The 288358-nt window shown below is 45.3% G+C and overlaps 1 protein-coding gene across 1 annotated transcript; it reads right to left on the bottom strand.

The window, feature by feature from the left end:
* Nucleotides 1-64308: 64308 nt before the first annotated feature.
* Nucleotides 64309-274144, bottom strand: GFRA1 (GDNF family receptor alpha 1). Its single transcript, XM_080823034.1, has 9 exons — nucleotides 273768-274144; nucleotides 272649-272942; nucleotides 271308-271391; nucleotides 124791-125127; nucleotides 98424-98533; nucleotides 95588-95722; nucleotides 91682-91863; nucleotides 67570-67623; nucleotides 64309-66424 (listed from the first exon to the last, which is right to left on the bottom strand). The coding sequence occupies exons 1-9, from the start codon at nucleotides 273805-273807 to the stop codon at nucleotides 66269-66271; spliced, it is 1392 nt and encodes a 463-aa protein (XP_080679160.1). The 5' UTR covers nucleotides 273808-274144; the 3' UTR covers nucleotides 64309-66268.
* Between the last annotated feature and the right edge of the window lie 14214 nt (nucleotides 274145-288358).

Raw genomic sequence — 288358 nt, 5'->3', positions numbered from 1 at the left:
TAATGTTGCAGAGTACCTAAGTGGAAAAGAAGACCCTAACATTTTTGAAATCTTATTCGGTTGAAGCTGAGAAGCAATGGGGAACACCCAACCTGCCTTTTCAAAACCCAAGCTGATTATCTGGAAAGAAGTGATGATGTCAAAATTCCTTTGGGGTAAATGATTTCTTTGCTTTGGGAAAAACACCCAACTGAAGCCTTTAATTATAGAAATGTAAAGACAAGAACCTCTTCTGAAATAGAGACATTTGAGATTCAAGCCAGAGCTGTAAGAAATTCCAAACCGCAGAGGGAGTGGGGAGGGGAGTTAGCTGGGTTTGGGGGACATAAGCAAAGACGCTTCTGATCGAATTGTGTCTCCCAAAAAGAATATGCGGGATTCATAAGCTACAGCAATTCAGAACTGACCTAATTTGGAGATAGAAGGTAACGAAGTTAAGACAAGGTTATTAGGGTGAGCCCTCCTCCAGTACAACTGGTGTCCTTATAATAACGGGAAATATGGATATAGAGACAGACATGCACACAAGGACAAGGCTGTGTGAAGATTATTATGTCACCAAAAGTCAAGGAACTACCAGAAGCTAGGAGGGAAGCCTGGAGCAGGTCCTCCTCTAGAGCCTTTTGAGGAAACATGGCCCTGTGACACCTTGACCTGAGACTTCAGCCTCAGAAATGAGAGAATAAATTTATGCTTGGTTTGTGGTTCTTACTGCCGTGGCCACAGGACACTAATATAGTAGACTAGGGCTGCTTTCAGGGAACATGATGGAAGTGTCATGGTATCTGTGCACCTAATCCTCTACCCCCCCAACCCCCACCGCCCACCCCCAGTAGCCGTTGAGCCCCTGTGGCTAAAAACACAGAGAGGGGCAGGCCTGGGGCAGACTTCTCACTAACTGAGCACAGGGCTCCCACTTCAGGGCCCAGTTCCGTCACAGACTGGGATTCTACGCGAAGCTGTTTGGAAAAGGAATTCTGACATTATACAGAATTCTTGCAGTAGACCATAGGAAAATTTTGAGCTTCAGGGTGGCCCAACAAACGATGTAATTAAAACTGGGAATTAATTTTACCTATTTTCCTTTTACTCTTCGTAAGTTGCTGCTGGAAAATTTCGAAGGACATACGCGGCTTGCGCTCGCGGCTCTCAGCGTAATTCGGTCGAATATCCCTGCTTCAGGGTCATAATCACAGGTGCTGTTACTTTCATTTTACAGGTGAGGACAGTCAGGCTCCAAGAGGTTAATAAATGACTCAAGGTCATGTAGACAGTAATTGAAGGAGCTGGGATTTGACCCCAGGTCTCTCTGGCTCTAAACACTATACACGTGACTATTTCCTTTTGCTGGAGTCCAGATTTATGGCTCATTGAGTGTATTTTGATTCTCACAAGAGATTAAGCCCACCCCTGGGCTAACGGAGGAGGGGGTGTTTGAGTGTTTCACACAGCAGCATGGCGTATCCCAAGAGTCCTCCTTCCTTGGACCCACTGAGGCTGGGACCCCTTGCTTTTCAGGTTCAACCCTGGAGTCCCGCCTCGGAGCTTCCCCACAGTCCTGCCCGCCTCAGGAATGGCAGGCTTGTCCAGTGTCTTCTTCTAGAAGCAGAGGGAATTTTGCTCCTGATACATTCTTAGAAGTAACGGCAGAGGTCCGAGCGACAACCGTCCGGTGCAGAGCAAATGACCACGGCCAGGGACACACTCAGATTTGCGAATTCTGTCAAGACCTTCCAACCTGTCACTTGGATCAGTCTTTAATAAAAGGCTTTTCCCTCTTCCTGATGGCTAGAAGAGCGGTATTACAGGTCAGGGGGTTGGGGTCTGACTGGAAATTAGCAGTTTACCTCGGGAGGCTGGGCACGGGGAGGGGAGCGGGAACCCCAGTACCACTTGCAATTCATGAGCGTTTTCTAGACATGTTTTCGAGAGCACCTCCATTTCAAGAAAAGGCAAGAACAAAGCAGCCTTTGAAGACGGAGCTTTTATTGCTCGTCTCAGAAAAATACCCAAACGCAGTGGGGTTGTACAAGTGTCACAAAAGAAATTAGGTTTCTCGCTTTCCCTGCAAGAACAAATGTTTATAAGTGTGTCATTTACTAGGTCTCATGGTAAGGAACATAAATAAACGATTTTGCTTTGTTTTCCACCCAGGGCAAAAATGAGTGACAACTGTGAGCATGTGTGTTTTGGGGGTTGGTGCCTGGGGGCTGGAAGTAGCTTGTAGGAAAAGATGAGAAAAAAAGAAGAAGAAGAAAAAGAAAAAGGAAAAAAAAAAAGGCCTCACTTTCCCTTTGTCTGCCTGGCTAAAAACCCAATTAAAACTTTCCTGCCCGTTTGTGGGGCCACTGACGACAAGTTCCATGTCACTGGACTTTGGCTGCTGTCCTGCTCCCAGAAAAACAATGTGAGATTTCCGAACTGGCCTCGGTGTTAATCAGGGCCACGCGGGATGGAGCTGTACAGATTGCTAGGGGCTCTGATCCAGTATGTTCATTCATTTATCTTGCTTTTCCCCGACATGTTTGCTGTCAGCTGCACAGCTAAATACTGAGGCATTCGGAGGTGGTTAACTTCTGCTGAAGCCGAGAAAATAGCTTTCGGAGCCCCTTATCACCAAATCAATCTATCCGGTAAACCCCTGAAACTAAAATAATATGTTTTCGAAAATTCTCTTCTGGTGTTCGTCGGCCCCGAGAAGTTATTTTTTTCAATTTAGTTTAATTTCTCTCTCTCTCTCTCTCTCTCTTTTTTTATTTTTGCAAATTGAGTTTTTATTTCCCCTGTTCATTATTCAAAACTCCTTTGGAGGCAAAGTTCAGAAGAGCTTTCTGTGGGTTTTTCTGGGTTTTTTAACCCAACGCTGCCCTGTCCCTGACTCACCTCTGATCTTGTATGCTGAGAGGGAAACAGCTAAGCCCGATGTGCGTTAGCCCAGTGTACAGGGAGCTGCCTCTGTAGGGGGCTTTGGGTTAACTCGCTGACCCCAGGGGCCTGTCACCTGAGCAGGCTGTGCCCTTGAGTTCCCAGGGGAAGGGTGGCAGCGGTGACAACGAAGTCAGATCTTCAGATGCTCGCCTGGCTTGGACTGGGAGCTAGGACAGTGTAGGGGGCTGGGAGAGATGCCATGGCCCAAGTCAGTGCTGTCCAGTTGAAAAGTAATGTAAACCACACAGGAAATTGCACTTGAGCCTTGAATGACGCAGGAGTCAGGGGCACTGACCCGCCCCCCCCACAGTTGAAAATTTATGTATAATTTTTCACTCCCCCAAACTTAACTGCTAATAGCCCACTACTGCTTGGGCAACCTTACTGAAAACATAAACTGTTGATGAACACATATTTTGTATGTTTTATGTATTTTTATACTGTATTTTTACAGTCAAGAAAGCCAGAGGGAAGAAAAAGTTGTTAAGAAATCCTAAGAAAGAGAAAATACCTGGACAGTACCAGACGGAGGAGATTCAAACCAGGTTGTCCACAGATCAACCATATAAAAATTTTAGTAGCTACATGAGAAAAAGTGAAAAAGAAATAGGTGAAATTACGTTTAATAATATATCTTATTTGGCTCAAGATACTTAAAATGTTATTTGAACATGGAATAAATATGAAAAAATTACTAAAGAGCCACTTTATGGTCTTTTTTTTTAGGACGAAGGCTATACTATCCTATGTATTCGATGCCGACAGCACGTGTCACATTTCAAGGGTTCAACAGCCCCATATCTCTCTCTGGTGGCTCCCATGTGGGACGACACGGGTCTAAGTTGGCAGACTTCACCCTCTCAGTATCTACTGGCTGTTTGGGAAGAGCCACGTGATGGTTGAAGGAGGACTGTGCCAAGTCCACCTGGGAGGTAGACACTGTGTCCCTGGACAGAATTACTATGAAGAAATTAATAGGGCACTGGTGTCTGGGGACTAGAATTGCCAGGAAAGGTTCCAGGAGGCAGCAGGACACAGCAAGTGTTATGCACATGTCACCAAGCACAGAGGAACCTTAAACTGGTTGGGGAGCACTGGCATCTCCAGAGATAGAGAAACTGAGGCAGGACACTCCCCTTCTCTCCCCATACCTCTTCCTTAAGTCATCTTCTCAGCAGACCAGGGATGGTGGTCAGAGGACAGCCTATCCATTTAGGGTGATGCAGAGGGCCTGGTCCGTACAGCAGCAGCCCTCGGAGATGCTGCCCTCGGGCTGCACAGCGCAGCAGGCCACATAGGGCTCTCCATGCCAGTCATCCTGACTTTGTCACTTAGCAGCTGCTGGCTTTGGGCAAAGGGTTGAGACTCTGAGTGAGTGTGCCTCATCTGGGAGACAAAAACAGCAGGAGCCCCCACCTCACGGGGCAGTTGACAAGATTAAGTGGTGTCCCTGGCACACGCCTGGCAGGAGCCCTAGGGCTTCTGAGTCGTGTGAAAATGTAAAAAGGGTCTGCGTGGGTTTCTGTCACAGGCAGCACCAGCAGGTACGATGTGAGTGTGGTCGCAGGTCAGGATTCTCAAGACCTAAACGAAGTTGAGAAGGAACAGGAGGTTACAGGTAGCTCGGTCGCTTTCTGTTAGTTGTTTGCATGGAAAGTTCCAGCTGGCACATTCGGCCGAGGCGTGGCATTCCTCCTTTGGGCCTCACGCGTTTTCTGCCCGTACCACGTTTCTGATCACTGCAGTTCAGATCACGCGGTCTCTTTGTCACGCTGTCCTCTTCAAAAATCGATAGCCAAGCTGGAGGAAATGAATTTCCTTTGTGGGGGGAAGGCGACAGGCGTGTTGGGGTTAATCATTATGATATAACCAGCATACAGGTGTGTTTATGTGTGTGTGCGTGTGACTGTGTGTGCGTGTGTGTGTGTATGTTCCTCAAACAGGAACCTACCCCAGGGGTCATATTTTTCACAGTACTTACATTTCGTCTGTGTTTCTTTGAATGGATTTTCCATTCAGCTGTGTGGCCTATAATGGCATTGCAGCTTGACCCGGCCTCGGTGTCTCCGTCTGCAACAGCCTGTGGGCGAGAGGAAGGTTGGGAAGATCTCCCCTCTGCCTGAATGCTCCTTTCCATAGCTTGGTGCCTACTCCCAGGACTGTAGCCCCATGTCCACGAGGCAGGCTTGGAGAAACCCTTCAAAGCCAGAGCCCACATCCACAGGGACGGAGGACATGGAGGCCCTTACCGTTCCAACACCAAATCCCCATAATCTTCATTGTCTCCACCATTTATTAAGCGTTTACTCTGTGCCAAACAGCCATGTGCATTTTCTCTAATCTCCCTAATAGTTGTACAGGGTGGGGATAGTTGTACCCTTTTCCTCCATCTCTGGCTGTGAGAATGACCCGTCAGCCCCCAGGACTGCTTGCTTCTAAGCCTGGGAGTACACTTATCTGCAAAGAAATAAGCTTTGTTAAGACCCAGTTCTGTAGGGGAATTGACTGCTTTTATGCTTTTATCTGATCCGGGCACTATAACTTTGACTGCAAAGTCAGGCAGGGACTGCTCAGTTCACATTCTTATCTCTAACAGCATGTCGAAATGTTCTTTCACTGGGGACGCTGTACAGACAGCCAACAAATTAGTTGGGAACAAGTAAAAGCATAGTGTGGAGGAAATACTCTACACTACCATAGTCAGTCAGGGTATTTACGACAACTGCTGATCTCAATGTGTCTCCTCCTCCTGCTCCTTGTCCTTGTGATTAGTAAGTAGAAGTAGTGCTTACCTTCGTGGGAACAGTAGTGGTAGTAATACTCCCTGAGCTTCTGGTTAATTTCGAGTTCTTTTCACTAAAGAACTAGCAACTTTTTAACAGAAATGGTTACAAAGAGAAAAGATGTCACGATGGCTTGCCAAGACACCATCCCCATTCTCAGACCCAGTGTATGCCACTCTGTCCTCACATTCTCCCACCTGGCACGCAGAGTTTACCTCATTGTCCTAAGATCTTTCAGCCTCTGTTTTGGGACTTGCTCAAATTTAAGCACAGACTTCACCAGTTCCATTGCACAAAGACAGTGTTTTCCTCCAAAACGTCTGCATGTCTCATTACCTCAGGCATGGCTCCTCCCTCTCCAGGCTTGATGCACAAATTTACCCTGGGGCGGGTTTGTAGATTTTTATATCCTGCCCAATGCCATGATTGGTGGAGCATATGGAGCAACTTTAAGGGTTTAAGCTGAAAAGGAAATTTCTCGTTGGACAAAAACACGAAGACCATGAGTGGCACGATTCCACATTTTTCCTCCTCAGTATCGAAGCCCAGGGAAGCCTTCCCCTTCTCCTCTTAACACTTCACGCTCGTTCACACATCCCAGTGGCCAGTGTGAGTGGAGGAGCAAGGACCCGGGCTCCTGTGGCCACCTGTTTGCTCTGCAGCTGTTCTGAACCATGCTCTGATCATAGATGAGACAAGGAAAGAGCTGGAGCAGGAGGAAAGGGAATGGTACAAAGGGCTCTTGACCAAAAGCTCGCAACCAAGAGAAATAAATCTGGAGGAACGCAGAAGACACCATTTCTGCAAGAGCAGGCTTTTCCTGAGCAGCAGAGTAAGCAACCAGGTGACATTTTCTAAAACCTGAGCAAGGGGGAAAGCACTGTTGACCGGAGAGTAAAATACAGGGGGGCACGGGGTAAGGAGTGCACCTGGAGTACAGGGTAGGCTTGATACATAGAGGGGAGTGAGAAGGGCACTCAGAGGAAAGGGATAAGCAGATAATGGAAATCTTGAGTGATAAGACCCACTTGAAAGAGACCATCAGCCTGGCTAGAAAAAGGACTTCACGCTGGGGACAAGTAATAGAAATGGAAAGAAATGTCAGTGCCCAGCAAATTGTAGGACTGTGCTGTCCACTGTGGTAGTCAGTAGGCAGATGTGGCTATTTACATTTAAGTCCACATTAAATTAAGTCCATTAAAATGTTAGTTCTTTGCTTGTCCTAGTCACGTTGCTAATGCTCAAGAGTCACATATGTCTAGTGGCTGCTGTACTGGACAGTAATGTTATAGGACAACTCCATCATCGTAGAAAGTTCTAACGGACATCCCACGATGTTGAGCCCAACTTCTTATGGACATTTTCATGAGGGCAGTAGGGAACCATTTATGGTTCTTAAGCAGGTTACATGAGGGTGAAATAGCTTAATTTTTAATTTTTAATTTTTAAAAATAAATGTGTGTTCATTTAACACAATCCCTATCAAAATCCCATCCATTTTTTTTTTCAAAGAAATGGAACAAATAATCCTAAAATTTATATGGAACCAGAAAAGACCTCAAATAGCCAAAGGAATATTGAAAAAGAAAGCCAAAGTTGGTGGCATCACAATTCCGGACTTCAAGCTCTATTACAAAGCTGTCATCATCAAGACAGTATGGTACTGGCACAAAAATAGACACATAGATCAATGGAACAGAATAGAAAGCCCAGAAATAGACCCTCAACTCTATGGTCAACTAATCTTCGACAAAGCAGGAAAGAAAGTCCAATGGAAAAAAGACAGCCTCTTCAACAAATAGTGCTGGGAAAATTGGACAGCCACATGCAGAAAAATGAAATTGGACTATCTCCTTATGCCACACATGAAAATAGACTCAAAATGGATGAAGGACCTCAATGTGAGAACGGAATCCATCAAAATCCTTGAGGAGAACACAGGCAGCAACCTCTTTGACCTCAGCCATAGCAACTTCTTCCTAGGAACATCTCAAAGGCAAGGGAAGCAAGGGCAAAAATGAACTATTGGGACTTCATCAAGATCAAAAGCTTTTGCACAGCAAAGGAAACAGTTAACAAAACCAAAAGACAACTGACAGAATGGGAGAAGATATTTGCAAACGACATATCAGATAAAGGACTAGTATCCAAAATCTATAAAGAGCTTAGCAAACTCAACACCCAAAGAACAAATAATCCAATCCAGAAATGGGCAGAGGACATGAACAGACATTTCTGCAAAGAAGACATCCAGATGGCCAACAGACACATGAAAAAATGCTCCACATCACTCGGCATCAGGGAAATACAAATCAAAACCACAATGGGATACCACCTCACACCAGTCAGAATGGCTAAAATTAACAAGTCAGGAAATGACAGATGCTGGCGAGGATGCAGAGAGAGGGGAACCCTCCTACACTGTTGGTGGGAATGCAAGCTGGTGCAACCACTCTGGAAAACAGCATGGGGTTCCTCAAAAAGTTGAAAATAGAGCTACCCTATGACCCAGCAATTACACTACTGGGTATTTACCCTAAAGATACAAATGTAGTGATCCGAAGGGGAACGTGCACCCAAATGTTTATAGCAGCAATGTCCACAATACCCAAACTATGGAAAGAACCTAGATGTCCATCAACAGATGAATGGATAAAGAAGATGTGGTATATATATACAATAGAATACTATGCAGCCATCAAAAGAAATGAAATCTTGCCATTTGTGACGACGTGGATGGAACTAGAGGGTATTATGCTTAGCGAAATAAGTCAATCGGAGAAAGACAACTATCATATGATCTCCCTGATATGAGAAAGTGGAGATGCAATGTGGAGGGTTTGAGGGGGTAGGAAAAGAATAAATGAAACAAGATGAGATCAGGAGGGAGACAAACCGTGAGAACTCTTAATCTCACAAAACAAACTGAGGGTTGCTGGGGGTTGGGGTGTGGGGAGAGGGTGGTGGGGTTATGGACATTGGGGAGGGTATGTGCTATGGTGAGTGCTGTGAAGTGTGTAAACCTGGAGATTCACAGACCTGTACCCCTGGGGCTAAAAATACATTATACGTTTATAAAAAAATAAAAAAAAATTATTAAAAAAATAAATAAAATAAATGTGTGTTGAAGATGTTATTTAACTCATTAATTAATGAGGGGACCGGTAAGATATTAAAAGCAGTTCAGTAATTAAAATTTTTTTAATTGACATGAAATTCACATCACATAAAATTAACCATTTTAAAGTGAGCACCTTAATTTTTAGTTGTGGTTGATAAGGAGTTTTTCAAAAACATGAACCCTATGGCCATGAGCAGGATGGACTGGGGGGGCAAGAGAGGGGAGAAAGGGAGGCCAGTTGGAGGTCTGGGCAGGGCACTTAGGTCTGAGCAGCTGAGGCTGGTTGCTGGAAAGCAGGAGGGGGCCAAGGCGGCGAAGAAAACCGGCAACTTTTGAACGCAGAGCGGGTCAGACTTTTGTACGCAGAGCAGGTCAGACTCACTGACTGGAGAGCGGAGTTGAGTGGCAACTGACAGTCAAAAATTCCTGCAAAGAGGAGAGGTTACTGGTTTGGAGGAGCTGATAAATTCAGACACGTCCTTACTCTGAATTGCTGAGGAGCCCTGCAAGCAAGGAGTGGCTTCGCAGAGCACTGGCGGTAGAGTCCAAGAGAGCACCACGCGGTGCGGGATGGAATGGGTTGCCTGGTAAAGGTGTGCGCATGCGTTGACTCAAATCGGGGCAAGGCGGGCACATCCTGAGCGTTGAGGAACATGCTCAGTGGGGATGTTCTGCCGAGCAAAGAGGGCGGAGAAATAGGATGCGGGAGAGAAGGGCTTGGTTCATTCAGCGACTATTTATTGAGTGCCTGCTGTATGCAAAGCATCACGATGGTGCTGAAGATACACGCAGTGATGACAATACCCAAAACCCAAACAGCTCCCGACTCATGGTGCACACAGTCCAGTGAGGCTAAAAGACAGAATTTCAGAAACAGGGAGAGGTGGTCATTTCTGAATGTAGCCAAGAAGTCAGTGAGGAAAAGAAGGCCTGAGTAAAGCCTTCGGGTCTGGTGAGAAGGCAGCGGTGGCCGGGGCCTTGGAGAGACAGCGGACTGGGGAACGGGAGGGCAGAAGCCAGACTGCGCAAGACTGAGAAGCGACTGGCAGGCGGGGAAACGGCCCCAGCGGCCATCACCACCGTCTCGGTAGGTGTATCCGTAAGAGGAAGAAGCGAAAAGCTTCTCTGGAGAAGGCAGCAGATGTGAGCAGAAGCTGCGGAGGGTGGGGAGCGGGTCAGTACGCTTAGCAGGGCACCCGGGAGGAGGCTCGAGCAGAGCACACGGGGGAAAGCTACTAGAGGGAGGAGCTAGGTGTGGGGGTGGGGTTCCCAGGAACCGGGAAAGGATGAAATCGAGTGCGCAAGTGAGGATTTTTTGTTTAAATAACTTTTTTGAAACAAACTAACAAAACAAAACCTGTGAATGATCATGGTAAAAATTCCGAGAATGAAAAGGTGTTTCTTCCCCCCTTGCCAGGGGTAACTGGTGGTGCCGGTTCCTTATGTAGTCTTCTAGATTGCAGAATTGCATATGCAACCATGCGTGTGTTCCGTGTGCATCTGTAACCCAACCCCCTTTTTTATTTGTACGGTTGAGAGCACACACTGTTTTCGTATTGTTGCGGGTTTTTTTTTTTTTCCATTTTACAAATAAGGTTTGGGGATCATTTTCTATCAATACACAGAAAGCCATCTAATTATTTTTAATGGCTGCATTTTCTTTAATGCGCTGTAATTTTTTACCGACCCCAAATTCACAGGCGCTTACGTTATTTCAGGTCCTTTGTTATTACACACAGCGTTGCAGAGAATATCTTACACTAGTATTTTTTTTTCCCTTTCTTGTGATAAAATATTTATTACGTAAGATTGACCATTTTAACCATTTTTAAGTGTGCAGTTCAGGGGCAGTAAGCACATCCACATGTTCGTGCAAACATCATCACCAGCCATTTCCAGAGTTTTTTCATCTTGCAAAACTGAACCTCTGTACCCATTAAACATTTCCCATTCCCCACTCCAGCGCTCCCCTCCTCCTACCCTCTGCCATTCTACTTTCTGTCTCTATGAATTTAACTACTTTAGGTACCTCATATAATTGGAATCACATGGTATTTGTCTGGTTTATTTCACTTAACATAATGTCGTCAAGGCTCATTCATGTTGTACTAGAGGTCTCAGTTTCCTTCCTTTTTAAGGCTCAATAATATTTCATTGTATGTTTTTAGCATATTTTATTTATTCATTCATCCATCAATGAACACTTGTGTTGTTTCTACCTCTTGGCTATTGTGAATATTGCTACTGGGAACATGGCTGTACAAACATCTGTCTGAGCGCCTTTTTTCCATTCTTTTGGGGAATATCTAGAAGTGAAGTTACTAGATCACTCAGTAATTCCATGTTTAGACCTTTGAGGAATTGTCTTGTTATTTTCCACAGTGACTGTGTTATTTTATCTTTGCACCAGCCATGCACAAGGGTTCCAGTTTCTCTATATCCTCATCAACACTTACTGTTTTCTGCTTTATGTTTTATTTTTGTTTGTTTGTTTTTTTAATTATAGCCATCCTAATGGAAGTGAAATGGTACCTTATTGTTTTGATTTGCATTCCCTAATGATTCGTCATGTGGAGCATCTTTACATGTGCTAATTAGCCATCTGTATAACTTCTTTGGATAAGTATCTATTCGAGGCCTTTGCCCATTTTTAAATTCAGTTGTTTGTATACTAATATTTTTATACATATTTCTAAAGTAAACTTCTAGCTGTAGAATTGCCAGGTTAAAGACTGGGTGCATTTGAATTTTTATACATACTGCCAATTTATCCTTACAAGAGGCAGTAAGGATTGCTTGTGGTGGTGTAATGTGTGCATTTTGAAAATTTTGTGAGTAGACTCATACAGCCTGTAATCTTGACTTTTTGTCTTCTTTTGATCAGCATAATTATTTTGAGACTCATCTGTGTTTTTGTGTATATCAGTAGTTTATTCCTTCTTATTAATGGTAGTATTCTATTGGATGTATGGATATACCCCAGTTGGATGGACATTTCATTTATTTCTAGTTTTTGGTTATTACAAATGAAGCTTCTATAAACATTAATTTATAGGTCTTTATGGAAGCACATGTTTCCATTTCTCTTGGGTAAGTACCTAGGAATGAAATAATGACTGGTTATAGGGTATCTATATTCTTAAATTTTAAAGACTGTCAAACTATTCTCCAAAGTGGTTGTGCCATTTTACATCCCCAAGAACAGCAGGAGAGTTCTGGTTGCTTCCCGTCATGGGCAATAGTTGCTTTGGTCAGTCTTTGTAATTTTAATCATTACTATCCTTACTAGTTGGTCTATTTTGGTATACACAAATGTGGTTTTAATTTGTATTTCCCTAATGACTAATGATGTTGAACATCTTTCTGGGAGCTTACTTGCCATATGTCTATATTCTCTGATGAAATAGCTTGTTTTCATTATTACAGTTAAGTTGTAAGTGTTCTTTATATAATCTATTCACAAGTCCTTTCTAGAATATATGTTTTACATATATTTTCTCCCATATGGTGGCTTCCATTATGGATTTCATAATATTGTCTTGTAAAGGCACTTCAGATTGATGGATCTCAATTTGTTGATTTTGGGTTTTTGTTTTTTTTTTTTTGTATTTGTGCTTCTTCTGTCCTATTTAAGAAATCTTTGCAAAATCCAAGATAGCTTAGATTTTTTTCCCCTATTTTTTTTCTAATTAAAGTTTATAGTTTTAACATTTTCCTTTAGGTCTATGATCCATTTTAAATAAATTTTGGGGTATGGTATGAGATAAGGGTTAAGGTCCTTTCTTTTTTCTAGTTAGATTTTCTTCTTTAGCTTTATTGAGTTATTTATTTATTAGCTATCCAGTTCATCTAGCACCATTTGTTTAAAAGATCATGCCTTCTGTATCACCTTGAGAACTTTGTCAGAGTCACAAAGATATAAGTAAATCTATTTATGGACTCTTCTATTACATTGACCTATATGTCTATTTTGCACCAATACCATATGCTGTGATCACTGAAGCCTTGTAATAAGTTTTTTTTTCTTTAAAAAAAAATTATTTTTTCAGTGTTCCAAGATTCATTGTTTATGCACTACACCCAGTGCTCCAAGCAATATGTGCCCTCCATAATACCCACCACCAGGCTCACTTAACTCCCTGCTCCCCTCCCCTCCAAAATCCTCAGTTTGTTTCTCAGAGTCCACAGTCTCTCATGGTTCGTCTTCTCCTCCGATTTCCCCAAATTCACTTTTCCTTGCCTTCTGCTAATATCCTCCATGTTATTCCTTATGCTCCACAAGTAAGTGAAACCATATGACAGTTGACTGTCTCTGCTTGACTTATTTCACTCAGCATAATCTCCTCCAGTCCCATCCATGTTGATACAAAAGTTGCATATTCATCCTTTCTGATGGAGGCATAATATTCCATTATACATATGGACCATATCTTCTTTATCTATTCATCTGTTGAAGGGCATCTTGGCTCTTTCCACAGTTCGGTAACTGGCCATTGCTGCTATGAACATTGGGGTACATATGGCCCTTCTTTTCACTACATCTGTATCTTTGGGGTAAATACCCGGTAGTGCAATTGCTGGGTCATAGGGTAGCTCTATTTTTAATTTCTTAAGGAAGCTCCACACTATTTTCCAAAGTGGCTGCACCAACTTGCATTCCCACCAACAGTGTAAGAGGGTTCCCATTTCTCCACATTCTCTCCAACACTTGTTTCTTGTCTTGTTAATTCTGGCCATTCTGAATGGTGTAAGGTGGTATGTCAATGTCTGTGTTTTTGTTTTTTTTTAAGATTTTATTTATTTATTTGACAGACAGAGATCACAAGTAGGCAGAGAGGCAGGCAGAGAGAGAGGAGGAAGCAGGCTCTCCATGGAGCAATCCCAGGACTCAATGTGCGGCTCAATCCCAGGACCCTGGGATCATGACCTGAGCCGAAGGCAGAGGCTTTAACCCACTGAGCCACCCAGGCACTGCCTCAAGGTGGTTTTGATTTGAATCTCCGTGATGGCAAATGATGATGAACATTTTTTCATGTGTCTGTTAGCCATTTGTGTGTCTTCTTTGAAGAAGTGTCTGTTCATGTCTTCTGCCCATTTTTTGACATGATTATGTTTTCTTTTCTTTTTTTTTTTTTTTTGCATTATTTTTTCTTTTTCATTTTTTAAAATTTCTTTTCAGTGTAACAGAACTCATTATTTATGCACCACACCATGTGTGCTCCATGGAATAGGTGCCCTCCATAATACCCACCACCAGGCTCACCCAACCTCCCACCCCCCCCCCCTTCAAAACCCTCAGTTAGTTTCTCAGAGTCCACACTCTCTCATGGTTCATCTCCCCCTCCAATTTCCCTCAACTCCCTTCTCCTCTCCATCTCCCCATGTCCTCCATGTTATTTCTTATGCTCCACAAATAAGTGAAACCATATGATAATTGACTCTCTCTGCTTGACTTATTTCACTCAGCATAATCTCTTCCAGTCCTGTCCATGTTGATATAAAAGTTGGGTATTCGTCCTTTCTGATGGAGGCATAACACTCCATAGTGTATATGGATCACATCTTCCTGATCCATTCATCCATTGAAGGGCATCTGGCTTCTTTCCACAGTTTGGTGACCATGGCCATTGCTGCTATGAACATTGGGGTACAGATGGCCCTTCTTTTCACTACATCTGTATCTTTGGGGTAAATACCCAGTAGTGCAATTGCAGGGTCATAGGGAAGCTCTATTTTTAATTTCTTGAGGAATCTCCACACTGTTCTCCAAACTGGCTGCACCAACTTGCATTTCCACCAACAGTGTAATAGGGTTCCCCTTTCTCCACATCCTCTCCAACACACGTTGTTTCCTGTCTTGCTAATTTTGGCCATTCTAACTGGTGTAAGGTGGTATCTCAATGTGGTTTTGATTTGAATCTCTCTGATGGCTAGTGATGATGAACATTTTTTCATGTGTCTGATAGCCATTTGTATGTCTTCATTGGAGAAGTGTCTGTTCATGTCTTCTGCCCATTTTTTGACATGATTATCTGTTTTGTGTGTGTTGAGTTTGAGAAGATTTTTATAGATCCTGGATATCAGCCTTTTGTCTGTATTGTCATTTGCAAATATCTTCTCCCATTCCGTGGGTTGCCTCTTTGTTTTGTTGACTGTTTCCTTTGCTGTGCAGAAGGTTTTGATCTTGATGAAGTCCCAAAAGTTCATTTTCGCTTTTGTTTCCTTTGCCTTTGGAGACATATCTTGAAAGAAGTTGCTGTGGATGATATCAAAAAGGTTACTACCTATGTTCTCCTCTATGATTCTGATGGATTCCTGTCTCATGTTGAGGTCTTTTATCCATTTCAAGTTTATCTTTGTGTACAGTGTAAGAGAATGGTTGAGTTTCATTCTTCTACATATAGCTGTCCAATTTTCCCAGCACCATTTATTGAAGAGACTGTCTTTTTTCCACTGTATATTTTTTCCTGCTTTGTCGATGGTTATTTGACCATAGAGTTAAGGGTCCATATCCGGGCTCTCTACTCTGTTCCACTGGTCTACATGTCTGTTTTTGTGCCAGTACCATGCTGTCTTGGTGATCACAGCTTTGTAGTAAAGCTTGAAATCAGGCAACGTGATGCCGCCAGTTTTGTTTTTCTTTTTCAACATTTCCTTAGCAATTCGGGGTCTCTTCTGATTCCATACAAATTTTAGGATTATTTGCTCCAGCTTTTTGAAAAATACCGGTGGAATTTTGATCAGAATGGCATTAAAACTATTGATTGCTCTAGGCAGTATAGACATTTTAACAATGTTTATTCTTCCAATCCAAGAGCATGGAAGCGTCTTCCATCTTTTGGTGTCTTCTTCAATTTCAAAAATCAGTTTATATGAGTCTTCCAGTGTTGTTCTTCTTATTCAAATTTGTTTTGGCTTTTCTAGGTATTTTGCTTTTCCATATAAATTTTAGAATCAGCTTGCCAATTTTGGTCAAAAAAAAAAAAAAGGATGCTGAGATTTTGATTAGGATTACATTAAACCTATAGATCAATTTGAGGAGAATCGACAAGTTGCCTTTCCAAGCTCATTTCCTCAACTCAAAAAGGAAAAAAACAGTTTTGAAACTAGAAATTGTGAGATGAAGAGCTAACTTGGCTTCTCATTTTCGTTTTTGAAAGATGTTTTTGCTGGCTATAGAATTCTAGGTTGAAAGCCTCACTCTCCAACCCTCCAGGCACCCAGGACTTGGATGATGTCAATCCACTATTTTTGGCTTGCATTACCTTTGACAAACAATTCAAATTGAATTATTGACAAACAAATTGCTGACAAACAAAAGAAATTGAAAAAAACAATTTCCTGTCATCCTTATCTATATTACTCTCTACATAATATTTTTTTTCTTTTCTTGGGACATATTTTAAGCAACCTGATGTGTGTGTGTGTGTGTGTACATATATAAAATATTTATATTTCTTATGCTCAAGGTTCCATGACTTCTTGGATCTGTGGATTTATAGTTTTCATCAAATTTGGAAAAGAAATTGGCTATATTTTTCAAATATTTTATCTGCTACCTCCTACTTACCCAGACCACTTGATGTTGTCCCACAGATCATTGTTTTCTCTTTTGCTTTTAGTCTTTTCTCTCTCTGTGTGCTTCATTTTGAGTATTTTCTATTACTCTGTCTTCAAGTTTGCAATCTTTTCTTTGTCTTGTCTCACCTGCTGTTAGTACCATCCAATGTATTTTCTATCTCATTGTATTTTCCATCTTACAAGCATGAGTCTTTTTTTCCCATATATACCATGTCTCTTCTTGTTATGGGATATAGTTATAACTGGTTTAATATCCTTGCCTACTAATTCTATCATCTACATCATTCCTAAGTTTGTTTCTATTACTGATTTTTCTCTTCTTTATGACTTGGTCCTTCCTGGCTTTTCACCTGGTAATTTTTGACTAGATGCCAGATATTGTGAATTATATATTTGGTGCTGGATATTTTGTCTCCTTCCACAGCATCCTAGCCTTCACCTTGTATGACACACTTCATGGTTACAGCTGCTTGTTTGATGTCCATGGATATTTCTGCTGCTATGCCGGGGGCTCCCAGGGAGCATCAACACGCATGTCATATTCCTGTTGATACTCCAGCAACCAGCTGAATGCCTCCTGTGTTGCAGGTACTCAGCAGGTTTGCCAATGGACAAATGCATGAATCAATCAATAAGTGGATGTAAAGAACAACACTCAGATGCCCTTGTGTTTCAGTTATCCACTATTATGTAACAAATTACTCCAAAACTTTGCAGCTTAAAACAATAACTATTTATATCTCACAGTTCTGGGGGTTGAGTGGCTTCAACCTGGAAGTTTTTTGCTGGCCTCACTTGGGTCTCTCAGGTAGTGATAGCAAAATGGGACTGGATTTGTCTGAAAACTGACTGAAATGCTGGGAGGGTTGGGCATCTCTCCCTCTCTGTGTAGTCTCTGAGTCTCTTTCTAGTCGGTCTCTCTCTGTGTCCTCTCCAGCAGCATAGCCTTAGCCTCCCCACAAACACACATTCCAGGAGAAAATACTATGAGTCTGCCAGTCCTCTTAAAGGCTAGGTTCAGAAATGGCCCAGTGTCCCCACATTGAGCTCTGCACTCAATGTGGAGTCTGCTTGGTATTCTTTCTCTCTCCCTCTGTCCCTCCCTGTGCTGTGAACTCTCTCTCTCTCTGTCTAAATAATAAATAAATAAATAAATAAATAAATAAAAAACAATAAATGACCCAGCATCACTTCCATCACTTACTGATTAAGTAGAGGACCGGCCTTCATTCAGGATAGAGGAACTGAATTTTACCTTTCAGTGCAGTACCTTAAATGCACTTCCTCTATGAAGAGGTTCTGATATCTACAGTTCTTTTTCTCCAAAGGACTTATCTGATTTAGATTCAGGTACATCTCCAGTGGGAAGGCCAGGAGGGGCTCTGGTGTTAGGTCTGTCTCCTCAGGGACCCTTACCTGTTGGAGGAATATCCTCAGCAGTAGCTTCTGACCTAGACTCAGGGTTCCAGGTCAACATACCAAACTAGATAACTGATGTTATCTAGTAACCTAAGTGGAATGCAGGTTTACTACAAACCCTGGACCATGATCAGCTTTCATTCCATCACTCATTGTAGTTGTTGTTATTTTTATGCCAACATTTTTGGAACTCCTACTATTTGAATGTCTTTCTTTCTTCTTTGACCTTATATTTGACTTGTGAACTTGCCTTAAATCTGGAATATTTATTTATTTATTTATTGCCATAAATGTCCTTCTTTTTCTTGACTAGTGTTTGCTTCTTAAATTTAGTGTGATTTTTATAGTTTATCAGCAATTATTTTTTTAAAGTGGTAAATTTAGGTATTCTAGGAGTAGAAGGGCTTTGGGAAAAGTCCTTCCTTAACTCTTAGCCAAATCTTAATTCAGAAAAAAATAAAACCCCAGTGAAAACCTCAGTAGGTTTTCCTCTAACGCTATAATCACCAGAGTGCAGGGATAAAAGCCACGAAGCTCTGTTTTCCTAGCACCTCCTACCACAGGCATTTAAGGACTTGAGTCATGCTTGTCAGAGCTGATGTTAAACAGAGGCTTGACAACCTCCAGGAGTTTTGATTCTTTGGTTTCATTTCCTAATTGGCTGCCCCTGAAAATCGCAGTCCCCTCAGCCCCAGATGTTATGATGATCCTGACCCACTGCCTTTCTCTCTGGGGTCACCAGAAGTTCAACAGAACTGAGCAGAAAAATCACACATTTCCAAGTTTTAGATTCCACAGCAGACATTCTTATGAAGAGCTGGACTTCTCAAGTTGTGTTTGTCTACCTGGAGCTTCTGACTCCGTGCGCCAGCAATGGAAATGCATGTTTGTTTTCCATTAGAAGGGGGGAGGAAGCTGCCCACTCACATGCACAGATTTATACACCATCAGTCAAGCCCTTTTCCCTGGAGATTATCTGATGAATAAATTAGCTTTCTATAAATATATGTTGCAAGCACTCTTATACCATGCAAAGCCATTATTATAATTCATCAAAGCAAGTATATAAATGGGGCGCTATATCAAAGAGGGAAAAATTAGGACATAAGGATTCACCCGTATGTCTGGGCAGATCCTTGCCTTCAATTTGGCACCCACAGTATTTGAACCTTTCCAGTGTCCTTGGAGACATAGCAGCCCCATACCTGGCCACCTTCCCACTTTCTTGACCTTTTCGCTTGAGATAGAACACATTGCATATGATGTCTGATCTTTTCTGCTAGATAATGCTTTGGGCTATTTTTTAAACAAAGCACTTAAGCTGATAAGAGTCATATTTTTCCCATCTGTATTTCCAACATATTGCCAGAGGTTCTGAGCAATAGATATGTTTTTGAGTAAATAGAATACTAAATCAAGGCAATGGATCATAAGTTTAAGGCAACGAGGCTCTCTCGTCACCATCCAATAAAAAAGGTCACTAGACAGTGAGAAAGAAATGGAATGGTGAGAGATGGAAAGTTTTAATAATGCAGTCATCAGAAAGATCAGTCGAGCTTTTCTTCCTCTTCCTGGACCTAAGAAGATAAAGTCCTCCTCAGAGCACAGGAAACATGACTGTTTCCATCCCAAATGGCATGTGGTTCTGGGGGATCGATCACAGCAGTCCCTGCTCTTATCTCCTGAAAATTCATCACACTTGTCTCTCCTGGGTTTGGGGCTTGAGTCATTGCCCTGAGGAGGTTCAGGGAGGCACTCAGTTATTGGCCTTTTGTGCACTTAAAAAAAAAAAAAAGAAAGAAAGGAAAAAAGAAAAGAAAAAAGAAAGAAAAGAAGAGAAAGAAAGAAAGTAAAAAGAGAGAGAGAAGCTGCTAAATCTTTTCCCGGGCAGGCCAAGCCTTCGGTCAGCTGCGAAATCCTTACTTCTAGGTGACCTTTTGCCAATGGATAAGGCAGAAGCAGGACAGAGTGCAAAGGGGCGCCCACACCTTTGGTGGCCGCTTCGGTGAAAAGGGGTGTACAGGAGGCAGGAAAACCTTCTCACCTCTCTCCCGTCCAAGCCCACGTTGAAGGGTGGTGTGTGCATTTAGACTTACAGGAAGGGCAGCAGGGGCGACTGGTTGTTAGAGCGTGTACAGAGAAAGCGGAAAGCTAGTGTTCTGGACTTGGCCTTTGTCTCTCTCTGGTGCCATTGTCGCCCCACCTCACAAGCCTGAGATTTTGAACTTGGCCTTGTTTCCTCAGAACAATTGACAAAAGGAGGGTGATTTAAAAAAAAAAATTAATAAATTCAGCAACAGTGCCAAGTGATGTTGATCGTGAATTACCTCTTGCAGCACAGATGCTGCTGTAAGAGAGTTCTGTTGATCAAATAAACATACTCCTCTTTCCGCTAATAGTTCCGAGCTCTATGGTGGCTCCACGCCTCGTGTTGTTTATGCAGTCAGTTCCAGAAGCAATAGGCCGTAATACAGTATCTTGGGAAGTTATCTTCTGTCTTCGGTTTAACTGGCATCTGTGACTCTGCTAAATTTTTTCAAACTTTTTTTTTTTTTTTCTGTCTCTCCTACTGCTTCTAAGCTTTATGTGATGTTTTATTTAATATGGCATGCAAGATATTGGTCTTCTGTCCAAATTGCAATTTCACATCAAAACGGATTCTCCTGACAGTTAGATGTGGATGGTCCATTTCTGAAGTTTACATGCTGCCCTGGATCTTGAGGGAAAAATGAACAGCTCACCTACTTTGAGACTTTGTCCACAATAAAAAAAGACACACACCCCCCCCAACTAATGTGATGTAATTTACTAGTCTTCTTCAAGTGCTTTGGTGCAATAAGGGATCGTGTTAAGATACTGCAGACATTTCCCAAGAAACAGGCCCATCAGCACTTTAAATTTATATTGGCATGCGTCCCTAACATTAGTAAGAACCTGAGGGTGACTGAGGCAATTACCTGTGAATTTCTGAGTTCCTCTTTCACTAGATCTGGGTGCTTCCCAGCCTCCCATGTCTTTGTGGAAAATGCAATCTGATCACAAGCTTTTACAAACCAGTCTGATTAACGACAGTTGGGCCAAAGTCACTCAAAGAAAAAATTCAAACTCATGTGCTGAATTTCTTTGTAGCTCTAACAGCCTAAACAATGGGTTCCGAAATGGTGGACTATGAAAAAGAAGATTACAATTTTTACAATATATTAATAATTGTTTTTAAGGTTGAAATGAACAGAAATGCCCTAATTCTTTACAGAACATAGGGTGGCACCCAACTTTCTTTAAAGTCTGACCCCAATTAGCCTTCCTGTTTTATCTCTCACAGCTTCCCTCTTCGTGCGTTAATTTATTCAGTCCATGCAGACTGTGTTCTCTGCGTATCCTCCACGTGCCAGGCACCGTGCTCTGTGCGGAATAAAACTCTCCCCTTCTCTCTACCTATCTGAATCCTGCCATCCGCCAAGGTCAGGGAACATTTCCACTTCTTTTCACACCTTCTCAAGATGCTCCTGGGCCACAGGGATCCCTCCTGACTCCTCTGCATTCCCTTTAAAGTTCATTTTGCACAGACTCTCTCTTGTCCCTCAAGCAATTCTTTCAGGGTTCTGTGTTCCGAGTTGCCAATGGGCTTATGACCTCCTTGAAGGCTAGGATTGCTTCTCTGCGTTTCTCCCCAGGCCCTGCAGCTCCCAGTAGGTGTTCAGCGTGCATGTGAGTGAGCAAGTGGTCATAGAATCCCCTCACCTTGCCTCCCCCGACCCCAGCATCCTTCTCTGATGTTCCTGTGAGCACACGGCTCCTCAGAAGCTCAGTACTCACTGTTCCAACTGTCTGGAATTTTTTGCTCTCGGTTATCTGCACGTCTAACTCCCTTCAGGTCCTTGCTCAGGATCACCTCATCAGGAAGGATTTCCCTGATTACTTTATGTGAAATAACACCACCCCCAACTTGGCCTCATTCTTCTCTGTCATTAACCGCTGGACATATTATTTGCTTATTGGTCTGTTACCTCTTGCTAGAGTATAAGCTCCTTGGCTTGGGGAAGTTTGCCTGCTTTGATCACTGCTGTATCTTGAGTGTCCAGATAAGTGTCTGGTTTCTGGGAGGTGCTCGGATATTTGCGGTATTCACAATAGGGAAACATTTTTTAGGGGCAGATCTGCCCTCAGGGTGGGTCCTTCCTACATGATTTGTGTAGCACCCATGACAGTTGTCAGTGACCACCTCCAGAGGCCAACTTTGGGTGGACTTGAACTAGTCAGGATTCATGACATGAGCTCTGGGGTCTGCTGCTCTGCCAGCGTCCCGGGCCTCATCTACCTGTGTGTCTCCTGGCAAGTTAACCTCCCTCACCCTCAATCTCTACCTGTGAAATGAAAATCTTTACCACTGTGAAGAAGAAATAAGAATATAGGAGACGTGCTAGCACAGTACTTGGCACCCAGGAAACGCTCAGCCAACGTAGGTTATTACTAAAGTGAATGGAATGGCTCACATTTCGTGTTCGCCACTGGAAAGGCAGTTTGACTTTGCAAATGTTCGTAGTTTAGGAATTTTTGAGAATGTGGATGTCAGCAGTTGTTACTGAACTGAACGGGAGTACGGCCTTCAAAGGCAGGTCTACAGGGTGGTAGTTGCCCAAAAAAGAAGCATCAGAGCCATGAACTTAGCCATGCCTTTCACTCAGGCCCATCCCTGTGAATGTGTCCCCAAATTCCAGGGTCCAGGTAAGGGCAGTATTTCTGGGTTTGCCATTGGTTGATGCTGGTCTGGCACACAGAGAATGGAAGAGAATGCCAATGTCAAAAGCCAGATAAATTTCCAGCTAATTTTGAGAGGAATTTTGGCGCATTCTCTCTTGATCTCTTTGAACTGCACAGTTTGACTTTATTTTTTGTGCCTTTCATGCTTTCATTTAAACCAAGAGAAGAACATATGAGCTTCTCATGCTTTGTTATGACAGCTTTCTGTCTTATTCCCATGGTAAGCATAACGATGTTTCCTGCCACGTCCCTTAACATGGTTTGCTGTAACCTGCAAACACACCCAGGGCCTTTGGTCTAGTAGCTTCTGCACGTGCAGGTCAGACACTTGGCATTAAGCAACACTGGAGCCAACATGGAACTCACTCAGGGCCTGGCTGCCCACCCATCTCAGGCAATGTGTGCCTCTCTCCACACAGTGCATACTTCTCTCATTACCTAAGTTTAGCATTTGATTAATTCTCATTAACTCTAAGAAGGGATTTGAGTTCTTTTTCTATCACCTATCATTAGGATGCCTAGAACTAATTTTCCTTCAGTGATCCTAAATATTCTTCAAGGACTAATTTGACCTTGAGAAGAAGAGTCATTTTTATAGGCAATTTGACAGTAGATTTGAAAAATCACCTCTGCGCATTCTAACAGGCACTGTCTTTGGGGAAAGCCAAGAAAAGCTGAGAAATGATGTGTAGGCTCTCTTCAATCATGTTTTCTCAAAAGGCATATCCGGTCTTGAAGTGATGGAGCCTGGGAGAGAAGATCAAGTTTAAACACACACACACACACACACACACACACACACACACAGAAAAAACAAAAGCAAAAAGACTAAAGGCATTTCGTGTCCCTGATCAAGTTGAGTCATAGTGGTCAGTCTTTTTTTCCTATCATGCTATTAACTGACATTACATTTCTTACCAGAAATTTAAATAAAAACAAAGAAAACAATTACCTATCATTGTCTGCAACCATCTCACTTTTTGACAGGACTTGCACTGCTTTCTTGAAAACGGCTCATAAGTTAGGGCTGCGGCCTTCAGGAGAGGGGAACAGGGAATTGGTTGGGGGGGCTCTGTCAGCAGCCTCCGTGTCCCTGGTTCAGGCTGACTGTACAGGGATCTCCTTGTTTCCACATTTCAGAGCCCCTGATGATGGAAGAGCATGGCATGATCAAAGGGTTTGAGGAATGTAACATTGGTAAGGGTTAAGATGGCAGGCTTTGTACTTGGGTTCCAATCCAGATCCCTCCATGTACAAGTGGCTAGTTCTCCACTGACTCAGTTTCTGCAACTTCACCAGGGAAATAACAATGCCTTCTCAGGAGGGAGGGACCCAGAATGAGGTCATTCATGTCAAGGACGTAAACCAGGGCCTGACCATCTATGGTGCAGACCTCACTGCTCTTGCACATCCTGGTGGTTATAAGACACAGAGTCTCTGGGTCTGGGAGAACAGGATTCCTGGAAGCAGGTCTTGGGGGACTTTGAAGGCATAAAATTTAAAGACTCACACATTGTTTTGCTTCTACTATTTTCATTTCTATGCCAAAACCAAAGTCTGGGTTGTGATTTTGAGAACTGAGTGTTGACAACCCTGGGAATGCGGTGTGGTGTTCTTTTAAGCCCACAGGAGACCATTGACATACCTGAATTCAATCTGAGTGTTGGACATATGCGGTCTAGACACCGTCGCCCATCCCAACCCTCTCCCCCAGGGAAGGAAGTCCTGGCTTCTGTCTTATCTCTCTGGGGAGGGACAAAGTTTCACAGCAATTTTTTCCCCCCAAACCTCAATCATATTCAAGCCACTCTCATGTCTCCTGCTGTGTCTCAGTAATACCCAGAAACTATCATTTACTTATTGTTAGCCTTCAAAATTCCCTAAATATATTGACTTTTGTAACTTTGCCTCTTTTTAAGCTGTCCTCTTCCGAAATCTCGTTTGCATGTGCTGACTGTGTTTTTAGTATAATACACAAGAAAGTGACTACGTAGCAATTAGATGAGAATGATACTCACATTTGTCTCGCCTAAAATGATCCTGTCTCGCCTTTGGATCATAAGTCACCCATAGGGACACTGCCCTGAGAGGCTGGTGGGAGAGCGAGTTTCTGAGAAAGGAATGGTCTATTTGAGACAGAACCATGACCAAAGCCCCCTGCAACACTGTGGCCCTGGGACCTTTGGTTTTGCTCGACTCAGAGGAGCCATTTTCTGTCAGTGAAAAGAGAGTATGTCTCAGACAGCTGTCACTGAACAATTAATCTTCAAAATGAGATCTCAGTCACCAAACATGTGTTCTTATGAGCAAGGCCTTATTCTCATCATCCAGAGTTGCTATTAGACACAAATAATATATACTTTTTCCATTCATAATTATCTCCTCTTAATGCAGTTTCCATGATTATGATGTATGCTATAACTGTTGATTCCTCACTGTTGGAATTGTTAACATATTGTGAAAATATGCACAAAATCATTCTTTCCAAGCTGACTTTTGCTGTTAAAATTAGAAAGACCAATATGAGTTTGAACAGCATGATAGGAAGAGTAGATGATCAATTCCTAAGCTTGGAAGTGCAATTGCCTCGCTAGAGCCAGGATTTCTTGCTTCCGCATCTTCTTGCTTCTTGTGCTTATTATAATAAAGACAATAAAGTAAAGTGAAAGGGGGTGGCGGCGGGGAGGGAATAATGGAATATTTTAGTATAGAACGATTTTGATTTAAATATTTTTCTATCTAACAGATAGACTTGGCTATTAGAAAACTTGACACAAATAAAATGCGTTTGGTTTTCCATGTCGAGGGCTTGAAGGGACTTTTTGTTTCTAATAGTTCTGGATTTGCTGCTCATCCAGAAGAGAGGGGAAAAAAAGTATTAAAAATTAAAAGGAAAAAATCCAGACAATATACATAGTTTTTAAAGCAATTGTCACTAAAATTAAGCACATATCTATTGAGCTGACAAAAACCAAACCCATTTGTTCAGATCTGAAACTTGGCAATGGTGTCTCCCAAGAGGTCAATGATTCCTTTGATTTTTAATAACAATTAGGATTTTTGTTTGAACAATCATAACTGGACAGAAAATGCTTTCTTGCTCTATTAGAAAAATAACCACTTTCTGTTCTTTCTCCCCTTGGAGAATTTCGATGGTTTCCTGCCCAGCATTGGTTTTCTTTCTGCCGCTGTTCCATGGGCATTTTGTTCCATGAAACCATTAGGGAAACAGGTCAGGCATTCATAGTTGCAGTTAAATGTTTCCAGCTCTTCAGTCAGGGAACATTTGGAACCCACAAGTCCCAGAACCGGGCTCCAAATGCCCCTCCACATCCCCACCTCCTCACCAAGACAATTCATGTTGTTTTTCTCTGACCCTAAGGAGACCTTCCCTGACTCTAGGTGACAACTTTCTTCCCATCGTCCCTGCAGGGGCTCCAGCTTTTGCAGGAGAGCACCTTCTCCTGGGAAGCCTGTGTTGGCAAACCCCCAAAAGTTGTATTGAAATGTCAACACTTTCCTTGTTTTGAATTGTAAGCAGAGATCGGCAGAGCTGTCTGTCCCTCCGGCCTCAAAGGGGTATTTTAAAACTTGAGTATTTTACTCATACCCAGCACTAATGAGAACTGGAGGATGATAGGAAGAGAGGAAGTTCCCATAAGCACATATTATAAAAAATTAATGTCATCCCAAAGCAGACCACCCAGACAGAAAACATGTCTCCTATACAAATGAGGGATGTGGGAAATACTTCTAATTAAAGTTTCAATCCTCCATCCAGATCGGTATTAAAGCATGGAGATTTTTCTTTTCTTGGATGTTTGGTTTCACTATGGATATTTTGCAAAGATAACACGAGGTTTTGCTTATCACTAGAATCTCCATTAATATTTATTTCTACTCTCTGGGTTCAAGGCCTGGAGCTCTGTAGGAAAAGGAAACTAATCCAAACCCCGCTACAACATTCTCCTTGGGTGACTTTTTAAAATTGTGCTTAAGAGTTTATTATTCAGATGTTTAAGGAAACATAGCTTCAAAGTTAGATAACCTGGTTATAGACCCATGCTTCTGTATTTCATGAGAAATCTCTGGAATTTAGGTCTTTACTGGAGTTATGGAGTAAGTGAAAGTCTGGAACATTCTTGAGAGAGCCCTAGTCAGGTTTCTTTCAAGTTTGATGCGTAGCTCACCTTTGCTGAAGTCTTGGTGGGGCATTGTTCAAAGTTGTGTATGTGGTTTTTACTTGACCATTCCAGTGGATTACTTGGATTTCAAATAGATAAGCTCAAAGATGTGGTTTTAGACACGCAGAACAAGAGAGCAGGAAGTCCATATGGCAGGGAATAAAGACACACACACTTCTGAACACTTAAAAGGCTGTCATCTGCTAAGCCTGCCTGTAATAGCCACTCTCCAAGATAATTGCCACCCATGTGTCCTTGATGAAAGTGCACTATGCTGCCCAGGAAATTGGCTTAAACTGCAACAAGAAAGATTTTGATTAGCTGAGGCAGAACTTCCTCCCTGAACAAGCCTAGATTCTGAAAGAGAGGAGCTGGGGGGAGCGCCCGAGATGGGCTTGAGTATCCTCAGCTCTCCATCCCTTCTCCTTCTCTTTGGCCCTTGAACTCTCCCTGAGATGTAGAGGAGGCAGGTTGTTACTGTCTTCCAACACAAGACATGTGGGAGCATGACTTTTAAGAAGCTTAGCTTTTTTCCTCTCTTCCCTTGTGTGCAACTGGGACAGATTCTGGTAAAATCAACCTACAAACGATGACTGAGCCCTGTTCCGTGTTGCTCTGGGGGCTGGGTGGCCGCCCTCGGCGGCGTATCATCTAGCCAAGGCGGCCAACCGGGGGGGCACCCAGCAACCTCACACCATAGGCAGAAGGGCAAGAAAGTGAGAGGGGGGTTGGGCAAGCAATGGGTACCATGCAGGAAAAGGCTTCACCTGCAGGGGAGGGCACCTTCGAAGACGGGTAGGCAGGGGACCGAGGGGAAGCTTAGGGCAGTGTGATGGTGGATGAACAGCCAGAGTCAAATTCATGAATTCCCAGTCCATGCCTGCAGGAGCGGAGCCTGGGAGCAGGAAAAGTCAAAGAGGGAAGCAGCCCATGCATGAGAGCTTACTCCATCCTGAGCGCGGTGGGGCATGCCACTGGCTTGCAGACTTATCGTGGCGGGGACTGCCGGGGAACCCAGTGATCTCTGTTCCATTCACAGGTAAAAGCTTTTGATTTTTAAGTGTTTTCTTGAATCTCTTAGAACAGTGTAGGTTAAGAACATCTTGTCACTGATGGGTTTACCACTTCTGTACACAATGAGTGTGCCATGAGCCCTATTCTAGGATGCCTTAAACACATGGGTGGACTGACCAAATGCTGGTGACTTTTGTCCATGCCTCAGAGTCCGTGTCTACAGGGTACTTCTGACCCTGTAGTACCTTCATCCTGGGAGCAGTGCCATCTGCTCCGGCAGCTCACAGGGGCCTCGGAGGGGCAGCTGGGGGCAGGAGGGAGCGGCTAGCACCTGTACTTGGGGGTCTGGAGCAGGCACCTCTTGTGAGCGACACAGCCTTCTCCCACTGAATGTTCCATGGTGCCTACCCCTGTCTTCCATGGGGCAGCCTTGGGGCCCACCCCTCCCTGGCCCCACCTCCTGTCAGAGCCACACATGCATGCCCAGGCAAGGAGTGAGGACGAGCAGGGGCAACCTCCCGCCAGCTAGGCATCAGGTTCCAGGGCCCCATACCCTCCTTGGTCGCTGTGTTCGGCCTGGGGGCCCTTTGGGCAGTCCTGGGAAATGCCCTTGAGCTGCTTAATTTGTGCTCCTGCTTCGGAGACCAGCATATTAGAAAGAATTATAAACACTGCTTTCTATGGATTCTGGGTTATTTTGTCTATTTGGGGTAATAACTCTCATTATGCTTTGTGGTCCTTTTTAATAAAAATGACATTCCCCTTATCTTTAAAGGTTGAAATCTCAGCCTAATGTATGACCCACACTATCCTTGGAGAGTTATAAAAATTAGATTATATAACCTCACATTTCCCACTAATGAACATGGTGATGCTTCGGTCCAATGAGAGGGAGACAAGAGATGGGGATTTATGTTTTAATAATCCTGCTTAGATTGGTGTGTGTGGCCATGGGCAGCAGGCCGCCGATGGGCGCAGCAGGCACTGCGGCTTTCCTGGCCAGCAGGGCAATATTTTTACGGCAGTAAATCTCTCTTGGGTGAGGGCTTCTTACACGGTACCGGCGGATGGTTGTAGCTCTGGCTCAGTGTGTGAAATAGCTCTGAAAATAAGACTCTTCCTATCGCCTAGGAGAAGGCTGCCTGACGCTGCTGTTCTTTGAGTCTCAATGTAGAGATGCTGTCCTGGGTACCAGTGTATCTTACACCTGGTGACGTGATGCTGGTTGGCATGTATGCCATTTTGTCACTTATTCCTCACAGCCTTCCTAGGAGGTGGGCACTGGGAGTGTCCTTGTTTTATACCATGACCTTCCTGTGGGCAGAAACCATGTTTTCATTTCAGGATCCCCACGTCCCGGGGCAGATATTAGTAGGTAACTAGTCAGTATTGCAGAATAAGAAATGAGGTAGTTAGTGTAATGTGTCAACTTGGCTAGGACATAGTCCTCAGATATTTGATCAAACATGATTCTAGAAATTTCTGTGTAGGTGTTTTTGGATGAGATTAACATTTATGTTGGTAGATGTTGAGTAAAGAAGATTATCCTCCATCATGTGGGTGGGCCTCATCTAATCTGTGGAAGGTCTTAACAGAAAAAGACCGGCTTTCGCTAAACAAACTGAATTCTGTCCGCCAACTGCCTTTGGGCTGGATCTGCAACTTTTCTTTAAAATAAATCTCTTTCTCTGTGTGTGTATCTATCTATCTTTCTATCATCTGTCTATCTATCCATCCATCCATCCAGATAGAGAGAGCTACCTAGGTATATTTGTGTCTCTATCTCTATTGTTCTCATTGAGTAGGTTTCTCTGAATAACCCTAACTAATCCAAGACCTAATATATTTTCAAATATGAGCCATATAAGAACACCTAAGGAGCTTAAAAAAATACTGATTCTCCAGGTACCATAACCAGTTATTCTGATTTTATTCATCAGGGTATAGGTAACAAACCAGTATTTTTTAAAAGCTCCCTAGGTAGCCATCAGGGAAATGTAAATAAAAACCGCAATGAGATAACTCACATCCAATAGGATGGTTATAATAAAAAATACAGATAATAATAAGTTTTGCCAAAGACGTAGAGAAATTAGAATCCTCAACTGTTGCTGGTGGGAATGTAAAAATATGCAGCCACCTTAGAAAACAGCCTGAAAGTTCCTAAAATGTTAAATGCAGAATTATCATATGACCTAGCAATTCTCGTCCTATGTATAAACTCAAGAAAGTAAGGAAGGAAGGGAGGGAGGGAAAACATATATTCACCTAAAAGCTTGTACATGAGTGTCCACAACAGCATTATACACAATCACCAAAAAATGAAGACAACACAAATGCCCATCAACTGCTAAACTGATCAATAAAAGGGGGTGTATCCATACAATGGACTATTATTTGGCAATAAAAAGGAATTAAGTTGATATATGCTACAACAGGAATGACCTCTGGAAACTTTATAAATGCAAGAAGGCAGACACAAAGAATTCAACTCAAATGAATCCTTTTATGTAACATGCCCAGATAAGGAAAATCTGTAGACCGAAAATAGAATCATGGTGGCCTAGGACTGAAGAGAGACTGGGGAGAGACTGGGGAGAGACTGCTAAGGGATATGGGGTTTCTTTTTGGAGTTATGAAAATGTTCTAAAATTAATTTTGGCAATGGTTATGCAATTCTGTGAATATACCCCAAACTACTGAATTGTACATTTAAAATGGATGACTTACATAGAATGTGAATTATATCTCAATAAAGCCATTTAAAAAAAAAAAAAGTTCCCCAGACAGTTCTTCTGCGGCCTAGATTTGAAAAGTACTTGCCCTAATGTGGTCCAGTCCATGGAGCGGCTGCACTGGGCTCCCCTGGAGCTCATTAGAAATGTAGACTCTCAGGCCCCACCCCAGACCCAGACCAGAATCTGCATTTTAATAAGAGCTCCAGGTGCTTCCTGGGTACGTTTGCGTTTGAGCAGCAGCTACTTCCCACACCTCTGGAGTCACCCATTGCCTCTGTCTGCTCCGAGAGCCTCATACTGACATTTCCTGGATGTTCTGGGAAGCTTCTCCAAGAGAAGAAGTCACTGGACCAGCATCCCCAGAGTGTAATTTGCTGGAAATGTCTATGTTGTATTTGGGCCATTTGCATTTAAAAGAAGTGATGACCCTTGTGTCAGTTTTCACATCTTGAGAGGATGAATAGTAAGGGGGCAGATGGGGGGGACCGAGAAGGCCCCCGGAGGGCTCCGCCTGCTCTCTGCCTCTGGAGTCTGGCATTAATGCTTGGATTTGGAGACGGCTCTTCCCTGGGGCTCTCTGAGGGTGAGGGGCACTGGTGCAGCAGCTGTTAAATCCTGCGTTCACCCAGGTGAGTCCTGCAGGAGCAGGAAACACATCTGATGCTCCAACCTGGCCCCGGAGCCCTGCCCTCAGCAGATGGCCCTTGACCATGACCGTGACCGTGACTGTTCCAGTGTTGAAAGTGACAGCTGCATTTACAGAGGATGAGTTTCCTCCGTGCCGGCCCGGTGTGGAGCCATCCCCTGACTTGTCCCACTGGCTCCTCACCTCAGCCCCAGGAGGTGGAGGGGGTGCCGCCTTCAGATCCACACGGCAGTGGAGCCACCTGCAAGCGGAGAAGTAACTTGTCCCATGTCATTCAGCTCATATCTGGTAGGGCCAGGATTCAAATCCCATCTGACTCCAGCAGATGGGTGGATATCAGACTAATTTGGTGGATTTGGATTTTTTGGTCTGGTGATGGGGGGTGGCGTGATGCTGGGTTGAAGCCCCATGGAGCTAGCTGTCCACGGGGCATTCCAGAGGGCTGGGAAGCTGGGACTCATTCCAGGGGAGGTTGGCCAACCCCACCCTCCTCACGCTGCTCCCCAGCAAACAGTTGCTGGAACAAGGAACCGGGTTGAGCTTTCCACCTGCTTCTCAGTACTATAGCTAGTCACTACCTCTTCCTGTCACTCCTGTCTGACCTGGCCTGCTGCCTGCCTTGGATCCTAAATATGTTGCCATTTCAGCACCATTCCAATTCTTTTTTGTAATCCTTTTTGTTGGAACACCGAGCCCCTGATCAGAGAGACCAGCAGCAACAGATGGCACATCGGAAGAGCACCTGCAAAGTGCAAGCCTCTTTCTTGATCCTCTGATTGTCAGTCGCTCTTTCCCATTCCAGTAATTGCAGGAAAAGTGCCCCCGAATGTGTGACGGTGGGTGTCTCTGGCTCTCTGCACCTCCACTTAGCAAAGACGTGCCGCAGGCCCTCTGCCCAGGGTTTTGATCTGACCTGAGTCTGCAGCCAGGGCGTTGAGTCTGAGCCAGCTGTACTAGCACATCTGGGAAGCCCGTCCACCTCCCATCTGGGCGTCCTGTCCATATCCGCCCCGGTTTCCAGCCCTAAGTACTCTGTTTCCCGAAAACTACTGACCGGCACAAGAGCTGGTTTGGTGCATCTTGGAGAGGCTCTCTCTGAAGTCCACCCAGTCAGAAGAAAAGTGGCCTCTAGACCCTGGGATTTTCCCTCTACCGCGCTGCCTTCCAAGTCCGCCGTGCGGGCGCCAGCAGGGCTCCGGTCCCCAGTCTCATCCATGGCCTCAGTCCATGCCTGTCCTGCTTGCCCTTGGCCCGGTCCCCACAGCCTGCCAGGTGGCTGCATTTACCCATCTCCCTACCTCGCGTCTCAGCAGCCGCATCAAATAGTTGGTGCTGCGTTAAAGATCACTCCACGCTTGGTGGCTGAAAACAACCACCATTTGTATGGGTCACAATTCGAGGGGTTGGCCATTTGGGCTGGTCTCACCTGGATGGTTCTTCTGGTCTTGGCTGGGCTCATACCTGCAGTGAGCTACCTGAAGCTTTGCAGTCTGGGATGGCCTCCGATGACACAAGCGGGCTCTGCTCACATGATGTCTCCTCTGCCCATGGCCCAGTTGAGCTCGTTCACACAGCTACGGCAGGGTTCAGAGAGAGCGTGGAAATTTCGAGGGCTCTTGCAACCTGGACTCAGAACCAGCTGCCCTGACGGGTCACTCCCACTGTGCCCTGTCAGGCCAAACATGTCCCAAGGCCAGTCCTGATTGAGGGGTGGAGAGCTAGATGGTGTTTCCCAGGCGTGCAGCTGCAAAGTCTTCTTTCAAAAGGAATACGTACAGGGAGGAGTGGAAAATTGGGGCCAGTTCTATAATCAACCTACCCCATCCAACCCATCCCTGTACTGGGCCTGTCCGTAGCCTTCAAAACTCAGAACTGATACAACTCTTAGGATCTCGGCCTCCCTATCAAAGACAGAATTTTACACTCACCCTCTGGCTCCGTCCACCTCAAGATGCCACTGACAATACCAGGGCTCCCTTGCTACACTCAGTCTGGCCCTCCTGGATGGATATGGCCCAGAGTAGAGCGGGGAAAAGCAGTGCACCCGAATGATATCAAATTAATATGCCAGTCTTGGAATATCTCTAAGTTTAGGGCAAAACAAATACAAAACACCCAGGGGACAGCAAACAAACAAACAAAAAAGCAAAGTAGAATAGTAAAATATCAGGGTGTCTGGATTGGGATGCTGTATTCACCACTGCTTGGCTGTGGACAAGCTACCTCAGCTCTCCATGTCTCCGTGTGGGGATAGGAATAGGTCTAGCTCCTGGGGTTGCTCTGAGGATTACGTGAGTTTGCATTGTAAATTGCTTAGGACAGTTCAGGGAACATGGCGCATGCGCAAGTGGGAGCAATGGTTAGGCACCAGGAGCGCAGTTGTTAGGGAAGGCGGTTAGGGAAGGCGGTTAAAAGGCGGCAGTTTCCCCAGAAATCCTCAGATGTAACTTGTAATTATGTCAACTGACCGTGGTGATGGATCCATCAATGAAGACACAAACCCGCCCAGCGGGAACTCCTCTCGAAGGAGGATCGGGGGCTTCCTGAAATGTACCCCGTGTGGCCAGTCCCTCTGCTCTATGCCGCAGGCTGGTGTGCTGAGATCAGGAGAAGGACACTCTGGGCTCTCCGGCTGGTCCTGTGCTGCTGGCCCATCCCTGTGAACTATGCTGTTCTACTCTGGCCCAGCAACCATCTCCCTCATGTGCCCCAGGTCACGCACAGAGGCTCTCAGGAGGAGGTTAAGCAGGGTCTTCCCTTAAGTCCTTGACTATGGTGTAGATTCTGAAGAGCAGGGATTGGAGGTTGAGACTTGATTAAGCTCACCACCCACTCTGCTCTGGCTGCACCGGCCATCCTTCTGTTTCTCAAGCACACCACGGCCAAGCTTTGGATCTGGGCACAAGTTATTCTGCTCTCCTGGAATGTTCTTCCTCCAGACCTTCTTTTCACTCTGGTCTCTGCTTAAATATCACCTCCTCAGGAAAGTCATACAAGCTAAATTATCTCCCTAATTTCTCTGTCACCACACCGTACTTTAAGATTTCACATAGTGCTTATCTCTGTCTTATTTCTCCCTCTCCTTCTCTCTTTTGCTTTTGTTTTATTCAGTTATTGGTTTGTGTTCCTTACCCATTCTGTCCCCCATTGGAACATTTGTTTCAAAATGTCAAAAACCTTGTCTTGTTCATCACTATTCCCAGTGCCTAAAACTTAATGGGCACACTAGATGCTCAATAGATATCTATTGAGTGGGTATATCTTTTGAGTGGGTAGATAAATAGTTGGATGGCTGAGTGGATGGACTGGTTGGTAGATGGATGGATGGATGGATGGATGGATGGATGGATAGGTGGATGGATGGTTGGATGGATGAATGGATAGGTGGATGGATGGTTGGATGGATGAATGGATAGGTGGATGGATGATTGGGTGATCCAGAATAATTTTAATAGGGCAGTGATTGGCTCTTGTTTTTGAAACCAAATACAGGATGAGGGGCTGAAGCTTTTCTTATTTGAAAGATCACTCTGATTGCAATGCTGTGATTGGTTTTGACCCCATATAGCATAGCTTGTCTCTAGGAATTTGTTTGGTTTCAAAGTTTCCATGGCCTATTCCATAAGAGTAATATATAATCTCCTTATTTCTAAAATGTGCAAAAAAACCATAACCATAGGTTCATTTGCTAGGTTTACTGTTGTCACCTTCCTGACTGGGTTTTCATTTTAATGGGAATGCACACAGACAGAAAATGACTTTTCTAGAGCTACCATCTAAATTCCTCCTGGACAACAGGGGGAGGGTGGGAGGTTCAGCCATTTTGTCTTGGAGTATCTGAAATGAAAGGGGGAGATAGATCATTCTATTACATAGGGCTTCCTATGAAAGACATTTCTTTAAAAGAAAAAAGCTATGAGTTTTGTTGTGGATATCTTTGGGTTCATTTTGCTTGGGGCCTATGAAAGAGATTTCTTTGGGCTATAGTAGATCATTTCTAGGGGACAGCTCTCCACATTACTGCTAACCAGCCTCCCCTTACTGTCTACCATCTTAGAATTTAAAGAATGGATTGGAAATGCTTGTTTTCCTCTCATTTTAATCATTGCTGAGCCAGAGCTTATCAGGAGTTTAAGAGTCAGAGAAAGAATCAACCAAGCACCATCACCCTTGATGGTTGCCCTGTTCCTGGTACAGAACCATCTAGGACTATCTCTGACATTTGACAGTTGCTTCGGTCATCACTTAGCAATGGCTGTGGATAACCTAAAACCAGTTCTCTCCGCCATGTTTCCCAGAAAAACTGCATCCCCTCCTTTTGCATCTGCTTTCACAAAGACTTCCCAGTAGCCCAGAAAACAAAAACAAGCAAACAAACAAAACACAGCAAGTGTGCCAGTTTCCGTGATAACAAGTGAAGTAAAAATCAGAAGTGGTTATCAGGATCTCATTAAAATGTAAAGCGTATCACATTTTTTTCATTGTCTCAAAGAACTTAGGTGAAATTATCCCCCATGGGAAGGCTGAATTTGGCAGTCATATCTGGTCATGGGAGAGCTTTCTGGGGCATAGTTAACTGCTGTGAACCCATTGCCAGAGTCGTACTGACCCAGATCCTGAATGATACCTGGGAGGCTTGTTCTTAGCTTTGGATACCAAAGTCCAATTATTCCTTTACAATTGGTGAGAGCCACGTCATAGGGCCTCCTGTGCAAATTGCTCAAAAATCTCAAGTTCTTGAATGCCCAGGTAAGATTTCTAGTTCCTATAGCTAGCTCAGCAAGATCTGCAGCCTCCAACTCGTTCTAACTAACCTTTACCAACCTCACAGCTATGGCCCACCTTACTGTTCCTCTCATTACTTCTTAATAGAAAGCAATTTTGGGGGGCACCTTGGGGGATCAGTGGGCTAAGTGTCTGCCTTCAGCTCAGGTCATGATCCCAGGTCCTGGGATTGAGCCCCCGCGTCAGGCTCTCTGCTCAGCTGGGAGTCTGCTTTTGTTCTTCTTTTACTTTTATTGTGAAATATTTTATACTTTCATGGGAGGATGTGAATATGTATATATAGTTTAAAGAATAATAATGAAAATTACCTGAGTACTACAGCCACCCAGGTTAGGAAACTTGCCTGTGCCTCGGTGTGTCTCTCCCTGTTTGCATCCCTCTTTCTTCACTTGTATCACCTGTGTTTATTTTGAACCTTGAGGTCAATGAAATCATTAGATATGATATGACATGACATGACATGACATGACATGACATATGATATGATATGATATGATATGATATGATATGATATAGATTATTCTGGGACTTACTTCATTCATTTAGAATGGATTGTGAGATTCATGCATTTAGTTGTAACTCTTCTATTGTCACACCTGTATACTCTTCTACTGTTTAAATACATTACAATTTACTTTTTCATTCCACTCTCAAAGGGCCTTTAGGCTGTTCCCAGCTTTTGTGACTTTGTTTTGCGAGAAGAAATAATGCCACTATGAATGTTTTTTTACATGTCTCTTGACAGACATGTACAAGGGTTTCTCTAAGAGAAGCACCTAGCTGGCTCAGTCAGTAGAACATGTGACTTGATCTTGGGGTCATGAGTTCAAGCCCCATGTTGGGTGTAGAGATTACTTTAAAACAACAACAGCAACAATCCTTTTTTTTTTTTTTTTTTAAAGAGTTTTCTTTAAGGGCAGCACTGTCCAATTGAAATATAAGATCACAAATGAAAGCCCCATATGTAATTTTTAAACTTTCTAGCAGCCATATTAAAAAAAAGCAAAAAGATGAAATTAATCTTAATAATTAACCCAATATATCCAAAATACTATCATTTTGATATGTAGCTAAATAAGAATTCCTAATGAGATATTTCACATTATTTTTCTCCCATAATTTGTCTTTGAAATCTGGTGAGTAGTAATTCATAATTACAGCACATCTCATTTCAGGCTAACCACTGTCATGGCTCAACTGTCTTATGAGTGGCTAGTGGCTCCTGGTTACTGATTTGAACAGCATTGCCTTAGGACATACACATTAAGTAAATCCAACTATTTCCTATCTACAGAAGATATATTTTAGATTCAAAGACATAAAAAGATTGAAAGTAAATGGAAAATAAATCTCGTGCAAATAACAATGACAACAGAGTTTGCATTGCTATATAATATCAGACAAAGGTGACTTTAAAACACACACACAAAAAAATGTTACTAGCAATAAAGAGGCACATTTAATAATATAGAAAAGTTACCCCAACAAAGATGATTGATTGATTTTATTAGACCATGCAAAAATATGTGTTGTCCAGATGGACTCTGTCCTTGGAAAGGCTTAGTATTGAAAAACTCACATATGTGGCTATCTGGTAGGTTGTAGTAGTATTTCCCCAGGGTTTAAATGTGAAGTTCCCCGATTACTAGGAAACTTAATCATCTTCTCATATGGTTATGGGCTACTGCTCTGGAAGTTTTTTTTTTTTTACCCCTATTTTTCTATTGGATTTCCCATCTTTTTATTTTCTATTTATAAAAATCCTTCTTATATTCTGTGTACTATTTCTTTTGACAGTTATATTTGATGCAAATATCTTCTATTTTGTGACTTTTTAAATTACTCTCCGAATGGGATCTTTTAGTACTTTTTTTTTTTTTTTAAGAGAGGGTGAGAGGAACTGGAAAGGGGCAGAGGAGGAGGGAGAGAGAGAGAATCTTAAGCAAACTGCTCTCTGAGTGAGGAGCCTGACTTGGGACTTGATCTCACAACCCTGAGATCATGACCTAAGCTGAAATCAAGAGTTGGACACTTAACTGACTAAGCCATCCAGGTGCCCCAAGGGATCTTTTAGTATTTTTTAAATTTAATTTTAATTGTAACAGTTTTCTGGAAATAGAACTCATATACAGTTCACCCACTTATAGTGTACAATTCAATGATTCTTAGCATATTGACAAAGCTGTACAAATACCACAATCACTTGTGAAACATTTGTATCATTGACAAAGTTGTACAAATACCACAATTGCTTGTGAAACATTTGTATCATCCCTAAAAGAAATACTATACCTATTGGTAATCATTTCCCATCTCCAGAGATAATTCTTAATTAACCTTATGGCATAAATCATCTGGAAATTGCTTATCAATCACTGGGTCTCAGAAAGGGCCCAGGATGACACAAAGTGATGAGAGATGATGTTGGTGAGGTCAGCAAAGGTCAGACTATGAAGAGGCTTGAATGACCTGAAAAGTCAGATTTTATTCTAGAAATATTGAGGAGCCCCTGAAATACTTTAAACAGAGAAATAATCTGTAATAGTTCATCAATTTTCACTCTAATTTTAGTTACTTTTTTCCTTCTGTTTGCTATAGGCTTATTTGGCTCTTCTTTATCCAGTACTTTAAGTAGAAGATTATTGGTTTGAGGTCTTTCCCCTTTTTAAAATATAAGCATTTATAGCTATAAAATGTCCTCTAAGCACTGCTTTAGCTGCATCCCATAGCTTTTGGTATGCTGTGTTTTTCATTTTCATTCATCTTCAAGTGTTCTCTAATTTTTCTTGTGATCTCTTCCCATTTAAACATGTTATGGAGAGAACATGCTTTGGATGATAACAGTTATTTGAAATTTTTGACCCTTATCTTACAGCTAATTGTAGCCATATACTTTGAATCATATACTTCAGTGTCCAAACAGGGACAATTTTCTTTGGGATAAATGCTAAACTGGAGAGATGTTCAGACGAGCAGTATCTACAGGTACTGTCCTAGAAACCAGAACGTATGTCACCCTATTAATGGCTGAGTATGTGATGACATTTTTAAATGTTTGCTGTGTATTTGGAAAGAATAAGTATTACACATTTGTCTGGCACAGTATTCTATAGATGGCCATTAGATCAGTCTTGTGGATCATCATCAAATATTTTTTATTCTTGCTGAATTTTTGCCTGTTTAATCTCTCAGTTGCTGAAAGATATGTCAAAATATTCCACATGGTTAGAAATAACTATTCTTGTAATTTGTCAATATTTATATCCCATTGGATACAGATGGAGTCTAGGATGCATACAAATTTAAAACCAGTATTACTCTTGTGTGTTTTGCTTTTATCATTGTGAAGATCTTAGTCTCAAGTATTGTTTTTGTCTCAAAATCTATTTTATTGGTTACTACTACAGCTGTATCAGATTTCTTCTAGTAGAAAGCTGGTTAGAATTTAACCCTTTAGGCACTATCGTCATCATCATCATCATCATATCATCATATCATCATCAACATCGTTTTGGACAATCAATGTTTCAATTTAAACCAATTCTTTCCATTATTCATCCTTTAATCTCAGACATGCCATGTGGAGCCCCTTTTGTTCTGCCTCAAGTATACCCTGCAGAATTTCCTTTACTGAGGGTCTAGATTAAGAAAATTCAATTTTTGTTCATCTGAAAGTGACTTTCCCTTGTTCTTGAAAGCTGTAGTCAATAAGTATAAAATTCTAGGTTGACAGTACTTTTTCTCTCAACACGTTAGAGATGGCCTATTACTGCCTTCTAGTTTCCATTTGTTGCTACTGAGAAATTAGCTATCAATTTTTTGAAGGTGGTTTGTCTCATTTCTGGCTTTTTTTTTTTTTAAGTAACTCTTTAATGTGCCATGGTATGAACGATTGCATTCCCTCAAAATTCATATATTGAAATCCCAGTGCCTGGTGTGAGGGTATTAGGAGGTGGGCTTTTGGGAGGTGCTTGGGCCATAAGATAGAACACTCATGAATGGGATTAGTACCATTATAAAAGAGGCCCCAGAGACCTTTCTTGCCCCTTTTGCCATGTGATGATACAAGGAATAATCTGCAACCTGGAAGAGAACACTTACCCAACCATGCTGGCACCCTGATCTCAGATTTCCAGCCTCCAGGACTGTGATAAATAAATTTCTGTTGTTATAAACCCCCCAGTTTGTGATATTTTGTTATAGCCAACCAAACAAATTAAGACAATAGAGAAAATGTCTAAGAATACAAAATGGTATAATGAACCCTCATGTAATCTGGCTTTTTAAATATTTACTCTTTCTCTTTAGCATATTAAAGTTTAATATCTGTGCATTTCTTTTTATGTACTCTTGGGGCGGATTCACTGGGATTGGTTTCTTTTACCTTTTCAGTTTTTACATTTGCCCCATTCCCTCTATATTCTAATTCTACAACTTCACGTTGACCCAGATTTCTCAAACTCAGTACTCTTGCCATGATTCTCCGTTGTGCAGGGCTGTCCAAAACCTTGCAGGATAGTCAGTAGCATTTCCTGGCCTCTATCTGTTAGATGACAAGAACACATATATCCTACCTTCTGCCAGTTGTGACATCAGAAAATGTCTCCAGACATTTGTTGCCCCTGGAGAGCAAAACTGCCCCTGGTTGAAACCTGCTGGTTTAAACATATATTGAACCTTTTTATCTATTGTCTCTGTTTCTTAATGTCTTGTTCACATATTCCAGATCTTTGTTATTTCTGGAATGTAATTTGAATAATTTCTTCACTACTTCTCTCTTCAGCTATATCTTCTTAGTCATTTTTACAGTTACTGTGTCTCTGCTTATATTCCAACTTATTTTTAATTTCTATAAACATAATAATTTTATGTTCTGTGTCTGATAATTTCAGTATCTGAAGTCATTGTTACTAATTTTTTGTCTTTGCCAATTCTTACTTTTGTTCCTTCATTTCCTTGTGTGCTCAGCAAATGAGTTGCTTGTTTTCCTCAGAAACTTCTTTGTGGGAATTCTTTATCTGTGGGATGAAAGTGAATGTCTCCAGGGAGGATTTCATTTAGCGTCTGCTAGATGCTTGGGATGGCTGCTATCTAGGACCACTTAAACTGTTGGTTTCAGGGTTTTCAGATCTAGGCCATAAGGATTCTGGCTGAAATCCTGAGTGAGGGCCAGCTTGTGAGCATAGATTCTCAAAGGTTTTTTCCTCTTCTCCTCTGTCCCAAGGTTCTAGAGAGGTAATATTTCCCATAATCCCATTGGTGGTAAGGAGGTAGTGGAGTTATTTTTAATTCACCTTTACATTTAAAGTTAACTCATGGGTTGTGGTTTTATTCATTAAGTTCTTCTAGTCAATGCCCTTCCTCCCAGGTGGACTCTGTACCTTGTCTATGGTGTCTGCAAAGCAGTGCAAATTTCAGCTCAATCTGCCTGGTTTTGCAAATGCCCCAGGGTGATAGCAATTTAGTTTGCTCCTTAACTTGTACGTATACACCCTTAGTTTTGTTTTTAACTTCATGCTTCTTTTCTTGCTAGCTCATCAATACACTTTAGAAGATATTCACAATTTTTTTTTGCCAGCATTTTAAATTATTTTCAGTAGGAAAATTGGTCAAGGTACCTGGTTTGTTATTTTGCTGGTAATAATTATTGAGTTAGCTTTTATCTTTCCCTAGTTACAGGATCAGTTAGTTTATTGTGCACGCCATTTAAAATCATACCTGTTCTACCCACCATACACAGCTAGCCTGAATTTTCTAGGTCAGTGTTTTACAGGAGTTGCAGATGGAGAAATAAACCAGGAGCACTATTAGATTGCTGTTTACAGACCTTTGCTTTGCCTTTGACTCTCTGGCTGGAACCAATTATAGAGCGACACGTGTGAACTTAATGTAGTTCCCAGTTATTGAGGCTTGCCCAGAACAGGGATACCACTGAGCAAATCACTGTCTCAGCACAAATGGTTACTGGGCTGATCAGTTAATAATTTCCAGCTTCAAGGAAACACTTTCTGGCATCCACATCTTTTCAGACTTGTTCCTCAGTGATTGGATGCCATTTTTGAATGAGCTCGAAGTGTGCCCATCTGCAGTGAAGAATAGAAAATGATGCCAGGGAGATTGTTTGTTCTTACAGTCTGGGAATGGTCATTAACAACAATAATAATGATCGTAATGAGCATGAGGACGATGACAGTGGTATTTACTCTGTGCCATTCACTGTGCCCAGGGCTTACCTAGAAGAACTAGAAGAACCAATCCAGATGATCTCATCTAGTCTCATGATCAACTCACCCTGCTGTTTAATTATTGCCAGAATCAAAATTGATTAGAACTCTTGTATAGCTAATAAACCACCTCAGCAGCTTCACCTTGTTTACTCATCTTGGCATGAATTCTGGTAACCAGCTCATATAGGCGGGGTCTTCAGCACTGCGTTCCACGGATCTTTCAATAGCACATTTTTATGGATGACGTAGGTGTTTGGTTTTCCTACAACAAAAATGTTCCAAGGTAAAATTATTACAGTAATGCCCTATGAGGTGAACCTTGGAGGCACCAATCCCTATACATCTGTACTAGAGGTTTCAAGATGTGCCCCATGGAAAATCTTTGCTCTGCCCAAGTACCACTTTGATCGCCTCGGAGTGGGGCTGGAGTGGCCTCCTCTTCTGTTTTCAGAACCTTGGTATCTGGCCCCTCTATTCTGTGCACCCATGATTTTCAAAACTTTTTGTGAAACCATCTCCAGCCAACCAAAATGTTTGTCAAGCACATTACAAATGACTTTTTTGTCCTCAAGGACTTGAGAGTAAGCTGTTGATATGATACCTCATCACCCCCAGCTATTTTTTTGGTGTATTTCCTGCACATTTTAACATTCTTCCACATGATTACATTGACACCGATTACAACCCAACCAGAAAACCAAGAAGTTAGCCTTGCTATATCACGACCATCTAATCCTCATACTTGATTCTAATTTCAAGAATTATCATCATCTTTCATAGCAAAAAGATACAGTTCAGGATCACATGTCCATTTTTGTTGTTCTATATTTTGGTGTCTTTTTCCTAGTCTTTCCTAAACTTTTATGACCATGACATTTTATAAAATTACAAGTCAGATATTTTATAGAAGATGTCTTAATTGGGTTTTGTCTGCTGTTTCCTCATGATTCAGAGGGTATGCATATTTCGCAGGAATGTCACCAAAGTGTCACGGGTTCTTCTATCCTGCCTCTCGGGTAGCACCCCAATTCGGACTCATCCCATTTCTGATGATGTTAACTTTAACTCTTAGATTAAGGAGGTATCTGTTAAGCTTCCCCACTGTAATGTTACTTTCTCGCCCATTTAAATGAATAAGTATGTTATGGGAGGTTCTTTGACACCAATTAAACACCCCACTCTTCATCAAACTTTCAATTCATTCTTTTAGCTCCATCAATATCGACCCATGGTTTCCTATTTTATTCCAATTTATGTATTTTGATATTCAAAGTTTCCCAGGTGTGACCAATACTTTTTCCTTCATTTGACATGTCTCCATCATTCTTTGAGTATTTCCTTGCTTTCTGACCTGAGGTAGTCCAGGCTTGTCCAAAGTCCTAGAGTCAGCTATTCATCTAAGGAACACTGCTTTCTTTTAGTGGAGAATGGTGTTTAAAACCAAGATCTGGCTAAGGTGTGTGTCCACTGCCATTGGGATGTCACTGTTCCCAGGCCTGCTGATGGACAGAACAGGGGATGATATTTATGCACAAATACACACCACTTGCCCCTATATTTATCTCAGTGTCTATATGTTGAGAACCGTGAGCTTACACAATACTTTCAACTCCAATTCAATACCACAAAGCTCATTCTAATTTTCTCCATTTCTTTATTTGTAATTCTAACACTAAGAAATGTGACTTGTGTTATCCTCTTTTTTTTTTAAGATTTTATTTATTTGAGAGAGAGAGAGAGAGCATGAGAGGAGAGAGGTCAGTGGGAGAAGCAGACTCCCCGCTGAGCAGGGAGCCCGAGCAAGTCCCACTTGAAGTATTTTCTAAATAAATAGAGGATTTTTCAAAATAAAGTTATTTTAACACCATGTTATATTAGAAAACCTAAAATATACTTGGAAATTAGCTCATAGAGTATTCTGTTCATTCTGAAACTTAAATCACTGCCTAGTAAAAATATAGATACTTCAAAAGGCACATTTGCTCTGAAATGTTACTGCCACATGTAAACTAGCCCACTGTAGCAGTAGTGTGCTAAATGGCACCCATTAATGTCTCATTATGTAGAAGCTTATTTTAGAAGAGCTTCTACTCTCTTTCAGAATCCATGGAAAGAACAGAGAAAACTTCATTTCCAGTACTAACCACTAAGTAAATTCGCCAAACTTAAGATAAGTGCTCATTATCAGTGTAATCAATTTTTTAAAGAAAGGAACTAATACTAAGAGACATCAAGTCTCTTACTGCTCTTGGTCCCAGGATCCAGGATCATGACCTAAGCCAAAGGCAGTCGCTCAACCAACTGAGCCACCCAGGTGCTCCATGACTTGTATTATCCTTAATACACCAATTACTTTGACCAGTAAACTATAGGTAAACCGTCCCCTGTCACTACCGCCCACTGCACCCCCAGCATGGGCTCCCTCTTTATTCTACCAATGCTTGCCGTGGGGCCTTGCCACATAAAAGTCCTCCAGTGGGGTTGTCCTACTTATCCTGCTTAGGTTCTGACCCTCAACACAGACTGATCTGTGTAGAAGACCTCCCCGTGGGCTCTGCTTCCCCATGTGAGGGGGTGTACAATCCCACCTCACCTATATTAGGGTTTTTCTGGTGCCTTCCTCACCTCTCTTGAACACTGGATCCCATGTTGGGCCACCTCTGCACATGACTTGGGTGCCAAAGCCTGTGCAGGGTGACCTTTCTTCTCCCTTGGATATCCAACACCAGGCGCAAAGACACACCCCAGCATGGGTGTCCTCCTTGCTGCTCTTGGTCTCTGGCATCACACCCATGTCCTGGGCCACTGTGGCTCACCCCTCAATGGTGTGGTCACCTACCTTGCTCAGTCCATCTACTATCTTTTACATTAAATTGTTGGGGAAGAGGAACAAGAATTTTAAAACTTTTATAGCCCCAGGTTCCTTTCTTCAAATGAAATTTATTTTTATTTACTTTTATTTTTTTTAAAGATTTTATTTATTTATTTGACAGACAGAAATCACAAGAAGGCAGAGAGGCAGGCAGAGAGAGAGGGGGAAGCAGGCTCCCTGCTGAGCAGAGAGCCCGATGCGGGGCTCGATCCCAGGATCCTGAGATCATGACCTGAGCCGAAGACAGAGGCTTAACCCACTGAGCCACCCAGGTGCCCCTCAAATGAAATTTTTATATGTTTATGAAATTATTTTAGTTTAAATGTACAACATCCTTTTTATAAAGCTAATACATGAAAACAATGAGATTATTAAAAAATTTTAAACTTTTTGAGATCACTTTAGATTTGCAAAAGAATCACAATGGTAGTATATAGACAAGTGTACCTATCACCCAGTCATTCCATTAACATCTTAAATAAATTAGATAAATTCTTCAAAACTATGAAATTAATATTCTCACCATACAATTAGTTAAACTGTAGACTTAAGTGTCTCCAAGTTTTCCATTAATGTTCTTTTTCTGCTCCACGAGCCAGAGGACCACATTGTAGTTGGTCATCTTATCTTCCCAGTCAGTGAGGCTGTTTTCAAGAATCCAAAACTGAAATTAGCAGTTCTGGGGGATAGTTGAAGACATATGGGGGAGAGTTGAAGGCAAACCTAATTTGTGTTCATATGGGTTTAAGAGTATCTCCAATCACGGATAAGTGGGTACAATTGGAAATATTTGTTTCTTCTATGGCTTACCTGGTCTTCTCAGGACACTTCAGTTAAACCAATATGGCAGAACTCATTGTTCAGACTCCGGAAGAACACATTAACTCAGCAGCACAACTCACCGATTCAGTAGTTTCCAAAATGTTAAAACTTGCTACACACCACATGTGTTTATAGGTGGTTTGGTTACATATTTATGATACTTAAAATACGTTAAGAGTAAAATGTAGAATAAACTTTTGCAGGACCCCAGAGGCAACCTTCAGGACCTTGGGGTCTGGCCACCATTGCTCGTGATACCCTAAAATTTGGATTAACTCAGATATTGGTGAGGAAAGGTCCTGGACTTAATTGCAAGTCCTCCTAGAATTGTATTTTCTCAACAGTGTGCTGGAGTGATGCCTTTGGGCTGTGTCTGTGTCTGTTGACAGTCATGACTGACTGATTACGGTGATGTTGATGAGGACATTGGCCCCTGTTGCATCACAGAGGGTCATCCGTATGAGGCACCTTGGAGCAAATGCTTTTGTAGGGTAGATTCAGGAATGGTGGTGCTCCTGTGTTTCTTTTGATCTCATGAGTGCTATCAGTCAGTGACATTGCCATTAGTCCTCCTTTCTTTACTGTTGTCTGCTTTAGGCCCCAGCTGAGAGAGTGACAAGGACTTGGGTGGCATGTGTGTTAATGTCTCCATGTTTGTTTCCTGTTCCCTCTTCTGTTCTCACAGACTTCAAGTTTTCATTTGACTAAATTGTATATAAGCTGCCAAGGTTCCTTGTAGAACCAAGCAAGCATGAAGTCAATAAATAAGGAAGGAAGGAAGATGGTAGATTGATAAGTAGGATAGAAAAGTGGCCCAAAGCGAATTCAGTAACTCCCACAGGCGTGTGCCAGGCTGGCGTGTCTATCTACCCAAGGGCCTTTCTTTCGAGAGTTGCTCATTGACTCATGTTGGTAACAACGCCTTACACTCCTACAGTGTCTTTATCATAGCTGGTAAGGTAATAGGTTAATATTTGTTTTTAAAATAGAGTTTGATGTTCTTTTCATTGTATGAACTAATGGTTCAACATTTTTATTAAAGGAGAGAGAAATTGCCCACAGTCCTGCCCTTCAAAAAAGAACCATTGTTGGTTAATGTTGTGCCGCTCTTGGAGACTTCTGGAGCTGATCAGCCCCACAGAGGCTACGCAACTCAGGGCCACAGAGTCTTGTTCTGGGAAAGTTGGATCTCCCTGGGCCTCCTGGTGCACCTGCGCTCCAAAGACTAAAGATTTTGATCTGCCTGGGATGTGTCCTGGAGGGGTACCAGGGCCTCTGCCTCCACTCAGCCCCTTTGCCTGCTGCTGCTTCCCCCATCCTTGCCCACTTCAGAGGTCTCCTGGTCAGGACACTGATTTCTGAAAAGGTGCTGCCCTTAGAAGCAGCACTCTGGTGACAGAGTAGGAGAGACTGGTTCCCGAAATCGCACTTGTGTCGGGATCCCAGCTCTGCCACTTGCTGTTTGTTTGATCACAGGATAACACGCCCTTTCTAGGCCATTCGGTAAAGTGAGGCTGGCTGCACCACCCTCTGATTTCACTCTTATTTAGAGCAAATGTCTTTAGAAGCACTTAGCTGTGTTCTTGGTGCACAGTTAGCGCCGAGCCAAAATGAGCTTTTCACTCTTGTTTTTACCATGTCAAGTGAAGCCAGGGGCCGGCCATTCTAGCAGAATCCACAGGGGGTGGACTCTTATCCCCTAGGGCCAAGGTATTCTGTGACCTCAGCAGGAGAGGGGTAACCATCACATCACTGCCCTACCCTGGAATCTAGGCAGTGGGTCATCTCGGCTCCCCTCTCTTGGCAACTACGTTTCCTTGGAGGTGTTTGCAGGTTACAGGCTCATTATTTTTGTTTCCATGTTGGCAGTGTTTGTCTGCAAGTCACTTCTCAGTTTTGCCTCCTGTGTGGGTAGAGATTGAAGAAAGCTTAATGAAATCCAGACCAGATGACACCTGTCTTGCCAAAATAAGGGAAGTGACCTTATTTGTAGAGAACACGGACACCAGTATTTACCAGCTGGGGTTTGAGCCTCACACTGTTCTTGGCAAAACCAGACAAGCTTTCAGATGAGCATCTGAGGGGCAGGGATCCCTGGCCCTGGCTGTGGGGTCTGAGACTCGGCAGGAAAGAACTCCCCAGAAATTTCTTGGGACTCACAGCGTCACAATGACATATGCAATGGTTAAGGGGAAAGAACCTTTTCCTGGGCAAGGGACCCAGGGTAATAAGGTATTTGGCAGTAATAGGAAATGCCGTGTTGCATTTTCTATCGGACGATGTGGCCCCTCCCCGGACGTTGGCTTTCTGGATACTCTCCGTCATTCTTGTGTTTAGACAGCCTGTCTGTCCTTGCAGGAGTGGTGACTCCGAGCGGGGCAGGCTTTGCGAAGTGCCTGAATGGTCCAGCTGTGTAGCAAATTAGCATAACTGGCAGGTCCCATCTGTCCAGTTTACACTGTGTAACTGATGCTGCCCTATCTTCTGTTGTTTAAATTCTTAAGATGGTTTGAGTCTTAACTGTGTCATCACGGTAGAGAGGAAAGCACGTGAGCCTTGGACTCTCCCTTCCCCCAAAACGCTCACTAAGGAATGAGATGCATGAAGAAGCCTCATCTGGAAAATGAGGGAGATGATCCTGCCTTCCTTGTGGGCCATCCTGAGCAGGAGGAACCTCAGGTGCTGGGCTAGTCTCTGGCATGTGGTGGGGGCCCCCACGAGGGTCGCTGAGATCCTCACGGAGGTGCTGGAACTCAGTGAGCCTTTTCTCTCAAGTGGGCGGGGCCGGGGCTGGAGACAAGTGTTCTCCATCCCCGGTGCTCAGGTCCTTCTCGGACACACTCAGGGGCTGGCTGGCTGCATTGCCTCTTAAAGGAGTCACCGGCCACTGTGTTTTTCCAGCATGGCTCTTTGGCAGCAGGTTAAACATCTGGTCCCGGTGCTGGAAGCTTCTCTGAGCATCCACTTCTACCCTCTGCCCCTTTGCTCGGTGCCCCCACGCCAGGGTCTTCAAACATGTTAACATGACAGCGTTCCCCAGGAGCCACTATATAAATGAGAACAGGGAATGTCGAGTGGGAGGATAACGGGACGAGGAGCCCTGCCTACCCCTTTACCTCAGCACTGACCCGGGGACTTACACCAAAATCTCCAGCGCTCCAGAGAGTGATCAAAGCCGCTGCTGTGGACACCTGGAACTCCCTTCCAGAGGGCTCTCCTGGCTTTGCCCTGGGTGCCCACCGAGTGCGGCTGTCAATGGAGCAATCTTCCTTAGCCTCTGGCTGTGTTCCTTACCAGTCACTGCCCGCTGCCTCCCTATGGAGCCCATGTCTCAGCTTGCCGTTGCTGGCCGTGAGACTGTGGGCAAGTGATTGTTCTCTGTGTCCCAGTTTCTGTATTGTTGGCTCACAACAGACTGGCCCCAACCACAGAGGGCAAGGACAGCCCCAGGAAGACACAGGCTACTCGAGATACCCCAGATGGGTTGGGCAGGTGGCACATATCTGGGCCTCACCCTGAGGCGCTGCAAGGCAAGGGTACCCCCACGCCTGTCTGCCAGACCTTAGAAGGTTACATAGAGGTTTTCACTGGGGTCAGACCATGTACCGTCCAGCTGGTCTCAACACTATATCACCGTGTACGGGCTGTCTCCTTGGGGCAGCTTCTGGGAATGAGGACGGCAGGTGGAATGCACATTCCGATGATAGGGGAGGGAGTACGACCCTCCACTTGCCGGGGCCCAGCTCATGGGTCAACCATCATGCCTTCTCCATGACTTGCCCCAACACACATCTGTAAAATGGGCTTGTGGTGAGGTCAAATCCCGTTGTGCACGTAAACTTTTCAGCTTGATGCTTGTGTTGCATTATAAATAAGTGTTTGGGGAATCTTAAATGGTGATATATTTGTTATTTATATACATACCATGCCTTTCTTTTTATTTTATTTTTTAATTATTATTATTATTTATTTGATAGAGAGAGAGAGAGCAAAAGTAGGCAGAGCAGCAGACAAAGGGAGAGGGAGAAGCAGGCTCTCCACTGAGCAGGGAGCCCAATGCTGGACTCAATCCCAGGCCCCTGGGATCATGACCTGAGCCAAAGGCAGCCGCTTAACTGACTGAGCCACCCAGGCACCTCTCCCATGCCTTTCTTGTTCAATTATAAACAATCTAGCAAATTTACAGTCTCCCGCTCAATATGGGGACCTGACACAGGAGTATTCGAATGCTCAGTAGGAATTTTGACTCCTGTATAGCTTTGAGGAATTGGGGTTTGGGACTTCTAGATCATTATTTCTCAACGTGTGGGCTGGACACCATTTCTCTCAGAATACTCCTGAATGTATGCAGATGCCTAGGCCCTATTTCAGACCTACCGAACCGACATCTCTGGGTGCAGGGCCCAGGAATCAGCATTTCAACATAATCGTCTATACATGCTCCGCAGAGGACCCCGGATGTGGATGCTAAATCCTTGCCTCTGGTTCTACCCTACGCTCACAGGACTTCTTCAGCCTTGAAACAGTAATCCTTCTGTTCCCTTTCTATCAGTGTCTCTGCATCTGTATTTAATTTTGAGAGCCTCCTCTACCCCGTGCTGTCATACAATCAGCCCCATGCCAGAAATATTGACTTCAAACCCTCCCCCCCAAAAAATTCTTGCAACGTTATTTGTCCTCTGGTTTCAGTCCAGATGTCATTTCGGGGACTTCAGGTCTTTTTAAGTGTCCAGGTCCCACTGGGTACCAGTTCACTGGTAACAACAAAGGCTCTGCATTTTTCATCCATTTATCTTCCTGGTGAAGACCTATTTTGGTTCCATGGAGGCAACTAATTAATTACTTAATGTTCTTTTGTATTTTTACCAACATTAGGCCAAATTTATGTCGTAGAACAAGCCATCCATACAGTATGTGTCATAATTACTGTTTTGCAATTTCACACCAGCAAAAATTTATTAAAACTTCACGACTCATTAATAGTAAGTGATCATAATCGCTTAATAGAAAAGGAAAGTGTGCTAATGATGGCAGCCTTGATTAACGTATTTGACCTTAAGTCATGAAGTCAAGTGAAATTAATATCACTGAATGTTGAACATAAGGTTTTTTACAGTGCACATCATTTCAATCATCATAAAAGGCAAATAAACTAGTTTTGAGTTTGACTCGATTTGAAAGCCTTTTAACGCTTCACAACGAATTAAGGGAATGTTAATGAACTCCTATACAATGACAATTAAGTGACAAAATGTGAGTAGATACAGAAATGGCTCTTTTCTATCAAGTGCTGGAGGAACGTTGTCCAACTGGCTGGTGAACGTGCAGACACTTTGCTGGGGTACAGCCTGTCCCCCAACAGTTTAGTATGTGCGAGGGCGAGACTCAGCCGTCCTCCGAAGATTTTACTCTTTCCTAACCAGACAAAGCAGTGGGGGGGTCTGTGAGGCATTATAACCCAGAAGGATTTTTTTTTAAGATTTTATTTACTTATTTGACAGACATAGATCACAAGTAGGCAGAGAGGCAGGCAGAGAGAGAGGGGGAAACAGAGAGCCTGATGCGGGGCTCGATCCCAGGACCCTGGGATCATGACCTGAGCTGAAGGCAGAGGCTTTAACCCACTGAGCCACCCAGGCGCCCCAACCCAGAAGGATTTTAATCCTATCTGTAAGGACTAGCGATCCCTTTGGACGCCACCAACTGTGCCCTGTGCCCCACGTGCAGATGGGACGTTCTCCTGGGAGGGACTGAGGTCTGTCCTGCCCCTCCCTGGGAAGTCTGCATTCTTCAGAGCCTAAGTGGAGGGGAGGAAAAAAAGGTTCATACTCTTCCATGGGGCAGGGATTATATTTCTTTGTTTCCCAGAGATTGCGTCCATCACATGGCAGGCCTCTGGGGAATTTGTGAAGGGGGGAGGGGCTGAGCCTGGGGGACACTCGGTTCACCCATTCTTTCAGAATGGGTCACAAGTTGTGCGTACTCAGATCCCTGCTACACGCCAGGTCTGGGGCCCGGCGTCCCATTCAGTTTCCATTGTCAGCGCTGCCGTCAGGGTTGACGGTCATTCTATTCACCGCAGCGGCTGTTGCCAACCAGGAAGCTGAGAGCAGCCAGTGAGCTGGGTTCTCTTCTTTACAGCTTTTGACACTTGGGGAAATGGAGGTTTGGAGAGGTCAAGAGATGTTGACCGCAGAGTTTCTACTCTTTGCCAACCAATGGGGGCATAAGGGGGAGTCTGTCTTCCTTTCTGGGGGGGCACATAAAGCCTTGGTAGGTGAGGAGGCTCATGCTCATAGAGTTAAGCAACAGAGCAAGGTCACAGAAGAGCAGAGGCGCCAGTGAGATGCGCTGGAGAGCTGCGGGACAGCCGGAGGATAAGAACCCGCTGTACGCTGGAGCGACGTGGAAAGGCTCGCCAGAGGGGAGCTGCGGGTGGGTGCACGGTGGCCGTGGGTGAGGAGGTCTGCTTGTTTGTGCAGGGACTAAGTCCGACAGAAATTTGGGAGGCAGTGTGCAGTCAGGGCCTGGTGGCAGTGACGTTCGGGAGAACGGTCTGGAGCGGGAGAGGCAGGTGATAGCCCGTGGGGGAAGGAGCAGGAACAGAAGGGAAGGGCAGGTGCAAGGGAAGGTAAAGCCCTACTGGCTTGTGGGATGCGGGCAAGGGAAGAGAGGGACGAGTCCCGTCAATGCTGGAGTTGAGGTTGGTGACGGGGCTTGCAGGGTCCCACCCACACTTAACGAGAGAGAGTTGGGTCTTTTCCACTCCACCCTCTTGGAACCTCTGCTCTCCCTTGTGGGTCCTCCTCTGCAAAGGGGCCCAGCCTGGGGGGTTCTGCTTGTTCACCTTTCGCTTCCAGGCACCGACAAACCCCACCAGTTCTGCCTCCCGACCCCTTCCATTCATCTCCCCACAGCATGAGCACCCAGAGCCTGCCCCACCCTCCCGAGCGTGGGCCACGTCCCAGCCCTAATTGTTCCCTCTACCTCTTGGCCGGCTACATGCTGGAGGGTGTCCACCAGCCTTCCGTGTCTGCAGGGTCCCTGCCACCTCGTCAGCCGCCCATTTCTCTCCCCAGGCCCTCCACGCTAGCCCACTGGACCGATTTTTCTTTCCGGGGCACCAGCACCTCCCTTCCCACCTCGGGCTTTCACACCGCTGTTGCCCCCTGGAGTGCTCTCCCCCCACTGCTGGTGCTTTCTTCAGGTTTAGGCTTTACATCTGAGGATGCCTCCTGGGAGATGCTTCCTCTGGTCTCCCAGATTAAAGCTGCTTCCTGGTTCCGTTCGTCCTGGCACCCCACTGATCCCACGGTAACAGCGCCTTATGGGTCTTTAGTCCTTTGCTATGGGCCCACACTGAAAGCCCCTCGCCGGAAGTGGCTCACAGCATCCCCAGAATCACCCGGGGAGGTCGGCTCCGTACCATCTTCACTTTACAGATGAGGAGACTGAGAGCACGTGTCACCGAGGACCGCACTTGTCACTGTCATATTTTATTTGTTTACCTTCACAAAGGCTCTCCGGTTACTGTGTAAGCTCAATGAGCCTTCCCGGGGCCGGGGACCTGTGTGCCACATACATGGGCAAAATCTGCCGTCAGAACTCATTAAAATGTCGCCAGCGACGATCGCCTGAGGAACAATTCTGTTTCACTGTCAGTAAATCCCAAATTAGGAAAAAAAAAAAAAATCCAGACACATACTTGAGTCCTTCACATTAAAAGAGGATTACCAACTTAAAACCTCAGGTTTCCTTAAAGATCTAATCCCTCTGTGGCTTTGAGAAAGGGGGGATTTGCAGGAAGCCTCTTCTGGAGGCGCGGGGTTGCGGGAGTGCCCTGAAGTTAGAGATGCGGACCCTCCGGTTGGGCTGCGGGGTTCAGATTCTGGCCCCCACCCTGATCTGTGGGGGCTTTGCCAAGTTACTTAGCTTCCGAGTTTCTCTTTCCTGATCCGCAAAATCAGGAGAGCGGAACCTGCCTCAGAGGCTGCGGCGAAGATTTGCAGGGATGCTCAGGGTTACGCCGAGGAATGAGGGGCCCAGGGGAAGCACAGATTCGCTACTGCAGACGAGAAAAGGCAAGAAGCAAGCAAGGACTAAATTAGAAATGGACTCGATGGTGTGGGCTGTGGGAAGATCTAGAGGCTCCAGGCGGCGCCTGGGTGAGCTGGGCTTTGCGGGCTCTGCGCAAGTGGGTTCCGTGAGTTGCACGGGTGGGGCTCTGTGCAGGGCAGGCAAGGCCAGCTCACCCGGCACCTAGAGGTCACCGGTCCACATGGGGGCAGTGCTGGCACCTCCCTCGTCGCCCCTGTCCCCTTACATTGGTTTGCTACCTGGATGCATGAACTCGTCCAGCGAGGAAGCCACCACCCCACTCCTGTGCTCCATTTGGTGGCCCACCGCGGCTGAGGCACATGGGCAAGGGGACAGCACGTAGCAAGGTCACTTGGCAGCCCAGTGCTGACAGTCTGAGGTTGGCTCGCCCCTAAACACAGAGGGGTTGACCAAAGAACTCTTAATACCCGTAGAAAAAAAATGCCTGGAAAAACTCCGTGGAATAGCAGAAGAGAGTTCACAGTTGTGCTCCGCAGAAGTGGACAGTCAATTAAAATAGTTTGCAATTCCTGGGTGAGCAGAAAAAGGCAGGAAGGAAGCCAAAGGAGAAAGTCCCATCACGGGGCCCGGGGGCTTAGGGGGTGCTGGAGGGAGGGCTGTAGAGGCTTCCCTGCCACTGACCGGATGAAAGCCTTTCCGGGTCTCATCCTTCTGCATCCACGAGATGGGGAAAATCAACTAGCGCCCACCCTCCAGGGGTGGAATTAAAGGAGGACATGTGTGAAGGTGCTCTGCGAACCAAGACAACTTCTAAGTTAAGGAGATGCTACCCGAGTACCCAACGGACCCTTCAGGGACAAAAACATCTTGGAAGAACAAAAACAAACAAGCATTGTATCCGAGTGTGGCTGCTTTCCTGTTCTGATGCTGGGTACTTGCGGACAACGGTGGTGCCAGGGATTCAAGGTCCACGGACCAAGAGGGGAAGCAGATGTGGACGAGAACCACGTCTGGTAGGAATGACCTTCTTATTGTCTGCTGTATATTTTCTTTTCCATTTGGGCACAATTTTCTGAAGCTGGAATGACATCCTTGCAAATGAAGGAACGGAGCCCACGTTCCATCCTAAGTAGATGCCCCAGTCCGAGGTAGGACTGTGACAACTGCTTTCGGGTGTTTGCTAGAAGCTCTGACACAAGGCCTGCCTCCACCATAGGCTCTCCTTCCCTGTCTCCATGTTTTCTAGGTGGGGGCAGAGTGGGAGGGGGCAAAACTTAGGGCAAGGCAGGTACTAGGGACTGAGTGATTTCACGGAGCCGGCCATCCTGCCAGGGAGATCTGGCTGCTCTCCTCCAGCACCGCCCCCGGGGGCCAGAGCGCCCACTGTCTGCTGTCATGAGTCCAAAGACAGCAGCAGCCCAGGGAGTGACGGCAGGGGATCTGATTAGGGTGAGTTGGCACCCCTGAAGTTGGAGCCGGACCAAGCACTTCCAAAGTTGTGCAAGAACAGGCCAGCTATGTTTTTCCGGGCACAGTCTGTGGGTAAATTAGATCTTTAAAACACTTAGGCAGGCTTTTGTCACTTGGTGTTAACTGCGTACCTTGCAACTACTTTAATTGGTTCCGTGTCTAGAATGAGGGACGGAAACGGAAGTGTGACTCTCAGGGGAGCAGTCCAGACACTCCGATGGCTTGTCATATTTCTTTTTTAATCTGCTGTTCTTTTCCTTAAGGTGAGGGAGGTAATCTAATTATCTTTTTGAAGACAAGCTCATGCCGCAATATGTCGGTTTGGGCTGCTCTTGTAACGTGGCCCCGAGGGTGGGTGGAGGGAAATGAAATGGGGATGTAGGGTGTACCTGTGAGTTTTCCTGCTCCAAAGCCGGGAGACATTGCCCCCACAAGGCATGAGGGAGCAAATAGTTTAAATGGGCAGTGGTGTGAGAAAACTGAATCCGAGTCCCACTCTACCTCCCTGGGCTGTGTGACTTTGCGCTAGTCACTTGCTGTCTCTGAGCCTCTGTCTCTTCAGTTGCAAAATTAGATTGATTCCATCTTGGAGTGGGCAGGAATGAGATCACATGCCCAGAGCCCACCCATCCTAGTGTTGGGGGAAGGGGTGCGTGGTGAGCGCTCAGCAACCAATGGCATTTATTATTGGGCCGTTATCATCATGAGCCTTCTGTGGCACTGTCCACAAACCAATCCTTGACAGCCTTGTCACCAAGAGAGCTGACCCAGCCTCCCTGTCCATGTAGAGCTAACTCCATGTGTCCATGTAGTCACTAACTCACCCTGTGTCACTGACCACAAAGTGAGGAATTATTAAAAACCCTCCGGGATACACTGCATGCACAGTGCCTGGAAGGTGCCTCTTTCCCAAATTGTAGCAATTCATCCTGAAAGAGGTTCTGTGGGGCAGACGCTCCCTGCCTCCTGGGCTGCCTGCAGCTTTGCTGGATGAAGGAGAAAATTCTGGTCCTGGGAGTGCTCTGAGCCAGGGGTGCACCTGCCTCTTTCCTCCAAAGAGCAAAGGCTGAACTTTGACTGGGTTCCAGCAGCTACAGAGTTCATCCTTCATCTTTTGTTTTTTTTTCTTTAAAAAACAACTGGTTAAAAAAACAAAACAAAACAAAACAAAACAAACTGGTACACAAACATGGCAAAAACTATATCTAGGTAGAATCTATCCATCCAGCTATCCATCACTTAACCATCCATCCACCATCCCCCCACCCATCCCCCCATCCATCCATCCATCCATCATCTATCCTTCCATCCATCCATCCACCCACCCATCCATCCATCCATCCATCATCTATCCTTCCATCCATCCATCCACCCATCCCTTTATTGTCTATCATTTACCTATTCTCTATCTACCATCTATCTATCTATTATCTCTCTATTTATCAACTATCTAATCTATGTTTCTACTATGGATACAAGTCAGACCATATGTTCCTTTGTTCTGTACTTTGCCTTTTCACTGAATAAACCACAGACCACTTCCAGTTTCAGTGGGTATATATCTACTTTTTACAAACGGTGGCACAACATTCCCTTGTCTAGAAACACCATGAGTTCTTTAACCAGCTGGCTACTGATGGGCATTCGGGTTGTGGCAAGGACTTCCCTATTACAAATTATCCTGCAGTGGCAATCCTTTTGCATAGACCTTGGCACATGGTGTAAGAAGGCAGCGTAAATTCTTTGCAGGGGAATTGTTGGCTCAAAGGGGATATGGATTTTAAATTATGATCACATTGTCAAATGGTTTTCGAAAAAAGATCATCCTTATTTATATACCCACCCAAGGTGTTCTCAGGCCAAATGCTCCCCTTATCTTTCAAACATGGTGAATTCTTGGCCTTGCAGCCTAGATGCGGGAATCTTCGTGAGGATCAAAGCAGGCGGTGCGGCCAGCGGCGTCCGTGTCTGTGACTTTTATGGATACCCTGCTCCTATCTCTCACATCGCTGTGTTTTTGTTTATGCTTTATTTATATCAGCCAACACAAGCAGCCTTGTATCTTGTTCCTGTCACAGTTTTTATTCACTTTCTTGGCATTTCTCTCAGGGTTTTATTAGTCATTTCTTGTTCCAGCTCCTAAAATTTCTATCACCTGCATCCTGGGGATCTGGTTGTATTGAGAAGGTGATTAGAATACTAACGGCCTGGGGAAGGAAGCCTGATGCCCCAGGGCACTGTTCTTTCCCCATTTCTGCTAGGATTCAGCCCCCAGGGGCCTGCCCCCCATGCGGACACGAGGGGCTTCATTTCCCAGGGAAGGAACGTGGGGCAGCCTGAGGAACCCAAAGCCAGGAGACATGTGGGAGTCTGGGGTTTTGTTACACTTCTAAAACACCAGGCCCAGACCCAAATGCTCACAAACTTTTTATCTGAATTACGGAGCCCAGCAGAAATCATTCTAAACTTGGTCATTGGAAGGTAGATCCAGGAGACAAGGGAGTAGGAAACCCCAGTTGAATGAAAAAAAAAAAAAAATCACAAAATTGTGTCCTACAGAGAACCGCCTGTGAAATGCAGGCTTCTGTCCTGTACTAAGCCAGGTCTTCTTGCTTTGCTGTGGACTGCCAAGTTGTAGACTAAAGCGAACAACGCTGGTGATGTTAATTACCGTTTTGTGCTCCAATATTTTGCCTTAAAACTCCTGGTAGTGATAAGGTGCCAGAGATTACAACCTCCCGGGTAGTCCTATTTTGAGCAATCAGGATCCTGATGCTAATGCCCGCGTATCAAACACAGCCTCATGCGGTGTAAAGTAACTTTTCCTTGCCAGGCACTGGGCTATAGCCTGGAAATTGGGAAAATGGCCTATTCTGTCTTTACTTTTTATCCAGATACTATTTGTAAGTTTACACAAATAATTCAACGTTTATGATAGTGTCTAAAGAATTCACTAGTCTTACCCCCTAATTACAGAATTGTATGTGGAAGACATGAAATAAATATCTGGTGTGGCCCTCCACAGACCCTGGTTCCTTTTTGCATGCATATGGGAGCTATTCAGTTGGGTTTAAACCAGTGGCTCTCACTCAGGGTGGTTTTGCTAGCCCCTCCCAGGGGGCTGACAGCATCTTGGGGGGTGGCTGCTACTGTCATCTAGTGGGACGGGGCCAGGGTTGTTAAACATCCCACAACGGACAGGACCAGACATCATCCCTTCCTACCTCCAAGACAAAGAATCATCTAGAAGTATCTAGAAGCATCAACCACATTTGGTCCTCCAGAATCTTATCTCCTCTGCTGTCAGAAAGCCCCCGTATCTTGATCCTGGGGATCTCCAAGCATTTGCAGACTTCAAGATCATTTTCCAATGAATTAAGGTAAAAGAAAAAGACACTACCATTGTAGTTTTGTTTTTTTTAAAAAGAAAACAATGTTTATTAGGGTATCCTGGGGTGGAGGATCCCTGAACAGATTACATACGTACATTCTGTAGTGCTCGAGCAATATGTTAACAGAAAATCCAAACGTCACAAAACCACTTCCAAAGTCCAAAGAGCAAAACTTGTACTTCTCTATGTAGGTGTTGTTCCATGGGTGTTGGTGGCAAAGGACGCTGCAGACAGCAGTGTGAGGAAGCCGTGTGGGGATGGCCCCGGAGAACGCACAGGTGCCGCAGGAAAGCAGAGACACACGGCGATGAGATACACGTGTTGTCTGGTACAAGTGGGAAACTCAGGAAACACACGATGGCACATGGAGACCAGGAGGGAAGTCACTCATGTGGATCCTCTCCTACCTGGAGGCTTCCGTGAAGCTCACTACAGCCCTGACCCCAGCTCTGACGAGGGTGGGTGTCTGACAGAAGTCTAAAACCATCCTAAAAACCAAAATCCTCATGGCTGGCTAACCTACATGAAACAGAAGGAACAGAAGCTGAGACATACCCTGTGGTTAGGAGTAAAAATGCAACACCATCTAAAAGAATAAACTTGAAAGCCCACACCCCGAATTTCACACAGCTTCTCCACGGGAGGCGGATTAAACAAGGGAAAATAATTTCAATATCTAAGGGATGGTGCACAGGAGAACAGAAAACCCTTTAAAGAAAACTCTGTGGTGAAAAGCATTCCCCCTCCTCCCTTGGGGGAGAAAGAGCGAGAAAAGAGAGATAATTAGAAGAAATATAAGGCCCTGGATTTCAGGCTTCTGAAACCATTTCTTCAACCCTCTGAGGACAATCAGCTATTTCTGACTCTAGAAAAGTCTCATTACGAGAAGACCGCAGCCACATAAGGCAGGGCCATCCGTGAGTGGGTTCTCCAGTTCCCATTCTCTCTCTTTCCCACGTTTCAGAAATGCTTTCGGCTAAAGCTAAAAAATAAAAAGGCAGTTTCCAGATCAAGCAAGCTCTGCATACCAGGAAGACAATGGCGGATCCGGCAGCCCTGCGGAAGTTGTGACACGAGAGAGGAAGGGAGCTTTTGTGATGGAGCCATAAGTGTCAGATGTCCTGCCGGGCCCCAGTGACAGGTGACAGACCTTTATCCACTGAAAAGAGCCTTGCGTTTCTTCTATCCACGGCATCGGCATCGCCTGGGTGTTCCAATTCTTTATCCTACTTTACTCTAGTCTTGTAATCTGGGTTATATTTGCTGCCACCAAGGGTCTTTGCGTACTTTCGAAGTTTTGCTATTTGAACGAACACTGCTCTACCTGCTTTCCTCGCCCTAGAGCAGCTCTGATGTCTCCTGTTCCCACCTGTACTGCCTGACAGTGCCTGACAGCTGGGCCAGTGCCACGGACATGGCCACCTGGCCATGCTCATGGCCCTCTGAGGCCTCCAAGGGTGACCCCACTTGGTTCCCCGTGGCAATCTGCCCCCCTTCTCCACTGTTTGAGAGTGGAGATTGCTTGAGCTGTGCCGGTTGCTTGCTACTTCTTAAGGGCCGAGTCTGGAAGGCGGCTTCTTGTACGACTTGCAACGAGAATTTAGATTCTCTGAAGGATGTTAAAGTGAAGGATTCTGCCATCCGGAAAAGATGGGTGATTCCACGGGCTGCTGTCAGACAGCCTTGTCCTCTCAAGTTACTCGTGGAGGAGTTTCGGTCTTGAAGGAGGGTTCACTGTACTAGAGCAGACGGCCCACAGACGCGCTGATCTGAAGACCACCTCTTTGCTTCTCAGGATGCTGGCACAGGACCGGGCTTGGTCCCGGCTTGGTGGAGCGGTCCGCCTTTCCAGCCAGCACCCTGCACTTGACGCAGATTGAAATATCAGCAGACTCGCGGGCTAATTTCCCATGAAATCAGTTCACCCCATGTGGGATCCTGTCCTTTCTGGGACTGGCTGGTCCTGCTCAGCTCATCCTAGGGACAAACGCTAATTTTTCATCTCTCAGCAGGAAACACGGTCAGCAGATTTAAAGCTGCTTTGATTCTAATACTGTGTTCGACACTTCCTTCCAGGTCAGCCTCAGTAGCCTTTGCTGTCATGTCCGAGCGCTCAGCGCTGGTGAGACAAGGCCGGCGGACCAGGTCTCGCTACCGTGGTACAGAATGAAGCCTTTCGATGCCCCCCAATTTCTCATTCACCCAATGTTGTTTAAGTACCTACTGTGAGGCATGCTTCCTCTCAGGGCAATCGGAGGGGGGGGGGGAGCTCTGGGAAGAGACGTTCAGATGGAAGAAGGGGCTGTTGGTCTCTGGCCAGAATCTTGGTATTCTTTATGAAACGGAAGTGGGGAATGGTAAGAAAACCCAGGCTGGGATGAAGAGAAGAAAATCCGAGAAAACCTTTTATTGACGCTGGTGCTCGGTTTGGCAGCTGCCCGGGAGCAAAAATAAACTCCTGATGGCAGGGAGACAAGACGCTGATAGTGGCACCTGCCAGGGGCAGACAGCCCAAGTCGCAGCTGCGCTGGTCGAATGAGCCTGGAGACCTCAGGGGGTGAGGACCTCAATGACTGGTAACGGGCTGCGGTTCTCTGCAGGCAGTTTATTGAAACGGGATTTGTGCGCCTCCCCACCCCTCTGGGCTGGATCTCAGAGCACTCAGAAGCCAGGTGATGCTTCCTGCTGAACCACCCCAGGCTGCCTCCAGGAGCGGGGAGGGAGGAGCATATCAGAGAGCCCTGGGAGCAACAAAGTGATGCCTGGTGAGGATGAGCAGACAAGACCATCCCACGGCTAAGGAGAGGAAGCTCAGAAGAGGGGAGGGCTTGGACGGAGGGGCTTCCTGCTTGGGGGATTAATATCACCCTCAGACTGCCTGACGCCTGAGAGAAGCATGGGGTTCAAAAAGCCAGGGTTCCGTGTACAGTGGGCATCCGGCAGAGGAAGAGTGAATCTGGGCAGGACTACATTTAGAATGATTCAGATGAAAAATCGACGGGGAGGGACCCTGTTAAACAGTTAAGTGATAAAGAACAGGAATGGGCACTGGGGCACCCGTAGTCGACGTGAAAGGGATCAGAGTCGGCCCATCATCTCAAGACAGCTCTCCTTGTGAAATGAAATGCCCCCCTCCCCAGACAGGCACGGCCCAGGATGGAGGCAGCGGCACAACCACAGATTGAAAGCCTCTGCCGGGAGAACGTGTTCTGATGTAGAGTCCTCAAGGAGAATTCTAGACAAGAGACTCAGAACAAATGGTCACCCGAGAAGAAGAGTTGGGTCAATCAGGACGTGGCAGATACGTGCACGAGATGCCTCTCTTAGGGATAAGAGGAAAACGTAGCTGCTAAGGGTTTCCGAATGAACCCTCAGTTGTTTTACAGTTTTAGAATTTCTAAAAGGAAATGTCTTCCCACGCCGTCCAGATATCAGCTCTGGCTTGCTTTCCACAAAGACACGGCTGTCTAATTCAAGGGACTCCGGCTATCCTTATGAGGACGAAGGTCCTATTTGGGTCGGAAAGGAACACCAGTGGACCGCACGACCCTTACACCCATGGCGCCTGGCCTCCTGCTGCGCCTGGATTTTGCTCTTCATCTCTCCCAACTTCCTGAGCTCAAGGCAGATGGGTCCTTCTGTCATCCCCGTTCCCAGGCCCTTGATAACTCACGCCCATCTGTTGCCATTGCTTTTTGGTCTTTCTCGAAAATGTTGGTCCCCCGTAGTCTCATTTGCTTAATCAAAGAACAGAAGCAAAAAAGATCACAGGGATATGAATCCAGGAGATCAAGAACAGCGTTGAAAGGGAAATAGAAAATGTGAGTTCATTTAAGCAGCCCTTTTCTGGTCTACAGTTTATTGACTCAAATAAGTCACGCATGTCGGACTGCGCGAATGAAAACTTACTTTCCAAACAATAGCTCCTCCAAGGCCACTATTTTGTAAATAGTAACAACAGAAAAACATTTTTGCTAGATTCTAAGAAAAGAATTTGCTAATTATACAAACTCCCACTGCTCTCACGTCTCTTTTCCCAATAAGCACTTAACACTGACTCAAAAATGCTTCCCCTTTCCTCCCTTCCCAGTTCAGCAGATGGAGTGTTTGGGAGTGTCAACTTTAGACGGAGTACAAAGGACAAGTGGGCAACAGGATGCCGTTGGAGAGGACCCATCCTCGGAGCGTATGGACGATACCAACAGTCTTCACAGAGACCAAATTCAAGGCCACAGCAGCTCTGGAGAAACCCTGTCCCATATTTGATTAACTCAAAGATTGCTTCCAAGACATTTTTTTACTATAAGATAAAAATCGTTAAATACTTTTTTTTGTTGATGAAAACCACACTCCTATTAGAGTCTGGATACAGTTCACTATACTTAATAAAAAATAATCTGTGTAATTCTTAACTCATACTCTAGGGGCTTGGAAAAAATCTGATATGGGAACATAAACATGGAAGGGGCATTCTGAATCCTGCTCTGTATTGTGCACTTCTTCCTTCATGTGCTCTCTTAAAAAGATATTCAAACAGATATTGGTTAAAGATACTCAACACCAACGTGGAATGAATGTGCTTCCAATCAGTTTGACAGTAGTGCCCTTTTTTTCCATTCTCTCAATAAGCAGCAGGGCATGGCTAGACTTGACCTTTGGTCAAGTCTTGACCGTGGTCTACATGGACCTAAGTTACTGTTTTTGTGTTGTCAAAATCAGCTACAATGAGATGCTTTCTGCAAGAGGCCCAAACCTCAGCAGATGGCCCTTGCATCTGGTGATACCCCAAATGCAGGGACCGAGGGACAGGAAGTAATGCTTTTTAATGTCAGTATTGCCGCACAAGGAAGTCAAAGATTTAAGTCCCTTGCCTGCTTTCGTCCCAAGGCAAGGAATGATGGTGTTTCGGGTCCACTGTGTTAAACTGGGAATCACACTGAATGGCAGAAACACCTGCTTGGCATGAATTTGTAAGAATTTCTCTCACGTGCTGTCATTGAACATCCTTTCCCCTGTTTATTTCATCAGCAATTTATTTTCAAATTTAGAATTTGGTAACTCTAATATGCGTCTATCTGAGAAGAAAAATGAGATCTTTGTTGGTGATTGATGAGGCTTTCCCAAATTTAATTTATGGGTTGCACATCCCCGTGTTCTTCACTGAAGGCTACCCTTGTTAGCTCTGATAACTCCTATTTCCTCTTCGGTCATCTGAAGCTAATTACAACTGCTGCTTACCGCAGAAGGAATCAATAGCTTTCTACAGTAGATCACATAGAATCAGACCCATATGCAATTAGTCTAGTGTAGATACACAGAGATACCTTAATTAAAACAAAATATGCTCTGTAAGAGATAGGCTTTCATAGAGGACCGGAATTCCAAATGTTCCAACACATTTAACATTGTTTATTCAAAGAAAGAGTCTTCATGAAGCCTTTCACTAATCAAATCTGTTTGATGAATTTTCCTTGGAAACATTTTGAACTGAAAAAACACGGAACTTTGTATTATACATTTATGTTTATTAACATTTGGATATAAATGTACTTCAAACACCAAGAGAGCTAAAAGACTATGCCTTTATCTTGGATTGAATAGATTTCCCACCCCAGTGATTTGATTAATTCTTACAAGGCAAACATCAGCGGGCAAAGGGGATCAGTATGAACTGTGCACCTTGGGTTCCTCCTCCAGCCCCTCTATGGATGTGGGGAGAAGTAATGCTCCCCAGCACTCCAGTCGGATGGATACTCCTCTTATCTACTCAGTGTTGGAGAAGCATGGCTCCTAGTGCTCGATCACTGTAGATTCTGAATGTCACCATCAACCAGACTTCAAAAGCGCACTTCAAGGTCTACTCGTTTAAGGATGGAGAATGATGGAAGGTGATGTGCGGTGAACAAGCCACACGCCTTGTTTCCAGAGTCCTGTTCTGGTCCGCGTATCTTCTGCCGGCCAACTCATCTCTACACACCTATTGCTGGTCTTCTTGATCCACAAGCCTTTCTTTCCACAGGGTCAGTCCCAGTCTGTCATGGAGGACGCATAACAAGACGCGAGTTGATTCCTGATGACCTTCGGACTAAATCCCTCTAAACAGTGGCTAGGTCATCACCACTGAGAGTACAACCCTTAGGAAAACAACTGCATACCCCGGCATGGATCAGCTTCAGAAGAGAGGGCGGCACGTTCCTGTCCCCCAGCCCAGTCAAACTGACCTGTGTCAAGGAACACGGAAGCCGAGGTCCTCCTGCATTGTGTCAACCGGCACGCATGCCGTCGGCCGCTGCAGAGCATTTACAAGGGGCCACCAGTTTCCTCACAGGTATGCAAGCTCGTGTTTCGAGAAATGACAAAAGACAACACTTGGCTGCACTGTTTCCTCCTGCCTGTCCACAGTTACATGATGCAGAGCTTTCTGCTAAAGCACGAGGCTCCTCAGGGTCTGCTTCTGAAAAGCTGTCTTCGTGAAGTTAATATTGGAGCTAACGCTATTTAGGAGAGGAAAACGAGCTCCATGTATTTTATATTAAATCATCAGTAAAAAAATGAAGACAATATCATTACTTTCAAAATATAGAAAGCCAATAGTTGAAATCATTTAGTAGTAAAGTTTTTTTCTACATATAACCTCATACATGTAAAGAGTATTAGAATGACATGTCAGCTATATTTGACTCTCGTTAGTGAAAGGGCTTCTCCCTCAGGTAAGGCTTAGGTCATTCAGTGATCAAGGTACTGAGAAGTTTCACTCACACGCGCCCCTCTATTCTGACTAGAAGACAGACACTACATCTGGATGAGACAGGTGTCTTTTGTTTGGTAGGAGAGCGTAGAACTCTTCACAGTACACAAACAGTGTGGAAAGTGCCAGTACATATAGAAAGGGGAACACTGGCGCAAGCTTGTTTGCACGAAGTCCATCAAGATCCTCTGGATGAGAATCTTTGCTTTGTGACAAAATAAGCTTGCACCCACCCGTGGTAGGCTAAAGTGATGTCATCAGAAACCAAAGCCATTATAGGAGATACGGAAGATTTTTTAGAAATACTAAGTCCTTCTCTTGCTAGGAAAGGCCAGAATTAAATTGTTAAAATCATCCCCATCATCATCATCACGTCAAACATGGGCCCAGTTGGTTTTATAGCCAAATTCACGCACTGCCCCTCGACAACACAGCAGGCCCCAAAGCCTTTTCAGTATGGAATGTAGCACTGTATTGGGTAGCCCACAGAAGCCCTAAGGATCACAAGAAGATTTCTTAAAAACCAAAACCAAAACCAAAACCAAAAAAAAAAAAAGAAGAAGAAGAAGAAACAAAAGAAAAAGTTCCAGTTGGATGAAACTGTTTTCTCAGTATCTCAACTGGGCTCCTAAAACTGGAATTTCAGATACACAAGAGGACAGGAAACAGATAGCTTGGTTTTTGTCTTTTTACATGTCCATATTGTTGTTTAAATGCAGCTACGATGTTTCTGCCAAAGATAAAGATAATAAGGTGGACAGGGTGGTGACCACCAAAACCAGCAGTGGGCTCAGACCGCAGCTTGGAGGAGCAGCCATTGATTTTGTGGTTATGTGGCTGGAAGGACCAGCGAGACCATTCTTTTCGTAATCACGCTGTAAGAGAGAATATTTTCATTGTCACCCATTGCATGTATTTCCCCTATCCCAGCATATTTTAGCCACACTCTTTCTCTCTCCCACCTCCAACTCCAGCTAGCTGTAGCACTCACCCAAGCTGACCTAAGATAAGACCATGGAGACTTCAATTCCCTGACTTGTAGTTTTACGGAAAAGAATCACGAATCTGGGTGAGAACTGGATATACAGACTTACAGAGTTTATGATAAACTGGCCAACGCTTGCTACTTGCTCCTCCACTATGAATTTTACTGAAATCCATTTGTGGGACAGCTTTGCGTCTTCCTTCACTCCTACCTTCTGGATCTGCCCGTAGCTAGGGGACATGGAATGCTTCTCCTGGTATTGACTGAGGAGGAAGCTCGCTGTCCCTCCCCATCCCGGAGGAAGGGCAGGAAAAATCATCTCAGAAAACCGGTCCAGGCAAGTGTCAGCTCACGTGGAGCTGGGCCACAAATCGCACTGAGATGGGCAGGGCCGTCTACAACTTTTCTCTCCATTTGCCCTTTCAACCCCAGATTTTCTAGATGAAGGCGCCTGCCCCGCACATCATTGGGACAGCCCACACCAGAACCTTGGCTTTCGGACTCCCAGTTGGCACAGCTGTCCTTCCCTAAGATGGATGCCTCCGTCCCCACCACAGCATCCACTCAGTCCCATAGCTGCATCCCACCACAATGACTGGCAGGTGACAGCATCATTCATCTCCTCTGTACAATGGGGAGAGGAATGTGGCCTGCCCTAGCTACCTCTGGGTTGCTGCAGAGGTCAAAGGAACTGTAGACAGAGGACCTCTGGTAAGCAGTGAGAGTTTCTGAGTGTCTTCTCTGTGAGGGCTGATTCTACAAGACTGTGGTCATATAGTCTCCGGCATTGGAACAATGGTATTTGTGCTGACTCCAGCTCTGGGATGAGGATCCTGGGTCTCACACGTAGTTGGAACTTTGTGCACTGGGATCCAAAGACCTCACTTGGCTCAAAGCGCAGAGGGACATGGAGGGTGCCTTAGATCTTTTTCCTAGACCTGAAACCTCATTGTCCTTGAACCTTTCCATCTTTACCACGGACTCAAAGTTCTATGTCTAGAAATGCAGGGAGACCCAGAGAGAAACATAACTTACATCAGAAAGACAGAGGTGTGTACTGCCCGACATATTGGATTTCAGCTTCTGGGCCTGGGAAAGACAAACACATACACACATAAAATCACTCACATTTAATATGGAATAATGGTTACCGATGATCCACTAATCAGTTGTCTAGGGCAGGGCCACTGATAGAAAAATGTGAGCCACAATTATGAGCCCATATATAATCTTACATTTTCTAGTAACCACATAAGAGATAAAGGTAAAGATAATTGTGATAACATATTTTATTTAACCCAATATATTATCTTTTCAACATGCAATCAATACAAAAAGTTATTAATGAGATATTTCACTTTTTTTCATATTGTCTTCAAAATCTGGTGTGTTTGACATTGCACATCTTATTTCAGACCTGCCCCATTTCAAAGGCTCAGTAGCTACCTGTGGCTGGTGGCTAGCAGGGGCAACACAAGACTAGGTTACTAAAAACAGTTTTGTTTTTGCTTTTGTGTTTTTAGAGAGGGGAGGGGAGGGGGTCGAGAGCACGGGCGAGGGACAGAGGCAGAGGGAGAAAGAGGATTTTAAGTGAGATCCACGCCCAGCCCAGAGCCCGACATGGCCCTCAATCTCATGACCTTGAAATCATGACCTGAGCCAAAATCAAGAGTCGGACGCTTAACTGATGGAGCCAACCAGGCACCCCAAGACAAAGCTTTGAAGTCATTCACATTCAGAACTCATTTATATCTATGAATGTTCATTCTGGGGATGTGCCTTTGAGGTAAAAATGTCACAATAAAAATCGGTGTTCGTTAGTCATATAGAGATAGGTCTTCCCGAAGCTCGCTTGTTTATTTGTTTTAGTTTTGCTTCAGTCAACAAGCACGGAGCTATTTTCCAGTGTTGGGCATCAGGTGTTCAGAGCCAAAGGATGTAGTCACTGGGCTCATGGGTCTGACCTCTAGCTGAGTAAACCACTCATGGCTTGAGAGTTTGGGCACAGGGCAGGGACTCTGACAGACGGATCCCCCTGGAGGAGCTGTGCAGGGTGTTACGGGGCTCGACCCAGTAATAATAAAATTGCTTCCAGGGCAGTGGCAGGTGGCTGAGCTGTGAATGCTGTGAGCTCCCCAACTCCTCACACTGGAACTAGTCTCCACTGAGCTTCTACCAGAGGACTGAGTTAAAGAAGAGTTTCCATCACTCAGACAATTACAGTAAGAGCTGCTGACCCAATATCGCCCTTTTGTTTTGTAAAGGAAAACAGAGTGCGGTGAAGTTAAGTGACTTCTCCAAGGTCACATAGCAATTTACTGGTAGAGTCAGGATATAGACCAGGTCTCTAAAACTCTTGAAAGGAAAATGTGCTCTTTCCTCCATTACAGTATTTCCCCCAAGCAATCTTGGCACCCTTGGTTCTTCATGCTCTACCTGCCCCCAAATCAACATGAAGACCCTCCCCCCCCCCCAATGGGCTCCTTCTCCCAAAACAGGAATCTGTTGGCACCAAAGACAGAGAGCTTATGTGCTAACAGGATGATGCTGGTCAAGCATCACACCTTAAGGAGTGTCTGGGCACCTGGCTCTGCGTGAAAGGCAGTGGGCAGGCTGCCAGTTGTAGGAAGACTTCTGGAAGTCTTTGGAGACACGCTAGGCTGCTGATGGCATGTTCACCCAAGGAGTAATTTATTGACCATAATGCTACTTGGGAGGCATCATAATCTTTACCTATATTTGCATATGCCAGCTGTGAATATGAAATAGAAACCTTTAAAAAGGCATTGAGAGTAAGACAATGTGAAGCATCCCCAGGCTGTTCAAAGGTCACAAAATGTTATGTGTAAGAGGATGAAAGGATGAATGGGAAGAGGAGTCTCTTCCCAAAAGCCTCCTTTTAATCTATAGTAATAGCAAATCTGGTCCCTTGCATTGTTACCTGCAGAGAATAATGTACAGAACTTTACATGTTTTATTTCTGTTCAAGATTGGAATTGTGCCCAGATACCAAAACGGCCTTAAAACATCCCATTCTCTTTTTCCTTTGCTAGGCCATAATCTACAAAAGACATAAACCCTTGCTGTGGGCCTTTGCATAACGAAGAAGCTCACTAAAATGTGCAGAGAAAGCAGCCTGACTTCTAGTCTGAGACACATTATGCCTTCAAGTTGTTTCTGTGCTTGTGATCACAGCTCAACTATGCCTCCGTGTTGTAAACCATAGGCCTCTGAGTTCTAAGGGTCGGGGAGGCCTCTTTCCTACTTTGTTCTGTATGATAGCACCGGTATGTAGGTTTTTACTCACTAAGTACACAATCCGAGGATACTCACCAGCTATACTCAGTCACTTCAGGAATGTGCTGAATACTTGTTCAATGCCCATCAATATTAAATGATTATAAATTATAAATCTACCAATTATCCATCTACCAATGGATAAGAAGTCTTCTGTCTTGACAGATTGTCTTAAGTGCACTCTACATGTGCAGAGATAGATTTCTGACCCTCACTGGTCACCGAGGGTTCACACTGCTTAGTGCTTTGCAGGCGTGTGGGCTCTCGCCTTCCACCTGGAAAGAGCGGGGATTACTGCTCCGTCACACAGGAAAATACATTTAAACCAGCTCCAGGTCTGGGACGTCTCTGAGCTCTTTCCCCCGCAAGGCAGGCATCTTGGTATCTATCTAAAGGAAACGGTCAACCCGAGGTCTTGTCTCCCTGCAGCCCCATCAGCTTCACTAAAACTAGAGGCAGCATCTCTAAGCTCGTCTTGCCTGGAGGACCATTCTTGTTGGCATAACTGGATAACCTGCAGAGAGCAAAGGTAATAATGTGCACCGGGGCCCTACAGAGGCTCTGAGAAAATGCTTCCTCTCCTGTTAAGCACCTTCCCAAACCACCGAAGCCCTTAGCACTCCAGAGGCTCAGCTTTGCATGCACACTGGCCTTTAAATACCCTGCTTACACAGTGTGTGAACGCAGCATCCCAGTGCAAGGCGTAGACAGAAACTCACAGCACCGCGGAGGCAGAGCGGAAAGCCCTGGAATTCCACCTGAACTCTGCAGGGACCACAGAGAGGTCCGGCAGTCTGATGAGAAGGTGACGGGCAAATGTTACCAGTTATGAGAATATAGCAAGTGGCTTCTGGGTAACAGAATCACAACACTGGACAGACAGATTTTTCCCAGCAAACCTGTAGTGCGTATGACAAGACGAGGACCAAGGGTCTGCTTCTGAGACTGGCCAGCACTGGGTACAGGAGGAGCGCAGCCACACCGGGCGTCTGGGGCCTCTACGGGTTTGTCAGCTGCACACGGAGGGGCAGAGCCTGGGATGTTAGACCCGTGTATGTCTAGCTGGTCGCATGCTTGTGAGTCCTGTATGTAGTCGGAATCCCTCCGGTGGCGCTGAGGGTCAGAAACGTCCTATGCAGATCCAGAGTCCACGAAGGAAATCTGGCTCTTAGAGCTCATCTTAGAAGCCTGAGCAACCTGTTATTTCCACCTCTGAAGGGCTTTTATCCTGAGCATTTTCGGCCGCATCATCAAGCTATCGCTGTCTTGCTCATCAGGTAGGATAAATGCGAACAGAATTACAAGGGGGCCCCACCTTCGACTACCGCGAAGTGTACTTACATACTTGAAACATCATCTTGTAGGTGATAAAAATGGGGATGGTGCCAGGAAAGTTAAAAAAAAAAAAAAGTTAAAAAACTTCTGAGACCTTGTAAGAAACTAGAAGCATACTTCTTACTGCTGAGCTCTAACCCCGAAGACGAAGCGTGGAATACTGGGAGTGCCAGCTCAAGGTCCGGTCTGCGGGCCCAGCAGTCCTGCTCATTAACGGGAGCCACAGGGACCCAGCACAGAGCGTGGCCAGCCCGGACCTATCTAGACAACAAACCTTACAGTGTGGCTTTAAAATATGACCTCTCCTAAAAAGAGAGAGAGAGAGAAGGATAAAGAAGACAGTGCATTTCATTTTTCTAAAAGTCCATTTTAACCACTGGTATGACATGCTGAAAAATGAATCCTTTAATCTCTTTGAGGAAAGACTGTTTCCTAGCGGCTAATTCATAGTCCTGTGGTTACTGGGGAAACCACCTGACTCTGAGTGCAGGGGAAACGTCACCAGCAAACCACGGGACCACAAGGCTTTCAACTCGAGGATGGGGAGATGAAAGGGACTGGTGAAGCCCATTTCCAGCCGAGCAGCCTTGCTGTCATTTTGGAAAACTGGAGAACTTGTATTCAGGCCCCTCCTAGGACTTGTCCCTCCAGCAGTGTTGTAAAACTGTCCCTGGTGGTGATCCGCTAGTCCAGGCACGGGTAATAGAATTTCCACCGCATTATAATTGTAAGGCCAGACCTTGCCAGTCCCTGGCACCAGAGGGTTAATAAATGCATTAGATGCTGTTAACCTCTGTTACCTGGAGTCAGACTGATGACGCTCCTGCTTTTTACCCCAGTGATTAGCATTTGGAAAGTCAGCCCTGGTGCCAGGAGGCTTCCTGGTCAGAAGGCACAGGCACACCCCTGGCCGGGGAGGCCTCCATCCAGTGCCCTCCCCCTGCCCCAGGCCACGACACAGACACACGAGCTCTGCCCACAGCAGGCTCTCCCGGAGCCTCGGGGACCAGGCAGGCTTCCGGCGCAGCACGCTTGCTCTGTTTATGGAATCAGATGCTTAAAAGCGCAGCGATGCAGAGCCTGGCCTTTGCTGCCCCAGGACTCGGTTTCTGCAGAGAAGTCGGGGCTTCATCTCCGGCTTTCAGGCAGCGGTCAGCCAGCAGGGCACGGAACATTTCTCCACTCTCCTCCACACGTAAGGGGAGCCAGTTTCTGCTCTACCTCCAGAAAATAAAACCAGAGGAAGTTGCCCAACCCAATAGCAACAGACTGTCCAGGCTGCAGCCAAATGGTCATAATTAATGATGCTTCTGGTTCTTTTCTTCCTTGCTTTACTGATTAGAGACATTTGCTATATTAGGAACCTGTTTGCTTAATGACAGAATACAAGCAATAAACAGAGAAATACACAGACTGTAAAATGCAATCAACTTCGCTCCCCAGCACTCACGAAGTACCGAGCTGCATCTATCACGCTTGTCAATACCTAGTTTATTAGGGTACGGGTCTCTTCCAAAGCATAAATTGGACCTTTGTGAGGGGAAACCGCTGCAGGAGTTCTTCCTGAAACAGCCCTTGCCCAGCTTCAATCTATACATCTTACATTTGCAGGCAGGACAAGACACAGGAAGGAAGGTTACCTGAGCAGAGGAACCTGCATTTTTACATTGCATTTTAGAAAAACAGACTCCCCTGACTACAGACTTTCACGGGCAGTACTTACTGCATAGCAATTCTATTGTGAACTTGACACTTACTCGTCCAAATTAATTTCTACACAGAAAAGACAGAAAAAAGCAACTGCCTACTGAATCCGAGCTGTGGTCTGTCCAGGGCTCTGTAGTGTTATGCTCTTTTCAGCATTTTGGATTTTACCTGTTGGATTTGGGTGAACCTGCGATTTTTTTTTACCACTGGTCTGGTCACAAGCTGTTGGCCAGCCTTTCCAAAGTCCCTACCATGGTCTGTTCTGAAACCCACCTTCCTACGGATCTGCTTTTCCTACAAACTTGTTAACAGCCACTTGCAACCACTGGTCTGAATAATGTGCAGTAAAGTCAGCTGCGTAAGACAAGTGGACACATAAATAAGCCTTGTTCTGAGCCCCTGGGCTTGGATGTTTGTCTTCTCACACCCGTGCTCGGCAGGGAAGGGGTCCATTTCTGCCAGGCTGCTCTCTGCCAGCCCCTTGGACTCTGGCACAGGTTGGGGAGAGGCCAAGGGGCTATGCAGAGGGCAAGGGTGAGATGGGGCGAGTGTCCTTCGGAGAAAGGGGCTGCTTTTCTACTCTCTCGGCAAGACACCATGTCAGAACTGAATTTCAGCCAGAAGACTTTCAGTACACGAAGCTCTAAGAAGGCCTTATAAAGATATTTCCCTCAGCATGGGGTTGGGAAGGCCCCCCTGGGTGCCAAGTTTCCTTCGTCTGGTGTGCTCTGGGCAGGTTGAGCCTGGTCGTAAGATGGGGGCAGGGAAAGGCTTGGAGGCCTGAAGTCAGGCTTCCTTACCCAGAAAAAGTGCAGGCTCAGATCCTGGTTGAGCTGTTTAGACAAGGCCTCCAAAGTCAGTGCAGTGAACTGAACTGAGGCCAGACCGGGGGGGGGGGGGGGGGAGGGAGGCAGGGGGCGGGTACGTAGCCTTGAAAGAGACGTGGATTCCTGTTCTTGAGTCAAGCAGGTCTTGGATTCCTGGCACCCATGGGGTATCCCAAGTTTAACTGTGCACTTCATGTTGAGCTTAGGGCCAAGCCTAGAGCAGAAACCCTCTCACCTGACTGGTCTGGGGATGGCACCTGCAGAGTATTTGTCACTTGAGAAATGAAGTTAAAGGACAAAATCATTAAATTACTAAAAAATGACACATTTGTCTCAAATTTTTATTTCGAAGTTGCTTTTTTTTTTTTTTAAACTAAAGTGTTGAATAAGAACACTGAAGGTGATATCTACTCTTAACGAAATTTGAAGTACACAATACAGTCTTGCTGACTCTAGGCCCAATGCTGCCCACCTTGCATCATCAAAACTCTATACCCACTGAACAACCACTTCCTGTTTCCCCTCCCCCAGCCTCTGGCAACCACAATCCCATGCTTGCCTTCCATGAGTTGGAGGATATTAGATATCTGATGTACGTAGAATCATGCAGTATTTGTCCTTCTGTGGCTGGCTTATTTCACTTAGTATAACGTCCTTCGGATCCATCCCTATTGTTACATACGGCAGGATTTCCTTGTTTATTAAGGCTGAATAATAATAGCTCATTGTATGTGTTAAATCAAATATTCTTATGTCAAATCTGAATGTCAGGCATTTATTGATTTGGGGGGCACATGACCAAGGCCAACTTCTTTAAAAAAGTGTTTTCGGGCACCTGAGTGGGTCTGGGTCAGTCAGTTCAGGGTCTGACGTCGGCTCAGGTTATGATCTCAGGGTCCTGACACTGAGCCCTGCATCGGGCTCCGCACTCAGCAAGGAGTCTGCTTGAGAGTCTCTCTCCCTCTCTCCTTTGTCCTTCCTGCTCATACGTACTCTCTCTCTCAAATAATTTGATAAGTAAATCTTTAAAAAAAAGTTTTTTAAAGGAAGAGTTTCCTGATTGGAGTTCCCTGGCTTATGTTCTGCAGAATCTACCTCTATAATTAGTTCATGGTCTATAATTTCCAGGTTTACCTTCTTTAAAACAGGAGTGACATTTTGTTTGATACCTACAGAGGAATCTCAGAGCAGATTTTTTTTCACCATTTTATAATTTTTCTCAGTCTTTTGTGATTTTGCCCCACCCACATCTGATCCAAAGACATTTTTTAAAGGAATTTGGCTTTCTCAGTGTGTTCAACTCAGTTTTCATCGAAACAACTATGCTTTCTTTTGTGCTCCTATTTCAATCCTTCATATAATACTGATTTAAATTTGCAAGCAAAACACCAACCATAAGAGCATAAAAAAGGTTTGAGAACAAACGTGCCCGACTCTTTTAACCCTGTCTCTCAACTGGAGAGAGCAAGGGCAGAGGTGAACAGGAGAACAGAAGCACAAGCTTGGGGCATGCCGTCGGCCTTGGGCATTAGATATTTACAAGAGAACGGAGAGGCTGTCTTCTGTGATAAGTTGGTTACATGAGGGTCCGTGATGAGGCTTCTACTATGGTTTAGAATTTATTCCTAGTACTAGCTTGATTGATAAAAGATGATAAATGGAACACAGGCTAAGAAGGTCCTATTCTTGGCTCTTCAACCGTCAGCTTTAATGATAATAATCCCTGTCCTCCTTCTTACCTCCCAGAATTGTTCTGAGAATCAAAGGTCAAAGGGGAAAGTCCCTTCAGACCTCAGGGTGATGTGGAGGCTTGCATGGCCTCTCTGTGTTCTCTAGGCTGGTGTTCTTGGGCCGGAGCAGGGACTGGAGAAATGCAAAAGCTCAAGCTAATTTGGCTGGTGAACACAATATTGACTAGAACAGGCTCACGATCTTCTGTGAGCCCTTGGATTTAAAAATGAATGCAATGAAAGAGATACAGTCCAGTAAGATATATCAACAGTCCTCCATTAGCTAAGCAGTCCCCCGGGCTTGGTCATCAGTCTCCAGCACGCCATAAAAAGGATGCCTACAGCTCCGCACTTGTAATTCAACACTAATGGCATGATGGTGCAGACACTGTCTCCAGCAGGAAGCCCTAACACGGCACTCGAGCTGGCCTCTCTCCCTTCCAGACTTCCCGGGACCGTCCTGCAGCTGTGTTCCTTTTCCCTAAGCTGGAGCAAACACAGGCTGTAAACTACACCAGAGAACCGTGTTTTCCTGCATGGTTAACTTGTTTGATTTGTAATGTATCCAGACAAGAACCAATTATGACCTGTATTTTAGAAAATGATGCCCTATTAACAGTGAGATTATACCAAACAATGTGTGAAAGACATTTGGGCGTGGGGCACAGGGGGTGTTTCGTAGAGCAAACATTCGGTGAGTAGGGTCGAAAGGCGACTCAGGGGATGGCCCCAAAATGAAACACTCGTTTTCTCAAATGTGCAGTTGGAAATGCAAATGCGTGAGAGCAACAGAAAAGATTCATTGTGGTTTCTGATGAGAAGTGCATGAAGCCTGTCTCGTCAGACACGCATCCCCACCGCCATCAGATAATATTTATTAAGTCTCTCATTGTCCCATGCATTTACGTGCAGCTGAGTGCGGCCCCGTAATGGTTCCGTGACTTATGGTGGTAACTAAGGGTTCATATAAAATGCTGTGGTCTGCCGATGCACCTGACCCCGGGCTTTTGTTCACCCCCTGTTCAGAAGAGGGAGCACCCTGTGTGCTGTGAAAAACCAGGTGAAAAGCCAACCTTAAAGAACTATAAAGAAAAGCATGCTTTTAGTAGATGGAGAAAATACAGATAACTGAGGGAAACTGAGCAGACTCACCATGAGAACTGTGACCAGCTACCATTCACGACAGTCCCCTCCTATAACTGACCCCATGGACGCTTCCCTGAACACTCCCCACCGCTCATAGGACTTCCTGAGCAGAGCTCTCCCCTTTGCACAAATCAGGAAACATTGGCTCAGAGATGCGGGCACTTTGCCGGGTCTCTGCAGCTGGAGTGGCCACACTGAGATGCATCTGTTTGACCTCAGTCCCCTTGACTCCCAAACCCATGCCTATGGACTCTGTGCCGGACATGGCGCACATTATCTCCCATCACCCCCGGACCAACCCGTGGAAGTAGTTCTGGTTATCCTGCAGACAGCCGAGAAGGTGCCCACGGAGGCAGTAAGAAGCCCAAGGTCACGCCTGCTGCTTAGGAAGTAGATAGCAATGGCCACTCTGGGGAAAACTCATGCGATGTCTACTCGGTGCCCACCATCCTCGGCTTCCCTTCCAGACAGCCCTGTCCATGGTCTGACTCCTCTAGGGCTTCAAATAGGAGGGCTCCAGGGGAGGGGAGCGTTTGGTTGAACCTCACCAGAGAACAGGGCCATTTTCCTCCCGCGCATGAGCTCCACGGCTCAAACACAAGGCAGGGGCTGTTATTCAGGGAGGCAGAGCTGGTTAGAAGTCCTGAGGATAAAAGGTCAGTAGGGGATACAAGAAATTGGATTTATTTATGGTATGTGACCTAAGTGTGCTCAGAGGTATTCTCATAGGTTACCCAGAACAAGAGAGCGTATTTATGGCCAAGATGGTGCAGACATCCTAGCCCTTTTTATTAAGTATGTTTATTACCCAGCAATTGGGTTAAGCAATTGTCCAACTGCTGAATTACTGTCCCTCTGATGGACCAGCCTCACTTCCCTCTAAACCACAGGTGCAGATGGCCTAATGGCTCTTCCTAGAATGCACTGAGCACTGTTCTTCCCATCCCCATCCTGAAGTTATTATTCTCATTTTTTTTTTTTTTTTTTTTTACAAAAGGGGTAAAGAAAAGATGTTTGGGGGAAGACATCCTAAGTGGGTAATCATAACAAACAGCTTCGATCCGAGGCTGGCTCCCTTCTGCAGGACACACACCCTGTATGATGCTCAAGTTCATGTCCCCGAGGAATTTGGGGGTAAAGGTCACCAAATGCCCCCTTAGTACAAGCTTCTTCTGTCTCATGCTCGAGCACAGACCCACCAGGAAGATAAAATTATGATAAAAACAGTTGCTCAGCTGAACTGGAGGCTTAGTAACTATGCTGGAGAATTTTAATTCGTTTAATTATTACAATCCTCCCAGGCAGTAGTGCTCATTATTCCCATGTTACAGATGAGGAATCCAAGGGTTAAGGAGACGAAGTTACTCCCCGCTGAAGTCCACAAGAAGATTTGATTCTATCGTAGCAAGAAGCCTGATCCTTCAGGGTTTTCTATTCTTAAGCCTAACCTCTTTTTCTTAGAAACAAAAGCACTAACCATGGTGTTGTAGGCCTACTGTGCACACGATCCCTCATCGGGCATCAGCACACTCCATGTTTGGGTTATACTATCGCAAAGCCAGCTTGGTTTGGGTATTAACTGAGAGATGGTGTTGCCTGCGCGCTCCACAGGACTTCAGAATCACTAAGTGCTACGCCTCCCCTCGTTATCACGTCGGGGATGCCACGTGCTGGGGCACAGCATGGGTACAGATGGCAGGTGACACCCAGGACAGCAAGAACGCCCGCCAGCTGTGGGCATCATTGCTGATGTGACTGTGACCTGACAAGGGCCACCCAGACGCCCTGGGGACAGACAGCCTTCGGTTGTTGCCCAGCAGCACCACATTTCCGCCAGAAGATCTCTAGAGCTGACCAAGAAGGGGGAACTGAGTGGGAAGCAGGGAAAAGGAGCCCCTATCATTGCAGGGTGATGCGAGAGAGAGTCTACGGCTGCAGGACTCCTCCCTCCTGCTCCCTGCTCAGGGGGCGGTTCAGAGTCAGCCTCTCCACCATTACGTCACAGCCACTGTTGCCAACAGAGCGGAAATGCACTGCGAGCCCCAAGTCCTTGCACTGCACCCCCACCAGCAAGGAGTCCAGCCACATGGGTTCTTCCTTCCGTCCTGTGTCATTTCTCTGTACCTGCGACAGGGCCCTGACCCACAGCTGGTCCACCCAAGGATCACTGCACCCAAGGGTCTTGGGACCATGGTCCCAGGGTGTGCTCCATGGTGACTATCTGTGTACCTGGTCTGGAGCCTCCACTTTTAATGGTTTCAGTTGTCTGACAACATAACCCTGGAAAATCCCAGAAATATAACAGCACGAACTATAATTCCAATGACAACGTGAGATGGTGCCTTTCCCCCAATGCTATATGCTAACACTTTTATTACTCTTAACAACAGTACACAATTACAGTGTAATGTAGGGCTCCCCATTTTGCCATGCACTCACAGAATGGTGAGGTATGGGCTATCTGGAGGCATTAATATGGGGCTTTATTTGAGTCAGGAGCCGGGGTTGAAGCAGTGTGATCAGGGGTCTTCTGTAAAACAAAGAACCGTCTCAAGAGAGAACCAATTTACTCCCTGTTCCTGCTAAAGTCCTTCGGGCCTCGCCGGTGTCCACCTTGTGCTTGGCAAATAGACTTACTCTGGCTGTAGGAGATTAGGGATAAAAGATTTTTTTAAAGAAGGAGAAAAAACATAACTCAGAGATACGGCGCTCTGTGTGCTTAATTTGGAGGGCTTCGTGGCTGAGAAAAATAGATGCCATGATCTGCCTTTGCCGAAAGGTGACATCTGGGTTCATTAAAGGTATACGTTAGATTTTGATAAAGGCTATTTTTCTAAGTCATTAAATTGGTTTTTAGGAACCTTATACTCTCCTTCATTTGAACAATTATTAAACTATAAAATAGAATTGCACAATTGCTAAAACTGTAATCTGAAAGTTTATAGCCAGCTATAAAACGCTATATTATTAAACTATACTGAAGATGCTCAAACCCATTACAACTTTTTAAATGAATTATAAAACCCTTTACTGCTGATAAAATAATCTTAAATTACAGTACTGTGTATTCTAACAGTATGTTCAACCAAAGTTTGCTACAATGCAAACATGCCAATCACAGAAAATCGTTCCTTGAATTAAGTTTGCAGAAGCTCGCCGGGGACGGCAGGTGCCGAGAGGGGACACTGGCAGGCTGGGCGGGACGGCCCCTCTGCCCCAGGGAGGGGTCATTCCCCATGTCCCTTCTACCACAGGACCAGCCAAGAGGGAGCCTCTCATGTTCAAAGGCTACACAAGAGACAGCAGAACCCTGTGCACTGCAGGAAGGCCTGTGGCAACAGTAATTTTTTAAATTCACCCCATAAATGAGATTTTTAAATTGTCAAATATTTAGTTATGCAGAACCTGCCCCTCCCACATATGTTACGGACTGAATGGGGTCCCCCCCGCCAAACTCATATATGAAAGCCCTATTCCCTAGGTCTTCCGGATGGGTCTTGATTTGAAGACAGGCCTTTAAGGAGGTGATTCAGTGAAAATGAGGCTGTTTGGATGGGTCCCAGACCAGTCTGACTGGTGTCCTTATAAGAAGGGGAGATTTGGACACACAGAGGGACGATGGGGACGCACAGGCACAAGGAAAGGCCACGTGAAGGCTCAGTGAGAGGGCAGCCATGTGCAAGCCCCACAGAGAGAGGCCTCAGAAGGAACCAGACCCCCAGACCTTCCTCTCCGATTTCTGGCCCCCAGAGCCGTGAGGAATAAATATCTGCGGTTGAAGCCCCCCAGCATGGGGTGCTTCATTGCGGGGGCTGAGCACGCCGTTGGGGGGGCCGACGCTGCCTTCCACGGATGGGCCGTGTGCACACCTACCCACCGCGGAGCCTGACGCCCAAGAGGAAATGTCTGTCTTTTGGTCCCAGTTACACGTTCCAAGCTTCCGTGCCTAATGGGGTTCGAATACGCAACCAAAAGCGCATGTTGGCAGCCTGCATGGAGTCATCCCCAATTTTTGAGCTCTGAATTCAAGCACTCTCCTGGATGAAGGGCTTTGCAAACGCTCTACAAGCAGTTATTTCGAAAACTGTTTTTACAACAGCCTCTTTCCTCCCAGGGCTAACGTGGGTGGATTCTGGGAGGCAGCTCCCCTCTGAGCTCGTCGGCTGGCACCTGGCGCTGGGAAGATTAAGTCCCAGGAGGCTGCCGGCCGCCTCTCCGCGCTGGGAGCAGTCGGGCCCATCACTCGGGGCCCCCAGGCCACTTGGCAGCCCGGTCCAGAGCTCTGCCGTGAGGCATCCAGGGGAGCCCAGAAGCAGCCTGGGTGGGGGGCCCTGCGGCTTAGCGCATCTGCTAAGGGAAGACCCCTCGCAGCTCGTTTCTCCCGGAGTGGGGGAAATCAACTGACTCTGAGCATTATGCAAAGGAACTGTAGCTCTAGCCAACATTTGGACTTTTTTTTTTTTTTTTTTTTTTTTTTTAATGGGACCGACACAATGGTGGGGGCTAGAAAATACTCTGTAATAGCCAGAAATGATGGAGACCTGACAAAGACCATAAACCAAATACCACACATCACAGGCAGCACCAAGGTCGTTTTCTCAAACAAAAGGCTCAGGAAATGGCATCTGCGTGGCCAGAGTCATTTAGATTCCGCACACATGCTGCGGCTCGGCGGTGACTGGTCTGGCACGGGCCGCACGATCCTGCTCAACTCCCCCCTCCCCACCCCCCGGAATGCCCCCATGCTCCGGGTCCACACGCAAAACCTGAAAGGGGTGGGGGATACACGTTTCCACACACTCTGGTCAGCTGGCAAAAGTCTCCTTTGAAATGTCCCCTCTGGGTGGCTCGTCCAGGGTGCTTGGTGGTGAGAACACATTCGTCAGAAGGCTGAAGGTGTGCGGGGCCCTGCGGGCTGGGGAGACCAGCAGGTCCTCGGATGACGAGAACCTGGCAGAGAGCCTCAGTTAGTACCACCTGTGATAGCCTCCACAGGCCCCACTCCAAGAGAAGTGTCGCCTTCGGAAAATTAACTTAAATATCCCAACATGGGCATTCAGTGGCCACTGCTGCCCCTTTCCCTTGTTCTTGCCTGCGCTTGCTACCCAGGGAAGACTTGATCCAGTGTGGCTGCTCGCTCTCCCATCTCCACAGACCCCTTACCATACAGGGAACCTGAAAAGACTCTCCAACACCTTCATTTCCCCTGTTGTAGAAAGGAAAAGGGGGTCTTTGAGGCAGCCCTCATTTCCCAGACAGTGGTCCACCGTCAGGGACGATTTTCCCCTCCGGGGGCATCTGGCTCTGTCTGGGGACGTGTGGGGTTGTCACCACTGGGGAAAGGTGCTACTGGTATTTAGAAGATGGAGGCCAGGCATGTTGCTCAATATCCTACAGTGCACGGGGCAGCCCCAAACAAAGAATTTCCAGACCAAATTGTCAAGAGGACCAAGGTCGAGGAAGTCTGATCTGGGGGAACTGTCCAGTTCATGACCAAGAGATCACCCAACGATCCTTACTGAAGTTTCTAAGATCGGCACAGAGGCACACAGCCCACCTCCTGGAAAGAACAGAGAAGCATCTGACTCCAAATTACATTTCCAAACCACCACCCTGACAAGACCTCACCTTTCCTGGACCTTAACAAGCCTGTGCTACATGTGCAAAGCCACTGGAAAACGGGACCCATGATGCAATGCACAATGCAGCCCGGCCCCCTCAGGGTGCTTCTCTATGACTGAAGATGGGACAGAGGACAGTGCTATCCAAGGGCCGAAAGCGTCACAAAACTTACAAATATTAAAGACTTACACAGTTACTCCTCTGAGCTGGGGGCTACACTTTATACACAGGATCGCACTGAATCCTTGTAATAGCCCAGGAAGCTCCGCCCCTCCTGGGCGGCCATCCCCATTTCAGGGATCCCCACTTCAAGGATCCCCATTTCAGGGATCCCCACTTCAGGGATGAGGAAGTTGAAGCTAAGTAGTTTGCCCAAGTGGGGCAAGTGGGGAAATGAGCCCACGCTAAAAGTTCAACTCCAGCTGTCTTATGAGAAGTTTCACTGTTTGGTCCTAGAATTGAAATTAGAATTTGGCTAACTTTTGTTCCTGGTTTCTGGGAGATAACCTTTACACCCTTGGAAGTTCTTCAGCAGTAGGAGTACCTTGGGTATTCATGAGCCCTTGGATCCTATCTGCGTTTATGGTCATGAGATGACTCAGAAGGGGGGTTGGTCACCAGAGAGACCAACAACGGGCCAAGGGGCTGGGGCTTTGAATCATGCGAGGTCCCCCCAGCTGCCTGACCTCCAGGCAGCAGAGAAGGGTAGAAGACTGCATTCAATCACAGGCCCAATGGCTCAATCAATCACACCTGTGTAATGAAACCCCAATTAAAACGCTGGTCACTGCAGCTCAGTGGCGCTTCCTGGGGGGTGAATGCGTGAATGCCCTCAACCCAGAGGGAGAGCGAACAAAAGCTCTCCTCTGGAGACTCTCTCAGACCTCAACCTCAGTATCTCTCCATTTGGCTAGTCCTGATTTGTTTCCTTTATAATAAAACCATAATCCTAAGCTATAGTACTTCCCTGACTTCTGAGTCATTCTAGCGGATTGAATGTGAGGGGTTGTGGGAAGCCCTGAATTTGTAGCTGGTTGGTGGCCTGGGGAATCCCTGAAGTGTGGTTGGCATTTGAAGTCAGGGCCGTCTTGTTGGGGACCGTGCCCTTAACCTCCGGCATCTGTGCTGTCTCTGAGAGCTGGTGTCAGACCTGAGTTCTAGGGACACCGCTTGTTGTCAGAATAGGTATTGTTTCCTTTCTTTACGCCGGTTTACGAACCAGTCTGGTTCCTCTATCTGCCAGATGTTGCACAAGAACCTAGAGACTGATTTTCATCTCTATTGAGTGAATAATGTTACCTAGAAACCGAAAGGTAAAGTGCTCCGATTTAGGTAATACAGTGCAGTCCTTTAAAACGCATAGAAGGGAAAGATGCTCCTTTTTGTCGTCCTCCTCTCCTGATCCAGCCTCTCTGTGTCTCAGGCCTACTGTCTGAAAAAATGGGAATAATAACAGTACTGACCTCATGAGGTTACTGTGGGGATTAAGGGAGTGACTCTATATACACATAATGTGCTTAGAAAAGTATCGACTCGTGGGAAGAGCTTATGCACATTTGCTTTATTAACATCCAACCGTAAGAACTAGCGGTGATGTGCGCTATCAGAGCGAATAGTTCCGGGTTCTGTCATATTCGATGGTTTATAATGCTTCTCAGAGGAGGCTTTGGGGACCACTGTTGTCTGTGACACTATGTAGGATTACTAACATTTTTAATTTTAATATTTATATACGGATTATGTATAGAGAACTAGCACACTGATTCACGTATGTGTCACATGTGTTTTTAACAGCTTTGGATGAGTCTAAAAATTATAGTGTTCATATAAGTAAGTATATCTAGCAATTGAGCTTTTTGTTTTTTATCAGAGAGAGAGAGAGAGAGAGAGGGCACAAGCAGAGGGAGCACCAGGCAGAGGGAGAGGCAGGTTCCCCGCTGAGCAAGGAGCCAAACGCAGGACTCAATCCCAAGACCTTAGGATCATGACCTGAGCCAAAGGCAGCCACTTAACTGGCTGAGCCACCCAGGCGTCCCTAGTAATTGAGTTTAAAGATAAATATGAAGCAAATAGTAATACCAGCAGAATGCAGACATGGGAAGGAATCAAAGTCCTGGTGTCAGAGGCTGAGATGTGAAGCTGGTTCTCAGACACTATCTTTTCTGCAACTAAGACTGTTTCCTGTTTACAGCCGTGTCACATCTTCCCAAGGTCAGCGATGGTTAAAGAGATGTGGCAACAGCCCCCGGCAGACAGTCCCACTCTGGGACCGAGGTCGGACCAAGATCTGACTACTGTCACGGCCCCAGTCAGACCACCGGGAAGCTGGTTGTTAGGATGACACTCCTAGGAGAGCCTTCTGGGCGTGGGGAGACGGAGTCTGGAACCGTTATAACCCCTCAACACCTTGTCCTTTCTTGCTGCCTTTTGGTTTCCCTTCCTCCAAAGTACCCTTGTACTTCCCTCCTTCCTTAGGATTCTTGACAATGACCAATTCTTAGAATCAGCTGGATATCACCCCGTTCCCACGGTTCTTACAAACTAAGAAAGCAGCTCTATCTTTTTTCCTCCGTGGACTCCCAGCCCCTGGGAAGAGCCCTTCCTTTATGGTCCCAGGGTCCAGAGAGAAAGCTCTCACACAGCTCATCAATCACACTAAGAGTGGTAACCGCTTACCACGTGGAGAGGGTTGGACAGTCATGCTGGGCCCTTTGCAGAAGGGGAACCAGGTCTGAACCCTCACAACCGACCTGGGAGGCAGGCGACAGTGTAGAGCAGACATTTGGAGAAGGTAGGAAACGTGCCCTAGATCACAGAACACCAGGAACAGAACCAGGGTTCTCGCTCAGGTCCATCTGACCCCCAAAGCTCATGCTCTTCCCAGCAAAGCCCCTCCTGGGCTGTCAACCAGAGGTTAAAGGAAAGCACCGAAGAGGTGCCCCAGGGAGGCTCTGCCTGCTGGCACAGGGGGACTGAGTCCGGAGGTGAGTGTCTCCATGCCAGCGGCCTAGTGTGGAAGCAAGCACCTCGCTCCCTCCCATTCCAGCTTCCCGCCCTCCCACCAATCATCCCGGGCAAGATCCCACCACCCTGGCCTGGCTCTCAAGTGCCTCTTCTCCAGTGGAAGATTAACAGGACGCCAAAGCACCCCATCGCTCTGCTAGCATAAATTGCAAGAAAAACATTTAGAATATTGATTAAGTGCTTCATGCTCGAAGATTTAAATTTACCTCCTGTATTTCCAGGATTAGCTGACATAATGGGGTCAGTCTGCTGGCACAAATGATTTACGGAACACCCATTGGCAGCTTTCTTTTTAAAACTCGACACTTAAAATTTTCACTTGGTCACAGCCGGAGGAGTCCTGGGTATTGAGCAGGTTTGGGTAACTGCCTTCCTTCTGCCGCATCTAGAACTTTTGGGGTCTGGCCCTGGGAAGAGCTTTGAAATCATTTCCGGTCTGGTCTGGCCCTATCAGGTACAAAGAGACTTTGTTTAGGTGACGAGGTCCTAAGGCGGCGGAGGGTTATGCTGTTCTTCCGGGATGGAAAGTCTTGTTTCAGGTCTAGATAAGTTTCAATATTCTAATATTTAATATTCTAATTAAATATTTGAATATTCTAATATGTAGGAGTTAAGTGGCTGGGCACATCGTGTCTGCCCTCTGCTCCTCTTACCAATGGGTAAACATCCCGCATTCGATAAGCACCCGGCCCATTTCTACAAGCTTCAAACTGTGCTCTGTGAACTGGATCGAGTCAAGGAGGCCAGGAGTTAAAATCCGGCGGATGCTGCAAGTTCTCTGTTCTAAGAAAAATGTCCACCTCAAGGTCTTTGCCCCCACGGCCAGGGAGGACCAGTAGTGTCCCTATTGTGGGACCCTTAGGGCCAGTGTGGTCTGACCACCAAAGCAGATGATGGGTGATCGGTGGAGGTGATTTCAGCAGTAAGCCTTCTCACAAAGACTATCCCCTGGAGATGCTCCCATATCTTCTGTGTCTGAGAAAACCACATTGGTGGTTTCTTTCTAGAGTGCTGCCTTAAAAGTCCCACTAGGGAGAGGGGAGGAGCCCTACTTGAGATCGGTCTACAAACTCTGGCCCTCCGTGTCTCTCCACAGAGAAGCTTTCTTTGGCTCCTAAGAAAAACGGACTTTGGTCTTGGCTCTCACTGTGCACTAGAGCTCGCCAACTGCTCACAGCTATCCCCTACCCACCCGCTAGCCCAGGATCGGAGCGTGTGTTCCCCAGGCTACCAGACTTTCTCTTCTCAATCACAGCTCTACAGGGCGGAAAGCGGAAAGGGGCAGAGGCAGCAACCTTTTCCCCAGCGTCCTCGGCTACGGTCCCTGGGCTGTCTTCCCCAGGCTCTAGCCCCCCTGTTTGACCACGGAATCCAAGACCTACAAATGCCACTCTAAAGGGTCTTTACTTTTAGCTTCCAGAATTAAGTGGTGTACAATGAGGCAAAGTAGGGATTTTTCCAACACCTACTTACATCTCCCAAAGATATTTACTTTAAATAAGCGACAAGTACAGTCCATTTGGTTTAAATATCCTGAGCTTTTCCCAGCTAGCGGATCACTCAAGTGCACAGAAGATGAAATAATTGGTAGAATTTTTAATCTTCCTTTGTTTTTCATGTGACCACTTTGTACAATTCAAAAGGATATGCCAACAATAGCACAGCCTGCGTCATGCTTGTTACTAATATGACTGCCAATTAATCCTGACATGGGAGCTTGGCGGGTTACCCAAAACCTGGTATTTTATCACCTCAGGGGGTGAGCACTTGGACATTTCTATGACATTTTATACTAATCAATCAACTTTCCTTTTTTAAAGGCAAGCCTTTCACAGGAACTACGGAAGAGTCCTATACGCCCCACACCCAGGGCCACCCATTTCCCCAAAAGAAATGCATTTGGTTCTGTTGATTATTACACCTCGAAGCCGACTTTTGAAAATGTTTATTCTTATTTCTTCCCTTCCAAAGGGGAAATCTATCTCAAATGTTAAGACAGGAACTCAAGTCCCCAAGAGTTTTCTCGTATTATTGTATATTTTAAAATATTACAGGAGGGTGCCTCTCGAGGGAAGTGAACTTTAGAGCTGCCAAAGATAGTTGACTTTCTCCAAATCTGCTACCGATGGATCCCAAGCTGGTTTAAGTCAGTTCTGTTCTGAGTAATGACACACGCGGCCGGGACCAACGCCATTGTAAGATATTTCTAGGACCCCCTGGCAAATGGTAATTTATCTGGAGACAGCCAGGCAGGCAGAAGAAGGACAAATAGGGAGAATGAGTCTCCCGGGAGCCCTCCTCCATAGCGAGAGTCCTAAATCAGTGCCAGGGACCATGTTCTTGGGGCAAAGGCCCATCTCTTATCACTCACTCATCCCCCATCCTCTGGCCTCCAATGATTCTTTCTACCGTTGTTAGTATAGGTCATTCAAAAGACATCACCCAGCTGTGAAAATTTTACTGGCAAACTTTCAGTCTTTTCCTATTCCCTGTCTCCTGGAATTGCATGAAGAATCCCAACCTAAAGCATGAGCTTTGTGCTTCCCCTTTTACTTGAATAGCTGCCCTCAGGAAGCACTAGGACACATGGTCTCTCACAAGGAGCTTTTCCCTGCCGCCATTTCTATCCTCTCCCCCCGTCGTCACAAGCTTTACTGAGGTAAAATTGAGAAGTAAAAATTGTATGTATTTAAGGACTACAACCTTATGTTTTGATACACGTGTATCTGAGGAAAAGTTTATCACAGTAAAGCTAATTAACGTATCACCTCAGATAGCTACCATTTTGGGGGAGGGTGGGAGCAATTAAGATGTACTCTCTTGGCAGGTTCCAAGTATCCGATACACTATTACTAGCTGTAGTCACCAAGTTGTATACTAGAGCTCTAGATCCCATTCATCCACGGGTCTGAAACCTGTTCCCCGTGAGCAGCACCTTCCTGCCCAGCTTCTGGTAACCACCATTCTCCTCGTTTTAAAAATCTGACCTTGGAGCACCTGGGTGGCTCAGTGGGTTAAGCCTCTGCCTTCAGCTCAGGTCATGATCTCAGGGTCCTGGCATGGAACCCCGCATCGGGTTCTCTGCTCAGCGGGGAGCCTGCTTCCCCCGTCTCTCTGCCTGCCTCTCTGCCTGCTTGTGATCTCTGTCTATCAAATAAATAGATAAAATCTTTACAAAAAAAAAAATCTGACCTCATCAGATACTACATGGAAGTGAGATTAGGAACCTGGAGGCATTATGCTAAGTGAAATAAGCCAAATGCAGAAAGACAAATACTGTATAACTTTCCGTTTTTTTTTTACTTCCTCCTTTCTGTCCATTTCTAATTCAAAGAAAGAGCCCAGGTTGGTTGTCTAAGGTCATGGAATAAGGTGGAAGTATACCGGCCTTGAGGCAGAAATCCCAGGCCCTCCAAAGCATTACTGTGTGATTTTGGTTAAGTCGCCAGCCCTTCCCTGACTCTGCTGCCTTACGTGTAAAAGGGAAGGATGTCTGTAAGTCTGGCCCAACACCAACACCCATCTGCTGTCAAGTGGCCAACTGATTGGGGATCAGACATCACATGGGACATTTTTAAAGTATCATTCTGGAGTGTTCCCTCTGCCCCAGGCCCTGAAGTATTACCCCCATTTAATCCCCCCCATTCTGGAAGCTCGGCCGTCCTTGAGTTTCGTGAAAGCTGCGGCTCAGAGAAGCCAGGGTGCTGGTGAGAAAAGAGCCTGGGTCTGAACACAGGCTTGGCTGCAGAGCCCACGCCCGCACCCCCCGCTGCATGTGTGCAAAAACGGGTTCAAGCAGGCCATCGCCTTAAGAGGAAAGGCGAGGTCTGGTAGAACCCTGAAGGGCTCCCCAGAAGTGAAATGCCGTTTAGCTCCAACGTATGTGGATTGTGTGTGTGTGTGTGTGTGTGTCCCAGGGAAGACAACTATGGCTGCAACCTCATTCCTGCCATTTCCCCCTCCGCTGAGAAGTTAACTAGCAGCCTCCACGTAAACATCATGCTTTTAATTTTACTTTGCCCCTCTACTTATGAGGCAGATTTCCTATCACTAATACGGGGGAAGGCAAGGCGCCGTTTCTCGGGAACAGAGCTCATGTGTCCCCTGAGGTTGCCAGGGCAACCTTGTGGCAGCACCGAGTCCTCCTGGCAGGGAGGGGTGGCTGGGCAGAGCTGTGCTGGAGGCACAATACTGTGGGGCCAAGACATGCGGGCACCACAAGAAGCAGAAGCCAGGCGCTGTGTTCTGGGGGCGGGGGGGTGGCAGGGAGAGGGGATGGGGTAGCAAAGGCACAGGGAGGTGGGGAGAATGTCTCCTTATGGCCGACAGAGTCCTCTCTCACGGAGGAGACGACTTTCATAGAATTTCCCATGATGGCTAGTCTTCTGAAACGTCATCTATTACCTTGGTCTGACTTCCCAAAAATGTTGACAAGCTGCGTCTTGTCCATTATTTACAGGTTCACCGAGGAGAGAATTGTTGCTGAGTGCCCATCCCCATCAAGCTTCCAAAACACCGCAAGAGCTCAATACACCGGCTAAACACTGCCCCTGCAGCCATGCTCCGTGCGCTCAGACACGTGCAAGAAAGAACCTGGTTTTTGCCATGCCCACTCTTATCACCGAAGGACACCAGGGTCCTATCTCTCATCTGGCCACTTGTCTTACTGATGCTAGAACTTGAGTGGACCCAGTAAGAGCAGCAGGCTAGCCTAGGAGGAAGCAGGACGCCAGGCACCAGCCAGAGACAGAGAACAGATCCTGTGTCTGTGGTGCGATGTCTGGCTCCAGACTCTCCTCTCCCTGGCTGGGGGTGGAGGGTTGGGCGGGGGCGCGGGGGGCAGTGTGCACGTCACCTCCCCTCCCCGAGCCTGAGGGCTCTGCTGCAAGAGGGAGCAGTTAGAGGCTGTAATACTGCCCAAGCATCCTACTTCTGGCAGTTTCTGCACAGAGCTCTGGATATCGGACATGCTCAGGAAATGCTTCAGAAGCATGAAGAACATCTGGTTGACCTTAGGCTGTGCAGGTCCCTTCCCCATCTTCCCCTTAGTGCTGTGCATGTGAGTGTGTGTGAGTGTGTCTGAGGGTTTGTGACGTGGGAGGATGGGACAGAGACCGGTTGTCAGCTGAGCGGCACGTAGGACGTCCAAGAAGAAAAAGGGAGACATTGGGGGAGAGAGACCGCAAGCCAATCAGAAGCAGGAGAACCGCCCCAGTGGTTTGTAGGGAACGAAGGGGATTGTGAGTTAAGAAGGTATTGGCCAAAGAAGGTTTCTGGTGAACATTCTGGTGAGCCTGGTCCTTGGTGGCAGCAGAGTGGGGAGAGAAGAGAGAATATTCTCCAGTGACCAGTATGAAATGACAGCCAGTGTTGGCGCCTGAGACCTCCCCTAGCACGGCAGGAAGCAGAGATCACCACGCGGTCACTCCTTCCCCCTAAATACAGGAAGAATCATGAGAGCCACGGGGGTCTCCTGGATTCCCAGCACCAGTTCTGTGACTCATAAGCTCTGTGGACCCCCGCGAAAGTGTTACTTCACCAAGCCCTGGTGCCCTCCAGCACAAGCAGGAGGCCGTCAGTAACACTATTACTCTCCCACAGCCGTCAGGAGGGTAACAGCCAGAGACCTAAAGTGTGTGAAAATACTTTGCAAACATATAAACACGTAATGTCTTGCGAAGTAAGTAGCTGAATGTTGTTACTACGCAAAAAATCAATAAAAAGACAGAATAAACGCTCTGCTCTGACTAAAGGCAGGAAACCACTGTTCACATGCCATTGTGGTTGTGCCCTTGGAGACCTGGATTCACCCCAAGGAAGTCTTCTGGCCACTCTCACTGGCCTCCAGTCCCATGAGAGGCTTTACAGGGTGGCTCTACCCAGCTCCTTTTACTTCAGGAAAAAAAAAAAAAAGTTTTCTTTTGCTTCTGGAAGAATAAACCCATATGAACTCTTGGAATTAACACCTCGCTGGTGACAGTGCCTCTGGTTCACCTTAAGACAGAGTTACACTCTCTGCGTTAAGTTTAAATGACACTGGTGGTGACCAACCCAAGAGTACCTTCTCTTTCAACAGGCTGCTGCTATGGGGGGAACCCAGAATAAGCATAATAAATAAATTGATCTCAGTTTGACTCTGCCACTCCACAAACAGAAGGCCTGAAGATTCATCTGCCCAGCCCCCTCCTTCTACAGGTGAAGACACCAAGGCCAGCTCTGGGCACACTGACCAAAGTCACACTCCCAGCAAATGGGAGTCAGTCCCAGAGTTTGTCTTTCTCCCACTATGTGGCGCTTCACAATTTTCATTTATCGTGGTTAAATGCACTTGTAAGATTCAAACCCAAGGAGCCCTCCATCATTAGCCATCCATCTTTAAATGCATTGCAGGAAACTGGTCCGTGCTTTCCCCTGGCCCCACAAGTGAGCTCCAAACGGGAGTTTGGCCCCCGCTCTTACCTGCAAATTTGCACAAGGTGGTAAAACGTGAGTGGGGATTTCGTTCTCAGACCCTGCTGGCCCCAGGGGCTTGTTCTTGGCCCGGAAGGCTGTGGTGGTGGTGGCAGTGGTGGTCTGAACTGGGAGGGCTGGCTGCCACACGGTCACATCGGAACCATTGCCAAAGGCTTGAATTGCATTTTCTGCAGTAAAACAGGAGGAAATCCAATTTCAAAGTCAAGCAGCAAATGTAACAGACAGGATACATGAAGCCAGAGAGGCACACTAGAAATTCTGATTACAGTATTGGACTTCCCTGAACAAAACCCATCCATCCCTCCACCCTCCATGCGCGGAGAGCCAGCCATCGGGTCAGGTACTCAAAAATCAATTCATTCATTAAACACCAAGATGGACACTTCGGTATGCTCGAAGCACAACAGATCGTGTTCCTTTTTATGTACCAGGTGCTGAGCAAGGTCCTTGCCCTGAAATACTCATCAGTCAAGTGCTTCGAAACCCAGCCTCAAACCTGTTTTGGGGGGATCACGCTCTTCTAAGAACATCCCTGTACTCTGTTAAAATACTATACTAAAAGCAAACTGTTAGTGATTTTTTTTTTAAGTAACATATCCCTAATTATGAGGCAACTCGGTGACCCCCACGCTAATTTGGCAGGCGGTAAAATCAAACAGCCAAAGACGTGACTCACTACCATGGAGCACCCGGCACAGGCTCTGAGCAGCTACTGTGAGCCAAATGCAACTAGTACAGATGCAACTAGTTTCCTTAAAAGAAAAAAAAAAAATCTACCCCAAATCTCATCAATACATAGTGAAAATTTAAGTAAGATTATTTTTTCCCTTTCTGCTCCCAGTCTTCCAAACAAAATCTGCATAATTAGGTAGGAGCAGCCCTGCTTAAATGAAAAGTTTAAAATGTAAAACTTTAAAAGCTTATTACAATTTCATGGGATTAGATTGTTTTTATGGCAAGAGTAAATTGGTTGTGTGTTGTTCCCCTCCCCAAAATGAATTAAAAACAGTTTTTAATCAGGTCCTCGGGGATTTGGCCTGGCTTTAGGAATTTTTTATTTCATATTCATTGTATAAGAAATCAAACTCCTCCATTTGAGACCTGAATGTGCAAATTGTTAATATATGATTCTTAGCTGGCATCTTCCGATATACAAGACAGAATAATTTAAGCCTAATCTTCCTCTTAGAAGTGACATTTTGTTCTAAAATTGTTATCCTTTAAGTTCAGCAAATTGGAAGCTTGTTTTCTCAAACTTTACATTTTTTAGGCTGTAAGAAACAGCCTTGAATTAATATAAATTTGCTCCTAGCGGTCTTACATGGCTTAACGGGTGGGTGCAATGCAGAGAAAGAGGGACCAGGAGGACGGGTTTCTCCGAATGACCCAGAACCACCACCAGCACAAGCTGCAGAATGCTCCTTCCTCTTTCCTGCTCAGTCACGGAGATCCAGGAGACCCCTGCCATATATGGGCACTACCTGAGCTTTTCCCGTGTGGTGGTCTTGCCTCCTGGGGTGTCTGTGCACTTGCTCATTTGTTTACTCAAACGTCAGTGGAGCATGGACTACGTGCCAGGCTCTGCTCCGTGGGCACCCAGCAGTGAACAGTAAGGATGGCAACAACAGACAAGAGCCCTCAGTGAGAGCCCATGCTGGCTGGGGAGGGTGTTAAGTGAAATACAGAATCCATTCGGTGCTGAGAAACACCTGGAGGAAATGAAGGGGGGTGAGAGTGTGACGGGGAAGCATAGTTCCCATACAGCGCTCCAGGGAGGCGAAGGAGGCGTCTGGGGGAAAGACCCAAGTGAGTGTAACTCCGATCCTACCTCCATCTCCAGCTCATTCTTCTCTCTTCCCCTCACCCTAGCCACCCACTTTGGCTTAAAAATAACCAGAAATAAACAATCGGTTAAAGTTGTGTTCGTGATAGAGGAATCTGGTTAATCTGAAGGCGGCAGAACTGGGTTATTACATTCGGGTTGGAACCTACAAATTTTAATTCCTTCTACTCTAGAGCCTTTTGCAGGACAGTGAATTGACGACCCTGTGTCTTTGGTGGGCTGTGCCCCTTCTCATCCAAGTCTAAACGGAATGACTATGAAAAACTCTGGCTGGCTTTGGTCCCTGTTGAAGACCAAATATATTTATTTTTATTGAGAAGTCATCAGCAAAACGAGGCCAGACCAGTCTCCCCTTCACCAAAATATTATTAAGCAGGGACACCTTTAATTTCTCCATGAGGAAGCGGTTTTCCAGCCAGTGTGACTACAATCTTTTCTCGCACTGACCTATACTGTCATTGCTTTATCTTCATTAAAACTTGCATTCTGCCAAAAGACTGTGCAGGATATGGAAAAGAAGGATATATATATATATATATAGTTTTCTTTTTTTTTAAGTCAAGACCAAACAAGAGAGCCGAGGTTCAGTTCAGGGGTACGCTCAATATCTCAGCAAATGTCTCCATGCTTCCCACTACTTTTGTGGTTTTCCATTTCCCTTATGTGTCCAGAAGCTTGTGTTAGTTTTAAGATGATTAAAGCATTTGGTTACAGCCACATGACTGAAGTACCTAGTGAGCAAATCATTTAGATCTGTCTTTTCAACAAAGGGAAGCGATAAAGAGGTTTTAGAATAAGTAACACTTAAAAGGTTTTCCATGTACACATGGTAAATTGTTAGCTAATTCTCTGGCCATCAGTTACTGGACAGCAGACCATCATGGAGAGTGTTCCCGGCTCTCAGAGGGGTGGCCGAAACCTAATTCCTAGAAGCTGGCTCCACATCTCTCACCAGGAAGTCCTATCTGGTCCCCGGTGTTCTGCCATATGTTCTCGTCCAACGGGCCCTTTGATAACAGGCACAACACAAAAGCCTCAGGGGACAGGGGCTGCGGAAGGAGGAACTCGGGCTTCAGATCCAACTGTGGCATGGACGGCCCATGTGAGTAACAGCTGTTGACTCACCTGTGAAATGGAGAAGCTCCTACCTAGACCTCCTAGCACTCTTGTGCAGAAAACAGTCAATGAGATCATGTATATAACGCAGTCCCTATGGAGTGAGTTGAAGGCACCGAATACACTAACGGCAGTGCCACCAAAGGAGAGCGGGTCCTCAAGCATGTCCACTGGATTGTCCCCTCAAGCGGTGCGTGTCTCCGCGGATAGAAGGGAGACCCTGCACGGTCTGATGCGTCCCCACTGTTCATACCTGCATGTCTCTCTCTCTCCCTCTCCCTTTGGGAAACAGGTTTCCATATTGCCTAAAGAAAATGGCAATAACAGCCAATACTATTTCCAAGCAGGAGCAAGCTTCCCACCACCCCCCGCTCCCGGGTGCTCATCTCTGTCTCCCGAGATAACTGACATCCTGAGGCTCCTGCCTGCACCGCCAGCTTATCCCACTCAAGAACTGTGGCTTCTCCTCTGAGCCAACCCTGAATATCCAGGGGGCTATTGATGTTAACATTCTAATTTTTCTCAGCGAGCCCTCGGAGGCCTACCCCCATCTAATTTGTCTAAGCTTCTCACACCGCATATTGGACCCAGGTTTTAAGAACCTTTGGAACAGACTTCGTGCTGGTTGCCAACATCAGAATTTGATCTGTGGGTAGAAGGGCTCTATCTGACAGGATACACCCTCCGTTGTTTGAATCTCTTGCTCTCTTAGGCCTTTGGATTCACAGACTTGGCAGCACCCACTCGCTCTGTTCCCTGTTGCCTTGCATAGTATGGCCAAGAGAGGCTGGATTCACCATCAGCAAGCCGGAAAAAAGAGAGGAGAGAGAGAGAGAGAGAAGAGCCAGGCACAAGAAACGCAAAGGTATAGCTTGAACACAGAGAAGAAAGTGTGTTTGTGTGTTTGCTTCCTTTTTTTTTTTTAAACTCACTGAGACAAGTATTGTCCTTGAAGAAGTTCAAAAATTTCAGGCACTCTTCTATATCATTCCCACTGTTGCTGCAGTCACACCACGGGGCCACGCTGAGGCTACTGGAGTCTATGTAGTTGGGGGTCATGACTGTACCTAAGAAAGTAAAAACAAGGCACCTTGTTCTCATGTGATCGTACAGACTTTACTGTAGCCCAAGAAGAAACAAATGTTCCTCTGATGCGGACACACCACGGATAATTACAAACATTGTGTTGGCTGAGTGGGAAATTATGTTAAGCAGTGTGTTTTCTTGGTAATTTATCTTGAGCACATAAAATAATTTACACATTTACTTAAAAAATTATAACAGAACTCCTTGAGCTGCACTTAGGGTGTTTTTTTCTGCCCAAATGGTATGGATGTTACGGAGTAGGAGAGAATTAACTTCGAATGCATGAGTTCCCAAATCCCTTGAATTTTCTTGAAAATGTCATTAATCTCCATAAATAGATAGAGCTGGTTTCACATATCTTAAAAAATCCTTTTAGGACTTTGCATCCACTTCCCTGAGAAGCAAATGGCTTCTTCAAAGGAACACAGGGGAGCTTCGAAGCTATCTTTTGGGTTCCCTGACATCCGGAACATATATAACGAGGCCTCTGCTCACCAGACACTCAGCTGCTTTAAATAAAGTCTTCCAAGTTGTGAAGGAATTGGAAATAAACTGGAAATCCTCTAAGCTGATGGCTTCTAGAGTATTGTCTCAGAAGTCCTCAAAAGCCCTTAAAGAAATTCTGGGTGGTCTCTCTTGCCTACATCTTCCTATGCTCATGGTTTTTCTGATGAGCTCTGTGCTGGCGCAAATCAGCAAAGCATTTATACTTAATACAACCCAAATGTCTTCTTCTGGGTGGTTCGCACCAGGCGATGCCTAGTCATGCCAAGAAGCCTTCTGTTTTTCTGTATTTTGTGGACATAAAAGTAATAGTGGTCAGTGAGTCACAGGATATATTTTGTTCATTACAGAAAAAAAAAATTCTTTGTAAGCTCTTCTGTGTCAAAGATATGTCTTTTTTGCCCTACATTCCTTACCAATTCAAACTACATTCTCTCTTGTTACACCTTGAGATGGGAACTTTGACCCACAACAGAGAGTAAGCACTTAATTTGGATGAAAATGGAGAAGGTACCCCAAACCCTGAGTCCAGAGGTTAAAATGTGTCTACTAAGTAGCCAGTGAATGCTGGACACCATGATGGGTCCCTGACATATGGAAGAAGCAGGCGCAAGCTTTGTCCTGAAAGACACTTAGAACCCAATGACCAGTGTGGAGGGAAAGATCCAGACCCAAGAGGGAAATAAACTGTGGTCTGTAAAATGCATTGCTTCAACCATTTCATTCCATTATATGATGAGTATTTCATCATCCTGGGCATGTGATGGCTTCCAAGCCAGAAATGTCTGGCAGCCCTGTGCCTTGGCCACTCATGGAGGATTTAATGAACACATATGCCTGGAAGGATATGGACTGAGGTATTAATAGGGATTATATCTGGGAGTAGAGTTGTAGATCCTTCCAGCTGTCTCCTTTGGGTTTCTCTGTATTTTTTTTAACTTTTTATAATGAGCATGGCTTAATTATTTCCATTGTTTCTCACACCTGTAATTCCAGAGTGGATAAGTAACCCCTAGTAGAGACCCACTTACTTAAGAAAAGGAAAGAGTGAATGCAAATTTGGGATATTGACTCAAGGAAGTTACACTCATTGGGATAGAGCCACAAAAATGGTAAACAGCATTGGGCAAAGGTCTTGGCCAAGAGAACACACGTATTCTTTAAAAAAACGCTGGGATGAGTGGGCAGGCACCTGTAATATCCCCCTATTAAATACCATCATTGATTTTCCCGAAAGTTCTTGCTGGTTTTAAGCCACTCTCATGACCAAAAAAAAAAAAAAAAAAAAAAAATTGAGTCTGTGCTGTCATTCTTGGTGGGAAGTTCTTCCTGCCCGGTGACTTGCGCAATCGCCGTGGCTGAGCCATCATGCTTCTGACAAGTGTGATTTCCCTCATCTCTCCACAGCCTTCACTACGCGTTTGTCCTCAAATGTCAGTTGTGACGGAGCCTTGCCACCGGGGCTTCTTCAGGCTCCGGGCCCCGGAACACCTGCCTTTCTTCCCACCTGCCCCTTTTAGCCACGGACACAAGTCTGCCTCACTTCTGACCTTCTAACTCACTGGTACCCTAACCGCACTGTTGCCCCAAACGCCAAGAACCCGCTTCCCATCTGGAGAGGCAGAAAACACTGTTTCTGCTAGGTCTGTTCTCCCGGAAACATTCTAGGCGACCTCACTCCCTGCACATCAGGAGCTGAATTACCAAGAATATCAATGGTGAGAAGGACCCCAGTAGTTAGGGGTTTTATTTCTATTTCTGGGGAGCAGTCTTTTTTATTTCCCCAGATGGAATGACTTTCAAGTGCCCTAATTCAATGAGCTCAGGGGGACTTGCTTCCCTCTTCCATGGTCATGGTTTTTTTATCCTTTCCTGTTGCTCTGTGTGGTTGCTTCCCACCCCCACCGCCCCCCTGTCCCGAGATGCTTCTCAGGTGCTCACACCATAGTCTTCCTGCACTGTGAGATTCCCTGCTTCCTGCCTCTGCCTTGGCACAGCCATGATCCCCAGGTTTCCTTTTTCTGCAGGTAAGTCCTATGGGGCTTAACATCAAAACCCCAGCACAGAGGGTTACTGGGCGATTTTTCCTCTCGCAGACAGTGGCAGGCTACAATGGAAAGAGTCTGTGAGTATCCGTAAACCAGACCTCCCTCCCGTCCCACGTCTCCCCCATCTTACCAATAAGCCCTGAGTAGGCGAGGAGGCAGTCAGCATAGTTTTCCTTCAGACAGCTGCTGGCAGACCTTGACTCGGGTTGGCAGTTGGTAAAAAAATCCGCAAGGCGAGATCTGCAATGGGAAGAAAGGGTAAGCTGTGTGTTTTGAAATACCCTAAACTTCTGGACCAATGTAACTTTTCTTTGTTCCTTCGTCAATACACCTTTTTTCCACACCAAAAGAAAAAAAAAGAAAGTGTGAGCTCTTAGGATGTGAGCACCCCCTCTTATCCAACTCCCCCACACAACCGTCCCCTCCTTCCCCCAGCCCTCTGCCCACCTGTGTGTCTGCTTATTTGCAGAGAAGTCTTCAGGGCCTATAACTGGAGAAATCTAGATGCTTTGAAGTTTCCATTCAATATTTATTTCTGACAGACTTATTTGCATCTCTAGGAAATATGCTTCTCTACACACTCACCAGAGATCTACACTGGGAAAATATTTACTTTATACAGAAACATGTCCTTGGCATCCAAATAGGATCCTACAGCCCATCTGCTCCCGTAATTCCTGCTGGCTTTAAAAATACGTGTATTTGTCTTGTAAGTTATCTCTTACTCCCCAGCCCAGGGGACAGGGATTGATTCCTGCCAAGTGACACTGGGAAGGGGCTCACTGCTCCAGAACCAAAGGACAGGCGATGCTCACTTGAGGCACCGTTTCACTGTGTGACTGGGCCTTCAGGGGGAGGAGGTGCTTGCAGGGGCCGCTGACCATTGCTGCACCCGTCCACAGCTGGGAAGCTGCCCAAGGGCCAGCGCAGTCCACTGGGAAGCCATGAGTGGTGGCAAAACTGCAGAGCCCCAGAGATGGAGAGGGACCACAGACACGCTGGTCTGGGGAGGCAGAAGGCTCTTTGTGGCCAACTGGCTGTTTTTCAGTCTGAAGAGCATATTGTTGGAGAGATCCTGAATGAGAGTGGGGCCACTGCCGAGGTCATCTCAGCAGACAACAGCTCTGCTTCTGAGCGAAGAACACAATGGACTTCAAGAGAATTTGAATTATCTGGCAATTATGGGAGACAATGGATGGTTGTCTCGGCTCTTTTCTCTTCGGCATACCCAAATTGGCAGACAACATACATAGTGCTGTTTTTCCCTCCTTCCACCCAAAAATCTGTGTTTACTTAGCATACCTCGGGTTCTGTGCGAGCTTGCATGGCGGGGCAGAGCAAGGTAGTGTGTGTGGAGATCACAGAGGTTTGCAAAAGGTCTGCAGGAAGCCCATTATGTGTCCCTTTACTACAATCATAACGAGCGGGGAGTTAAGAGGCCCAATGAAATTGTCTGAGTTCATAGCACACTGCAAAGGCTGCAGGGTATCTGTGAGGGTCTGGTCTCTCCTCGAACCCTTTTAAGCAGGGGGATCTGAGCCTCCCGAGCTGCGCCCATCTGGGCTCCGTCCATGTGTGCCTGGTCCCATCACTGTCAATCCCCAGGGCAGGTGCTACAGCAAAGCTTTATTTTCTTTGCACGGCACCTGAAAGTCCTCAGAGAGGCCCCCACATCCCGCTTCCCAAGCAGGGCCATGTGCTGAAGTAAGGGTCTTGGCAAAATCCTCCACATGAGACTTGAGTGTGAGCCCGTCTGCGTGCCTGGATCTCCCACCGTCTAATCCTCGTTGGTGTTTTCTGACTCTAATTGAACACACTGGAGGGCATAAAACCTGGCCATTTTCTGTAGCCTGGTTAGAGGATTCATTTTTCCGAGGAAATCCCTAAAGATGGTTCGGGCTTACTCAACTGACTCCAATGGCATCCAGCTTGGACTGAGTGTTAATTTCAGAAGAATTTTCCCGGTCATGAAAGTTAATGATCTAGTGCTGCTGGGCTTCTAACTTCGCAAAGGCCAACTGTGGTTCAGGCAGCTGGGCTTCCAGTGTTGCCCACAACCTGAGCAGCTCTCTGACCTGGCAGCCCTGCACTCCCAGCCTGTCCCCCAGAGATGGACAAAAGGTCGCTTTGTCTCCAAGTCCCTGTTTCTCATAGTCTCTCACGCAGACTATTAACTGAACGGCATCGCAACACAGATTACTATCCTTCAGCGCGAGGCTAATGCCACCAGACTCATTTTGCTTAACAACCTCAGAATTGACTCACAATTGGACTCTGGAATGAAAGGCTAATTGAGTCAGTCTGCTGCACAGAGTAGAACCCTGATAGGGAGGATAAAGCCAGATACATTGTTCTGAGCAGAAGCCCGGACGGGCTGGTTTGTGACAGAAGACTGTCAGCACAGATCCCGGTCCTGGGATGCACATGGCCCGTGGACAGACAGAGTTTCAAGATAATGATGAGCACAGGCAATGTTGCCCCAACACCAACATTTGCCTATTGTTTTTTCTTCTCTCATTCGACCCACCAACATTTCTACTTGGAGACAGGACTGTAACTTCAGAGGACTCACATTTTACAGGTAGAAAAACTGAGGTTTACACAGCGTTGTGCTGGAGGCAGCCCATGCCTGGATGACTGGTCCGTCCTCAGGGACCTTGGGAGTCAGTCAACACCACAGCGGTGTTTTGAGAGTAACCTCAGAGGGAGTATTTGCACTGCGGTGATCGGCAAACACCCACATCAGGGCTCTGTGTCGTTCTTGGATAACCAGCTACTTAGCATGTATTGGCACGACCCTGTTTGAAGACCAACAGGAGGTATTTAGTCCTATTGATAAAGCCCGTGTCATGTCTTGGGAGTGAAGTCCCAGCCCATCCAGTCTGGCTTCCCCTTTATTCCCAGTCATCTTTGGGCCAAATAAAATGGTATAGAACCATTTAATTTCCAGTCGTTAGAGCCTCTCAAAGACCCTTCCTTCCTAACATCTTCTCTTATGGACATAGTCCTCGGAAATCTCTTAAATCAACATATGATATGGTTACAGATGGTTACATGTATCGATAAAGCCACTGAGTCGTTGTCAGTTCCATAGTTCCATGGTCTGAATGATGCATCAAGTGCCTGAGAGGCAGTAAGTTCTGTCTCTGAACTCGAATCACCCAAGACAAACAAGGAAACAGATTACAATAGTACTGTGACTAGGCAGTATTATTGTAGAAAGGCTATTGTAGAAAGGCAGAAAGGCTGCTAATAAAATAATATCTAACATGAATGAAGTACTTAGCATATGCTAGGTATGTCTTTATATTTTTCCCTGAGAACTCTTAACAAGGTAGAGGCAATTATTTTCTTATCTGAATTTCACAAAGGAGGAAACCACAGCTTAACAAGTTTAGACTAAATAGTGAGTAGCAGAACCAGGCTATAAGTCCATGACTTAAGCTTTTAACACTCCTTGGCTAGAGACGTTCGTTCCAGAGAGGCCGTGATATGGGAACTGGGAGTCAGAAGATGGCTTGGGTCCATCAGGCAGAGGTGGAGGGGATATCTCAGGCAGAAGGAGGCAGCACAGGATAGAGTCAGCAAGTTCATACAACACCCGGGGTAATGGTAATGGAATGCCTGTATGTGCCAGAGACCGATTTAAGAACTTGACATGTGTGCACACATTTAATACATCAACCTTAGCAGGTGATACTATCAGTCCCATTTTGCAGATGAAGGAACTGAGCAAAAGAGAGTTCAAGTGAACTCCCTCCAGGTCACAGAGCTCTGTGGTGGAGCTGGAACACGACCACACACAATCTGACTCCAGAGCTGGAAATCATTTGCAACTGCTACACTGAACACACGCATCACCCGGAAAATTGTTAGTTGTCCATGTGGGATGGCCAAGCCATGGGATGCAAATGGTGAATGACAGGTGATGAGATGGCAAGGGTGTGAAGAGCCTTGAATGACCTCAGAGTTTGGATTTTATCCTCAAACCACTGGAAACCACTGAAGGTTTTTACTTGAATTTAATTTTATTTTTTAAGATTTTTTTTATTTATTTGAGAGAGAGAATGAAAGGAAGAATGAGCAGGAAAAGGGGCAGAAAGAGAGCAAGAAGCAGGCTCCATGCTGAGCAGGGAGCCTGACTCAGGACTCCATCGCAGGACCCTGTGATCATGACCTGAGCCCAAGGCAGACGCTTGACCCACCAAGCCACCCAGGAGCCTCTACTGAAGGTTTTTAAACAAAGGGGTAACATGATCAGATTTGCATGTTGGGAAGACTTCTGGATCTCTTAGCCGTTCAGCAAAGATTTGCTTGTATCCCATGCCCTCACTGTTCTAGCAGCAATGGGGAGGCAGGACACTGGCCAGTGGGAGACATGGTTGCTTAGGAGACTGTAGCCAGTGGGGAGCCAGCGGGGAGACCTGAAGGCCTGAAGGAGAGGAAGAAAGGAGGATGCACCCGGAGGCAGGTTTTACTAGGAAGGAAGTCAAGACTGTCGAAAGGAGGGGCAGAATCGAGGCACAGGCAGCTCAGCACAGGGCGGGGCTGCGGGAGGGACCAGTCTGCAAGGAAGATGAGGCTATACTGAGTTCACTGCACCATGGGAGGCAAGCGTCTCGCAGGTTCCAGCTTAAGATCTTCACCTGCCCAGTCACCAACCATGGCCTGAGCACCTGCTATGCCCCGGCCCCCAGCGTCCACGGACAGCCCTTGCCGCACACACTTGCCCTGCCAGCCTTGGGTGAAAGAGTCTCGTTGTAGCCTGTTGTGGTCGCTCCCCTGCCTGGGCTGCACTGATCCAAACACAAAAGCTTAAACGTCCAGTGTGGGATTAACAAAGAAATTCCACAATTGGATCTCTTCTGGAGACATGAAATCTCCATGACTACAAGCAGTGATGAACCTGATTTTCTCTAAGAAAATGAAAAGGAAATGAATAGGCACTAATGTAGAAATGTAACTCCCTCCGAAAGAGAAAATTCCCACCCTTAAAAAGGAGGAAAACACCGTAAATGCCAAGGTAGCCTTAGGAAACCGGCAGAAGAGAAAAACAGTGGTTTATGCAGAACATATCACACTAAAGGAAGCGTGCTGCTAACTGGAAATAGAAAAATGATTCTAATGATAAAATCTAGGAGAGTCTTTTCAAACAGCAGATGGTCTTTTGACAGTGGGGGGGGGGAAATCATTTACCTACTTTTTCTGTAACATTTTTAGGAAAATAGTGTTACAGCAAACAGGTTAAAGAAAAAATCCAACATACTAGTAATGCCCACTTTAACTCCTCCTGGATCATCCTATTCTTTTAAATGTTTGTGTTTGTTTTTTTTTTTTCCAGGATGAATCCCACACTTGGACATAAGCCGTGTGGTTCATGGAAATGAGCTCTGGACGAGGAATCGTGAGGTCCTGAGTGAGATCCAGGCTCTGACACAAACTACCCAGAACTCCCACATTCGTTGTTGACTACTTAGCTCTTGGATTTCCCTTCCCTTTCAGCGATAAAATCTAGGGCTGCTTGAAGATACTTGGGAAAAAAGAGTACTTGTTTTCAAAGCGTTATTATTGTTCTCACCCGTGAGTCTACTTTGCCATGACACATGATTTTGCGTCTAAGCATCGGGTTTGTACAGAGATCCAGATTTTTCCAGTGGACCCCCTCATCTCCCATGCAAGAAAACTGAAGGCCAAAAGGTTCAGCTCCTGCCCTGAGTCACACGGTGTGTGGTGGCAGATGGCAGGTGTCAGCTCTAGAAGGGGAAAATGCAGAGGGGGTTGAGCTCAAATTCCCAGGGAGATGATTTAAGTTATCGCGTGTATAACGGCTCTCTCCCTCCCACCATTTGGCCAGACTTCAGAGCCTAATGCTGTTCCACTGACTCTAGCCTCGATGAGCGCTCTGAATGGCATGCGGGAGCCCAGGAGGGGTCATGGAGGCATCCAGGACCTTGAATCTGAGCCTGGCGAGTCTACCAATGCCTTAGGCTCCCCTTTACTGAGGGGCTTTGGGGCTGCCACTGGTGTCCATTCAGTACTGCAGAGCTTGACTGACTGGTCCAAACCCAGAACCTTGGGAAGGGATCCCTTTATTCACCTGCTTGTGCAAGAAATGACTAGCATTTGTCTCTGACCACAGCGTGACCATCAGGGCTTTCCAGTCTCAGTTTTCAAGGCAAGCCATGAAGTCTGGAAGGGTTTTCTTAATTAGAGGAAACAAAAGTCTGAGGAAACAAAGCACGCCAGGCCCGAGAGGGACACGCACCTGTCTCGAGCCCCAGCTCTACCTTTCATCTTCTCACACCTTAGCAAACTAATTCACTTCTCCAGCTCCATTTTTCTACCTGGAAAATGGGGCGAATGCCATCCATAGTCACTTTACGTGGCTGCTGTGAGAACTCATGGAAAGTTCTATAAAGCACCTCACCCAGGACCCAGAATATACATTACCCCATACATTTTCATTTCTTATCCCTTCTTTTTTTTTCTCCCCAATTTCTGGTCTATTTCAACATGAAGCCCTTGTAGCCCAGGCCCACAGCAAGCTCAAGACACAGGGGAACATGCCTCTTAGCCTGCCTTCTGCTGGCCCCTTGTATCACATACGGAGGCTACGTCTGTGGAGTGACTCTGACCAAAACAAATTTCAGAAATCTGAAGCCAGGAATCCTGTGGTGTTACTTAATACTTCTCAGTCATATGAGCTCATAGAATAAAGGCATTTTTAAGAAAAAGCTACTTTTCCCCCTGGGGCTTAGGGGAAAAGACATATTTTTTAAATGACTAAATATCAGTGAGTTTGTTAATACTGCTAATCTCTTATGCAGAATAAAAATAATTTGAAAAACATGCTGCTAATATTAGCACCGGGATGACAAAGCAAGAGTTCTGGAATGGTGATTTTCTGGTACGGTGACACAAAACAGATTTTTCTCGTTCTGTTTTTAGAAAATTACCTTAGCCCTTCTTCCCCGGCAGCCTACCGAGAAGCACATCTGGAAAGCATCCTCTCGCAGATCAGAGCCGATATTCAAGACATTCTGCAGGGGTGTTTTCTTGTCTTGCTGGTTCCCACTTTGTGGGTGCATGCGGGCTTCCGGGGGCATGGTCAAAGCCCAGCATGTTCTCTCGGGCACGGTTTGCAGAGCTGGGGGGATGCGCAGGTTGCCGTTCAGAAAGCCAGGGTCTTCCCCAAGCCCGTGAGTGAGTGTGGCTTCCCTGGGGCAATTCTGGGGCAGGTTCACACCCCCAGACACAGGTACCCGCAGCTCTGTACACCTTGAGTTTCTCAGCTCCCTAATGTGGGCTTCCACCCCGGTGGGATGATTAAAGCCCAACCAGTTAATGGACTTCTCATTGACTTAGCCAAACTGTGACCCCCTGTTTTCGAGAAAGTACTGTGAGGTCCAAGCAACTCTGCCTAACATCTCTGTTTCCTGGCACAACATGGCCCTCGCAGCCAAGAAGAGGTTTGCCCTGTTCCTCCCAAAGCCCTGCTCAGGTTCATCGTGATACTTGGGAGGCTACAACCCATTTAATACACGCTGTTGTCCTCACTTGCCCTGGGAAACCCTGATCACAGCTGCTCGTCCAGCTCCTTGGTAGCTCTTGGCCCAGCATGTGGGTCACAGGAGGTTATGATCACCACCTTCAGGGCTCGACCCCTGGTGCGGTGACAAAGCCCTACCAAGGAAGGACTTCGGGAAGTGCAGGTGTCACCCAGGGCTTAAGTCCCTGTGTCCTGCTTGGGGGTTCTCTCCAGGGTGAGGGTTCCGGGCAAGCACGCCGCAGGGCAGAGATGCCATGTTTCCTTAGCCTTTTCGAGGACGTGAAACAGCGGCAGCCCCCTGAAAGGAGTTCAGGTCGGCATCTGATCGATCTCGGCATCCCTCATGAAGCCACCTTGCACGAGCACTGACAGCTGTCAATCAATAGCTGCGGAGGGGCTGACAGGGTTTGACAGCTAATTTCTATGTGGAAAATCTGAAAAGCAAGCTATGGCAATTGGCAAGGGAATCCATTCCAACAGTGAAGGGGCTCTTGGCAGCCTTGGGTCGGATGCCCCAGAGCTGCCCTTGGGCCAGAACTCCTCCCTTCACCCCCCTCTCCAATCTCTCCATGGACTCATGGATGGTCATAGTATAAGCAGACTGTAAGTCCCCCTCGGGCACAAAGACCCTGCCAACAATCCTACGCTGGCTACACGGCCAAGGCAAATAAAGTTGTTCTGTATTACCCACGCTACGAGATGTCCTCTGGTGCACAAAACTCCACTTGGACAGTGCTTGTTTTTATGGGAAGCAATGGAAGGAAAAGAGAAATTTGAGGTTTTCTGGACGATTAGATTATCATAAAACGTTCAGATATCTACGAACGGTCTGTGACAAATCAGCCAAAACTCTTTGAGAGTCCATCGTATCCAATCAGTCTTTCATACTTCTGCACAGGAATTAGTCATCAGTGTTGTGGCTTTGGACCACAAGGAGAAACAGAAATCTAGATGCTCAACCAATCTTTCATCAGTACAGCCACTCCTTAAAACTCCAGACCAATATGGGATGAATTTACTTCGTTAAACTGCAGGCCCCTCCGTCTTCAGGAATGAATCACAGCAGTTGCCTTACATTCAACCCGGGAACCTGAGAAGCCCCAAGTCAACTGCTCAGGCACCCCTGGGGCAGCAAAGGTCACCCTCCACGGTTTACTGAATTATTTATGCCCACTCTCACTTTAGAAAGAATTTCAAGATGCCTTCAGATGTAGCTATCTTTGATGCAACAGAATGAATGTAAATGGAGTGAAGGTCTTTGGGGCCACTGAAAAATCAGACAGAGGGAGTAGTACTATTACTACAAAATGCACACATACCCTTGGCTGGATGAAAGTTACATACTTGGCTCCGTGATTTCTAGCAATGACCGGGGACTAATCTGTTCTGCAATTCATGACACAGCAAAAATTAAAAACATACCTCAGCAGGAAAACTACTGTAGACAGAAGATGTCTATACTCTAATCCTGGAACCACGGACATTGTGAACATGTTACCTGGCATGGTGATGAAAAGGCCTTGGAACGTGTGATTATAGTTTTAGATCTTGAGGTGAGCAGATTCTCCTGGATCACCCAGGTGGGCTCAACATAATCACAAGATCTTTAAAAGTATAAGAAGAAGACAGATGAGGAGGTCAGATGCCATGTGCAAAAGACTGGACCAGCTTTTACTGATTTTGAAGACGGGGCCACGAGACAAAGAATGCGTGTGGGCAAAAGTCATGGAAATGGATTTGTCCCTAGAGCCTCCAAAAGGAACTCAGTCCTGCGGGCGCTTGGATTTCAGCCCCACGAGACCTGTGTATGGCTTCTGATGTCTAGAAACGTAAGAGAATCAATTCGTGTTAAAGCTACCATGTTTGCAGCAATCTGCCTTAAGAGCAACAGAAAACAGAAACTCTTCTAAAAGTCAGTGTAGAGTAGAGGTTTTGAATACAGATTTTGAAAATGGACCAGGTCTTCAGTTTCAATTCAACCACTCTGCTAAACATGGCATTTGGGGCGAATACCTTAACTTCTCTGAAGCTTGATTACTCCAGTCGAATGACAGTAAAGCCTTCACAGCGGTCCTGGAAGATGAGTGTGCCAGGCACCTAGCCCCTGTATATGACCTCCAGTTTCCTGGAGAAGGATAGGATTCGTCAGTGTGGTGTCTTCTGTTTTGCTCGGGACCAGCCCAGGAGGTCCACACTGCCCTTGAGACCTCTCTGAAGCCTTAGGGTAGAGACAGTCACACTGTCTCTACACTCTGTCTCACATTGATCTCTTTCTTCAAATTCTTTTGCTAATAATTTGGCGTATGAAATGCTTTGTCCTGAGATCACTAATCTACATGTCCAAGGTCTATATGTGCTCAAATAACATCAGGCTTAATCCTACTGTTATGACCAAAGAGCGATGTCTTCTGTGAGTCCTCCGCATCTTCTAGCAGAGGAATGTGTTTTATAGGCCAATGGGATCACACTCAGAAACAGGACAGGACAATTCCACAGGTCACTACATGTGGTCCCCAGATGTGGTCCTCTACTGAGCTGGCTGGCATCAGGCCGGTATAAATTTAAGGAGGTGCTGTCTGACCCCTCGGAAAGAAGCGTTGCATCATGTAATGCTTAGAGCCAGAGAAACTGAACCCTAATTACTTTAGAGAAACATGAGTAAATTCTAGAAATTATCCCAAATGCTGCCTGGCCTCCTTCAGTCAAACCTTGCTTCTTTGGGGGTTCCCAGAAGATGAAAAATTGAAATTACACAGGCTCTCTTGACTTTAATAATTTGCAAAATTCCTCCCTTTGCCCTTACCCCCAACGGACAAGCGCTAAACACCTCTGTGGTACCTGAGCCCCAAGCTCAGCAGAATGTTAATCTACCTTCCGCACATTTAAAGAGCCTAGCTTCTGCCTGTCCTGGAGGGGGCGGAGGAAGAAGGTAAACGGATGTCTGAATGGCTAACAGCCTACACTTGCACAAATAGACTTTAAGCAGAAACATATGAAAATAAGATTCCCTATTAATCTTTAATAGGGTTGCAGACTTCCTAAGGAAAATTATGTTCAATAGTAAATATACACTAGGTCGTTTTTCTTCCAGGCAAGTTGTTTTAAGGTCAACAGAGACTTTGAGCTCAGCAAACAACTAGTCCCTAATATCTTCCTTTCCGGATGGGCCAATGCTCAGGAGACAGGGAATTGTGGTGTTACATGTCAAAAGAATAAATCACTTATTCCGTTGCCATCAGGTAACGCCCCCTTTTCCAGAATATCCAAAACTCTCCTTGGTAATCCATTCTCACACTGAATGTCCTCTTGTCAACAGCACAAGAGGACACCCCTCCCCCACACCTCAGCCCCATTTTCCACATTTTCCCTAACACTCTCTGCTGAACTTAAAACATTTCCCCCTTTATTCTTTAGGGCTGAGGAGCTGGATTCTGTGGTCCACATCAGTCATTTTCTAGGACACCGTCCCCTCAACCAGTCTACCCAACCAGGTGAGCTTCGGGCTTCCTGTAACCCACTCACAGTGCACTCAGGGGTCTCCTGGGAGCCTCCCCCAACTGCTTGTCCTTAGAGCCAGTCACTGCGGGCAATGCTTTGTAGGCCCGTGTCAATGAACACACAACAGCCTGATCACCGGGTTAGCCCTCCTTTACAGTGGAAGACACTGGGGTCCAGAAAGGTCAACATCCAGCCAAAGTCATGGAGCTGGTAAGAGTTAGAGCCAAATTTTCAAAAGAAAACCGCAGGTTCTCCAGTTCCTACTCACTCCCACAACACGGACAGGAAAATGAATGCTCAATTTTTAAATTTCAGTCTTGGGCTTTGGACGCCATTTTGATGAGAATTGTGTGCTTGAGAAGCTGAAATCTGATTTAAGTGGCTGTAAGTGATATTTACTGGGTCCAATAAAGTGTAATGACAGAATGAGTGGGCATCCTTTCAGTTTAATCGTGTTTGCAGTCTAAAAACATAAAAAAGTAATATCTGTTGTTACCGTTCAGTAAGGCTGAATGCAGTCCCATGATACAGCTGTGTGAAGAAGCCCCTTGGCCCATGGCTTCCCCCACTGAGCACCCCTTCCCCACCCCTGGCCGTGTATACACTCCCCCCAGAGGGTGCTACTGAAGTCAAGAAGTGAGGGGTATGAGACAGGCCCACAGGGAGAAGTCAGCAGCCTCCCCAACCAGCCCTCTCCAGACTGCAGAGGACACTCTTGAGGCCAGAGACAGGAGGCATCTGGCAGGAGCTGGCCAGGCTGGGGCCATCTCCCTGGGTGCCTTCCCAGAAGAGGAGACACATACGTGGACCTTTCCCAGAGCTTGTGAGTGTGGGGCATCATGGGAAAAGCCAGAAGTCCTGAAGTCAGACCACAGGTTCAAAGCCCCACGGTCCCTGCTGCTGTGTTTCATCTCTGCATCCCCCCATATGGGGAGGACTGAGGTCCAGGACCCACTGCCTGGCACAGAAAAGGGCTTGATAGGAATGTTACTGTTACTACACTCAAGGTGTTCCAGTGCTGGCTCTCTCCCCCCTCCCCCCCAACCCCTGAGTCCTGTGAGGCAGGGAATGGAACAGGTGTCTCTCCTTCACATGAAAGATCAGGTATAACCTAGTGGATTATCAGGAGCCTAGCCAGGGAGGGCCAGACCCCACATGGAAACAGGGCTTCAGCTGGGTCATGAAGCCCCCGAGGCGCTCCTGCCCCAAGTGGACAAGGAACACTTAGTCTAGTTCCCTTGAGGGGCGCTCTCCCGTGTGGGTTGCAACAGAATCCAGTGGACAGGCAGTGTTTGCTGGTACCTCTTGTACACCCAGAAAGCTCCCCTTCTGCTTTCTCTGAGCCCAGGGATGCTGGGGTGCAGCCTAAGGGCTTCAGGGTAGACACCTAAGGCCGTATCAGCATGCAGGCACCCGGTGCCAAGACTGCTCACTTTCAGCTCGGTAGTCCAGTGCCTGGCCCAGACTGCAGAGAGCTCTCACAAGGCACTAACCTTCCAATGACCAGACATTATACAACGTCAGTCCAAGACACTGGGTATGAGGTGGTAGCCATGGTGAGACAGGGTCAAAGACAGAGATCAGGTTCCTTTGGGATATGGAGTCTGGCCTCCCACCACCAATATCCTCCACTGTCCCTCTCTTACGATCAGCAGCGAGCTAGTGTGAGACCACACTGTGCACTGTCCAGGCCTAGGTTCAAGGAGACCTTGGCCCATGGAATCACAGCACTTTGGCAGGTCAAACCCCCGCGTGTGTTTGAGTAATCTGCATCACCGCGCGTCACGAGCAGTGCCACCCACTCCCACTTCCTCCTGACAACCACAGATGCTTCTACTCGGCAAAAGTGACGAGAGCAAAGCAAAGTGTGTATGTCAGCATTCCTCATTTGAATGGTTCAGGTCAAAGACTGCTCCAAAGGTCATTCTGGAAGGAGGATTTCTTTTCAAATAATTACCTCAAAACCCTCTGCTTTACTTCGTATTTCCCAGGCATAACTCAGCCAAATGAATTCCAATCTCTGGCCAAGCTCAGAGTACGGAAAACAAACTATCCGTGTCCTCCCTGCAAAGAAGACAAGCTCCCGCCCGGCAGCCCTGCTGCTCAGGCGCCAACTTACTAGACACACGGTAGCCATTTCTCAGTAGTCTTGGCTTCTAAGGCCCTAGTCTGGGGTCGGGGGTGGGGGGGTGGGTATCAGAGCCTTTCACAGCGGATCCCCACAGCCTTCCAATTAGAGCCGGACATCAGTGCAGCACGGAATCTTTGAACTGTTGTCCTCATTCTGCTGCTACCACCACGGGGCTGACAGCCCACACCCCAGCCACAACGTGCTGTCCTCTCCTATGCCCCCTGCTCACTGCCCCACAAGTCCAATCTGGCTACTGCTCCTTCTCAGTCCCAGCTTTGCAGACCCCTCTGAGAGCAGAGCAAGACCCATCAAGCCAGTGTAACTGGGTCAACATTCTCGTGGCTCTCCAGCCACGTGTGGACTCCAGCAACATCACTGGGAATGCTCTAGAAATGCAAGTTATCAAGCCCATCCTAGACTTCACGAAGTCAGGAACTGATCCCAAAGCAGACGAACGCTGGAGAGCCACTGCTACAGAACTCTGGAACCTGGGAGAAGTCCCCGAGCCCAGCTCTCTTCCCTCCACCAGGCATGTTCACACTATTCAGATGGCTCACTTGTCTCTGACTCTCTGGGTCCCTCAAAGCACCTGGCACTGCAGTCCTGCTGAGCCACTGGATGAACCAACCACCAGCCAGTATGCGAAGCAAAAAAGCACATTTTCTCAAGCCATGTACCTAATTTTTAGCTAAAAATGTTTTAACCTGAATTTTTGAACCCGGGACATGGAGGAGGTATTTCCCCTTTTGCTTTTGTCTATTTCCAGAGAGAGGTTTTCTAGCAGGACAGTGTCAAGATCCTACGCTGGGGTCAACATTCCTGCATAGAGGGCATTCTCTTTCCCCAGACCTCCATCCCAGCAAGTTCAAAGCTGTCAGACGGAGCCTGCCAACTCTCCAGTAGGAATTTCAACTGCTGGGCGCTCACAACAAACCCGCAAACTTCCAGGATCCTGCCATTTGTAACTCAAAGGGTTTTCCCAGGTCCAACACCAGTATAATCCCATAGCTGGATCCCATAGGTGGATTTTACACGTCAGCTTAGAGTTCTGCCTCGCTGAGCAGAACGTGACACTGAACGCCTCTGGCATGCTAGAACAGAGAAGGAAAGGCCATCCTTGAAGGTGCTGCCCACCAGGAGGGCCTCTCTCGGAGTGAGAGACCCGAAGGGGCCAGGCACGCCAGCCTGCCAACACAGCCCTGGGGGTAACGGCTGATGGGAATCAGCAGTTCTGTGGGGGGATCAACATAAATTCCACCTGGCACTCGGCTCCCACCCCCCCCCCCAACCTCACCATTCTGACCTGCCAGAGCTGAACGGGTTGGGTACACACTCAGCATGTCCTAGCTCAAGGATGCTATGGAAACGTGTGTGCCCACACACGTCTTCCAGCCTGAGACCATCCTGGTCCTTCTAGTGCAGCAGTTGTCACAGGGAGGCCCAGGGACCCTGGCAATCTCAGCCTTTTAGGGTCCATGAGGTCAAAGCTGTTTCCTACCCATACTAAGTTCTGATTTACCTTTCTGTCTCCCATGTTCTCTCTAGAGGACCCTGTTTTTCCAGAAGCCACCCGATGTGGGATACTGCAACAAACTGATAGCCTAAGCGGGTAGAAGACCCTGGGCATCTTACGGGCAGACACTAGACTGGAAAAGTAGAAAACAATGCTATACTTCACCTTACATTTTTTATTTGTAAATACAATGATTTTCAATAAAAATTTGTTCTGTTATTTTGAGTAACATGTAATGGGCTTCTTGGTGTTATTTTTTCCCTTGATGCTGTTTTTAAATGAAGTACTAAATATGTAACCCTTTCTTCACCTTTGATTCTCAGTATCGTGTCAGTAGATCTGTCCCCCGCCCCCAACAAAAACCCCTTGGGATTCTCAGTACTTTTAAGAGTGTAAAGGAGTCCCAAAACCAAAAATTAGAAAGCCACTGTTTTAATGAGAAGTGAAATTTGTTTTGTGAGGGGCACTTGAGCCCTATCTGGATGAGATCCAAAGGTCTCTTGTCTAAAATTTTTGTTTTAAGAGGAATTGATTGTGAAAACAGAGTCCCCTCAGGTATCCAACTCCACACACGCTGAGTGTCTCAGGAAAAATTCTGTGGGCCGTTTGCAAGAGGCACCCACTTTGCACCAGAACCTGGGCTCTGTCGCCCACAGGCCCTCTGGGCTCTCATCACTGCCTCCACCTGGGTGACCTCATCCATGAGACAGGGTAGGAGCTAGTGACAGCCCCACTTCGGGGGGGTGCGGTGAAGGGCTCGGCACAGGGCCTGGCACACCATAAATGTCACACAAATGCCACTCTCCTCATCATCCTCCTTATCACCATCACTGTCATCCATACATTCCTGTCACGCTGTCCCTGGCTCTGCAGATTCTGGGCTCCTGAGTCCTACACCACGAGCCACTCTACCCCCAGCTGTGGCTTGCTTCCTAACGGGCTGATGGGATGATTCACAGCACAGAACCAGCCAGAGGACAGGAGGGACCGGTCTCAGTGGCACTGAGTCAGTCACCGCCCTTTGCTGCATCGCTCACATCACTGACTCAGACCCAAGCCCCTCTGAGAACCCTTTATTCACGGTTACTCCGGGTCACTGAAGCAGCACGTGCCCCGAGAGGCTGCCAGGGGTCCCCCCACTGCCTATTCAGTTTCAACAATAGTGAATTTAGCACGTCGGGCTGAACAATCTCGTGGCCACCTCCATTCGTGTCTTACTGGGTTGTCTTTGCATGCCAATAATTGTCCATTCGCGACAGGAATGTTCTTGAGATGACACATGCTCCAAAGACCTCTGGACTTGGTCCGCCCCCGCCTCTGGCCCCCACTTTTCCCGAACGGTGCAACACTGGAAAGATGGTGACGTGTAAAGCTTAGCAACATGGTCTCACATAACGGCGTTGACATTTCCACGCGCTGCTTAATGCTGTGGGTGCACAGAAGTGTAAAGCGAAGAATCTACCCCTCCACCCACCAAGCCTACTTTAAAGGTCTCTGCCTTTAAAGGGGAAGGGTATGTTACATCGGGATTTAAGCTTCTTTATCCTCTAGGATAACAGCTTACACGGAAAGAGTGACGGACATAATTTATTGAGTGTTTGCGGTGTTAGGCGGCAGACACAGTGTTGATGCATTTGTGTAGATACCTCGCTTAGTCCCTAGAGCCGCCCTGGGAAGAATGGAATCCCCACCTTCCTTTACAAATGCCAGACTGAGGCCTCCAGCCGCCTGCTTCCTAGAACCAGCACGCCCAGGGTGCCCACTCAAGCCCACCTCGCTCACCAACACACTGACAACCACAGGGGAAGGAGAAGAAAAGTCCCAACTCCAGCCTGGAGCGGAACTTTGCACAAATTCTTGTTTTCCTTGGATTGGATGCAAAATTTTCTGCATAATTAATTGATTTTGGAAATTACAGAGCAATTTCCCATTCACTGAATTGGAAAGACTCCATAGAAATGTCAATGCCAACGTGACGGCGGGATACCTGACTTGGGGTAATGCCTGAGTGGGGGTCTGGGGCCTCCTGGGTGGGGCAAGACTCCCAGCCTGGCTGTGAGAGCCTGGCCCGAGCTCTGCACAAGAGCCAGCCCACAACTGAAGGGGCAGATCTCCTCCTGCAAAAATGAGGCTGCTCTGGGCCATGGGCTATGGGTACTTCTGTCACCGCTAATCTTGTCCCCGGTGAAAGGCAAGGATGGAGAGGGAGAAGTCAGCTTCTTGGGGCCAGCATGCTGGTCAGCATGGGATGCCACTGGCCCCCAAAAGCTATTGGTCTGGATGAGAGGGCTGCCCCCCGGAATACTGAGGTTCCCCCTTTTCCCATTCTTTGCCCAGTGGATAAAACTCATTTGCAAAAGGAGCTGCAGGAACTAGAAGCAATGCCTTCCTTTGGAATTAAAAACAAGAAGACATCATATGTGGTTGGGATTAGGAAGACTGGAGGAGGAAGCCGGTTTATTTGTCAGTGAACTTTGGTTTTAGCACGTGACACGGCAGCTGGGCAGAGCAGCAAACCGCACAGAGAAGCAGGGGGATCAGCGGGGTCTCTGTCCGCGGCCGGCAGTCTTGGACAAGGTGTCGGCCATCTTGGGCCCCCCACGTCAGCACTTCCAGGAATGAGTCCACATCTCTCATCTACCCCCCCCCCACTTTTGCCCCTGCTGTGGTCAAGATGCAATTCACAAAATGGAGGTTTTCTTCTGATTAATGACATGGCCTCAGGGCAGGGAGAAGGTAGGAGGGCAAACACCTGGAGGACCGCAGCCTGGTGACATAACCGTGGATTATTTAGAGCTTGTTGTCACTTGTGACAGCAAAGAATTCGTCTCCCATGAGATACACAGCCAGGTCCCTGATTTCTGCTGCCTTGGGGGTAGGTGAGGGTTGAGGACCCTGAACTCCCATGACAGCTGTCAGGGAGTTATGGAGCCCAACCGGGTAAGCGGGAGCTGCTGGGTGATGGGCACATGACTTACATGTCCAGAACCCTTGAGGTCAAATAGACTGTGCTCAGTAAATGTGCTCCTAGTGAATGACTGAGTTAATAATAATAATAATAATAATAATCAGAATAAACCAGTGTGGTGCGAGAGGATTTTTTCTTATTTGTAGAAACAGTTCTTGTCATCACCAAGCTGTCACAGAGAAACCACTCTGTAATAATCAGTGAGTACTCAAAAGGAAATTAGATAAAGAACTTAATGAGCATGTATTACCTGAGTAGATTTTTTTTTTTTTTAAATGATGCGAAGATGGACATTATGTCCTAACTGTCTGCGAAAGCTGTCTTTAAAACTGGTGCTGTCTTAGCTACTGAGCCATGAAGTGCATCTGGATTCAGAGGCTGGCCGGGATCATCATTCCGCCTGTCTGGAACTAAAGACCGTAAGGCTGAACAGTGTGAGAACATTGTATTCTTGTCAGGAAAGACAATCATTTGGAAAAAAGGACAGAAACCAGGTTTCAGAGTTAGCAAGACCTGGCTGAACCCCACGTCCTCCAGGTGGGAGCTGGGCAGTCCCGCGGCTCCTCGCCCACTGCCTGTCCCTGCGCAGGGCAGCTGGGCTGATCGGAGGCCACCTTGTGCGCTGTGTCCAGTGCTGCTCGTTATCGAAGCTGGTGAGTGAGTTCTTGTTTACATCCCACGCCTTCCTCACACCCACAGGCCTGGGCCTCTGTCCCATGACTACCAAGCCTCTCTCTCCTGGGCTGCTCATCCTTCCAGCCCAGCTCAGATGGCCGCTTCTCCAGGAAGCCATGCAGACCCACCCTGCTGAGGTGGCTGTTCTCACCTCTGTTCTCCCATAGCACTTTGTCCCTTCTGAGCACAGACTACCACACCAGGCTGCAACGACTCTCTGTGCCTGCCTTCCTCTCTGCACTGTAGACGAGAAGCTGAGACTTTACTCCTGGCACAATAACTGAAGGCCAGCTGGATGGATGAATGGATGGATGGATGGATGGATACACAGATAAGGGGGTGGGTGGATGGATGGATGGATGGATGCACAGATAAGGGGGTGGGTGGATGGATGGATGGATGGTGTAAATGGATGGATGGACAGATGTGTGGGTGGGTGCATGGATGGGTGGATGGACAGATGAGTGGGTGGATATGTGGATGGATGGATGGACAGATGGGTGGATGGACAGATGAATGGATGGATGGATAGACGTGGGTGGATGCATGGATGGAGAGACATCTATGGGTAGATTGTAGATGCACAAATGGATGGATGGGTGGATGGATGGATGGGCAGATGGGGTGGGTAGATGATGAGTGGATGGATGGATGGAGGGACAGATAGGCAGGTAGATGGACAGATAGGTGAGTAGATGCATACATGGATGTCCTGATGGGTGGGTGGTCGCATGGATGGACAGATTTCCTATGTGCTAAGATCAGTGTCATTCGGAGTTCTACTCCTTTTCCTTCTGAATGACTCACACCTGTGCTCACCATGCTTTTCTTCCTAAAATTCTCTTCTTCCCTCAGCTTTGTGGACTGTGCCTTTACCTCTGAGGGCCTCTCTGCACAAGCCTTCCCTCTCCATGTGGAACATGGACATCCTCGTGCACCACAGACCCCACGTTGTTTTTCTGAGCCCAGCAAGCCTCCCCTGACTCTGGTAGTAGACTCTGCCAACTCTGGCTTCAACTAAGCCAAAGTATACATTCCCTCTCACCTCAGTGGCTCGTCCAGGGATGGGCACATACCACAGCCAAGGCCACTCAAAGTCCTCATGCAGGATTTTTCTAATAGGATATAGTGGGGAAGAGTCCGTCTTTGATTATGAGGTGACAGGATAGGTGCCCTGCAGCTGCGGGGGCAGCACTCACTGAGAAGCAGGATGAGAAGGGAGCAGAAGGAGCAGGTGACAGTGCAGCTCAGTGACACTGTGCCCAGCATCTTGGCCGTGTCCAATTACCCTGCCTCCCCAGGCCTGAGTTAATACAACCCCCTTCTTCTGGCCTAGCCACTTAAGCTAGGTTTCTCTCATGGGACCAAAAGAGTCCCAAAGAACACGGCCTCAAACACAGCAGGGCCCAAACAATTCACGTCCTCTTCCCCCACCTCCAACCCTAGAGACAAGTCTGTCCCTCCTTCTCCTGTTCCCCATCCTGGCTACTAACGCCATCATCTCTGCCTGGTCACCAGGCTGGAGAGACCCATGTTAGCCTCTGTCCATGCCAGGCGCTCTCAGTAAACCTTCAAGTTCTCCCTTCCAGGGTGCCTCACGCTTCCCAACTATCACCTTCTTCTCCTGGTTCATCTCTCATCACGCTCCACCGTAAGAACCTCCCACCTGCCTCCTGGACTCTCCCCAAGCGGATCCCCCTCCACACTGCCTCCTGGGAGCCCTCCGAGGCCCAGCTGGTCATGTCTCTCTTCCTTCCTAAAGCTTCAGTGCATAAAGTAAATATTTCAACAAGGCACTGGAGGCTCCCAATCTCTTGTCTTGTTATCACACAGACACTTCTCTCTCTAGGACAGTCTTCAGGCCCCTACTCCTACCTCCACCACAGCAACCTCCCTAAACCCAGCACCTTCCTTCTGCTGGACTTTCCCTGCTTCTCACCCACCGAGGCCCTCGGCTCCTGAGACCCTCCGCAGTGACACCTCACCCCCTAAAGAAATATGGGGCTCTCTCTTTGGGCTTCCTGGGCAGACTTGATTCCATCCTTCTTCCGCCCACCTTCATTCTCAAAGACGGTCATACATGGTTCTGGAACCAAGACTCCATCTGTCCACGCAGCTCTGGTAACTGACAGAACGTGCAAATATAAAGTCTCTGACTCTTTCTGTCTCGGGCTGAGAGAGGCAAAAGCGACACTGGTGAGGACGTGGGCAGGTGAGGGAAGGTGGGAAGAAGGTGAGGCAGAGACTCTGGGCTCTGGGAGGCGCAGGGAAGGGGCGGGAAGGAGAGAGACAGGATGTGGTATAAATCGAGACGGGCATTTTTTTAGCGACAGGCTCCAGCAGGAGCAGACAAATGGCTCCACACCCGCCTCTGCCAAAGGAGAGATAAGGAAAGAGATACGAGGTGACAGGATAGTGCAAGTTGTAGCGGGTTCCGCCTGATTCACCCTTCAGGTTACCCCTGTGAGCTCTGACACCGCTTCGGCTTCCGGTGTGGACTCGCCGCCTGCCTCCAGGGTGCATAGGCCGGGGTGGGGGCTGGGGCCTGGAGGACCCCACCAGAAGCACGTTCCTCCCCCTGCTGCACTCAAAGGCAGAAGCAGCAGAGGTCAGAGGACAGCCTTGCTCTTCTCTCGGGATCCTGATGTTGCCCGCACACAGGAGGTCCCCCCTCAAGAGTCTTGGGGGGGGGGCGGGTTCCAGCACACAGTCTGGGTGGCGGGCCGCTCATGCAGGTGGGACACATCAAAAACCTAGCCCTTCACCACTCCAGATGCATTGCTAAAGACTCCCATGTAATCATTTGAAATAAAAACTGCTCAAATGAACTGGAAAATGTTTTACTTGTATTTTCTCACATTCCCGAACCTTTCTTTCCATGGTTCAAAAGTTTGCATTGTCTAATTGCTGATTTCCATTTGTGAATGAATCCGCGTAAAATAAAATTAAGTGCCAAATTAATCTACCCATCTAGTTTTAGGCATTAATTATCCTCTGAGCCATTTTCTCCCTGTGTTTGCCACATGTTGAGACAAGCCCAGATACAGTAATATAGAAGAACCCAGTCTGCAACTCAGGAATGCAGCCCAAGCCACGGAGGAGATGTCCTTGATCTCTAAGATCCACGGTTTACCGCGCGGAGGGGATCTGATTCTAGGCAAGTGAAACGCTCCTCACCTTCTAAAGGTTCACTAACATCTGTCAGACTAAGTCACTGGAGCAGAAATCTGTTGGATGGTTTTGTGATGTGTTTCTCACATGCCCAGTTAATAAATTAACAACAACACATTTCCTCTAAGTGTAACAGAGTCGGGCCCAATAGCGGTTCTTCTGAGGCTGTATCAGAGAGACCTTCCTGGTTCTGCTAAAAACAAACAAAACTAAACACAACCAAAAAACGGGTCTCCAGGATGCAACTGTAGCATCCTCAGCCCCGGGGAACAGGTAGAATCAGCTACTTGGTGACCTGATCAAAGCCAGCATTCCTGGAAACTATGGGGGACACGGAGCCAAAGCAGCAGGACGAGCAAGTGGATGGGGGACAGAGGGCACAGAGGCCCTGATACCTTCTCTTTTGAGGTTCAGCATTATCAGAATCCTTTCAGAAGTAATGAGATATCCCTGACCAAGCACTGTTTCACCTTAAAAAGAAAGAATTTCCACAATAGGAGACAACAGAGATGAACCTGGAGGAATTTATGCTAAGGGAAATAAGCCAGTCACAGAAGGACAAACACTGCACGATCTCACTTACACGAGGTATCTAAAACCATCCAACCCATGGAAGCAAAAACCATATCACAGTTGCTGAGAGATGGGGGGGGGCCTCAGGGAGCTGCTAATTCGTGTATACAAATTTCATTATGCAAGATAAATGAGTTCTAGGGATCTGCTGCACAACACTGTGCCTACAGATGACAACACTGGACTGTGCGGTCAGAGGGTAGATGGCATGACAAGTGCTCTCACCATAATAAATTTTTTTAAAAGGAGGAAGGAAAGGGGAGGAAGGAAGGATGAAAGAAAGGAAGGAGATGCACCGCTGCAATGTCCACTTTGGAAGGTACTGCCCGTAAAGCGGAAGTCTTCGTTGCTGGGCGGGCTCTGGCTGGAACGCCTTAGGGCACCACCCCCCAACCCCCCACCAGGGCAACCCGTCATGCTTCCGGAAACAGCAGCTCCACACTGAGCATGAACGAAGTTACTCAGGTGCCCAAGGTTGCCCTTGTGCAGAATGGCCAAGAAGGGCCCCGCCCGCAAACCAAGAACCCTCTGGGTTGTTCTCAACAGCGACACCACGAGGCAGCACCTAAAGCCACAGGCAGGTGAGGTGGTCCACAGCCTCCGGCCCACTGTCCGCCTGGCATGGGAAGCAGAAAGGGTTTTGGAGTAGAACTCTGTCGCTCTTAGCTGAGAACAGAAAGGGGCGTACTTCACAGGAAAATGCCAGACCTCTTGGTAATAAAATTGAGTTGAGGCGTCTTTTTTAGTTAGAAAAATAAAGGAGAGATGAACATATTTGAGCACCCTGAGCCGGTGAGCAAGTGCGAGTTTATTTTGGATTATCAGACTTCGAGGGAAAGGAGGTAAGGAGGAGGTTTAAATTATGCATCTGTAACAACCTGCAGCAGGAATAAAGGACGATGCCTCCTTCAAGGCCAAACCCAGTCCTGACATCCTTCCAGGCACTAAGGAAAGCAACCAGAGGGATGACTGGCAAGGGAGATGCTGTGCTTCAGGGGAAGAATGTGTGCCTTTTAAATTCCATCACATCCTCCTCAAAATACCTCTGCATTTGCTGTTCTGTAGACAAGCTGGGAGGCCCCAAGCCCCCCAAGAGGAAAGGAACCAATCAGCTTCTCTACAAGGGGAAGGAGAAAAGAAAACAAAGTCAAAAGGGGAGGCTAGTGCTGCACCTCTTCTGTGGGAAGGCACAAGGCAGGAGAGAGACAGGTTTTGCCCAAGGGCGGCTGGACACTGATGGAGGAACCCGTGTGCCGTGACCAGGAAACCAGCAAGTGCAAGGGGAGTTTTAATGAGCCCAGGCAGCTCTGCGATGGCTGCTGATGCCAAGATCGGAGGAGGCATCTGAAAGTGTGAGCTTTCGAAGAAAACTGTTTTTAGGAAGCAGTGTTTCTTTTTGCTGTCCTTTGCCTTTTGGAACACTCAGATCAGGCCTTCGGTCATCCCCTCTGTGACACCTCCCTGTCTCTGGGTGGGTACGCGTCGGAGCACCTGTCATGTGAGCCCTGCTGGAGCCCCAGCTCCGGAATCCCAGCTGCTACTTGGGGCGGCAGGCACTACTTGGGCCTCCCCAGGACGGATGGAATAAGAGGGATAGGATTAAAGACAAGATTAATAAAATATGATGAACGAAAACACCCCGAGCCTACCCAGCAGCTGAAATTACATTTGCCACATCTGACAGGGAGGAGGTCATCATGAGTAATACGTCCAGAAATTATGGGCTAAATCCCTTACCAATGGGTACCACTGGGGAAGGCACTGGTTTACCTTCCCGGGGAAGTCTCAACACAGGGTATAAAACCCTTCAATCCCGCTGAGACAAATCTCACTTGGTAGCACCCCTGGGTGGTGCAGAATGGGAATTTCCAAACACCTTTCTAGTCATGTGCACCTGCACTCCGCGTGGCAGTTGTGGTCACCACATCCCTGCCTTGGTGTGACCAGGCACAGTTATCAGGCAGGACTGTCCTGCTGCTCCCCCAGGACATTTCTGCACCATCAGCTGATGCCACTCTGCCAGAGAGGCTGTGTCAATACAAATAATTCCTGGGCCCTTCCTCGTGGGTCAGTCTGAGCCCCAAATCGCACCCAAATCACCCTGTTATCTGCACATTCCTTCTGCCATCTCCCCCAGAATACCCCAAGTTCCCCATCTCCCAGCTACTTCTCACTACAGCTCAGCAAAAAAGCAATCTGACTTAGCGAATTTTTACCAACCTTCCAAGGATTCTTTAAAGATTTTATTTATTTCTTTAGAAAAAGGGGTGGTGCAGAGGGAGAGGGAGAATCTCCAGCAGACTCCAGGGTAAGCACAGAGCCTGACACATGGCTCGATCCCACAACCCTGAGATCATGACCTGAGCCGAAATCAAGAGTTGGACGCTTAACCCACTGAGCCACCCGGACGCCCCAAGGAGTCTCTCTTTTGCAGTAATACCGATGAACTGCTCAGGGCCAGCTTTCAGCCCATACGGGAACTGTCTCAGACCTCCTCTGCAACTTGTGTGCAAGACCAACCTCATGAGAAGAAAAGGGAGAGCCTTCTTCACCTCTCCCACCTCCTGGCCACTGTTCAGTGGCCTCACGCATCACTCCATTCCTCCCACTGTACAGCTTCCTGTCTTGAAGCCGCCTGGTTTGGACCCATCAACGAAGAGGACAATATCCACCAAAAAGACAGGGAGGAGCTGTATCTCTCTGGCTTTAAGCCAGGGAAGATTCTAGAAACTCAGTCCTGCTCCTAGAAGAGGGATCTCTTCTGCTCCAAGACTAACGGGGCACCAGGAACTTGAGTTTCAAATCCAGGGGTCTTCACAGGAGGTCTGTTCCTCACGTCTGCTCCCTCCCAGCCTACTCCTAGGCTTCTTCCCCTGTCCCACTCCTCAAACACATTCATCTCCAGCAGGGGGTTCTTCTAGTCTCTGGCTGATTGGCTTCCCCAAGTTATGGCTGCATGGGGGAACCTGCCTCATCCTTCCAGCAAGCTGTCCCTGCTTCTAGCCTGTACCTACGAAGATCCTACAGAAACAGGTCCAGGAGGGTGAGGGTCCTTGGAGAAACTGCACTGTAGGAATACCTGACTCCTCCCAGGACACAAGTGCCCATCTGCATTCTATCTCATATAGCAAGTCACCTGCTGAGAACTTTTAAAAAAAAAGTTGAGGGACATTACTTCCAGAAAAATCTTGAGCATGTGAGAATTCTACAGATAATGAGGACTTTTAATTTTCTTTGGTCCCTATTAGAACTGGTTTAAGGAAAGAATGGGATGCCAATGTCAGCTCTACTCAGCTCACCAGAACCTTCAAAATACAACATCTCACCCCTTGCTCTCTGCTCTTTAGAAATGGGGAGCCTATAAGCAAACGAGGACATAGTCACACCCTCCTCTGTTTGTCTGCCTGTGAACATTCACGGAGTGCACAGGATTTTGTCAGAGATGGCGTTCTAAGACTCCTGGCTCTACCCCCGGGACAAAACACAGCTGTTGTCAAAATGGTGCCCCCTCTGAACCTCCAGCCGGGGACCCCGCCCCCGTGTCTGAGAGCAGCACGCTCATCACCTCAGGCTACAAAGACTTGGTCTCTGCTGATCAGAATCGCCTTGCTTCCATCAGCAACTAAATTCAACCCCAAGTTATAGAAGGACACCCATCAAATTACTGACAGTGACAGTTGGGGGCAAGTGGGTGCAGAGTGAAGGGGTCAGCTACCTAACTCTATATTCCTTAAAAAAAACAAAAACAAAACAACAACAACAACAAAACCCATGGAGAGTATGTTCATGGATTCCTTCAAAAATTAAAATGCATTTTTAAAAATGGCCAAAAAGGCAGAGGAAGCCACAGTTTTCAACAATAGGGCCAGGCTTAGCAGGGTTTCTGCTGGGAGCTGAGCGGGAGGGTGCCCACTCTCCTTAGCCACGTGGATGACTGAATGGAGGCCTTCTGGAAGTTCTTTCCAGGGATGGACACAGATCGGGCTCTCTTGATGGTCTCTCCCAAGCTTAGACCTTGACTGTCCAGAGCTTCTCTATTTGCCACTCCCCGCACCCCCAACTGAGTTAACCCCTAAGATCCCAGCAGCAGCCCAGAGTTTGCTGAGTGGGCACGAGCCTTCACGCTCGCCTGGCCTCAGGTGACTCTCTGTGCTTACTAAGCACCCCTCAATGCGTTCCCCAGGTTAAAGACGGGAACGTCCCTCATTAAAAGAGCCTGACCAGCTCCAGAAGAACCTGGGGCCAAGGGCAGAGGTCAGTTTCTGGCCAGTGGGCTCCACCACCTGCCCTCCCCTCGCCTTCCCCACCCCAACACGCCACCCCATAGAAACCCAGAAAACAGGAGCTTGGCCAGGGAAGCAGCCGCAAAGGTTCTCCCGGCCGAGCTCATTCATCACCCAGCTGCCAGCGCCCGCCTACCTGCAGATGTAATTGGTCTTGCAGGAGTCCTGCAAATTCAGGCAGTTGGGCTTCTCCCTCTCCTCGTAGGAGCACACGGGCACGATGGTCTGCCGCCGCCGCTCGGTGCATGCGATGTCCCGGCAGGAGCAGAAGAGCATCCCGTAGCTGTGCTTGGCGGGGACCTTGTCGAAGAACTGCCGCAGGGCCTTGTGGCACTTGCGCCGGTTGCAAACCTCGTTGGACATGCTGGTGGTGCACGGGGTGATGTAGGCGGACCGGTACTTCTTGCAGGTGTCATCGAGGTTACAGGCCTTGGCGGCGTCCAGGCAGTTGTTCCCCTTGGGCACGGGCTCCACTGCAGAGGAGAGAAAGGCAGGCGTGACCCCAGGGTGGGGGCCCCGAGGCTCACATTTGCTCTGTTCTACCTGAGGCTGGGCCATGTCCCTGGCGATGCTGGGAGCTCTGATCAGCTCTGTGTCTTGAAGCTAATGGGTAATGAGTTCATGACAAGGAGAAAGTATAAGGAGTGCAAAGGCTGGGAGCCCAGGGCAGCCCACAAGCCCGTAGCAGTCCCTTAGATGGATAATTAGGTGGTACTGAGTGAGGCCAAAAGGAGCCAAAGGAGCTCAGGCACCTGCCTGACAAGGTATAAACAAGGCAACAGGAGAACACGTTTCTAGCTCCTGGTTGGTAAACTGAAATTAGGATAAAAGAAAATGGCAACAAATTATATACTTGTTCATTATACAGTATATAAAATGATATGCTGAATGTAACTATAATTGCCATGCAATCCTCCAGGAATATAATTATGTAATAAATGCATATAGTACATGCTAATTACTATATGATTACAGAGTAATTACATGGTTATTTGAGCCCAGAAGACAAAATATGACGCCAGCTCTCTAAACAGGAAGAAGTAACTACAGCGAACTTGCGTTTAAGTTCTAGCTCACAGGCCATTGGAAGAAAACCAGAATACATTACGTGAAAATTTGCAAACCTCAATTACCACTTAACTTGCCACATACAAAATGTGGGATCCATGAGTATTGAGGGCTGCAAACTAGAAAAATTCAGCTAGGATTCTGGATAGGATTTCAATGGGCTTATAAACTATAGGCGTCAGGAATCTCACAAAACATATGTTGCCTTCTACCCAAGCTCTCTGTGCTCGTGCTCAGAGAAAACAGGGCTGTCCACTGCCATGCTGCCCACTGTGTGGCCTGGGGAGAGAGCATAGGGGAAGCAGGGCCCACTGCAGTAGCCAAGCGGACTGGCGGACAGGACCAGGCCCAATGCCACAAGTTAAAAGATGAGCAGACAAGGGAAATGTAGCTTGACACCATGATACAGGTGTTTTCACAGGAGGAAAGTGATGGAAAAATCTTCTAGGGCCTGGTTATAAGGTGATCCATGGAGAACTGATCATTACGTGTAGCAGTGACCTCTGGAGACAACAAAGAGGTAGAAGACAACCTCACTCAGTTGTGAGAATTGTCCTCCCCACACCCTTCCACTAAGTTCCTGCTCAGGCCTCAGCCCCTGCTTTGGTTCTGAAACTCCCTTTCATTCTCCTTGTGCCCTGGTCAATGGGGGCCATTTGGGAAATTACAAGAGGCTAGAAAACTGATAAGAGAGGAGAAAGGGTCCAAGTGGGTTGGGTGGGTCTGAAAGACAGGGCAGTGCACTTAGTGTACATTCAAAGGGCACATGGAACATTCTCTAACCTTAAACAAAGAAGGAAATCCTGCCAGCAGTGTAACAACAAGGATGAACCGTGAGGACATTACGTTAAATGAAATAAACCAGTCATAAGAGGCCAAATACCATATGATTCCACTTACAGGAGGTTCCTAAAACACTCAAGCTCAGAGAAACAGAGAGTACAATGCTAATGGCCAGGGGCTTGAGGAGGGGGAAATGGGGAGTTTCTATTCAAGGGGCATCAAGTTTTAGTTATGCAAGATGAGTAAGTTCTAGAAGTCTGCCATCCAACATCATGCCTACCGCCAGTGGTGCTGTATTGCACACTTAAAAATCTGTTGAGAGGGTAAGTCTCATGTTAAATCTTCTCACTACAATTTTTTTCTTAAATGTAAGTAAGTGAAGGGCACACAAAGAGACTCTACATTTCAGGGAGCGAAAAAGACTCCCTGTTTCATGATGGTGTGTCTTTCTTTAAGAAAGCCCAGTATGCAAAAATCTGAAATCACCCGATTATACCCTGGCACCACGAGCAGTACCCTCGTATGCTTTAGGTTCATGTTTCTGCGATGCTATCTGAATCCAACAATTTAATGTGAAGGCAATAAACAAGACATTCAGCCCTTCTTGGGTAAGCGGGACAAGAAGCCAGCGGCTGCACAGAGATCCCTGCTGGTTTAACAAGCACACCTGGTACATTTTCTCCATCACAACCTTCCCAGATCAGCTTCTCTCTGGCTCCTTTGTTTTCACACTCAAGCTCCTCTGCACTCAAGAAATGAAATATGCACCATGTGCTCAGACGGGATCACCAGGACCTACAGGCCTTGGTAACCCTTCCAGTCTTTTCCTCTTTTGAGATTTTTAATGTTGTGCTGTTGGGCCCATCAACAACAGTGGTTTATATTCTCGAAGGTCCAGAGTTCCACAGAAGATTTCTAAAGTATCCATTTTTCATGAGAGTCTAAAATAAATTAATACAACCGAAGACCAAATTCTGGACCATCTGGATTAGGCCCCGAAGGTGAGATACGGGAACATAATTTTACTACCTGCATTTACACTTGTCCTGGCATTGAATGGTGCTTTACAATCTCTAGCTAAAAAGGAAAGAATAGAGGCGCAGAGGTGCACCTAACATCTAAATGACATGGCCAGTGATACAGGAACAAACAGTTGACAGAAGTTCAGATGGAGGAAAATGGCGGAAGAATTAAGTCAACCCATGACAGCCAGTAACACAGGCCTGCTCAACTCCAGACAACTCAGGCTGACACAGGGGCATCCCAACTGGAAGCGACGATTTAGCTTCAACAAAATGGTATTTTACCCCTTATATTAATGTCATTAACTTGCATTTCATTGTTTACAAAGTTCTGTTCATATTTAATTTGTGTGTATTGTTTTTAGAGTTGTGTAAAATTACAAAATAAAAGTTTATAGTTCTATGTTCATAAGCGTCAAAATTATAGTAAAAATAGTAAAACTCAACACATGAGGTCCAGGAAATTTATTTTTCTCTCTTAAAGTAGTCTGTATAATATATAAGTTTTTAAAAAAATTGGTCTGGAGAGAGGCTTCTTGACATGGGTCTTGGCAATGAAATTTTGGATATGACACAAGCAACAACATCAAAAATAAACAAAGAGGATGACATCAAACTTAAAAGCTTCTGCACAGCAAAGGAAACCATTAATACCATGAAAAGGCAGGCTGTGAAATGGGAGAAAATATTTGCAAATCATATATCTGATGGGGGTTAATATCCAAAATGTATGAATAACTCATACAACTCAGTAACAAAGTAATAATGATGATAATAATAATAAGAAGAATAATTCCATTTTAAAATGAGCAAAAAACCTAAATAAACATTTTGCCAAAGGAGATATTACGATGACCAACAGGTACTTGAGAAGATGCTCAGCATCACTAATCATCAAGGAAATGGATATCAAAACCCCATTGAGCTATCAAAGCACACCTGTTAGAAGGGCTATGTCAAGCCAAGAAATAACAAATGATGCAGGGAAAAGGGAACCTTGGGCACTGCAGGTAGGATTGTAAACTGGCACAACCATTATGAAAGACAGTGTGGACTTTCTTTGAAAAATTAAAAATAAAACTATAATGTGATCCAGCAACTCCACTTCTAGGCATACATCTGAAGGAAACCAAATCACTATGTCAGAGATATCTGAACCCCTATTTTCACTGCAATGTTATTCACAATAGCCACAACATGGAAACAACTGAAGTGTTTGTCAGTAGATAAATAGGTAAAGAAAACATGGTGTATATACACACAATGGAATAATATCCAGCTGTAAAAAAGGAAATCCTGCCATGATAAGTAACAAAAGTCAGATAAAGACAAACACAGTATGATCTCACTTTTATGTGGCATCGAAACACACACACACACACACCATCAAAAAAACCAAACTCATAGGGAAAAAAAAAAAAAAAAAGATCAGCTTTGTAGTCACCAGAGGCAGGGGAAGGTGAACTGAATGAAGGTAGCTGAAAGGTACAGACGCTGAGTTATAAGATACATATGTAATGGAAAATGTCATGTACAACATGATGACTGTAGTTAACAATGTTCCATGGTATATCTGAAAATTGCTAAGAAAGTAAATCCTAAAAGTTCTCATCAAACACACAAAGACAATTTTTTCTTTTTCTGTGTGTGTATCTATAGGAGGTAACAGATGTTAACTAAACTTGTGATTATCATTTTGCAATATACATAAGTCAAGTCATTATGCCATACATTTCAAACTTATACAGAGCTGTCTGTTAATTATATCTTACGGAAATTAAAAGAAAAACATTGGTCTAGTGTATTCCTGCTTTATTACAATAATGTCAGCTTCCTTTTTAAAGTTGGTAAAACTACGTACACCACTATTTTTTTCTTCTTAATGTTATCAAAAAGAAAAGCTGTATCTTAAAGTAAAAGCTCTGTACAAAGTGGGAATAGAATGAATTATTTTATGTACAAACCAACCGCTTAAATTTTACTTCATTTAGCAAACTCACTTTCAGCTGATTCAGTTTTCATCAATACATAACCCAGCCAGAGAACCATCTCTTTACCATTATTTCAGAGCCTGTGACAAATTCCAGAATGCACAACCTGGAACATTCAGAGAAGCAAAAAAAAAACCCCAAAACAAGTGAATTCATGTCTTGCGCACAGGTCAATGTGTGACTGGCTTTTTGTTTCTGATTCTCATTCACACAAAATATTTTCATGACCCTTTTTCCAACCTTTTATGTGAGGCCAGTCTTACCCAAAAAGCAGAACCTGATGAAGACAAAAGAAGAAAACTGCAGACTAATATTCCTTACGTAGATTCAAAAAGTTCAGTAGATAGCATTTAGCAATATGTTAAAAGGATAATGTACCAAGATCAACTTGGGTTTATCCCAGAATGTGAGGCTGGTTTAATATTTAAAAATTAACATAATTTACCATATTAACTAACAGGAAGAAAACCATATGGCTGTTTAAGTGGACAAAGAAAAAGTGTTCAATGAATTTCAGCACTCCTTCCACAATAAAAAATGCTCAGCAATCTAAGAATAGTAGAAAACCTTAATCTGATTAAGGGCATTTATGAAAAACCTACAAATAAAAATCATATTAATAGTGAAATATTGACTTTTCCCCTATAATGTTAGAAACAAATGAAGGATATTCACTCTTACCACCTGTAGTCAACACTGTTGGACTAGGACTAGAGGTCCTAGCCATTGCAATAAAGCAATGAAAAGAAATAAAAGGTGTAGAAATTGGAAAGGATGACATTTCTATTTGCAGATGACTTGGAAAATCCTAAATAATTTACAAAACAACTATTAGAATCGGTAAGTGTATTTATCAAAGTCAAAGGATATAAAATTATATATAATAATCAGTTGCATTTTTTAAACTATTAACAAAATTTAAGGAAATAAAATTTAAAAAACATAATTTCATTTGTAAGAGAACCAAAAAAGGAGTCCTTAAAAATGAACAAAAGACATGCAAGATCTCTACACTGAAAACTAAAAAGCACTGCTGAGAAAATTAAGGAAGACCTAAATAAATGGAAATAGATACCATGTTCATGGATCAGAGAACTCAGTATCATTAAGATACCAGTTATCTTCAAATCGTAATATGTTTTGACATAGGCAAGTAGATTCTAAAATTTATATGGAAATGTCAATGACATAGCATAGTCAAAACAATCTGAAGAACAACACAGTTGAAGGAGTTCATACTGATCTCAAGATTTACCACAAAGCTGTACGTTTCAAGACAGTGGGGTACAACACAGGCATAGACAAGTCAATAAATGGAACATAAAACAGAACTTGGCTTAAATACACCCACACACCTAGAGTTATTTGATTTTTGACAAAGTCACTAAAAAATATCTAACAGAGAAGTTCTCTTCAACAAACAGTATTAGAATAACTAAAAATCAATGTAAAAAAACAAAAACAAAACCCCTTATGTCACACCATACATAAAAATTAATACAAGATGGATCACAGACTTAAACCTAAAAGTCAAAATCACAATTTTTTTTATTAAAAATAAAAAGATAATATTGGAAGTAGGCAAAGGCTTCTTAGAGAGGACCACAGAAAGCCATAACATAAAAGAAGAAAATTGGTATGTGAGATTCCAGTAAAATTAAAAAGCTCAGCTCATCAAAAGACAGTAATAAAAAATGAAGAAGAGGAACAGACAAATCACAGACTAGAAGAAAGTAACTGCAAAACACTATCTGACAAAGGACCAGTATCTAAAACATATGCAGAATACCCAGGACTTAACAATAAGAAACAATCCAATTGAAAAGTGGGTGAAACACGTGAGCAGACGCTCCACAAAAGAAGATATATGACTGGCCAATAAGCACATGAAAAGCACTCAGGATCACTAGTTACCAGGCAAATAAATGGAAAAGAAAACCACAATAAGATGCTATACACCCACCACAGTGGTTAAAATTAGTCTGACAACCCCAAATATTTTCAAAGATGTTGAGCTTCTCCAATGTTGGTAGGAGTGTAAAAACAGTCCAATAATTTTGGGAAGATACTGGGCAGGTTTTTAATAAAAGGAAGCATACCACTATCCCATAACCCAGCATTTCCACTTCTAGGTATTTATCCAAGAGACATGGGAATATATGTCCATAAAAAGGGATAAGAGTACAATTACACTATATTGATATAATCAAAACTAGAAAAACAGCTCACGTATCCATTAATAGGAAAACAGCTACACAAGCTGTGGTCTATTTGTGCAGTGGAATACCACTCAGAAATAAGAACTCATGCACTATGGGATACACACAATAGCATGGATACATCTTTAAAAAAAACTATGCTGAAGGAAAAAACAAAAGTCTTAGACAAAGAGTACACTGAATGAGTCTATATATGTTAACTTCTGGAGCAGACAAACCCAATTTATGATTAAAAACATCAGAGGAGTGGTTGCTTCTAGAGGTTGGAGGTGGGAATTGGCTGGGAAGGGGCAAGAGGGAACTTTCTAGAGTGACAGTAACTTCTATCCTGATAGAAGTTCGAGTCAATGCCCACAGAATGGTACACTTAAGGTTTGTACCTATATAAATTTTACCTCAAAAGGAATAAAAATTAAGCAAGTATTAAGAACTGGTCACTAACAGGTATGCTAAAGCATGTAGGGAAAATATATTGATATCTGCATTTTTAAAATGTAGTGATAGTTGGAAAGAAGGATGGATAGATGGATACTTATAAAGCAACTGTATTCTAATTTAATGATGGTTTCTAGATGGGTTAACTGTAGAAATTTTTCCACACGTTTGAAAACATTCAAATAAACAACTGGAAAAAAAAAAGCCCCAATCGATATAAACCCTATTACAATAAAAGTTTATTTTAACATGCACAGAATATAGAAAGCAACTCTTAGCACGCATTAGCCTCCTTTCCCGGTTAAACACTCCTGAAATCATAGGAGACGTAAATGAGAGTTGAGTTTTCACTTGGTAAGAAGATTGATTCCCGTATCTATTTGACAGACACCCCCCCCCCCCCCCCCCCCGTGCATGCACAAAATGCTACGTTGATGACTCGAGAGCAGAGAGGGAGGAACATGCAGGATGATTCCATTTAGGCTGCTTGAGTCACACCCAATTCACCATCAGCTCACACCGCGCAGGGAGCAGGAGCGCGCCTGTGTTTTATGGGCTGGGCACACGCGCCTCCTCGCCTGCGCGGGAAGGCTTCCGGACAGCTTTGCCATAACTCTGAGTGCCATCCTCTCCACAGCTCATTTTAGAGCTCGGCACTAAAATGCTGCTTTCCCCTCCTCCCTCCGTCTCTAATCTCTCCCTCCATCTGCTGTTATTCATTCTTTAACTTGGTAGAATGTCTGGGATGCTGCCTGAATGGGAAGTATTCTCAGAATGAAGGCTGTTTACTAGAAATCCTTTTTTCTTGTGGGAGGACGTGTGTGTGGGGGCTGTGGAGGCTGAGAAGCTCCTCTTCCAGCATCAGCCTCACCCTGTGTTCTGGAGAATGCCATCGAACTGGCTTTTCCTTTCAAAGTTGGAGAAAACCATGCTGTTACTTTGCAGGTTACATACTGCTTTTCTCAATCATCATTCTGAGGCTCTTTGGCTGTGTTCACATCTGATGTGACTTATTTCCTGTTTTCTTGGGCACGGGAGATAAAACCTGCATAGCGATGGGAGGGCCAGCTCCCAGAACTGTGGAATAGAAAAGGGTCAGGTGTTGCTGAAAAAAACAATGAATTAATTAGGAGTCACGGATTTTAAATGTGGTCCAGTCATTCCAGTGTCTTCAAACAAGTCAGCTTTCCCCTGGTGGACCTCAGTTTCCCCATTTGTGAGATGATATATCAAAGGTCCCTTTGTGCCTCAAGGTTCTTTGATTTGATGGTTATAATTTAAGAAATACCTTTTCTGATTACGACATCAAGTATTTAGGATAAAACTTGAAGATGAGGAACACAACGTAAAACAAAAACAAAAACAAAAACAAAAACAAAAACAAAAACCTGGTGCTCGAAAGTGCAGGGCTCTTGGCTATGTGCTGTTTCAAAGAGGACATGGACCAACGTTTCCAACCCTGACCTACAGGCAGAGCAAATGTAAAACATCCCTCCAACGCTGGGAGACATGGAAGTGTCAGGCATGAATTATGCACCAGAAGAAGCTTTCACATTCTAAATTCCTTTGGAGCAAGGAACTGCCTTTATCCCAAGTACAATCCTCACACTGTCCCCAATCAAAGAGGCTATCACTGTGGCCACAGCCCCTCATTACTTACACTTAGATTTACACTTAGAAAATGCCACCGTTATTGGCAGATGCTGGAGCTAGCTAACCAGTCAAAATGATTCAGGAGGAAACACAGATGGAAGCAACTAGAAATCCATTGCTGTAGATTATGAGGAGGAATAAAACAGTAAATATATTAAAATCTGCATGGCCTGCATGAAGATGTGGGTTATTAAGAAGAAGGTTCACAAGATACATGGAAAGAACGTTGTTTATGAATGCCTGCCAATTTCTGGGAATCTTTCTGTCTTTCTTTTTTTGGGCTGCAGAAGCAAATTCACAACCGGTTTCTTCTTTCTTTCTGACGTGATTAATTACCATGTTAACATAACTAGTGTTCTTCTTCTAATAGGATCCCTCTCACGTGTTATTCCAGCAAATAAACAAATGGGCAAAAGCTTCAAGATCTTCACAGAGTAGAACAGGCTTTTCTGGAAGCTTACATTTACAGTCTGGTCTTCTGATATCCACGTGCGTCAGATGGCAAATCCGATCATACAGGTTGCGACCCTCGCAATCGATCCTTCAAGAGCTTGGCCTTTTCCAGCTGGGGTGCTAAAGATTACATTTAAAACACACATGTTGCCTCTTTGGAGCCCATTTTGTCATTCATACACCGTTCCAGGCATATTGTATTACACAATGATGGATTTCCTCCTCACTCGATTTTTTTCCCTACGTTACACAACTATACCGAACCTCGAGCCATGCCCACGTTGTCTCTGGGGTTCACAGTGACTGAATTATGCCGAAGACTTGTGAATTGGGAAAGAATTCTTGTGTCTGATGAAGATCGGGCCCAAAGTGAGCCACCAGTCATGGGCTCACCCAGTGCTCACTCACCCCAAGCTCACCCTTATCTAGCCTCCATTTTCATAATGCGCAACCTGGGGTCCACCACCCTCATCTGTACCTAAAAAAAAATCAGATGCCTCCTGTAAGTGGTATGCAAGGCGCATGCTTGCTGCTGCTAGATGATGAATAGTGCTGTCTCAGCAAATGGGATCATTACATTTTTAATTAACCTTTCCAACCTCCTCCACCTTTTCCTTTTGTTATACATCGGATCTCTGAAGTTTTCTCTTGTTTATATTCAACTAGGTTTGAAATACAGGGATGAGAAATGATAGCAGGTGACGCAGGAGGGGTTGCCCAGGTGAGACGGCTCGCGAGGTGCGGTGCCTTATGGTACGCGGAACATGGGGACAGGCGCTCCGAACTCGGTGGCTGGGTTCCCACCTAATTTTTGTTTTGGCAGCTTCGTGTTATTTAATGGCCTTGGCTACCAGGAAACTGGCTTTTTAAAATCTCTTTCAACCTGATTATAATTACGGTGTATAAATCATACAATGATCGATTATAAAAATCTCGGGTTCATAAATATTTAACTTAGCATTTAAATCCACACTGCAGGAGTGCATGAAATTTCTGAGCCCATCTCTCTGCAAACAACTGCTTTATTACAGTTCCAATGCCAATTACTGAAAGCTGAACCAAGTTTGTCTTGCGGCACACTCAGGCACATATCTGAGCACCACGGCTCTCTGCGTATTAAGATGGCACGGTTTCGTTATTTCTAAAATATGCATGCCTCTCATTAAAAAGATATTCTGCAAAGTCTTCTAGCATCATCTTTTAATTCCTCAAGTATGGAGAGACACAATTATGATATTACACATAAAAACACTCATTAAAATATATTTTATCTAATGTAAGATTGATTCTGAGATAATTGAGGTCAGATTTGTTTGGAAAATGTATTGTGACATGCGCAGACTCTGATGCAAAGAGGAAATGATCTTCTCCAAGGATGCGAGCAAAACAGCTAAATATTTTTCAGCAAAATCATAAAGCCATAATTGGATTTCAATTTAGTAATAGTCGGCCCAAGACAGGCCATTTTTAATAATCTAATTATGTGTTCAGGGCCTACCCCAGAACTCAACGATGGCTTCAGAACTATTAATTGTACTCAATCCTGTTGCATCTTCAACCATGAAATTTGCTATTACATGTAGGACTGGCTCCCAGTTATGAGTATTTTTTTTTCCAATCTCAGATAATCTTTAAAACAACCCCCCAAAATGTCTTCTCCTTTCATTTTCTAAAAGTGAACTATTTTAATGCCTTTCTCTGGACCAGAAACCTTGAACCCAAGGAGCTCAGATGCATGGTCCTTCTACAGAAAAAAAATTCACAATGAGATCTACAAAAATCTTCCCTATTTTAATGAAGACACAGACAACAGCCCTTTGCTTTTGTCTGATTTTCATTAATTAAAGGTATTTAATTGCTAACATCTCATTAGCAGTAAAATTAATGAGTACTTCAACTACAGAAAAAGATCTGCATGATAATGTAAACCCAATTCATTTTATGAGTACAAACTGTAGCTCTACTAATATTTAGGCTGTGCAAACTCCAGTGATATTTAGCCATTTCAACAGTAAAAGGCTAAACACACCTTCAAAACCAGTGCTACTTCTCTCCAGAGAAAAACACTGGATGTGGGCCAAGCAGGTAACAAAGAATCTAGCTCCCTCTGCCCTCTTCCACTAACATATCATCTCAGAGAGGACTAATTAGAAGGCAAATACACAGTGGTTTGTTTTCACTAATTGTCTAAGTTACTGTTAAATAAAAAGGTAGCCTGAAAACAATTTGCCCAAACTTTTAAACTGGCATACTCAAATTTAGAAACTTCTAAGTGTGTGCCAGGCAAAGTAATCGCTCTGGGAAGCTGGACTCTTATCTCAAGGAGGCTGCCAGCGCTCCAGACATTTCTTGAAACTCTTCCCTAGGAGCCTGAGGCATGTTCTTCGCAATACTCTGAGCAACAACAAATCTCGGCATCGGGGACGGATTTTAAAAACCAAATGTCACTTAGCACCGAATGTGGTAATGTAGCAGGCAGGAATGCTGGGCAATGCTCATGGGGAGCAAATACGTGATAAATACACGTAAGGATTTTTTTTCCCTTTGGGTGACTTACCGATCATGTCTGACAACGATCCGTGAAGTGGGTCTTCTTGAGAAGGTGTTGAGCCAGTGATAGCATGGGATTAAGTGTTTTGCTTCTCAAGGTGAACCCTGTGAAGGATGTTGGTCATTTGGATGTGTGCGTTTTTGGTAGGCTCGTTAGCCACAGTCACGCTGTGCATCTGCTGTGTTTCTCCAAGGAGCTGGAGCAAAAGAATGCCACCAGAAGGCAGGCCAGTGGCTCGAATGTTACTTCCACTACACAGTCTACGGAAATGGTTCTGGCCTCTGCTGTACACAAAGAGAAGGGAAAGTATGCATTCTAAAGCCAAAGCATCGGCCAAAACGATGAAGAATGAAGAAGCTGACGATCCTATTAAGTAGCCTGAACGATGCTGAGATAATAATGAATCACTGATGATGTTGGCAGTTGTCAGGACCCTCGCTGTGCGGGATTTCAGCAAAGATAAGCTAAATATCAGGTCTTTATTTTTAGTTAAGGAGCATAAAATTCAATGCCTTTCCTCCCACGAGCCTATTTACATACCTGCTGTGCTACCTATTTGCCTTCACCTGCTTCCCAATTAATACCCCATTAAGCCGCTCCACCTGTGGTGGCTTTTTCCTTCACTACAGCCCAGCAAACATCACTCATCTGCTACGGCTCAATTGTTTCTTTGGGGAAGAGAAACAAAAGCTGCATGAATAATAATGGCAGGACTTTTACAGAGTTTCCAGAGTGTGCTTCCTCAAAAGACAGAAGCCAGGGCAGCATGGCTAGAACTGAGTGTAGCCACATTCCGGAAGACGACAGACAAAGGAATGTCCATCTTCGTTCGTCAGATCTGTGAAACTGGATTCTACATATTCAGGTGGGGTTTTTTTCCCCCCCTTAGATTTTATCTATTTATTTGACAGACAGAGATCACAAGTAGGCAGAGAGGCAGGCAGAGAGAGAGAGAGAGGGAGAAGCAGGCTTCCCGCTGAGCAGAGAGCCCGATGCGGGGCTTGATCCCAGGACCCTGAGATCATGACCTGAGCTGAGGGCAGAGGCTTTAACCCACGGAGCCACCCAGATGCCCCTCTACACATACAGTTTTAATGATTTTTGTTTCATTCAAGACGGTGTTTCATGTCAAGTCGGGTTAGTGTTTTGTTTGGTGAAGGGTGCTCAGGCAACTTATTTTAATTAAGATTAGCACATTGTTTCTCTTTGATGCAAAGAGATTTTAAGCGTTTCAAGAGTTGGTTCCTTCAAGTAGTGACCAAACCTAGGGGGCGTCAGATTCCCCTAGAGAACAAAGTTTCCAGCACAGATTCCCGGGTCCTGTCCCCAAGCCATCAGAATCTGTGTTTTCACAAAGAACCCAGGTTCTTCTGATGATCAGACTTGGAATTCAGTGACTTTCAGTGAGCAAAATCTTTCGTACTTACAACCCATCTGTACCCTCCACTTAGTGTCCTAGTAAATCCCGGCTTTCTGGTTGGTTCTGGTCAGTTTCAGGAACGGAGTCCCTAAGAGGTGCCTTCTCGTGAGTCGCTCTTTGGGGCTCCCTTCCACGAAGATCCAGTTGACAAGAGGGTTTTTCTTGCCCACGTTCCCCGTGTAACTTCAGAATCAAGCCCAGGCTGGATTTAGCGGGCGGCCCTGGCACAAATACTTCCAAGATGGGCTAAAACAAAGCCTCCTCCCCCCACCCCTCATCGCCTCCCATGAGCTGCAGGGGAAGCAGGCAGCAGAACACGCATGTGTGCGTCCACCTACATGCCTCAGTGAACCTCTGTGTTTTATCTTAACGTTATGCGGCAAGTGTTCCTGCTCGTTTCATTTCTAGCTTTAAATTGGTTCCAAATGCATTCACACATTTACCCTTCTGAGCCTCAGTGTAACTCCTGTTAGATCCCCATTTGAAGAACTACACTAGTTAGCTCAAGGATTAAGTCTAAACCCTGGCACTTTTTCCATTAAAATTCCTTACTCAGGACCTCCGTGGTGTCTCTGCAACTTAATCTGCCGCTCTGTCTCCTGTAGGAATTGCAAAGTAAATACAGCTATATCTGGGTGGTGTTCCCTGGGCACCAAGCCACCTCGCCCTGGGAGGCGCTCGCCCGCCTGGCTCCTGTCCATGGGATGCGAGTGTGTGGAGGCAGGTGGTGGCAGGTGGGAAACCCAGCGCACTCAGGCTGTGTCTGGAACAACTTTTCTCAGTGTCTCACACAAGCATATCTGCTGTGGAGTTGTCTCTCTAATGTGGACACATAAATTAAAAAGCCTGGGCTTCAGTGAGAGCAACCCCAGCTTCTAGAGCCCTGTGTTTCCGCTTAGCTATTTGCTTAGTCAAGACAGGTACAGGAAGGGGCGCCTGGGTGGCTCAGTCATTAAGTGTCTGCCTTCAGCTCAGGCCATGATCCTGGAGTCCTGGGATTGAGCCTCGTATCGGGCTCCCTGCTCAACAGAAAGGCTGCTGCTTCTCTCTCCCCCTCTCCCCCTGCCTGTATTCCCTCTCAGACTGTCTCTCGCTCTCCCTGTGTCAAATAAATAAATAAAATCTTAAAAATTAAAGAAAAAAAGACAGGTATACATTAGGCAAAATGCACCTGTTCCAATCCCAAAACTCGTGTAAGCCTCTACGTGTGCCTTCCCTGATAGAGATCTGGACTTTTACACCAGCTAGTTCTTGTGAGAAATGACCACTTAAAGAGTGGCAAGGCTGAAGCTGGATATGAGTGTTGGAGTCAAGATGATCTTATGCCTAGAGAGATCAGAATGACATCCAGCACAACTGTGGCTGTACAGGCCAGCTGCTACTGCGGCTCTCAACACCCCCGGATATGCCAGAGGTAGGGGGTCACCCTTTCGTTTGGGCATTCAGGGACAAGAGACGTGAGGAAGACCAGCCTCACCATGGCCAGCCATGCTGCCCTTCAGCAGGCAAGGAATGGAAGGATGAAGAGTCAGTGAACTTCTGCCCTACAGGAGGATGGTCTGGGTCCCCGATACCCCTGCACTGATAGAAGAGACTCTGTATTGCAGAAAATCCTGTTTTGTTTTTATTTTTGTTGGGCCCAGACTCAACACCCTGGAGGCAAGACCTGAGCTGGAATCAAGAGTCAGGTGCTTAACTGACTAAGCCACTCACGCACCCCAGAAAAATCCTGTTTTACCATCCAGGAAGAACCACGCCAGACCTTGAATCTTTGTGATTTAGCTTTCTTACTACAATAGCACCAAACACAGGTATGAGCCTTTGTACCTTTGGCCTTAAAAATAGAATAATGGCTCCTGAGAATTTCCCCTGATGTTTCTAGAGCTGCTCCCATTATCAGAAATGATCAGACAGACTCCTCCCTGTGGCATTAGCTAATGAACTGAGTCAAGAGAGCTGAGAAAGTGCCTAAAGTGTAAAATATGGTAGAACTAGGGTTCCCAAGATAGAAGCATGAAGGCTGAAATGGAGACTGGTCTGACTCAGTAAGAAAGCTGGCATTCCCAGGACTAGCTAGTGCCCTCCAAGAAGTTCTTGGGGAAAAAAAAACAAGACAAAACAAAATGGAAGTCCAGTTGGCCATTTGCTGGGGAACAAGGTTTTCCCAGTTTCTATTTTAGTTATTAGGTGTGACAGATGGTCTTCAATATTAGATTTAAGAGCTGTTTGTTTTAACTGAAAGGAGATCCCTCCCCTATGAGCTCCCCCAGGATTTCACATAAGAAGTTCTGTTCGCTATTTTAAGTGGGACCATTTTTAGTGATGTTTGGGGGTTGCAGTGGTGGTTTATGCAGTTCAGAGATTTGGCTTAGGAATACATTTGTAAAAAGAAGCAAAAATTAAATATATCTTCCAGAAAGATAGGTCAAATAGTATAATAACAGAGAACCAAAGCTTTAGAAGTTTAACTTATGCCCTGAAAATTGGGAACTCATTTCTAGTATGGTGTCTGCATGTTTAAAAAAAAAAAAAAAAGTGAAAGCTACTGTTTACATCTATTTCTTGATAACAGTAAGAGGTTCTCCTAGTGTGCCGAAGACTTCTTTAAATTACCAATAACTCAAGTGTTCTGCATTTGAGAAAGAATAAAAAGGAAATTATAAATGTGATCACAAACCTCACACAGTCTTCTAAGGAAAGGGATCACAATCATTTGGCTAAGACCCAACACTGCAAAGGGGGCAAAGGTATCCACAGGAGATTAGTGTGTCAGTAAATACATAAAGTACAGAAGTCCCACATATTTGACATTTGAAGAACAAAGCTATCCATCAATGTCCTGGCACAGATCGATCAAATAGAATGCTACTGTTGAAAACCTAATAGTACGATGGTAATAATGTAGCCATAAAACCTCTGGTCTGTAATTGACTGCTTCCACTTGAAGCTAACGTGTCTAAAACAGTGACTAATGTTCACCTAAAGATTTCACTTGTGTTGAATGACAATCAGTTACACCTGACACTAGTCTCAGTGGATGGTTTGTGCTGGATAATGGCTCAGGGACAGATGCCAAGGGGGTGCAGGGAGAGTACATCCCATACGAGCAACACAGGTATGGGATGTTGAAATATGGATCTCAGGTATGTTCCCTCCTGGCTGCCTCCTTTTCAAGGGCTGAAGCTGTCTCTCTCTGACAAAGTAATTAGAAATATATGAGGCTGTAGAGTCTAGTACCATTACAGAAAGTTCCTCAGGGCATCCGCGTCTTAGTTGTCGAGTTTTGTTTAGTGAGCATATTACTATAAATCACATTCCCAGATCCTAAGTGCTGATGCTCTCTCTCCTCGCAGTAAGACACTAGACCTGCAAAACCCATGGACAGGGGGCCAAAGGGTGGGGGCAGCATTTGCAAGACTTGACCTTCTCTTTTTTTTTTTTTTTTTTAAAGCTCCTACATGGTCTGAGTTCTGGATGCCAGTCTGGTGAACAGTTGGTTAGGTGGGTCTTCTTGGACAAGAGATGCAGCTGGACTGTGGACAGGGAGAAGCGAAAGTTTGAAAGGAAAGCTTACTGTTGTTGCTAGATGACAAAACAAAAGATTATTTAGCCCTCGCACAAACTCAAGAGTCTTCCGTCAGTATAAATGGCTGCCAAAGGGATCATTCATTGCGAGCCTTTGCCACAGCCAGACTGCTCGAGTTCAACGATGCCCAGACACACAGTAAGACCGTGAAAGGGCTGTGTCACACCTCTTCGTGTTCTCTTTTGTTTTTAATCTCCAGTGAGGTTTTACCTGCCCTACCTGAAAACCACGACCACTTCAGGAATGCTTCGTTTTCAAAGCATGAGAATTCCACCCTTCCTTTCAAGACGCACCCGTGAGGAGCCCTTGGCATCTTTCAGTTCATGGTCCTGAGTAAAAGCCCTTAATGTGTTGCATTCAAGTAAAAGGAGTCTTTCCTGGGTTTCATTGTGGCAAGACCTTTTCATGCCCCAAGATGGATTTGCACGTCTCAGCTATTCAGTTGGCCGGTAACTGTTGGCTACCAAAAGCAGAAATTTTTGTCTACATTGTGAAGCTCACTGTAACTAGAAATTTTAATTAATATGTCTGGTGGCTTCTAATGGACTTCGAGTATACATCAGATTGCTTTGTGCCCTTTGATATATACTTAAAGGTAATTGGGCAGTCTTACTGATGTATTTTTAAAGAGCAAAGTATTGATTAATAATGTTTCAGTATTAATATAACCACTTTGTGCAGATCAAGAAACATCAATAGTAGAAAACCCATATTTATCTACAAATTAACAACTCCATATAGATCTGTTACTTTAAACTAAATGGGGTGCATCCACTCATTACATTCCAACAGAATGAGACTCCTCATAACAAAGATTAAAGCTAGCGTCGGCCTTATTTTCCCACTGCATGAAATGAATGCTTTTCACCACTTCATGCCCCAGTGCAACAGAATAGCTACAGTAAAGCACACGATCGCTTCCCCTCTAACAGGCTGATATTTTTAATGCCTTCCTTGATGAAAACATTTCATACTTTGGAAGATTTAATTGCTGCCACTGCCGAGCAGAGTGAAATAAAAAATGATTGTACCACTCAAGATGGAGGTGGGGATGATCCTGGCTTTATTCCCGCTTAAAACCGGTTGTACGGTTCATATACTTGGAGTGTAAGTCCATTCAGACTGAATTACTGCAAAGAGGAAGTACTGCAGCATTTTGGCTTCTCTTGATGAGCCGGTTCCCGAGGCTGGGTTTTAGGACCCCGTGCCCAGCGCTTCTCCAACAAATGGGACCAATCTGTTCTCTTGTGTTTGCTTATATTTCTAAAACCTAAGAGTCCCAATGATTCTACTCAAGAAGTCGGCTGGAATAAAATTCTTCAGTTGTCTGTAGCAGAGCATGAAGGGTCCACTGACCTCCAGGCAGTTACTCTGTGTGGCCAAGACAGCATGCAAAATGGCAGCCATGGCGTTTCCATGACGAGGTCCCCAGGCCAAATTTCCGAAAGGCTCACTTTGCTCTGAGTTGATGACAAAATATCCATACATTGCCACTGCAACCTGAACATTATGTAGATTTAAAGAGAGAGGAAGAGGGAGCAGCTGGCAGGGCTCCCTGTCCTAGTCAAACTCCCCCTTCTCTCTTCTATCAGGAAAGTGGCCGGAAAAGCCACAACCAGGGAAATCCAGACTCAGAACTGAGGAGCCTCACCCAAGGAGATCACGTGACAAGATATCAGCACCCTCAGAAGACAGGAATATGAGATTCCAGGAACCCAGTCCCAGGCCCATGTGTCTCTCTCTGACGTGTTCTGACCTGCAAGTCCACTGGCTTTGTTCAAAGAGGTGTGTGGACCGAAATGTCATTGCTCTGTTTGGGAGAACCTCTGAACGGGGCGGGGGCGGGGGGGCTCTGAAGGACATTTCATTAAACCCGTGTTTGAGCAGATGAGTCTCCAGGTGGACCTGAATCCCACTCCCATTAGAGTGTGACTCAGGGGACGTGGGGTGGGACCCAGGAATCTGCATTTTAACACACTTCCCATGGGATTCTGCTAGACCACATTTTGAGAAATACTACACTGCTAAAAGAAATGGCTTCCTAGAAGACTGAATCTATTAATGAGATCAATTTTCCACAACCAGAAGTTTAACAAGCCCATAGTAATCTAAGCCATAATGGGGAATGGTACTCTTTAATAATTCTATCGGAATTCTATCACATAATTCATTGATTTGCTCACTCATTCATTCACAGCATTTGTGCTAGCATTTATAGTGTTCACTACAGGCTAAGCCATTTAAATTTTGCCTCTATTTTTCCAAGACCAATCTACCTATTTGCATTCAGTTCAAGTGAGTGGGTACTAACTAAACAAATGGGGTGGTATAAATGTGTTATTTACCTGTAAGGAATACAAACACCCCCCCCCCAAAAAAAACCAAGCATGTCAGCCGAGCAAAAAATAGCCCCTTCTTAAAAACTCAAGAAGCAAATATACCTAAGGAATAAAATACAGTTAGAGATATATATGAGAATTTGGCAGAAACTATCAGCTGGCAAATGATGAACTACTTAAAAATAGTCTTATGACAACTGGGTATCCCCTTGGAAAAAGATAAAATTAAATTTCTTAGACAACCATACAGAAAAATAAATTCTAAAGTGGATGAAAGAATTAAATGGGAAAAAACAAAATTTTAAAACTTTCCAGAAGGAAGCATGGGAGATTATCTTTATGACTTTGAGATAAGAAAGAAATTTTTTAAACAAGACACACATACTCCAAACATAAAGGAAAGATATAATAAATTAACTATGTTAAAATAAAGAATTTAGTACAGCCAAAACATTCCAAAAGCAAAGTACAAAGATAAGCCATAGACCAGGTTAAGATATTTAAGTTCACAAAGTGACAAAAGAATGATATCCAGAAATTACATGAACTCGTATGAATCAATACAGAAGAAGTATATGATGAGGGGATCAATAAAAGATTGTCAAGCATAAAAATATATTGCTGGGGGAGGGGAGTTGGGAGAGGGTAGTTGGGATATGAACATTGGGGAAGGTATGTGCTATGGTGAGTGCTGGGAAGTGTGTAAACCTGACGATTTACAGACCTGTACCCCTGGGGCAATAATACATTATATGTTAATAAAAATAATTAATAATAAAAAAGATTAAAAAATATATTGCATTAAGATAAATTCCGAGGATGGAAAAGAACAGAATTTCAAGGTCAAAGGGCAAAAAGAATGATATAAACTTTCTATTAAGAAAAATCTTAGGGGTGCCTGGGTGGCTCAGTGGGTTAAAGCTTCTGCCTTTGACTCAGGTCATGATCCCAGGGTCCTGGGATCGAGCCCCACATCGGGCTCTCTGCTCAGCGGGGCGCCTGCTTCCTTCCCTTCCTCTCTCTCTCTGCCTGCCTCTCTGCCTACTTGTGATCTCTGTCTGTCAAATAAATAAATAAAATCTTTAAAAAAAAAGAAAAAAGAAAAATCTTAGCAGTGTATTATTTAAATGGTGCTAGTGAGAATCAAATCATTACACTATTTTCATTTTATCGAACTCTTTGAAAAAAGTGCTCTTAATTTTATCGTTAAATACCTGTATTACAATATTACATGAATTAAACCCCTTCCAACTACATGAAGTTAAGTGGAAATATTTTATATTTCTATTTAACAATGAGGAGGCTCACAGTTTTCTAAGATTGTTCTGGGGGTATCTGAGCAAAAGCACTTGAGGACCACAGCTACAGAGAACCTACGAGACATATAAATAAACACAAGATTCTTCATTATTCATTTCTTACTTCCAATTAGCCATTATTACTACCCAAATGCCCACTGACAGAAGACAGGATAAATGAATTCTGAGACAGTCACATACTATAAATGGCAACGAAAATGAATAAACAAGAGCTGTGTGCATCCAGATGGATAAAGCTCAAAAGAATGTCTGAGAACAAGGCAAGTTGTAAGAGTCTAGGGTATGAAGTAGTAAAAATTACATAAAGAATATATACCTAAAAACCAATTGTGTGCACATAGACACACCCATATCTATGTATATATGCATGCATGTAGTGAAGATAAAAAAAAATGCAAGAGAATGACAAACACCAAGCCAAGATGGGACCAAATCCAGCATCTGATCAGATCCCAGTCAGGAGGCTCTCTTTAAGAAGAAGAATACAGAGTTTTGAACAAAAATTGATGTGGATATTATTGTATATGCTACATCGTCAAGTATATTCTGGACAGGAGAGCACTTGAGCCGGTATTGATAAGAATAAGATCATGTATTTATTTGAGGGGTTGCATGGTTTGCCATGTTTCCCCTGGACTAACTCCGGGCTCCATACATTGTATGCTTTGTTTCTCCTCTCACGAGTAGGCACCACAGGACACATTCATTTTGCTCTATGACCTCTGGTCCTGTGCGTTCGTGTCGTGCCACATTGCTCGCGAGTGGTCAGCTGGAACATTCCAGAAGCTATGCCACCAGTCCTGCCCTGGGATGTCTAGCAATAATTTAACCATACGCGGAAGTAACCGGGACCACACAAGACTATCCCGCTAAACCCAAACTCCACTTACGTCACTGTTTACCTTTGTTTGTGTATTTGAAATGTTCCATGGAGAGACAGAGGCAGAGAACACGCTGAGTGTGCTCGCATCCTGAAGTCCCCTGGGGAACAGCGGTGGGGAGTTCTGCAGAAGTGACTGTGAGAGCCGTCTGGCTCCAGGGGCGGGGCCACCGCTAGATCCTGTGACAGCTGTCAGTCATCAAAGGTCAAGCTCTCGTGCAGCCCTGGCTGGCACGGGCGGTTTGCACCACACCATCCCATCGGAAAACGCACACGGTGACACATCCTTTCTTCCAGAAGAGACCAGTTTATGCCCCCCACTCCTGACTCCCCACAGCAAGGGCTACCTGTTTTATCAAGACAAAAGAAATCGCTAGAGCCAAGCGGGACTCTGTCACCACATGTCACTTCATATCAGCCAGTACATGTCAAAGAATGACACAAAAAGCTGCCACCTGCCATCCGCTCACAGAGCACATCACACTTCTTTTTGTAAAACACTTCAACAGTAACCAAGAGAAAATTTCCTTTATGAACCACAATGCCATCTCGGTGAATGAGAATGAGTGAAAATCTCATTTTCTAGAACTGGAGACAAACAGAGGAGGAAGGGACTTTGCAAAAGATCTTAAGTTAAAAATACACCCTCCACTCTTCCCACCTACCATCGTTCCTCCCCCACATATCCGTTTCCTGGGGACCACAGCGGAGGTGTCAGAAAGCAGCGTGGAGCCTTTTTTGGAATAGGAGTTGTAACAATTTCTACCTAAAATGACGGATATTATAGGCTATGACAGTTGGGATTCTTTCCACTGTGCTTTTATCAACAGTGATAACAACCAAAGTTATTTGCAGGGGTGGGGGAGGAGGCTGTTCTGAGAATCACACCTTTTGTCTCCTGGCTTAATCTTGGAACACTTTGGAACAATTACCAAGAATTATATAACTTGAAGGCCAAATGTGATTTCAGAGATCGTCTAGTCCGGTATTCTAATTTAAAGGTGGAGGAAAGCAGCGAGGTACCTGAAACCACACAGCCAGCTAAGGGCAGAGGCAGCAGAAAAGCTCACATCCTTCCTGTGGCAGAGAAATGTGAGTGGTGGGCTGGGCTTACAGGGGCAGACCCTGAAACCAGACCCTACAAGTGTGTGCCTTGGGCAAGTGACTTAACCTCTATGCCTCCATTTTCTCATCTGCTGAATGGGAACGTGGTAGTAACAATAGGAGCCTTTAAAGGGTGTTGGAAGGATTCGATGAGAAAATACACGCCCCCTAGCAAGAGCTGTTAGCACTGGCTGTTTTCGTTCTACCGTGAACCAGCTCACTTACTTGTTCCACACTACTGCCATGACTCTGCTGTCAGAGCCACTGTTCCAGAAAGAGCTTTACTGGGGGTATGTACAGACAGCCTAATGAATGTAAAATGATCATGTCCATATGATGGCTGATGTAAAATAATTGGCTTTGATCTTAAGGAAAAAAGTCATTAAACACAAGGATGCAGCTTTTTCCAGGGAAGGGGAAAAATGAGGGGAAGGACGAGAGAGAACAAGGAGACGCACAACTGAGACAGGGAGAAAAATGCATCTGTATTCTAATGGGATCAATTTTTAACTTGATTCAAATTAAATTGCAAACGCATTATTTTTTAAAGGAAAGAAATTGTTCTAATAACCAGAGCAGACTGGGTGCAAGGACGGCTGCACACATCCAGACAAGGGACTGGCTGGGCACTGCCACCACATAAGCACTCCACAAGCCTAGGGGGGATCGCTCTATGGATCAACTACCTCCAATGCCACGCATGTTTTTAAAATATGCTTCTAGAATGTTCCTGGAAGACAGAGCCACCATCATGTTGGAGAAGTTATAGCAAATTAATAAGGATCTCGACATGCTTGAGAATACTTGGCGTATAAAAATGAAGTCATTACTCTTTATCTCCTTAAATTCCAAGAAAGCAAGAAATAGCAGCACAATAAAAAATCTTTCATAACAGTTGATTAGAAAATATGGCCTGCGGAAAACCAGGCTCCCGTCGTACTTCGCACATTAAAAATCCAAATATGTTAGAGAAACTGGGATTTTTAACCCCCCACAGCTTTAACACAAAGGATCACATTAATAAGATACAATTTAGATTTGCATTTTTTAATAAGCTCGGGATCAAAGGGAATACATAGCTGAAGGGGTATTAAACTGTGAGCACACAAATTGCTCACCACACACTGGAAGAAGAAAACACGTTTCCTTACTGCAGGAAGACATCTATAATTTGAGAAGCAGAAAATGTATTCTTTCTTTGGTACATTAGGACTGTTTACCATTTCCAGGCACTTCGAGTCAGTCCAGGCAGATGTACCTGTGCTGACTCGGTCCATCGGAACCTTACACATTCCAACATGTTATTTGAGGACATCAGCCAAGGAGCTGATTTAGAACTTTTCATCTCATGTCCATTCCCCACGATGTAAAGAATCAGTCCTTTCATCCTTCAGGTTGGGCAGGATATAGCTGTGGTTTACTATTTATCAAGGCATCCTTCATTATCATCAAAAACAAAACCACTACCATTCTAAAGCTTGAACTCAGGACTCCAGGGGACAAGAGAGACTCGCTTGTAATGTGTTTCAAGCACACCAAGAATGACCTTCTGGACATGAATGGTTATGTTAGTCAATATTTTCTGGGAGTTCATGAGGTGTCTAGCATGGTATCGAGCAAGCACTCTACATGCATTATTTCACTCTGTTCTCCCCATTTTAAAGATGAAGAAATGGAGGCCCAGAAAGACTAAGTGGTGTGGCTGGGATTTGAACTCAGGCAGATCCCTGCCCTCTGGATCCACTGCACCCCCGAAGACCAAGTTACTCCTTCCCTGGCTCCGCAACCCAGCCACCAGACCCCAGATCTTCTCAGGAGCATACTCAGAGTTTGCATGGGTCCTCCTCTTCCCATCTGGTGAATGAACTTCTTATTTGCTGTCCCACTGCTCTTCTTAGGAAAAGCCCTGACTATTCTAGCCCGGGTTTCCTTCAGGAACCTTCCCAGATCAGGGCTGGCCAGCCTTTTCTGCTGGTGCTTCTGCCTGCTGTGTGATCTGGAAATGCTTCTGAGGGGTTCCACAGTAGGTGTCTCCTGGCTATCTTTACAGACCACACCTCCCAAAGAACAGTTTCAATATTCAAAGAGCATCTCTCTGGTATCTCCCGCCCCAGCCTCATTTGATTAAACCAAGGTGTCACCATGTGAATCAAATACTGCCTTGAAGAAATCTGATCTTGGAACTCTCCACTGAGTGCATAAAATAGGACTGGGTATCCAGGCAAGGCCTCCTACAAGCCCTGGACGTGTTTTCTCCTGCTGGGTTTCCACGAAATACACCTGAATTCTTACTCCCCTCTGTGAGTTAAGCAAGTTGAATTGGTTTCTGCTACCCCCAACCAAGAGACCACTGACTACGAACCACCCCAAAGAGGAGCCTTTGTAGTTTATGCTACAGAACCGAGGACACAAGGAAGCCCCTCCCCTGGCAGGGATGCTGGGAACACACATGCACCTGTCACAAGGCTAGACAAGAAGGGAGCACCCAGTATGCCACAACCACTAATTCCTTCTTGCAGGAGAGAGAGCTGATGATTTTATCCAGTTACTGGATAAAATGATATTTAAGGAGAGACTCTTGAATGGTAGTGATGGATCTGCTAGGGAGGTAAGAGGCTCTATCTCCTTTGGCAAGATGGAAAGAAGAGGACCCATGTGGGATTTGTGAACGACAGTGAAGAGGGCAGAGAGCAGGGCTCACTGGTTGGTGAGGGTAGGGTGCAGGAGGGTATATCCGTTATGAAAACCTGTGAGGCTGGCAGTCTTAAAATCTTGGATGGGCACAGGCCAAAAACAAATGGTCATTCATTTATTTAACTGGTTATCGAGCATCTACCATGTTCTACCAATGAACCACAGTTTAGGCTCCAGTGGGAGAGAAAAGCAAAGCAGGAAAATAAATAAAAAAGATATGTATTATGGAGGGAACAATTTCACAGTATGATGAGGAATCTGCCACTGGCTTTAGGGAGAGGAGTCAGAGAAGAGCCCTCCCTGTGGGTAACAGCAGACCTGGGACCAGGAAAACCTCTGTGATGTGGAGACACCAGGAGTAAGGCTTTTGTGTCTGGAGCAGGATGGGAGGGGAGCAGCAGTAGGAAATAAGTCAGACAAGCCGACAAGGGTCAGAGATGCATAGATTCATAAGCATGGAAATGAGCTGGGATTTTACTCAAAGGGCAATGGGAAATCATTGAAGGCTCTGAGCAGAGTCATGACATGATCCTATTCACATCTGCTGGGTGGTGTATGGAGGGCATGGTAGAATGAGGTGAGCAGAGAGGAAATAGGAATCCTGGTTGGAAGGTGAGCGCGATAACTCAGGACTCCACACCGTACCATCGCACAGCCTCAACTTTGGAATCACCACTTAAGAACATTCACCAACAGGCACCTCTCTAGCACCATACTCACCCACTCAGCAACAGTAGGTACATTCCCATGTAAACATTTTAAGACGGTGTCTTTTAGGTATTAATTTATTTGGGGGATGTTAGAAAATCAGACATGCTTGCTACCGTGACCGTGAGGCAAAATTGTGCTGTGGACTTCATAATATTATTTAGACTTATTTTAATATCTGCTGCACTAGTTTGCTAAGTCGACGAGTTTTTATTATTATTCAGCAAGTAATTATCGCTTGTTAGGAAGGGAGTAGAAGACAAGTCCTTTTGTTGAGCCCTGAACTGCTCATCAACAGTGGACTGAACATGCTATCAAACTAGTCTTATTTAATGGTCAGCACCATCAACCATGCATCTGTCCATCTAGCCAGCCAGACAGACGGCCAACATACAAATACTCCTCATGATCCTCTCTATTGTTCCAATTTTACAGACCAAGAAACAGACTCAGGACGGTAAAGTGATTTGTTTAACACTACAAAGGCAGTCATCTATGGAGTTCCTGGGTCAGGAGAGCAGATTTAGAAGACGGACAGGAAGGTTTCAAAAGATGTGGAGACAGGGAGAGTAAGGGGAAAGCTAAGCGAAGCATGAAGCCTTCCCAGAGCCCTCGGGGCTAGTGTGTCACCATGTCCCCCTCCTTCCTACACCACTCTGGAATTCCTGGAGTGGAAGTAGGCAGGTACAGGTGAGGACTAGGACACCCATGAAAAGTGAGAAGTTTTCCATGGCTACCTGGTCAAGGTCAGGCCCTTTGTCAAAGACATCCCACCTGCACAATGCCAGAGTTCTTGCCAGGTTGGGTGTTATCTGTAGCTTTGGACATTAAGCATCCATCGCTTTAGAACATCACTTTGGATAACTCTCCATTTATTTGAGAGCTCTTTCACAAGTAGTGACACCACAAACTGTGAAAGTAAACAGTAAAGGTTCTAGAAAACAGGAAAATTTAGTAAAGACCTGAGATAGGCAAAGATCTCTTAAAGCACAAAGAGCACTTACCATGGGGGAAACTGTAAGTTGGAATACGGTAAATGAACAAACTTCTGTTCATCCAAGGATACCATTTCAAAAGTGAAAGGTGATCTACAGCGTGGGAAGAGATATTGCCAATACATATCTGACAAAGGACTTCCATTCCAATTTTATAAGCACTCAACAGATCAATCATAAAAAGAGACAACTGAGTCGAAAAATGGGCAAAGTACTCAAATACGCAATTCACAAAAGAGGACATCCAAGTGGCCAAAAAAAAACCACAAAAAACAAAACAAAAGGAAAAGTGCTTAACGTCATTAGTCATCAGGGAAATGGCAAAAAGAAAACCACTACACACCCACCAAGATGAGCATAATGAAGGGACAAAACTAAAAAACAAAACAAAAAAATGCATGACTGGGGCACCTGGGTGGCTCAGTGGGTTAAGCCTCTGCCTTCAGCTCAGGTCATGATCTCAGGGTCCTGGGATCAAGCCCCGCATCGGGCTCTCTGCTCAATGGGGAGCCTGCTTCCCTCTCTCTCTCTGCCTGCCTCTCTGCGTACTTGTGATCTATCAAATAAATGAATAAAATCTTAAAAAAAAATGCATGACTGAGAATATGGAGTTTCTAGTACTCTTATAGTGTACTGGTGAGAGCGTCAATCGGTACGAGCACTTCGGAAAAATAAACTGATGGTACTAAAGCTTTCTCTTCTGACCCAGCCATTTTACTCAACAGAGATGTGCACAGCGATTCCCCGAAAGAAACCTACAAAAATTTTCATAGTGGCTCTATTCAATAGCACCAAACGGGTGTGAACAAATGTCTAATTACCATAGGACAGATAAACTGCGATGTCGTCATGGGACAGAATACTAGACAGCAATGAAAACAGGCAGCGGCTACATGGATGAATCTCCGGAACATAATGACGTCCAGCAAAAGAAGCCAATCTCAAAAAGCATATATGGTATCATTCCATTTACATAACATTCAAATGGGCTGGAGCTGGAAAGTTGGCTCCTGGAGGGGCGGTGACTGGGGAGGGTGAGGAGGGGGACCCTGGATCCTGGCAATGCCCCATTTCTCCACTGGGTAGGGCTTACGTGGCTGTGTTCACTTGGTAAAATTGCATCTAGCTGTACAGTTTGTATGGTCTGTTCACTAGTCTATTAACATCAATAAAAAAGTCAACTATAAAGTTAACTTTTCAAAAGGGACTCCAAACACCATCGCAAGCACTGACTGAGCACCAGCTATGTTCCAGGCGCTGGGCTGGTGCAGAGGGGACAGGAGATCTGCCCATGCATAAGACCAGGTCCTACCAGCTTCGACATCCCTGGGCTTCTCTCCCTTGGCGACCCAGGCTAACCAAATAGACTGTTAAATACAGAACAATCAGGAAAGACCTTACATAAAACTGCCAGTTCTTCAGAAAAGGGAGGAATCCCGAGTGACACAATTACCCGCCCGGGATCTTAGCTGTTTTCTAGAGTAGGGATTTACATACCCAGTAGAGTAAAGCTGAAAAACACTTGTCATTCTCAGCCCCATTTTTAAGTAATATTGTTAGTAGCATCTCAGAACTCTTCCTTGTCAAGAACTGTGTGTCATCTAATCCTCATGGTGATCCTAAGAGATATGTGTCATTACTCTCATATTAAAGCTACAGAAATAGATTTAAAGCAGGTGAAGTAACTTGCCCAAGGTCACACAGCTGATGACTGGCAGAGCAATCTGGATTAAGTTCAGGTTCTTTTGCTCCCACGCCCCTTTAAGAATTGGTGGTGCTGTTCTAAACACAGCACGGTTCCAAATGCAGACTGTCCCTCTAAATCTTTCCCCCTCTAGTGGAGGAAGGGAAGAGGCAGGCAACAGATACCACCTGTCACCTGCCTTTCTCTTGTTCAGGGGGTGCTGGGAGGCAGCCCCAGAATGAGAGTGATTTGTTCCGAGTCACCTGCAAACATCTAGAAAGGGCCCCGGTGAAAACAAAGGCTTTTCTTCCAGAGCCCGGACATGGATAAAACATTAATGAAATACAAAATTATAAAATATGAGTTTAGAGTTCACCCCCAAATTCACTGATTTCCTCAGCAACTTTTATCCTTCAAGCACGGTCAGCTTCGGGGAAAGATGGTTCACAGAGGCAAAGCTCTGAAAGCAATGTGCTGAGGAAAATGCCGGAAAGCACAATTATTCCTCTAGCACCTCATGAAAAATTGAAGGTTTGGCTGTCAGGGTGTAAAAGCAGCCCGGGTTTCGTGCCACCAAATCATCACGCTAGACGCATGCTGGAAATACAGGCAGCACCAGAGCCATCGAGGTTTACGACTTGGTAAAAAATAGATGGTTGTAAAGACCAACTCTGGTTTATGAATCTGGCCAGTTGGAAAGAGAGAAGTCCTCTGTCAGAACAGGCTCTCCAGCACACCCGCTAGAAAATGCTGGAAAACAAAAGCGGCTACCCTCCCACGCAGGCCAGAGTCGCCCCGGCAAATCCACGGCACCTGAAGCAGAAGCCGAAGGAGACTCTTTCCACTCAGCCCCGGGAAGGGACAGATGCACGGCTCCCCAGCCAAGCCAGACGAAGTGTGCCCCTCAGAACAGGGGATGGGGCCGGAGCTTCCAGAACTCCTCTGAGTCCGAGATTCGAGAGGGTAGACCGGCAAGGACAACAAAAGAATATTCCTTTTAATGAGAATAATCTATCACCACTATATCAATCTGATTAATGTAATGGGACCATTTCAAAAGGAGGAAATTACAGGTCATTAGGCGTAATTTCAAATTAAGTTAGGGGTTTAAATGATTTTCCTCAGTTTTCTGAAGAATTTACCCAGAATTTTATTTTGCATATTTCATTCAAAGGATAAATGGTATTTACGGGACTTTACAAACCTTTCCTGTGCAAAGAACTGTGTGTGTGTTGGCCTGAAATGTGGAATGCAGCTAAAACCGCTTCAAAAATCTGCCTTGCCCCCCACGCCCCCCCATGCAGGGCTTTTTTCCTGGTTCAGTGGAACATGTATCCCCTCCTGACCTGTTCTTTATTTATTTTATTCAGTGATAAAGCAAACACCTCAATTACAGGTTGTTTACAAAACAGTTTGATAATCCGATTCCAATTAAACGGCTAAGAACTACAATAAGAACAAAAATATAAATTATGTTAACCATCTGTTTTTGGCTGACAAAGGCGGCAAATGGAAAGGTTAAGTTGATACTCTGCATTTAATCTGTGCTATTGTGGAAGGAAAACCCAATTAGAGACGGTATTTCATTGCAGGCTTTACACTGTTTCCCCTTTTGTTCTTTAATGTGAGTTGTACCCATTCTGTTACCAAACCAGGGGAGGGTTCATTATCTCCTCCTCCAGCGAGCTACACTAGGGCCCTCATTTATAAACAAAACATGGCAAATCAGACCCAGTTCCTCAGCTGCCCCATCACTCCTTTGTAGTGTTCAAGAACAGAACTGTCTTCACCCCATCACAAGACAATGGGCTCCCACTGCAACCCACAGCGCTCACCCAGGTAGGATGAACAAGGGCGGAACTCCGCGAGCAAGGGCTTTCAAACATGAAACAAGTAAAGGTTAATCCAACCATTTCCTCTGGCATTAGCTCTCCAAGCCCCACTGGTGTGTGGACAGCGTAGTCTCAAGGAGAACATTTGGAAGTCTTTCACTGAAGAGATGCTGCTGGTTGACCCAGATGCAAATTGTACCCCGTGTGAATAAAAGTAGGGTCTTAGTGACTTCTTCGGAAGGTCCAGTACTCCAAAAGCTGCTAGATCTGTGTATCCAATGTCCAGGAGGGGCACACGTGTTGTCTGAACTTGCCACCGGAGGAATTCCCAGCACACCAGCCCTCTGGGCGATGGGAGGCACCACCCTACCCATCACTTGTTCCAGAATCAAGGGTTCTTCTCACCTAAGCCTTTGTTCTTCTGAACATGCTGCCCCTATGCCTTGAGCACCTCCTTGTCCTCCCGGTAATTTCCTACATGTCCTTGAAGAAAAGCCTTCCCTGCTGATTCCCACCATCTTGCCTTCTTCGTCAATGGGGCTTCTCCTCCTTCTAGCCCTGCCACACCCTCACAGGGCCAATGCCACTTGTCATAGTATCTGCTCATGCCTCTGTCCTGCTAAATTCAGAATTCTTTACTCCAGAACTACCCTAATAAGCTTTCTATCCCCAGCACCGTATACAACAGATGATGGCCTGATGGAGGAATGAATGAAAGGACGGACTTCCCCAGTCCAGTTTCTTGCCTTGAATCTCAGGGGTGGTGATGTAGGGCAACTCAGTTATGCTCTGATGTTCCCCTGCCTTTGCACAAACACAGCAACCTGAACAGACTAAGAGCCTTCCTTTCCTTACTTACTGAGCTTGGTGGGTTTGAAAACCTCGGTAAGACAAAGGGTTACTCCCACTAACGAGTTCTAGCGGTGTACGACTTGTCATTCCCACTTCCTCAGGGATTGTCCCTGGAGAATCTCTATCAGATCCACCCCCACCGCCACCACCACCACCAAAACCAGTGCAGGCAGTAAGATTTATTCCACGGAAATTAAATGGCCATGGGGCTGGAAGATGGTATCACTATTCTTGATCAGTGTATGCTACCAAGAAAGCAACGTAATGAGAGTTACCCCATGACTGAAAAGTTCCTTGTGACAATGATCACCAAGTACATTCAGAAATTCTATGACTGGATTTCTGAACTGTAAACTCCATGAGGGCTGAGAACCAAGGATGGGTTGGGTGCCAGGCTGGAAAGATATTTGTTGAATGAATGAATGAATGAATGAATGAATGAATAATTTGGGCCAAAAGACTGGATGGTGGACAAACAAGGTGGTCTTCTCTCCATTTCATTCATGAGAAAACCCAGCAGGCCCAAAGAAGTGTTCTGTGGAAGGCAAGAGTTGAACTCCGGGCTTCCAATGTGAGGCAGGAATAGGGCTTAAGGCCCTGGAGTGACGCCTGTACCCTGAAGGGAGAGCATTATTCCAGAGAAGCCAGCATGCTGGGAGGACAGAATCAGCATGAGGACAGAGGTGGACACTGGGGACCACCCAAACAAGGAAGGGTACAGAGATCTGCTCCCCCTTTCCCCGGAGAGCCCTCAGAGCAGGCAAAACAATAAGGTGATCAGAAAGCCTAGAGTCTGGGGGCTACCTTTGGCGCAAAGGTACTGGGTTCCCAGGGGCAGGCTCATAGGGAGGGAACCAGGGAGGCCAAGCTCTGCAACAGAGCTGAAGGTCCCATACTGATGCAGTCTTGGTCCCCGTGAGCAGTGCAGGTGGTTCTTCTAAACAGGAAGATACACTCGACCCCTAAATGCCACCAAACACAGGGGCTGCCCCTCGTCAGCAGCAGAACATCGTACCTGAAGAAAACAGTGTGCTGTCGTATGCTAACATAAATCCTGAGGGTATTCCAGTACGGATGAGGCAGGTATGAACTCAACTCAGAAACAGAGATCAAAACAGCAGAGGAAAAACAAAGCAGTCTCTTTCATGACCTCAAAGTTACGAAAATCAGCGTCCCTAGTTACCTTCTGACCCTGCCACTCTGCAGAAGCCAAGGAAACCTGCTCTCGCCCATTGTGTTCTAGTCCCATGAGACTTCCGACTTAGCCCTTCCCAAGTGTGTTCCTCGGAACTGGGGGAAAGGGTCACATCATGAAGCTTTTCTCAGTCAAATCAACTCTGGCCCTCCGGGTCTAAAAGTCACATTTCTTTTTTTCCCTCTTTCCTCCACTGGTCCTTGCGTCCCGGGTCCCATACCCAGTCCTTCTCTTCTGAGCACTCCTCATTACTGAATGTTCCATGTTCCTGTATGGTAGACCCCCAGGCAGGTGACACCAAGTGCTATCCTGGGTTTCCCACCTTACTTCAAAGAATGAGACACGGAACAGAGGACATGCAGAGCTCTGTGTCTGGAGAGCCTTCCCCAGGGGAAGGGGCTCCCTTTAGGGTATAAAACGCCATGTTGTCCTAGGTCCTAGGTCTGCCTGGGGGTGTGGGGGGCTGGGCAGCAGCAAGCACTGTGGACTCGCACTACACATTACGCTGCTTTTGTTGGCTTCACGGCCCTCTTCGGACAAGTGAAGTGAGGGACTGTGGCTGCAGAGGAGGTGCTGGCGGAGAGCCCCCTCTGCTGAGCTCCAGGTACCCCCCCCCCACCCACCATGGCATGAGGGCCAACAGGAGACCACGCACACAGGAGCCCAGGGGACAGCACATCCTCTCCCCTCCTCCCACCCACTGGAGCTGCTCTTAGGTCAGATCCGAAAAGAAAAAGCGAAGGTGGCCAACAATTCTGCAACTTACCAATCACTTAAGTTAGTAATTAATCCCAACTCCCATCCATAACTAAACCATAAAGACTCCAACATAAGGAATTCATTTTCTTTACAAAAATGGAATCATGTGAAATTTACTTTTGTTTTGTTTTGTTTTGACTAACCCATCTACCAGGGGCATGTTTCCCGGACAACACACAGAACTGCCTCATCCATGCAATCGACTTCGTTCTTACCCTTGTAAGATCTGTCACTTACTCCTCAGCACCCCCCTCCCCCCCACACACACACTGCTGGACATTAAAGGGTTTTGGTTTTTCTCTTTCGGCCTCTATTACTTGTTGTTACGAGTCATGTTGCCGTAAACATTCTGGAATTTATGTTTTTGGGCACCACATGTTCCTACACTTAATTCCTCGAAAGAGGATTGCAGGATCGAAGGAAAGGGTATTTTTAACTTTAAAAGATATTGTCAAAGGACTCTCCCAAACTGCTGTTAACCATTTTACATTCAGACCAACACTAAAGAAGAAGGTGCTTATTAGCACTTTTCCCACAATAGTTACTTGGGTGGGTCTCTTATTCCCTCAAACAGTCAGAAGCTGCCTGGCAGGCAGGAAACGTAATTTACCCATCTCTGTGCATCACATGCTTGGCGCTTTGTCTCACTCACAGTAGATGCTCAAGGAATATTTGCTAGATGAATGTCAGTAAGAAATCATTAGACATCATTCAAGTGCCTGGGATGAAACCATACTCCACAAGCAATAAACTAAGATCCAGTGTTATACAACATGACAAAGGCATACAATTATCTGTAAGAATAACCGTCCTAAATGGGCTGGAGATCAATGACCAATTAATGGGCAATATAAGTTTCACAAAAGGATGTATTGCCTTTAACAAATCATGCATTTAGACAACCCCCAAGTGGCGGGGACCACCAGGCACACAGCCATGAATAGATCTGAATATCCACTCCCATGCCACATTAAATTCTACACAAGCCAGGGTGGGTTCCTGAACTGCTCAGAAAGGAGGACACCTGTCAATAACCACAATGCATTATTAATTCTTTGGTTATAGGATCTTAATTTACTGCTCACCTCCTCAAAGGAAATCCATGCAAGAGCAGAGACCAGGGCAAACCTGTGACTCGTGTCTCCTTCTCAGGAGAATATTCTGGGCAAGATAGCACCACAGGTAACCAGAGAAACAGGATGGCTTCCAGCCCTGGAGAATGGGCCTGGGAGGCAGAATTCAGAAGCACAGAAGCCATAACACCAACTTGGAAATGAGAGGCAAGTCGTGGTGCCATGAGACTAACTGGATGAAGGGCAAGGTGAGATCTGCGTCTTTGAGCGTGGTTTGGGAAAACTTCCACTAGGAAATGCACTATCCATTAGCTTCTAAAACTCTAGGTTTTCTTCAGTGTGGTCACTGCAAGGACAATCCTCCTGCCCAAAGCTTCCACACTGACTCACAGCATCTGAGGTGCCGTTTGCCCTGCTGGTTCTCAATCCAAGACCCTTCCCTTCCAACTCCCAAACATGCCATTCACATTTATGATGAATCCCACCATGTGTTACAAGAACCAATTTGGAAACAATGGCATTTCTGTAATAACAAGAGCATGGAAACTTCTTACATCAGGAAGGAAATTGATTGTAACCTTGCCATGGAAATGTACACCCTAGGTACCATTTTATTACTATTGTGCAAAAAATTACAGGGCAATCAGCAAATGGGTCATTTGACCCTATTCAAATAAGAAGCAGTGTTTACGGCCATTTAAAACATTTAGAATTATGTTAGGCCACAGCCTCAGATTAGAACACCTGCCTGAGTAGTGGCTGGTTTTCCGGATTGTTTCCTGCTCACCAGTTCTTTCTCAAGCTCAAGGTTTCTGAGCCATTAGCTTTCCTGACTTTGTTTTTTGGAACTGGATCTCAAGTGTTGACTCCATCATGTTTTACCAGCTCTCCCAGAATCCAAAGGTGCCAAGACTGGGTACCCAGCAAAAGCTGGACCTGAGTCTACACAGCAGGCCTAGTCTGCTATGCCCGAGTCTATGCAGCAGGCCTCATCTGGCCCATATCATGGATCTGAGAAGGAGATCAAAGCAGAGAAGAGCAGGGACTTGGATCTAGGTAGAAAGAGGCCAGAGATCAGAGATCCTATGAGATTCACAAGACCTCTAGTTTCAGAGCTCAGGGCATAGATTTCCCCACCAGCTGGAGCACTGTGCTAATCGTGGTCAGGAGGTGGCTGGGAAGCTGGGGCAGCCCAGATGGCCTCCCAGCGCCGCTGGCTTCCTGAGCAGGACTTCCCAAGCTCAGCTGGCTCTGGGCTCCCTTGCCGAGCTCATGTGGTAGGCCTCGGAGTCCATTCCAAAGAAATTCATCTGCAGAAACTCTGGAGAATGCACGCATGCGCACGTGCACACACACACACACACACACACACACACATAATCACACACACACACACGACCACGGGCACTTCACTTAATGGAAGAAGCTCACAAGAAAGCAAAAATCCCATGGTGAAAACCTCCGATTATCAAAATAGATTTTTAAGAAGACAATTATTCCATCGTTCAAAGAATGGCTGCACAAACTTGTGACTACACTAAAAAGCACTTTAAAAGGAGAAGTCTATAGTATGTAAATTATATCTGAATTGTTTAAAAAAAGACTGATTTAGAGAAGATTTCCTTTTGAGGGCTGTGCCTGCCTTTCTTTGTTGGACAGACAATGCGAGCAGACCCTTAAAGACAGATTTGGGGTCTGGATCTCCCGTCTTACAAAAAGTAAATACACCTGCGCCGGGAGCAGGAGGATGGGCAGACAGCCACCTCCTCACTGTCACGGTCACAAGGATGCTGACAATTCTAACGTCATGTGCTGCTGCCAGCAGGCAACCCCCGAGTCACAGGTGGGAAAGGCCAAGCACCCGCTCTTAATCTCCCCAGGCCTAGATGAAGAAAATCAATGTAATGACCCATAAGAGGAACCCGCTCATAAAGAAGGTCACTAAACACCTCTAGTTATCCACTGGCTCTTTAGGAAAGAAAATACCATAAAAATCTATGAGTAGGGCATAACCCCATGCTCCATTAACACATATGATTTGGAAAGGAGAAAGACTCATGGACACTCTTGCTAACATTTTCTTCTTCATTTCTATCCCTACCCACTGCCCTGGTTTGGATCCAGTGTTCCCTGGGTGTCCACATGCCAGGTACTTGCGTGAGAAACACCAGAGGCCAGAGTACACCACCGACAACCTATTTGTTCTCAATGCATTGAAGACATTGTTGGAAAACAATTTATCCCCAGACCCAGATTTCCAGTGTCACTATGGTGCCTTCAAGGCCCATTTCATCTTGGGCTGTCAGTTGCTAAGTGCACACTCTAAGCAGCATCTTGAAATTCATGCGAATTCATGAATAAATACAATTTGCTCCTTGGAAACATGCCTTCGCCTTTCCCACAAAACCTCCCTCCCCGCCCCCCCCCCCGGCTCTGTGGACTGGCTGCCCCAGTATTGGATGGCCTAAGGCAGGTCTACAGAACCCAAAGCTCATGGCCCCCACCATGGTCTTGGTTCTTCCATTTTCCCTTTTTAGAGGACAATGCACCTGGTAAATATGTGAGTCATGGGGGAGGGGGAATCTAGAGAGGCCACAATCTCACACTCATCTCAAACACTGGCCACTGATTTCCTTCATGTGGCCCTACTCATTTAGGTATCCTAATTCATGTGAACCCCCAAGGTTCTGTGCCCTCAAGTTTAATCTCTCTCTCCAGCACAAGGGAGACACTGGAAACTGAATGTCACTAGACCTTATGTAAGGCCAAGAAGTCGTTGCTACAGATACCCCATAAATGTGTTCACTGAACCCCCAGTGCTTCTTTTCAGCAGACACCATTCCTACTCTTGAAGAGATCTGCCGCAGCCCTAGGTCAGGAGAACCTGGCCTCTCGCTTCCCCTGGGGGGTCAACAAAAGAAGCCACTCTTCTCAGCCTTGTCATCATGGTCATGTATGTCAGACAGAATGCTGGCTAATTCAGGCTGACAAGCCCAAAAACTAGAGTCCACCAGATAGCCTCTCATACCCCAACTCCTCATGACCGGACATCTGAATGCACTGTATCAATTAACAGCAAGACACAACCTGGGGCTTAGTACCATTCACCGGCTTAAAAAATCAGCAGCACCTCTGTTCTGCATTTTCCTTTAAATAAAAATCCACTGCTGACCCCAAAAATCACAGACTGTTTTGTTTTTCAGTAGTCTTTGTGTAACCAATTAGTCTCTTTTGTGCTCTTGGTTCTGCTTTGGTTTGGGTAAGAGTGAACAGCATTTAAAATGAAGGCATTGTTTATTCACAAATCAAATAAGCTCCCGACAGCTGCCCCAGTGGCTTCCTCATTCAGTTAAATTAATGCCCAAGGCCTCAGGGTGAATGGTCTTCTGGGGAGAATGTGGGCATTCATTTTCGGATTCCCATTTGGTGTTGGGTCTTTTAACGCCAAATCCTATTTAATGTACTCGTGTTATGTTAAACTGTGTGCAAATTTATTCTATGGACTACTTGACAGAATTCATACTATTAAAGTCAAACACGATTTGCACTTGAAAAATAAGATCTTTACTTCACTTTCAAATAGCAGCAACCCCACGTTACCTTCGGAGGAGGTTAAGCCCGACCAGACCCTGCCCTCCCTCTAAAACCAACCCTCATTTTCTTGCCCCTGACCACTGTCAGAAAGGTGCATTCTGTTCCTAACTCATGAAACCATTTGTACAAAATTTTTGTAAGTTTCTTGTAAAAACTGTTGGGTTCTTTTTTTTTTTTAAGTATGTTAGTAGCGCTACTTTCCAATATTGTACTTTCTCATTCTGCCTTGCAAAGGACAGACAGTTCTTAATAACATGATTTGAATTTTATAACTGTCCTTCGTATTTTGTGTTCTCTGGAAATACTGAGCTTTTAAGAACTTTTCATCCTGAAATCTCTGAGCCTAAAAGGTTTTAAATAAATGAGAGCCTAAGTTTCTTTGGTAGTACTATCTTGAGTCTCTTGACTTGCCTTCAAACCATCCCATCCTCAAAACTATCTGAGAATCCTCAAAATAGTAGACACGTGGTGATTGTGTGTTGCACAGTATTTGTTTTTATCACTCATGTATCCTTCTCCTGCTGTTGTGGATAAGAAATTACTTTACATACTCCTGAAATCGTTGGTTCATTTTTCCCCTTGTAACTCTGAGTCTATCCCAAGAGGGAAACTCTGACTCAATCACAGTGCCAGGCTATAAATCAAATGAAATTGTACTTTCTACTCTCTCACATGGTAATGCAGATCAGCTATCCAACCATGGTCATTAACGGTACTTTCCTTGGTTTCTGAAATCACTTCTAACCAGGAGAAGTCTGGGGGATTACTGGTTCTCTCCAAGCACAGGAAACAATTCTGGAACTCACTGTGTACATGCACACTGTCTCCAACACTGCCTTAATCTTGGTGTCAATCTCTCTCTCTCCCTTTATTTCTCTCTCTCTCTCTCACACACACAAACACACACACACATAAGAGACAGACAAAGACAGACAGAAGACTTTGTGGCTGTTTACACTCGCTACACAAATGCTCCCAGAACCATGCTTGTTCTGTGAAGGCACTTCACTTCTTTCTTGCATCTTTAATAAATCTCTCTTTCCACATGGTCCCCTCTTAACATAAACACATCCAGGCCTCCTTCTCCAAAAACACCCACCCACCACTTCCCAAATTTTGGTCTACTGCTGACTCCCCACTGTCATACCCTTGAATCAGGAAGAAAAGAGCTTTTGGCTCAGTCCTCCTCTCCTCGCCAGCCTTATACTCTACTTTCACAAAAACCCTCCATGGAATTCCCTCCCTTGGAGGGCCCCAATGATCTCCTTACCCTCACGCACAACAGTGTTTTCTCAGACCTTATTTTCTTTAACCTCCAATCAGCAGAAGGTGGTCAGCTGTCTACTACTTCTGGACTTTCCCTCCCTGACATCAGACTTTCAAGGTTTTCCTAATTTGCCAACTGCTCTTCAAGCCATTCCCATACCAATATTTTGGCCAAGAAATCCCTCAAATATGAGCTCGCTCTCCCCACCATCATGGACTGGGATGCCTTTGGATCGTCACAGGCCACGCTCCATGAGACCTTCCTTTTTCTCCCTTTTGTCCTTCTCTCCCCTGAACGACTGTAGCACTTTATCTGATGTACCCTCTTACTCTCTATGTCATGTTATCTCTCCTCCTGTCATCTCTCCCTGGCCAGATCCTGAATTTGTTGTGGTTAGAAACTATCTCAATCCTCTTAAAATCCCTGTGCGTTTGGCCCAATGCCTGGTACGTGATGCCTACTGAATGCTGAATGAGTTCATTTTTAAAATCAGTTGTGACCAAAGTCATTTTTTTCTTCCCAGTTTCTTTGTTAGACTCTCATTTGACACCACTGGAAGACCGAACTATGTCTTTACCGAGTAGAACAATCCATCCAGACAGCCTGAGTTTAAAATGGAGATTCCCAGGCTTTAGACCATCTGCGGTACTGAGTCTAGAGTAGATTCCAAGAATCTGCATTTTTATCCTGCATCCTAAGTAACCGGGCCACGCTTAGAGGAAGCCTGTTTTATATCCCAAATCCTGATATAGGCACTGCTAACCAAAGACCTATGAGAGTTAACCTTCAGGTCAGGGGCAAAATTCAGTCCTGAATCATGAAATTCTTTTTTTTTTTTTTTAATTTGATTTTTTTCTTCCGTGTTCCAAAATTCATTGTTTACGCATCACACCCAGTTCTCCATGCAATACATGCCCTCCATAATACCCATCACCAGGCTCACCCAACCCCCACCCCCTCCCCTCCAAAACCCTCAGTTTGTTTCTCAGAGTCCACGGTCTCTCATGGTTTGTCTCATGGTTTGTCTCCCCCTCCGATTTCCCCCAACTCACTTCTCCTCTCCATTTCCCAGTGTCCTCCATGTTATTCCTTATGCTCCACAAGTAAGTGAAACCATATGATAACTGACTCTCTCTGCTTGACTTATTTCACTCAGCATAATCTCTTCCAGTCCCATCCATGTTGATACAAAAGTTGGGTATTCATCTTTCTGATGGAGGCATAATATTCCATTGTATATGTGGACCATATCTTCTTTATCCATTCGTCTGTTGAAGAGCATCTTGGCTCTTTCCAGAGTTTGGTGACTGTGGCCATTGCTGCTATGAACATTGGGGTACAGAACACTGGGGTACCTTCTTTTCACTACATCTGTATCTTTGGAGTAAATACCCAGTGGTGCAATTGCAGGGTCATAGGGTAGCTCTATTTTTAATTTCTTAAGGAATCTCCACACTGTTTTCTAAAATTGCTGCACCAACTTGCATTCCCACCAACAGTGTAAGAGGGTTCCCCTTTCTCCTCTGAATCATGAAATTCTTAATTCTTATTGAGAGTTAATCACCAAGAACCTCACAGATTTTTTTTTTAAGGTGAGACAGGCGAGTTCAACTGTGAATAAACAATAATTTATCTACTAAGTACGAGGAACTCTCCTAGGCACTTGGAATATGGCAGAGTTTAACAGACAAGTGAAAATTCCTGCCTTCCCAAGGCTCTCCTTCTGGAGGAGGCTGGGTGTCCGTGCGCCCAGCCCTGTTACCATTTATGTAGGTCTCAGAAGAATGAGGACAAGGCAGGGGAAAACCCGAAGTGTTTAATAGGGCCAAAGCACACATGTTTCCACAGCATGTGTAACTGGTTCCCACACTGGGTGGCCCTGGCCCAGTGTCCTTCTGGGTCAGCTATTTCCTTCCCCAAATGTCTACCTGCTGTTGTGTCCCCCTTGGTTCTGGCCTCTGAAGGAAGTGTGTGGGTGCTAGCCTGTGGAAGTAAACAGTCCAGCCCCCTCCAGGGGCCTATGACCAATGGTGCACGGCAAGCTTGTGGGGGCTGGGCAAGGAATTCTCGTAGGGTCCCCCGAGAGCCTCCCTTCCATTGTCTGTCAGACAGAAGCCGTGGGGCTGGTGTTGAATCTTTCATGGGTATTGGCTGCTGCTGGAATTGTTTTATTCATCATTACTTTTATTTGATCCAACTGTTTCTTGAAGCCATCCACATCCAGCATGCAGATTATATGCATACCAGATTTTCTTTCAAAAATAAAACCCACAATGACTCTGCTATGTAAACACTCTCTCAGTACTTCAGAGCACTTCAATAGCTTCCCTTTGAAAACAAAACCCTAAGTGGTATTTAGACACGGGTTCCAGATGGGACAGTTAAGTGCACCTTGCCCCTGGGAAATGAGCGGCAGCTTCACGGCTGCCAGCTCGGGGGCTGGTCCCTGTTCCTTGGCTGCACCTCCTTCCCCTGGTCACTTCACATCCAGCTCCCTTCCCTGGTTGCCCTCGCCACCGTGGAGCCCTGCCTTCAGGACGCGGGTCTAACTCCAGGATCTCCAACAAACTCACCCAGCACCCCTAAGATCTCCCAAATCCCACTTGGCTTGACTGGTATAGTTCACGCTTTGCCTTCCAAAGATTCTCCAGGAATCTAAACTTTAAAAAGTGAAATAAAAAGCTCTTTCCCACAAAGCTGATCTTAATCACCTGCTCGTCAAAAGTCTCCAATAAGCTCCTTTTAAATATAGGGCCAGGAGAAAGTCACCAGGGCCACTGACAAGGTGACACTCTAAGTCTGTCTTGATACATAAACAGAGCAGGACAATCCTTAACTATTTTCTTTAGCATCGAACGAGATAGGCAGCACTAAAATGGAAGGGTAACATGGCTTAGAATTTTCTCGCTTTTTATTTTGAAGTTCTCTGTTGAGATAATTCACATTAAATGCTGGAACATGACCTGGACACTGTTAACTATTCAGCAGACGGTGGCTCTATCCACCCTTCAAACTCCTACCGAATCAAAGGAATCCTATACCCTGTTTGTTACTGACCACAGTAGCGGGAGTACCATTCCCCCTCTCCTTTCCGACATCCTGCCCTTAGACACTTAAAATGCAGGCTCCCTACTCCACGACTTTGGGGCACTCAATGCATATTTTATAACTACTTATCTTTGTTCGTCAGGCTTTGACGAACAGAGTTACAGACTCAGGGAGGTTCGGCATTCTGCTCTTCAAAAGGCCCCTGATTTTCCCACTCCGATCTTAATAAATCAAATGAAACAAACTATACTGTTTATGTAAATATAAACTTCTCAGTTGATAAAACTGGGCTCAGATAAGCAAGAAATCCCTACGAGTTTAGACGAGAAGGCACCAGACAAAGAGCTTCTCCTGAAAGCTTATCTGTTCTCCAGGGACCCTGATTTCAACGGCTGCTGTAACTCGCTGTCTGAAAGTCCTGGGAGAATTCATTTTTAATTTTAAATATTCACAGGACGCTCCTTTTTGATAACATACCCTGGCTAGGGCTCCAAAGTCATCCTCATGGTTCTTGTAGGCTAATCTTTCTACGTTTAGCCGTAAAAGCTGTCAATTAGGAAACCCTCTCTCCCTGCCAGTCAGGAACCACATCCTATTCTCCCGTACACAGACGCACAATGAATCACAGGCTTCACTAACCCTTTAAGAATGTTAGAGGTCCCCCGGGATTGTTCCAATGAAGGCAAACCCTGCCCTGTATTATGCTATTTCCTACTAATCCTAGGAAAATGAACGTTAATTTATCATGAAAAAGGGTTAATTATGCATTTATTTCCGACGTAGGTATATGAGATCAGGCTCAGAAATAATACTGAGGATAATTCTCTTTTAAATGAGGATTCCATTTTAAGCATTTTTATCAAACAGACGCTAAACTCGGAGCAACTGTGCAGAAGAAAAAGAGTGGCAGGGTAATGACAAGACCCAACCATAATTTTAATTAACCTTCTGATCCTGCTTAAATATATTTTGCCTTGTAAAAATCTGTAATAACATCTATTTCAATCTCTTCTGCTATTAGTTATTAAATTGAAAATGGATGCCTAGACTGATGCGGCAAAGATATTTCAAGAAATTTTTCTTTATTCTCCCTGGTTTATTAAAGTAATAATTTGTAGCATAAAAAGTTCTCTGATTAAGTAATTTCGTGTAATTAAATCACCAGATTTATGAGGCTTCCTAAAGCAGCACACACAGCTGGAGTGATGGTGACTGCTGGCAGATGCTGAACCACAAATGCATCTCGGCCGTGGCTTTCCTTGAACTTCGCCGCTGCTCAGACTGGGGGTTCGTCGGTCCCGCACGCCCTCTCCCATGGCCGCTGAGGTTCTGAAGGCCTCTGCCTACTGTCTCCGTCTTGCTCAGTTAAGGAAGGGCTCTCAGGAAAGGGTCACTCTGCAGGTGTCAGTGTGGGAAGGAGAGGGAGGAATGGCATGGAAATCACATTTCCATCAGCCCACACACCATCACCACGTGCCCCAGTGTGGTAGCCTCTTCTCGACCCTTCTCCTGCATTCACTGCGACTCCCCATGGCTCCCTTCCGAGCAGGGGATCGACTTGAGCCTTCTCTACCCTCAGATCTACCTGATCTCTACCCTCAGCTCGGAGAGCCCCTAGGAAGACGGGACCAGGTTAAAGGTTCTTGAGCCAGACTCTCTCATCTTTACAAAACCTTCGGACTTTTGCTAGCAGAAGAGCAGGAAGAATCCAGGATTCCTCACAATCTTCACAGGATATGCAGTCCCTGATCTCTCCGCGCTGCCCCGCACTCCCGACAGTGCATACACCAGAAGTGACCAGGCAGGACCAGGAGCTTGCGAATGTCTCCTTCTCAGTCCACTCACCCGCCCAGCACGTGGTTCCTGAGAGCCTATGGTGTGCTTCCTGGTGAGCTGGGATGGGGCAGGAATAAGGGCCCAGTATCCTGTTCTCAGTAAGTTCAGAGTCCAGCAAAGAGGCAGACACGGAGGCCAAAAATTACAGTACAGTATGGTAAGGTATGGTAAGGTGGTCAGTGCGAGGGAACGGCAGACTTAGTTGGAAGAGGGGATGCAAAGGTTTCCAGGCACAGGAAGTGGCATCTGAGTCCCTTCTTAAAGGGAAAAGAGGTGCAGAGAGAACATGCCATGCACAGAGGAGAGCAGGTACGAAAGCAGGACGCCACGAAGGGACTGGTCCTTTTGGGAAATTCAAGGTGCTCCAGCTGGCCTGGAAGGAAGAATATATATATACAAGGAGAAAACTAGAGAGATAGCAGAAGTCTGAGAATTCAGGACCGTGTGTCCCAGGCTGAGGAGTAGGGACCTCATTTCAATAGGGCTGGGCAGTCACCCCCGGGGGGCTTCCACACAGCACCCCCCCATGCTGGCTGGGACAGACCCACTCGCTCAGATTTGCTCTTGGGGAAGCTCCATCTGGCAGCGGTGACGAGACAGGCTTGAGAAGAGGCACACACAGAAGCCAACAGCCCTTCATGAGCTTTTGCGAGCTGTGAGGACAAAATACTGATGTGAAAACATCCTCAGCAGGCCATAAGCAACAACTTTCAGGGGTCTACTTTGAAGGAGACAATATTTATTTGGATATATAATTCACTGACTCACACAACAAATATTTGTGGAATATTTTCTCTGTGTCTGGTATTGAATACAAATATCTATTTTTAAATTGGAAATTGTCACATGCTCAGATTCTTACATCAGCGTACTTTTGAAAGCACTTTCATGTAGACAGTTCAATCTCATGGTCACCTCCGTGGCACTGAGTACACTGAAACACGTCTCAGTTTCTGGGGACAGGGGCTGTGGGGCTGGTGCTTTCCTGGTTGCTGAGTCCCCACTGTATGTGATCCCTGGATGCGGGAGGCTGGATTTTGGTCTGAGAATGTGTTTGATGAAGGCATGATGGGTGTTGTGGCTCCCGTTTTACAGATGAAGAAAGCGAGGCTCAGAGGGTCCACAGTCATATCAGCTCAGTGATGGAGCAGAGACCAGATGCCCCTTCTAATCGCCCCAACACAGGGCTTTCTCCTGTACTGCACCACCTCTGGTATAAGACACATTTTATATTTTTAACCCACGTGTGATGAAGAATATACCCGCTGCTTTCACAGAACTGCCTTTCCAATAATCTACCCATTACCTCTGAAGGGCACGAGACGGAGTATCACCCCCCAAAGGATTCACAAAGGTTCTGTTCTACACTGAGGCACAAAATCTGATTGTTGTAAAACAAAACATTGTATTAAATACCCACCTAAACTACAGAAGGCTTTCTGTAATGTATCTGCTTTGTTTGGACTGAATAGTTTTCTTCCCCCAGGTGAAAAAAGTCAGCCAGTGGCCAGACCTGCCAACCCTGATCTTTTCGATGAATTAGGCTTCTCCAAAAAAAAAAAAAAAAAAAATCGCTTTGCTTTTTCTTTGCAAACCTCCAAAAAGTGATTGTGTCCTTGTGGGTTAAAATATGATTCCAGTAAATTTTGATCTATATAAATTTGCCAATAACCAAGGAGCCCTTCTCAGGCTCAGATATATCTATATTTCAGGAAAAAGTGCTAAGTGAATTCTAACGAACAAAATGAGCTAATTTCGTGAATCTTCCAACTAGTCTTTTTCCTGCATTCTTCTCCTTAATAACCTATAAATTTTAGTCATGAGAATCATTCTTCAGTGTCTGGGCAGTAAAACTCTTGCTAAAAATCAATAGTCTGCCTACTTTTAAGACTTCAACGTGTTGTGAGGCGATGCAGGCCTTTCTATATAAAGCTCCATAATGACCTAAAACAGATTTGATTCCAGAAATCAGGATTCTCACGTTAATAGGCTTTCTATTTAAGAAGGCTCTAGTAACTGAGAACAGACTACCAAATGGGTTAGATTTTTCAATTTTATACCTTAGTCCATAAGTGCTAATTTCTCAGTGGAACAGTCAGATAATATACTACCAGGGATTACTGAACTCTTGTCACAGTTCTGAAATATTAATTTAAAAGGTTACGCACCAGTGCTAATATAAATTATCTTTTAAAACTATCTATATGGGTAACATTTTAATAAGCCTTAAAACATGATTTTTCTCTCTCGATGTTGAAAGCAAAATATAATATATAAATGGCTCTGAGAGAGTTGTGGATTTATTGTATTTTTTTCCAAATGATTTGCCCGACCATTTCCCATAACTGAAGAGAAAGCCCCAACGGGGGGTCCTGCCTGCAAATGCACTGTCCTAATCAATTTAAGGTGGCAGGTGCTCCCCGCTCCCTCCATCCTAGGACTCTAAATGAAATCTCTTTCTTCCGTAACCTGTTAGAAAACCTGCTCACGGCATTCAAGCTTCACCTGAGCACATCACGAGGAAGAGGCAGGATATGGTCAGGCCCCTGGGGAAGCAAATAAAATACCAACACTGCGGCGGGCTGCAAAAATGTCAGCTTTCCTCCAGGTTAAGAGCGTCTGTTCTGTGCCAAATGTGCACCCGGCTTTATCCTCAACATGGAGCCATATCCTTGGGAAAGAGGACGACTTGGAGGAAATATGTGACTTCGGAGCTATCTAACTACGTGCCAACTCCAAAAGATGCCTTGACATTTATCAGAAAGCCTGAGCAAGCCGGGGCCCAGCAGGCTGCCTTCAGCCAAGGACAGAAGAAGAGAAATAAAATGCAATGTTAGATTACTATACATAGATCATTAAAGGGTGAGATTAATGCGGGTTGATTTTATGCTTGTTACAATCCTCGCCTGGGAACCTCATCCAGAATTCCCTTGCCAGCTTTGCTTTGTGAGCGAAATTAGAAGCTTCAGAAAAATCAGTAAAGGTAGCTGGCCCAGACCTCTGCCATCCTCGGGGTCTCTTTTGATTTGCCGTGGTCTTACCATGGGCACAGGCTTCCCTCTCCTCTCTTACCATGGGACTGCTCTATCACCATAGCAACAATATGCAAACATCAATACGATAATAAAAGTAAACAAATAATTCAGTTGCACTGCATTTTAAATTCAGGAGGAAATGGAATGCTTTTTTTTTTTTTTTTTTTTTTTTTTTTTACGTCCACTGCCTTATTTTCCGAAGGGACCTGCCCATTTCAACTTGCAGAGTCTCAGCATTAAGTCAAAAAGCTGGTCCACACGTGAGGTAGAGTTTCCAGCTGCTTACTAAATGATTTCCTTTAGTTTTTCCTGTGGATTTAAAAAAAAAAAAATACGGGCTACTAATGTCTGACACAGGCAGACTGTTTCCACCACAAATAACCCAGCAAATGCACTATTTTTTTAAAAAGACGACAAACAAAATCTTTAATTTATAAACAGACAGAATATCAACCAGTTGCTTGTTTTTTGTTTTTTACAGCCTGAGAATTTCAGAATACATTTTCCACAAACATATGTCAATCTGCAAATACTTAGAAAGAGCCTACTACGTTCCAGTGCCCCTGGTTAGCTTTGGAGCAGGAAATTTAAAAAGGACATGGCACCGGGGCCCCTGGGTGGCTCAGAGGGTTAAAGCCTCTGCCTTCAGCTCAGGTCATGATCCCAGGGTCCTGGGATCGAGCCCCGCATCTGGCTCTCTCCTTGGCGGGGAGCCTGCTTCCTCCTCTCTCTCTCTGTCTTCCTCTCTGCCTACTTGTGATCTCTCTCTGTTGAAAAAATAAATAAAATCTTTAAAAAAAATAAAATAAAAAAAATAAAAAGGACACGGCACCTTAGGCATCTGGAGATGGGACAGAAATGCATCCATAGAGAATACTTGAGGATCCTAAACGGATTTTATTCATTCTTTCTTCTATTTTTTTCCCTTTTCCCCCCTCCCTCCCTTCCTCCCTTCCCTCCCCTCCATCCTTCTAGCCATCCCTCCCTCCATCCCTCTAACAAACCTACACCCTTGTGTCGCCTTCCATCAACCAGGCACTGGGAATACAAAGATTCAGTGTCAGCGCTCCGGGAAGTTCACCCCTACTCGCAGGCCAGCAGATAAGCCGGAGATGGCCATGCAGGGTGGCAGGTGACATGGTGGGGCTGAGGTCTGGGGGCACAGCTTCGCAGAGAAGGGACAAGAGAGCTGGGTCATCAAGGAGGAGAGGTCATTCACCAGGGAAACAAGGTAGACCAATGACACGATCAAAAGCAAAGAGACTGTACCAAACCTGGCTTGTCTAGGGAAAGGTAAAAGGTCAAGTGTGTCCAGCGCAACAGAGGATGCCAGAGAAGATGAGGCTGGAAGGAAAGCCGGAGGCCTGACTGTGAAGAACCTCAAAGGCTCTGCTAAGAAATACAGGGCTTGCTGCTTTGGCCATGAGGAGTCATCCACGGTTCTAGAACCATGACAATTACAGGAGCACATCTGTGTGTTATGATGGGGACGACCCTGGGAGGACAGAGAGAGAGTGTTTCATCGGGAGGTTTGTACAACGGTCCAGGTGAAACTGTGAGGGCCCGGACTAAGACAGAAGACACAGGCCTGGAAACATGGGGAAGGATCTGAAACAACCCAGAAAGTGGAAAGCCAGGTCCCGCCGACCATTCCTGTGATGAGCGGAGGAGGGGAAGAGCAGGAGGAAAACAGGCTGCCTCCAGGCTCAGAGCCAAGGCAGTGCTAGGATCTGTGAGAGGAAACTCAAGGACAGGGCAGGCCTGGGGCTGGGGCAATGATGAGCCTGAGGAAGCTGAGGGAGAAGCATCCAAAATAAGCATCTAGAGCCCGGGCGGAGGGCCTGGGCCAGACGTGGCAGCTGTCAGAGTGTAGGTGGGTAGCCGAGACCACCGGAGTACGGGAGAGTGTGCAGAAGAACACAAGAGGCAGAAAGCATCCACTCCCATTCTTCACAGGGACATGACACAGCATCAAGGAGATGGCAGTTTGGCTAGAAAAATGAATCACATGAACAAGAAACAGTAAAACTGCTTCTTGAAGATCTGAGCGGTATCACGATCCATTAAACACCGCTACCCACCTCCCGCTCTTTCTTCCCCCTGACAAGTAAGTACACACATCTGGGCCAGGTGTCCCAATTCCTGAGATAGAAAAGGAACATGCCATGAAACAACGTCCACCAAGAACCTCAAGTCAATGGCAGCCGGAGGCACGAGGCCCTAGAGCCCCAGGCCTGAGCCCATTCTGCCGTAATCCGTAACAACGGGGTCCACTGGCCGATGCCAGGGTTGCATTTTTTAAATCTTTTAAAATTGTATTTAGTACCTCTTGCTGGGTACCAAATTCATTAGACTTACAAAATGCACACTTTCAAAAGCAAAGACACTTCTGCCTGCAGTCTACCTGAGTTTGAATTGCATACAGATTTGGTTTGGACTTGGCTTCTTCCCAACTGGTAAATCGTGAAGTTTTCAAATAAGGCCAAATTATAAACACAGGAATCTTTGCCACGCCTGGAGCCCTTCCCTGGAGCCCTCCAGCCCACAAGGGGTTGGTGGGGGGTGGGGCTGTTCTCTCCCCACACACTCATACAGTATGTATTGTCTTTACTGTCTTGTACTGCTAATTAACTACTTCCTGATTTATTATTATTTAATTGTCATTTGGCCAGCTGTCAGGCTTCTTGAGAACAGGTTGAGTTACACTATTCTGGGTGTAACAAGGCAGAGACTCTGTGACTACACCACTTCGGGCATTGAATTTGGGAGTTTTGGGAAGCAATCCAAGGTTTCAAAATTGGGTACAGGAGACAGATTCATATCTGATGAGCAACTGACTAAGTTCTACAAGAGGCAGAAAGAGTGTGCAGTGGATGCCCAGAAGAGGGTGGTGACAAATTCACACCTGATCTGACCGGCGGCGGGGGTGGGGGGTGCATAGTACATGACTTTGCTGGACTCAGTAGATAGACTCAAACCAAAGAAGCCCTGAAACCAAGTGGAGATGCTCTCCCAAAGAAAGAGAAATGTGCAAATAAAGTCATCATACAGGCTCTTCTGCAGACTCAGAGCTCTCTCTTCTGTTCTCTCTTAGGGTTCTTCCCCAGTGGAGTCATCCTCTTGGGTCCATCCTTTGAACACCTTGTGTGCACTGGAGCCCTCTACATGTAGGGGCACACGTCTGTTTGCAGGAGCCAGAGCTCTCCCCAGCCAGGGCCCTGCTCCCCATGTGCTCCCTCCCTTAACAATGGCTCATGCACACAGTAGTGTTAAATGCAGAGAGAGTTACACAGAAACATGGGGTTAGTTGGCCTCCAAGCAGCTTCCAATCAGATGAGAACACCAAATATAACCCCAAACCAACCAACTATACCCTCAGCACCCAATGGCTATAGTCTTAGGATTTTGTTCAATTTAACGTACTAACCCTCCCGCACATCAGGCACTGATCTAAGCACTTTATAAATGGTAACTAATTGACTCTTCATAAAAGCCCATGAGGTAGTTTGTTTCCTTACCCTTTTGTCAGTGGGGAAACTGAGGCATGGAGATTAAATGACTAGCTAGTGGTCACGTGACTGGTAAGGGACAGGACTTGCACCCATGCCCTTCACTCTCAGTGTGTACTGACTGCCTTTTACTCAGACCCAAGAGCTGGACACTGGAGACACAAGAAAGGACACCTCTTCAGGTCATGAGGTCTGAGATAACAGTCTGAGACAGAGAGGTACGCCTTGGACCTGGAATAATAAATGGAATTCAGATAGGAAGAAGGGATAGGGACAGGCCACTCCATGCAGAAAAGATGTCAGAAAGAGAGCCAACAAAGTACACAGAGATGACCAGGAATACAGTGATTTGGCTGGAGTATTGGGAACAAAGACAGAGTCCACAGGAAAGCATGTTGGATCACCTGCTGGGCACAGAGCAAAGCCTACCTCTCAACGGTGGCTGAGGACAATTCATCCCACTCCTGAAGGCTTTCAAGAGCCACAAGGGTTTGGAAGCAAGTAGACGCTGTATACAAAGGCATACGTTTTCTGGTCACAGAAAGGCAGGGTCAGATTCTTGAGTTCTAGGGGTGGTCGGCCCAGAGAGGCTGGCCCTATGCACAGTCTCCTGGAGACGAAACACAGATTCTACGTGTCACCCGCCACGCTGACCTTGCAAAGGTGACATTTTGTTTCCTACGCTATGGGTCTCGTAACTCTGGCAATCTGCAATTGGTCAAATGAATGAAATTCCTTAATAATCATTATTCCAATCCACGGCAGTCAGCAAATATTTCTTTCCAAATAAATACATAATTAATCCAGAGAACACCTTTTTGACTCAAAGGTTTTAAAGCATCTGGCTGAGGTGAACATGCAGGAAAAATAATGGTATTTCCGAAGGAAAATTCATACACAGTTCAATTTACAATATTGTAATAAGACTCTGCAGCATAAATTCCAACACACTGGACAGAAAACCTATTTGTGTAGCGTGTGAGAACATAAATAAAAGCCAAATACTTAGACTGTCCTCACAAATATGAAATTTTCTTTTGTGAATCTACGTTTCCTGACACATATTCCAAGAAAGTTGGGTCCCATGATAAATATTTCGACTCGAAGGTCTTCATCAATATCAATTCTCTCTCTCATTATTTAGTTACTAAATAAAAAGGATGGTAATAATAGAGTAACAAATAACGGTGTAATATAATTAAAGTTATGTGTCAACGGGCATTCAATATTCAGTCACTACAAATTCTGCCAACAGCTTCCTAACTTTTTCTCCCAACATAACTAATTATCTCATCCTTACTTTCTAGCTTCAACACCTAACAGTGGCCAATCATTGGACCCCTTTTCCCATTTTTCAGCTTCTTCTATGGCCAGCTTTTAAGGTCTCATTCTAAGTAAGTCTCATTCTGTTTAGGTTTCGAATTCTGGGGTTAGAGCAGCATTTTGTGCTCCAATGGAAACACTATCCCTTCTGGGCTTCCACATCCCCACAATCACCCCTCTAAATACCGTTCTTTCTAGACCTTTCTATAAACCACATCATCAGTCTCTTTTGATAAAGCCTCCCTTTTCTGAGATCTTCATTCCATTTCTGAATAGTGTTTATAAGTCTTTTTATAGATCCATAATTTCAGCAAGGAAGGGCCCTGGGTTCAGAAGCCCGATCTTTTCCCTCCTTCTAAATCACCGCCAGCAACTACTGTCGTCCCTAAATAATGTGTTTCCTGATAGAGAGGCAATTTTGATGAAGCTCTTGAGGTAGATGATAATAATGAACTTAAATAAGCCTATCGGACTCCATTTGTGAGAACATAGGAAAAAAGACACCATTATTCTCACGCCTATAAAAAAAATCGTGTGTGCTGTGGTCCTACTGCTACTCTCGTGTATGAGAGGCCCTATGTTTCTTCTTGAGCAGCAGGAAACACGGGCTATGTGCCATGTGTACAGAATAAGAGAATGAAGTGAGGACTAGCTAGAGGCCTGGGTGCTCAGCCTCTGGCCCTAAAACTTTATAAGGATGCAACTATGAAGACGGCCAGGGCCACCAGGCTGGCTCAGTCGGTACAGCACGTGCCTCTTGGTCTCAGGGCCATGAGTTCAAGCCCCACATTGAGCATAGAACCTGCTTTAAGTAAATAAATTAAAAAAAAAAAAAAAGACAACTAAGGCCAGACTTTTATAGGCTCAAGTCACCAAGGGACTGAAGAAAACCAAGGTCACTGGCCTGGTAGTGGAAAGGGCACTCATTGAGCCAGGAGTCAGGAGTCAATAAGGTCTAGCCATGCACCTTAACATATGTCCCCATGCTGAAAGTCTTAGTTTAATGATTTGTAAAATGGCCACAATCACATCCCATTGAGCTATTGGCTCATTTTTTCCCCGTTTCTCAAGAATTTGTTAAAAAACTCCCACAGCAGAAGCTATGAATTGGCTATACAGTACAAAATCATGAACTGACCTCTAAAAGTTTTGAGTGGAAATGGTAAGAAACGGAGCCAGTTCTGTTATACAATATCATGTGTATGAAAGAACACACAAACAAACGTGGGCGCCTAAAAAACACCTTGTTCAAGGATACACACGTATTTGAGAACACAGACGACGCACATGTGAGTCGTGGCTTGGGTGGGGAGGAGAAATGGGGAATGGTGTGTGAAAAACCTCAATAAACCAAACACAAGGGTTGTCCCTTCCCAATGCAGTGTGGATAGCACTCCATAAATCGAGGAGGATACCATTACTATTAATACTAGTAATAATAATAACACAACAATACTTTCTTGCTGGCTCTGTATTTTATTTGGGAACCATAAAAAAGAAAGTATGTATTAAATGTTCAGTGAAAGAGTAAATCTGTTTTAAGTGGCAGAGCTTGGACGTAACATGGCTCTGTCTGTACTCACTCCCTTACTCCCAACCCTCAGAAGTCAAAAGTCTAATTAAACAAGCACTTTGGAAAACTGCTAAATAAGCAAATCTGGAGAGCTCTTGCTTCCGTGGCCAGCGCTACCCTGAACTACATTCAGGAGCCCCCCTGATGCTAAGGCTAGTTCCAAAACAGATCAAGCTATCCCCCATCTTCTGAGCTGGAGATGACCCAGAAACAGTCCAGAAGTTGCCCCAGCAAGCCAAGAAACCATCATTTGACTCATGTCCAACTTCTGGGAGCACTAGCAGACCCCATTCATCCCTTCTCCCAAGTCTCACATGCAAAGGACCTGTCACCATCACTCTGCCCAGGGGACCGCATGAAGCAGCCTTCATTCTGAAAGTTGTAGCCACTGTCACTAAGCTTTCTGGTAAATACCCACGTTCAAATCTCACCAGTACTTGAGCGCTCCTGGAAGACATTTCAAAACTATAAATCTTGAGATCCTGGTTTCCCCATGCTTCCAGCCAAAGGCATCCCAGTAATCTGTGATGACCCAACGCCATGAGATTTATCTTGTAGAAACAAGGTCACCCCCAAACCGTCCCAGATGTCTGGCTGGACACATTTTGCCCTCTTCATTTTGCTTTAGCTTTCTCACTATTCCCAAGTCTTGACTTTAAGGGGGAAAATGCATTCTCTTCCTCTGAGCCAACAAGCACAGCATTTGTTGATCCGTGTCCTTTTGTTTAACCATTTCAAAACCACCTCGTCAGTGCACTCCAGGAAGAAGAGAAAAGAAGTTTTGCTCACTGGGCCTGGGGGTCAAGGCTGGTCACCTCAGATCAGATGAGGCCTGGTGGGTGAGGACAGCACTATATACTGGGATGTTACCCACCACTCAGGGAGCACTGCAATGGGTCCCATCCAATTCTAATGGCTTATATTCAATGACTGCAGTGAGGGACACATGCCAGTGCCCACTAAGGGCTTTAAATTCATTATGTCATGGAACTGTCTCAAAAGATCTATGAGCTGCCCTTTATTATTGTAAAGGTTCAAAGACACGAACTTGCTCAAGAGCAAGAGGGTGGATGAGAACACTGGTTACTCGGAAATCATGCTTTTTCACCCCATTCCAACCCTTCACTTACTTTCAGCATTAAGAGAGCAGAACTCAACGGATGAAGGGTCAGGTGGTCATAAGTCAACTGATAAGGGCAGGAGAGATGAGTCAAGAACAGTATCACCCAGGACCCCCCTTTCCCAGGCTCCTCTCGGGGAAAGGCTCAGTGCCCTTGTGGGCTGGGTGAGATGTCCAGCTTTTGGTCCTCCTGATTCTTTCCTTCCTCCTCTTCTCTTATGGTCACTCACTCACCCACTCTTTCTTTACGTCCACTGGGTCCCTTAGGGCAACAGAAGCTGATACTGCTCACTACGACATTTTGATGCCATTCACCTGTGCTTGGTAGCACACCAGGGCCGCTGATCTGAGCATCACTGTCCACCTATCACTCCTGGTTTCTGCTCTAACTCCCTGAAGCCTGGGAGAGCCCTCCATCTCAGCATCCCAGGGACATGCTCAAATTTCACTATCAGGACCTGGGACAGATCACCAGGTCAATGCTCCGAGCTTCACCCCACTTCTTGCCCTAGGAAATTCACTTGAGCGAAGGTCACTGCCTTGGCCAGTGCTTTGGAACATTCCAGCATGCTGGCTGTTGAACATGCTTCCTCAAGTTGCGGGGAGCATTTTCACAAGACATGGCACCCATTCCACCTGGAAGACTTTTAAGAAAGTCACGTGTTTCTGCATAAGCCCAATTGCTCATGAAAGACACAATGATTATAGACTCTGATTCTCCTTTTATTATAAAGATAGCTCCAGAAAGAAAGCTTTCCTGACCCTGTAGTAACCAGTTCATGGACTCTCCAGGTGTGCAGAGGAATTGTCTGCCAAATTGCCCCAGGTGGCTTGGGGGAGCCCCTAAAAATCCTGGGCTGCCGGAACCAGTCACTTCACCAGACACTAATCACTATAAGAGGGAGAAGAGGTCCACAGAACTTGGAGGGGGCTGATCAGCAGCCTTCTCTCTGGGCCCACATACCAGAGGGTTTTCCTGGTTCTCAGAAATGCCCTCACTTACCCAGCTGATGAGGAATGACAGCATTTCCCCAGAAGAGTGATGTGTTTTTTATCGGGCCTAGCAGGGACCTGTAGCTCCCAGGTGCAGCCCCGAACCAACTCACCAACAGAGCAGGGGTGGCATCTGGCCATCAGAGGAGGCCCTTCTCTGGCCAGCCCCTGATATCCAGGAGGAGGTGGCACCGCAGCTGGGTTCCCTGGCTGGCTTCTCCAGCTCTCACTGAAATGTCTCCTCAGAGGTCACAGCGGAGACAGGAGGTGCTCTCAGTGCACCTTCCTTGCCCTGGAGTGAGGCTAGATTGAGCGCTCAAAGCAAGAGGCTCAGGGAAAATGGGCCGCATCAGTTATCTGGGGTTCCTGGCCGTTTAACCAGAGCCCTGGCCATGGGGAACGGGGACCTTCTTGCTCCTAGAGCCAGGACCAAGGCAGTGAGCCTCCTGGCGGGGACACCCCTTTTACCAAGAGACCACCTGCCTTCGAGAGGCCTTCCTCTGAATTTGCATTGGCTTCTTCCATTTCTCTGTCTTCACTCCCTGTCCCTTACTAGGTTCTTCAGGGAACTCCTCCTTAAGAGATCCTTGGCACACACATTCTCATCTCAGGAGTCCACTGCAGGTGAGGCAAGATGACACAGGCTGGGCACCACTGATTGTTTTATCTGTTACTGCGCCCTTTCACAATGCTCAACGACATCCCGAAAAACCCACAACTGGATGACCTGCAGCCAATCTCTAGACGTGAACTCTGTGTATCTCCAGGAAAGCTGCAGTCCTGATCCTTTTTATTTTCTTTCACTTCATTCTTTGTTCTGGGGGGTTGGGGGTGGTGAGGGAGCAGGAACCATGGGGAATTCTCTCCCAAGGCTTCAGAACACAAGGTCAGCCAGCAGCAGCTATACTGTGGTTTGACCAGGTCCTCAGCCCATGACCCCAAAATGGCACCAGAGGCATGAAAGCCTCCTGTGCTAACCCAAGATGGTGGCAGGCATGACTGACCCAGGGACAAGTCCCTGAGAAAAAGAGATGCTTGGGAGGGAGTTAAAACAGTCCTGGACCACCTTGCCATGTTCCAAATAGGTCTGTATTTTAACCAGTGATAAAAAGTGACTCCCCCACAACCCCCAAAGGAACTAAGTGACAAGATAAAAAAGCCACATTACTTCACGCAGAGGTGATGGCAGTTCCTAATTACTGACGCACCACCAAGCAGGGGATGGCCAACAGCCAAACGAGCGGGTGCCCTTACAAAATGAGGGCATGTGGCACAATGGATTGGTTTACACAGATACCTGTGACATTGCACGATGCTGGAAGGCCAATCTTTCTTCAACTATATAAGTCAAAGGGGAAAGGCTCTTTTAAAGAAATCCACATTGAAATACCATGTTGTTTCCCACCCAATTATCTTTGGAGTCTGTATACAGACAGGGGAAAATGCTGAATGTTCATTTTAAGTACCATCTATCATCTGCTTAATTAATCGCAAGCAAACTCCTACTAGCGTTTCAGGTGAACAGAACATAAAAGAAATGAGATTTTTCCTGGCAAATGAAAGTACTTATAGTATTTATAAGAAATAGGACTCTTCCCCGGAAGAAACAGAACAGTTTTAACTGAAATTCATGCCTCAAGACCCGGTGAGCTTTTTAAGGAAACTTCAAGGGCTTTTCTCCCTTCTCAGGCTCAAGCTAACATCCCTGCAAGCTGTCACCCCAAAACCTGGAAGGTGACCTGTTCACCCAGGGTCACATCTCAGTCCTGTCCCCAAGAACCAGTAATGTCCCAGGGAACTTTAATGTTAAAATTCAATGAAAGAGTAACTGGAGGTTTTTCACAGGTGTGTTCAAATAACCATGCTATTTAAATGGAGAAAGCATTTCATTTAAATGGAGATAGGGTTTTAAAGGCAACAAGGTATAAACAAAACGACTACAAAACTTGCCTGAGTCAATAAAAGCACCACGTATTTCCGAAAAAGACTTAACTCTTCCTGAATGCAAATATTCTGTGAACATTTAGTATTTGCATGTTATTTTCTTATTCAAAAATGCCCATCTGGGATCACGAGCCCTGGATTCCAGAGTCTGCTTGGCCAGCATCTCTGGGGAACACTGGGTGCCCCCTGTTGCCACCTGCCTGAAATTTTCTCTTTCACACTGAGGAAATTGTCCTCAGTGCTCTGAGAGGCCATTCTAAGACCGCAGGCTTATTCAGGGAGCATGCTGTAATACTACCCCAGGCCTGAAAACTGCTGTCTTATTTTTAATATTAATAAAGTCTAATTAACATAATAATCTAGGAGTTAGTGGTTTGGATAATCCAATAAAGGAGCTCATCCATAAGGCATTTTATCTAGCACCAAAACGCAGGGACTGCCTTCTCTGTAACAGGTTTTAGCCTTTAATTGTGTTTTACGAAGGTAGGTATAAACTTGTTTACCTTCTCTGAGCATAGGCCCATGGAGGGACTATAACAAAACAGTCCAAAACCTTACCAAGCTATGAGAAGGGAGCCGTTTGAAAAATCTAAATGCTCGTCATGGAAATCGACATGAAGACAGTACAGACCAGTAGGGATGGCAGCAGCAAGTCAGCGATGACCTCTGAGGCACTCAAAAGGCGGCCACATGTACGATCTCGTAATCGTTCCTGGCCAAGGTTAGAGATAGAGATGCATTCTTCCATTCCTCCCTCCACCCTGGAAGTGTTTACTGAGCACTAACTAGGGGATAAGCACTGGGTTATACTCCAGATATAAATCTAGAAGGTAGATGCCCCAGTCTTCTCGGGCCTTAAAATCTGGTAGACCAGTTAGCCAATGTGGAAGAAACCATAAATTTACATACGCTCACACACTGAAACAGGAGAAATAGGGTCAGAAGCAGACTATCAGGACCAAGAAGAAGGAGAAAGGGGATGTCTTAAGATAGGATGGGCAGGGTGGGAGCCTCTTAGAGGCACCATCACTTAAGCTGAGGCCTTCAAGGTTAGGGGGGGTCCAGCCACATGCAGCAGTCCCCACAGGAGCTGAGGTTCAGAAGAATGAATATTATCGCCCCCCCGCTACATAGGCTCCCGGTGATTCAAAAACGTGGGTGAGAGTGAAAGATACCAGACAAAAAGGAACAAACAATATATGATTGCACTTACACGTGCTACCTGGAATAGTCAAATTCCTGGATTTGGAAAGTAGAAGGGTGGTCAGCAAGGTCGGGGGAGGAGAGGAATGAGGATATAGTATTGAATGGGGACAGAGTTTCGGTCTGGGTTGATGAAAAAGTTCTGGAGATGGATGGCGGTGATGGTTGCACAACAAGTGAATGTACTTAATGCCACGGAGCCGAACACTCAAAAGTGATTAAAATGGTAAATTTTATGTTACTGTGACTTAAAAGGGGGCAGGGCAAGCCACTGGGCATTTTTATGCTCCTGAGCCTGCTCCTCGGGCCAGTTAATGAACCCGCCCCCTTCAGCCAGAGCACTGGTTCAGCCCCTTTACTGACTTAAAGGTAGAATAAATGTCCCTCCCCAACAAGGTTTGGGTCTTACCCCACAATGCTTCTGTTCCTTCAAACAGCAGTTCAAGAAACACTTCCTTCAAGAAGTTTCCTTGATGTAGGGGCACCTGGTGGCTCAGTGGGTTAAAGCCTCTGCCTTCAGCTCAGGTCATGATCCCAGTGTCCTGGGATCGAGTCCCGCATCAGGCTCTCTGCTCAGCAGGGAGCCTGTTTCCTCCTCTCTCTCTGCCTGCCTCTCTGCCTACTTGCGATCTGTCTGTCAAATAAATAAATAAAATCTTTAAAAAAAAAGAAGAAGAAGAAGTTTCCTTGATGCGCACATTTTGTTTACCGAAGGAGTAACATCCCCTCATTGTCAGCACGTTCTCTGGAACATCCGTGCATATTTGTCTTCCTACCCTTCCTCTCTCTCTGTCTTCATCCGCTTTCCCCAGCCCAACTCCAGCTGTGCTCCAAGCCCATTTTAGCCTTTGGGGCAACATGTGCATTTGCAATTAAGATACATTAACTTTCTTAAATTTAATTCTCTGTAAATGTCAATCAAAGCAGAATTATTACATAAACAGGTTCATTCATTCATTCATTCATTCACTCTTATTGAATATAACATCTCTTAGGCAACAGAAATAAGGAAAGTAGGTTGAAAAACATTGACTTCCACAATTTAACTCAATGCTTCGAGTTTGATTTTCTATTAGTTTATATTTCCAATTTTATCCAGTAGAATGCTTTTTTTAAGCCAAAGATAGAGTTTTCTATGAACCACAGATATATAATAGTTAACTCATCCTCCATTTATAGCACTCATCATTTTAGAAGGTCAAGGCAAATGTATTAGGCCAGAGGTTTTTTTAAGGTCTCCTTTCCCGATGAAAGTAAAGATGGGCATAGCTCCCTATGAGAAGACAAATGCCCCCCAGGGAGGCATTTCAAGCTTGATGAGAGCCCCAGGCAAGGCAGAGAGGGGGACCAGAGCTCGGGAGGGCACCACAGCAGAGCGACTGGGACACAGCTCGTGAGTCAGATCAGAGCCACCGTTGCACACGAATGCAACAGCCAGCTTCCACGGAAAGAGAAAAGAATCACTCATTCATCAGACAACTGGGCTTCTTTTCTATGAAGGACTCAGTGTTCCTTAAGACACAGAGCCGGTGAACTCAAAACTTGACTGGTGTTTGAAATCACACTTCTGGAAATAAACGCAGTCACCAGACCTTCCTTGACCTAGACAAAAGAGGTCAGCACTGTGCCCTCCTGCTGAAGTTCAAGAAAAATGGGGGTGCTCCGAGGAAATCAAGTGCATCCCAAGCCAGCGCTCTGCAGACAGGAGACAGAAGGAACCCAGGTCCACAGACTTTTCCAGAGCTCTCACAAAGACGCAGGTGCAGGGGCTGAGGTCCTTGAAGAGATTTCCAGGATGCTGCCAGGATCCCACCTTCTGTCGACCTCCTCTGCGGGGCCCAGATAGGACAGGTATTTTATCCCATCCTTCCCCAAACAGAATTGTGATCTACCAATCCCCAAACGCCTTTGACAAGAGGCTCCGAAAGTGAAAGAAAGGAAAGGGAGAGGGACACAGGGAGAGAGGGAAGGAAGCTGGATCTGACTTTGCCCCCAAAAAAGAAAAAAGCCACAAAGCCTTTCCTTTCCTTCCCCTTTGCGCCACCGATGTGCGTCATTTATTTGGTGACAAAGCTCTGAATGTTAATTGAACGCATTAAAGGCATAATAACACAATCCAGAAAATTGTTTTGCTATATTTTTAAACTTGCAGCGTGCCTGGCTACCTACAGCTGAACAAGAACAGGTAAAAGATCTCCTTGAAATAAAAACAAGGGAGCTCGAGGGGGGGAAGCCGGCACCTACTCGAGAGTTCACCGGGTTCCCATGGAGAAAAGGGCAACTGCCTAGTGCCAGGCAGTTTGGTATCAATGCAATAGTTTCTGGAGGGCTGCCAGCACTAAGGTTAAAAAGCAATATTACAAGGCTTCTATGATGACAGCCTACTGGGAGACATTTGTTGAAAATTGCTTTGCCTATCATTTAGTCAGCAAAAAAACCCCACAGTACTAGTTATGCTAGAACTCTGTTGAGTGTGCATCTATAAATGATTCAAATTGTAAGCACATAAAGCCCCCATACAGGTAGATGTAATCACCATAAAAGCCTGGAGCCTCAGCTCTGTTCTTTTCCATTGATAGGCCATATAAATTTTCACCATATGTTGCCAAATAAGAAGCATAATTATAAAGAAAGTATATTCTGAGTTTTAAATTCAACTTTCAAAAATGAAATCAGAATGACTTTATTTGGCGCGAGGCAATAAACTTTTCGGCAGCCACGTCGTGAAAAACTGACGTTCTCAACCGTCCAACATCCCGCAGCTTGACTTCATGTTAGCGCGGCCTTTGCGCCCTACCAGAAGGGGTGACTTACGTGCAGCCGGGGGGGAAATGACGAGGTTTTACTAGACGGTCTCCTCGAGTCTCCAAATACATGAAAACATGTTAACATGCACTAACGCATTGAGAAGAAAAACGAAGGCCTGGTATTTCCACGATCGGGGCCGTGACAAAACAGAGTTAGTCTGCAGTTAGCAGAAGGTAGGAGAGGCTGGACTAAGCCTTCAGAGTCCACATGAATTCTTTCTTCTGCACCTCATTGTGATTTAAGGAGTCATTTCACTTCTTAGCGGTCTGGGGCTTTTTGTCTGCCCTCGTGTCAAATGCCCTTGCTTTGAAGGGGCACCCGCCGTCCTGCTCTCCCTGGACCAGGAATATCTATATTGATGGACACAAATCCTCATTTGCTACCACAGACCAGGAGTTTGGGTTTGTAGGTTGGGTATCTTGAGGCCTCCTGCTTATGAAGGAGCTTGGGGTCAGCCCCTGCTTGTAGCCCTGCCGGGGATCCCCAAATGTTAGAGGTAGGCCTGCCCGGGAGCTTCCGTTCCATGACCTGGCCTGGCACCATCACTAGGCTTTGCCTTTGAAAACTCCAGTGAGATGGTTCTACCCCTGAGAGACCATATTTATGGGCTGCCCCAGATGACATCAGCATCATGGTCTGGTGAAAGGTGAATGAATCATCCAAGGCAAACACACGGCTTGCTTTGTGGCAGGCTGATTCCACAAAGAGTCCAACTGCAAATTGTGTCAGAAGAGGCTGCCTCGTGCACATCTGCCCAGCGGGAATCTAGTTCTCTCAAAGCTGGCAGGCTCTGTCCCTCCGGTCTCAGCCTGAGCCCACCCCCTCCCCTACCTCCTTAGGATCAAGGCTCAGGAAAACACAGAAAACCACTGGAGTGTGGCTGGGTCCTCCGCGGTACTGAAGATCCAAACTGGCCAGCCCAGTGAGGAGTTATAGGCACCCCAAACAAATAAGGAATAAAAGAGGCTTCCCCTTCATTCTCAGCCCAGCCTGGGGAGCCAGAGGCAGTCCCAGGGGAGCGTTGAAAAGTGGATTTTCTATCCACGCTTCCTTTTAAGGGGTCAACTGAAGGCAGAAACAGCTGCCATCTTGGAATCCAATCCTTATGCCCTTTTCACAGGCCCCCACTCTGTCTCTCCCTAGCTCCCTTCCACACACACACACAGCCACATAGCCTCCCCACCCCCGACGCAGAGCTATTCCCCAATCAAGCTGGGAAACCGTATTTGTCAGGCTAATTTTCAGAAGTTACTAAAGTGGCCTAGAAAAATGGGAGCCAAGGAGCGTCAAGATTACAAAATAAAAATAGATTTTTTTTTTTTATCCAGGCATTTTAAGAGCAATTATGTTGCTGCAGTCATAACAGCCACTTGTGCAAACAGTGGGCTGAGGAAGTACAAAAGCCTCCCGCCACCTCCACACCCACACCGGGGGCCATTAAAGTTTGGGGAGGGGAAGGAAACAGAAAGGATTCTGAAGACTTTGGGTGGTTTTTTTTTTTTTTAGTCGATTCTTAAAAATTTATTAACATATTCTTTATCATTCAAAGGAAAATAAAACCAAACACACTTTGGGGAGATGAAATGACAAAAACTATACATGGGAGCTCAAAAATAAAAGGTTTCATCAAACCCAAGTTCACAGAAATGTCACCAATCTCTCCCCATTAATCATGTCTGATTTGTATTTTCTGATGTGGCCAGCCGAGAAGGACGGGTCTCCGGAGAGACACAAATCCTGCTTTTGTCGGGAAAATTTTGTGCTCTGCTACCTGAGCAGACAGGCAAAGGGGTGCAGACAGTCTCTAAGCCAACCCGGGGGGGGGTGGGTACTATGGCATTTGGACCTGCTTCCAGATGGTCCTTCCCCTCCCCCCACTCCATTTATCTGTGCCAGTCTTGTCCCAAAGCCAACCAGAGTCAACAATCTATAAAAAGCAAGCTCGTTATAAAGCCTCAAATGAAGAGCCTTAGAACAGCCAGTGAGTTACTAATAATTTGCTCTCCCTCAACCTGCTGTACATCCAGAAAGTGCTTTCTAAATATTCCCATGAACTTGTTTTACTATTTACAAATTGGGTCTGCTAGGTAAATCGATGTTGCCAAAGTTGACTGATAAATGAGAACAGAATACCTAAAAATAACTACATGAATTCTTTCCCACCTGAAAGTCAAGAAAACAAAGCTATTTCCAATGAAACATTCGTGACCCAGCTCACCTTTCCAGGTCAACTTTAAACCACCCCTCTCTGTGGATGAACCCCGTAGAAACTATGTTCTCTAATTTATCTTGAGGAAATCGAAAGGGAGTTTGAAAGGTTAATTAAAATTTCTGGTATAGCTCTGTGGATATCTAACTAAGGATACAATATTTAGCTGGATCAAGGACTGGCGTTCTGAATAATGAAGTATTCTGGCTGATACAGAATTACCTTATATCCATGGATTACCAATGCTCAGTAGTTAGAATAGAGAGCAGATCGATTCTTCCTTCCTTCTCTCCTTCCTTCCTCTCTCTTTCTCTCTTTCTGTCTTTCTTTCTGTCTTTCTTTGAGGATCAATCCATAGCCCACTGATTCACACATAGCAGGGTATCAATAATTGTTTCCAGGGCACCTGGTTCAGTCAGTTAAGTGTCAGCCTTTGGCTCAGGTCATGATCCCAGAGTTCCGGATCGGTCCCTGCTCAGCGGGGAGTCTGCTTCTCCCTTTCCCTCTACCCTCCCCGCCAATGTGTGCTCTCTCTCTCTCTCAAGTAAAGAAATAAAATCTTTAAAATAATAATAATAATAATTGTTTCTACATGACCAAATGAAGAAGATACTTGAGCATTTAGGAGCCCCTCTGAGCCAGGGTAGTCTCATGTCCTCACTCTACCAAGATCTTCCTCTTAATTCCCTAACCAGCCCGAGAACCACTTCTGAAACTTCTAATTCAGCATGGCTTCTGACCAAATACCAGCTATGGAGATGCAGGAAAGCTGGGGTCAGCAAACACCTTCTGTAAGGGGCCACATAATAAACACTTCCAGGCTGCAGTCCACACAGTCTTTGTGGGAACCATTCAACACTACCACTGTGGTACAAAGGCAGCTATAAACGATATTTAAATGAATGGGCGTGGCTGTGTTCCAGTTTAACTTTATTTACAAAAGTAGGCGGCCAGTCGGCAGGCCGTAGTTTGTCAACCCTTGGAATGAAATGATATTTTCTTTTCCTTCATGGCCAAGTTTAGAAAACACCTCCCCCATGGAACCTTCTTTAGTGTATTCTAGAAGAACTCTTTCTTACTTTAAATTGCCCTATTGATTCTGTTCTAGCTTTTCTTATTACACTTTCACAGTCAGACTGAGATATATAGTGTGCCAGGCAGACTGCTAATTTTGTTCTCTCCAAACTGACAATCTTTAAACAGTTGCTTAGCATCCTGGCAGACAGCAGACTGACTGCTTTGTGAGGGGTGCATCAGCGAGGCACTCAGATTCCTCTACTTGGCTCCTAGCAATTCAGCTCAGACCCCAACTTGCAAACTCAATTCAGGGAAACCCAAGTCTCACCAAAAAAGAGGGTCCAGTTTTTACTCCCAGCTAGTAATCAATTTCCCCTATACATATCCCATACTCTTTTGCAAAGAGTCTGTCCAGTCTTTTCGAAGCCATATTTGATGATGTTTAGCAACCTTCCCCATAGATAGGTGCCCTAAGCAGCTGCTTGATTGGCCCACCCATCATTCATATACAGACTGCTTTCAGCCTTGAGGTATTATTCTGACACTTGTCTTATCTTCCTCGTGAACTGTGAACTCCCAGATCAGTGTTTGATTTTATTTTTTTAAATACAGCACACCCACTTTGTGCCTCACGTAGTGCCTGGCACATAACAGATCTTCCATAATGTTAAATGGAAGGATGACTATGTAATCTTCTTGCCCCAGCAGCCTTCCTGCCCTGAGTATTCTTAATCTAACAGTAAAGGCCTCCCTATCTGTATGAATTTATTGGTTCTGTAACAAATTACCACATTTACTAGTTTCAAACAACACAAATGTATTATCTTACAGTTTTAGAGCTCAGAAGTCCTAAAATCAAAATGTCAGCAGGGCTGTGTTCCTTCTAGATTTTCTAGGAGAGAATATTTTTCCAGCTTCTAGAGGCCACATGCATTCCTTGGTTTGTGACCCTTGGCTGGATCTTCAAGGCCAACAGCCTAGCTTCATCGAAGCTCACTCTCTTTCTCCTTAAATCTTGTCAGTACATCCACTTCTCTCTCTTTGACCCTATGCCTTCCCCTTAAAAGGACCTCTGTTTGCATGGAGCCTGCCCAGATGATTCAGGATAATCTCTCCAAATCCTTAATTAACTCACATCTGCAAAACCCTTCTTCCCAGGCAACAGAATATATTCACAAGTTTGAGAGATTATGAGGCACACACCTTTGGTGGGCCCTTCTTCTACCTACCACACTTATCTTTAAAGGCTAACAAAATGGGAGGGGGTGGCTAGGAGACAAAGAGACAGGCATTACAGTGTCTGAAGAAGAGGTACACTCCAGCCGAGCCAATTCCCACTGGGGATCCCTACCAGATACAAAGAAGGGCAGGGAACAGCACACTTAGAAATTTTCCAAGTAAGGCTTCAAAATCTTCTCCAAAATTCAGACTGACTTTTCAGAAATCCACACATCACTACTTCAAACAATAAGCAAATGACAGAAATTACAGTCTTGGGATGTTCCAAAAACCAAGGCAGCCTCGGGATGACTAACAGTTTGTCCAGAGAGCATTTCAATACAACATGCCATCCTCGGCTAACTATGTCACGGGAGATGCCAAGACTGAGGAGAGGCTTAAACTCTAATCAAAAGGAAAAAATACATGTTGGGGGAAAGACAAAGGTAAACCAGTTTGGAGGATCAAAGCAGAAGTGGTTGGAATTCACCATTCCACAGAATAATAGACTGTACAGGGTGAGTCCTCAAGATGATATCAAACCCCCTCACTGTACAGATGAGAAAATTCAAGCTTCAAAATTATCTTTCCCAATATCACATAGCAATTAGGGATGGTGCCCAAAAAAGTCCCCATGCCCTCCGAATGCTGGTCCACAATGACATGAATTTTCTACTTTGTATCTGTACTTTTTTCAGATGTTGGAACAACCACACTTTAGTGGCCATGGGAAACATAAGAAAAGGCAAGGATTTAATACACTACTGACCCACTCAAACACATAAGCTCTGACCATATAGCCAGGGGTCTCCTTAAACAGAACAGAATGCTGACATAGACCTTCGGAGAGGCCACATATGTAATCATTTTTCTAAATTCTATAGCAAGTCCTTTTTCAAGACTGCCTTTACCCCAAGGCTCTACGTCATCCACCTATATCCAGAAATTCATCCAAACATCTATTAAATACCTACCGTGTTCCAGGGGCTGGTAATAAAAGGTGAGTAGGATGGGTCCTACCCACAAGAAGCTAGGTTGGTAGGGGGAGTGGGAAATCCATTCTGCTTACCCTACCGCCACATCCTATTTCGACCCCAGATCAGCAACATCACACCTGATGATTCACTTGCTTTATTTAGCCAAAGAGACTCTAAATGACCCTTAGTTTTTTTCTGAAAGCCAGATTCGTACTCATGTAACTAAGGCATGCGCTAGAAGAGGATATTGTACTCTACACCATCTTGTTTTCCTCAAGTAAGAACCCAGCTTTATTTATTTGCAAAAAAAAAAAAAAAAAAAAGTAAAGAAAAATTTAGAGCAAAGACACAGTAACTCCCATTGGTAAAGAGTGTAATAAATGTCTTGTACGTCTGTTCATAGGTACTAAATCTGAGCCACACAGAACTAGGGTACACAGGAAGCTAGAACAGTTAGGCTAACATATCAAAGCATATTTCTTTTAATAAAAAATTGACAGTATGTACATTATTTACCCAAAAAAAGAAAAACCAAGTTCAATTTGTGTGTGTGTGAGAGAGAGGGAGAGAGTAAAGCTGGTGGATGGTACCAGCTCAGACTAATAAAGAAGCAGGTACACATGAGGCCACAAGAACTAAAAAGGACAACTGGTCAAGGCTGAGAACCAGCGGAAAGAGTCAAGGGTGGGCAGCAAGGGGTATGTCAGGAACCAAACCCACAAGATGATCAAGCCCAAAGCCAAACTGCAGGGTCCAGGTAAAATTTAAGGGGTGATCGAGATGTGCTAGCATGACCAGAGGGATACAACAACAAATCCAGGTTTTATGGGGCAGAGAGGAAAGGAGGAGCACCCGTTAGAGTTACAATTCATCCAAGCGTGAGACCCTCCCCCATCATCCATTCCAGTGTGGACAGTGTCAGTTTCCTCATTCGTCATCCCTGGGAGACTCTAGCCTTCACCCTGTGGCTATCCAAGCCAGCTGCACAGCTCCGTGCCTGCATGGGCTTCCTTCCTCTCCAGGGCAGGCTAAAACTCCAAGTCCCTTGGGGAAAGTTCCAGCTCCACTTTTGCAAGGATTCAAACTGCATTTTCTGAATGCATTTCAAAATACATTGTAAAGATACCAAGGACAATCTTTTTAAAATAACAACAAAGTTTCTGTGATATGTAAAAATTAACCTAATCTAGGGGACCAGAAAGCCTGAGTTTGAGCCCTGACCCTTCCAAATGTATGAACTGGGGCAAGTTAATAAACCTCCTGGGTATTGACTTCATCAGCCAGAGAGGGAGATACCAATTTAGATCTCATAGGGTTCATTAATTTAAAAAATACTTACGGAGGACTTAACGATGGGCCTGGTACTACACTTGACCCAGGGGTGGAGGGCTGCATCACACAGCAAAGCCCTTGCTCTCATGTAGTTTATATTCTAGCTGGAGAGACAGGCAAGGTTCAGCCTGTCAGGCAGTGTTCGGTGTGTATTCATTTCCTAGGGCTGCTGCAACAAATGACCACAAACTTACTGGCTTAGAATAATGAAAATATATGTTCTCACTGTTCTGGAGACCAGAAGGCCAAAATTAAGGTGTCAGTAGGCCCGTGTTCCCTCTGAGGACTCTAGGGATGAAGCCTTCCTCTCCTCTTCCGGATTCACATGGCTCTAGGTGTTCCTTGGCTACCGCCAGGAATGCTCCAATCGCAGCTCCTGGCTTTACGTGCCCTTCTCTCTGTGTCCTCTCTTCTTTTAAGGACAACTTGTCATCGAATTTAGGATCCACCCTAAATCCAGGATGACTTTATCTTGAGGTCCTTAACTAACCCTGGTTCCGAATGAGGTCACATTCTGCAGTTCCACGTAGACATGAACTTCAGGGGGCACGCGGTCCAACCCACCACCCATTTTGTACAAGTACTATGAAGAAATTAATTGAGGAAAATGGGGGGGGGGCAGTGTCTGGGGTGGCCCGGGAGGGCATCTCCCAGAGGTGATTGTCGAACAAAGAATAGCAGCTACAGGAGGAATATTCTGGGACGCCCAGGCAAGAGTGAGCTCACGTGATGGGCCCAAGAACCCAGACGGAAGCCTGAGGAGCTGACTGAGCAAGGAGAGGGGGAAATACTGAGAGAGGGGAGACCAGTGGAGCGCTGGGACCACAGCATAAGGGCTGACGTGAGAAGTGAATGTTGTAAAGGATCTGAAGAACCAACAGGCATCACCTCCTTCTCCAAAAGGCTCAAGGGCTGAACCTGTAATCCATCCACCAAAGAGAGTGGGTGGTCCAAGCTCAGGCAGCCCCAAACCCCAGCAGGCCGCCATTCCAAGAGTGCATTAATTTATGGGCCTCTCTCCTACTCCCCCCACCCCCCAGTGCAGGTGATTTCCTGATGCAGGATATTAACTTTCAGCTGCTGGAAGTCCCTAACCTCCACAAGGGCCTAAAAGGTTTCCTCAGGTTCGGATAAGCCTCAGATAAGGAGCTGAACTTTTGCAGGCTTATGAGAACAGCACCTCCAATCCTTCCGAGACTCGCTCATCACGAACCTTAATCCATCTCAAATAAAACCTGTGCATACAGTCGTGGTCTCCCACCATGGCTGTTTAACAAGGAAAAAGAACAGCTTTGTCTGTTCTTCAAAAGCCTCCTCTGTTTACACTGTGCCCATGGATTTAATTTCTGAGATTTACATTTTAATTCTTTAAGATATTCAGGAGATAAATGGATAGAGAGCACTATGGTGAGGCCCAGCTCGTTCCTGGAAAACCTACTTGCCTTCCTTTCCTCTCTCTCTCTCTCTCTCTTGACCTGTTTCTTTATCTTGCCAAAGTTAACCTGATTTCTTTCTCCACTTCCCTTGGGATTTCCTCCCCTCTTCCAGCTCCTTACTCTCTTCTCTGCCCCATTAAGATTCTCTCCTCATTTGGCCCCCAGGGTTGTTTGGTCATCTGTCATGATTGAATAGTGTCCTGCCAAAATGCAGGTCTACCCTGAACTTCACCAGGGGAACTTCTCTGGAAATAGGGTCTTTGCAGGCATCATTAAGATAAGGTGAGGTCGTATCAGATTAGGGTCGGCCCTAAATTCAGCGGCTGGTATCCTGATAAGATGAGGAGAGGACACAGAGTGACCTACAGAGTGACCTAAGCAGCTATGTGACCTCGAAGGGAGGGATTAGAGCAACACAGCTAGAAGGGAAAAAGCCAAGGATTGCTGGGCCTCCAGAAGCTGGAAGAAGCAAGGAAGGATTCTCTCCTGAAGTCTTCAGAGAGAAGAAAATCCCCTCTCATATCCTGACTTCACACTCCTTGCCTCCCAAACCATAAAGGAACAAATTTCTATTGTGTTAAGCCACCAAGTTTGTGAGAATTTGCTAAAGCAGCCCCAGGAAACTAGGAGAATGCCTGGAGGCTCTTCTCCACCCATCTCTCACCTGGACCCCAGGCCCTGCCTCCTCCTCTGGGGTGGTCCAACCCCTGTGTGGCCTCAGCATCTGTGGCTAATGAGGCCACATGTTCTCTATTTCTAGGAAGGTTCCCAACTGGGGTCTCTCTCCTTTTTCTCTCAACATTTTATTATGAAGTTTTGAAACATACAACAAAGCTGAAAGAGTTTACAGTGAAAATCCATATACCCACCACTGACAGGAACTAATTAACGTGGTTCTCTACTTGCTTTACCACAGATTTACCCATCTCGCCATCCGTCTATCCATCCATACATCTTCTTGGTTTTTTTTTTTTTTTTTTTTTTAATTTTTTTATTTTAATAAACATATAATGTATTTTTATCCCCAGGGGTACAGGTCTGTGAATCGTCTGGTTTACACATTTCACAGCACTCATCATAGCACATACCCTCCCCAATGTCCATTTCCCCACCACCCTCTCCCATCCCCCTTCCCCCCCGCAACCCTCAGTCTGTTTCTTGAGATTGAGTCTTTTATGGTTTGTCTCCCTCCCAATATCTTCTTGGTTTTTTAGATGCATCTCAAAATAAACTGCAGACATCAGGGCATTTGCTTCCAAATACATCATTAACTGGAGTTTTTAGTATTTGCTTTCAGTCTTCTCCTTTTAAGGTAAAACTGACATACGGCAAAATGTCCAAATCTTATGTGTACACTCTCTGAGTCTGGGCAAATGCACACAACTGCATAGACCAAACCACCATCAAGAGAGAGTCTTACCACCAGCCCAGGGAATTCCTTCCTGCCTCTTCCAAGTCAGCCCTCACTCCCCTTCCCCCACAGGCAACCAGTGTTCTGAATTCCGTCCATCACAGATGAGTTTAAGAAGTTAATGTAAACAGAATCATACGCACTGTCCTCTTTCACTCAGCCCAACATTCCTGAGATCAATCCATGTTGTGTGCCCCAACATTCCGCTCCTTTCCATTTCTGAGTGGTATTCCATTCCGTGGGTATACTAACTAACCACCCTTTCTCCTATCAATGCGCACCTGGGCTCTCTTCGGTATCTAGCTATATGAATAAAGCTTCTACAAAGACTGGGGTGTATGAGTCTTCTTGTTGAACACCTGCTTTCATTTCTCTGGGGTTTGGCTGGGCCCTCTCACATGACAATGGCACTGTCCATCCTCATCCACTGGCAAGCCCAGCGCAATCTCAGCGTCCCTCCAGGCCGTATGATATGGTCATTGGGAATTCAGAGCAAGCACAACTGCCTGTGTCTGAACTCAGACTCAGTCCTTCTCTAGCTGGGAGACCTTCTACAAAGTAAAATTACTTAAGCTTTCGGAATCAATTTTAGCATCTGAAAAACGGGAATTAAAAATGGTGGTAAATGAGTGTGTGAAACTTCCAGGGTTATTCTGGGGAAGAAGTGAGTTCATGTATGTGCCTGGGACAAGCGAAGTAAGAAGAGGCCCACCTTTGTCCTCTACTGCCCAATACCCAGCACAGATAGTTAGAGCCTGTGCCCAGTACCTGCTATTTCTCTGCTCGAAAAGCTACAATTCTTGGGCTCCCTGGAACAAGTCTCAACTTTGCTGCCTAGATTTTAAAACCGTTGCACAGGCTACCTAAAATACCATGCCAGTTTTTTTTATGAACTGGAATTTTATCAACTCAGGGACATAACATTCACTGTGCTGATCAGGAATGGTCATTGGCTATGGGTCACCCTTGAGTAGCAAAAGAAATAATAAAATGAGTAATAAAAATGGGAAAAGTCAATAACTAATACTATCCATTTGGTAGACAAAAGCTTTCCAGTCATATGGGAGTGCTGGGGAGCACAAGAAAACAAACAGCGTTTTGGCAATCAACCCTCCACAACTGGCCCTACCCAATTCCAACCCAGACCTGTCAAATTTACTGCCCCCTCAACATCCCATAAACACACCTTGCTTGTCTTTGTCTCCACCTCCATCCACACTGTTCTCCTGGGTCCCACCCGCTCATACACAGCCCTGGTCCTACCCACTTAGATTTTCTGCTTCCTCCAAAACTAGCCACAGCTTCACTATTTTAGCTGTTTCCCCTTTCCCTGGGACCCCTGTCCTCTGTGACTTCCTCCTGAACCGGGAAAGGACCTCACCCAATGGTCTTCAGACTGACTGACCTTGGGTATCCAGTGAAACTGTCAGCTCTTAGTAGGTAGGGACAATGTCTACCACACATCCCATGCTTCTGCTCATTCCTTGCACAAACTTCAGACATAAATATTTGCTGATTCATCCTAAGTCCCCATATTCTCCCCTCAAAAAAAAAAAAATAGTGGTGGAAGAACAGAAGAGAAAAAGCTTTGGGGGGCACCTGGGTGGCACTGTTGGCTAAGTGTCCGACTCTTGGTTTCAGCTCAGGTCATGATCTTAGGATTGTGGGATCCAGCCCTGTGTTGGACTCCACACTCAGCACAGAGTGTGCTTGAGTTTGTCTCTTCCCCTCCCTCTGCCCTCTCCCCAAACAAATACATTAAACCTTAAAAAAAAAGAGGATGAAGAAGAGGAAACTTTTGGGGTGCAAGGGTAGGAAATGACTTGGCTTGGCTGTCAACATGACCGTCGATGATACTGTGAGAATTCTGTCTGAAACTTTTTAAAGAATCTAGACTGCTTGTGCACGCGTGCGCACATGCACGCGCACACACACACACCGGCCATACACAAAATGCCAGTTCCTCTGAGCTTTGTTATTTCATTCCACTTTCTTTTGACAAACATCTATTGAGCATTTACTGTGTGCTAGGGATTCAAAATAAAAGACTTGCTCCCTTGTCTCTAGGAGCTCAATCTATTGTGGGGAAACAGATGCTAAACAGATCATTACAGCATGGTGAGGGAGTATAGACAGAAGCATGAGGGGACAATGGGAAGTTCAGAGTGGAAAGCAGAATTCTCCACCCAAAGGGGTGGGTGTGAGGTGGGATAACCCAGCAGAGAGGATTTAGGCTGAATTTTCAAGAGTAAGCAGAAGCAGGGGCATACCTAGGAGGGGAAGTAGGTGGCACCTTCTCAATGATTTCTAGGTAAAATGTCACGATGATTGTGAATACTGTGTTAATAAGACAGTAAGAGGCCCATGTGAAAAGGACAGTCCACTGCTCACACATACACTGGAGGCATCAATGTCAGGCTGAACACTCACAGCACCTACCCCTGGGCCAGCCACCATGGTGGCAGAACCTGGGTAGTTTTCTGAAGGTAAGGAGCAGAACAAGACAAGGCTTCCTGAAAAGAGGAGAGAGCATTCCAAATACAACAATCAATAGATCCAAAGGCACTGAGGTGCGGTTGTGCATTTTGAACATTAAGGATCAATCTGATAGAGCCTTATGGGCATGAATGGGACAAGATGGGGGAGGGGGACCAGAAATGAGGGTGGGCATGGCTCAAGGAGGTCTTGCCTGGTGTTCCCTAGAAGAAAGCTACTTGTCAAATTAGTGCCCACATCCAGCCATCAGCCTAGGAACATGTCACCAAATCCACTGTCTAGTATAAAGAACATATTTCTATCATCTCACAAACTGCTCCCCAAAAGATGGCTTTGGCTGTGAACAAAATATATGAATAAGTCAACTACAACTGTTTGTTTGTTCCATGGCTTCCAGCAGGCCAGGTTCCAAAAAGAACTGGAATGAAGCTCCCTGACATCATGGGGTTCCACAGCCCCCACTCCCTGAATGCTAGGCTAGAGGGAACCAGGTGCACCAAAGGTAGCAGAAGGCATTCGCCAGTGGTCACCAGCTGTCTCCACAGGCACCCCCATCAGCCGGCTGCTGAAGGTAGCTACCACACAGGCAAGCCTCCAAGTTAAAACATTTCCTCTGGCTGGAGAGGACAGGGCAGTAGCCCAGGCATCTGGGAAGGGGCACCGGAAAGAGGAAGCTGGGGGATACTGGCATGTGGGTACAGCCCAAACATGTAAACAGGCTCAGCCTCTCATATACCCTCTCTCCCAGGCAGAAAGCATAGACTCAAATAAGCCCCAGGACAAACTCAGCAATTTAAAGGGTTCGTCTCTCTTGGAACCCAGGAGGCAGCAACCAATCTAAGGAAGGTGCAGGGGAGTTTAAGCCCTCAACAACGGGAATATTATGAACAGACCAGTTGTTTCATCCCTGGTCTGCCCAGGCTAGAAGAGAAAGTGCAAAGGTCTTAGCTCAGAAACAAGGCACTATTCAATCAGCCTCTGCTCTAGAAAAGACAAACCCACTCAGAAGCTTGCAGAGCGAGAACTAGCTCAGAAGTCACGACAGCAAGACCAGGTCTGCTGTGAAAGCAGAGAGGCACTGTGAGGGACTGAATGTTTGTGTCCCCCGCCCAAATCCTTATGCTGAAGTCCTAACCCCAGTGTGATGGTATTAGGAGGTGGAACCTTTGGGAGATAGTTAGATCATGAGAATGGAGCCCTCCTGAATGGGATAGTACGCTTATTAAAAGGAGGTCTGGAGACCTCCTTCCCTGCTTCTGCCATATGAGGACGCGACAAGATGATGGCCATCTATGACCAGGAAGTGAGTTCTCAGCGGACACAGAATCTGCCAGCATCTTGATCTAGGACTTGCAGCCTCCAGAAACATGAGAAATAATGTGTGTTGCTCAGCCCCCACAGTTTATGGTATTTTGTTATAGCAGCCCAAACTAAGACTCCTCTGCAACTGGGCCATCATGTCAGGCCCCGAGAAGGGTCAAGGATTTGTGACTGTGTCCCCCCTCCCCCAAGGGGTATTCAAAAGCCTGTGGACAGCACGTCACTGGGAAAAATCAAGACAGCATACTGCAGGACCAGAAGTCAAACTACCTGGGTTCAAAATCCTCCCTCAGGTGTCCTACCTTGGGAGGGGGAATGTACAGCTAAACAAAGGGAGGAGGCTAGGATGATTCATGTGGTCATGGACTAGAGTCGGAGACTTTAGTAAGAACTCAGGTTTAACACAGATACACCTGGTTACATATAGAAATAGATATGCATATAGAGGTGGGCAAGTTCATACACTTATATTTCCTTGCTCTGTCAGCTGAGAGGTCCTTAACAAATGACACTCCTGTAGCAAAGAGCACACCTAGCTCTCAGATCTTGGTTTCTAATATCATTCTCCATCGTCTTAAAGAAATGGCTGAATCTAGGACAAGGGTGGGAAATATGCAAGGTGAGCCTGGTGCATCTTAAAGTATCAGAAAATATTGCACAAATGCTCAACCAAAAATTGACAGGGATATGTCAAAGGGGCACCAGAAGCCAACTGAAAAGGCTCCCAGTGGCCAAAGCCAGAAATTAAATAAAGCTATACTGCATTATAATCCAAGGTAGAAAGTAAATATGCGTGACTCCATATCGATCTAAATAAATGATTGAATAAATTAATAAATGAGGGCTAAGAGCCAAATCTCCCAAGCAAAAGAATAATTTATATAGCTACTCTCCTCTCAACAAGGTGGAGCTTAATTCCTCCCTCCTTAAGAGTGGCTTATGCATAGATTTCCTTCTAGAGTACACTATGAGGGAAAGTAACCTCACAGAGGAGAAACTTGACAAACACTACTTCAGCCAAATGATAACGATCAACATCCGTAGTCATAGATCATGTTGATAGCAGGTCACTTTTATATGATGTGATGCAAATGGCACTTTACCTCTGTGATCTTCTGAAAATCCATAAACTCAGTCTAATCATGAGAAAAACATCACAGACATTCCAAGAGAGGGGCATCCTATGACATATTCCTCAAAATACCAGTACTCTTCAAAGCTGTCAAGGTCATCAGAAACAAGGGAAGTCTTAAAAACTATCACAGCCAAGAGGAGCCTAAGGAGACATGACAACCAAATGTAATGGGGTCTCCTGGATGGGATCCCAGAACAGAGAGAGGACATTAGGTAAAAACCAAGGGAATCTGAAGAAGCTATGGATTTCAGTGAATAATAATGGATCAGTATTAGGTCATTAATTGTAACAAATGTACCATACTAATGTAAGCCATTAAAAATAGGGGAAACAGAGTGTGAGGTATATGGGAGTTCTCTGAACTATCTTCACAATGTTTCTGAAAACCTAAAACTATTCTGTAGAACAAAAACCTCTCGATTTAAAAAAAGTTGGCTCTGCCACTCACTGGTTATATAACTGTCACAAGTTCAATTCCACTCTGTGCCTCAGTTTTCTCCTCTGTAAAGTGGGATTTTTATACCTACTTCATAAAATTGAGGGAGGCAGATTCCATGAGAAAATGTATGCAAAATACTTGTCCTAATGCCTGGAATATAGGAGGTACAGAAATGTAGCATAATTATTATTACTATCACCCTTATCAGTAAAATAAAAATTTAAACTTATTAGCAACTGCCTCAACAGAAGAATCTGAAAGTTTCCCTTTACTGATCTGGCAATTTTGAAATGCAAGTTACTGGGAGGAAAGGCTTGAAAGCCTCACCCCAAACTCATGCCCTGGGATTAGAATGGGAGCAAGACGAATCTGGTACGAAGACAAACTGATTTCAAGGTCACCTGGCAGGGAGCGGGCCATACACAGCCCACACACAATGTCATAAAGCATCTCGGAGAATGCCGTTATTAAATATGGTTAACCTTTCCTCATACACCCCATACCCACACGCAACATGAATGTATGTAAAATCAAATGGTAACTTTGTTCAGTTTGTGCTGGAAAGATGGATGCGTTTCCTACATAACTCAGAATACTCGACAGATTCTGGACAGAATGGGGAACAGTATACATACATAGTAAATATTGGCATATGGGAAGGGTGACCAGGGAACCAGCCACTTTCCACCATAAAAATGTTAATGCATTTTTCTCATTCACTCATTGGCATCATGTGACAACTTGGAATTTTTAACTGGAAATGGTAACAACAGATTTAATTTATTTGCCCAAATCCCACACTCATAAAGAAAACAATATTTCATAATGTATAACATTACCAAGGGAACCATAATTCATGGCTAAAGGGTCAGAGCTTTATAACAGATGGATTTTCTGAAGTGCTTGGGAAAACCTAAGATCCAGCCTCAGCAGTCAGACCCACCGGTCTGAGATATGCAAAAGAGCTCAAGGCAAACACATTATAAATGGCATTGGTCCCTGTCACCACAAGCCCACCCCAACGATTTACCGGGCCTGGCTGGGCTGCCAGAAACCAAACTATGATTTATTGTTCTCTTCAAATTAGTAAAAGCAATGCCATCCATTGTGAATTCTGAAGCTGATGCTTCAAAATGGGCTTGGGAGTAGGTTACGCTTTTGAAACCGCAGTTCTTTTAACCTTAATTCCCAGCCACTAGGGAAGGCTCTGCTTTCACCCAAGTTCTTTAGACAATGGTCATAACTGGTAGTATGGCATATTTCTGGACTCTATTAACTCAAATCCAACTAAAACTCACCAAGACAGAGAATCAGCAGGAAGCCAAGTCGGGTCAGGAATCTCCCCAACTCTCTCATTTTACAGATGGGAAAACTGAGGCGACAGGGCAAAGCAACCAGCCTGTTGGGAGCCAAACTGAGGTCTCCTGCACATTTAATGTATATATTACTATGTGATACATATGATACGCTTTATTGTATATCGGAGAGAAGTGGCTCTTTAAAATCTAAAGATAGGTAGAGGAGTATTTTAATGATGCCCTTGATGGGCGCAATTTGCCAGCCTTAAGGAGAGGAGGTGTAAGTTATGGGCACAATATTCCCCACAGGTAAAGTGGGCAGAAAGTGGGACACTCAGTGGAGGCCAGCTGGCCAGGAACGGGGCTGCAGGGACCCACTAAGTGGAGGGCTTAGGGCCTGGGGGCAGGTGCCCATCTCAGCCCTCCTGAGCCCCTGATCCTGGCTTTAACTTCTCACACATTGTTCTTATGCGTTTTCACAGAAACAGTGTGTCGATCTTTCATGTAAATGGACCACACCTTCTGACTTCCTTCCTCTGGTCTCCAGAAGACACTCCTACCCTCTTCTCATTACTTCATCTCACACAATACTCTCCCTCACTTGCGATCTCCCGCCTCACCAGCTTCCTTCTGGTCCTTGAATATTGGGGTGTTCCTGCCAGTTGGGGTTCCTCCATATCCCCCAACAGCTGGTCCTTCTTGGCACCCTCTCACCATCCCATCTAAAGTGGCCCTTCTCACCACGAGCACCCCATCCTATGACATTTTCCTCACTGCACGCGTCCCTCAGAATGTGCCTTGATTGTTTACTGGCACGCTTGGCATCAGTGCCCCCCAAGCTAGACCGTGAGTTCCCTGAGCACAGAGTCCTTGCTGTCTCGTCCGTCCCCGTTTCCCCGGGGGCCTAGAAAGTGCCTGGCCCATTAATACCGGCCACAAAATAAACAAGTGCACTATGTTTGAGAGCTGTCAACAATTACTTGAGACAAAAGAAAAATCTCTTTCATAGCAAGACCCCAGCTCCAGGCGAGAACGGAGCGGGAGGAAAGGCGAGGCCTCCTCGGGCTCCCAGTGCAGCTGGGACTTCAGTTCACAGCACAGAGCGCAGAATTAACTCAGTGGTGAAGTCTTTATACTGCGCTCACTTACGCTTTCCAACACCCCGCCGAGTGGCACCGCTCTGATTTCCAAGCCACTCACCCGGGTTCTGTTCGATTTCAGAATCAAGGCTGAGCCTACGGATGAGTATTCAAAAGGTGCTTCAGTAACTTCAAATGAGGCGTGCGTGTGTGTGTGGGTGTGTATGTGTGCGTGTGTGTGTGGTCCTGACTTCATTATTAAGCGATGGATATAAAAGTGCTCTAAAACTCGAGATTCCAGACACGTGTGCCCACACAGCGTTTTTCAGCTGCGTTTGATGTTGTGAAGAGCCGCTCTATGGCACTTGGGCAGCGCTGAGAGCCATCCATGGGCGCAGGAGCTCTGCGGACAACAGAGAATGGGGGTCACTTAAGGCTCCTTGTAAACGTGGCCCCACCACCCTGGAACTTGGCTACACAGTGGGCGCAGCCGCGGGCCCACTGGTCCTTGACGGTCCTCACGCCCTGCGGGTCTAACCGCCCCAGCAAGCGGCCTCTGCAGATGAAAGAAATGAAGCAAACTCTAAAACGGCCCCGGAGCCGGCCGGAAACACGCTGCCACATGCACACACCACGGACGCAGCCAAGAAAGGCCCAGCAGTCGCTGCCTCGCTATCACCTCCTCTAACAAGATTGATCTGCACTGAAATAAAAGATAATGCAATCCAGGGGAAATAACTTTGGTTTCCTCTGAGAATGTCTGATGTTGGCAGCTCGCGAGGCTGCCTCCCTCTTTGTCCCGCTACCGGGCCCAGCGGCCCAAACGGCACGTGTCACTCATGCACCACCAGAGGCGCGGACCGACAATGGGGCGTCTCCTGCGAGCACCCCAGGCTCCCCCCGCAAAGCCAAAGCTGGCAGGGCCTGGATGCCCACGGCGGGGTCAGGAAGCCCCAGCCACTCAGAGTTCCCACTATGTGTATGTGTGGATGGCCCCCTCCTGCTGTTCATCTGAAACCACAGAGTTTTCTGGTTGCTTATTTCTAGCACCCTCTGGGGCCCCACCCCGCATTTCAAATCAATGACACAATTCTGGAACAGAGAGTTTCAACCACAGAAGACATGGCCCAGTCGTGTTTTGGACTTTGTAAGCCACACACCTTTTGTCTTGGTCTGACTTGACCATCACCAACACATCCAAACTGTCGCCTTTTACTGGGCACTTGTTTCCTCTGCAGGAAGGAAGCAAAGGTAAGGAGGGGGCACCAGGTGGCGGGTTCTTGGCTACCATCTCAGAGAACGTGCCTCCATATGAAATGGTCCTAGAAGGCCAGCATCATGTAAATAATTCACGAAAGCCAGTTGAGCTCTCTTCACTTGAAATCCTAGTAATACCATACTCGGGAGCTGCTGCCCACCCTCCCGTGGGGCAACAGGCAGCTAGCAGTTCCATGTCCTGAAGATGCTCTCAAGTCCCGATAGCCAGTGATTTGCAGATGATTATAACTTTTGCTCTGCATATCACTGTTACTGACAGGCAAACCCCATCAATCCAGTGGCATGACGGATAATAAAAGGCGGCAAACTTGACATCGGGAGCCCTAATAAGCCATTTTTTATACCAACCATGACAGCCGTGAATGCTCGTGATCAATTGAAGAAAAACCAGACCCCTTAGAAGCCTCTTCTCTCCCCGTTCTCCCGAGACCTTGGCACTCATGCACCAGAGAGACTTCCCAAACCCAAGCGTTTTGTGTCTCAAAAGGAGGAACACAATGCAGCATTGCATGGCACCTGTAGTCTAGTTCATGCAAAAAAAAAAAAAAAAAAAAAATTCTCCTCCCAGAGCGTCGCCACGGACCCCCAGTTTGTCAAGGAAGAAAACACATGGAGCAAGGGGGCCCTGACAGCAAGGACTTCAGTACATCAACAGTCACGGCACCTTTTCAATTTTGCTCATCTCTTAGTCTCTAGCCAAATGGAACTTATTACTTATAGCTTGTTGGGATTTATGAATTATTTATAAAAGTAGGTCTATGACTCCAGACTCTTAAAAGACAAACACAACAGTCCCCTCATTGTTACCCACAAATGCGCTTCTATCAGAGAAAGCAGGCAGACATTCTCCACAACACACGCCGCATGTTTGGGCTGAAATAATCGTTGTGAAAATATCAAGCCTGGGAGATTATTCGGAAGCTATTTATGGGATGCCAAGATGTATTTTTAAACCGGTGCCTTTTCTTCTATGCCAGCCTTGGATTCAAGAGAGACATAGCAAACGTGTGCCACAAACGTATTTCCCGGCCTGAATATAGTTACGCCCTGACGATGCTACCCAATGGTTCCAGACTGTGATTTATAAAAAGGGGGGGGTGCACCCCCTTCACGTGTGTCTGGCAGGTTCAACGAGGCCATGCATACGAGTCTCCCTCAGCATCCCAGAGCACAGGTGCTGGCTGTGCATCCTCGGTGAGGATGAAACGTGCCTGGGAAGACACGGTTCCACTTTCCATCTCTGGCTCCCCAGAACGCATGACCTTGGCTGGCGAAATAGGTTAGACACCGCGTGCCCTCGCCGGCTCCACCTCTGTCACAGGCCCAGCTGGAGGGGTCACCAGGGACACCTGGGTTGAAGGTATCCTGCCGGGGTCTTGTCTACACCTCCTCTCAGGACAGCGACATGTTTGTTTGGCAGAGAAAAGAAACCCCCACAAGACGCGGCATCGGGAGCCCTGCCCCAGCGGGAGCTGGGCCTGTACAGGAGCCCTGGGGGACAGGGGCCTTCCAGCTGAACCCTCACCCCGGAGACACCTGCTCCTCTCCCGTCCCACGAGTCCCAAGCATGCTGTTCCCTGACGTGGATCCAGCCGTGACTGTCCCCAGTGTGCCTGCCCAGAGGTCCAGGCCCCACCTCCAGGCATGGTCCAGAGGCAGAGGCGGGTCAAGCCGAGGCCCAGAGAGGCCGATGGCACTTCAGGCCACCTCAGGCTACCGTCCGCATGGTGTCTCCTAAAGCCCCAGGGACGCGTCCACAGCGAATGAAAAGCTCCATAATCCCCTACACACAGACAACACCCTTGTTCCCAAAAGAGCACAGCCAGTGGAGAAGCAGGCAGGAGACTGTGAACTTACCTTGCTGGAACATATCTGCCAGGAGGACAGAGAAACAAGAGAGGAGAGCAGGGAGAGAGAGAGGAGAAAAACACATTAATAATGATGCTGAAAATGACAACGACGATCATCACAGCTAACAGATGCTGACTTCGTTGAGCGCTCTGGGCACAGCACTTCCTTTAACTCGGAGGTAGTGGTCAAGAGCTTGGGCTCTGGGATGGAACTCCTGGGTTTAAGTTCTGGCTCAACACTTACTAATGCTGTGGCTTACATTTCCCAAACCACAAGTCGATAGGAGTACTGGAAAGACCAAACAATGTCCTCTGTTTTAAGAGCTTAGGTCAGTGTCCCGCACAGAGCAAACATAATTCGGTGGTTGTCATTAATATTAATATTATTATTTTTCACAACGACCCTAGAGAATAGGTCGTATTCTCATCCTTACTAAACAAACTATGGGAAGTGAGATTGGAGAAGGTTAGGTCACTCATCCAAGGCCACCGAGTTGTAAGCAATGGGCTCGGCATTGAACCCAAAGATCTGATTCCAAAACCTGTCTCCTCACCCACCACTAAGTGTCTGACTGGTTTATACATAATACAAAAGCAACAACGCCACACAACAGAATAAACAGAGGAAGTGTCTACAAATATACCAGGGTTCCATAATTAAATCCCAGAAAAAAACATTTGTATGAATTCTCTGCATCATAACTCGCAACTAATGACACCATGTCTTTACATTAATCCTAGGTCAAAGTCCGTTAGAAAGTGAAAAAATATAGGGGCGCCTGGGTGGCTCAGTGGGTTAAAGCCTCTGCCTTCGGCTCAGGTCATGATCCTGGAGTCCTGGGATCGAGACCCACATCAGGCTCTCTGCTCAGCAGGGAGCCTGCTTCCCTTCCTCCCTCTCTGCCTGCCTCTCTGCCTACTTGTGATCTCTGTCTGTCAAATAAATAAATAAATAAAATCTTTTTTTAAAAAAGATGAAAAAATATTAATTTTTTTCAACAAATACTGGGGAGGCCATATGCCAAGCACTCTGTCCAGCCCTGGGAAACATACGTCTAGCAAAAGGCCTAAATGAACAAGCAGTCACTAACATCCCCTAAGGGTAACCACCAACATGGCGTCTAACACCTTACATTCACTTTTTCCTGTTTATAGACTTTATATAAATGGACTCATATGGTATGTATTTTTCCTTTCTGCCTTTTTTTTTTTTTTTTTTTTTTTTGCTGCACAGCAATTGTGGGAGTCACCCGTGCCCCATGTAGCATGTAATAGTGGATCAATCATTCTCTTTCCCATGTAGTATTCCACAGTGCAGTTATGCCCTAATTTATTTTCCCCTTGTAATCTTAATGGACATTTGGATTGTTTTCAGTGTTTGACAATTAGGCATGGTGATGAGTCTGTTTGTACATATCTTTTGGTGAACAGATGTGCATACGTCAGGTCCTTTTCATTCAGGCTCGTCGTGCTTCTACTGCCTCCCAGTCACCCCAGAAGTACTCTTGGCTGCTCACATCTCTTACTCCGTAACTTAAAGATGGAAGACAGTGCTGGTAGGAACACAGTCCCACCCAGACATGAGCCAGCGCCTGCCCTGCTAATGGGGCTGCAGATAGGTACAAAACTTCTGGAAGACAGCTTGACAAGATGTAAGGAAATGTTAACTATACAGCCCTTGACCTAACAGTACTGCTTTCGGGAACTTAATCTGAGGAAATAACTCAAGGCACCAAGTAAGTCTACAAGGATGTTCATCGCAGCATTGTGTATAATGGCAAAATGATGGATATTGCCCGTTTGTCCCCAGGGAATCAAACCACAAATAATTTATCCCGCACGATGGATTATGGTGCAGCCATTTAAAATGATTATTTAAAGACTTTGATTACATTTGAAGGAAAGAAATCAGACAGCAACGTAAAACATGTATCCTGAGCCCACTTCCGTGGGTGTATGCCTGCGTCTATCTCCACAAAGACACAGAGCCATGGAAATGTTTGTCTTCAGTGATGAAATATGGGGTCACGTCCTTAAAACTTACGTAAACACTTCTGTATTATTTTAATTTTTTAACAATGCCATGCTTTTCATCTATACTCTGAATTTTAAAACTTTACCTTCATATTAAAAACTACATAAGAGGGGCGCCTGGGTTAAAGCCTCTGCCTTTGGCTCAGGTCACGATCCCAGGATCCTGGGATGGAGCCCCACATCGGGCTCTCTGCTCAGCAGGGAGCCTGCTTCCTTCCTCTCTCTCTGCCTGCCTCTCTGCCTACTTGTGATCTCTGCCTGTCAAATAAATAAATAAAATCTGTAAAAAGAAAAAAAAACTACATAAGAACTATATCGTCAACATCGAATTTGCTGCCATTCAACAGCTACAACATCAGCTCCTTACAAGGTCACAGAGAGTGGAGAGGAAAGGGGCACATGCACCTTTCAAAGAAGAAATACGCACCTGGTAGACTGAGCAGCCCACAAGGACAGAATCCCTGTGGGAACAGTTTTCATTCTGCTGGTGCAGATGTGACGCTCGCGAGGGGTGTCTTTCATATGCCATACACAAGCTCCCCAGGGTGCAGCCAGGCTGTGGCTCAGGGATGACAGGCTGTAGGCTCATGATGCCCAGGGAGCTGGCTAAGAACACCACCCCATCCCTCATATTCACAAAAGCTAACTGGGATTGTAAATGGGCATAGTGGTCTGTTACAGGACAACTTCAGCTCTGTCCTAACATATATATGCAATGTATTACCTCCTAACCTCAATCATTCTTCATTGGCACAGGTTTTGACCCAGCAGTGTGTGGCTAGCACTGCCCCCATGGCTCCATGCTGTCCAGAGACCGTAAGAAGGACCGCATGTGGCTTCCTAAACACACCTGCCACATGCATTTGCTGCTTGGAACATGCCGTCAGAACCACCCACCCTCTGACCAGCCTGCACACTGGAAGTAGCCCTCCTCCTCACACTTCAAATGTCACAGCCACTGCGAAGTTTCACACAGCCTATCCCCACAGACAGGGAAGTCACTGTTTCCACCTCTGTGCCCGTAGAGTAATTTGTGCACATTGCAATTACCGCTCATATTATAGTTAGTTATTTATGTAGACCATGAGCTCCCGAGGACAAGAGTTACGTGTTTTAATCATCTTTGTGGGTCCTCACTGCCTCCTGTGGTATGCTCCCACACGGGAGGGAAGGAAAGAGGGCTGGTGTGTCTTAGTGCTCATCTGGTCCAACCCCCTCACTTTACAGATGAGGAAACTGAGTCCCACAGAAGTAGGAGACTTTTCCCAAGATCACACATGGCCCTAAAGACTCAGTGAGGACTACATGAGATCCATTTAGCCTTAATGAAGCACAAAAGCTCATCCTATTATTAGCCAAGTACAAATTAGAGATTTATCATTCTCCTCTAATGAATCCAGACAAAAATTTCCAACCTTGAAAACATCAGTGAAATAAGATTAGTCTTTCAAATACGGATCCAGTCTCGACATCCGTCCAGGATCCTCACCCTCCTCTCCATGGCTTTTGACAGGGATGGCTTCCTTCGAAATTCAGTACTGATTTGAGTCACTGGAAAGTATCAGGGGACGGGGAGGGAAGAACTTCAGGCAGGGATTTAGTCACGTTATTCCTTCCAGTTTCACTGTATATTTCATGCTTTAACAGACAAATCTGCATAGAGTGCTATTCATATCTTCTAATTCCAAAAAACTCTCTTGATTTTCATATAGTCTATTTTAGATTTAAGAAAAAAAAAAAAAACAAAGTTTTTCAGCTTCATTTACATTTTTCACCTTTTCATTCAAATGTAAATTTTAATAAACACTAGTATAAATATTACAACAATTTTGCACATGAGTTATCTTGTAATTTACACTCTAAATTTATGTCTTTTATAGTCTGTGGCATAAATCATTCCGTTCTTAGCATTAGTTAGCTCTTTGCTCTGTATAATAACGGCTTGGGCACCGTCTTCAAAATTTTACTTTGCTAGACTGAAACAGCCATCTAGACTCGGGCTCAAAGGATTCATGGACAGAAGAACCAAAAACAAGTAAGAAGAAGGTAAATCCTGCGCTGTTTGACTACATTTTACCTTCCCCAAATTCCGGCCCTCAGAAGATATTAGCCACAGAAATACTCTTAACATCATGTACACTGGTGTTTGTGCCCATCACCCCAACTCCCAAGTCAAAGGGACTCATCACTCATAAAATTCAAACGGTCTCAAACCTGAGTGTGATATTTGCCCTGCAAGCTAACCAATCGCTAGGAATCATACGGTAGCTGATCACTTACACGCTCTGAACTTGAAGTTCCTTGTTGATGACCCGGGGATAGTTCAATGCCCACACTTTGGTCTTGGGCAGTTTAAGTTAGATAATTTACACAAACGTTCTCCCATCGGCTGCTGTGAACACTCACTCTGAGAGTAAGACCCAGCGCCACCTTTCCTGTTCTCCCAGGAGTGGGGAATCACACAAGCACAGAGCTGGGAGGTGCCAGCAGCCACCCAGCCACGGTCAGGTTGAGGCCAAAGGACACCGGAGACACTTGTGCAGAGGAAATAAACCCCTTCAGACAAAGCTCTGCTCACACTCACTTCCCTCAACCCCAATCACTGCCGTGAACAAAGACAGCCTGTTCTCCAGCCCTTCCCCCACCCCCTGGAGCCATTCTGTCCTATAGATAGATGAAAGGCCAAGGAGAAGTGGGTGACTCAGATGTGGGAAGAAGGAACTCATAGTTGTCTTTCGTAGCCTCGATGTCCAGTTTCTTCCATTAGGAATGAGCATCAAGGGTACTTGCCCTCCTCTCCCACAGCTGTTGAGAGATTCACACCCCAGAGATCTTTAATGCACTGAGTCCTCCAGAGACAGGGGCCATAAAAAGACTAGATTACTTATTATTATTAATAAGTTATGGCAATTAGGCTGGGTGATTCCTAAACGTTGTTGATTAAAAACTTTCTTGAGTGCTACTCATCCACATGGCTAGTGTTTACCTCTATTAAAAATGATTTAACTACACTCTGGGTGAACCCCTCTCTTGTGCCTGGGTTAATAATTAGCAGTGCACCGAGCCACGCGGGTTAAGTGAGTTGGCTCTCCTTTATTTATCTATTGCTTTATTTTATGAGGAGAACTGGATGGCAGTCTTACTGCCCATTCAGTCTGCTAGGAATAATTTACTATTTCGATCCACAGTCCACGGCTATGGTTAGAGAAACCTTCACTATTATTACAATATCACACTTAGCCCACACCCCACAGTATTAAAGATATGCCAAACAGTGAAAGTGTGCCTGACTTCCATAAGACTGGGGGAGGTAAAGTTACCAGTTCTCAAACAATGTAATCATACTACTCTCTCAATTTTGCTTTCTTTTCTAGGTTAAATTATATATGAGGGGAGTTTAGTTTCTTGAAAATGCATGCACTTAACTCCCATTTAAGAAGTCTCACCTGGGGAGATAGCTGTCTTGTGAGTTCTCCTGTGGTTTGAGCTACAGAAAGAAAATTCTCTTTCAAGTACAAGTGCTTTTACAGTAAAGCACTGTAAATTTTACTGGGACCCAACTAACCAGGGGCAAAGGGAGGGACATAGGGAACAGCTGAAATGAACGAGGCTTCCTTGAATGGGCTAAGGTTCACCATTAACCAAAATCAGTTTCAAGATCAGCAGAGCTACCCCCTCACCAAATTTCAAAATCCAGCCAGCTCCACCCATGGATATGAAGAGTAACTAGAATTCAGTCTGCATACTGCTGTAAATCTCTGTGACTGAAGTGAATTCTTTCTTTTCTATGTTGAAAAGTGGGCACACCAATGCCTCCTCTCTTGTCTTATACCAGCACTCCAGAGTAGTTCTGCTTGACATTGATAAAGCCAAGTTCCAAAATATGGCAGGTGGGCTTCCCAAGGAGGGCTGGGCTAATTCCTTCTCTCTCAGTTATGATCCACTGCCATGTTACCACATAATTATGGCCACTGGATCCCATGACCTAAGACTGAGTCCTAGCCCCCAGCCAGGGGTAACCTCCTATAGTCAGTGTTTGCATCTATAAACCAGGATTGGGAGAGATAAGCTTCTTCCCTACCCTGGGACTATGATGAAGATCAGGTTGGATAATTTAATCAGAATAGAGACAAGGACTTTAGCATCAGATCATAGAACCTCAAATCCTTGCTAGTTCACCATCCTAGCCATGTTGGACTAGCTATTTAACCCCTCTGGGTCTCAGTTTTTTCATTTATAAAATGGAAATAATATAACTTTCTTTTTAGACTCAAAGGGACAACCAAGATGCATGTAAAGCAATTAGCATATAGTAGCTGATTTATGGTACATGTTCAATGAGTGAAAGTTAATGTTATTGTAATAATAAGCAATAGGATGGCATAGCAAAGCACTCAGGTCTTGAAGTCAGAGCTGGTTCCACGTCTGACTATGTGACCTTGGGCAAATGACTTTAACCTCCCCAAGCCATGCATTTCTCATTAGCAACACACAAATTAACAGTAGCTCACTTCTGTGCTACCTCCTTATGCTGTGGAGATCAGATGAGGTAATGTATATAAAAATGCACTGTAACTAGTACTCCAAAAGATTTCTATAAACTGTAGGATTATTAGTCAACACACATGTATTGATTGACTACTATTTGAGAAGCCTTCATGACTTGTATAGGACTGGAAAAGTATCAGGGGAAAAAAAATCATTAAAATAAAATTATCATTTTAATTCCTTCTTGTCATGTAGCTACATGCCATTAAGAAACTCTAAAGCCATTCTCAAATATTACCCAATGAATGAACTATTTTTAATGTGTGAGATCAGAGATCCAAGGACGTCCTATCTCCAAACACTTGTGATCTAAAGAGTTGTGCCTGAAACTCAGAAGCTCCACAACACCAAGGCCTGGCCTTTCTCTTTTGGCACCACTCACCCTTCCGATGTTGCCTGTCCCTTCCGGACCTGTCATTATTTCTCAAGGTCACCATGTAAAGGGCTCACCCAGCCCTGCCCTGGGCTTTGACCCATGATTGAAGCCACACTCCCAGAGGCCTAGGATTCAAAGAAGGTAGGGGGCATGGGGACAGGAGGAGTAAGACCCATTCTGCTGGGCACAGTAGAGTTCTATGAAGAATTTGCCTTTAAGAATAAATAAAGGGTTCTGCTGCGTGATTAAATAAATTTTAAAGTCTGAACACAACAGACCACTTAAGTGGAGCCCCTTCCTATCCAGGTGCAAGTCTGTGCTCTCCTGGAGCACGGCCAGAGCCAAGGCTCCTCCAGAGCCCCGGCATGGCCTCCATGGCACCACCCGGAGCTGCGATTAGTCTCCTGTGTCTCCAAAGCCAGACAGCTCAGGCAGCCACACAGCCCATCTCCACACTCTTCCTGTTTCCCCCAAGGTCCCTCCGGCAGCTCGAACTGAACACAGCCCCCTGAGTCACGGTGACTGGGCACTAGGCCTCCCTCCTCAGTCTCCAGCCCTTGATGCCAAACACTCACCCATTCTTTCAGGCACGCAGGCCTCGTTATCTCCCTCTTTTTCTTCGCTGTCTCCCTCTGGGTGCTGGCTAGGGAAAGTTCTATGGTGTTCCTTGCTCCTGGCCTCTCCTCACCTTCTATCATGTTAGCAATGAAGACCAATACTTTGCCTGTCATTGGCGGACCTCTGAAGGCACGTGGCAGTCAGTAAATGTCTTCCAGTATTTGTGAGTAAGAAAAAAAAAAATTTTTTTAAAGCCCTAAAGTACCTTCCTGCTACATTTTCTAGGGAATGGGCTACCAACATCAATCTTGGGCCGCGCGCTTGTAACACATCAGCCAGCCCTGACTCGGGGAGGCAGTGCAAGAGATACAAGCTAGGGAGGCCTGAAGATTTTTACGATGAGCTATCCCTAGTATATCTCATTCCTAGCACAGAGGGATAAAGCTCTTAACTACTGAAAGAACATAAAAAAATAGATTTAGGAATAATACTTTTTATGATTGCATTCTGTATACTGTGAAAGTTATGTTCGAATGTGCTAGTACTTTATGGAGCTGATAAAGGAGAACAGTATGGCTTCCCAGCTAACGGTGTATTTTATATCCATTTAAAATGTTTTCTCTTAAATCGAATTACTTTTTGAGTAATTATAATAAGACTAATCTGGGCTTAATGAATTCATGTACAAATACTTTAGACTGCATTATTAAAACCTCCATGATATGAAACTATATTAAACTCAATCCCTCTAGCAACCAGCATTTTTCTTTGAAAAGAAAAGCATACATGACTTTCTCTGAATTCTTTTAAATCAGCTAACTGAGAAATCACAAGAAGCCACGTTGATCGCTCAAACAAAAGAAGAGTTTGATAAATAATACTGTTCTAATTTCCCTAAACTTACATGTCTGAATATTAATTAGGGGGGTCACAGAATGTATTTTTTTTTAAGATTTTGTTTATTTATTTGACAGACAGAGATCACAAGTAGGCAGAGAGGCAGGCAGAGAGAGAGAGAGGAGGAAGCAGGCTCCTTGCTGAGCAGAAAGCCTGACATGGGCTGGATCTCAGGACCCTGGGATCATTGAGCCGAAGGCAGAGGCTTTAACCCACTGAGCCACCCAGGTGCCCCAGAAAGTATTTTTATTAGGCATCCACGTATGCAAAGGGCTGAAGAGGTGGGCACCTTCCAGAAGAAATCAGCTTGGCTCTGATTAGCAATGCTAAGACCACTATTGGTATTAAAAAAAAAAAAAATCAGCCTGCAGCAATCAAGCCTTATGTTCTAAAAAGTCTCCCAATACAATGGCCTAAATATCTGGATTCTATCTGCAGTAGAGGCAAAGCCACTCATCTCTGGGATTTGATTCCTCTGGCTACAATCTGGTTTGATCTCTGAGGTCCCTTCCAGTTCTAAAGCATGCTGGGTTTAAGTTTAAAATTACACACATTATATCAAATGCGCTCTTACGGCATACAGCTTATTCGTCATCGTACCCACGTTAAATTACATTCACAGAAAAAAAATTTTTATTCCCTGCATTTCACATATATCCGCAAACATATCCATAATACAGCTGGTGGTTTCAAATTTATCCCAAGATATTATCTCGGTAGTAAAGTCTTTTTTCCCATTACACATAAATTATAAACCATCTGAAATCTTTAAGGTTTTCATGCCATCTTCCATCAATTTCTATGCCCCCCACCCTACACATACTTCCCAAAAGATGTTCTAGTCGTTCTGTTTCCAAGTCAACTGATTTCAGTACCTATGTATTCCTCACACAGGTCTGGGAGAGCCAGGCTTTGATAGGATTGGTTGCTCAGATTTCTAAATTCAAACTAGATGTTTACAAATGTCCAACAGGATAAGTCTCTCTCTTTGCCAGGTGATCGTTACCAGGATAGACAACTTTTAAGTAAACATAAGACAATGGCCATCATCATTATTCTGATGGTTTGGCACAGATTACTATCAGGAGAGCTCCCAGGAGCCAGAGACAATTAAAGTCTGAGTTCGGAGAGGCTCCCAAAGCATCAAGTATTGCTGATTAGAATGATGTGGGGGAGTGAATATGTTTTGGCAAACTGGCCTACATCTTCAGGGAGAACGTTTGGCCATGGGAAGCACTCTGGCCCGACCTCAGTTTCAGCCTTGCCCTACCATAAAGCCTCGGAATAAATGGGGACAAATCATTTAAGCACCCTAGGTCCCAAAGGGGGTTTGACTAGAACACCTCTGCCATCCTTTCCAGGTCTATGGTTCTCACCTGGACGTCCCAGGAACCCTTCCTCGGGACTCAGCTATACACCCCAAATCACCTGCCTGTCTCCCTGGTGCACTAATGCACACCTGTCATTTCTCTCTTTCTCTCCACCTGAGCTGAAGGTACCAGGATGCCAGGGATGTTCTGTCCATTAGAATCCCAAAGTCTGAGGCAGAATATTAGAGTATAGTGGACACATCTCCATAGTAATAATAACTAAAATGCTTTCAGGGTGTTCAATATATCACCCACTATTTTAAGTACTTCACACAGATTGCCTTAATCCTCACCATTCCCCGAAAAGTTAGCAATCATTATTATTCTCATTTTACATATACAGAAACAGAGGAGCAGAGAGGTTAAGCTGAAGTTACCAAAGGTCACAGGGAAACAAGTGACCTGGCTTCACACCCCAGCTCCTAACCCTGACGCTACACTGTCTCTTAATGAATGGCTGATGGATAGACGTGTGGAAGCTTAACAGCCCAAGTACCTCAGTCCTTCAAACAGTTCAGGGAGTTAGCATGAGCCATACCCATAATATTTTTTTTCATATCTGGATCCACATAGTTCTAGAATGCCAACCACAATTTTTTCTCTACCTTTATTATCTATGGATTTGGGGTCCCATTGTGGAAATCACCTGGGTGAGCCCTGACTTTGTTAAAACTTTACAAATAATCTTAAAAAAAAAAAAAAAGCCATGCTCTCTGTAGGTTTATAGCAACAGCTGAGATAAAGTAAAGATATGGGGACAAGATGCAGAGCCAGATGTAAGGCTAAGAATTCTAAGAGGCGGCTAAGGAAAGGCAGAAAGATTCAACACAGGGCCGCACACCAGAGTGACAAAGATCAGTGCTGCTCACAGATGGGTCATCTTTGTAAGGCCCAGGAAAAGGAGAAAGCGAGAGGTGGGGGGACGGGAAGAGGCAGGGTGGGAGGAAGTGCCTTGTAGGCTGTACTCATACGGGCTCTGCAGTCAGAGAGTTGGAGCGGGAAGCCGGTTCCGCCACTAGAGAAGTTCACTGCCCCCTCCAAGGTTCTGCACCCCCACCGGGTACCCTGGGAGCCATAGACGCTCTCTCATGGGGATTCAACCTCATGCAGCTCCTAAAGCCAACAGCGCCCCTCACACAGAAGGTTCTTAGAAGCAGGTGTTTTGGGCAGAGACTTGTGAGAAATAAAGTTTCCTGATATCACGAAATCAACACACTTTTTTGGTCCCCTAGACCCCATGTTCGTTGTGATGAGCAAAACATACTCACAGGGATCTGAACGCAAAAAGCCTGTTCTCCATGCCCAGCAGCCCCCAGCACCGAAGGACGCAGCCCAGGGGAAAGACAGGAGAAAACATGCCGAGCGATGGGGCATTCACTCCCTCCTGGTCAGACTTGTTCCCGAGGAAGCAAGATCAATGTTTATTTTGTGAGCAAACCTTAGGCCCTGAAGTATGACCCCATACTCTATATGACATAAATGCCAGTATCTTGCCGAGAGAGGTGGGAGCGAGTAATTAAATGTGAACGACAGGTACTTCATGAACCTTTCAGCATGTGGGTCTTTCTTCTGGAAGGCAGTACGTTTTTTAAAGTCATCTGCTCACAGGCTTGGTAGATAACGTGCGCCTCTCTCTCCCCCATCATGCCTGAGCGTGGCAGGACCTCACGCCAGGCTGAGCTCTTCTGCAGGGGAGCTGGGACCCTTCTGGGGACAGAGGACCAAGAGAGCTGAGGACCTCCCGATCGGCCTCTGCAGCTGTAAGTTTTTATCCTTGTGAGGAAGAGCCGGCAAGGAATAAATGTTGGCACCACGCGATACACCCCACTGGGCCGCTTTTCAGAAAGACAAGGCGAAGTTCACTCGGCAGCTTAAGATTCTTTTAAACCTGTATGATACTATTCACTGGCTTAGCACAGTCATGAGATGTAAATGTCATTTCATGAAGGATTTGCGCCGTTGGCTGGCCCTGAAGGAAACAATCCCAGCATCTTATAGAGCTTGAGAAATTTAAAGCATGCTTTCTGTATAATATGTATACACACACACACACACACACACACACACACACAGACACACAGCGTGTACGTATGTGTGTGTGTGTGTGTGTGTGTGTGTATTTTTTTCCAGCATCCTGGCTATTCTTCTTCAAATCCAGAAGCTGGGTTCTAGCTCCAGCCCTGTCCCTAATTGTTTATGGCTGGTTCTTAGTCCCTCTTGGAGTCCCTCAGTTTTCTCACCTGTAACTGAGGATAAAGCCAAACTTTACTATTTTTTCGATGAAAACATAAGATCATGGATGTAATCACACCCAGAAAAAATAAAGTTAAATTTTTTGATGCTTTTTTAGCATTCCATGGAGCTGATGTACTGTATTAAGCAATCAATGCACCTAAAGGAAACTAAAACCCAGATCCTACGGACAGCTTAAAGATAAAAAGGAGTGTCAGACACATGCAAGGCAAAAGTGCTAAATTCTTCAGGGAAAGTAAGACAGCAGAGTGAGGAAAGGAGAAATCTCAGGAATGGGGCTTCATGGACCAGGTCCAAACTGAGTTGGATCATGAAGGGCAGTCTGAAACAAAGCCAACATTTATTGAGTCTTTATTTCTAAGGGTCCTCTTTAGAAATTATAGAATATATATAGAAACTATATAGAAAATATATAGAAATATACATAGAAATATATAATTATATTTATGTATAAAATAGATAATATACATTTAATTTATATATAAATCTATTTATATATAAAATTTATTTATATATAAAAATATATAGAAATATATAATTATAGAAAATACAATGCTGTCCAAAACTCTGTGAATTAAATATAATTCTCTATCTTCTTTTTACCAATAAGTTAATTTGCCAAAGATCCCAGCAGCAATCTCACTGTAGGACACTTCCTCGTCACCAGGGCACTGTAGAACCAAGAAGTGGAAATGAGAGAAAAGGGAGAGACAGAACAAGTGACTCCAAAAAAAATAAAATGGGCTCATGGGAAGCCAGAAAAGACCTAAGGAAGGGGCGACACATGCTGTATTCACAGACTGGAAAGCTCAATAATGTTAAGATATTCGCTCTCTCCAAATTGATCCATAGATCCAACACAATCCCAACAGTAATTCCGCCAGACTTTTTGCAGGAAGTGAGAAGCCAATTCTAAAATTTGTAAGAAATACAAGAATCAAGAATAGCCAGTCATCTTTCAAAAAAAGAAAAAAAAAAGAGCAGAGCAAAGTCAGAGGACTAACACCACTCGACTTCAAGACATATAATAAAGCCACGGTAATCAACAGAGAGTGTTACTGGCATTAAGACAGACAAGTCGATCAATAGAGTAGGATAGGGAGCACAGAAACAAACCTGCATTTTTACAATCATTTGATGTTTGACAAAAGAGTCAACTCAATCCAATGGGGAAAGGCAAGTCTCTTCAACAAATGATACTGGAGGATCCATACAGAGAAAAATAAACTTAACTCCTGCCTCTCACAGAAATTCATGATATGTCCTAGACCTATAAATAAATGCTAAAACTATTATTTTTCTAGGAAAAAGCACAAGAAAATATTCTAGTGTAGGAGTAGGTAAAGATGTCTTAGAAAGTATTCTGAAAGCAACAGCAATAAAAACAAAAAGAAGTTAACTTTCACCAAATTTAAAAACTCTGCTCAATAAAGGACATCATTAAGAAAATGAATAATGAGCTATTTTGGGGAGAAAATATTCACAAAACCCGTATCTAACAAAGGTCTGGTATCTAGTATTTGTAAAGAACTCCTTCGACTCACTAATAAAAAGACAAACCACCCAACATTTAAAGTGAGTGAAACACCTGAACAGACATTTCACAAAGAAAAATATACAACTGATCAATAAGCCCGTAAAGAAGTGTCTAACATCGTTAGTCATATGGGAAATGCAAATGACAACTTCAATAATGTATCAGTATGCACTCACCAGAATGGCTAAAATTAAAAAGACTCACCACATCTAATGTCAGTGAGGATTCATAAATTGCACCTGAAACTCTCCATTGTTAGTAACAGTGTAAAATGGCATTACTTTGGGGGAAAGGTCTGGTAATTTCTTAAAAACTAAACATACACCTACACCATGATCCCACAATTCTGCTCTAAGGTATTCACTCAAGAGAAATGAAAACATACATCCACAAAAATAACGTGTACACAAATGTTCCTAACAGTCAGAAATAGTCCACGTGTCCACCAACAGGAGAAGAATGGAGAAACAAATTTAAGTATATTCATAAAATAGAGTACTCTTCTGTAATATAAAAAAATGGGAATAGTAATATATACAACAGGAATAAATCTCATTAATATCATGCTGAGCAATAGAAGCCTTACACAAAAGACTACATACTGCCTGGTTTCATTAATATAAAATTCTAGAAGAGGCAAATGTATCAATGGGTGAAAAGAATGGCAACACTCCCCAAACTGATCCACAGATTTAACATGATCCTATCAAATCCAGCTTTCTTTGCAGAATCTGGCAGGGAATCCTAAAATTCACACGGAATATTAAGGAATCTTGAAGAGCCAAAACAATCTTGAAAAAGGAGAACAACGTTGGACGTCTCACACTCATACTTCCCAATTTCAAAACTTCCTACAAAACCACTGTAATCAAGACAGTGTCACATGGGTTAGACACATAGATCAATGGAATAGAATTGAGAGGCCAGGAAAAAACCTTCCCTCACATTTATACTCAACTGAATTTTGGATAATTCAATGGAGGAAACATCATCTTTTTAACTAACAGTGATGGGACAGCTGGATATACACATGTAAAGAACTGGACTCTTATTTCACACTACATATAAAAATTAACTCAGAATGGATCAAACATATGAAACTACAGAACTCTTGGTATAATCACTATTCATATTTTGTCATGTTTCTTTCTATGAATATTTTTCTCATGAATATGTATTTCTTGCTTTTTTCCAGTCAAGATTACAATATAACAATATGTCAATGTTAATACAAAACACTTTATATGTATAATTCTGAAGAAGTAATCTAATTCAGGTAAGCACTAATTTTTCCTTTTTAAAATCATTCTCCTACCTTTGGACACATATTTCCAATTTCTTGCATTAAACTGAAATTGAGGGGCACCTGGGTGGCTCAGTGGGTTAAAGCCTCTGCCTTTGGCTCAGGTCATGATCTCAGGGTTCTGGGATAGAGCCCCGGATCAGGCTCTCTGCTCAGCGGGGAGCCTGCTTCCCCTTCTCTCTCTGCCTGCCTCTCTGCCTACTTGTGATCTCTGTCTGTCAAGTAAATAAATAAAATCTTAAAAAAAAAAAAAACTGAAATTGAGATTAGGAAAAAAAAAAAAAAACCTCTTAAAGGGCTAAATCTTTGTGGATAAATATTTGTACCACTGAGCTGTACTGAGCTGAGAATTTAAATGAATGAATATAGTTTCTTAACTATGACATCAAAAGCACAAGCAATGAAAGAAAACACAGAGAGCCTAAACATCTTCAAAATTAAAAAGTTTGTGTATCAGGGAGCATCTCTGTACTTGTTAGAAGGGATGCTGCCAAAGTCATGAAGGGATGCTGCTCAAGTCACTTAATAAAGCCAACTGCATCTTCAAAAAAAAAAAAAAAAATCATGTCTCAGAGAGCACCATCAAGAAAGTGAAAAGACAACCCACAGAATTATAGAAAGTAAATGCAAATCATCTATCTGATAAGGCACTTATATCTAGACTATGTAAAGAATTATTATTACTTAAAGATAAAGAGAGCAATAACCCAATTAAAAAATGGGCAAAGAATCTGAATATACATTTCTCCAAACAAGGTATATAAATGGCCAATAAGCACATGGAAAGTCTCTCAACGGCATTAGGCATCAGGACAATACAAATCAAAACCACAGTGATGTAACTCTTCACACCCACTAGGACAGTTATCTGCAAAACAATAGGCAATACCCAGTGTTACTGAAGAGCCATAGAGACTGGAACACTGCTGCTGGGAATTCGAAAATACAGACTTGGGAGAAGAGTTTGGCATGACCTCCAAAGGTCAAATAATTAGTCACCATTCATTCAAGTCCCGGGTATACACCCAAAAGAAATGAAAACAGATAAGGGGCCCTTGGGTGGCTCAGTCAGTTAATCATCCAACTCTTGATTTTGGCTCAGGTCATGATCTCAGTGTTGTGAGATCGAGCCCCGCATCAAGCTCTGCACTGGGTGTGGAGTCTGCTTGGGATTCTCTCTCCCCCTCTCCCCCTCCTCTGCTCTCTACTCTCTCTCTCTCAAGAAAAAAAAAAAGAAAGAAAGAAAGAAAAGAAAATGAAAGAAAAACAAAAAGGAAAACATATGTCCCCACAAAACCTTATACATGATTGCTCACAACAGCATGAGTCATAATCGTCAAAAAGTGGAAACAACCAATATGGCCGTCAACCGGCAAATGGATATTTCCAATGACGAGCTATGCCAACCTCTGCCTCTTGGGGCCACAGCTGGGCAAGCCAATCTCATAAATGCATCCAACTCTTCATATTATGAACACCATCTAAATAAACTGGCGCGCTCGGATGTTGGCACCATGCTGCGTACTGAACACAGATGAAAGACAGCATCTCCCCTCAAGGAATCGCAGCCTGGTGCCTCAGTCTACACCCAGCCATGGGCAGCCACGGAGCCCTTGAACATGGGGAGTCTGAACTGAGATATGCTCCGGGTATAAAACAGATACTGCATTTCAAAGACTTGGTCAGAGAAAAAAGTAGAATAGTTAATAATTGTTTATACTGAATTACATGCCAAAATGATATTTTGGATTAATGGGGTGAAATTAAACGTTAAATTTTATTCATCTGTGTGTTGTTTTTTTTTAATATCTTGAATATGGTACAGAAATTTTTAAGTGACATATATAGCTTTGTACTATTGGGTAGTACCGGTTTAGATTTTTAAATATAAATAAATCATCGAAATTTTCCTGGTCCCCCGTGCTTTAGAGGATCATTTCATGCAGACTCTAAATGGTGATTAACTTTGAAGTCCACTCAGCAGTTATAAAATGCTTGCTGCCCTGCAATTATGAAGGCACAAAAGGTTCCTTGTTTGCTGCCCTCTGCCAATTGGTCCCTTGGACTAGAGTCGAAGATGCTCAGCACGGCCTTTAAACATTGGTGTGCCCAATGTGCCCAATTACAAAGCACAAATGTTTCCCAAATAAGGCAGGCCCAGAAAACTTTGTCTGAACTCTTTAAGACTCATGATCAAAAGGACTGCCTTTTAAAATGATTGAAGATCGGACTAAGATGACAGACCCCCATTCACAGAGAGGGGTTTCACTCCTAAGAGGGGTTTCATCTCAAAGGGGCTTTGCATGTCGTCTGGGAGGCTTCCCCTGGGCATGTCACACTTGTGAACCCTGAATGGTTCAGGCAGGTTTCTGCTTCTCCTTCTCCTTCTCCAAGTCTCTCTTTGATCTTCATGTCCAGGTTAATAAGAACAGGGTCTGCAAAGCAGAGGCAAGCTCTAGGTGCTGGGCCCTGCTGAAACTTTATACAAAATCCAGAGGTATGTCTGCACCCCAAGAAAGGAAACAGAAATGGACTTCAGTGTGGCAGGTGATAAAGATGTCATCACCGGGCAGCAAAGCCAAGACACCCCATGTTGCTTCTTCTCCATCCCAACAACACACAAAGAACCCTGTCAAACAACGGACGCTTTCCTTCCTGCATTCTGGAGTTAAGAGATCACATCTGGAGGCGAAGTAACGTGGTCAGAGCTGATACATGGCTCAGCCATGATTCCAACTCCATGCTACCTAATTGCAAAGCTACTGTCCTTAACAGGCACCAAGCTATACCATCATGCTCTCATTCCACAAATGCTACTCCCTGCTGCACGCTGTGGGATGAGGGGAGGGTGATTTTTTTTAAACGCTATAAGAACTAGAATCCTGCCTCCACAAACGAGATACTCTCAAATTCTTTTACCTTCTTCTCTTCAGAGCCTCCAGTAATCTGCAATAGAAGACAGTTGCATTGACTTGATTGCCTCCATTACAGAATGTATTATGGAAGCCGAGACGAAATTTCTCAGAGTCCTTCCATTTCTTTGGAGGGCTCAACAGGTAGACGTGGAAAGTGAGCTCAGTTGTGTGTCCTGTCACATGAGAGACGCTTCTGCTGTGGGCTCACTCGTGAGAGAGCGTGCCATCAACCACCCCGGTCCCAGCACTGAGGGCAGGCACCCACTGTGCTCGCTACCAGGCATATACAAAGCCGAATATACCATAATCTCTGCCCTCTAGGATATTTCGCAGTAAGTGCCTATCAAGTTATTTTAAAGGGCCTTTGTTTGGAGCAAAGTGTGCTATAAAGAACAGAGCTCATTTCTGGAGCCAGTCTGTGGCTTGAGACATCTTCAAATTATAGCAGTTCTTACAAAATGTACCTGACTTAGAGTTTCAAAAGAACTGGCTGTAACATGGCTATTTCTAGCCGGAGTGTTTCAGGGCCTGGGTAATCAAAACGTCCTTTTCCGTTCTCCTCCCACCCCTCCCATTATCTCCCAGGCTTGGTAGTCAGTGAGCAATTGGCTGCCTTTGAAAGCCCTGGGTGGTGTGATTTGGAAAGTTAAAGGAATTATGATGGAAATGTCATTGCAGGCTAACAAAAGTCTGGAGGCTCTGAGGATGAGATTTAAAGGGGTTTCAATCATCTCCCAGCTGGGCAGCCCTAGGAAGCCAGGATGGCTCCAAAGAATGGCCAAGGGCACTAGGCTTCTCTCCCTCTGCTAAGGTGTGCAGAGTAATGGCCCCCTAGAGACATCCACCTTTTAATCCCTAGGACCCATGGCTATGTTACTTACATGGCAAAAGGGACTTTGCAGAGGTGATTAAATGAAGGATCTTCAGATGGGGAAATGATCCTAGATTATCTGGGAGGACCCAATCTAATCATCACTCTGAATCCTTGAAAGCTGAAAACCCTTCCCAAGAGAGATGTTCAGGCAGAACAAAAGGGCCAGAGAGATGCTAAGTTGCTAACTTTGAAGATGGAGGAAGGGAACCAGCAGCTAAAAAATGCAGGTGGCCTCTAGACCATGGGAAAGGCATGGAAATGGATTCTCCCTCAGAATCTCCAGAAAAAAATCACAGCCCTACCAACACCTTGACTTTAGCCCAGGAAGATCCATACTGGATTTCGAACCTAAAGAACTACAATAATTTTGTATTGGTTAAGTTATTAAATTTGGGGTAATTTGTGACAGCAGCAGTGGAAAAGTAATATGCTGGTTATATACAACCAAACAAGTGGGAAGATCAGGCAATGAGGCAGCGGGACTGCGCAGTGAGCACACAGCCAAAACGGTTGACTTAACCAGCTAGTCAATTCTATCCAAAACAAAGCTCAAGTATTTTTATGGAATGACCTAGTACGAACTGCATCAGAGCACGGGGACATGGAGAAGGAGCCCACATTCTGAGCTGATTGTGTATGCTCTTGTCCCTACAGAACCCTCAGTCCTTGTTGATCTAGAGCCACTGAGCACCAACAATGGTATCAGAGAGATATGTTCTCCTGTGGAAGGAGATTGGGGAAAGGAAGGGCCGTATTCTCAGTCTTATTCCTAAGACTTGAACCCTCCCCAACTCTCTTAATTGCTGCATGATGTGTTCAATACAGGGCAGATACTTGGAGTGACTAACGGAGACGAGGAGGTGGCTCTCCTCCTAGTTTAAAACATAGACATAGACTCACGTTGTTTCTATAGAAGACAGTCAGCTGTAGGATTGCCCTTCCCCCAATATATACACGTTTTAAGGAAATTTGTTAGTGCTAGGGCTCAGTTAATGATGGAGGACTGCGTCGCTGGAGGGACTGGTGGCATCCTTGCCCTCTTCTTTTTTTCTGTAAAGGTGAGATGATAGTTTATCTTAAGCAGTTCTCACCGACACAAATATCCATGTGGGAGGGGAGGCTGTTCCACAGTATCCTGTATCCCCACCTGGCACCCCCTGGGAGCCAAGCTTTCCCTTAGATTTCCCTGGAGATCACTAGCTGTGACTTTGACTTAAAATTCCCAGGGAGCTTCTTTTGGCCGTTTTTGTACTTTACGAAACCATCTCTCCAAGGGAGTAGTCGCCCACCCATTTGACAAATTTCTGGAGCACTCTCTCCCTGTTGAATCTCATCAACCCAGAGGGCATCAGGTAACTGAAGGTAACTGAGGACTTACAACCCAGTTGGAAGTGGGGTTCCCTTTTTTTTTTTTTAACTTTTTACTTTTTTAAAAAAGCTTTTGTTTGTTTGAGAGAGACAGAGAGAGCAAATGGGGGAGGAGCAGAGGGAGAAGGACAAGCAGACTCTGAGCTGAGCGGGGAGCCCAACATGGGGCACAATCCCATGACCCTGAGATCATGACCTAAGCCAAAATCAAGAGTCAGGATGCAAATCAAAATCAAGATGCTAAACCAACTGAGCCACCCAGGTGACCCTAGACTTTTTTTAATTATTATTATTTTTATTAACATATAATGTATTATTTGTCCCAGGGGTACAGGTCTGTGAATCATCAGGTTCACACACTTCACAGCACTCACCATGGCACATACCCACCCCAATGTCCATAACCCAACCACCCTCTCCCTACATACACACCCCCCAGCAACCCTCACTTTGTTTTGTAAGATTAAGAGTCTCTTATGGTTTGTCTCCTGATCCCATCTTGTTTCATATAGACTTTTTACTTAAAAGCATTCTCTACACCCAACATGGGGCTTGAACTCATGACCCTGAGATCAAAAGCCACATGCTCTACTGACTAAGCCAGCCTAGTGCCCCTAAAGTACGGTTCCTGACCAAAGGGACTCCTGATCGATCATGATTTTTACCACCATTTCCTAAGTGCCTGCTCTACCCCAAGTACATCACATGGATTTTCTGATTTAATCCTTACAGCATCCCTGAAAGATAAACAGCATCTCACATTTTAGAGACAAAGACTAATAACTTGTTCAAGGTCACAGTGATAGACAATGAAAGAGCTGGACTCAAATCAGTTCTCTCTTATGACAAAGTTCAGGTTTTGCTCACAAGGCATGTGGTCGCCCAAGACTGGAACTATTTGCTCCCCAAGAGTTTCCAGGAATGTGCCACATGAATATACATACACACAAAAGCTGCTGTATGTCGATTCTCAGTTGAAATCTAGCTTCTCTGGTTAGTTAAGGGAAGAGTTCTTGATGTTATAAACAAGACTGGTTTCAGGGGAACCTGGGTGGCTTAGTGAGTTAAGCCTCTGCCTTCAGCTCAGGTCATGATCTCAGAGTCCTGGGATTGAGCCCCACATCGGGCTCTCTGCTCAGTGGGGAGCCTGCTCCCCCCACTCTCTGCCTGCTTCTCTGCCTACTTGTGATCTCTCTCTCTGTGTCAAATAAATAAATAAAATCTTAAAAAAAAAAAAAAAGAAGGACTGGTTTCACTAGAAATATTTATTGAGCAACTACTAGACAGTAGCCATGCATAGAAACAGGGCTCTGGCCTTGAAGAAACCAGGTATACGTGCACACACGTATACACACACACACACACACACACACACAGTGGTGTGTACACACACAGACCACTGAAAGACAAAAAAATACTTTATCGAAGCTGTCAGCAAGAGAAGTGTTACTTTCCTTGTAAGCAGCAGCCACCGCAATTAATTCAGTAAACTTCAGAGAGGATGAACTTCGACTTCAAGCAGAAGACGAAGGAGAACATGGGAGTGTGGAAATACAGAACATCTTCTGGAAGAAGGAAACGTCTTTGTGTTTGTAGGGGAGAAGAGAATGAGAGGAAGCTAGAAAGGTAGGACAGGGCTAGATTACAGCTTGGGAAAGCCTGAATGCAATGTTAAGGAAAATTTGGACTTTATTTTCTATTTTCGAAATATTTTTATACATTTTAAATTCATTCCAGGGGGAACCAAGAAGACTTCTGAGCAGGAAAGTAAAATGTTCACGGTTGTGCTTTGAGGGAATTCCTGAAAGAGGTAAAGGGACCGTCAATGGCAGATAGGTCCCAGAGAAGGCAACCGAGCAGCCACAAAACCTGTCCCCAGGACTGTTTCAAGAGCCTGTGAGGTCTGAGATCCAGCAGACAGCCTCGATTTCCCACCCCAGCTTTTTCATTAGCTGGCTCTATGACATAAGCCACGTGAGCCCCAGTCCCCCCACGTCTTTAGTTCAGTAACACTGAACTAAATAATTGCTAAAACCACATCTACCTCTAAAATGTTATGATTCAAAGTTATACATTTGTACCCACCGCAGCAAATATGCTTTTCTATCATATAAAGCACGGAGATAACTAGTCCTAAGATCATTTGGATCTTGTTGCTGATGCAAATGATGTAATTTGTAGGAAGCATTTTTTTCAGTGTGTGTATGTTAGGTAAATGCAAGTGAAAGCTTCTTGTTCTGAATGCTACCTTGATGAAAAAATGTTTTTCTTTCTTAAAAAGTATTCCCCTTTCCCCCTTTCCAGATTCTAGACCTTCATCTTAACTGAAGCCGCTGCCAACCTTTTCCCAACTCACCTGCTTAGTGAAGAAAAATAATCTGTTGGAATATACCCATAAATTTAAATTCTAACTACAATATAAAAGCTAATGCCCTGTGACAGGCATTACTTCACATTTCCACAACACCTAAATCAAGACCAGGACACGCAAGCTTATTTAGAAATAATTCTACCTAGTTGTGAATCAAGGGCACTTCCTTCTGCAAACAAGACCATTTCAGAAGGATTTCCTTAAAATGTGGCTCTGTCTATAGCAGACAAGTTGATGTTATTTGCGGGGTCCACCTGGGACCCCAGTAGGGGATAGAGGATAGAGAGAGGAGGAGAAGGCAGACCCATGGCTTTCTTCCTCAATGGCTTACTATCCCTTCTCACCAACAAATGTCCAATAACTCAAATGGGTGAGAGTTTCCGGTAAGAGTGCTGGCCCTTTATACCAACCAGCCAACCCTGCTGCTGGACTCTGGAAACTGTTAAAATAAACAAGTTAAAAAATTAAACATACTTCATATTATTCCGAAATAATATGGGCTAAAACACTAGCGAGTTCATCCTCCTGGGGAATCTACATTACAGAGTGTAATTTGGCAACCCTCCAGGATCTTGTCTTCAAAAGCTGTTGGGTGATTTAAAGAGATGAGTATTTTAGTACCTTGGCTTCTCCTTAAATATACACCGTTTGAATGAATCCATTTATTGTAAATATCAAGGCATTGTGTTTAAAATTTCATCTCCGAAAAAAAATTCTCTGCCATTTTTCTTCAAACCTTTTATGATATTTAAATGATCCCTAATTTTAAAAAAATACTAATCCTGGTATTTAATGATGATAAAAGACTTTTCTATTTTTGTAACAAATCAGAACAAAAGCTATTACAGAGTAATTAAACACCACATTCAGCAGAGATACTGAGAAAGGGAGAACTGCAAATTACTTTTTACAGCTTGTTCTGAAGTTTTCCGAAGTGGAACACATTTTAATCATTAAACTCCTCAAAGGTGTTCAAAAGTAATCAGGAGGGTTGTGGGATAACCTCCAGTTGTAGGGTACCAAAGCCTCAGATCTTCCCAGGGGCTCCCATCAAGGACTGTCACCAGTCTGAGGCCCCATCCGCCAGAGGTAATTGCTAGAAAGCCCACTTTTCATGTGTTTTCCTACTTTGGGGGGGCAGGGTTGGGGGGGGGGAGTGCACAGAGATCTCCAGCCTTTAATTAAATATAACATGCTAGTTCAGGTTAAAGAACAAGTGACTTTAAGTTCAGGCCTAAACCAGAATCCTAACAAGTCAGTCTTTAGTTCTTTCCTGTTATTATTTTAAAAGGTATAATTAATTTTAATTGAATGAGTCAGCTTTCTGAGTATACCTGGCAGTGTGTAAGCATATTAAAATGTAAGGATTCCCTGCCTTATGGAGTTCCCAGGATTCGTTCCCTGCATCTCTGTGCAATCCAGTTAATGATCTCTCCAGGCAGGCAGTCTGGGCAGACAATGCGGCAGCCCATAAACTCCTCGGTGTACACACCCCTCGCTCAGCATCCTTTCCAGTGACGCTCTCCCCACTCTGCCCGTTAGATCACAAGCTCCCTGGAGGCACAGCCCTCCTGCTCCCCTTGGCCACCTGGCATCCCTCACCCGCTCAGCAGAGCCACGACCTATCAGCTGCCCCCAATCCATCAGCAACTTCCTCCTTTAAAGGCATCCGTCCTGCCCAACTGGCTCTTCTTTGAAAACTGAACCATCTAAATACAGTTGATCCTTTAACGACCTGGACATTAGGGGCACCCACCCTGCCCGGTCCATAATCTGCTTTTAACTTTTGACTCCCCCAAAACTCAACTACTAATAGTTTGCTGGAAGCCTTACCAATAAACAGTTGGTTAACTGTTTGTGTGTTATATGTGTTACGTACTGTATTCTTACAATCAAGTAAGCCAGAGAAAAGAAAATCCTAAGGAAGAGTGAATACATGCGTGTACCAAACCGTAAGGGGAAAAAATTCACATATAATTAGGCCTGTGCAGCTTAAACTTATGTTGTTCAAGGGTCAACTGTACTTGGCGTGGTTTCTTCTAACAAGTATACTTGATTTTTCATTTTTCCCCAACACAAATTATGCATAAAGGCCCACCTTACATAAAAGGGGAAAAAAAGAATTATTGCCATTAGAGCTCACTGAATATGGCTTTGGGGAAGAGTCTGTCATTTACTATAACCAACGTTCCCTGACACAGAGCATGAGAACGGGCAGCTGCAGATCGATACATTTTTGGATATGACCCCTTTTGTCTCTCTCCTCAGTCCCAGGTTGAACGAGCATTTTAAATCTCCCTTCTCTATGGGAGAAGGTAAAACTGTACTTATATTTATGACCCTGATGAATGAGGGCAGTCTTCTTGTGCTAAACCAGAACACAGCTCTGACTATCCTGCTGCCATATTTTTTTTCTTGGTCAACCTTTGAGGAAAATGCCCACAGCGAGCTTACCTTAATTTCCCTACCCAGTGATGCCTTGAAAGTGCTGGGAAGAACTTCTACCCATTCAATTCTAATCTGGTGAGGGTTAAAACTACTTTTAACTGGACAGCATCTTGGGAATCTAGAGAAATAAAGGGACAATCATAAAGAAGAAAACAGCTCCAACTGGTGTGGAGAAATAGGGGCTAGCATCCTAAAACTTAGCCAGTCTTTTTCACCTAAGGATGGCTGTTTCTGAACCCTCAGGGCATAGCGTAAATTTAAAATACAAGGCAGAAGAGACCTCACTCAAGGGAGGTCCATCCATTTGGATCCAATTTAGCGAACTCCTCATAGACAAGGGTCTGGGAACCTAGTCACACTCTCCACTATATCACTCAGTGGCCTTGGGCAATGCGTTTGGCCTCTTAATGTCCCTCCTTGTATATACAAACATTCTTTAATGTAAAACACTCCACACTTAGGAAAACTGTATAACTCAGGGACCCAACACAGAGCCCTGGGGAGGTGCAGAACAACACTTGGAAAATCTCAGTATTCATTCTCCAGACCCAGGAATCAGGGACATCAGCACTGCTCTCAGCAGACAAGCAAACCAAACCATCCTCTTGGAGGTGGTTGACCAAGGCCAGCCGAAGGCAGGAAGCATGTGACTAAATGGTCACTGCAGCTTATCTGAAAATTAATGATAAGCCAGAGTTTCCCTGGGCTGTTAAATTAAAGTTTCTTTTTCTGATACACAGTTTCTTTTCCTAAGAAATGAGTCTCAAAGTGCATCTATTCTCCCAATGATGAGTAAGATGGCACTGATGACATCGGATTAGACATCCTAACATCTTGTTGAAGTCCTGTACAAAACGTCCCTGCACCTCCGAGCACTGAGAAACTTCCAACCAACCCCCCTCACGACCAACCCCCAACACGCGAAACCCTAATCCAAACTGAGAAAGCAGATCTGACCTGTGACGGCAGCACAGTTGGTGAGAGGGTGAGTTCACCATCAATGGCACTACCAATGCTCCCTCCCCCAAACCGACAAATGTCCGCCCCATTTGGTAAGGACTGAATGTTTATGTCCTTCCCAAATTTTTTATGTAGATGTCCTATCCCCCAATGTGATGGTATCTGGAAGGGAGGCCTTTGGGAAGTGATGAGGTTTCGGTGAAGAACCCCACCCCCCATGATGGGATTAGTGTTCTTCTAAGAAACACCAAAGAGCTTGCTTTCTCTCTTTTCTCCCTGAGCAGCACGAAGAAGTCATGTGAGCACACAGCACGATGACAGCCACCTGCAGACCCAGAGGAGAAGATTCAGGATGAAATCTGCCTTGTTGGCAACATGAAATCTGCCTTGTTGGCAACATGATGGGGAACTTCCCAACCTCCAGAGCCGGGCGAAATAAATTTCTGTTGGTTTAGCCACGCAGGCTATGGTTTTTATTACTGCAGCCTGTGCTAAAACATCACCTCTGTGAGCTTTGTTATAGCCCTCAGGTCAGTGACAGAGGTGGAGTCCAGTGAAGGCAGCACTGAAGACCATCTCTGTTCCCTTCAGGATCTTCAAACACGGTGGCATTTGTTACAAGGACACAATTTGCACACCATGAACGTCGGCGCCCCCTAGTGCCCTCCTGGGATAACCACCCCAGCCCAAGATCCCCAGAAGGGACCTACCCTCCAATAATGAGGCAGGCACTCCCTCCATGCCTGGTCCAAACAATTTTGGGTGCTTTGCCAGGAACCACAGAACTGAGAACAACAAGTTCCTTTCAGGAGAGAAAGGGGCCTGGGGTAGAAAATTTCCCATCCATTCCCAGAAAGAAGGTTGCCAGTACCTTCTCAGATGGAGAAAAAGTGCATACTGTTTCCTATTTATAAAAATTACCAAGTATGAACAAATTACTATGAAGAAAACAAGCAAATTAATATGGTTCCTGATTTCCGGGAGGCAGGTGATTTAGGAAAAAAACAGACCCAGAGGGAAAAAAGATGATTAAAAGCAGGCACTGATGAAAACTATTGAATAAATCCCCAAATAGATACAAAGGAAACCTACACTATGTGTATCCCATATGAGGGAAGGGGTAACTGTTAGAATTAATTAACACACTTACTTAATCAAGAAAGGAGACGAAGGAGGAAAATGAAGGTGGAGGAAAATGAAGCCTCTTGAGATGAGGCTCTTGTCTTCCCCCAAAAGCTGAAGTGCAGGGGCGCCTGGGTGGCTCAGTGGGTTAAAGCCTCTGCCTTTGGCTCAGGTCATGATCCCAGCGTCCTGGGATCGAGCCCCGCATCAGGCTCTCTACTCCGCAGGGAGCCTGCTTCCTCCTCTCTCTCTCTGCCTGCCTCTCTGCCTACTTGTAATCTCTGTCTGTCAAATAAATAAATAAAATCTTAAAAAAAAAAAAAAGCTGAAGTGCAACTTCATCCATGCTTCTGGAACATTCTCCCCCATCCCCCACCAGCACACTGGTTATATCCCGTGATTATCTGTGTCCTCCACCAAACAGGAAGAGTTTACTTCTTATACGCAACTTTGTTTCAGCACTACCACCACAATAATAATGTTAGTGAAAACATAACCTGAATGCTTATTTGGGTCCACATATTGAGATAAGTGCATTATCTCACTTAATCCTCACAACTTACAAAGCTGCACTATTATTATTGTGCTATTATTATTATTTCGTAAGTGGTAATATATTTATGTGGTCCAAAATACCAAAAAAAAAAAAAAAAAAGACGACAAAGAAGAAGATATACAGTGAAGTCGCCTTCCCACTTCCATCCCCCGTAGGCCAAGTTCCCATACCCCCTTCACATACGACTATTATTTTAAGTGTCTTATATATCCATCCAAAGTTTGTGTTTATAGAAGCCTCATGTTCCACCTAAAAGGTAGCATATTATACAAGTTGCGCTCCACTTTACTGATCTTGGAGGTCTTTACCTAGAAAGCCATCTCAGACTCCTTTATAGCTACACAGCGTTCCACTCTGTGGCTGGACCATAAAATATTTAACCACACTTCTACTGATGGACACATGAACGTTTCCATTATTCCATTTTACGGATGGGAAAAACTGAGGCTCAGAGAGGTTAGTGATTGTCCAAAGTGAAACAACTGGTCAGTGGCAGCGGAAGCCCTTCAGGTGAAGTTGGTTAGATTCAAGCCTAACCCCCCCCCCAACTTTTTTTTGTTACAGAGAGAGAAAGCATGTGCCCATGAGCGGGAGTGGGGGGAGGGGGCAGAGGGAGAGGGAGGAGGAGAGAATCTTAAGCAGGATCCACGCCCAGAGTGAAGCCACCTCACGACCCAGATCATGACCTGAGCTGAAAGCAAGAGTTGGACACTCAACCAGCCACCAGGTGTACCCAGGTGCCACCCAGGTGCCACCCAGGTGCCCCTCAAGCCTAAACTCTTGAGCAACTTGTTGTATTTATCGCCCAGAACAACACCGGGTGAGCAGCAGACACACCATGAACACTTGGTAGACAGATGAATGAACCAACAAAACAAAAGCGGAAACAACAGCGAGGGGAAGGATCGTGCTCCCTCTCGGGCACCCTTCCCTTCTCTCATGGTGCTTCCTCTTCACTCTCTAGGTAGCTGAAGCCACCACACACCTCCACTCCGGGCTCTCAGCAGAATGGCAGACACAGACGTTTTCCGCCATTCCTCGATCCCGCGTAGACCCGGGTCCTGCCTGGTCCCCACAGTTTATTTAATCTCACTCGGGTCCTGGGTAAAGGACATGCTAGAATAGATACAAGTGTCACCTCTGCGGGCCAAAATCTCCCCCCAGGGTCTGCTCAACAAGGTCACCAGGGAGAGGGGAAAGTGTTCCTGGGGGCCAAGGACACCTGCGCCTAGCTCCCCAAGCATCACGGGGACACACGGGAACGTCACTGCAGAGGAGATGGCCCCCGTCCCCGCCTCGCTCCGGGGCTGCACGGCCAGCTCTCCTCCACGGTGCAGGCATCCTGAAACCCTTCAGCTCCTTCCAAACGTGCCAGAAAGCTGACACATGTAGCCTCATTTTTACACTGTGTTTTACATTCGTCTCAGCCTCCCAATAAATTTAACACCGGAATTATATACAACATTAAGTGCGTTCAAACACAGCTGATTTCTTCGCAGGCTCTTGGGTGAGCAGCTGCCGGGAGGTGGGGCATTTGACAACAGGAGAGCCGTGTCTTTCAACGTCCAGGACCCCGGGGAAGGCCAGCCTGAAAGGTAACCTCCATATGACCTCGCAAGGTATCCGAATGGTTTACTTTTTCTGACTTGTAAGTGTTGGAAGCCCATTGCAAACTTTGCCATCTGCACTCAGCCTTCCAATCCCTCAAAAGATAGGAACAGCTGCCTTGGGAAGGCCCAGACTTCAAATTACCCAGCATGTGACATACACCATTCCCTGTCCACATTCTCTGAATACATTCTGTGTCCATGGGCAGTTTCTGGAAAGTGATTGACTGCATCAGGGAAACTCACACCCGTCTTTTCTCTGGACACTTTGCTGTCCTGTTTGATGATCAGGGATATTTATTTAACAAGGGCTCAGAATTACAACTTAATTGGTTGTAATCTGCTCAATGAAGGAATAATGTCCTCTGCAATTATTCTAATCTAATCCATTTAATCTAAAATCTATGGGACATTACAGATTTTTCTGAGACAGAATATTTAAATCTCTTCCTCCACATTTAATTTTAAACTATTGACATGCAAAACAAATGACCATTCCTTTAAAAGGCTGCAATACCAGAAAAAAAAAATCTATAAGTTTTGCCCATGTTTAAGGCTTGCTCACTAGCTACAGGATAAGCATTTACAATTCCCCTAAAGTGAGAAACTTTGAAAGCTTCTGTGTTTTGTTTTTCATTTTCCTTACTGGATTCATACGGAAGCCTGTGGAATAAAAATCTCAAAGCAGCAGTATCATGAGCCATGTCCAACTATATTAGAAACAAATAGGAAAATTTATTTTACCAAGATGCCCAGAAAGAAAGGGAAAGAAGTCATCAAGCCAATCAATGAACAAACATGTTTCTCTTTATTTGTGGGTTTCCACTAAAAATGTTTATATTTACATTCTTCCTAGCACATCCAGTTAATAAATTTTGTTCAAACAAAGCCTTAACACTGTTATGCTTTGCACGCCTTTCATTTCTCAGGTTTTGTGTATAGTCAAAATGCAGATCACGATGGAACAATTTCTTGACATTTTTGTTTTATAATTATTATTATCACAGTGCAATTCTAGTGGGGCTTTGCTGGATATATATCAGAGGTGAAAATCTTTTTAAAGTAAATCATTATAAAATCCCTTTCCTTTATAACATGCTGGAAGTGCACTGTCTAAAGGTCTTTTGGGAAAATAAATAATGGAAATTTTGTTATTGATCTCATGCAGAGGCAGTGAATCTAATGAGTTATTGTTATTTTACCCACAGCAAATATTATGAGGTCCAAAATAATAACATTCAATTAAAGAAAGAAAGCCAGATAGGATGTAAGATAAAAACGTAACTTAACAATGAATTCTTTTCAGTACTTCCTAAATACTAATTTAGACTTGTTGTACATTTAGAATGAAATTCTTTTTAAATAGTTTCCCATGCCACAGTCATAATTAAAATGATTATTTATCTTGTGATAGGCAAGTATCATCTTCAACAAAAGAAGGTTACTGGTCTTCATTAAAAAGATAATTTATACTTGGGATATTGTTTTAATCTAGCAATGAAAACAAAACCTTAAACCGAGAACCGAGTCGCCCAGAATTTAACAAAATTTTTGAAGAGTTAAATTTCAGCACAAAAAATGAAAGCAACGTTGAAAGTGTTGCACAATGGAGCCCTGTTAGCACGGCTCCTCATTACATGAGTAGGGGGCCATCAGACTAAAAGGTCACAACCAACGTGTCCCTTAGAGCTTCCCGAGATCCAGGAAATCACAGCTCCTCGTCCAGGGAGAAAGGACATCTACAGCAGGTGTTCGTCTGATTGCGACGTGTTATAAAAAATGGGAAGCCACTTTAAAATTCCTTGTCTGGTTCATCAAGCGACCAGAAAATCCAAGTGACTTCTGAGATTTAAGAAGTTTTAGGAAGCAGCTGCCATCTTGAGTCTTCAGGACAAAGCCCCCACTGTTGTGCTACAGGCTGACCTAACATGCCTGCCTTTTACTCCCATCGCTGTGACCCTGACGGACAGCTCTGCCATTCCATCGCTGGGTAATGACACCTCCTGCCAAACACTAGGTCTTTCCTCCACTTCAACCTTGCCTCCCATCTTCAGGGAATGGATGGTGCCCCGCCCACCTCGCCACACAGCAGACATTAAGAGTGGTTCTTTGGCACCAAATGACTATTTTCTTTCTCATAAACCCTAACAAAACCAAATTCACAAAGAGACATTTTCTAGAGATGGATTTCTCTTCAAGAGGTCAGTTCCTGCCATCTCTCAAAAATCAAAGCACCTAAAGGGTGAATGACTCACTTTAAACTTCTGTCCTTCACGCCACCAGACAGCATCCCTTGTGCAGAGTACAAAGAACACCCTGAAATAGGGGAGAAATAACTAGAAAAGATATATCTATCTGCCCTCTAGTCACCACAGTGTAGCAAAGGGAATTTTCACCTGCTTTTCTAACCCATTTGCCCCTGAGCTGCTTGCTGATGAAGACAGACAAAACCATACATTTCTCCACAAGTGTCTGTGGATGAGAGGAATAAACGAATACCAGCTAAAAGACAGAGTACTCATTCCACACCAGGGATGACACCAAGCTTTTAATCTTCAAGACAATCCAATAAGGTAGGTACAATTAAGATCATCCCATTTTACAGATGACAAAACTGAGGCCTAAAGAGAGGTTATGATTATCTAGCTAAGACTTACGGAGTTGGGATCTGACACATAACCATCTGCTCCAGACCTCATGCTCTCGTCTCTGTGCTAAAGTTATTAACAGAAAAATAAAATGGCTCTCAATCCTCAGAAACAAGTCCTTGCTTAAGACACACCTATTTTCACATAATGGGTAATTTATAATTTCATAACACATTGGATTTCTAAAACATGTGTGGTTTTGCAAAACAATACTCTCGGATACTGAAGTGACAGAGTATCTTTTGCCAGAAGAACTTAAAGAACTTCTAAAACCAACAACAGGGGGAGAAAACCAATTCACATGTTTCCAAGAACCTGTCACCAAGAGGATCACGGTCCCCATGTTTTCGTCCAACTAGCTTGTGAGCATTTCAAATCGCCTGGAAGAGACTGAGAAAACAGAGCGAGGCCTTGGAGAACCAAACCTGTCACAACAAATCTCAACCACACAATTTCCGAGTTCTTACACTGCCTTCATTCAGATGCAAAAATGCAGAGTCTCAGAAGGTCTCAGAGGCCTCCCATCTGAGGGTGTCCTCATTGTCTCCTTCTACCAGATTAGCATCCTCAGCTGATCCTAGCAGCAGCTCAATGGGTATTAATACATATTGCCACATGATGCAGATGAGTTTGGGAACGGAATTAAAATTCATTGGCTGAGATTCCACATTGGCAGTAAATGGAAACTCATCAGATGCAGGTACCATCTGGAACGGATAGGATGGTCAAATTGGATATTTTTCTGAACACGGAAGTGTTGGCCATGCTATCTGTGATCATTGGATACAGGTGAAGACAAGCTTTTTTATGGGCAGGATTTCATAGCATTAGTTAAATTATTGTCTACCTTTTTTGAGGCTACCTAGAAATGATTTCACTAGCTCCAAAGACAAGGTTCTTCAACACAAGCCTTGGGAAAATCAATGGGCTATCCAGCCATTTTTCACTGGAAGGTAGCAGGTCATACCTAAGGATCTGAAAAGTGGGTTCAAGTACACAATCCCTGAGCAAGAGTTTTGAAAAAAATGGTGATTTCCAAAAGGGAGACTTTAAAAAAAAAAAAAAAAAAGAATGTCAATCATACAACAGCTGTGTTTACACATATAAAGTGAAGTGGAAAACTGTGGCAATTACTCAGATGATTTCAATCAAAACATCCCCTCAACTGAAATATCCAGAAAATGGGAGATATGACATGGGGAATTCTTGTTTTTTGGCTTGAATTATCCAGATAATTGCTTCTTCTCCCCACTGTTCTTATTTAGACATAGCCTAAAACCCATCCTGTGCATTGGCAGTTGAAAGTACAATTATTTGCAGATGTACATACTTAGGGACAAGTGTCTATGGTTACAATTATGTGCAGATGTAGCTCAGCGTAGACCAGAGTCAAGTCTGCAGTTTTAAAAACCTGTTTTGAAAATTCGACTATAAACAGAGATTAATCCTTTTAAGCCCCACCCCCATAAAAAGTCACTTAAGCAAATAATGACAACTTGTCCTCAAAAAACCCATCTATAATAAAACATGTCCTTAAAACTGCCATACTTTGATCCTTTCATTATTTGGGGAGAGAAAGTATCCACAAAAACAGAGTTTTTAATAACAAAGAACCCCTTCAAGAACTGTCCTCTTTCCACTTCACAAATCACATTTATATCAAATGTATTTCCTTTAGTCAGCTAGAAAAACTACCACCCTTCCAAATATCACTTCTTGCTTTGATTTTCTAAACAATCTACTTTATCCAGCCCCCTCAAAAACACAATTTCCATCATTTCTTGTGTGACATTTAAAATCTCCTACATGTATGCCCCCTAAATTTAACTTACTTTGTAATACATTCTCCAAGTACAGAATATGTTCAAATATTTGTATCACAAAGGAGAGGCAGAGAATGCCATTAACTGAAATTCAGCCCCAAACTATAAATTCATTTTAATTAAAGATATGTGATAAGCACACATGCTGAAAGAAATGAAGGAGGGCAATGCCAAAAAAAATTATCTTTTGCAGAGAAATTAAAAATTGCAGGAAGAATTCAATAAGGCAGGGAGGCCTCTTGAAACCTTCTGTTTGCATCCTTTTACCTAAGCATGTTGGTTAAAATTTGGTGCCTCTTGGTTATGATCAGTACGCTGACCCCTCACCACTCAAAAAAACAGAAAAGACAGAAAATACTAAATGTAATATAGTAACAACAACATCAAAATGAAAGTAAGAGGAAACTGGGGAACTAGGCATATGCTTACAGGGCAATGATTTTCAACTTGGGCTGCACATTTTGAATCATGTGGGAGCTTTCAAAAATCTTTGGGGGGGTGGGGGTGGTCCAGGCAGCAAGACACTAGAGTTCCGTGGTGATTCCAGTGTGTAGCCCATCTTGAGAACCACCGTGACAGAAACAGGAGTGAGCAGCCACCATGACCACAAGCCCTTGGCCAGGAAACTATCAAAGACCTCCCTGCATGAAACCAGTGGCCTGGAAGGTTCAGATTTGAAAACAGGCCCAGAGTATCTCTGCTCACTCCCTGGGGACAAGACACAGAAAGAAGCTTGAATTTTGTAAGACCGTGGACTCCTAAGGATGTTCGTCACATGCTGTGTGGATCTCAAGCCAAGCAATTCACTTAAAACTGGCCCATAACCCATGAAACCTGTATGGCCCAGTCAAACAAACATTTCTTCAAGACTGTTGTGGTATTAAATGTTGTTTCTGAAGCAAAAAGGGGTCAATTTTTGAAGGGCTTCTTTATCATTAAAAACTCAATTTTCATGGATACCTCCTCTCTTCAAATAATGAAAGAAGCAAAGTAAGATAATTTTAAAGACATGCTTTATTGTTTGTGGATTAGCTTTTGGGGGACAAAGTGACTTTTTACAGAAGGTAGAAAGTAAAAGGAATGATCTTGGAGAACCTGGGTGGTTCAATCAGTTAAGTGTCTGCCTTCAGCTCAGGTCACGATCCCAGCGTCCTGGGATGGAGCTCCACATCAGGCTCCTTGTTCAGCGGGGAGCCTTCTTCTCCCTCTCCCTCTACCTGCTGCTCCCCCTGCTTATGCTCTGTCAAATAAATAATTTTTTAATTTTTAAATAAATAGAAAGAATAATCATCTCTGATTTTAGTCAGATTTTCAAAACAGGCTTCCAAAACATCAAACTTGCTGGTGTACAGTTAGCTACAAATGTAGAAACATATGAACATATATAGGACTCCCAGGGAAATCCACTGTCACTGACGATGAACTTATAGTTGAAATATTAAAACATACAACAAGGGGCACCTGAGTGGCTCAATGGGTGAAGCCTCTGCCTTCAGCTCAGGTCATGATCCCAGCATCCTGGGATGGAGCCCCACATCATGCTTCCTTCTCAGCCTAGAGTCTGCTTGCCCCACTCCCTCTCCCTCTATCCTCCACTCATGTTTTCCTTCTCACTCTCTCTCTCTCTGAAATGAATAAATAAAATCTTTAAAAAATTTAAAAATTAAAAAAATAACAAAACAGACATTCATGATAGAGTCTGCAGGGGCAAAAACAGGAGTAAAAATTATAAGAAAATATGTTAGTATGTTCAGTGAGATAGAAGAAATGGAAACCACAAAACACACCTCATAAAAAAGAACAAGATTAAAAACATATACATATATGAATTCTAAAATGAAAATATATAGCCATTGAAATAAATAACTCAACAAATGGGTTCAACAAACCCCCAGAGAGAGAATTAATGAGTAGGAAGGCAGGACTGAAGGACTGACTCAGAGTGGACCTCAGAGAAATGAAGAAATTGAGAATCTGAAAGTTTTTAGATATGGAGGAAAGAATAAGAGCTCTGTCTCACAGATGTTCAAGAGAAAGAGAATTTGAGAGAATAGGGAAGTATTAGAAGAATCACTGAATACTCCAGAACTAAACAAAGACACAAGTATCCAGACAGAAGAAAAGAAGAAAAATCATATCTAATACCAAACAAGAGAAATTCAAAAAATGAAACCATATTAAATATCGGTAAAATCACTGAACAAAAAACACCAGGAAAATATTAAACTATTACAAAGAAAGAAAAACAAAAAGCTAGCTCAAGAGGAGTCAAGATGGCGGAGAAGTAGCAGGCTGAGACGACATCGGGTAGCAGGAGATCAGCTAGATAGCTTATCTAACCATTGTGAACACCTACAAATCCAACGGGAAATCAAAGAGAAGAAGAGCAACAATCCCAGAAACAGAAAATCGATCACTTTCTGAAAGGTAGGACCTGCGGAGAAGTGAATCCAAAGCGACGGGAAGATAGACCCCGGGGGGAGGGGCCGGCACCCGGCAAGCGGCGGAGCGACGGAGCACAAAACCGGGACTTTTAAAAGTCGGCTCCACTGGGAGACATCGCTCCAGAGGCTAAACTGGGGGGAAACCCAGGCGGGGTCAGCATAACCCCAGGACCCGCGGAGTCACAGAAGGACTGGGGGTGTCTGAGTGCCGCAGAGCTCGCAGGTATTGGAGCGGGGAAGCCGGCTATAGCGACAAAGCCGAGGAGTGAGCTCTAAGCCCAGGGTTACCTTGTGCCGGTCGCAGGCTGGGTGGGCTCGGAGCGCGGCCGGAGGCCACAGAGACAAAAGCGACCCGGCGCTTTTCTCCAGCTCCAACAATTGACTGCTTTCCTCGAGGCGCGACCGCAAGCCAGGGAGGCGGGACTGTTGGGCGCTTTGCTCTGAGAGCGCACTGAGGAGCGGAACCCCAAGCTCTCGGCTCCTCCGGGCCGAGAGATTGGGAGGCCGCCATCTTCATTCCCGTCCTCCGGAACTCTACGGAAAGCGCTCAGGGAACAAAAGCTCCCGAAAGCAAACCCGAGCGGATTCCTTAGCCCGGCCCCTGGCAAGGGCGGTGCAATTCCGCCTGCGGCAAGGACACTTGAGAATCACTACAACAGGCCCCTCCCCCAGAAGATCAACAAGAAACCGATCCAAAACCAACTTCAGTCATCAAGAACAGCGGAATTCCACAGCAGGAGAAAGCAAATCCTACCTGGACAAAATGACAAGGCGGAAAAACTCACCTCAAAAAAAAGAACAAGAGGCCGTACCGAAGGCTGGAGACCTAATCAATACAGACATAGGTAGCATGACAGATCTAGAGTTCAGAATGACAATTCTCAAGGTTCTAGCCGGGCTCGAAAAAGGCATAGAAGATATTAGAGAAACCCTCTCCGGAGAGATAAAAGCCCTTTCTGGAGAAATAAAAGAACTAAAATCTAACCAAGTTGAAATCAAAAAAGCTATTCATGAGGTGCAATCAAAAATGGAAGCTCTCACTGCCAGGATAAATGAGGCAGAAGAAAGAATTAGTGACATAGAAGACCAAATGACAGAGAATAAAGAAGCTGAGCAAAAGAGAGACAAACAACTACTGGAACACGAGGAGAGGATTCGAGAGATAAGTGACACCATAAGACGACACAACATTAGAATAATTGGGATTCCAGAAGAAGAAGAAAGAGAGAGGGGAGCAGAAGGTATATTGGAGACAATTATTGGAGAGAATTTTCCTAATATGGCAAAGGGAACAAACATCAAAATCCAGGAGATGCTAAGAACGCCCCTCAAAATCAATAAAAATAGGTCCACACCTCGTCACCTGATAGTAAAATTTACAAGTCTTAGCGACAAAGAGAAAATCCTGAAAGCAGCCCGGGAAAAGAAGTCTGTAACATACAAGGGTAAAAACATTAGATTGGCAGCGGACCTATCCACAGAGACCTGGCAGGCCAGAAAGAACTGGCATGACATATTCAGAGCACTAAACGAGAAAAACATGCAGCCAAGAATACTATATCCGGCTAGGCTATCATTGAAAATAGAAGGAGAGATAAAGAGCTTCCAGGACAAACAAAAGCTGAAAGAATTTGCAAACACCAAACCAGCTCTACAGGAAATATTGAAAGGGGTCCTCTAAGCAAAAAGAGACCCTAAAAGTAGTAGATCAGAAAGAAGCAGAAACAATATACAGTAACAATCACCTTACAGGCAATACAATGGCACTAAATTCATATCTCTCAATAGTTACCCTGAATGTTAATGGGCTAAATGCCCCAATCAAAAGACACAGGGTATCAGAATGGATAAAAAAACAAAACCCATCAATATGCTGCCTACAAGAAACTCATTTTAGACCCGAAGACACCTCCAGATTTAAAGTGAGGGGGTGGAAAACAATGTACCATGCTAATGGACATCAGAAGAAAGCTGGGGTGGCAATCCTTATATCAGATCAATTAGATTTTAAGCCAAAGACTATAATAAGAGATGAGGAAGGACACTATATCATACTCAAAGGGTCTGTCCAACAAGAAGATCTAACAATCTTAAATATCTATGCCCCTAACATGGGAGCAGCCAACTATATAAACCAATTAATAACAAAATCAAAGAAATACATCGACAGTAATACAATAATAGCAGGGGACTTTAACACTCCCCTCACTGAAATGGACAGATCATCTAAGCAAAAGATCAACAAGGAAATAAAGGCCTTAAATGACACACTGGACCAGATGGACATCACAGATATATTCAGAACATTCCATCCCAAAGCAACAGAATATACATTCTTCTCTAGTGCACATGGAACATTCTCCAGAATAGACCACATCCTGGGTCATAAATCAGGTCTCAATCGGTACCAAAAGATCGAGATCATTCCCTGCATATTTTCAGACCACAATGCTCTGAAGCTCGAACTCAATCACAAGAGGAAATTTGGAAAGAACGCAAATACATGGAGACTAAACAGCATCCTTCTAAAAAATGAATGGGTCAACCAGGAAATTAAAGAAGAATTGAAAAAATTCATGGAAACAAATGATAATGAAAACACAACAGTTCAAAATCTGTGGGATACAACAAAGGCAGTCCTGAGAGGAAAATATATAGCAGTGCAAGCCTTTCTCAAGAAACAAGAAAGGTCTCAAATACACAACCTAACCCTACACCTAAAGGAGCTGGAGAGAGAACAACAAAGAAAGCCTAAACCCAGCAGGAGAAGAGAAATCATAAAGATCAGAGCAGAAATCAATGAAATAGAAACTAAAAAAACAATAGAACAAATCAACAAAACTAGGAGCTGGTTCTTTGAAAGAATTAATAAGATTGATAAGCCCCTGGCCAGACTTATCAAAAAGAAAAGAGAAAGGACGCAAATAAATAAAATCATGAATGAAAGAGGAGAGATCACAACCAACACCAAAGAAATACAAACAATTATAAGAACATACTACGAGCAACTCTATGGCAACAAATTTGACAACCTGGAAGAAATGGATACATTTCTAGAGATGTATAAACTACCACAACTGAACCAGGAAGAAATAGATAACCTGAACAGACCCATAACCAGTAAGGAGATTGAAACAGTCATCAAAAATCTCCAAACAAACAAAAGTCCAGGACCAGACGGCTTCCCAGGGGAATTCTACCAAACATTTAAAGAAGAATTAATTCCTATTCTCCTGAAACTGTTCCAAAAAATAGAAATGGAAGGAAAACTTCCAAACTCATTCTATGAGGCCAGCATCACCTTGATCCCAAAACCAGACAAGGATCCCACCAAAAAAGAGAATTACAGACCAATATCCTTGATGAACACAGATGCAAAAATTCTCACCAAAATACTGGCCAATAGGATCCAACAGTACATTAAAAGGATTATTCACCACGACCAAGTGGGATTTATTCCAGGGCTGCAAGGTTGGTTCAACATCCGCAAATCCATCAATGTGATACAATACATTAATAAAAGAAAGAGTAAGAACCATATGATACTCTCAATAGATGCTGAAAAAGCGTTTGACAAAGTGCAGCATCCCTTCCTGATTAAAACTCTTCAAAGTGTAGGGATAGAAGGCACATACCTCAATATTATCAAAGCCATCTATGAAAAACCCACCGCAAATATCATTCTCAATGGAGAAAAACTGAAAGCTTTTCCGCTAAGGTCAGGAACACGGCAGGGATGTCCGTTATCACCACTGCTGTTCAATATAGTACTAGAAGTCCTAGCCTCAGCAATCAGACAACAAAAAGAAATTAAAGGCATCCAAATCGGCAAAGAAGAAGTCAAACTATCACTCTTTGCAGATGATATGATACTATATGTGGAAAACCCAAAAGGCTCCACTCCAAAACTGCTAGAACTTATACAGGAATTCAGTAAAGTGTCAGGATATAAAGTCAATGCACAGAAATCAGTCGCATTTCTTTACACTAACAACAAGACAGAAGAAAGAGAAATTGAGGAGTCAGTCCCATTTACAATCGTACCCAAAACCATAAGATACCTAGGAATAAATCTAACCAAAGAGGCAAAGAATCTATACTCAGAAAACTATAAAGTACTCATGAAAGAAATTGAGGAAGACACAAAGAAATGGAAAAATATTCCATGCTCATGGATTGGAAGAACAAATATTGTGAAAATGTCTATTCTACCTAAAGCAATCTACACATTTAATGCAATCCCTATCAAAATCCCATCCATTTTTTTTAAAGAAATAGAACAAATAATCCTAAAATTTATATGGAACCAGAAAAGACCTCGAATAGCCAAAGGAATATTGAAAAAGAAAGCCAAAGTCGGTGGCATCACAATTCCAGACTTCAAGCTCTATTACAAAGCTGTCATCATCAAGACAGTATGGTACTGGCACAAAAACAGACATATAGATCAATGGAACAGAATAGAGAGCCCAGAAATAGACCCTCAACTCTATGGTCAACTAATCTTCGACAAAGCAGGAAAGAATATCCAATGGAAAAAAGACAGCCTCTTCAACAAATGGTGCTGGGAAAATTGGACAGCCACATGCAGAAAAATGAAATTGGACTATTTCCTTACACCACACACGAAAATAGACTCAAAGTGGATGAAGGACCTCAATGTGCGAAAGGAATCTATCAAAATCCTTGAGGACAATGCAGGCAGCAACCTCTTTGACCTCAACCGCAGCAACTTCTTCCTAGGAACATCGCCAAAGGCAACAGAAGCAAGGGCAAAAATGAACTATTGGGATTTCATCAAGATCAAAAGCTTTTGCACAGCAAAGGAAACAGTAAACAAAACCAAAAGACAACTGACAGAATGGGAGAAGATATTTGCAAACGACCTATCAGATAAAGGGCTCGTATCCAAAATCTATAAAGAGCTTATCAAACTCAATACCCAAAGAACAAATAATCCAGTCAAGAAATGGGCAGAGGACATGAACAGACATTTCTGCAAGGAAGACATCCAGATGGCCAACAGACACATGAAAAAATGCTCCACATCACTTGGCATCAGGGAAATACAAATCAAAACCACAATGAGATACCACCTCACACCAGTCAGAATGGCTAAAATTAACAAGTCAAGAAATGACAGATGCTGGCGAGGATGCGGAGAGAGGGGAACCCTCCTACACTGTTGGTGGGAATGCAAGCTGGTGCAACCACTCTGGAAAACAGTGTGGAGGTTCCTCAAAAAACTGAAAATAGAGCTACCCTACGACCCAGCAATTGCACTCCTGGGTATATATCCTAAAGATACAAACGTGGTGCTCCGAAGGGGCACGTGCACCCGAATGTTTATAGCAGCAATGTCCACAATAGCCAAACTGTGGAAAGCGCCTAGATGTCCATCAACAGATGAATGGATAAAGAAGATGTGGTATATATACACAATGGAATACTATGCAGCCATCAAAAGACATGAAATCTTGCCATTTGCGACGACGTGGATGGAACTAGAGGGTATCATGCTTAGCGAAATAAGTCAATCGGAGAAATATAACTATCATATGATCTCTTTGATATGAGGAAGGGGAGATGCAAGGTGGGGGGGTTTGGGGGGAGGTAGGAAAAGAAAAAATGAAAAGATGGGATTGGGAGGGAGACAAACCATAAAAGACTCAATCTCAAGAAACAGACTGAGGGTTGCGGGGGGGAAGGGGGACGGGAGAGGGTGGTGGGGAAATGGACATTGGGGAGGGTATGGGCTATGATGAGTGCTGTGAAATGTGTAAACCAGATGATTCACAGACCTGTACCCCTGGGGATAAAAATACATTATATGTTTATTAAAATAAAAAATTAAAAAAAAAAAAAAAAAAAAAAAGCTAGCTCAAAGCAACAATGGTTAGACTGACAACAGACTTTGCATCAGCAACAACAGATGCCACCTGGCAGTGGAATAATGTTGTAAAAGTGCTGATAGGAAATAATCACCAAACCAGAATACTATAACACCCAGTTAAATCATTCAAGAATGAAGCTAAATAAAGACATTTTCAAACATAAAAAAACACAGTGAAACAATAGCTTATATGACACTCAACAATAAGGAAATATACCACCAAGTTTTAAAATGAGTCAAAGATCTGAACAGACATGTCACCAGAGAAGATACACAGATGGAATATGGGCACATGAAAAGGTGTTCAACACCACATGCCATTAGGGAATTGCAAGTTAAAATAAAACAACCATGAGAAACCACTATATACCTATTAAAATGGCTAAAATCCCCAAACCTGATTAATACCAACTGCTGACAAGGGTACAACAGGAACTCTCATGTGTTACTGGTGGGGTCACAAATGGTACAGCCAGTTTGAAAGACAGCTTGGCAGTTTTTGCAAAACTGAACATAGACCTAGAATACAGCCTACCAATCACCCTCTTAGGTATTTACCCAAAATAGTTGAAAACTTATATGCACACACACAAAATTGAACCTAAATATTTATGGCAGCTTTATTCACAATCTCCAAAAATCGAAAGCAATCAAAGCTGGAAGGAAGATATCCTTTAAGAGGAGAGTGCACAAAGAAGCTGTGGTACATCCAGACAATGGAATATTATTCAGTGATAGAAAGAAATGAGCTACCAAGTCACAAAAAGACATGGAGAAACCTTAAGTGCAATCGCTAAGTGAAAGAAGGAGGTCTGAGAGGCTGTATGATTCTGACCACTTGACATTCAGGAAAAGGCAAAACTATGGAAGCAAATCAGTAAAAAGATCAGCAGTTGCCAAAGGCTCAAGAGAAGGGTAGAGGCAAACAAATGGAGCAGAGGTGATTTTTAGAGCAGTTAAGACTATTCTGCATGATTCTGTAGTGGTGGATACAGGATATTATACATTTATCGGACCCCATACAACTATGTAACATAAAGAGGAATGCTAATGTAAAATATGGACTTCAGTTAATAACAATGCATCAACATTGGTTCATGAATGGTAACAATGCACCACACTAATTCAAGATCTTAATAATAGGAGAGTGGGAGAGGAGGATATATGGGAACTCTGTACTCCCTGCTCAATTTTTCTGTGAGATCAAGCCCCATGTTGGGCTCTGCACTCAACAGGGAGTTTACTGGAGATTCTCTCCCTCTGCCACTCCCCCCACTTCTGTGTTCTCTCTCTCTCCCTAAAAATGAAATGAATCTTTTAAAAGAAGAAAATGTACTGATTACTTAAAAATAAAATCTAGTTTCAGTGCATTTAAGAAAAAGGTAAAAATGTGTGTCTCCTTAAATGATATGTGAATTATATCTCAGTAAAACTGTTACCAAAAAATGTGCCAACCCAATAGTGCTGTTTATGAGTGTAACCCCCCCCCCCCACTGCCACATACGCACAGAGAGGCCAGGATAAAAATATTCTTGCAGGGGTGCCTGGGTGGCCCAGTCCTTAAGCAGCTGCCTTTGGCTCAAGTCATGATCCCAGCATCCTTTGATTGAGCCCTACAAAAGGAAGGGCTCAAAAGGAAGCCTGCTTCTCCCTCTCCCCCTCTCCTGGCTTGTTTTCCCTCTATCACTGTGTCTCACTATCAAATAAAGACATACAATCTTAAAAAAAAAAAAAAATTCTTGCAGCATTATTTGTAATCTCAAAAGCCAGGAACTAACCTAAATGCCTATCCAGAGCAGAATATTATTCATGGAAATATATACGTCATAAAGCATAAAATATGGACAGGATGAACAACAGCTCCATGATGACTGAGTTCCAGAGAGGCAGAGAGGAAGACATCTGCTCAGAAGAGCAAAAGGCATTTCAAAGTTAATATATCCAAAATGGAAGTCTAAATCTTCAAGTCCCAAAGCAAAAATAACACTCATGCCTTGGTCTTCCCTTCACCTCAGAAAATGGCACCATCATTCACCCAGGGAAATGAAAATACCTTCCTCTCTTTGTCTTCATTACATATTCCTTTACCATCTATTTCCCCCCAGACAGAATGTAGGCTCCGTGAGGGCAGGGACCTCTATGTGGTGTGTTCCCACTACACCCTCAACATAGAGAACAATGTCTAGCTTCAAGAAGACACTCGGAAAATACTGGTAGAATTAATCAATTATTCAGTGATGCTTCTGTAGACTTCAACTTTACTTACAGTCATTCCCTTTTAAAATCATTCAAGGCCAACGGGGCAGCCAGTGGTGTGCTCCACAGGCTGAATCACGCGGATCTACTGTCTTAGGCTCCTTCTAGAATGTGGTCCATCTGGGGCTAGGGAGAAGGGAGAGAGCTGGAGACCAGAAGAACTGGAGAACAGCAGACCATGGGGCTCTGCCTTGTTCTCACTATGAGGCTGGGGCCAAGTCACCCATGGTCTCCAGACCTGAGCTTCACCTACAACATGCCAGGTTTGTTCCAATCAGGTGAGAAGATGAAGAGCTGCTCCTTCCCCTGGACCCTTAAAGGGCATGAAAGGGACATGCTGCCTGCAGAGGATAAGAGGAAGATGACCTAGAGATGACCTCAAATCCCCAGCTGGAAGACAGTCTCAACAATTCACATCTCACCTTCCACAGTTTAGCAAAAGGCTCCCTCAAATTCCTTCCAGCCCAGAGTTCTGGGACTCATTGTTTCCAACTGTCTTGAATCCGTATTTCTTCCCATAGTTGAAGGAAAATCAAAACACCCAAAAGCAACTTGGTTTTGAACCGTGGAGTTTACAAAGCCATCTTGCCATGTGTCATTTCAAGCAAGGCGGCCAACAGGTCTCTGAAGTACCTGGGGCAGGTATGAATATGAGCCCATTCTCCTGAGACTGGCAGGTGGGGGGCGGGGGGTCAGTCTAAAGGAAGGGGGCTGTCTTAGAAAAGCAAATGAATTAAATCCCTGGTCTGCCAGCACTTGTGTCCCAGGGTTTCTTTTTCTCAGATGGGTGCTTCTGGGCCTCCTCAAACGTGACAGTGACGACAATGGCTGAGCACACTGCACAGACCCCACAGTTCCTGCCACGGTGCACTGGCATGCGGAGGCTGAGGACGCAGGCCTGCTCCTCCCCAGAGTTCCAACCAGCCGGAGACGACCTCCTCCATCTCATCTCCCACACGCCTTCTTGTTCACCTGCTTCTTCACACCACCGGCCTCTCCCTCTCCCTGCCTGGAGCACTTCTCCCACGCAGACCGTGTCTGATCCCTATTACAGGCTCTTACACAGCACCACCTGACCCTTCTTGAGAGCACTCTTTCCACTTGGAATTTTCTATGTATTTGTGTCCCTCTCCCCTGCTAGACGGTAAGCTTCATGAAGGCAGGACCAATCTGGCTTTGTTCACCACTATATCACCAAGCATCTGGCCAAGGATGGCATGTGTGAGGCTGAGATGTCCGGGAACCCGAGGCCCCTTTGTGGCCATGAAGGAGGAGTGTGGAGCTTCTGGAAGATGTCACTCTGCTGACCCTAAAGATGATACCTTCACACCAAGGGCATATCCAAGACTGGAGGTCAAGAAGTTATGTTCTTGGTGACAGTGCTAGAAACTTGCCTTACCTCTGGATATATTATAAATTCCGAGAGCTAACAAATTCCCTTTTATTATGCCAGCCCATGACACATAAGAGAAAGAACCCTAACAGGTGCACCTCTCTAATAATTTGCAAGCTCTCCAGAAGCATGGTTGAGTACCTTTCTCTTACTGCACAAGTGCTGGGCTCCTCATACTAAATGGCTCACATTTTACACATTCATCTGCTCATTTGCCAACGGTTTGTGAGGTACGCTCTAGGTGGCTTCCTAGGAATGGGGACAGAGATATGAAAGAGCCAGATGAGCCAAGGTCATTGCTTTCATACAACTTAACGTTCTAGTGAGAGAAACAGACAAACAAGTAAAGCAACAAAATCATCCTGGATAGTGGTTAAGTCCTATGAAGAAATGAAACAGGGAGCTGTGATAAAGGATGGGGAGGGGGAGAATATTTAGCCAGGTGGTTCTGGAAGCCCAAGCCCATGAGTTGAAAATGACGAGGAGGAGTCAACCAAGTGAAGACGAAGGGGAAGAACATTCCCGACAATGAGGGGAGCAAGACCAAAGGCTCTGAGACAGAACAGGCCTGATGGGTCTGAGGGCAGAAAAAAAAGGCAGAGGGGCTGAAGAGGCCCTGAGCCTTCTGGAGAAGAATGAGACAAGATGAGGCCAATGAAGTGGGCAGGGAGCCAATTATTTAAGAATTCGTCTTCCGAGGATGGTCCAGATGCCTGCAGGAACAAAGCTGTCATGCCTTCAATTCTCTTCATCCTCCAGGCCTGTTTTCCTTGGACATTCTGCACATGTCTGCCAAGGGCAGAGAAGGGGGTTTGGGACTCAGCTCCTGGACCAGTCCACCCTTAACCACTGTGGCCTCCGGTTCTGTCAGCCATGCATCAACCACAAGTTGGACTTGGGGATCCTAAAAGACTCTTTCAACTCCAATATTCTTTTTTTTTTTAAATATTTTATTTATTTATTTGACACAGAGAGATCACAAGTAGGCAGAGAGGCAGGCAGAGAGAGAGGGGGGAAGCAGGCTCCCCGCTGAGCAGAGAGCCCAATGCGGGACTCGATCCCAGGACCCCGAGATCATGACCTGAGCCGAAGGCAGAGGCTCAACATACTGAGCCACCCAGGTGCCCTCAACTCCAATATTCTATCATTATTTCCCTCTGCACTCTTTTTTTTTTTTTTTAAGAGACAAATCAATAGAGTATAGCCCCCAACAGAGGGCTAACCCTAGAGAATTACATTTTCAAGGCACAGGGTAAAGTAGGTCACTCTGGTCACACTCAGACACCAAGTCTCTGACTCAGACTGTTGCTTTGTTCACAGCTCAGAGTTCTAGAGTGCGCTCATGCAGCCATGGATGCTTTTTTGTATGAGTTACATGAACCCCAAGAGCAGATACCATGGCTTGAAGCCTCCTACTGCCCCCACCATCAGCCCCCTGACTATAGTTTCTTCCCCCTCCCCTGATGGTGGCCTTTCCCCCCATGCCCAGGGCAGCAAGAGGTGGTCATCACCGACAAAAAGACGCAGGGTCCCACCACCCTGGCATCCCAGCTCATGGAGTGCACCAGCCTTTGACCCGCTGGAAGCCTTCATGCTCTAATGATGCACTTCAGCCAGTGCTGGGAAGGACAGTTCTTCCTTGGCATTTAGATCTCAGGTCAAAGTCACCTCCTCAAGGAATCTCCTGATTTCCCTGTGTAATGGGATTTTGCTTTCCTTTCTATTTGCTGGAACAATGGTCGGTCTTCTTCAGGGTACCTACTGCCAACCAAAAGTGCTTATTTTAACTCATTACATCTCCTCCACAAGACCATACGTTTCCTGAGTTCAGGGGCCTCACCTGTTATGTCTGCGACCCTGCCTCAAAAGTGACTTAGCACGACGCCCAGCCCACAAAAGGTTGCCTTGGTAAACATTTGTTGCTATTTTCAAACTTGTTGGTATTTAAAAATTGTGTTGATGATTTGTTGAAGTCATCCCAAGACCCTTGACAAAGCAGGGGAGGAAATCATCTGACTGGAGCACCACCATTTTCAAGCAACACAGCTGGGATGGGAACAGCTTCCACAGTACCATCCCCCACCCCTAAAGGACAACAACAGCACAAAACGTGTGAAGGTGCCAGGTTCGAACCACCGGGAATGACCCAGAGGCTCTGCTCTGCCGGAGAGGAAGAGGGGTCTGGCCAAAGAAAGGGACTTATTTAATGGGACGTTCAGACACTCAAACCCAGATCCCGGAGGCACGTCAAGAACTTCTCAAGTCCCCAGTGCCGGTCCTCTGGGAGTTTAAACACCACAGTCTACAGACTCCCTTTACTCCTGGAAGCTGGTGGGGAGGAAAATCTGCAAACACTGGCATCCACGCTCACGTTGTGGAGATGTGTCAGGTCCTCCAGTGGACACCGTGCCGTATCCACGGTCAGGGCTTACAGAGCAAGAACACCGGAGTCACTGGGGCTGGGGGGAGGTATGTGTCCAAGAACAGAACATGGTCGAAAGCTGAGTGAGCAAGGGGGAGGGCACAGGAAAGGGCAGGCCGGGGAGGACCCTGCTTTGTCATCATTCTGTGTCATAAAAGGCAGCTCAGAAGAAATCAAAAAACAACATAGGGCTTTTTTTTTTTTTTTTTGACAATTACCCAATACAAAACCCTGAGTATAAATTTTTCTATTGTAGGGTTTTCTAAACAACCTTTAACTTAGTGTTTTACACCCAGGGTAAATATTTGCCGGGAATTTCTGGCCCACATCAGAGTGCTTATCTAAAAAGGTTTTTTTTTTTTTTTTTTTGGTTCTGCTCTTAATAGGAAAATTCTGCATTCAAGTCAGGAGACTCACCCTGCGTGTGAACCCACCATAACCCTCCTTCCCCCGGTCTCCAGAGCACAGGGCAGCAGGAGCTGAGCGCCGGCTGGATCTGCATAAGAGCCCTTTCTGGAAGGTCGACCTGTGTCCCTTGCGCTTCCTCTTAATCAAGGGTGAGGGTGTGGGGGAACAAGTCAGTGACGAGCCTCCTGCTTGGGTGCTACAGTGGCAGCCTGGCCAGGCCATGGGAACGCTGGGGAAAGTTAAGTAACCAGAAGGCAGGGCCGCGGAGAATACCGAGGAAGGTACGCAGCCGGCGCACAGTCCCAGTGGTGGGGCCGCTCTCTGTTACAGAGGAACCGGGCGATCGTCATCGGTGGCTCATCTCGGAATCCCAGTTCCAAACGCAGCACGAAGGGGTCTGCAGCAGCGGCCACGGAGTCTGAGAGGAAGCTGCAAGGACGGCACAAGGGCCAGGCTCACCCGCGCCCTCCCTCCGTACAGGGAAATGTCTGGAGGCCAATGAGTATGTTCTCATTTTTTCAATAAGAACCTCCATCATTTTGGGGGGCTCCCACGCAGCGTGTCAGACACCCCCACCCCTGAGATCCCAGCCTCACTGGGACTCTGCACAGCAGCTATTATCCCCAGGTGACAAATCAGGCAGGAAAGCTGAGCGGAGTTCAAGAACTTGCCTACGTGGTGATCTGATGAAGTCTGAGGCACATCGGGGCCCGCCCCCAAATGCACTTTCTTTCCACCACAGCACTGCTCCCCTCAGCATAGAGAGACATCTCCTTACAACTCTAACATGCCTCTGCCTCACCACCACCTCCCCCACTCCTGCCTGAAGAGAGAAGGCAAGTTCAATAGGGAAGAACTGGCCAGACTTCTGGCCAGAAGAGCTTGATGGGACCATCCGGCAGGCAGCTGGATGGATATATTCTTAACTGGAGCTCCTCAAATTGGGAGTTCAAACTCCGGGGTCCCAGGATCCCCAGGCAGGAAATATGGGTCAGAGCAAGGGACTCGGCAGATACTCCAAGGCATGGCACCAGCACATGGGTACAAGCCAAGAGCACAAGGATGCCCACGGGCAGTCCCACCAGCCAGGGCAGGCACTCGACAAACTAAACCAGGGTCAAGAACAGGGAAGCAGCCGGGAAAACTCGTGGCCAAGTCCATGGACTTCTTTCTAAATCTTCCCCCAGATTAGAAAGACATCATTTTTTTTTCCATTCAGATACAAACTACTGTTTAGACCAGAGGTCGCTGAGAATTCATCTTGCGTTTGGTTGCTTTGCTTGACCTAACAGTCAGGAAGGCAATGAGCAGAACAGCATGCCAGGAGCTAGGCTTCTGGAGCTGGATAATCTTGGCCTGTGTTCAGCATCTTCCACCAATTAGCTGTGTGGCCTAAGGCACATCACTTGACGTCTCTGAGTTCTGGTTTCCCCTTATGTGAAAGGTGAATAATCCGCCCCACCCCCCACACTGGGCCAACACTCAGGGCTGTCGGGAGGATTAAATGCCACAACCTATGAAGGCATCTCGAATCCTCCCGCTGGGCAGCCAGCAGGCATTTCACAATTAATGTCTTCACAACTGCTCTGCCAGCTTTGACTGTGACCGCAGGGCCGGGACTCAAGTTGGAGGCTTCTCAAAAACATGCCTGGGGACCATGACAGCACAACCTTCAAGCCTGAAGAGGCGTCCTATGGAGATGTCACCCCTAGCTGGCAATGCCTATTTTTAGAGGGAGACCTTGGCACAAGAAGGGTATTCTAAGAGCCGGATCGTTGGTGGAGGTACATGTGATAGAGCAGCCAGCCTTCAAAAAGAAGTTGCCACCAAACCCGACAGGAGGTTATCCCCAGCAAATCGAGGCCAGCAAATCCTCAGCAAATGCCCTTCTACGAGACGATCTAGAAAGATCTCAAACCCAGACAAAGGGGACTGGGATGAACGGATGCTGCTCAAAAATTCTGCCCCCCGACTGACCCCATGCGCAATACAGAAGCAAAAAGTTCACGTTCTCTGCCGAGCGAGGTAGCCACCAACAGCTGTGGAGTGTCAAAAACGAGGCTGCTTGGGTCTACAGTTACCCCTCCTCCACCAGGAGAGGAAGGAAAATGCATTTCTGAGTCTCCACTTCTTTATGTTTTGCTTATGAGGAACAAATGTCGACAAGATATAGAATACACGGCTCTGTTTGCCACCAAAATGCACAGAACATAATTTTGTATGAAACTACACTTGCTTAATTGTGATGCATTAAGTATTATGTTCATTGTTTCTGAAACTGGGTAGAAATGAATAATTTATTTCAGACAAAAGAAACTCTTGAATATGAAATGCCTCATCTTTTAAAATTACAATTTGGAAGACAAGAATGAAAAAGTACCCATAGCCAGTGAACCCTATACCGCGAATAGAAAACAATGCTTCGACTGTTTCTACTTTGTTTGCAAACATTACATTTTTTAAATATTCTTGAGAATAATAATAATAATAATACCCACTAGGTTTTCACCACACTCACATCTGCTCAACACAGAGCTAGCATATCCAATATAAACTTTCCATGCTGGGTGAACACCTTTTCTTTTCCCACCCATGTGCCTTGGTTCACCTAGAATCCACTCCCCACATCCCTGCACTGCAGTCATCCCTGCCCCCTCCTTCTAGAACTTTCTGTCGTCCATCAAGTTCCCTTCATCTTTTCTTTCTCTGCCCCCACCCCACCCTCCCTCCATGGCAATCCAGTCTGCACTGAACTTTCGTTCAGGCTCTCGACCACCTCCCCAGCAGCCAGCACAGCGCCGGACACAGAGTAAGGTCTCCAAGAACTTTTATTTTAGTGGAGATGATCCATGTTTTGGACTGAACTGAATCAGTGACATTCATCTCAGGGATGGTTATTGATGTGTCCCTCTCTTTCTCCTTTTATTTTTTTCAGAGCAGAAGAGATCTACATCCACTCAAATCATCTCCTATTCCTGTTTCACGCTAATAAACTGGGAGAGGAGGAAGAAGGGAGCTCGTGTGCACATTAAAAGCAGAGAGAGGCAGTCACTCAGCCACCATTTACTGGGCACTTCCGAGCACTCTTCCTAAGTATTACCTCCAATAACCTTATGAATCGGATACTATCATTATCCCTATTTTCAGATACAGAACATAGAATGGAGTAAGTTACCTTTTACCCTTAGTCCCATAGCTCGTGGGTTCCATGAATGTGGAGCTCCAATCTGGGTGTGTTTAACCCCCGAGACTTCTGCTCTTTACCATGGCTCTCCCACATTTCATAATTTCCCAGGATCACCAGGACCTCATCTCCTGCCCCTCCCCAACCCCACCCCAACCTCTGGAATGAATGCAGTTGGTTTGCCTGGTGAGCCTCGATGTGGGAAAGTGCTGCCCAGCCCTGGGTGCGTTCCTACCCAGAGATCAGCCACAGCCCAAAAGGGCAGCACCATCTCTCCCTGTTCCTGCTCCAACGATAGCATTAAAACAATGTCACAAACACACCCTGGGCTTGAGAAAGGACACAAGAGCAAGCTCAGTCACTTCTTCAGAACCAGCTCTGTGAGCCCCAGTAATTACTGGCTGCGGTCCCAGCAGCCCTCCTTCCTCATCCTTCCCTCACCAGGCATGCCCCAGGGTGAGCGGGCATCTCTTTCAATTAAGACAACTCCCTGCATTTAGAATCCCTGAGTTTTTATTCAGACACTCTCTTGCAAAAGGTTCTGAAGCAAGTTGAGGATCTGGTGCAGAAAACAGCCAAGTGAGACACAGGACCAGAGAGCCAGAAGGATAAAATGATCTACAGCAAACAAATGAAAAAGCAAGCCCACACGTCGAATCTTCGAGTCTTCCAAACAGGTACTACCCATCAGGACTCCAAAGGGCCACAAAGAGGCCAGGCAGGCCAGGAGAAAGCCTGAGCCACTGTCCCATCCCAAGCCCAGGACAGAGGGCAGCACTGGGGTTGGGACTGGGAGGCTGCAGAAGGGGGGTTGGAGACTCACTCCTCTCAGGGGTCCCAGACTGTCCACATTCCCACTGCCCACCAGGACAGACCTCCTTTAACCTTCCAGGTAACTCAATGTCTAAGGAACAATTTGCAGTGACGTTCTCTCCGACCACGATCATTAAGACCCTTAGGACCTGGCTCCAGACTGCTCTGCCTCCTGCACTCATTCCTGCCGACACCTGTCTGCTCTGTTGGCCTCTGCTCCCCACTTCCACACCCCCACTCACCTTCCCAGGACCACCCTCTGAGGCCCAGGCAGCCTCACTAACTCCTGACTCCTCTACTCACCTCTGGCATCTAAATGGGGAGCTGAGTGCGGTTGGTCTTTGCATTCTGGAGCCTCGTGCCCCTGTCCTCCCCTCCAAGAAGAAAGTAATTCTGGGAAAGAGGAGCCTGAACCTGACTTACACTTGCCCTGAATCTGCCAGGGACTGAGGCTAACAGCACAGTGCTTCAGGACCCATTTGTTACTTCCCCAGAGAGTACTTCGTATGATAAGAAGTTACTCATTCTCATCAGGCCCATGTCATACTCTAGCCTAGAAGCATCCTGTATATGTTTTTACAACACAAAACTATACTAAGTCGAACCACATGCAATTTCTGCTTTTCTGCCATGCTGCTCTACAAAAATGGCAATTCCATAGGATTCAGCCTCAGAATGCAGCAATACCAAGCTAAATTAGCCATCATCCTTTTTCCAGTTCTGCTGAGGCAAAGGCCAGCCGGTGAGTGTGGCAACCCTGCCTCTCTGCCTGGCTCTCCTCCCACCACCGCTTGCACACAGGACTCCAGCCACAGCAAGTGACCTACAGCCAGCACCCTGGACACTTGGTCTATGCCTTTGCCCATGCAGTTGCCTCTATCCAGAATACCCTCCCAGCCATCCCTTTTTACCAAATTCCTATCCATGTCTAAAAACCCAGCCCCAAGTCACCTTAAGCAAACCTCCTCTGACCCACAATCCCATCAAGTCATTGATTCTCTCCTCGGGTCTCTATGTGAGCCTGGTGAAGTTCTACTCATTCGCATACCACTTTGCACCATTAATTTTTATTGTTTATACCTATCCCTAAACAAAAAAAGAGGGTCCTATTAACCCTTGAATTCCCTAGGCTTCACACTAGGCTCACAGTAAGTTCTCAATAAGTATCAGATGAGTGAATCTGGCAGAAATGTCATTCCATCACACTGAAATACTGAAAATTGACAGAGGTCATGGAAACTGACCAACTCTTCTCTTTATTCTAAAATAAATATATGCATTTTATATATATATATAGATACGTATACATGTATATCTATATCTATCTATATACATATATACACATCACTCAGTACAAAATGCATGATAATCCTTCATGTAGTCTATGCACTTAACTTTCCTAAGATTATCTCTCTTGTTACCTATTTGCAAATGGGGGCTACAGCATGGATTCTAGAACCAGACTTCCTGGATGAGAACGTGGCTCAGCCAACTCTTAGGTGTGTGCCCTATGACAAGTTTCTTATTTGGACCTCGGTTTCCTTATCCATCCAGTGGGACAAAGACACAATTATTGTTAAATAAAACTTATACAAGGTATCCCATGTAAACATTGAGTTCATTCCCTCTCCCAGCTATTGAAATTATTATGATTTTTATTCCTCTTGAGGTCTCATTGGGAATATGCTTAGAGTTTCAGTCCGGTCACTCCTTTCCTCATTCAAAATGCCACTGGCTACATTGAAGAGTGCAAGAAAACAGTGGTTCCAACCAGGGCTCTCCAGAATGCATGGATTTCCTGGTCTCTTCTTCATCAAGAGTTTGTTTGGAACTCATGTAACAGAGATCAATGAAACATTTCATAAACATGGGCTTTAAGAAACCTGCTGGCCTGTTCCGACAAAGAATGCAATCAATACTTATTTTCATACATTATTAACTGTATACCGAATGATAATGTGCAAAGGATAACAGAAATAACAGTCGGCATGGTGTTTCTTAGGCCATTCAGAGGGACAGGAAGGAAAGGAGGACCAGCATGGTGGAAGACAAATGAACAGCATATTAGGTCACCTTAAAGTGGGACTAAACTATGTATTCCTTTCTTCGCCACTGTGTAATGCTATTTATATGACAACATGACAAAAAATGGCCCTAGGCATTCTGCTCTACTTTAGAAGCCTTCCATCTCACACTGAAATGAAAAAAGATACAATCCAGAAATTGCTTCTTTGGTTAATATTTCTGCAGTTCCGCAGGAATGGTTTTAATAGCGTGCGTGTTCTGGATTTCAGTTGTCAATTAAGAACCCAACAGAATGCAGGGATAAATATGAAAAGAATAGATACTGCCTTCTATTTCAACACTGGAGACCCTTTGTCAAACAGTATTTTAAGATATATGACAGAGAAGGAAAAACTGGGAATTAAGGAGGGAGACAAGGAACTAGATATCTTCACTTTAAGATCCACATAAAGGATCCCAGGTCTGCGTTTAAAACTTTGTCACCTAACGGCAGAAAGAGATGCCTGAGAAAGATGCGAATCTGAACTCTTCCGCTCATCGGCTGTGTGGTCCTGAGAAAGCTACTCAACCTCTCTGAACCCAGGTCTCCTCCTCGGAAATCAGAGATAATACCTAGCTTTTAGTGTCATTGGGGACCAAAAGGAAATCATGCCCATGGACAGGCTGGGCACTGCAGGGCACCCAATGGGACTCTAAGGGGTACTCTTTCCCCACACCCACCTCCCCTTTAAAAAGAGTGCAGGTCCAAAGATTACATAGCTCTGGGACTGATGGGCAGAATCCCTGAGGGAACTGTGGTTTGACCAAAAATAGGCCATTTGACCAAATGATTAAAAGTCTGTCATATGCTAATGCTTGGATGGGGTGGACCTTGGGCCAATTTAGTAGGAGTAAATTGCAATTGATTTTCGAAGAAATTGCTTGTTCTCTTGCCTTTCCTCAGCTGTGTCACACTCTCTCACACACAGCTGCCTTTGTCACAGCCAGAACCCACTGAAACACATGTCACGGAAGATCTTTTGGAGGCAAAATGTTTAATAATACAGATAACCACATTCACACACACGCTATCAATACACACAAACATGAAATACAATATAGATACACAAATACATCTATAATTCTGCATGTATATATACATGTTTATATAGGTTTTTAGGGGACTCAAATTTAGAAAGAATTCTGCACCATGGTTGTATGCTTCTGGATGTTTCGCAACTCCCTCTGTTGTTGGAGAGCTATCCCGAGTCATTTTTATTTTTTACATTTTAATTTTAATTTTTACATTTTTATTTTTATTTTTTACATATTTATTTTTATTTTTTACAACATACTATTTGAATAAAGATCATACAAGAGCACAGCCCTGCCTGAACCTCCTCTCCACACACTCCCCAGCCCTACCTATGTAAATTCTTGGCTATGAAAAGAAAATGGTTAAAAGATCACACAAGATAAAAAATCATAAGAATAAAGGTTAACAATGGCTGCTTTCACCCCTAATTTCTGATATGGTGATAGACCCTCTTAGAACATTAATTAGAATGGAAAGAGATGAAAGAAATGCCCAGGGGACATAATAAATTAGCCCCTTATGCAAATCACCCATTCGTTTTCATCACTGACCCAGCTAGCTGAGTCTCTAAATTACGGGAAGTGGTTAGCTTCTTTAACAAAAAATTCCAGATGAAAGATTAATTTTTTTTTTAATCTGAAGGCTGGGAGGGCTTACAGCAAAAAATAATTTCTCACTTTCCCTTGCAGAGGACTCTGAAGGGGGCCAAAAAAATATGAAAATTAACATTCTGGCTCCTGGTTCCTGTTGCCAAACAGAGACTTATTAATTAACCCTTGTTCTGAAACAATTCCAAAACAACAGACAACAATCCCCTTAACTAAAGCCAAGGGCTGTGGCTCTCACCCTCCAACCCAACGGGTGCACAGACCTGAGCAGGTGAAGGACGATTTAAAGAAGGGGGCCGGGAATGCCAGGATGTAGAGAGTTTCGAATATCAATTTAAAAACAAACACACACCTAATTTTACTTGTCATCACTGTCCTGCACAATTTATGTTCTACTGCCCTAGAAATTTATGGAACTCTCAGTTTTCTTATCAGTAGAATAAAGGGATTGGACTAGAATGACCTCCAGAAGTCCTACTGTATCTATAACCCAGTGATTTTATTTATCCCTTTGTAGAGCAAACAAGGCACTTCTGATCATTTAATTTGTTTAAATATAATCTTCTGACACGCACTGTGTCTACGGAACTCACTCCGCTTCATTTTCTCTTCCCTATTTCATTTTCCCCTTGTCCCTATTTTTCCCACTTACTTCTTACTTTGTTTCATCTCCTTCCATGTATCCAAATGAGATGCTTTAAACACACTCTGGTTCAAGGAAGGTGTATATTGAATAAATCATGTGTTATAAGTGTTATTAATGTGAAAAATATATATACCAAGATCACAAGTTTCTTTGGCCTGAAGACAATGCTCGAGAGAAAAACAGTAAGTCCTAAAATAACTCAAGATCCAATATGCAGGTCCTTGAAAAAGGAAGGAAATATGTGAAAGATCATTCTAGTAAACTGCTGTCATTTTATAAAAGGAGTGGACACCTCTCCTTTCACAGGAAGTGTAGACATGTGCCCAAGGTCACCTGGCGAGTGACAGGTATGGCTGGAAGCAGGACACCAATCTCCTGACTCCCAGACCAGTGCTCCTTGGACCAAACAATCCTAAATTTGACACCTTCTTTTGCTAATTGGTACTATATCCCAGAGAACCAAGAAAGGACATCCTTTGGCAAGAAGAAGTTTGGACAGCAGAAAAATTAAGAGATGGCAGAAAGAAACACCTCCAAGGACTAAGGAGAAGAAATGAGGACAGACCTACCAGCTATAAATAATTCTGCACCTTGTAACAATCTTCAGTTCATCCAATTACTTGTCACTTGTGGATGTTTTATCTCCCCTCGTCTGGTAACAGGACCTACGGTCACGCTATGCAAAAATATTTGACTGTCTCTACCTTCACAGCCTTCCCCAAACATCCAGGCCTTGGCGGTAAGTATCTCACCCCTGAACTGACCTGCTGTTTTATCCATGAAACTTCTTGAGTTTGTCAGTTAATCTAAGTAACAAAACTTGCCTTTGAGACATGGTCAGTGACAAAAGAAGACACACATTCCTCAGGTCATCATGCAGGTGATCAGAAAGTATGTGTAGCCCAGACTTTATTTTTGTAAAAAAAAAAAAAAGAAGAAGAAGAAGAAGTATACACACACACACACACACACACACACACACTCATATATAAAGGAAAAAATCCTGGGAAGTCTCATATCAACATGTTTACAGCTGTGACTAGGGGTGATTTAAATTCCTTTTCCTTTTTTAGACCTGTTTGTAATTGCTTATTGTTCTACAAAAAAGTAAAATGAGGCACTGAGGGACTGGAGGGGGAGAGAATTCGAAGGAAAAGTAGTGGTCTGTGAAAGTGAGATGTTAAGTGTACTTGGCTCGGCCTGTGGAGACGGACGCCTCTCCCAGGCTTAAGGCATGCCCTTCTCAGAGAGCAGTAATTCTTCCTGCTATCAGGGGCGTTGGAGAGCAGATTTATGAGGAGAGGTTGGAAGAATGGGAATCAGTCAAGCTGAGAAGGGAGAGCTGATCACAAGAATCCTTCAGCACAGGAAGAGCCCCCAGCCCGATGATCACCAGCTGCAGCACACTCCCCTCTGACCACAGAGCGCAGAAACAGGGCCCAAAGGAACAGAGGGGTTCAGAGCAGGAATAAGCAAGACCTTCCCCAAAGGGAAGTTAAGACCCAAGCGAGGTTATTAAGAGGCAGGACTTGGCTCCAGGGCCCCTCAGATAAAGGCTGGATTTTTCATTTTTGTCCCTGGTAGTTCAGGAGCAGCCTTCCCGAAGGCTCAGGATGGCCATCCTTCTGTTACTCCATGATCAGGAAGCAAGGTCTGCTTGGAGTCAGGAGGGAGCGAACGGGGAGCCTGGCCATGGCAGAGCACTGAGAATGGCTGAGACTTACTGGGGGCCAAGGATGCTTTGGGGGCTGGGTGGGTATTTTGCATGCAGCGTCTTCAAATCCACAAGAACCTGTAAGGGAATAACCTTCATCTCTTTCTACATGCAAGGAGCCTGAGGCACGCTGAGCTCAACCGAGGTGCCCAAGATGAAGGAAGCGGCAGGGCTAGGATGTACCCGGGTTGGGGGACCCCAGAGGATGTGTTCTCTCTCCGGCACTGGCATGCACCGAGGGATGGAGGCGCAAAGCTGTCCAGGGCACTGGTGGGACAGCCGGTGGTCAGCTGGCTTGTTTGGGCACAGGGTAGGTGGGGTGAGATGGGGGGTCACTTAGTAGAAGAATCTACGGAAGAAGACTGAAGCCAGACAGCTCTTCTAAGTCGCCGGGGTGCTAAGATAAGGCCTGCCAATGAGGAGGCCGGGTTGGATTGGGAGGAACTTGACGTGGGGACGCAGGAAGAAGGTCAACGCAAAGTTCAAGTGAGAGGTACGATGAGCATAATTAGGGAGTGGAGAGTGGAGAGCAACTCAACACACAGCAGGTAGGACTGCAGAAGACTTGGTGATGGGTCCCCCGAAGGAATGAGAAAGGCAGAGGAGGGTGGCAGGAACCCTGAAGCTATAACTCAGGCAGACAATGCCAGAGGGAAGACAGAAGGTTCTGGAAGAGAAAGGTGTAAGGAGAAAAAGGGCAGAGATGATGAGCTCCATTGTAGATGTGCTGGGTTTGAAATAACTGAGATACACCAGGCAGAGTTGTCCGGGACTCAGCTGGAAATGCTGGTTGAGAGCTCAGGAGAGGCAGGCGCGGAGTCGCCAGTCTAAGTGGCAGCGGCAGTCCTAGGCATGGATGAAATGTGTCCAGAGAGCACGCAGAACAGAAAGAGGCTAACACTGGCCTCCCCGAAGGCATTGCCATGTTCTAGCAGAGGTTCTAGAGGCTATCCTCAAGGGCTGTGGCCCTGGCCAAGTCACTTTCCCTCTCTGAGCTTCAGCTCTATAAAAGCAAAAAGTGAGACTAGTTCTCTACGGCCCTTCTCTGATATTCAAACACCCATGGTTAATGGGATGACTACTCAGAACCAGGAAGAAGGCTCCAGGCTGAGCATACACCTGGCGTAGCAAGGAGGTCCCCCAACTTTCCAGTGGGAAAGACAGACACATACATAAGTCCCCTCGATACCCAGTGATCAACAGCTATCGTGAAGACAAGAACGAAATGCAGCACGAAAGTGTCTTGAGCAGAAGTGCCTGTCTGGGGGAATTCCAGCACGGCCCCCAGAGAGGAAAATGGATCTAGGTCTCGGGGAACTAACAGCGAGTTCCCCATCAGAGGCAAGAGCATGAGCAAAGGCACAGGAAGGCAAAGACACGTGAAATGATTGGGGAATGGATTGCTCGGTGAGCTTGAGGGAACAGGGGGTGATGGGCTTAGAAAAGGATGGTGGGAGCGAGCCAGCCTGGGGAGGAGTTTCCCATATGCCAGAACAGGGAACAAGGGACCAACAGGGAATCTCACCTCTTGGGACAACATGATTAGAGGGGTTTTGGAGAGCTGAGTGGAAGGCAAAGGACCACCACACACCCCAGTAGCTGGAATTTACCAACACTTCTCTCTCTTGTCCAACAAGACCTTATCAGAGTCTTCTTCAACATGTAAAATTTTAAGAAAGCTTTTTTTTTTTTTTTTTTTTTTTGCATAGTGACCTAAGTATGATGGCACATTAAAACGGAAATGCTAAACATGGCTAATGATTCACCGCATCATTCAGAAAAAGGGGTCACACTCAAAAGAGTGTTCAGGGGCATCTCCTCCTGAAGCAAACTATTTCCAACTGCATGAGAACCGATGTCAAGATCCTAAGGCTTCTTGGGGAGGTCTAAGCCGTTCCTAGTATCCTAATATCCAAATCCTAATATCCCTCTTTCCCCACATCCCTACTGCTTCTTGTTTGTCATACCATCGGCTCCGGTTATTTTTGAGAAAGGTCTGGCCTCTCTTGACACTTCTCTACAAAATCCAACCTCCGAGTCAATACTTTTAAACCCCGGAGCCCTCTTTTTCCCCTCATTGCTTATATCCTTATAAGGTGCTTATATCCCCCTCTGACCCCCTATCCTCAGGTTCTTCTTGGCACCCGCTGCGCTTTCAAAATTTCTTTCTACTTTGCACTCTCCCTCCGGAGAGTCCAAAAAACATGGCCAACAGGTTCGTCTCCCTTTCAAATCACTATTTACTTCTTGCTGCTTCTAGAACCTGCACAAAGAGGAACAGGCAAGTTTAAAGAGCAGAGAGTCATGGCAGATGTGAAATATGTGTGGTGGCTCTATCCTCGGAGCCTCCACGTGCCCACACAGCTCTGCCCTCTTGGCTCCCCAGACCCTTTTCCATGTTCTCTCTTCTCCTCTGACATCCTCTTGTGCTGGCTCCCTCTTTCCTTTGCATACTTCCACTCACCGCCTGGATCTTCCTCTTTGAGAACCCTAAAAACGACGCTGGCATCAGCCCACAACGAAGGCCCCTCCTGGAGCCCTTAAAACTGATTTCAAGGCCAAATGCTTCCACCGACACATTTCCACCGAGGCTGTGGCACCGCAATTCCCCAATTCTCACCTGACAAGGCTGTTTGATTTCCTTCCTGCAGCTCAGGCTTCAGAATAGAGGTGACAGGTTTGAGACTCTATCTCATTTTTGTTCCCTTCCTTGTTCCTGCCAGGCCCCTGACAGCACCTCAATATGGCTTTTTAACTGCTGATCAACTAAACAATGGCAAAGATGGCAGTGGCTTTGAGGAGTCCAAAGAAAATGGAAACACGAGAATGTCAAACATGTCTTGTTCAGTGAGACGATTCAGCTCACACTTAATGTATGTGGATAAACATTCACTTCACATTGGGCAAAGAAACCCAAATATGGAAACTCTGATTGCTACCATACCTGTAAAAGGCAGAGGCTCTGTTGTCCTGGTTTCCTCAGAGAGATTTTCAAGACAGGGAAGATGTTCTAGAAACTTAGAATCAAACCATGAAAAGCAACATTTATCGTCCCACTCCTCCGTCCTTCCCTATCCTACAAATGCCAAACTGGATAATATGCATTATTCAATGACTTAAAACCTCTCAAGGTTCCATCTGGCTTCCCTATACCCACTTAGGGAACACCGTGACTGTCAGAGGTCAAAGCTCATTAGTGCTGGAACCTAAATTCAATGCCCTTGAGAGATAAAATGTAGCTCCAGACAAGGCCTTCCTGGCTCTGATTAATTCATTATGACTTCTGGGTTCTCAGCAGGACAGGTCTCACAAAGTCGGGGTCATATTTGCTAAGAAAAGAAGTCTGGCTGAGAAAGGGATCCAGGAAAATGAATGAGTGAAACTTGGTCCACATGCAGAAGAATTCCTGGTACTCACAGAAGAAATTCAGACAACCCAGGGGTATCTGAGAATGACCAAGCCATTTTAACCGCAGAATGCATGCAAGGATTGAAAACACAATTGAAGAGCACAGTGAATGGGTTCTGGAGGTGACCTCAATCTTCCCTCAGAATCATGAGCTGTTAGGACTAGAGATTATTTATACCCATGGTCTCATTACACCAAGAAAAGAGAGCACCAGAAAGGGAAAATGAGTCTGTTGCAGTCCTATAGTCCACAGAAGTTCTGAAATTAAAACCCAGATGAGCCTTCCTCCTTGCCTGCGTCCTCACTCTCACTGTCCACAGAAAGGCTCAGAGCCCTCTAAGCATCAGCACAAAGACTAAGGAGTAAGGTTTCCAGGGACAGGCAGCAGGCAAGAGGCACTGCCCTTCAAGCATCAGAAGGCCAGGTTCACTTCTGATATGCCATGGACCACATCCCATCCCAGCTCCTAGGGACCTTCCCCTGAAAGAGCTCAGATGGGTCTGTGCATTTTTCCTCCATACGTGAGACATTGCCCCAGCTGGTCCAAGGACAGGGAGGGAGCATTAGGAGGGCTCTGGAGTGGAAATTATTAGCATTATTTGGATATTATATGAATGCCTCTGATACTAAACTTATACCCATATATCTTATCCCAAAACACACATTTTATCCCCCCCCCCACACACACACCCCTCCTCTGAACCAAAAACAGAATAATGTAGAGGAATGCTTCTCAGGCTTCATGTGTATATCAAGCACCCAGACCAGTGGTGTTCTTAAAACATAAATTCTGATTCAGTAGGTCTGGGATGGAGCCTGAAATTCCACACCTGTAACCATCTCCCAGGTGATGTCCATGCCACGGCTGAAAAGACTACACTCTGGTTGCAAGGGGTAGATGTTACAAACACTCAGAATCAAACAAATCTGGGCTTAAATTCTGGTTTCCTTAATCACGAGCTTTGTGATCTGACTGGTTTCCTAACTTCACACTGCCTCTACTGCTTCATTCCTAAAATGGAAATAATAATACCTCAGAAGCATACGAAGATTGTTATCTAAGTTAATGATAAAAAGTTAACACAGGGGCGCCTGGGTGGCTCAGTCAGTTAAGTAACTGACTTGTGATTTCCACTGAAATCATGACCTTGGGGTCTTGAGATGGACCCCCACACTGGGCTCCATGCTCGCACGGAGTCTGCTTGTCCCTCTCCTTCTGCTCTTCCCCTGCACGCTCGCTCGCTCGCTCTCTCTCTCTCTCTCAAATAAATAATAAATAAAATCTTTTTTTTTAAAAGTTCTTAACACAGTGCCTGGAATATAATAGGGGCTTAAATAAATGCAGTTGCTGGCTGTCTCAGATTCATGAGGGCATTGGTGACATCTGTCTGGCTTACTGCCAAAATCCCAATGGCTGGAACATAGTGGGTACTCAATGGATGTTTGTGAGTGAATGAATGTATATAAATACACCGACACATAATATCAGTATTTACATACTCCCTTAGTTCTATGGGTTTCTGCAGGAAAACAGAAAACATTGAGAACACCAGAACACTCTCACCCATAACAAACCGTCATCTCATAGAATTCAACATTCATCACCACGTACAACCGCCAACAAAGCGTATCATTTGTGATGGCTGTATATACTTGAAGAAATGTCTTAAGTGTAAACAAATAAAGACAACATCAGTATGGAATCTGTATGTCATTAAGAGAAATTACTGCCTTGCTCATTATTTACGGGACTGTCTGAATCCCAGTGTTACGAAAACCTTAATTCTGAAACTAAGTTCACTTCCAAAACAAATGTAGAATTGCAAAGACAGATAAAACAAACCAAGGGAAGCAAGACCACTTTGTAAAGGGCCAATGAGGCAATAATACCTTCTCTGATACATGCACACACTTGCTCAGGACAAATTAAAAATAGAATTGTTAACAAATGGTAGAGCTGAATCTTTTCAATCAAAGGCAGACAAGTGAGTCCATCCGAAATTCCTCAACAATCTAAGATTATCTTCAGAAGTCTCAGAAAGTAAGTGGCATCATTGACACAGATCCCATCTGCAGGGAGGCTCTGTGAATGGTACGTAGCAAGAAGGGAGTATGATTGCCACCTACAGACAGAAGCCCCTATGCATGAGCTAGCCAATCATATTTCAGTGTGGAAAAAAAAATTCAACCGAGTCACCTCCCTCCAACCTCTTCAAATCACCACACCACATTACTTCATTTAGAATTACTTTCAAGTCATACAATCATCTCCAGGCATTCTGCCTCTTCATTATCATCATCCTATTTCTAATTTCCCAGAAACGCTGTGCCATTCAACTATCTACTTAGACGCTCTCTGAGAGCCAGAGAGAATGCAACCCGATGGATTTCAAGCAGGCAAAGGCATCCGAGTGGAAACATGAATCTGCTTACCTGGTATGAATGGGACCACCCGGAATATATCAGACAATCTGCTGTTAACTGGCTCGTAAGGGGAATCTTCGAGCAGATCATTTCCTAAAAACAACAGGAAGATGGGGCTTAGATCGGAAAGCAGACATATTTCAGAGTAGTTTTCTTTTCTTTTCTTTTCTTTTCTTTCTTTTCTCTCTTTTTTTTTCACTGAATCTAAATTCTAATGATGTTATGATTGTGTAACAAAAAGATGCCGAAACTTCCCAAGGTCTCAAGTGCATCTATTTGGCTGTGGTTATTTTGCATTCCCTCTGCCTTTTCTGTCCTTCCTCTCCCCAGAGTGCCATGAAAACACTGGAGAGCAACCCAGCCTGATCTTGCCAGAAAACTCTCCCACTCTTTGCAAAGGAATGAAATAAGAGAGGAAGGAACCCGTGATGTCACCAGGCCAGCTTACCTCCGGGAACCAATGGAAGAAAAGTGACCCAAAAGAGGGCCCCCATTTCTATGGTGCTCAACACAGCATGGGGCCAGAAAAGCCCGGGTGCTGGTTATTCAACAGTCTCTGAAATAGGTTTTCACTGTAATAGGTTCTGGAGCAAGAGGCAGCAGAGAGGTCAAATCTGTGTGTTAACAAATGTTTGGTGTCTCAGGGGAGAATGAATGCCCTGGACGTCTGTGTTAGATTTACAAACACCAGCCACCTCTGGCACACGAGGACCAAAAAATTCCCATTGGAATGGATGCTTGTGACAAGTGGTCCTTTTTCTCTCAAAGCCACTTCTGTGTGAACCAAGGTTGAACCACATCAGCTGGTTCAAGACTCAGCTAATCTGAGACGACAAATGGTTTCTCACACATCTGCCTTTGATCAGGTTTGAGGAGGGTAAAGATAAAATAGAGGCTACTGGACCTTTTATTCTTAATTCTTTATCTTATGTCAGAGTAGCTAGAAGGGAAGAAGAAAGGGGAGAAACTGCGGACACGATTCAGGGCAAGTCTTTGTATTCCTACCCTCTGAAGCTCTCCTTGGAGAGAAGTTGTGAGTTCCTGCCTTGTCCTTAAACGGGTTCCTACTCGGATGCTCTGACCAGGTTTCAGAGAGGTCAGCGGGGCCCGGGGGTGTGCCCCCCACCCCCACCACGGGTTTTCTAACAACCAGGCCCCCACAGTGCTGTTCCAGAGGCAGCAAACACCAGCTGCCGCTGTCCCTGGGGGCCAATGAAAGGTCCTCATTCTGCAGCTGGGGAGAAGCGAGGAGAGGATGAGGTCAGCGGGCCCGGCTGAGGGGCCCGCCGCCTGCCTTTGTGGGGTGGGGGTGAGGGGTGGGGGCGGGGGGCCAGGACGGTCGGCGCGTACCCTGCAGGCTCTGGTACATGCTCCAGTAGATGCGCAGGCAGTTCTTCTCCTTCTTCATCCCCCGCTTGCAGCGGCAGTTGTAGAGCGACTTCTGCTTGAGGGCCTCCATGGCACTGCGGCACTCGTCCTTGGCCTCCAGGCCGGACGTCAGGCTGAAGTTGGTCTCCTTGCCCGCCACGCACTGCCTCAGCGTGCGGTACTTGGTGCTGCAGCTCTGCTCCTTGAGGCACTGGTCGCTGGCTTTCACACAGTCCAGGCGGTCCCCGCCGCTCACCTCGGCCGACAGGAGCACGTCTGCGGGAGGAGGTGGGGGGGGAGCGTGAGGGCGGCGGGCCAGGACCCGGAGCCTCCGGCTGCCGGGAGGGCGCGTGCCTCACCCGGCTTCTGGGGTGCCCTGCGCTGCCCGCGGGCCCGCCCCCCTACGCCGGGGACTCATTTTCCCGCCCCGGGACCTCCGGCCGCCGGCGCTCCCCGCAACGCCAACCTCCGCCCGGCGCGGCTTTGCGGGCTGTTTGCGGGTTGCCCCCGAGCGCGCGCTGCCCACCGCGCGTGCCCGCCCGGCTGCTCCCGGGGCAGCCCGGCCGGAGCAGCTGCTCCGTCTCCCGGAGCCGCTGGCTCGGCCCCGCCCGACGGAAGCCGGGGGCTTTCCGAAGAGGAGGGCCACTGCGGGCCGCGGGCGCGGGGCGCGGGGCGCGGGGTGGGCGAGCCCGGGTCCGCGGCCCGCCGGGCGGGGAGCGCTCAGACACTGTTCGGGGAAAAGTTTTCCCTTCGAAGTTTGCTCTCCCGGTCCAATGCTCGCCCACACCCCACCTGCCCGCTGCTCCTCCAAGAGCGCTGGTCCGGGAGCTGGAGGGGCTCGGACCCCTTAACTCTCCGCCAGGATTGGCCATTACAAAGCACAGAAAATTAAAACCAAGCACAAAAAGCTGCGGGCAAGTGCCGCGCCATCACCGCCTCCCAAGCCCAGGGTGCTGAGGATTCAAGATCCCCTTCTCCAAAACGAAACTTCGCCCTCCCACACCCACGCAACCGCGCTGCAGTTGGGGGGGTGGGGGCTGCCCCGAGTATCCCCTCGGAAGGACTCAGCGGGTTAGAAAGCTAGCAGCGGCCTCGACTTACCCAGGAGCGGCAGCGCGAAGTACAAGGTCGCCAGGAACATGGTGCCGGCGCGCAGCTGGTCCCCGCCCCCCAAAAAATCCCGAGCCGCGGCTGGGTCTCGACGAGGGAGCTCAGCATACAGCAATCCCCGGACGGCCGCGCTGCTCTGGCCGCCCAAAGTTCAGCTCCATCCAGTGCGAGAGGAAACTCCCGGGTCCGTCCGCCACCACCGCCGCCGGCGACTCAGCTCCCCGCGGGCGGCCGGCGCGAGGGTGGGAGGCGGTTCCGCTTTTAGGGGTTCAGGTCTGACCCAACCTGGAAGGGAGAGCGCGCTTTGAAATGAGAGCCGAGAGAGCTGGAACCTCCCCCGCCCCTCTGCCCTCCCCTGCTCCCGCCTTGGGGGACTTTCTAGCTCCCGGGTGAGGGCCCACCCCTAACCCGGTCGGGGCGCAGGAGGGGGCACGGGGCGGGGGGCATGTACGTGTATTCCGGGGAGCCGCCCGCAAGGGCAGGATAGGGGCTGGAGAGGTCGGACGCCAGTTCCCAAAGTCCAAGGAGTGTCTATCGGGTCCAACCCAAGAGGCTGAACGCAAGCAAATAAATAAATAACGTTACTTTCCGAGCGCTGCGAGCGGAGCCAGCAGCTGCCTGAAGTCGAAGCACACGGCGGCGGCAGCTCTTTCTCCAGCCCCGGCGCAGAAAGAGCCCCTTCTCCCTGGAAGTTCACCGCCCCCTCCTCCAGCCAGCTCGCTAGCTCCGCTGCCGGCCTCTTCACCCAAACCACCAATCGCTGCCCCCGGTCGCCGTCTCCCGCTCCTCCCCGGGCTCGCCTCTTTTCTGAGGCAGCAGGGCAACTGGGAACCGACGTCCCGGCTAGGGCCGAAACCCGGCTCGCGCGCCCCTACCCGCCGTGGGTCCTCCGCTCCCTCCCGGGTGTCTGCGCCGCGCGCAGGCTCGCCCGGCGCCCCGGACTCGGGCTCATCAACGCCACCGCCCGGGGCGAGCGCACTGGCCCGCAGCCCCGGAGCGCCAGGGCAGGTGCAGCCCCGAGCCGCGCGCGCCCCCGGACCCCAAAGTTGAGGGGCGCCTGCAAGAGGGGAGAAGAGGGCAGGGGAGCGGCGATGGGCTCCCAAATCCACAGAACGAGAAAACTCTCCAAAAGCCACCAACCTGGACTCAACCGACCGTGTCCAGCTGTGTCGAGGAGCCAGTTTGTTTATTTATTTATTTATTTTGGGGGGGTGTCCCCGCCCCTTCCTTCCCTTTCCGGGCTCACTTCTCCGCGTTAGGAAGAAGATGCGGTAATCTTCGAGAGCTCAGAGGGGCTGAGTTGGGCCAGGACGATTTCCGAGCAGAGTCCCCCCGGCTCTCGGCTGCGGGTTGGGATACTGGAAGCTGAGCGGAGGCTAGCGGGTTCCGAGGCCAGATTTCTCTGCCTGAGCACCCTCGGCCTGCTCCTGCTCCCGCCGCCCCATAGCACACCCGCCAGCCCCCTCTGAGGCTCGCACGCGCGGACGCCGCAGATGAACACACTCGTCCGCGGCGGGACTCGGCGCCGGACTCAGCACGCGCGCACAGGACACGCAGGGCTATGCAGCCGCCCGCGAGTGCTGCCAGACACACTCACTCTCTCTCTCTCTCTCTCTCCCTCTCCCTCTCCCCTCCCCTCGCAGACACACACACACACACACACACACACACACACACTCAGACACAAAAGGGCACAATGCACAAGGGCTCTTTCTTTCTTCCGTCCTAGTGCAATCGAATCAGACCTTTCTTCCGAACACAAAGTTTTTCTCCACGTCACTCGCGGCTATGACTCAAGACTTGGCGCGTTAAACACACACTCAGACCCAGACCCTCGGAGCCGAGATCGCAAGATGTGCCCACGCACCGATCCACGCCAGCGCGCACGCACTCATATGCACACGCAGCCTCCCTCCCCTCCCTCCCCCCGGGAGCTTGGGCAAGGAGACAAAAGCGGAACCCCCGGCCACTGCATTTAAACCGCGCCAGACCTGGCTTTGGGAAATTCATAAGCTAACCTCCATCTTGGCTGTTTCAAGAGTAAATTTTAAGATAATAATAAATTTAAAAACCCAACATATACACAGCCTTTCCCCCCAATTTCTGGGTCCACTCGTTCTCAGCCATGCTACTGAACCCCTCTACCCCGACCGGAACACACACTCCTCTCCCCGAACACCGGGGGGCGCCCGGGACAACGAAGTCTACTCTGGGTTGGAACAGCCCACCGCTCAGGGCTTGGGTTCCCGATCTTTGCTGATATCCAAGTTCATCATTTGTGGAAACCGAGTTTGAATAGAGTCTGGGTGAGCTCAGCTGTAATCTGCAAACCCATTGCACCAGACAATGGACCGCGGAGGAGAGGAAAGAAACTCTCCTTCTGATTAAGGCGGGGTGGGGGGGGTGTTGTTAATTGAAAAGGGCACAGGCTCTGGGTAAAGTTTGAGACGGGGGAGTAAGGGCCGAGAGACAAGGAGGAGAGAGGAGAGGGTGGGTATCTCTCCATTCAGCTCCACACCAGCCAGGCGCGCCCGGGGCTGCGGTAGCCGCTCAGATGCTTGCTGCGCATTGTTTGGGGTGGGGGGGGCGGTGTTTGCGCCTCCTCGCGCGCGCAAAGCCCAGGGGACACCCCTCAGATCTGCACGCCTATGCACGTGCTCCTCAGGGGATAGGTATGAGAGGATTGACGCCCTCAGGGAGCACCCTCCTCAACACGTGTGTGTGTGTGTGTGTGTGTGTGTGTGTACGCGCGGGGGGGGGCCGCACACACACACACACAGAGTCACACCATACACGGATTTCTTGTTCAGTGTATCAGTTTACACTTGGTTGTTGAGTAAACAAAGCAAACATATGTCACATTTTCGCGACAGATGGTTCAAACCAAGGGATACTTAGTTCTTTTTTCTCGAACAGTGGTAACGGTGTAAGTTACTGAGCGGACTAAGCGAAACGTAATTGAGTCTCCCAATCAATTTCTTCACCCTAAGTTTATTCTCATATTTTCACACACAAACCAGATAAATCCCGAGGAGGTGGTTTTAGCAAGGAGGGCCCAAAGTGAACTAAGAGTTTATCGGAAGACCGTGTTTCACACATGGACACCCAAAACGTAAAAGCGTCTTTCGTCATCCCATTTTATAAGTGGAGGTGAATGTCTCCCTTTGGGAAATCAGTAATTAGAATTCCAGTTCTCAACAGATAGCCGAGTTTCCATCATTGCTGACCACATGGGATGACTGGATGACAATGAGGTTTCATTTGAGGGTATCACCCACATCTCTTGTAAGTGTTCTTTGTTTAGAAATGATTCTATGCCTCTCTCATGTTCCACAGACATGTTTTAAATGAAATTTTAATGGGATGGAGGAAGGGTGGAATAAAAATTCCCCAAATGTAAAATATGGGACTTCTTTTAAAATATTTGTAGCCTTAATATTTTTGAACCATTCACTCACAGTAGTCATCATTAAGTCCTTACTGATGATGGGAACAGAGCTTTATTTTCTCTAAAAAAAATAAACCACCAGTCACTATGTGTTGTCCAGTACAATAGTCACTTGCTATATGGGTATTTCCAAAAAAAATAATTAAAATTAAATGAAAGAAAAATGCATTTTTCCAGTAGCACTAGCCACATTTTAAGTGCTCAGTAGCTGCCTATGGCTAGTGACTACCTCATTGCACAGCACAGATTCAAGGGATCTCCATCATCACAGAAAGTTCTACACACGGTTGGTGTGAAAATAGTTAAGGTGGTGTGTATTACCTTAGAACAGTAGAATAAGTCAGGCCTGAAATGAGTGCTTTATAAGGAACAGTAGATTATGTTGATTATGATTATGTTGATTATGATGACTTGCTAGTTTTTTGAAGAAGGCGGAGAATCCAGGAAGACACAGCTCACTGCGGGTGTGTCTTCCACTCAGAATGGAGATCATCAAGCAAAGGAGCCAAAGAAAGAGGAATGGACACGTCAAAAACTGATCTTCCAAGGAGAGCTGCGTGTAAAAGGATGCGGCCCTTACTCTACCTTAAGACTTTGTGTATAACAAGTTAAAAAATTACTGCTTTACAACTATATCCACTAACTTCCAGACATGAGACAAACGCACAACTGGAAAGCCCTTGGAATATGGAAGCTAAAAATGCATGTGACTTACTGTATTAATATTATCTCTGTTTCCTTGGAGCTTATCTGTTCTTTTGTGTACAGGACTGATCTCAGGATGAAAGGTGACATCGAAATATCAAATATTATTAATAATGATAAAGGTTCATGCCATCCTCTGTGACATGTTTTCTCTGGGGGAAATTGGCTTTAATGCTACAAAATTAGGTTCAATCTACCCATAAGTATGTGAAATGAGCAATTTTCTTGCATTTCTTCATGTAAGTATATTTTCATAAGTTAACATATGAGTCATGGTGAGAATGACAGTTTTATTCCGTGCAGTATTTCGTCTCCTACTCTCATCGCCTTGGCCCTATAGAGTAAAATGTAAAACACGTTCATTTTGTAAAATTATACTGCTCAAAAATCACTCGAGTTTCTCTAACTCAAACTAGTCCATCAAAGCATTTGACATTAGGCAGTCTGACAGACTTACCCTCTAGCTGCGCAAACCACTCACTATTCTCTAAATGGGCCATGCTTTTATTTATTACTACTACTACTATTACTACTACCACTACCCTTATTATTGTTATTATTTGCTTATGCTACACCTTTGACCGTGCTGTTCCGCCTGCCCAATGTGTGCTCCATCCTGAAATTTTTTTTTTTAAGATTTTATTTAATTTGACAGACAGAGATCACAGGTAGGCAGAGAGGCAGGCAGAGAGAGAGGAAGGGAAGCAGGCTCGCGGCTGGGCAGAGAGCCCGATGTGGGACTCGATCCCAGGACCCTGGGATCATGACCTGAGCTGAAGGCAGAGGCTTTAACCCACTGAGCCACCCAGGGGCCCTCCATCCTGAAATTTTAAGATACAGCTCAGCTCCAACAGGCCACTGAGAATAGCAAGGAGTCCTTCAGCCAGACTGAATAGTTCTCAGTAGTGTGTTCCCATGGTATGGCTGGGATTCGTATCATTGCTGTTGTGACATGCATTGCTCTACCTGTTGCTATGCCTGTATATTGCTGTATTGTTAATTGCTATACCTGTCTCTTGAATTGGAATGTGAGTTCCTTGAAGGCAGGAAGATGCTCTATCCTCCTCCTCTTCTTCTTCCTTCTTCTTTTTCTGCATTCCCAGCATTTAGACTGATGACTGACACCCAGTCACCTCCAATAAATGAATATTGATTGCATAAATAATGAGTGATGTTGTTTCTCATTTTCCTCTGACACAATAATTCTACTGAAAGGTTTACATAAAATTCCTTTACTATACGAATCATACTAAATATAAGCACTTCATGCAATTACTGGTATTGCTGTTCCAATAATAGTATCAAATATGTATTATTCCTTTGGGGATTTGACATTTACATTTTTTTTTAAAACAAATCCCATTATTGTAATAGAATGCTCTTTTTCTGGTTCACTTTAATAGTAACATATGACATATTTCATTTCTGGGAAATGATAGCTTGCCTTAGGTCATATTTTAAGGCATAAAGCCAGAGGCAGAGTAACGTTCCCACCTGAAGTTCTCTAATCATCTAGAAATGTGCTTCTCTCTGGGAAAGAAGGATTTAGAAGGGCCAGATTACAATTACCCTGGAGCCTTCATCCTCGAAGGCAAATTTTTAAAAGCCAAATCACCCCCACAGTGCTAAAAATGCTTTTATAGACACACAAGACCTGGTGCAGTCCTTTAGGAAAATGAGAAAACCGTAATCATCCAAACTGGGAAGGTTGGCGTAAGGGTCTACATGCTGACCCGAATCTCATCTTCTAATGCTATACTTCAACATTTGCCCTCCGGCAGTGCAGGAAGCGCGAGGCGCTCTCAGGTTTCAGAGCCCTCTTCCAGGCTGACTATATTAAGATGTGCCCTTTGAACAGTATTTGCAAATGGTAGCTTCTTATTGGCTATCAAGGTGCCTGACCCCTAGGAACCGGTGTTAGGAAATCTCTCTGCCTCCTTCGTTTTCAAGCAATTTTCATTTCTTCATACTAATAAGCCAGTGCAAGGATTTTAATGCATTTGTTAAAGAATATTGCATTTCATGAGCATTGAAGTCATTTGTACGTTGGCCTTCTGCCACAGAATGCATTCAAGGTGTGCAGCCCCAGTGAAATAATGTGCCTGTCACGTCTTATTGCTTGAATATATGGCAAAAGATGGCCCATCTTCTGGGGACGTGGAAGCTTTTTTTAGTGATTGCCGAAGGTGTCAGATTAAAAGCCCTCCTTATCTAGACAGGGTGGAGAAGAAACACCTTTTCTTTCTACCGCTCTCCTAATAAGCCCTAAACCCTGTTCCAGAGAGACTGTTCCTTCATAAGGGCAAGAAGGAAGCTTAATCCCCAGCTTTGTCCAGTAATTAGCCTCCCTCTCTCCCCGGAGACAGCAAACACAGATGCCGAACCAGATGAGCTTCAGGACGGGGAATGAAAACACTGACTCATTTCTTCGGAAGCCTTTTAGCAGCCTATAAGACAATGAAAACTTCTGGTTTCTACGGAGGCTCATTAGGTCTGAGGTGCTGGGATGAGGCCTCTCCCAGCAGTGGGGAAGCAGGGGGGTAGTAAAGGCGACCACAAACTGGCGGTGAGCCGGTCAGAGGTCCCGGCTGCAAGAGTGAAAGGCTTGTCCTTTTCAGGCCACTTGCCCAGGTGGCTTTCCATAAATGCCATGGAAATGCACTGTTTACCCAAACCCAAGCCTCCGGAAGCCCCAGAGTAAGCTAATGCAATTAGCTTACCATTGATGGCAATGCCTCCACCAGAACTAATTAAGCCAACGGTGCTTGTGGCACAAAGGATTTGGGGCCTGTTTTAAAGCATCTACTGTGACATCATTTAAAAGTCATTTCAAACTCATCCAAAACTGTTGCTCTGAAAACAAATGCAATGTAATGTTCTTTGAGTTTTGGTTTTTATTTTCCTCTGTCAAAAATCTGACAAAAGTCAGTTGGAACTGTCAAGAAAAGAACATCACAGGAGATGAGGTTTTCCTCAAATTTGAAGTCTATAGAAGGAATGACAAATCTGATATATAGATTACTCTAGCACAAAAGTGAATTAGGATAGCCTAGAAGATACTATCATAATGAAAATACAAGGTTGCCCTTGACTCTGTTCATATATTTGAGGCCATGTCAAAGAATTAAAGGGAAATCAGTCTGGTTTGGGTACGAATTATCTGTTCAGCTTAAAATACAGAAGAATCAATGGGATGGATGTTTGTGTTTATGTTTTATCTACATACAACTCATGTTAAGAGACAAAAAGAACCTCCCACCTCTAGAGGTTCTCTTGGTGAAAAGGACCCATTAACCTTCAATATTTTGTCTCAAGGGTCAGTAGAGATTCTGTCTGGACTCTTTTTCTCTCTCTGAGCTTTCATGGACTACTTCACTGATTCATTGACTGATTGCTTTGGTTGATTTGTTTGTTTTCTTGTGCCTACCCACTACCCAGTATTGTGATGTTCACCTCAAAGAGTGCAGATAAATGATCTTGCCTAAGATCAGACCTGAGTGCTTCCTTCCAAACAGTACAGACTCCCAATTGCCCCCTGGGATTCTTCTTTCTTCCTTCTCTGACTGTGCCTTTCTAGGCACAGGCCATTCTCCATTTATTAGTTACAAACACCCTTATTTTATAAGATATAAACTATAAAAATATGAAAATGCACTACACAACATATGAGTAAGTATTGTTTCAAAATGCTTTTAATTTCTCTATGTGTATGGCACCTGTATTGGATTGTCACGTAAAACGTCTTTCTTATCGTGAGTCATGGTCAAAAACTTTGGAAACTACTACTTCATTTAGTAATACTCGGGTTTTTCTTTGGAGGGCTGGCCAGCCATATTAAAGACTATAATTCCCAGCCTCCCTTACAACCATTGTGGTCATGTGGCCAGGATCTGATAAGGTGAAGACTGAGGGGCAGTCATACTCTACACGTTTCCATTGCCCACCAGCCTGCTCCCGTGGGCGGGGGGGCGGAGGGGGGTGCATGCTGTGTTCCACCAGGCAGGTAAGAATAACAAGAGATGACAGAGTGACAAGAAAGAGGTGACCTGAGTCCAAATTTGACCTCCTGGAGTGTAGCTGTCTGCCATAGATTTCTACCATAGATTTCTACCCCTACACTATTATTCAAGATACAAATAAACTTGTCTTATTTAAGCTACTGGTACATTGGGTCTCTGATCCGTGCAGCTAATCTTGCAGACCTAGTACATTCAGTTTCTAATGAAAGAAGAAAAAGAAAGAAAAGAAATTTAACTCAACAACTATTTACAGAGACTATCACGGGGCCAGCCCTCCACTAGGTTGCTGTAGGAAAAAACAGGAGAATGTTGGCTCCGAAGGAAAATGTAATTGCTTTGATGCACGGCGTATCTAAAATAATCAAATAATACTGTAAAGGAGTGTAGAATGAATAGTCAACTAGAATGGAAGTAAAAATCAGGCTCTACAGAATCAGAAGAGATAGAAAGAAAAGGAAAGGGAACCACAGCATCGGGAGAAGAGGAAAAGAGGGTGACAGAATGAGTAGAACATTCTGGAGAGGTTTTCCTCTCCAGAACATTCTGGAGAGGTTTTCCTCTCCAGAACATTCTGGAGAGGTTTTCAACTACTCTGAAGAACCGGAATGAAGCTTAAAAACCTCCAGAATAGGAGTGGTGTGTCCCTTGTCCTGCAGTCTCCCCGTTCTAGCCCCATATGGCATTCCTCCAAGGTTATCAGAAGGGGTTCATGACACGGCAGAGCGGCCCACGTGCAGACTTAACTCCTCAGGTAGACACAGACTCATTCTCGCTTGTCAAAAATCCCTATTACCATCATGATAGACCAAAGGCCAAAGGCTCCTTCATTAGAACCTCGGAAACAACAGGAGGCTATCCTGTGGGAAGTCATTCTGGATTTGATGAGAAAGACTTCCCTATGGGGTCAGACCCAACCCATCCAGACATGCCTCCCCTTCAAGATACATTGGTCTTTGCCCTGTTCTACAAGATGAAGCTTCTATTATTTCTTCTAGGTAACTGAGCTGCTAACAATGTGGGTATTCTGGAATTCTGGGTTTTTTTGGGTTGTTGTTTTTTTTTTTTTTTTTTCATACCCATTCAAAGCCATTTAAGACTCTGGCCTCCTTCCTTGGAAGATGCATAACTTGGAGATGCTTGCTGGCAAGGCAGGGGCGTGTGAAAAGGAAAAGTGTTATTTCAGCAGACTCACCACAGAGGTATGTGTTAATTAAGTTAATTGCGCCATCAGTGATGCAGACGATGGCAGTAACTGCTCCCCGTAATGGGGCTGGGTTATTGCCATCATTTATTAAACGTGCTGCTTTTCTTAAATGTAGTCACTTTCCTTTGCTCTTTAAGCACCTCCCCACACGCCATTTGATTTATAGTTTACCAACCGCTTCCACACGAACCCAATTACATTATTGGGTTTGCATACCTGTTCTGTAACGAACACGTCATTTTTCCCACTGAGCAGATGAGGAAACCGGAGCTCACACCTGACTAGGGACTTGCCCAGGACCACCTAGCTTCTTAGCCCAAGAACCAAGTTCTAAGCCCAGTGTCCTTTTCTGTAGGCCAAGCTAAGATTCATGATATTCCAAAGGGCAAAAACCAAATTTTTATATTCTACATCCCTTGCACGTTGAATTGACAGGTGTTAAATACTAGTTTATTGCTGAAAAATGAATATTTAATTATCTGATTGCTTTATTTATGAAAAACTAAAGTAGTAACTTCATATGGATTGATTAAGACTACATACAACCTGGTTAAATACAAACTTGACAATTTGGAGAGTGGCTCAGGACCCCTTCTACACATTTTTCCAAAATATTAAGGTACGGTTGGCTTTACCTGACTTCCACTGTGATTACCATGAAGACTGAGAAATCATGTCAGTACTGCCTTTCAGTGGGCAAACGGAGATTTCTTTCCTTTTTTTTTTTTTTTAAGATTTTTATTTATTTATTTAACAGACAGAGATCACAAGCAGGCAGAGAGGCAGGCAGAGAGAGAAGGAGGGGAAGCAGGCTCTCCGCTGAGCAGAGAGCCCGATGCAGGGCTTGATCCCAGGAGCCCGGGATCATGACCTGAGCTGAAGGCAGAGGCTTTAACCCAGTGAGCCACCCAGGTGCCCCCAAACTGAGATTTCTATTGAATGTTACCAACTCCATAGCAAGTGGGATGCCCATTTGGGGACTTAAGGACAGATTCTTGTCCTGTCAGAATGATTTCCCAATTTTGCTGGCTCGTGTTTGAAAGTCCATCGTTACCCATTTAATGTAGTGTCCCCTGCTATCCTTAGAAAGCCCTGTTTACAAGGCTGGCCCTTGGCTGATGTCTGGAAATTTGGATTTCAGGATGGTTCCCATCATTTCCTGATAAGAATAGCTCATTCTGCCGGAACAACTTATTAAAACAATACGGTTTCTCCTAAACACTCATTTTCCTTCTGGGAGTCTAGAATTCGGGTTCATACTAAGAAGAGGATTATTGTATGACCCAGCTCCCAATAGAAACCTTGGGTATTAAGTCTGTAATGAGTTCCTCTGATGGAACAACGTTTCCCATGCTGTTACAGCTCCTTGCTGAGGGAATTAAGTGCATCCTGTGAGATAACTAAAGGATTCTTGGAAGCTTGTGCTTGGTTTCCTCTGGATTTTGCCCATGCATCTTTCCCTGTCTGATCTTGCTTTGTCTCCTTGCATGGTAGTAAATCACAGCCATGAGTACCACAAGATCCTGACTTCTGTGAGTCTTCCTAGGCAATCACTGAACCTAGGGATGGTCGCAGGCAATCTTTGGCATTCCTTGACTTGTAAATACATCACTCTAGTCCCTACCTTCTTGTTCACATGGCATTCTCCCTGTGTGTGGGTCTCTTGTGCCCAAATTTCTCCTTTTCACAACGATACTAATCATATTGGATTAGGGCTCGCCCTAATGACCTCATTTTAATTTGAATGCTTTTATAAAGAACTTATTTCCAAATTAGGTCACATTCTGAGGTACTGGAGGCTAAAACTTCAACACATGAGTTTTGGGGGGCACAACTCAACCCATAACAAACTTTATCATTGTTTCCCAACATATTTAAGTACTTGAAGGCCTAACTCCTACTAACACCCCACAGAACCAGTGTTTCATGGCATTAGCTGAGAACTGCGCTACTTGATGAAGAAAGGAAAGTTCCGTGTGGTTGCACAGCTACAGTGCGGGGTGCTGGGGAAGGTGGGGAGGGGGAAGGGTGGGGAATGGCAGGAGGCCAGCCTGCTGAGATGGATTGGGGCCAGAAACTGCTCTGGATTCTGAACTCTGGCAATGTGGATTTATCAGTGGTTCATCTATGACTTCTCAGAGTTTTCTAGCCGGGGAAGTGACATTATTAAACCTGGCGGCTGTTTGGAGATTGGAAAGAGGAGAGACTGGAGGAGAGGCAGGGGGAGGGAAGAGACTGGAGGGAAGAAGACTGAAGAGGTTGTTTCAATGTCTAGGAGAGTAATGAAAAAGAAGCCTGCACCCAGGCAGCATTAGGGCATGGCAAGGGAAAGGGGAAAGGGCTTCACCTAAAAGGCAGTCAAATGTCAAAGACACACTTAAACACACACAGATAAAGATACATCAAATACCTATGATATATTGTTCACATTTAAAATAAATATAAACATATATTCATATATAAAAATAAGTATGTAGATGTGTGCATATATATGTGAAAGATTTCAGAGGAGGTGCCTTTGTACTCTGACTCCTTGCTTTGTCTGCCTAATGGCCTCAAGTAGAAAAGCTCATAGAGTAATGGTCTGAGAAATACGTCAGGCTGGGAGGATCCTGTTTTGTCCCTATGGGGGGCCATGATGGTGCCAAAAGGTCTAAGAGGCAGATAGGAAAACAGGGCCCTGTGTCATTCTTCCTGGCCTCATCTTGTGCTCCTTCCCCTGGCTTTCCCAAACTCTAGCCACGTTGGCTTTCTTTCTCTTCCACCTCCAAGCCTTGCACTTGCTGGTTCCTTAGCCTGGCGCTTGACTTAGCCCTTCCTTTGTTTGACCAAAGGTCTTGACTTACAGGACGCTTCCTCTAGGAAGTCTTCTCTGCATTCCCCTGGCATTCTGTTTTTCAGCCTGCAATCCCTCATTCAATATCTTTCTTTGCTGCTAGACTCTAAGCTCCATGAGGGCAAGGAGCATGTCGGCCATGTTCTTGTTGTGCCCCCAGCACCTGGCACAGGGCCTGGCACATGTGGGCAGTGAGCGAATGAATGCTTTACTAAGGAATTTGAAGCAATGTAATAAAGGAAATGATTTAAAAAAAAAAAAAAGATGAGGAACTAGGTGATGTGATAATTTAGAAGTGAGTATGGAACCCCTACCCTTACCAAAATGACTTTTAAACTTGAAGCCAAAGTCAAGTCCTGAAGGGTTTGTATTAATTTAATCTTATCCAAAGAAACTTCCCTTTTATAGGAAGGAACCCAGCGGCGGGGCGGGGGCAGCAGAGGAGCAGTAAGGGGCGGAGCGTACCGAGATTTATTTTAAAAGCTTCATTGACTTCAAATCATGTTCATAAATGAAAAAAAAAAAAAAAAAAGGAACTCTTTAGATGAATGTATTTAAGTAGAAATGGCCAGAAACATGTGGATTGCATTTCCCTTAAACTCTCTTGGGTTTGCAAATTGGAAAGAAGGGTCTGGAAGAAAAAGCATTTTCTATTTTCCTAAAGTCAGTATATTTGGGAAACAGTGATGTTTGAGATGTTCAGGAAACTGAAGATATGTGTGGGTACTTGTTTAAGTACTGTTATTTCCAGTAGTGCACTAAAGTGTCTGATAAGAAAGAGGAAGTGGGCATTTAACATCTGAAAAGAACCAATTCAAAAAAAAAACTGTTTTTTCTGTGTAGCTTTCACATAAGAGAAATCTTCCTCTTCTCCACCCCTCCTTGACCACAATCAATATTTTTAGGGGATGAAGGCAGAAGGAGGAAAGAGTTTATTTGGGCTTTTGTATGCAGCTGAGCTGTGGAAACAGATTTTGCTAAATCTGCCCATTAAGTGCCTCTAAGTGCTTTTAAAATACGTCCTAGAGCAGAATGGAGGGCACAATAAAGAGAAACTGGGAATTAAGGCTAACTTATTACATTTAAGTGTCTTGATAGTGGAAATGTCAGAAAAAATAGCAGGAGGGATGAGCAGATAGAACTTGGACACTCCTTTTAAATCTTCTTTTTCTGAGCATCCCTAAGAGCTGAAAAGTTGTTTGGGTTCTAAAACGGCCAAATTATGTCATTTTTGTAGAGTGAGAACTTATTTTTCTTATCTATTAGTATCAATATATAATTTTCCTTAGATGTGGTAGATACAAATTGTGTTAAAATACACCAGCCTCAGTGTTTAGTATGATTATCAGGCATTTCAGTCATGCACCGCAATAAATAAATAAGATTTAATTACTAATTTACATGACTTGAAAAACACTTTCCCCATAAAATCAAGACGTTTAATTATGTAAAGAAAAACAAATTTAATGGGAAGGAGAAAAGTGAAGAAAGAAATATTTGACCAGCAATGTCAGTAATTTTACAAATGATCGGATGATGTTTAGATCATATTAATCTATTGATATTTAGAGATGCCAATGGCAAGTCATCCATTTTTAGATTTGAAACGGTTATAGCAAATCCTTTTGTGTCTGAAAGGTGGACTGCTAGAGCCCCCTAGCTGTTGGAAATAATTCTGTCTTCCTCCATGTAGGTAAATAACTGCAAAGGCAATAAGTCGTTCACCAAGAAACCTACTAGAAAGCAATGAAATAAAAGGGAACATCATGATCCTCCGCTCTTGCCTTACCATTTGGGTTGGTAGTAATCCCAACAGTGCTCTGAGCATCATGGCATCTATCCTGGCCCGCCACGCCCCTGAACGTTTTGACAAGTCAGTTATAAGGACACTGTCACCACCTGTGTTTTGATTGATTTGATTGATTTGAAGTAGGTAGTCTCCTAAACCCAGAAGACCAGTGAGCATTACCTTAATAGGTGTTTCCAGTTCTATTTTCAGTAGAAGGAGGGTCTATCCTAGAGACCTGATACCCAGGCTTGGGGTCAATCAGGAGACACACACTCATGACCCATGGACAAATGTGGGGTTTTTTTAGTTCGCACAGAGTTTTTAAAATCTTCAAATAACTATGTGACTTTTATATATGGGACAATTGCAGATGAAAATTTGTATTTTTAGCTTCTTTTAAAGAATCAAAAGACCCGGTAGCTCTGGGCCCAAGTATCTACAGAGCACCAAGGGCAAGAGTCAGTAGTAACCTCTTGTATATAGCATGGACAAGTTCAGTTCACCACAGTGCCCACCATTTCTTATCAGATAATATAAAACCAGCATGCTGAATGCCATTACATTACCTGCATGGAGCCTGT

The sequence above is a fragment of the Martes martes genome (genome assembly GCF_963455335.1).
Source record: "Martes martes genome assembly, chromosome: 14".
NCBI lineage: Eukaryota > Metazoa > Chordata > Mammalia > Carnivora > Mustelidae > Martes > Martes martes.
The sequence above is the reverse complement of the archived record's forward strand: the minus strand, read 5'-3'. Positions and strand labels throughout refer to the sequence as shown.

Coding starts and splice junctions, on each gene's coding strand:
- GFRA1 (XM_080823034.1), bottom strand. CDS start 273,807: ATGTTCCTGGCGACCTTGTACTTCGCGCTGCCGCTCCTGG. Junction 95,723..98,423: donor CGCCTACTCAGGGCTTATTG/GTAAGATGGGGG, acceptor TTACTTTCTTAG/GTACAGTCATGACCCCCAAC. Junction 67,624..91,681: donor CACCTTGTGCAAATTTGCAG/GTAAGAGCGGGG, acceptor TGTCTTTCCCAG/GCCCAGAAGCTGAAATCCAA.